Consider the following 288358-nt stretch of genomic DNA (forward strand, 5'->3'; position numbering starts at 1 on the left):
TCTCCCAACTCTATGGCAGCACTACTGCGTGGTGGCGGCAGCAGACACAGTGGAGCCAGGATGAGTGGGAGCAGCATGGCGCCCAGCCTGGGCTTGGGCTCCTCCCTGGTCACCTGCCACCTCGCACACTACTACATCCCTCGGGGGATGTCAGACTGCGGTTTTGGCCCAATCCCTGCAGTCCAACATCCCCCAAGAGGTCATGGATTGCGAGAGGATGCAGGCCAGGCTGAGGGACCCCACAGGTGCAAGAATCCGTGTACCAGGCCTCTAGTACAATAATAGCCATGGCCTAAGGCTAAGAGCTACCAAAATGTAAGGCTGAGAAACCACAACACGATCTTAACCTCAGAATCCTTGGAGAGTTTTTCTCCAAAAGGGCTTAGGCAGCAATTCTGATCTTATGCTACAATAATACAGGGAGCACGTAAACAGTATTTCCCCTCCCCCTAAAATCAATTTTCCCTCCTATGGTTAAAAAAATGCAATAAAGCTTATATTTTGTTTGGCCTCAAAAGCATTCCGATGCTTGGAGTATTCAGCAATTACCCACCATCCACTCTACCAATATGACAAGACTTACAAGTAGTTCTTCATCTCATTCTTTATTTACATGGTATGTGAATGCCTCTACTGTACATGAAGTTGAGTTTAAGAGGGATTTGGATTTCAACAGGGTTTAGAACATTCCTTTAAGCTGTACAGTCTATGGAGTTTTTGGTAATTAATGTAATAATAATTATTGTTTTAAAATACAATCACTAAAAGGTCTATGCCAGTTATGTTTTATACATAATATACTCTCTGGGTTTTTTTTTTATCATATAGAATTTGTATTTCCCGTGTCCATTATTTATTTTTTATACTCTCTGTTCTAATATAAGTGATTTTTTTCCTGTCTTGTGATGTTAAGTAAGAAAACAAGCAAATGCACAAGCCCTCCAATGGCCATTCATATGTAAAAGAAACTCTGAAAACCACAATTTCAATATAGATAGGTCAAAGAAGACAGCAGAATATTGGGAAAAAGCAAAAGAAAAACTCTCTGTAAATGGGTAACTAACAGCTACTAATAGTCACATGAAATGGTATCAATTCCAAATGATGTCGGCACAATACCTCTTTTAATTCAAGCCTATTCTACTCCATAAAAAACAGGAGAGATAAAAATAATGTGACTATAATACCCATTAAATGAGAAAATTATATAAGGGACTTTAAAAAATCCAACCATCATTTAACTTTTTTTTTTTTTAAGAATAGGTAAAATAGCCCTGGCTGGTGTGGCTCAGTTGGTGGGCGTTGTCCATGCACCAAAAATTGCCAGGTTGATTCCCAGTCAGGGTACATGCCCAGGTTGCAAGCTCAATCCCTGGTAGGGGATGTGCAAGAGGCAGCCGATCGATGTTTTGCTCTCACATCGATGTTTCTCTCTCTCTCCCTCTGCCTTCCTCTCTCTCTAAAAATCAATTTTAAAATCTTTTAAAAAGAAACAGGTAAAATACCATTATATTCATCTAAGATATGTAGTGCCACACAAAGGATGAAATGTAATTCCAAATATTCTAGGGCATATGGACTTGTGAAAAGTAAATTGATAATTAGATTCATGGTAGGTCTTTCCTTTCATTATTTTTCTCTTTTCATACTTTCAGTTTTTCAGTATTATTGTGTGTGGTGTTTTTTTCCACATCCTACTCTATTTTCCAATTCTGTTTCCATTGATCTTATTTCTCTCACCACTGAGCTCCTCCGTTGGATATTTTCATTCATATCTTCTTTTTTACTAAACATTTACCAATCCATGCTCCAAGTCTAAAGTTGAATTGGTTAAGTCAAAATTTGTAATGTACCAAAATGCTCAAATTCAACTTTAAAGGCATGTGTATTGTTATCAAGATTTGATACTTCTGCTAAATAACATAGGAATATATATGTCACAGTAAAGCCAATCTTCGACAAGCCTCTATATCATATACTTACTCTTAAACTGATAACAATTCTTACTTTTGGATTTAAAGGAAAAAATAATACACGCATACAAAATACAACCTAAGGGCTTTACTAAAATATGTGTTTAATGATCATATGTCAGTTTGGCTCTTATATGATTAAGAAACTATTCTCAGGCTTTTTTTTAAATATATTAAGAAAAGGGCTATTCAAAATCTTAATGCAAGGGGTCTTTAATCTATGGTTCATGCACAAAACTATATTTAAATGTAACTTCTTTTCTTTAATTCTTATTTGTATTATTTTATGCATTTAAAAACATTATCCTTAGAGGGGTTTGTAGGACAAGCCAGACTGCCAAAGGACCCCTTATCACAAAACAAGATTTAGAATTGCAAATTCTTACATATTTATACGAAAGTTTATGTCCCCAGTAGATCCTGGGAAAGAATCTGGGATGTTTATCTAAGGCGTCCCTTTTGATAAACTTGAACTGCGCAGGTGTTGGGACATTCAAGTAGTTGTTAGCGAAGAGGCTGCTCTACGCAAGCGGGACCAAGGGCAGGCCTAGGACGGAAAAGACCAGAAGCTTTAATTTCAATGTTAAGCATACGCAAAATAATTCAATTAACTGCCAGAGGAATTACACCACATGAAACACATGCAGATGCAAATCACACAGCACTTTATTATTCACAAAAGTCCCTGATGCTGCGGGTACAGGCTTGATGGGATCCGGTGGTGCTGTCCTCTGGGGTCCAGCAGCTGGGCTGGTCCAGATGTGCAGGGGGCCAGCGTTCCTCACCTGAGAGCTCGGTCGCGTCTCGATCGGAAGGTATTAGCCGTTCTTCTGTCGTCTGGCAGGGAGAGGAGCCTGGAGCGGTGTCGCTTGCTGGACTGACAAAAGGACGTGCCTTTGTGGCTGTCTCAACAGGCGAGCACTGTTGGCTGGTCAGGACCCATTTTTAAAGCCTGTTTCATACCCGCAGCAGTTCAGGTGGCTATCAATGAATTACATTGATGCACACATGTTCATCTCAAACAGGGCGACAGGCTACGTGTGGTTATCTAGGGAGAGTACATCACCCACACAAATGGTTATCTTAGCAAGTCACTCTGAGTCAGTAACTGAAGTTCAAATCCTTATCTATGGGGCACACACGCTTCAGGGCAGTGGGGAATGTGTCCTTAATATCACGCTTTAAGTTTCAAGGAAACATTTCAAAACCTTCCTAACCTTTCTAGACATTCTTTAAGCATTTTTAAACATTTCTATATTTTACTACAACAGTTTACTACAATAAAAAATGTATCAGAATATAGTTATTTGTTTATATACATGCATAATAATGTTAATATTGAAACTGTGTGTTTCAATTTAATTACTTGTCATTTTCAAACTTAGAAACCCACTAAAGGCTCAACATATAATTAAAAACTTAGCAGAAATAAGTACATTATATGAATACTATGCTTCATAAGTTATAATACGGATATGGATACAAACTAAAATTCATAGTCCAAAAGGTAAATGTAGCTTTTAAATTAAAGATACTACACTCAACAGAATATATTTAATATTTGATATTATAGTCACTTACTCTATTTCCAATCATAATAAAAGATGAGAATTCCCTGTTTAAAGGATATATTTTGCAGAGAGAATCCAAAGTATCAGATAATTAAGATTTTATCTTGTTTGTCTCCTCCTTTCGTTAGCATATAAAACTGGTTTAATAGATTTCCTCTTGTAACTCATTTTAGTAAATAAATTACATGGACTAATGACAATGAGTTGAACAATGACTGCACTAATTCAATTTTGGCCTAAAAAACAGAGATATAATAGGGGAAAATATGGGGGAGGGAGGAAAATTGATACCACAAATATTATCTTCCAGGGAGCATAAATCAGTGTAAGTTAGGAATTTCTTTAAAGTGACCTGGTCTCAGAATTTATTTGGTAGTCATAAAGAGTTATTTGTGGCATTTAAGATATATTTAGAATTTCATTTATTTTGCTTTAGCCTAGTTTCAAATGTTTAACCAATTTATTGAGCTTGTCTATTTACTATAAATTGCATCCAAAGGAAGCTAATCTTAATTAAGATTAATTAATTTAAATGTTCAATATAATTCTTATGGTTAAGTTTTTAAAAATCATATTTAAGAGAACTCATCTAATTTTAAAAGCTATATAATATGTAAAGTGCATGCATAGGAACAATAGAATATATGCAAAAAAAGTGTTGAAATAATTATCTCTGAGTAATAATTTTTAAAATTTTTCTTTCTTGTGAATTCCTATAATTTTAAATTTCCAAAATGAATATATATTGCTTTTATCACGAGGAAAAAAATACAATAAATATTATTTGTGTGTGTGCTTGTATGACTTTTATTTTATGTATCACTGAATGCTTTCTGCTATACGTAATAGAAATGTCAGACTAGAAGTGGCCTTTTTTTTTTTTTTCATTGATTTTACAGGAAATCCAGAAGCAAGCATGTAGAGTTAGTAATTCAGAGCTTCAAGTCACTTTTTTTCATTGCTTCTACTAGGCTTTACTTTAGTGATTAGAAGTTAGTTGTTGCCAACTGGAAGCCTCAAAGGCGGAAAGAAAGAGTGGCTTGTTCTTGTGCATCTCAGTTTCCCAGAACTTCAGCACTTCCTCCTAAATGGGCTATAATTTTAACACATGTTACAATAACTAATAATTAGCAAAGGAGAAGGGGATTGCCCTAGACAGCTTAAAAGTATGCTTTATCTTGTGGAGGTAGTGTTCAATTTCCCTAAACATTTCCAGGGGTCCTCAAACTACTGCCCATGGGCCACATGCGGCCCGCCGAGGACATTTATCCAGCCCGCCGGGTGTTTTTGCCGCCACTGCCTGTCCTGCTTAGCAGCTGACTTAGCAGTGTGCATAGGAATTTGTTCATAGTTTTTTTTTTGAAAACTATAGTCCGGCCCTCCAACGGTCTGAGAGACAGTGAACTGGCCTCCTATTTAAAAAGTTTGAGGACCCCTGAATTTAGCCATCTGATAATTGCAAATAATTGTAGTTCAGAAGCCAGCAGTAGCTGCCACAATCATCAATTAACTTCTCAAAATAAACTGATTCTATGTATACCACAAAGTTTAAATAGCACATTATTTAAATACAAGCATAAAGACAAAATACAGGGCTTGGAATATAGTCATTGTACAATCAATGTAGCTGTAAAGAAAAAGAACAGATTTGGTTTTGGGGTTTTTTTTACAATCTAAATCCAAACATTTTAAACTCTAGTAGTTGGAATCTTCACTCAATGAATAGAGGGTAACTTCTGCCCAATTATTGACTTTTTTGGAAACTCTTGGTCTCTGTCTTTTGTCTATTTTATAATTAGTTCATTGGGGAAGAAATTTACATAACTCTTTACAATTCTATCACTTCAAATTTAGAGAATAATTGTCCAATCTACATATATATAAACATAAGTGACCTTATGACCAGAACGACCGGAGGACCTGTCAACCAGTTGCTATGAAGTGCACTGACCACCAGGGGACAAACGCTCAACACAGGAGCTGCCCCCTCATGGTTAGTGTGCTCCCACAGCCAACCTCCCGTGGCTGTCCAACCTCCCATGGTCCCTCCCTCCCTCTCCCCCCGCCCGCACCCCCCAACCCCGCCAGCCGGATCATTGGCCAGGCCTAGGGACCCCACCTGTGCACAAATTAGTCCACCCGGACTCTAGTAAACTAATAATTAAGCCCTAACCAGTTTGGCTCAGTGGATGGAGCGTCGGCCTGCGGACTGAAGGGTCCCGGGTTGGATTCTGGTCAAGGGCATGTACCTGGGTTGCGGGCACATTCCCAGTAGGAGGTGTGCAGGAGGCAGCTGATGGATGTTTCTCTCTCATCGATGTTTCTAACTCACTATCCCTCTCCCTTCCTCTCTGTAAAAAATCAATAAAATATATTAAAAAAATAAAAATAAAAATAAATACTCGTGTTTGTGTGTGTGTGTGTGTGTGTGTGTGTGCATTGATAGCACATGGGCAACAGAAATGAAGGAAAGGAGACAGTGAATCTTTGAGAGATCTGACTGGAGAAGGGAAGTAAGCTGGGAAACCACAAAATTAAGCCAACATATTTTTAAACACTACACACACACACACACACACACGAAAAAAAGAAAACAAAAACAGAAAAGGGAGCTCTCTATTAAGTACTTAAATCAAACAATAAAATGTACTTAACTGTTCCTAATGAAGTTTGGAAAATTTTGCTGAAACACATGAGAAAGAAAAAATGAATTTGGACTAAAAGTTAAAATCTCCTTTGCCATTTATCAAATATAGACAACAGACAAAGAAGCCAGCTGTAAAGTTAACAGAAAATAATATTTCTCTCAAGAACATGCTATAGTGTAACAACCCACCCCCCAATTTGAAGTTACTGCTTTTTTACTTACAGATAACCCTTTCCTATATAATAATGGATTGTTAAAAACAAACAAACAAAAAACTTGCTCTTTGAAATCCTTTCATTAAGATTGAAATATCCCACTCTTGGCTAGAAAATCTAAGTCACTTGGACACAAAGAAACAGCCTCTACTTCCAACCCAGGGGCAGTCAGAAAAGGGGTTTGTAGAAACAATATGTTGTCAGACTCAAGGGGTCTGTTTGCCTGCATGTTTGTAGCAAAGAAAATAAGGGGTTATTTTTAAGTGGCCCATGTCCAGAGTCACAGGTGAGCTGATTCTCAAAGACCTGGCTCCCCGATGGCATCAGGGAATGGGTTACACAGATGACAAGTCATTAATTTTGGTGACTAAGAGAGTTAGGGTCATGTTTCCACTGATGGTCATTGGTATTTGATCAGTGCATCTAGTCCTAATGTCAGTCACAGCATTGCTTTATCTGTTTTTTTCTAGGATGTGGTCAGTGGGATTGTTCTGGGGCTGAAACACAACTGAGGCCTACATGTTATCTCTAGTTTGACCAAAACTCCATCTCTGGGTTCAACAGACCTGAGGCTTTGTTCCTAAGATTACTTGGTGTTGATCAGAACCTCATTGTCCTGAGGGCTTAATGATTTAGGGAGTGGTCCTGCAAGAAAGAAGGGGGCAGGTGCATCAGGGTGCTGGATTAAGCCAGTTCAAAAGAAAGGAGAAAGGTCATATTAAACAAATGAAGTTTCGACTGAATTGCAAATACACACCTATTTAAACTTTTTAGTTTCCAATAAAACAGCACCCTGGGTCCATGTTGCAGTCCAGACGTAATGTAGACCTCTTTACGTACAGCCTTGCTTTCTTTTGAGCTTATCAAAACATTTTCAAACTTCATTTCAATTTCTCCTAAACTCAACACTACCCGAAATTCCTATAATAAACCTAACTTTTCCTTTGTTTGGTAAGGCACTTCATGGTTCTTCTGGACTATGGGCTCCCTCCTTGCAATGGGCCAGAAACCTGACTTTCTTGAAATATAGTTTTATGGGCCTAGGCTTATTGGACTAGGAAGTCTGCTTCACACTAAAAGTTCAGAAAGTTCATTTTAATTTCACATAAAAATGAGCAACAAAAATAGTCCCATGCAAAGATAAACAATAAAAAGGAGCATAACATCATCATTACAGATAATGTAAGCATGCCTGAAAGATGTACCACCAAATATATCAAACCTTAAGTTACTGTTTTGAATCCACCAAAATGAGATTAAGAAAATCATACAAAATATAAAAAACAAGATAGATTTAGAATCTATCTAAATAGATTGTAGTTAATTTTTCCAATTAACTGAGAATTAGAAAAATCTCAGTTAATTAACTCAACGGGAAGATCCTTTTACAGTGTATACGTATATCAAATCATCACATTGTCCACTTTAAATATCTTAGTTTTATTTGTCAACTATACCTTAAGAAAACTGGGAGAGGGGTTAGAAAGATTCAAGAATGAGGTGACAGAAAATCAGGACAATTAGTTACAAAGAATAAACTAAAAGGAACTCAAAAGCTGATAAACACAAAAGATTGAATTTTTTTTCAGTAAGAATCTGCACCAAAACTTAGGTCAATGGATTTCAATTATAGGAAATATGCATCAAATACAGGTGAAAGGGTAAGAATCTGAAAGACAATACTAGTTGCACTAGGATGGTGATATATGCACATTTTATTTTCTGTCATTTCTTTTCTAAAGTATTCTGTATTATCCTATTTTTTTAAAATGTATATACAATAGAATAAGTGCTTTGTTAATTAGAAAAACCTGGGTATTAACGGTTGTATATGCAAACATGCACATCAGTAAATAAACTCATTTGGAGTTTATTGGAGTTTTTGTAAATGAAATAATTTGGAGAACTTTCCATCAAACTATGTTTAAAATATTTAAAGTACTCATGGCCTTAAATAAACACTTTCAGATAGTAGGATATACTATGTATAATCTCATAGAATGTTTTGTTTTGTTTTCTGTTACTCATTTTTTACTTTTAATTTGAGTGAGGAATATGTTGGTCATGATGTATGGAATATGTGTCCATTGTTTTGTTTATACTAATACATGTACATATATACTTCATGTTGCTAAAAAACTGAAATAATAGAATGAACAGCAAAAAAAACCAAAAACCTTAGGTCAATGTTTCTCTAGTCATTTTGGTTGTCTGATGCTTTCTCTACTAATTATTTAGGAAGGACTCAAAGGAACAATCGTCTCATTAAATGTTGATGTCATATCAAGTGTTGATAATAGTTTATACCCTTTGTACATGAGGGTTGGTTTTGCTGAATATTAAGTCCTTGACCACACTTTTTCCCTTGAATATCCTAAATGTCATTCTATTTTCTTCTGGCAAGAAAAGATTCATTGTCAAAAGTCTGATGATATTCCCATTTTCCATTTTGAAAATGTGACAAAACATTAAAATCTATTAAATCTGGGTATCTGTTATACTGTATGTTTGAAATATTTCACCAAATCAAAGATGACTTCAATTATAAGAGCACCATTATTTTCTGTATTTTTAAAAAAGGAAAAACACATTCTAATTTCAGGGATGTTAAAATGTCAAGATATGTAGGTTTTGGGTGAAATATGCTTTATGTTTCTAAATACAAAAACCACAAACCATAAATTTATTAGCTCACAGTTCTGCAGGTCAGAACTGGGGGCACAGCATAGCTGGGTTCTCTGCCCAAAGCCTTACAAGGTTGAAATCAAGGTATCAGCTGTGTTCTGATCTGAAGCTTAGGGGTTTTCTTCCAAGCTCCTATAGGTTGTTGACCAAATTTCGTTCCTTGCAGCTATCGGCCATTATCCCCATTTTCTTCTTGGCTGGCAGTTGGAAACCACTCTCGGGAATTAGAGGCCATCCCCATTTGTTTCTATGAGTCCCTTTCCTCTTCAAAGCCAGCGACGTAGAATCTCTCTCTCATCAAATTGCCCCTCACACTTTGAATCTCTTTCTTCAGGAAAAGCTCAGTCCCTTTTAAAGGTAGAAAGGCAATATATAAAGTGATAAATGCTAACAAAAAAATTTAAAAAATAAAATTAAAAGTTTACACTTGCATTTCCCTCTGTGTAGAATATTCTTCTGCTAGAATATCTGGCAGGGCTCACATACATTAGGTTTGGGTTCAAATTTCACTTTCTCAAATAGGCCCTCTGTGACTATCTAAAATTGTCTTCCTCCCACACACCCCCGCCACCCCCCAAGTCTCTTTCTAACTCCTTACATTTTTTTTTATTTTCTTCATTATGTTTACTTTTCTGAAATTATTTTTTCATTTATTTTCCATTTTTTGGCTTTTCACAATGAGACTGTTGAATTCAGGGATCACTGTTTCTCTATCACCTTATCATTGTCTAGTTATTAGGTCCCAAAGTGTAATGGGCATTCAATTTTCAGAAAGGAAAGAAAAAAGGGAAATTAGAAGGAAATACAGAAATTGGCATTATCTGTGGAGTGGGCCAAATATATTTATATTTATTTACTTTAGAATAAAAAGACAGAGGGATAAGCCTAGTGCGAGAGCAGAACCTTGAAAAAAATGGGACCTAAACAAATTTGATTTTAGTGGTTATGCTGAAAGATACATAACTGGATTGAGAAACCTGAATGACGTCATAGTTGAGCAGCTTGTTTTCAGGTAATTGAAGATGTACAATTTTGAAAAGAGAATGGAGAGGCATAAAGAGTAATGCAGTTTTGTCTGGACCCTCACTCCACACTAGAGGAACTAATTAAGTAAAAATACCACACATTGCAAAAGATGATGTAATATATATATATATATAAAGTATATGCCCATTTTAAAAATCCTACAGAAGTTTCTCAGAATGAAAGACAAACCCTAATGTTATTGTGTCCCACTCATTCTTGTTTTCCAAGAAAGGTGAAAGGGGAGTCAATGGCAAGAGAATATTTAATAGAAAGGTTCTTAGCCATGTGTGACCAGCTCTTTGACCTTGACCGAGTCACTTACACTGACTGTCACTTCACCCAGAAGGTGAAGGGGGCAAACTGGATGGCATAGTTATTTATAGATCCAAAAATCACACGATTCTATTAAACCTGTGGCAGTGCCTGACATGTACTATACAAAATTATCTGTCAAACGTATAACGTCTTAAAATTGAGTCCCAGGCTGGAAATCTGGAGCTACCTATTATTAATCTTTGGTTATTTATAAAATTTGGGGGGGAGGGTGTCCATTTCTCGCAACAAAACTCGAGAATCCTGATAGGCAGCCCCATCATTTCGCTGGCCACTGGAATCCCCAGTGCTTGGCAGGGGGCCCGGCGGTGAAGCGTAACTTGACTGTTTGGATGCCACTGCCGTCTGCGGCCTCCGTATCACAACACAGCCTCTCCCTGCAGCCACCTGCAGCCGCGGCGGCCACACCCAGACCGGAAGTTCAGGACGCCCCAGGGGTTGACGGGAAGGCGCGGCCAGCCGCAAGCTCCGCAGGCCCGCCCCCTCCGGTGACGTCATCGCCCGCCCCTTGACCCCCGCGGTGCCGCCCCCTTCTCTGCCTGCCCGTAGCCCGCGGCGCGGCGTTTCTCCGGAGGCGATGGAGGGATCCGAGCCTGTGGCCGCACCCCGTGGGGGAGAGGCGTCCGGCTCTTCCTGGGGGGCCGGCAGGTGAGAGGACGAGTGTGGGCGCCGGAAAGCGAGGGGTGGCGGGCAGGACCCAGGCGCCGGTTTTCTGCTTCTCCCCGTCAGGCAGGCAGGGAGCGCTCGAGAGGCCGCGGGGCCGGAGCCGGGGCCGCACCGGCCTGGGAGGCGCGGGGACCACCCGGGGTGGGTGTGGCGGCCCGGGCTCTGGCCTGCGGGGCTCCCGGCTTCGCTGAGGAGAAAATCCACTGTCGCCCCTTTCCACGTTTTCTCGGTTCCGGTCGGGGTCGTCCATCCTCCTTCCTCCCAGTCACCGGGCGGGAAGGTGGCGGAGGGAGGCTCCGGCCAGAGTTCTGGCCCGGTCCGCTTCCCAGACCTGTTGCCTAACGACACTTTCTGCCCTCCCGTCGCTAAAATGAAAACTAGGAGCTCCACTGTGCGTCACCCTCCGCGGGGATCCTCCTTTTTAAAACTATTACCTGAGGGAACTTGGTCATAATGAATCAGTGACTGGACACCCTGAGGACTTCTGTGGTCTACAGTTAAATAAAAAAAATTAAAATAAAAAAAATCAGGGGAAAAGCCTGCGTTACCCATTCTTATTTCCCAGTTGGTGTTGAGGTTCTTCACAATTGGCCCGCTCCTGGAAAATTGGGGGGGGGGGGGGTGTCCGTTTCAATGATCTCATCATTCATACAGCGGAGTGTTGTGGCCTGCCCACCATCAGAATACAATATGCCGAAGGTAGAAGTGGTGGATATACACCTGTAGCTTTTTCACGAGCGTCAGACTGAAGGGATGCTTTCGATACCAGGGTGTTGCCTGCCCTTGCCAACACGGCCGAATCCGCTTGGGGGACAGGGTGCAATACTAACAGAAACTCCCCCTGTTGAAAGCATTTTTGATGGCTGTATAGATTTTACTACAAAAATGACTTTTGAACCATTCCAGTAAGGCAGGACTTTCTGAAAAGTGCCAGTCACAGTAAGTGACATGGCTGATGAGACTGTAGCTCTTCTCCCTTTCAGTGTACCCACTGGATTTCTGCCCTCCATGCGAGGAAGACAGCTAGAGAAAGTGTACTAAGGAGGAGAAAACTGTAATACGAAATTTTTATTTTCATATTTTGTTACAATGCCAAGACAGATTATTACAGTGGTTGTGTACATTTTTATTAGTTGATCTCTTAAGCACAGCTATTTTCTGGCTTACTTTCATAATTGTAAGTAGTCAGGAATATTTCTAACAGTTATCCATTAATTAACTAGAAGCTAATATTTAATGGTACCAAGCAGTGTTTGGTAAGATCAATGATAACATTTGATTAACTATACTTACAAACTAGAGGCACTGGTGGGGTCCCTCTGCCTGGCCTGCGGCCTCTCGCAATCCGGGACCCCACCCGGCTGGGGAAGGACCGCAGGAGGGCTCCAGGGCCTGTCCTGTCTCTCCCAGTCCCCATCTTCTGGACCCCAGCAGCAAGCTAACCTACCGGTGGAGCGTCTGCCCCCTGGTGGCCAGTGTGCGTCATAGCAACTGGTCAAATGGCCGGACACTAGCATATTAGGCTTTTATATATATAGATCCTTTGACTTACATATCAACTAGTGGCCCGGTGCATTAAATTCATGCACGGGGGGGGGGGGGGGGTGTGTGGGGGGGTGTCCCTCAGGCCAGCCTGCACCCACAGGGATCGGGCCTAAACCGGCAGTCCGACATCCCTCTTGCAATCCGGGACTGCTGGCTCTTAACCACTCACCTGTCTACCTGCCTGATCGCCCCTAACCTCTCTGCCTGCTGGCCTGATCAACCACAACTGCCATCTCTTTCCCCTGACCACCCCCAACTTCCCTCCCCCCACTGGTCTGCTCACCCCTAACTTCCACTCCCGGCCAGCCAGCTCACCCCCAACTCCCCCCCCCTGCCGGCCTGCTAGCCCCCAACTGCCACCCCCCACCAGCCTGCTCACCCCCAACTGCTCCTCCACTGACCTGCTCGCCCCCAACTGCCATCCCCCACCGGCCAGCTTGCCCCCAACTGCCCCCACCCCCCGCCAGCCTGCTCGCCCCCAGCTGCCACCCCACCGCCAGCCACCTCATCCCCAATGGCCCCCCCACCTCTGGCCTGCTCGCCCCCAACTGCCATCCCCCGCTGGCCAGCTCATCCCCACCTGGCCCTCCCACCCCCCCGCTGGCCTGCTCGCCCTCAACTGCCCTTTCCACTGGCCTGATTGCCCCCAACTGGCCCCCCTGCCTGCTTGCACCCAACTGCCCCCTCTGCCAGCCTGCTCATTCCCACCTGCTCTTCCCTGCCGGTCTGATCGCCCCTAACCGTCTCTGCCTCGGCCCCACCACCATGGCTTTGTCCAGAAGGTCTCCCAGTCTAATTAGCTTGTTACCCTTTTATTAGTATAGATACCAGGTCTTAAAAAAAATGAGTTCTAAAACTGAACTTCCTTGCTACCACATTGTTTTTAGAATCCTGTAATTGATAATTAAAGCTTCCCAGAATTTGGAATGGATTATACTTTTATTAAGATGATAATGATCTTAGCTCTTAGCTGTCACTGTGGCTCAAGCCCAAATGCCTCAGGCTGGTTCCCTCTACCAGGGAACCATCTCTGTTCCCAGTGCTTATCCTATTATCATTTTCTGTGTATGCCATGCTTTAAAAAAATTGGGAGGAGCTGGGATAAATGATACATAAGTATGTCTTGTCACACTGGTATGTTTAACTTTTAAAATTTACTCAACAGGTATTTTTTGAGTGTTCTCTTTATTCCTACTACTAAGAGGTAATAGGCAGTATAGCCTGGTGCCCACGAGCTAGACTGCTTAGGGTCAGCTTCTGGTTCTGCCATTTACCTACTATGACTTTAGGAAGGTTATTTAAGTCATCCTTAGTTTTGTGGTGTTTTGTTTTATTCCCTCTGTTCAATGAAGATGATAATAGTGCCTATTTCATAAAGTTGTTGATAGGATTAACTGAGTTAGTACATCTAAAGCATTTAAAAGGATATGGGCATGGTGTTAATTCTTATTATTAAATGCCAGCTCTTTTAGGTATTTGGAGTACAGTAGTGACTTCTTAATGGATCATACATTCTGTAGAGGAAAGCAGACAATAAACAATTAATGATAATTGATTTGAAGAAAATATAGCAGGTTAGTGAATTAGGGAGTGACCTAAAAGAGAAGGGGCGCCATTTCGTTGATAGGGTGATCAGGAATGGTCTGCATAACATTTGTGGGGGAGAGAATATAGCCAGTGTAAAAAAAGCAGGCTTGGCTTTTTGAGGAAAAGTAAGTAGGCCAGCAAGGCTGAAGATAGTGAGCAAGAGGGAGAGTTGTGGGAGTTGAGATTGGAGAAGTAATTGGGAAACCTTCGAAGTAGTTCAGATAAAATATGATGGTGGTTTGGCCTGAGATTATACAGATTAAAATAGTGAGAAGTGATCAGATTTGAGATCTCCTTTGAAGGAAATGTTTAACAGATAAAGAAAATGAGAGACAAATGAAAAAGATCCCTAGATTTTTTTGGCCTGAGCAAGTAAATGGCAGGTAGTACCAGAAACTGAATTGGGAAGCACTGGGGAAGAATAGATGAAGCAGGGGGAATTGAATTCTGTTTTGGGCTTATTATATTTGTGATATTAATTGGACATCAGACTAGAGATATTGTTCTGGAAGATGTATAAAATCTAGAGGTCAGAAGAGAGATCAAACACAGAGAAATAAGTTTATATATCATCAGTATATAGTAAATGCCATGGGTTGAATGAGATTATCTAGGGAAACTATAGTAGAGAAGGTTTGTGGTACACTACAACAAAACTGTTAAAATATAGATCCAACAGAATCAATGATAAAACAGTACCTGAGACTAAAACAACCATGGGCTGTAATTTTGCAGTACACAGAAGGAGTATGCAATCAGTGAATTTAATTTTGACCTATTTTTTAAATCCAAGTAAAGTGTTAGATAATAAAATATATAGCTGATTTGTAAAAACTCCTTTAGTAACTGGTGAATCTGATACCATGTATAATTGAATGTTAATTACAGGATGTGAATATTGAATAATCGTGCTTGCCCTTATAGATTTTGTTTGTTTTTTCAGTACAAATACACATTTGCCCATGATGTCAACAGAATCTGTGGAGATTGATGATGCATTATATAGGTAAGAACCTTATGGAAACTGAAACTTATTTTCCCCATTGTTTGTTCTCAAATAATAAAGTAGTCTATTTGAGGTTATCATTAGGCCTATGCCGAAGTTTGTAAATATATCTTAAGAGTTGCTCTTGAGTTAAAATTATATTTTCTGCAACTTCTTTTTTAAATTATATGTAGTCTGAAATCTAGAATAATATTTAAATCTCAGTTGCTTTAGGCCAAGCATGTCAAACTTGCGGCCCACAACGAATATTTTTGCGGCCCAGCCAGTATAGCGGTATATAAGAAACGTTTTAATAAAATTTTCACAACTTAATTTTTACAATATCCTGTTATACATAATTACTAATAACAAACTATAATGCTCGCTAATGACTGATTACTATAATCGTGTTGCATTAATTTCCCTTATGTGCCTTTTATGCAGGCGCACCATTTCTCTCCACTAATATTAGCAGTGACTATTTTAGCAGCTGATTGCCACATCATTAGTCTTGGACTGACTTGTTTGGTGTGCTCAATAGGAAATTTTTCGCTTTCAGAAAACAAGAAAAATAGGTTTATTTACATTACACTTATTAATTTATGTGGTTATTCAGTGTCTGGTAAGTTAATGTTCAAGAAAAAATACTAATTTTTATTAAAATACTCTATTATTTTATATTAACGATTACTCATTTATTTCAGCCCTTTGTATTCAGCATGTCTCTATCAAAATAAACCTACGATTCTATGAAAATTGAAGCTTTTGTTTTTTTGCTGCCCACATAAACTTAAACCTTGTTTACGTGGCCCGTGTTAGCTATGAGTGTGACATGCTGGCTTTAGGAGATATGATTAAGAATGATCCTGCGATCTACCACAAAATATACCTCTTGTTTTTATACAGGAATATATATTTATGTTTTTGGTAGTACAGGAGTCTCATGAAAAACAATCCATTCCACTTTATTTACTTACATGGTAGCATCTAGAGAATGTTTATATCAGTATAATCTCATTAATAACTTTGCACTCCATAAATGATGGAGAAGTATTGTGTGATTGAAGAGCTGTGAATTTAATGGAATTTATTGAGACTTTTTTTTTTTTTTACCATACCTTTTCAGGAAATCAAAATAGTTTTTTCAAAATTAAAGTTAAATTGAAAACACATTTGTTACTATTATTCCTAAGAAATTTTTTAGTACTTCAAGTTGTTTGTATATAAGATAGTATCATATTTTTAAAGCTTTTAGGTTTTCTCTCATGTAATCACGAAAAATAGATTTTATGTAGATACAATTTGGAAAGATGAGCCCATTGTGTATTTTGAATTCCTCTATATTTTTAATGTGGGATACAGTGTCATTTTTGAGCACTTTAGAAGGAGCTGACTTCAAATCCACTTGGGAAAAGTGGATGAAAGACTAACCTGATTTTGCTTATGTGAGAATTATTTTACTATATGTTCCCCAGATTATCAATATACTTCAGAAGTCACTTTACATTTGGACTCTTAATCTATAATTATGTTGTTCTTAATGTCCTTTTGATCATATTCTTGGGATAACAAATGGCAGCTCTTTGAACTCTTTTGCTAATTTTATTCATTATTTTGTTAAAATCCCTGTGAAACTTTTATATTCTTCCAACCCAGTAATTACTGGCTAATGAACATAATTTTCAGTAAGCCAGAGATTAAATTTTTTGACTGCTATGCTATCTAAGTAGGCTGCAGTTTACTTGACTGAAAGTTTTAGAATATAGCTGTTTAGGTATGGTATATAGTAGTACCTACATAATCAGTATTGCTGGGTCATAAGGTAGTTTTATTATTAAATTTTTCAGGAACATCCATATTGTTTTCTATTACTTCTAGACTAAAACATTCCCACCACCTGTGTACAAAGATTCAGATTTCTCCACATCCTCACCAACACTTGTTATTTTCTGGGATTTTGTTTTTGTCTTTTTGTTTTGTTTTATAATGGCCATCCTAACAGATATAAGGTGATATTGAGGTTTTGCATGTCTCTGATCATTAGTGATGTTGAGCATCTTTTCATAACATTTGTGTTACCTTTGGAGAAATGTCTCTTTCAGTCCTTGCTCATTTTTAAATCAGATTATTTAGGGCGTGTGTTGTTTTTTTTTACTATAGAATTATAGTTCCTTATATATTTTAGGTATTAACCCCTTATCAGATATATGGCTTGCAAATATTTTCTCCTATTGTGTAGTTTGCCTTTCACTTAGTTGTTGTTTTTGTTACACAGAAACTTTTTAGTTTAAAGTAGTCCCACTTGTCTGTTTTTGCTTTTATGGCCTGTGCTTTTGGTGTGATATCCAGGAAATCTTTGTCAAACCAATGTTAAGAAGCACTTCCTCTGTTTTCTTCTAGGGGTTTTAGTTACATGTGTTATCCTTAAGTCCTTAACCCATTTTGAGTTCATTTTGTGCATGGTATAAGATAAGGTCCAATTTCATCTCTTATATGCAGATATCCAGTTTTCCCAACACCATTTGTTAGCCCCAACTTACCATTTCCTCTGAATACACTGGACATGTTAGACTACTTTCATACCAAACATCCAAATTGTCTATTTGTAGAACTCCATTTTGTGCCTCAAAATCACTTTCTACCTACCTTTTAAGACTCAAATGTCTACTCTGATATCTTACCTGAGTTACTTAAGTCCTTTTAGCTCAGTCTTAAAACATGTTATTCTTGTTGCTATTAAAGTACTCATCACATTGTCTGAGTATTTTTTTACATGTATGTCAGCTCTGTCAGACTATGAGTTTCTCAAAGTTCAGGACCGTGGCACATTGTCTAATGCTTAGAAAATTCTCATTAAATTATTATTAAATGACTAAAACAAGACAAGAGGGTTCAGATTGACTTGTGGTCTGGAATCCTAGATCAGGGGTCCTCAAACTACGGCCCGTGGGCCACATGTGGCCCGCCGAGGACATTTATCCGGCCCACCGGGTGTTTTTGCCACCGCTGCCTGTCCTGCTTAGCAGACGACTCGTCCCGGCCTGCAGTGCACATGTGTGGAATGTGCGCCGCACTCTCCGACTCCCCTCCTTCTCTCTGAGGGACAGTGGCCCCTTGTTTAAAAAGTTTGAGGACCCCTGCCCTAGATAGTTGGCAGTTAAGGAAGTGAGCAGGAACCAAAACTAGAAGAATCAAAGGATATGGCAGATAAGTCTGAAAAAGGTGCAAAAGGTACAAAAAGAGATAATGATATTGAGAAAGTACTCACACATTTCTTCCTGAAGCAAAACCAGAATCCAGCAAGGTATAATATTCCTCCTGCTGGAGTCTGATATGAGAAGACTAAAAACAATCTTACATCTGGAAAATTCTGACAACTGGAAGAGCAGAAAAGCAAAAAAGTTTCTATTTTCTCTGGAATTGGGGTATTTTGAACAAATGAGCATATTTTTAACAGACCATCTATATATATAAAAGCCTAAGCAGCCCTAACCGGTTTGGCTCAGTGGATAGCGCATCAGCCTGCTGACTTGAAGGGTCCCAGGTTTGATTCTGGTCAAGAGCATGTACCTTGGTTGCGGGCACATCCCCAGTAGCGGGTGTGCAGGAGGCAGCTGATCAATGTTTCTCTCACTGATGTTTCTAACTCTCTATCCCTCTTTCTTCCTCTCTGTAAAAAAAAAATCAATAAAATATATTTTAAAAAAAAGCTTAAGCGACCCACCAATGGCTGGTAGCTATGATGTGCAATGACCACCACGGGGAAGACGCTTAACGCGCAGGCAATGAACAGACTAATGAATCTCAGAGTGGGGAAGGGGGAGGGCGGGAAGAGATTAACCAAAGATCTTATATGCATACTAGAATTCGTGCACCTGAGGGGTCCTGGATTGTGAGAGGGCGCAAGCCAGGCTGAGGGACCCCACCATTGCACATGCACCAGGCCTCTAGTATATACGGTACATAAATTCATTTTTACCCTTAAAGTTAAAGCGTAACTTTTCGGCATTTTTTTAATGGTTAAACTATTAATATCTTTAAAATGTGTTTTTGCAGTTGATATCAAGTCCTAACTGGTTCATTTGTTTTAAAATCAAAACCATCACCTTAAATATTCTATAAAAAGTAGCAATCCAAAAATTTCTCTATTAGGGCACCACTTTAGTTTTCTTCTGAGCCCATGAACTTTTTGGCATTTTAGATATTGATATTTATAAGGTCAATATTTTAAATGTTGTTTATTTCCTCCTAGATACCATAATTGAAATCTGGTTAATATTTACTAGGTGTACAGTTTATTCCCAAATATAAGTAACTGAGCCTCAGGTTATTATTGCTTCTAAACAGTTAGGCTTTCCTACAAAACTAAAACTCTCTAAAATCTACAAATCTTGAATATTAACTAAGTTCCTAGTATTGGTATATGTATTTAAGTAGGAAATATTTTTAGAGCAATTTCTCTTTTTAAAGTATGTTTTTATTGATTTTTAGAGAGAGAGGAAAGAAGAGGAAAGATAGAAACATTGATGAGAGAGGAACATCATAAATTGGCTGCCTCATGCACAATCCCCACTGGGGATTGAACCCACAACTTGGGCACATGCCCTGATGGGGAATCCAACCGGCAACCTCTTGGTTTCTGGGCCGATGCTCACCGCTGAGCCACATCGGCCGGAGTAGAACAATTTCAATACCTAGTTGAACAGCATATCTTTCTGAATAAATGTTACTTTTCCCTTATTACTGCTTAATCTTAAGTCACCTCATAGTTACTGATCAACTAAATCTGATATTGTTCTCACAATCTAAAGATTCTTTTGTTTGGGGTCACTTCTAACAGCAATCAGAGTTATGTTATCTGTTTATTTTTACATCTTTATTACCTGCAAATTGTTGAGTGAGTTAGACTCGAGTCAGTTCTGTAGATCTGACCATTTCTCATTTTTTCTCTGATGAAGTGTCTGAGCATGCTGATAATAAGATTTATCTGAAGAAATGAATGTGTTCCAATTTAGGACTCCAGCCTTGGTTTTCTAATTCTACTTTTAACAAAGAACTTTCCATTGGAAGCAATTAGGGCTGATTCAGATAATAAAATGGTACTTTGATATCTCTTTTTCTGTATTCTTTGCGTATGGGTTTCTCTGTCAACATCACTGTATGAGGAAGGAGTGAATATCAAAGCAGAATCAGGGCTTTCTTAAGTCTCTGGGTATAATACAATCATAGTGTCAAAACCTGTGTTTATTCTGGTGGAATACTAGAGGAAACACCTGTGACTTTTGGGATAACGATCTTTTGGGATTTGCTTCTACTACTTTGACTCTTCCTTCTTGGACTTTTTCTTAGGTTGCTCTTCTTTTGCCTGCACCATAAATGCCAGGTTCCAAATTTAGGATTTTTCTCTTGGTTCATGCTCCGATCATCCATTTTCATGATTTTAACTATCTATATTCTAGTAATACTTGAGTCTCTTTTTCATCTTTCTCCTTCCACGCTCTAGCCTCATTTTTAAATGCTTACAAGCATGTAAATGTAAACCAGGTCAGATGTTCAGTGAATATCTACTTCTTAGAGAAATCTTGTATTATAGTGAAATGAACATGGTCTCTGCAGATACAGAAGATGTTCACATCCCAACCCTGACATTTATAAACTAAAACGAGTTATTAAAATGTTTGTTTCTCATATTTCTCATATGTAAACCAGAGTAATATTTGTTATATCTTAAGAATAACAAATCCAGTATTACATCAGAAAGATCATATACCATGACCAACTAGGATTTATCCCAGGGATGTAAGGACGGTACAATATCCGCAAATGAATAAACGTGACACATCACATAAACAAATTGAGAGATAAAAATCACAGTTATATCAATTGATGCAGAAAAAGTATTTGACAAAATCCAACACCCTTTCTTGATAAAAACTCTCAGCAAAGTGCGAATAGAGGGATCATAACTCAACATAATAAAAGCCTTATATGACAGGCCTACAGCCAACATCATACTCAATGGGCAAAAACTAAAACCATTTAACCTAAGAACAGGAACAAGACAGGGATACCCACTTTCACCACTCCTGTTCGACATAGTTCTGGAAGTGCTAGCCATAGCAATTAGACAAAAAGAAGAAATAAGAGGTATCCAAATTGGAAAACAAGATGTAAAACTCATTATTTGCAGATAATATGATACTGTACATAGAAAACCCTAAAGACTCCATCAAAAAATTATTAGACTTAATAAATGAATTTGGCAATGTAGCAGGATACAAAATTAATGCCAAGAAATCTATGGCATTTTTATACACCTATAGTGAACTTACAGAAAGAGAAATTAAAAAAACAAACCCATTTACCATCGCACCAAAAAAATTAAGATACCTAGGATTAAACTTAACTAAGGAGGTAAAAGACCTGTACTTAGTAAACTACAGGACACTGAAAAAAGAGATAGAGATGGAAAAACATACCGTGTTCATGGATTTGTAGTATCATCATTAAAATGTCCATACTACCCAAAGCAATCTATAGATTTAATGCACTCCCCATTAAAATACCAGCGGCATATTTCACAGACCTAGAACAAACTCTCCAAATATTCATCTGGAATTTAAAAAAAGACCCGAATAGCTACAGCAATCCTGAGAAAGAAGAATAATGTAGGAGGGATTTCAATACCAGATATCAAGCTGTATTACAAAGCCAGATATCAAGCTGTATTACAAATTCTTTTATGTGATCTCTTTTTTATTCTTTTATGTGATCTCTTTAGAGCTATTCTATTTTAGATTTTTTCCCTATTTGTTATCTTCCAAATTCAATTAATTTTTTAAATCCTTCCAGTTCTTTATCTGAACAAATCTTAATTCCATCTCTTTCATTCCCTCTCCCTACATTTGGCATCTCTCAATGAACTGTTATTCTTTTATGTGATCTCTTTAGAGCTATTCTTGTCTCTAATCCACCTTTCATATTTTATTTAGCAATTAATTCAGAAAATGTAAACACTGCAAATGATCCAAAAGGAGTCTCTGGGCAGGATCTAGTTGCCAGGTTGTTTGCAAACAAGTTTAAAAGAATATATAATTTTGATGACTTAATTTATTGTTTTTCATTGTGTTTTACCTATAGTCGACAGAGGTACGTTCTTGGAGACACAGCAATGCAGAAGATGGCCAAGTCCCATGTGTTCTTAAGTGGTATGGGTGGTCTTGGTTTGGAAATTGGTAAGCAGTAATTTTTATTTATAATTTTACATGACACTTTTGAGCATAATTTAAAGATTTAACACCTTCCCCATGTATTATTTTTGTGAGGAAAATTAAATTCAAAACCTTGATCAGGTTTAATTCTTTTGGCAAGACTACTTCACAGTACTGTTATAGTCTTCCAGAAAGAACCAGTAATGACTCTCTTGGTTCTCTTTGTGATGTTAACAGCCATTAGTGGTTATTCACTGTATTTGTTAATTCATTATGGTAGACCACATATACATATATTTATAATGATGTTTGGAAGAATACACTAAAATTTTAAGAGTAATTATCTCAGTGTGATATAATTATGGAAATTTTTTTTTATTTTTGTTAATCTGTATCTTCTTAAAGACATGTATTTCCTTAAGTAGTAAAAAAGTTAAAATTACTTATCAGAGATGTGATGAAGCTCCATGAAGACATATCTGTTATACATTCCTAATATTAAGCTATTCGTTTCCTTTTTCTTTATAGCAAAGAATCTTGTTCTTGCAGGAATTAAGGTGAGTAAATGTCCTTGGTAAAAAGAATTATTTGTTATGAACTCTTTTTTTAATTTCTTTTTTGCTTCTCAGTAGTGGTAATATTATTTACACTTTGAATTAATTATTGCTTTTTCATTTAGTAGCAGAATTGTTTTAATTCTCTACTTCAGTCTTTTTTAAAAAAACTTTTTATTATAGAAAATTTAAAAATTTAAAAAAAATAGTTTTGACAAAACCCCATGTACCCATCATGCAGATACAATTATCAGCTCATAGTCAAATTTTAATTTGTTTTCATGTATCTCCTCCCTACTCCCCACTGCCTTCCCCAACCACCAAATTATTTTTGCATAAGTCTCAGACATCCTATTATACATTCCTTAAATATTTTAGTATATAGTTCTAAAAAATAAGGGTCCTTTTTGAAAATATAACTACAATACCATTTTCACATCTAAAAAATGCTTCTGAATTTCACTGTATTAGTTATCTATTGCTGCAAAATAAATTACCCCAGAACTTAGCAACTTAAACAAGAGCACCTATCTCAGTTTCTGTGAGTCAGGAATCAGATACAACTTAGTTGGTTCCTCTGTTTGAGGGTCTCTAACAAGGCTCCAGTCAAGATATTGGCAGGGTCTGCAGTCATCTAGGGTAAGGATCTGCTCCCAGGGTGGCTCAGGGAGTTATTGAAAGGATTCAGTGGCAAAGTTGTGCCACTTCACATTCTCACCTCAGCTCCTTTCTGGCTATTAATCAATTCCTTGCCATGTGGCCCTCTCATTAGGGCAATTTGCTTCATCAGAGTAAGCTAGCAAGAAGAAAAGAAAGGGAATGTTCTAGCAGACCAGTCTTTTGTAATCTAATCTCAGAGGTGACATTCAATCCCCTCTGCTGTATTCCTCAAAAGCAAGTCACTAGGTCCAGCTTATACACTCAAGGGGAGGGAATTACATAAAGGCCTAAATACCAGGAAGTGAGAATTATTGAGGTTATCTTAAAAGCCTACCGCAATCATCAAATATCTAGTTAAAGTTCAAATTTTCCCAATTATCTTAGATATATTTTTTTTAATTTTTGTTCTAATCAAGATCCAAGTAAAGTCCACACACTAAACTTGGTTTCTTTTAATCTATAGATTTCCCTTCCCTGTTTTTTTTCCCCTTACAATTTATTAAAGAAACTAGATTATTCATCACATATACCTCTACTTCTGTATTTCCTGTAAACTGGTAGTTATATTCAGTCAGATTCATATTTGATTCTTGTGGCGCCACTACTTCACAGGTGATAATTTGTAATTCCCTGAGGAAGAAATAATATTTGGTTGTCTCTCTTTTTTGTGGTTATTTCTAGCTATTAGTGATTATTGCCTCGATTCATTATTTTATTAGTGGCAGTGATATTCTAATTCTGTCATTTTTTTCTTTATTTATTAGCTAGAATAATATTTAGAAAGAAAATTTTTCATTCATCACACATTAAAGTGTACATATATGAAGAGCAGAAGAAATATTTGATATTTTCCCACTTTATTTACCAGTTTTCAAATCAGTGGTTTTTCTATTATCCCCTAGCAATTCCAGCATTAATAACAGTATCAAAAACAGTTAAGTAATTTAAAAAAATAAGATTTTTTTAAGTCACTTTAAATCATTCCTTTGGGTAGTTATGCAACAAATTCAATAGTAATTTTGTCCCTTTATTTATTTTGCTTGGATTTTTAGGAATTGCTTTTTTATTTAACGTAGTATTAATACTATGTGAGACTTAAATAATTCAAAGTCAGTTTTATAAAACAAAGTATATTCAGGTAAGTCTAGCTTCTTTGTACCCTATACCCTCCTTTCCTTATTAGCTCACCCCCTTTTTTCATCTGTTTTTAAATATAAGCAAAACAGATAAATGTGAAAATTTTATGTGTTTGTACATATTTATTCCCACCTGCCTTTCTTAGATAAAGAGCCATACTTTCCACCATCTTGCTTTTTATCATTTAATAGCATGTTCTGAGTTTACCCCATAGTGATAATTATATATATTACTTTTTTTTTGGTAGCTGCATGGATATACATTTTGTCGATGTAGCATATATTATTATACCTACTTCTTCACTGATAGATGTTTTGATTCTTTCCAGTCTTTTGCTATTATAAATAGTGTTGCAATTAATACTTATCCATGTATTTTTGTATTTTTCCCAGTGTGTCTTTGGTATAGATTTTTAAAGGCGGGATTGCTATATCAAAGTATAATTGCACATGTCATTTTGCTAGAGATTGCAAAATTCTTTGCTATTGAGGTTGTGCAGCCTAACATTTCCACCACTGATGTATTGAGAATCCCTGATTCACCTCATTCTTATCTATAGAGTATATTGTCAAACTTTTGTACTTATGCCATTCTAAAGAATTAGAAAAGGTATTTCATTTTTGAGCAAGATTGAACACGCTTCAATATTTTACAGGGCCAAATGCATTTCTTTTTCAGTATAATTTGTTTTCATATACCATGCCCTTTTTTAAAAAAATCCTCACCTGAGGGAAGGCTCTGGCCGGTGTGGCTCACAGTTGGTTAGTACATCCTCCCATACACAGGAAGGTCGTGAGTTGATTTTTTGGTCAGGACACATGTCTGAGTTGAGGTTTCAATCTTCATCAGGGCACTTACAGGAGATAACCGATAAATGTATCTCTCACATCTCTCTCTCTTTCTCTCCCTCCCTAAAAAGTCAATAAAAAATAAAATAAAATAAATCCTCACCCGAGAATACGTTTTCATTGATTTTTAAAGAGAGGGAAACATCAATGTAACAGAGAAACATCCATCAGTTGCCTGCTGTTCACTCTCCGATCAGGGATCTAACCCACAACCTTTTTGGTATTCAGGACAATGCTCCTACAAACTGAGCTGTCACCTGGCCAGTACCCATGACTCCTTTTTTTAAATTAATATTTGTGGTCTGTAATTCAAGTCAAACATTTTTTATAGTCAGTCAATTATCTTACTTCTTTTGAACATGGAACATTTGGAAATGCTTATTTATGTGAATTATTAAATTTTTTATGTGATGATTTATCTAACTTGCTGCTTTCAAAAAATTTTAATTCTCTTGCTGTTGGAAATAGTTTTTTTCATTAGTTTTTCTGGGTTTTCTGATATGTATAGTCATTTCATCTGTGAATAGATCTAATTTACATCCTTTTTAATTCTTAAGCCTTACTTTCTGTTGTTTATGCAGGATAATATTTTTAATATAATGTAAATAATATTGTAGATGGTGAACATCCTTGTCCTTTTTTTGAATTTAACAGATATTTTTCTTTTTTTTGAAGGCACTTACAATTCATGATGTAGAAAAATGCCAAGCATGGGATCTAGGAACCAACTTCTTTCTCTGTGAAGATGATGTTGTTAATATGAGAAACAGGTGAAGATAAGATATTTTTATCTATTATCATAGGAAATATTTTTTAAAAATATATTTTTATTGATTTCAGAGAGGAAGAGAGAGAGAGAAATATCAATGATGAGAGAAAATCATTGATTGGCTGCCTCCTGCACACTCCCTACTGGGGATCGAGCCCACAGCCCAGGCACATGCCTTTGACCGGAATCAAACCTGGGACCCTTCAGTCCGCAGGCCAACACTATATGCACTGAGCCAAACCAGCTAGGCAGGGCATTTTTTTTATTCTTGCAATTACTTAGAATATTATCTGTATCCAGAACACTAGTTCAATCATAGTTGTTTAACTCATCACCATAAAGTCACACTACCATCGATAAATAAGTATTGACATATACTTACTTAATTACTTATATTTGTCAAAATTTTAATATAGTCACATTATTACCTAGGAATGTATTTCTTAAAGATTGTTAAAGGAAGTCTTTATTATTCCTGAATCATTAAAAGACGGAGTTTGGAGCTTGAAACTATAAGGGTACACTTTGAGATTATGTCTTACTATGAAATACAATAGTATGCTACATCTCAAGATTGTATAGTCATCTATAAATATAAATGTCTCAGCTTTTTTCTTCTATAGCTTATTAAATTTGTTGAAATTTTGTGACATTCAGATTCCTCTAATGTAAAAGTGTCCAAGTTTGAGAGATTGAGTATATTGAATGAAAGAATACTAAAGGTCATTTCTTTTTCTTTCTTTAAGGGCTGAAGCTGTTCTTCAACATATTGCAGAACTAAATCCATATGTTCATGTTACATCATCTTCTCTTCCTTTAAATGAAACCACAGATCTCTCCTTCTTAGATAAATACCAGGTTGGTGCACCATTTAATATTGGAGGTTATTGACAGATTTGAAGGCAAATCATTAAGTATTAATGTGATATAACTAATCTAACCTATTCTATTGGGCAGAACAAAAAAATTCAGGATAAAAGACTTCCTTTAGAATAATATATTTCTAATGCTTCATTTTAGGCAAAGGGCCTATGAACTTCTGACAAAGCAATTACATCAGTCAGCTATTTTCACAGTAATGTGCGTAAAAATCTACCCAAAACGCAGTGGTTTATAGCAACATGCACTTCTTTCTTTCTTATGTATTTGCATGTCAGTTGGAGTTCAGCTATTCTAGATTGAACTTGAACTCCAAAGTCTGGGTTCTGCTCCATGCGCCTCTCTTCTGGGACCAAGGGGCTACCTAGCACATGGTCTCATGGCAATAGCAGAAATGCAGAGGGGCAAGTCCAACCATCTAAGTATATGTCAAGCCTCTGTGTTACTTCCATTTAATAATACATTAGCCAAAGCAAGTCACACAGTCAAGGAGCAGGAAAGTACACTCTTCTCTTCCTAAGGTCATGGGTTAAAGGTGGTATCTAATCCAATTACAGAAAAGTAAAACATGGGGATCTACTTCAGATAACCTTAAATAATAAAAACACTAAACACTGTGGACGTTCTAAAAGTGATTAGATTTATCCTGGTTTTCCTTATGATTAGATTATGGTGTTACCCATTGTCTAGGAAAAAAAATACTCCTGTGTTTCTCCTCTACTCCTCTTCAGGCACTGTGTGACCATATATGTGTCAGTTTTTTCCCCACAAGAAGCAATTCTCCAACTCTGTCTGAGAACTTTGTAGCATTGATGAAACAAGTTAGATTAAATATATACTCAGTTAGAATATTTTAAAATATATTTTTATTGATTTGAGAGAGAGAGGAAAGGGGAGAGAGAGAAAATCGTCAATGATGAGAGGGAAATATCAGTCAGCTGCCTCCCACATGCACCCTACTGCGGGTTGAGTCTGCAACCTGGGCATGTGCCTTGACTGGAATCAAACTGGTATCCTCTTGGTACATGGGATGATGCTCAACCAATTAAGCCACACTAGACGGGCTATACTTAGAATTGATTTTATCCTATTTTCAAGCTAAGTTAATGTGTTACTATTTGATGAACACTGGCAAGAATACATGAGATTCCTTGTTTCCTTGCCTTGTTTCCTCTTGCCTTCCCCCAAATCCTAGTGAAGTGCAAGAGGGCACATGTAGTGGGTTCCTTTAGAAGAGAGGAACACTGGGCTTGGTTTTAATTTTTTACAGTGAGCAATAAACAAGTTTCCTTCTTTGTCCCAGAGGGAGACATTACCTCATTCCTCAGGTTGTATGAGACAAATACTATCCTGAGAAATGGCACAAGTAAATAATGGTCAGAACCTTGCATTCATGGTATACCTAGTGAAATGTATGAAAAGTGAGAGACCCATGGAGAAATAATCTGCTTGCAGAAAGTTTGCCACTAAATTAATACCTGGATATTTGTGGTAAAACTAAGTAAATAAGTCATGGAAACCAGCAACAAGGAAAGCTCTGGACTAAAAGTCTAGCTCTGCTAATGACTCTAAGAAAGTATTTGACCTTTACCAATTATGATAAAATCTGATTATAAAATCTCTACTTATCTCACAGGATAATGATAAAAAATAAAGCATTGAAAATTGTAATTTGATATTTATTACAGAACTTCATGGTTTCACTAATGAAACTGTAGTAAAGCAGAAGTAGTTGTATTGTGAACCTGTTGCATCTCTGAAGTAAGAGAAAGTTAGGCCAACTAATATATCTCTTTAAAATGTTATTCTTAACCCTTTAGGCTAACTAAATACTTTAAATTAGTATTCTGGTGACTAGGTTTGTATTTTCACATCAGTAACAGACAAAACAAAAACTCTAATCATTTGGAGTGCATAAATACCCCAGGAAATTACAGTTAGTTTCTAATTGTGAAGTCTATGATGGTATTTGAATTTAATGTGAGTAGGTTTTCCCTTGTCTATGTTGTTTTTGCTTTTATTATTCCATACCTCTGAAGATATTAACTTTAGGTTGGAATCCTATTGTATTTTCAGTATAAATTAAAATGCTTCTGATACACATTACCAAAATTGTGTATTCTTTATTCTTTAATATTTTTTTTCCTCAACAGTGTGTAGTATTGACTGAGATCAGACTTCCATTACAGAAGAAAATCAATGAGTTTTGCCGTTCTCAGTGCCCTCCAATTAAGGTAATAGCATCACTTAATAATGACATGTCATTAACCAAAGGAAGGACACTTGCACTATTAAAATATTTAGCTTTTCATTGGATTATATAAAAGCTCTTTTTATATGAGGATAACACAGTAACGTTTTTCTCTTTAAATTTGGTATCATATTTTTAAAACTAATATCTAAATTTGGTTTATATAAACAGATTACCAAAACTAAGGAAGAATAAAGACTAGAAATAGAAAATATGATAAGTATTGAAATCATCATCTAACTTTAGTATGGTATGGTGATGGTACATTGGTTCTTTTAACAAATTCATTAAACATATACAGTTCTAGACACTAGGAATACATTAGTGAATAGGATATATAGATTTTCCTACTTATGAAAATAAACAAATAAGTCTTTCAGGTCCTATGAAGAAAAGAACTAGGTAAAGAATAGAGTATAACATCCTCATGATGTTAGGATGGGGGCCAGTGCTGGTTCTCTTAGACTGAATGTAAGGGAACATCTTCTCTGAGATGATATTTGTATAGAGCCCTGAATAATGAGAAAGAGCCAGCAAAGTACACATCTGAGGAAAAGCATTCAAAGCAATGAGAAGTGCAAGTGTAAAGACTTGCGAGTATAAAACTTCACTTGGTGTGTTTGAAAAGCAGAAGGAAGCAAGCAGGGCCAGAATGGGAGTTTGGTTAAAGAGGAGAGAGTAGTAGGAGTAAAATATGCTGGAAGATTAGGTTGGAGAAGTAGTTAGAAGACCATTTTCTTATAGATCAGAGTTAAGAATGTCTGAGTTTTAAGACTGTGAGTTTTGATTTAATTTATATTTTTAAAAGATCATTCTGGTTGTGCTGAATGAAGAGAAGACTCTAGCAGTAGTTTTTAAAAAGTGTGGTCCAAGGACACAGACCCCTTCATAAAATTTCATATTACTAAAATGTTATTTGCATTTTTCACTCTGGTTCTCTTATGTGGCACAGTCTTTAATGGGTAGTGATACCATTGCTCTGACAGCTAATATAGAGTGTGTGTGTGTGTGTGTGTGTGTGTGTGTGTGTGTGTGTATTCTTGGGTTTTAAAAGTTTCTCAGTTTTAATATCTAACACAGTGGATATCAGTAGGTATAACTGGCATAAATAAAAGCTCTTTGGGCCCTCAATAATTTTAAGGAACATGAAGGGTCATGAAACCAAAAAGAACACTATTGAATAATGAATAGAATAGAGGCAGTAGGCCAGTGAGGGGCTTATGCAGTAATCCAGGTGAGAGATATTGGTGCCTTATTCAAGAGAAGAGCAAATAAGGATTGTGAGTTATTGAACTTGTTTTTTTTAAAAAAGAAAAGGCTAGCAGAACTTAAGAGTTGTGAGTTGTGAAGGAAAGAATGATCAAGAATAACTTCTAGCTTTTGGTCCACATTAATTAGGTACATAGTAGTGACACTGGGAATATTGGAAAGAGATTTAGATGAGAAAATACAAAATTCTTCTCTGCAATGAATACATATTGCTAATCCCCCCTCCTTAGTGAGACATTTGTTTCTTTGGAAAAGGCTATTTGTCCTGTTTAAAATGGCCACCAAGCCATAATTGTACTGTATAAAATGGGTGTACTTTCGGATTGTGGTATTACATAGCATTTTTACACTTTGCACAATGTTTGTGCTATGGTTCATAATTTAAATTAAACAGATGAGTAAGACATGGAATGGTCAGTAAACTTATAATAAGTCACATAAGTTTTATAAAATAATTACAGTAGTTTATAAACTAAAATCCTTGTTTATGTAGTTGATACATATATTCACATTTTAAAAGTTGTTTTGAAAAGGAAGAAATTGTCTTTAAGTCTGAGCTTTTAAACTTAAATATATAAAAGTTCTACTCAATGTTATATCTCATAAAAATTGGCTATATGAACTATTTTGACAGTAAAGGCAGTACATGATCAAGTAAGATAGTATCAATAACTCTAAAAATAACTGAACACGAAAACAGTTTCTGTACAGATTTAAAATAGAGAAGAGTGTAGTATAATAAAAATCACTTTAAATAGTTCATTTATGATTCTGTTGAAGAACCTCATTTTTACCTTTCATCAGTTGCTCAGCCCTTTTTCTGTTGACTCCACTCTCAGCTTTTAGGTATGTTCTGTTTTCCATTAACTACTGCTTTTGGTGAATGGACACACCATTCTTTTCTAAAATGAAAAGTAAGAATTCATGCTAGACCATGAAATCAAGATAATCTTCTTCTTACATACTATGCTTAACTGGTAGGGCAATATAGGAATTTTTGTTCTCTAAAAATCATAGAATGTATAATGATGATGTGCTGATGTTGCTTCTGATTTTGTAACATTAGATATCAAGTCCCAAATAGCAAAATCCTTGATTCCTGAACCAATTTGCAGGAAAATAATTTATTCATGTTTTACTTTATATCCCAAACAATATACTTAATTATAAGTAAAATTGTCATAAAAAAGCCTAAGATAGTAGAGCTGTTTTTTTTAATATAAATAGATAAGCTTGAACTTGTTTTTATCATTTTACAGTTCATTAGTGCAGATATACATGGAATTTGGTCACAGTTGTTTTGTGATTTTGGTGATGAATTTGAAGTTTTAGATACAACAGGAGAAGAACCAAAAGAAATCTTCATTTCAAATATAACGCAAGTATGATTGTATATATGTATTGTATACATACATATAGGATTAATTTTTTAAGTTGATGTGAATATTTTTAAAGGTGGTATTAGCAAAATATTGTAATATGCAATATTTTTTAGTTGTTTTACAAGATTTTAAGGTAATTCCTGAGAGATAATTTGTTAATTTCTTTATTGTATTATATTTAAAGCTAAATTTAAGTTAGATTATTAAAAGAGTACTCCTGCCTGGCCGATGTTTCTCAGTGGTTGAGTATGGACCTAAGAACCAGCAGGTCATGGTTCTATTCCCAGTCAGGCCATATGCCTGGGTTGCAGGTTCTGCTCAATCCCCAGTAGGGGGCATGCAGGAGTCAGCCGATCAATGATTCTCATCATTGATGTTTCTATCTCTCCCTCTCTGAAATCAATAAAAATACATCTTTTTTAAAAAGAGTATTCCCGATTCCTTCTAAAATTATTTAATAACTAGAGGCCCAATGCACGAAAATTCGTGCAAGAGTAGGCCTTCCTTCCCCCAGCACCGGCTTCTCTCCAGCACCCCAGACCCAGGCTGGCTTCCTTCCGGCCCTGTCTTTATCAGGAAGGACGTCCAGAAGACGTCCAGTCTAATTAGCATATAACTCTTTTATTATAGATTGGTAGACCAATATTAGCTTATGTCATAAATTTTCTTTTAATCTTCACTCGAGGATATGTTTTTATTGATTTTTAGAAAGAGAGGAAGGGAGAGAGAGAGAGAAAAACATCACTCAGTTGCCTCCCATATGCACCCAACCACGGATCAAACTCAAAACCTAGGTATGTGCCCTGACCCAGAATCGAACCTGCAACCTTTTGGTATTCAGGATGACATTCCAGCCAACTGAGTAACCTGGCCTGGGCACTAATGTCATAAATTATAATTTTAATTTTGTTCTATATCATGTTCCTATGGAGCATGAACTATGATTCAGTGTTTGCTGAATTGTTCATTGTGTCAGATCATAGATGTAACTTTGTCATAAGTCGCCTGACCCAACACAGTGACTCTAGAGAGAAGCACACTTAAGTTATCATAGACAAAAGCTGTTATATTTCTAAAACATTATTTGGAGGAAGAAAAAAGTTTTAAGAATTAACTGATCTTTAAATCAAAAGGTATTTGATCAGCTTAATTTTTTTATTCCCTATAAAGGAAAAATCATTATGATTCATTTTTTACTCTTTCTTTGTAGCCTAAATTATTAACTGCATTTGCATCTTTTATAATCAGTTTACATTAAAAGCTCCAAAGAAGTCAATATAAGTGAATGATAATGTACTTTTGATAGTACATTATCTTTATGCTTTATTTTTTAACCCAATGTAATGTTGCCTTTTTTTAAGAAAAATTTATTGAAAAATTCTGTGTATCTCTTTATTAACAGAATGGTTAATTATTTAGCCTTTTATCTTCTGTAGTTGTTTTTGGTTTGTCCCTGAGAATATCATATAGTTAGCATAAGCTCCAAGGAAGATTATGGATTCTTGTATTGCACTGGTCTTTTCTAGAATAAAGCAGGAAATATGAAGTTATCCATAAAGAATTAGAAAATATCATAAATGTGCCCATTTAAATTATCTGCAAGGAATTGTTTCTCCTTAATAAATTCCTTGTCAATTCTATTCTTCATGAGATATTAGCAAAGCCATATCACATTACTTTTATCTACATTTTTTTGATCATAATTTTTAGAATCTACACTATTATGAAGAGAGAGAAAATGATAATTTCATTAGATTTCACATAGATTATTATCACTTTAGTCAAGTAGTATACAGGATTATGTGCAATTAGAAACTGGGCCTTTCACCTGTCTCATCCATCCTCTTTGGTGAAATAAGCTAATTCATTTCTATTTTTATCCTGAGAAGCTGGCTGGGCTACACAGTATTTCTTTGCTTTAAATGTTGGAACTCTTACTGGAATCTCTATTTCCCCCAAGCATAAAAATTATATTTTAAACATTCATAATAAAATAAATTGATCATTATTTTGTTATGCTTATTTAAAGGCTTACTTTTACTAAGGAAAGAGAAGAATGGCTTGGAATTTTGGGTTTTTTTGAGAATTTCATAATTACATGGTATTTTTTTGTGTGAGATTGGGAATTTGTACACAAAAAAGTAATACGTGAACTTGTTTGTTAGTAGATTACTCTTATTTTTAGGCTAATCCTGGCATTGTCACCTGCCTTGAAAATCGTCCTCACAAACTTGAGACGGGACAATTTCTAACATTTCGAGAAATTAATGGAATGACAGGCTTAAATGGATCTACACAACAAATAACTGGTAAGTTATTTGTTTTATTAATTCATTTATACTTATTCATTATTCTGCACATTTGTAAGTCTTTATAAGCTTAGCAAGAAAACCTACCCAGTTTTGGTGCTGCAGTAGTAGACAAGGTTTCTTGATTCAAATTTGATGATTGGATTGACTTAGGAAGGTGGTAAAAAGATTATTACTGTATACAGAGACAGAGGGATTCGAGGAACTGAAAGATGTACTATGGCAGGGCTGACAGTGGGAGTTGAGATAGCAAGAGTCCTAAGACATTTTGGAGGAAACTTTATATATTATATATCTCATTAGGTGAACAAAAGTTCCAGCATTTGCAACATTTTTATTCACTTAGGGAATGCAAGAAAGAGAGCAAGATTTAGAAAAAAGATAATGAATACAGTTTAGGCTTCTGGAGTGAGGTGGCAATGAAATATTCAAGTGGAGATATGTGTTTTTGTTCAGTTGTTTGGAATAAAGAAATGAATGGATGTTGCTGCAGACAAGTTTCTGAGTTTGTTGGCAAGAAGTAGAAGAAATGTTTTTTCAGTGGGCGAAGATGAGGTCATTGTCCAATAGAGAGTGATTTTCCTGCAGCCATATTTAAGATGTAAATATAGCGCTAGATGTCTTGTAGAAAACAAGTTTCTACCTGTTCAGCTGAGAGTGATTCAGGTGTTTCTTTTTAATTATTATTTTAAATTTTATTGGGGTGACATTAGTCTACATGAACATATAGGTTACATGTGTGGATTACTAATTTACAAAATATGTATATAGGACCATGTGCCTACCACCCAAAGTCAAATCTTCTCCTGCCCCTAATATTAGGACCCCTTTCTTCTCCTACTCCCCTCCCTAATTCAGTTTTATCTTTAGGGCATTTGAAAGTATAATTATGTGATTAGTGTGTAGACTAGTAAATGAATTACTTTTTTTTTTTTTCTTTCAATGACTACAGAATGGATCCTTAGGAGAGGAAAATCAGTCCTTATCATGAACTCTTTATAGAAAAACAATTTTGGATGTATTTTTAAGCATCTTTAGTAACAAAACTATTGGATTTTGTTTCCCAGTCTCCATCTTAATATATAAATTACCAGTACAGGTTCACTACATTGGTATTAAAGAATTAGTCTGTTTTTGCAAATGACGAGTCAACTAATCATTTAGGATTATCTTTTGTTATTTTGGGGTCCAAGCCTTGGTAGATTTTGATGATGGATCAAGACTCATGAGGATACATATAAAAGGAGGAGCCACTGGATATCAAGGAATGAAAAGAAACCGAACCCACATTTTGTTCCAAAAATTCTTAGGGCAGAGATGAAATATTTAAATGAAGTGACTGTTTACAAAACTTTTTTTTTTAAGCATTTATTGATTGGTACTTAATCATCCAAGGTAATTTTCTGTTATTTGGAAAACATTTTTAAATAGCTAAAATAATACATGGTTATTCTAGATACACACACACACACACACACACACACACATATATATATATATATATATACTTAAATAGAATTTAAAATGAGTACTATTTCAAGCCTCCTCCTTGCTCTAGAGATAACAGTAGCTAAGTTTGATATTTATTCTGCTGATCTTTTCTCTCTACTTAATATATTTAAGACTTGTAGGGAGAAAGGACTTACTGTTTATTTCATTTAATTCTTTTAGTAAGTAAATTGTTCAAACACAATAAAGATGAGATGTTTACAGTGAAAACTTTCCTGCCTACCTGCGGTTCCCACTCAGTTCTCATCCATTCACTGGTTCTTAGTTTATCATGTGTCCTTCCTGGCTTTTCTTACATTTTTTTACATACAGTGTATCATATTATACATCTACCCTTTGCCTTTTCACTAAACAAAATAACTACATGATCTTTTCACATTAATAATTGCAGGACATTCTTTTTGTTTGTTTTTTAAGTTTTCTTAATGGCTGCATATTATTTCATATTACTTAATGAATTGTATCACAGTATAATTTAAATTTGCATTTTACATATTATGAATGAGATAAGTGTATTTTCTTAACTTTTAGGGCTATTAGTTCTTTAATGTGAATCATCTATCATTTGCCCTTTTTCCTATTGAGTTGTTGATTATTTAACCATTCCTTGGAATTCCTAAAATATAAGGCATATCTGTCAGTGTTTTTTATATAAATTTCAATATTTTTCCTAGTTTGGCATTTGACTTTGCTTATGATTGGTTTTTACTATGTGTATATATCAAATTAAATTTTTCTTTATGATTTTTATTTTATTAGAAAAGCCTTCCTCACTGCAAAGTTTTGAAGAAATTTTTCTCCCATTCTTCTGTCTTAATATATTTTTCTCATCATCTTAGACATTTAAAACATTTATCCTTTTAGAATAGATATTTTGCCAGATGGCATTTTTCCCAAAAGTTTTATTGAATAATCTTATCGTTTCCTCACTGGTTTGAGGTGCCATTTCCTTAATTGTATCCCTTGTGAGCCTATTTCTGAGTTCTCTAATATATTCTGTTTGTTTGCCTGTCTATTCATGAGCCAGTACCATGCTATATTGTTATTAATTATGTGTAATTAGTACCAACATTATTAATTATTGAGGCTTTATAAAATATTTAAATATCTAATAAGCACCTGTCATTAATTTTTTTTTCCCCTTTGAGCTTTCTTGGCTATTTTTAAGTACCATTTTTTCCGGCGTATAAGATGACTTTTTAACCCAGGAAAATCTCAAAAGTCAGGGGTCTTAATACGCCGGAAAATACGGTATTTGGTTTTTAAGCAATCTGATATACATTGTCAGATTTTTCTAACCTAGTACTTAAATTCACATTGGAAAAATAGTTTGTCTAGCTCTCCACACTTCTTCCTACCCCTATACCCCTTCTACCCCCCCCCCAAAAAAAAAAAGATTTATACTGGGATCTTAATTTTGTAAATTATAGGAAATTAACATCTTGATAAACCTCAAATTCAATACTTATATCATAAATAATGGTTTCCTTTTTTTTTTCTTTTAGTGGTATCACCATTTTCTTTTAGCATTGGTGATACTACAGGACTGGAACCTTATTTACATGGAGGCATAGCTGTCCAAGTTAAGACTCCTAAAACATTTTACTTTGTAAGTATTTCTTTTTCAGCTTAAAATATTTCTCTACAGAAGAAGAATGGCAGAAGAGAAAAAAAGTAATAAAATGAATAGTCAATTAACCAAACACTTAATTTAAAGCCTGAACAGATTTTATTCTTTTAATTTGCACCCAATTTGAGGAAAATGGTATCAATCTAAGGAAATTAGCTGGTATCAACCAAAAATTTACAGCTAGAATACCATATGCATATAATTGAGGTAAAAAAAAATTACATTAAAGGAACTATACCTTTGTGAATCATCAGAGTCAATCATATGTCTTAAAATTGCTTCCTAAAACAAAAGATGAAACAGTATAAATTTGAAAGATTTAATGAGCATTGAAACTGTGTATTTTATTATTCACTTACATTTTTAAGGTCAATGGAATATTTTTTTAAATTTCAAGAAACAGTGTATATGTTGGAAAAATAAAGTAATTCCTATCATCTGGCATTGAAAAGGAAAATCTAAGTATCTGAATAGAGAAAGGCTACTTGTATCAAGGAACTCAGGAGTCTCTTGCCGCTTAAATCTTTAGCCCACTTCTCAGTATAAGCTAATACATTTCTGTTTTTTTCTTACAAGTTCTCGTGATTTTAATGAGATTGCCTTTTCTTTTTCAGAATTATTATTAACTGTAGTCCTCTACAAGGCTTTGTTCAAGCCAAAGTTAGAACAACGAACAGATTAAAATAACTACTCCTAGTCAAATTTGTCCCTGCCTTACTTTCTCTTGCCCCTGTCCCCAATTTTTAAATTGATAATTTATGCTTCAAGTAAATTTCAGATTGTGTAGGTGGCTGGGGGTATTGTTTTTTTGTGTTTTTTTGTTTGTTTGGTTGGTTGGTTATTTGGTGTTTTGGTCTTTGTAATTTTGAGTTTTCTAGTCTTGTCAGTCATCACAAGCCTTGATAACTTGATACCAGAAAAATGTGGTAGCTTTTCAGTTAAAACAATAGATTTTTTTCCAATTACATACAGATGTTTTTACCATTTCTTCCCAAATTTATTATGTGGGTCAGGTTGCCTGATTGCATTTAACATTAAAAAAAAAAAAGTGTGGTAATAAGACGGAGGTAACAGGAAGATTAGGAGCTATGTTATGATTCAGCTAAAAACTTAGTAGCCCAGGCTTCTGGTCAAGATGGCATTGACAATATTCCAGTGGAAAGTAGACTTTAATATCGAATCATTCTGAGTCCTGTTTAATTTATTTGGACCTAGTAGCTCTATCAATGTTGGCTTAGTGGATTAGTGAATAAGTTATTCTTAATACTACTTAAAAAAAAAAAAAACTTTAGTAGCCCAATGTTATTTATTTCAGATTTTTTGGAAAGTTCCGTTACTTTTAGTACTCTGTATATTTTGCCAAGTAATCACTCACTTGCAAGGGAGTAATTGTTTTGTTTTGTTTCTATTAGGAGTCATTGGAGAAGCAGATAAAACACCCAAAGTGCCTTATTGCGGATTTTAGTAAACCTGAGGTAAATAAACACTTCGGAGGTTTTAAGAGAGGCAGCAAAGTGGGGGATTGGGATTGGTAAGAGGTTATAAAGTTAAAATGGAGTAACCATGTATATACCTTTCTGTAAGATTTTCTTGATAAAGGTTGTTTTACATATATAAAGTTGACTTACAATGATTAGAACAAAAATTTATATCATGAAAAAATGTTAAAATAATAGGAAAAATTTTATAATGATATGTTAGCTTTGATAGTTAAAAGACAGTTTTTAATAATTTATGCAAGGTACTCTTATTAAAAGATTTTCTGAACCATGTAGAGTTCATATAATAACTTTATTCAAAAAGCCTTGGAAGCATTATATTTTTTTAAAATCATTGGATATAATTTTGTAGCAGTGAACGTATTTGTGATAAGGAAAGAATAATATTGACAGATTCTAAATTAGTAAATTTTGATAAGGACAAAAGAAGAAAGTGATCTTATACAAATATTTTGATGCGTTTGTTTAGTTGTTATTACTCTAAGTTTCATATAGATAACTTAGTAAAAACTGGTCATACCACCTGGGATTGAGACTTAAATCTATTGTTTAATATTACTTTATTGCCGTGAAATCAATTCATTTAACTTCTGGAAGATTCAGCTCCCTCCTCTGTTAATAATAGTGTTAAGCTAATTAATTTATTGTAATGATTAAATTAAATAATGTTTTAAAAAGCATTAGCACAGTGCCTGGCACATATTATATTGACCTCTTTTTAATGTTCTAAATAGGCACCTTTAGAGATTCACACAGCTATACTTGCCTTGGGCCAGTTTCAGGAGAACTATGGTCGCAAGACAAATATTGGGTAACATTTTTTGTTTTATATAACTTTTTTCTTTGTTATAAAACAGTATTTCAGTTTATGAAAACGTATTTGATGTTATAATTATAGTTAAATTCAAGTGTACTATTTAAAATGGATGCATGTGCATGAATTTAGTACCCAAACCAAGAATGGTACAATGTGCAATTTGTATTTATTTACTTGTTGAAAAAAACACATTATTTTTATATAATTAGTAGTGGCCCAGTGCAGGAAATTCGTGCACGGAGGGGGGCGGTTCCCTCAGCCCAGCTTACACCCTCTCCAATCGGGGACCCCTTGGGGGATGTCCAACAGCCGGTTTAGGCCCGATCGGGATCTGGGACCGCTGGCCCCTAACAGCTCACCTGCCTGCCTGCTTGATTGCCCCTAACTGCCTCTGCCTGCCTGATCACCCCTAACTGCCCTCCCTTGCCGGCCTGATCTCGCCCCCAACAGCCCTCCCTGCCAGCCTGATCTCACCCCCAACTGCCCTCCCCTGCCAGGCTGGTTGCCCCCAACTGCCCTCCCCTGCTGGCCTGATCTCGCCCCCAAAGGCCCTCCCCTGCCGGCCTGATCTTGCCCCCAATGGCCCTCCCCTGCTGGTCTGATCTTGCCCCCAACTGCCCTCCCCTTGCTGGCCTGGTTGCCCCCAACTGCCCTCCTTTGCTGGCCAATTTGGTTCTAATTGGTCAGTTTCTATGCCAATCAGCGTCTCTGGGCCTATCAACAGGGCCTGATCAGAAAGGCAGAGCTGATCAGCAGCCCCGGTGGAGGCTCGAAGAGAAATGGAGGCAGCTGCTGGCCAGGCTTGGAGGGAAAGAGAGAGGCAAGTGCTGGTCAAAAGCTGCCACAGACGCTACAGATCAGCCCCTGCTTCTCTCTTCAGGTCACTTTCCGGGCCTGATTCACAGCCCCCTCAACAGTCACTGCTGGGTCACTGGGCCTGCAGCCACAGTAGTCAGCCTTTGGTCATGATCAGTCGTTACACCCTGGCTCTTTATTATAGAGATTTAAAAGTAAATGGAAGCATGTGTAACATTGTTAGTTGGAAAAAAATGAAATTTTTCCTTAAATGTTATGAACATTATTAGATGACACTTAAATAAATGTTCTAATATAATATTGGGGGGGAAAACAGTATTTCAGAGATTATAGTTTAAAATATTTAAAAACTAATTAAGCATCTTAAAATTGCAACAACGGTATGTACCCCAAACTATATAAATACTTTTATGACTTCCTGGTCTTCCTGGTGAGAATAGAGAGATTAATTTATAAAATTGGAATTACATTAAATAAGACTTTTCCCATTTTTAATTCTTCAAAAGCTACAACTTTTTAAATTGAAAAATCTGATATTAATTCAGTTATGAAATCCATTATGTAATATTTTTCTTTCTAGCCTATTAAGTCAGAAGTATTGTTCTTAGGTGAGCATGATTTTGAAGTAATGTATTTGTGAGCCAGTGTTCATGTCACTAAAGCAACTTGTGCTTCTACCTGTTAGTAAAATTCCACATTTTCTTACATATATCTTAGATTTGAATATGATCTATTGTTTATTGCATTTGAGAAAACTGAATTTGAATTTGAGGTGCTTTGTTTTGAATCCTAGATGCAAAAAAGATTCAGAAGAGCTCTTGAAACTAGCAACATCTATAAGGGAAACCTTGGAAGAGAAGGTGAGTATTGAAAGTTAACAGCTATCAAAGTGTAACATATAAATGTTCTGTATATTAATTTTCTCTTAACCTTCAAATCCAAGCTTTGCTACTTATTGATTCTGACAGGAGACAAGTTACTTGGCTGCATTCTGCTGTAATTTATAAATTTATAAAATTTTAACATGCCTCAGAGAGTTCTTATGTACAATAGATAATTTAATTTTTTAAGGTACCTTGAACAGTATGTGGCATATAGTAATTCAAATTTGCCACTGCTCTATTTTTAGTATTAGTATTTTCTCTTCTGATTTACTTGGTTTGTTAACTCACCAAATATATGTAACCTACTATATAAACTCATTAGCTTTCCTATATATAAATTGTCTCTTTTATAAGTTATATATTCATATCCCTTAATTGCATTTTGCATATCATGTGTGGACATATCACCTAGAAAATGGATTTTTTTCATGTTATGGTGCTAGTGCCTGCTGGCCAAATGTTTCATTGTAGCAGATATAAATGTAGCAATGTTTGTGCATTTATTTAAAAATTATGTTGTTTCTGTTGTTACTTTGTAAAAATGAAGGAGAAATGGAACTTACCATTAGTAAGAATAATACCTCATATTTTATGTAATTAAAAGAAAGAAGAAAAAAATAAGTGTACTGAAACAGTGAATCACTAGTCATAAATGAAAGCCCTTTTATTGCATGTAGAGTGGTTAGAAAAATGTCTAAGAGGTTAAGAACCTTATGATTTCACTCATGTAGAAATCAAACAAAAAAACAAATGAACAATCATAAACACAAAAATAGACTCTTAGATACACTTTTTATTTACCACTTAGAGCACAAACTGATAGCTAGCTCCTCATCATTTATATGGATCATTTTATTTTCATTTATCTTTGTTCAAGGTTTTTCCATAGTTTTCATTAAAACTTTTTTTTACAATTCTGGTTGTTTCTAAATATTGACAGACATCACAGAACTGTTATTTAACAAAACTTATAGATGTTAGATATTTCATTTAATTCTAAATCGTGTGTTTGTGTCACATAACAGGTAAAAAAGCAAAAATGGCAGGTACTGTAAAGAGAAATATGTACTGCTTGGGAAACTAACATGCAACTGGGTCTTTTATTGTAAGATTAGAACTTTTTTAGGACTTAAAAGCTGTTTTAATGTTTTCATTGATTTTTAGAGAGAGAGGAAAGGAGAGGGAGAGAGAGATGGAAACATCTTTGAAAAACAGCCATTTTGCTGCCTCCTGCACACCCCCTACTGGGGGTCAGGCCTGCAACCTGGTCATGTGACTGACTCAGAATCATATTAGTAACCTTTCGTTGCGTGGGTCGAAGCTTAATCCACTGAGCCACAGAGGCTGGGCAGGACTTTAAAACTATTTAGAGAAACTGAGTGGCTTTTTTTGAAGTTTAGCTATAAAAATTCTCACATTAAGTCATTGAAATTTTGCGTGTACGATGTGAATACTGTTAATACTGTTGTCTTTCCTGGCTTATGTTTCAGCCTGAAGTAAATGCTGACGTTGTGCGTTGGCTCTCGTGGACTGCTCGAGGCTTTTTACCCCCACTTGCTGCAGCAGTAGGAGGTGTTGCCAGCCAAGAAGTATTGAAAGCTGTGACAGGAAAGTTTTCTCCTTTGTGCCAGTGGGTTAGTTCTGTATTTTAGTATAGTTTTATATTTAAGGTTGAATTATCCATCTATACAATTAATGTCTGTTAGGAATTTTAGTATTCATATGTTAGAAAAGCATCCTTACAATATTTTCGATGCATGAGAGAGATCTAATATGCTACCAAAACTTAAATCTATGATTGAAACTCTTACGATCATATATTGAGGCTATTGGATTATAACCCAGAGTTGCGTTCTAGGATATGTTTCCCTCATTTGTGAGAGTTAGGGTGTGCTATCCTTAATATTTAGTCTCCTGTATTATTAGGTTAGCATTCATGGGCTCTCAGGATTCTTCAACTTGTTCTGAAATTATGACTTCCTAGCTCATTTCCTCTATAGTGTATGTAAGTATAAGTGACATATAATATCCCACAAGCTGGAAAATCAATGTAGAATAGGTACTTATCAAAGAGTAATCAAGGATGTACCTGAGGGGGTGCCATCCTATATAATAAAAGCCCAGTGACCGAAACAGTGGAACGACCCGAGACCAGAACCACCATGGCCCCTCTCCGGGGCTGGCCCCGACCCCCAGCAAGCAGTGAGGGATGATCATGCAGGCAGGTGAGCAGTTAGGGGTGATCAGGCAGGCAGACGAGTGGTTAGGGGTGATCAGGTAGGCAGGCCAGCGGTTAGGGGCAATCAGGTAGTCAGGCCAGCAGTTAGGGGCGATGAGGCCAGCAAGCAGAGCCCGCAAATCATCACCTCAAAGAAAGAGACTTAGGCCACCCGCCACAGCCTGCGGGAGGGATGCTGGGAGGCTGTGATGGGAGGCACTGGCGGCGGTGAACGAACGCTGCAGGGCAAGGCTGGTGCCACGGCGGCTCCTGAGCAGGCGTGGCACCTGCAGCCTGGCCCAGGCCCTGGGGTTGCAGCCTCTGCCCGCGGCTTCTGCAGGGCTAGACTGCCACTCCTCCTGCTATGATGCCTGGGCAGATCCCAGACCCTTCCATGACTGCGGACTCTCTGTCAGGGCTCAGCCCTGACTGCAGAGAAGCTGAAATATGCGGACATCCACAACATTGGGGCCATGATCACCCCTTTGCACTTCCTGGAGATGAAACTGGGCAAGAGGCCTCAACCTGTGAAAAGTGAGCTACACAAAGAAGAGGAGTGGAGGAAAAGGCGCAGGGAAAAGAAAGTTGTGGCAGCCTGATGCCGGAACAAGAAGGAGCGGATGGAGTTTCTGCAGCAGGAATCTGAGTGGCTGTAGCTCATGAATGCAGAGCTGAAAACCCAGATGGAGGAGCTGAAGCAGGAGCGGCAGCATCTCATCCTGATGCTCAACCAGCATCACCCCACCTGCATTGTCAGGACCGACAGCGTTAAGACCCCCAACTAAGAAAGCAACCCACTGCTGGAGCAGCTGGAGAAGTGACCATGGGCTGGGAGGAGGAGGAAGAGATGAGGAGGGTCCCAGAGGGCTCTTCCTTGCTGCATGAAAAACTCTTCAATGAGGTTCAGCACAGCCAGCATCAGGCTTTTTTGTGAAACTCAGATCAGCTACACCAGGGGAAGAAACCCAGGCGCTGATGAAACCCAGGACCAAGCACTGAGACCAAAGTAGTCCTGGAGGGGGAGGAGGGGGGTTTGTTCTGCCTGGGGCCAGGCTTGCAGGAGGCAGGATAGAGGCTCTGGGCTGGAGAGACGCCCAACTGTGGGTACTTCTCCAGCCTCTCCGCCAGATCACCCACCCAAAGGACCTCTGAGCAGCCAGGAAAAGCCATCAGTTGCAACCAAAATTAGACTGAGTATGGAACTCAATAGTGAAACTGCAATCTGCCTGCCCCCAGCCCCCCAGCCCTGGCCCTGACCCTGATCCTAATACAAGCCAGGCCCTGCTGTACCCACCCACCGTGGTCCAGCTCAGTCCTGCCCAGAGTGACAGCCAGGGCGCACCCTCGCCCGCCCTGCTGGAGTTGCTGTGGGCACGAGGCACAGGTGCCCTTGCAGAGCACATACTCTGAATGTTTACAGACTGGCTGTCCTGGCAGGGCTTTCAATTACACATGTTTTTTATACTTTCTTTTTTTTTAATATTTTTTTACAAAAAAAATTTTATACGAGCAGTATATAAATGGATTTCTATAATCATTTGATGTGATATAGTATAAATTGCTATGGTTTGTTAAGAACAGATATTCAGCAGTTATGGCTGGTGTGTTTAACTTTTAAGTACTGTAGTCTCTGGGTGTTGGGGGTGGCAGGGGCGGGGGTGTGGTGCATTTTCATCCTGGTAAACCCTTCATAGTACTCAGTTCTGTATAGCTCAGTAAACATTACTCTTACTTAAAAAAAAAAAAAAAGGAAGGCCCAGGCTACCCGGCCCGTGGTGCTACAGCAGGTGGGTGTGGCCTCCCTCTGCGAGGTGATCAATCTGGGGGCCCAGCCATCAGTTGCCCCACAGAGGGAGGCCCAGGCCACTGGCCAGCGGTACTGTGGCCAGTGTGCGGGGCCAGCCAGCAATCGCTTCGCAAAGGGAGGCCCAGGTCAGCAAGCGATTGCACCCCACCCCTGTCACCTGCAGAGGGAGGCGACTGGTGACAAGGGAGAGGGGAGCAGCACTCCACAGATGGCAAGCAGTGACAGCAGCAGGGGCGGGCCAGCTGCCAGCAGTCAGGGAAAGGAAAGCCCCATAGACCCTGATCTCAGGCCAGGCCTAGGGACCCTACCTGAGGCGTCCCAGATTGCGAGAGGGTGCAGGCTGGGCTGAGGAACCCCCCTGCCCCAAGTGTGCACTTGGCCTCTATTAAGAAATTAAGACCTCAAAGAGGCATTGGGCAGTTGAGGCTTATATGCCATCTGGACAAAGAGAGAGGCAAGGGCCTGGGATTTCAAAGGGAAAGGCAGTTTATAGATAGATGAAAAAGATCAAACGTGGTAAACAAATTCTTGCTGGGATACAGAGGGAAGTTCACCAAACAGGCTTTGCTAGATTCCTACCTTGTTGCCACATTTATGTAGCTAAGGTTATGCTCCCTTCCTTTCAGCATGTTTTTCTATTTGAATTCCTTTAGGCAGGTAAAGTGAGAAGGTTAGAGGATCTTTTTAAGTCTTTAATAACCAGCTTAAAATCAATTTCCCAAAAGGCATATTTTGGGGTGGCAACACTTTGGTCGTTTTCATTACTTATTCAGATGTAGCTAAAATTGAATGGGACTTCCAGAGTTTTTATGTAGTTATATAAAATAGATATGAAGGTGAAGTTTTCTTTTGTTTGTTAAACACCTTTAAGATGGCTAAATTATATGAATCAAATTATATATTTTAACAAATCCTTCAGGTTTAATCATTGCTTTAATGAAAGAATACAGGAGTGTATAATATATAAAAACAATTACATTTTGAATCTATTATTCTACATTGGTATTTTATTATTATTTTTCTTAATTATTAAATAACTACAGAAGAGAACTACTTTTTCTCTTAAATTCTGTACATAGTAAGTTATTTTTTTTATCTTCTACTTTAAGTTATACATTGAAGCAGCAGATATTGTCGAGTTCCTAAGCAAACCAGAACAGGAAGAATTTCTCCCACGGTAATACTAGGATTTCTGTTGTTTTTTTCTTATTTGTATATTTGTGATAGGCAACCAGATTAAAAGAGTTTTTGTTTAAACATGCAGTTGTTTTAAATTAAATGTCTTTTCTGAAACCTAGCTCATTTACTTCTGCAGTCATTTTCCTTTTTAGAGGTGACATGCCATAATAATGCCATATGTCTTTACCAATTTATAAACAATAAATATAAAGTTTTAAATTACATATTTTTATGTGAATGGTTAGCATTCAAAATACCACTCTGATGAACAGTTGCTAACTGCAACTTTTATTTGTATCGGTGATTCACCTTTTTGAGTCACAAATCTCTTGAGAATCTGATTAAAGCTTATGGATTCATTTGCTCCAAAATCACATACCCCAATAGTTCTGCCTTCATTTTAAAGTACTTTAAGTTTGTGTCAACAATGAAATTAATCTTAATGTTTTAAATGCCTTTCTGTTTTCTTTGTTATGTTCTTTTCTTCAGAGGAGATAGATATGATGCCTTACGAGCCTGCATTGGAGACACTTTGTGTCAGAAGCTACAAAATTTGAATATCTTCTTAGTAAGTATAATAATGACGAAAATAAATAGTACATTCAAACTGCTATTATATATCATCAATTTAATTTATTAAAGCAAATTTGACTATAAATGAGTAGTTTCTAACATAGTAGACATTTAGTAAATCTTTAGAACAGGAATTTGCAAACTATGGCTGGCAAACCAAATCCATCATCCTGCTTGTTAATAAAGTTTCATTGGATCACATTCATTCACTTATTATTGTCTGAAATTTCTTTTCTGCTACAATACTCGTTTGACAGAGACCATATGGAGTGCAAAGCTGAAAATATTTGCTGTTTGGCCCTTTACAGAAAATATTAGCCAACCCCTGATCTAACGAATTAATACATTTAAAATGAAAATATGTTTATTACAGTTTTGAACATTACATAATTTTCTAGAAATACATTAAAATTGGTCAGGTGTTTGTTTTTTGTGTTTTTGTTTTTTTTCCTTACCAAATGGAGGAATATGGAAGTGCCTTCTATCTTTCTTAAATTCCCAGAGAATCTTTTTTATTAAAATACTAGAGGCCCAGTGCACAGATTTGTGCACCCATGGGCTCCCTCAGCTGGCCTGCGCCCTCTCGCAATGCAAGACCCCTCGGGATGTAGTAGTGCGCGAAGCGGCAGGTGGCCGGGGATGAGCCTAAGCCCAGGCCGGGCACTGCGCCGCTCCCGCTCATCCTGGCCCTGCTGCACCTGCCACCGCAGCTACTTGGTGGTGCTGCTTCAGAGGCAGGAGAGGCTTATGCCACCGCAGCTGTGCTCGTCAGCCTTGAGCCTGGTGTCTGGCACCCGTCGGTCAGCTGAGCAGCGCGCCCACTGTGGGAGCGCACTGACCACCAGAGGGATGCTCCTGCATTGAGCGTCTGCCCCCTTGGTGGTCAGTGCGTGTCATAGCGACTGGTCGCTTACGATTTTATATATATAGATTGCACTGATGATTTTTTAAAAAATATATTTTATTGATTTTTTACAGAGAGGAAGGGAGAGAGATAGAGAGTTAGAAACATCGATCAGCTGCCTCTTGCACACCCCCTACTGGGGATGTGCCCACAACCAAGGTACATGCCCTTGACCGGAATCGAACCTGGGACCTTTCAGTCCGCAGGCTGACGCTCCATCCACTGAGCCAAACCGGTTTCGGCTGCACTGATGATTTTTGCTGTTTGTTTTTAGCTTATATTAAAAAAATGAGCTCACTATTTGACTTTCCTTTGGAATTTTAAAATGTTTTCTCATCAAAGGAAAGGCAAATATTGTGCTTTTTCTTACTTTGGTTTATACTTTTTTTTATTTTCTGTAACTGAGACACTTCATAATGGCATCATAAACCAGTTAAAACTTTAAACTAAAATGAATCAAACATGTTCAAATTATTTTTAAAGTGTTTATTGTGAGTTAGCATTTGATGAAAATTATTATGAAATTGCTCTTTAGTAAGTAGAAGCTCTGATTTTATTTACTTTGATATATTTTTCTTCTCCATAGGTAGGATGTGGAGCCATAGGCTGTGAAATGTTAAAAAATTTTGCTTTACTTGGTATTGGCACAAGCAAAGAGAAGGGAATGGTAAGACAAATATCCTTGAGAGTTAAAATGTATACATATTTCAAAAAAAAAAAATGTATACATATTTCTGTTGTAGTCCATTTTTGAACTCCATAGATCTTAAGTATTGAATTGTGAGGATAGGTTATTAAGCTAGAAATTGAAAGATTCTGATTTTACTCTGACCACTTGTCAAAAGTTATGTGGCCCCATGGCAAATTGCTTTAATTCTGTGCTCCTAATTTCATTCTCCAATACTGTGCAGCTGATATCTGTACAACCTACCTCATAATGTTATTATGAAGATCAAATGTGAAAGGGCTTTGCAAACTTTAAAGCATATATTGTTATTATTTTATTAGATACTAGTTAATTATTAAGTAAATCTTCAAAATGGGCAGAGCTAATATTAGAAAGTTGAAGACTAATCAGATATAATTTCGTTAGTGATTATCAAAAGAAGGGAATAAACTCGTGTATACAATTAAATTCTTAAGTCTATAAGTGTGAGTTAATTGGGAAGCCATGTCATATATTTTAATAAAAATATATTTCACATTAAGATGTAAACTAGCTTCCCAGCGTATTGACTTCATAGATTTCTCATGGTAATTAATAGTAATTATATAGTTAATTAAACTTGGCTTATTGTTTCACTCAAAGAGGTTATTTGTTATTATTCCTGCTCAGTATTTCTAAATGTTGTGTACTACAAACTGCAATTAGTTCTAGTGGTTTTAAAATATATTTCTTAAAAAAAAAATATCCTTGGTTGCATGCATTTGGCAATCACCTGAATACTTTAACTTCTTGTAAATTCACAGTGCATATCCTATATAATCCTGTATAATAAAAGCTAATATGCTAAATGTATGGTCAGCCGTTAACCAATCAAAGCATAATATGCTCAAGCGCTCGCAATGACATGCACTGACCACCAGGGGGCAGACGCTCTGACCGGTAGGTTAGCTTACTGCTGGGGTCTGGCTGATCAGGACTAAGCGAGACGGGCCAGACATGTCCTGGAGCCTTCCCACAGTCCCTCTCCGGCTGGCCAACCTCCCGTGTCCCTCTTTGGCCCCGATCGTGCACCGGTGGAGTCCATTGGCCTGGCCGGCGCCCTCGCACAATCCGGGATCCCTTGGGGGATGTCAAAGAGCCGGTTTCAGCCCGATCCCACAGGCCAGGTCAAGGGACCCCACTGGTGCACAAATTCATGCACCGGGCCTCTAGTCTATATATATATATATATATATATATATATATATATATATATATGCCTAAGCAACCATTATGACCGGTCGACCAAATGACTAGTCCACCGGTTGCTATGATGCGCACTGACCACCAGGGGGCAGATGCACGAGCTGCCCCCTGGTGGTCAGTGTGCTCCCACAGCCAACCTCCTGCAGCCAACCATCCTCCCGTGGTCCCTCCCCCCAGCTAGCCAGCCAACCTCCTGTGGTCCCTCCCCCTGGCCAGCCAACCTCCCAGCCCCAGTCGGCCCAATTGGGACTGGGCGAGACAGGCCCCGATTGGCCCTGATCACCGGGCAGGCCGAGGGACCCCACCCATGCATGAATTCATGCACCAGGCCTCTAGTTAGCATATAAAGTTTAGAAAAAGAATTTCAGTAAACAGACCTACTGACTTCAGGTAACAAAACAAAGTAAGTTAATTGGGAAGGATTTTTATCTTATTGCAAACACATAGACTTGTTGTGTAAATGGTTTTTTTTTAAGTTTTTCATATGTAGCAAAACTAACTGGAAAGAAGGAAAGAGAAGCCAGATTCCAGGAACCAAAAGAGAAATTAATTTCTAAACTAAAAGTTGTGGTGACTTCCAAGCATTTGTCTTTTTCTTTTCTTTCTTTTCCTTTTTTTTTTTAATTGATTTTTAGAGAGAGAGAGAAAGTGAGAGAGAGGTGGGGGACATCAATTGGTTGTTCCATCTGTTTATGTAATTATTGGTTGATTCTTTTTTTTTTTTTAATATATTTTATTGATTTTTTACAGAGAGGAAGAGAGAGGGATAGAGAGTTAGAAACATCGATGAGAGAGAAACATTGATCAGCTGCCTCTTGCACACCCCCTACTGGGGATGTGCCCGCAACCAAGGTACATGCCCTTGACCGGAATCGAACCTGGGACCCTTGAGTCCGCAGGCCGACGCTCTATCCACTGAGCCAAACCGGTTTCGGCTATTGGTTGATTCTTGCCAACCAGGGATTGAACCTGCGACCTTGATGCATCTGAGCAATACTCTAACCAACTGAATTATCTGGCCAGGGCCAAGCATTTCTGTCTCGAATATTTGTCCAAAACATTAAATAGAAAGAGAAGTCACTCATGACAAATTAAAACACAGAGCATGCACCACACTGGTAAATGGGGTCTGAAATTATACAAAAATTTTAAGCAGAGAATTAATATAGCAAATTTAGGACCATTGAAAGCTCTAGAGCTCTGACTAAAACAAATGCAAAACTGCATCATGGTGATACTTAAACACCCAGAGTACATAGGATTATGCAGAAAAATCATCATCCATTAAAGACGATTCACAATAAAAAGTGATAATCTGATAGGAAAAAAGTACCACCTAAAAAAATAATCAGCCAAGGAAAATGGAAGAATTAGCTTTCTAAGTACTATAGGTAATAAATAGGAGTGCTACATATAATAGAAAAATATAGAGATAATAGAACAAACTTTAAAATGAAGTTAGAAATGATCAGAGATTAAAGTAAATAAATAAAAAAAGAAATGATCAAATATAAAAAAGAGGAAAAGAAACAGGGAAAAGGCACTGAAATTTTTTATAAAAAGCCAAATAAGAACTTCTATATAGTAAGTGCGCTCAAAATTCATATATATTAGAAGTGAGAATTTATTGGAAATTGCATAGTCCTATGTAAGTGCAGAATTTCCATAGATAATGAAGAAGAGACAGTTTCAATGATAATGGCAAAAGTTTTAACTTTGGATGGTAAGTGCATGATGCATTATGCAGATGATATGTTATAGAGTTCTACATTTGAAATCTGTATGGTTTTATTAATTAACTAGAGGCCCATTGCATGAAGATTCGTACAATAGGCCTTCCTTCCTCTGGCTGACGGCACCGATTTTTCTCTGGTACACGGGACCCAGACCTTCTCCTGGCTCAGCAAAGAAGCCAAGCCTCAAGGCTAGGCTTCTCCGCTCCAGCCACAGTGAGGCTTGGCTTCTCCACTCCTGCCGCAGCGAGGCTTGGCTTCTCTGCTCAGGCTGCAGCAGAGAAGCCAAGCCTCTTCAGTCTTCAGTCTTCAGTCACCTTCAGTCTTCAGTCTTCGCTCTGCAACTGTGTATGCAAATTAATCTGCCATCTTTGTTGGGTTAATTTGCATATTCGCTCCTGATTGGCTGGTGGGCATTGTGGGGTTGTGGTCAATTTGCATATTTATCTTTTATTAGTGTAAATGTCACTCCAATAAATTCAATTTTAAAAAGTAAACATAGCCGAAACCGGTTTGGCTCATTGACTAGAGCGTCGGTCTGCAGACTGAAAGGTCCCGGGTTCGATTCCGGTCAAGGGCATGTACCTTGGTTGCGGGCACATCCCCAGTGGGGGGTGTGCAGGAGGCAGCTGATCGATGTTTCTCTCTCATCGATGTTTCTAGCTCTCTATCCCTCTCTCTTCCTTACTGTAAAAAAATCAATAAATATATTTTTTTAAAAAAAGTAAAGATAAAGTAATGAAAACAAATATGGGCAACAACCACCAAAATGAAAAGAGACAAGTGTGTTCAAACAAATCAAAGGCAAAGATAAAAAGAGAGATTACCTAATAAACTTCTCATCAACAATAAATGCATACCTATGCCCTGGCTGGTGTGCTCAGTTAGCTGAGTGTCAGTCACTGGTTCAATTACCAGTTAGGGCATATACCCGGGTTATAAGCTCAATCCTCAGTAGGGGGTCTGCAGGAGGCAGCCAGTGGATGTTTTTCGCATTGATGTTTCTCTCTTTAAAAATCAATAAAAACATTTTTTTTAAAAAAAGAAATGCACACCTAAAGATAGGGAATCGGATCTTCACAGTGCAAGGTCAAATTTGCTATCAACCCAGATTTATGTACCCAGCTAATTATCCTTCAAGACAAGTAAAGATATTTGACAAGTAAAATGATGAAAAACTATCACTTACTGGTTCTCACTGAAAGAATTATTAGATAACATGAGCAATGCATGAAGCAAGGGTAAGTAGAGGCATTTGTCAATATCTTAGATTGATTTTTAAAACCTTTAAAATATATGATTTGGAAGTGGATGGTTAAAAGTAAGTAAAATGTTTATTGATAACATGGAAAATAAAAGGGAGACTTTATATATTATCTAATTGTTCAGAAGCAAAATATTTTAATTAATTTTAGATAAGTCACATACGCATGTTTAAATTTTGAATACATAACATTAAAGTAAATGTTTAACTTGCTTGATCTGTTCCTTTGCTAAGCATTAATTATAATTAAGTGTAAGTATAAAAGAGTAGTAATGGTAATCATTTTGGAATATTTGTATTCACATAATTTTTACCAGTCAAAATAATTTACAATAATGGTGGGAGTAGTTTCAGTCATCCTGAGAAAAACAGAATAGATTTAAACATTTGTTACGTAATTTCAGCCATTTTCTTTTTTTGGTATTAGGTTACAATTACAGATCCTGACTTGATAGAAAAATCTAACTTGAACAGACAGTTCTTATTTCGTCCTCATCACATACAGGTATGTTGCTATGTTTCAAATTTAAATCATCTGTTGTATTATACAAAACAGAAGAGAATTTCCTTTTAATACATAGAAAATGGTGCTTGACAAGCATAATATACTCTTTTTTTATTAGAACCTCAAATTACCAAATAATGGGAATGATTATAGAGGAAAATATTTTTTAATGTAAAAATTGGTTTTGCAATGATTTTGGATATTAAAAACCGAGTTGTGAATTGTGGGTGGTATTTTTTTCATTTTGTAATCACCAAATTATGTCAACATACTTTATTTTAGAAACTACATACGTGTGTGTGTGTATATATATACATATATACACACACACACACACACACAGAAACATTCTAATTTGAAGTGTTCAAGTTTAGCATTTATAATTTTGTGCTTTATGGAATTTGTTTGATTAACATCCTTTTTTATTATAAAATAATGCTTTTCCATCTTTTTCATAGTGATCCAAAAATTTTAAGTCAGAAAAAGAAGCAGTTTAATCAGTCAAGCAAATTTGCTTTTACTTTTGAAATGTTTTTTCATTTTATTTTTTAATGACTTATAATCATAGCTTAAGAATGTCATAAACAGAAAAGTAACTAAAGCAGGTGGCATAGTTAACCTAATTGACTCACTTATCCAAATATAAAGAACTAAGTAACAGGGTCTTTCATGAACTATAAAATGTATGTCAGAAAATTAACTTATTTAACTTATAGAACTTGGCCTATTTATTATTTTACTGACTTCTAGCAAAGTTTCTGCTTTGTATGTATATTAACAGCACTGAGAAGTAAAAGCATGTCAACTAAACAGTTTAAGAAGAGACAGAAATACCATATTAAAGCTAGATGCATGTATTCAAACAGAATGGTCTATACACATTTAGTGTCAAAGCCAGTATTTTCAAGTGAACTTTGTTGACATTTGAAATGACACTAATAATCTTTAAGAAAATAATGAATTATGTTTAGGGTACTTTTTTTTTAATAAAACTTGAAACATACGTAATAATTTTTTTAAAGATTTGTATCCAGAAATAGTAATATTTTTTAAAGATTTTTTTTCTCAAAGTGTTAAATTACCATATGTTTGAGAGCTTATGTTATGCATTTTGGATTTCTAATATTTTACTGAATGTATTCTCATCTTTTTCTGGGCACTTAGCCAATTTATAACTAGGAAGAACAATGTGCTTTTAATTGGACTTTTAACTAGTTGTTGTTGTTGTTGTTGTTGTTTAATTGATATGAGAGAGAAAGAGAGAGAAACATCTATTTGTTGGTTCCTCTTATTTACGTATTCATTGGTTGACTCTTGTATGTATCCTGACCAGGGATCCAACCCGCAACTGTGACATATCAGGAAGATGCTCTTAGCAACTGAGCTACCCGGTCAGGGCCTAACTAATATTTCAAGAACTCTAAAGCATTTAGCTGTAAAAGAGAGGTTGTTTAAATTTCAATTAATAATGTGTAAATTATTTAGACTACTGGGCACTATTACATGTAGTCTGAATACAGTCTGAATGTAATTTCCACAAACTAAAACTTGGAAATTTATCTCATTCTCAACTCCGTACATATTTTCCAGAGTGACAAGAATGTGTAAGTTCAATCATAGGTTGTCTTTTTCTGTTTAACATTTATTTCTTCTGCTTGTTGTTATTTGTTTAGAAACCTAAAAGCTATACTGCTGCTGATGCAACCCTGAAAATAAATCCTCAAGTAAAAATAGATGCACACTTGAACAAAGTATGTCCAGCCACTGAGGCTATTTACAATGATGAGTTCTATAATAAACAAGATATAATTATTACAGCATTAGATAATGTTGAAGCCAGGAGATATGTAGACAGGTATGTAATTGAAATTTAGGTTCATTGTCTTTACCTATTTTTTTAATTTTTAAAATGTTTTTATTGATTTTAGAGAGAGGGAGAGGGAGATGTCAGTGTGAGAAACATCAATCAGCCGCCTCCTACATGCTCCCTCGTAGGGATGGAGCTGCAACCCAGGCATGTGTCCTGACTAGGAATTGGACCTGTAGTCATGCAACCTCACAGTGCATGGGATAGTGCTCAACCAACGGAACCACACCGGCCAGGGCATCATTGTCTTTTTGTTTGTTTTCACTTCTGTTTCCCATGCCTATTTGTTGAAAAGTTACTTAATTTTTAAATTTTTCTTTATGTTGCTATTATAATACTTTCTCAAACTCTGTGATGATTTCTCATTATACCTAGGATAAAATTTTAAATCTTTAATGTGGCCTCAATGTATTTTATAGTGTCTGTCACTTACTTCTCCACCTCTCCATCTTAACATTTACCTATTCCTTCCTGGCTCCCCTTATTCCAGCTACACATTTGTTTTTTTCAATTCTTACAGTGCATCCATCATTTTTTAAATTATTATTACTGAAGGCCCGATGCATGAAATTTGTGCAAGGGGTTTGGCCCTCACAGCTACAGCGGCTGTCCTCAGCCCTCGCAGCCCCGGCTTTATCGGAAGGTCGTCTGGGAGGACGTCCAGAAGGTCATTCGGCTGTCCAGTCTAATTAGCATATTACACTTTTATTATTATAGACTAGTGGCCTTGTGCATGAATCCGTGCGCAAGTAGCTTGCTGCCGCTTGCCTCAGCTGGCCACCCCGCCCACCGCCGCTCACAGCTCTCCGCCACACGTAACTAGCTGCCCTGCACTCCTGTAGCTCTCTGCCACAGGTAGCTCGCTGCCCTACCCTCCTATATCTCTCCACCACTTGTAGCTCACTGTCCCACACTCCTGTTGATCGGTCGTTATGTGACTGCGTCCAATTTGCATATTACCCTATTATAAGTATAGGTTTTTTTTACCTCAAACTTGCACATACTCTTCTTCAGCCTCAGGAAATTGTTTATCTCTTTCCAAAACTCCTGATCCCAAATTTACCTATTCCTCATTTACCTTAGTTTTTTTCTTCACCCTATAGTTGCAACCTAAATTTCTTTCTTTAACTGCCAAATTCTAAATTAAAATCTATGGTAATCTTTCATAGCACTAAGCATTTTCCTTCATAGCACTTAATTTTATTGATACACATATTTATTTAATGTTTTTTTCCTCATTAAATCATTTATTTAGGAACCGTTTATTTTTCCATCACTGTATCACTGGTGTTCAACACATGATGTCATTCAGTAAATATTAGTGAAATAACAAGAATGGATGACTATAATGTGTACATCTTACATAATTTTTCTTACATCTTTATATGTCTCTTGAATGTTAAGGTGTTAGAGCAAATATATTAACAGAAAAATTTATCAGTTGAGAGTATAGTGGAAAGTTTATTTTTTCCTTTCTTGGTCAGAAGAAGGAAAAAACTTTAATAAATTGTATAGAATACAGGTATTATAAATATTTAAGAAGGTATAGTATTGTTCGGAATTAAGAAAGTATTGGGAAGATACAGTGGGATAGAACCGATAGCCAGAAAGTAACCAAAGAAGAAATAGGAAGCAAAAGAAGAAAAGATAACATAGCTAAGAGTTAACCTAATGGAAAACAAGCCCAAAATGTGGTGGTGGTGGTGGTGGTGGTGGTAGAAGGTAGAGACAAAAATGACTAGATTGAACAACATAATTTGTTGGGGGAAGGGGACAGAAATGATTAATGGGTTGTTTGGTGGTAATGTATGTTTCCTAAAATATAGTCCAGTAGTGATCAGTGTGTGAAGTAGTCAGTAGACAGTAGTAGGATTTCCTCTGCCTGCATTGCTATTACTCACTTTTGTGCTTGTTTCCTATTGTCTTTTCAAATAGCCGTTCTGTAGCAAATCTACGGCCTCTCCTGGATTCTGGAACAATGGGCACTAAGGGACACACTGAAGTTATTGTACCTCATTTGACCGAGTCTTATATTAGTCATGTAAGTGAACCAATTTTTTAAAGTAAATGTCTCTTCTTTATGTCTCATCATTTTATTATCTTCATCAGTCCACAAATTTGATTTAGCTTCTCTAATCCTGTTTTGATCTGCCAGTGATATTCATACATATGTGTATGTACAATTCTAAAAACATAGATGAACTGATTTTTTTAAATCATCAAAATTTTGGTTTGGAGTCTATCTTTTACTGTTTATTTCTCAAAGCTGCTTGATTAGTTTTCTAACAACCATCCAACTGTAACTCATGAAATATTAGGGACCAAACTCTCTCTCTCTCTCTCTCTCTCTCTCTCTCTCTCTATATATATATATATATATATATATATATACACACATATATATATATATATATGTATATGTATATATATATGTGTGTGTGTGTGTGTGTGTATATATATATATATATATATATATATATATATATATATATATATACTAGAGGCCCAGTGCATGATTGAATCATGCACGTGTAGGGTCCCCTACACGCTTTCGCTTTTCGCGGTGGAGCTGGGTGCCTGTCCGCTGGTGCCGGAGCAGACAGGCACCCAGCTCCCCAACTTTTGATGGTCCGCGGCCACTGAGGGGGGCTACCCTGATGTTGAGAGGCACAGGGGGCGGAACTCCCGCCCCCTGCGCCTCTCAACGGCCACTGAGGGGGGCTGCCGCGGACACCTGGCTACCCTGCCGTTGAGAGGCACAGCTGGGTGTACGCGGCAGGCCCCCTCAGCGGCCGCGGATCTGGCTGTTGAGAGGCACAGGGGGCGGGAGTCCCGCCCCCTGCGCCTCTCAACAGCAGGGTAGCCCCCCTCAGTGGCAGCGGATCCGTGCCTCTCAATGGCCGGATAGGCCACCCTGAGTCCCGCCCCCCAGCCTCCCGCCGCCCAATCATGAGCGTAGCAGAGTGATGGTAATTTACATGTTACTCTATTATTAGATAGGATATATATATATATTTTTTTTAATATAAATGATATATAGATATAACCTTTTTAAACCCCCACAGTAATCTTGATATACTAATGAAGCTGAAAATCACTGGCCTAAGAAATAATTGCAGGCCTTGGGATTTAAAGAAAGATCAACCTCAGTTGTAAAATTGAAAGAAGTATATATATATTTTTTTCTTTTCTTTTACTTTTTTCTTTTTTTAAAGAAGTCTATTTTTACATGGGTAAATATCCCTTTATTTAATGAAAATGTTTAGTAATATTTCAAACATTTTATAATATTTTCCCATTTACTCTCATGAAATCAGAAGTTTTATAATAAAAACATAGTAAACAAGTTGATGAATTTAATTTGTAGGAAATTAGATGGAGGAAATCATGATATATTAGCTGTTATGTTGGAAATTTTTCAAAGTAGAGAATATTATAAAATTCCAAAAGTTCCGTTGATTCTCTTGTTCTATATCTTTCTCAAACCTTTTCCTGTCTTCTCTGATTTCATACTCAAAATTGAGAATTTAATACTCTTCTCACCTCTTTTATATTTTATGATATTTAAATAATCAACAAACTAAAATATAAATATCCAAGTAAAAAGAGACCAAGTGAGTCATTTTATATTAGGTATACAAATAAGCGTGGCCAAATGTACCCTATACAGGATATAGATTTTTTTCAGTGGTTCCTTTTTACCTGAGACAATATAGGCATTTGCCATTTACTTTATATACTTTCTACTCAAAGCTGTACCAAGCATCAAGGACTTTTTCATGTTCCCCAGTTTTTATCTCCATGGAGAAACTCATGGTATCCTGAGAACTGTATTGGGGATTCTTGTATTACTTTTCATAATAGGGAGTAGTATAAAGTTTTAAATGTAACCTCGATTCTGGGAGGGAAAAAAATAATTAAATATGGTGGTGTTGTCTTCCATGAGTGCCACATGGTGCCAAAAGTGATCATAGAATTCATGTTTGTTTTTACATTGCTATTAACAAGTAGATTAAGTGTCAGAAGAATCAATTTGTCTTCTTAGTGCCTAGAAGAGAGAAGATATAAAAAGATTGGATTTCTTTTATTTTTGAACTTCCATTTTTTTAATGGTCTTAAAGCATTCAGGTAAATTCAGCCAATAAAAAATTGCCATTGCTTCTCTTAACTGTCTGTTGTCACATTTTATAAATTAGCGGGATCCCCCAGAAGAGGAAATACCATTTTGTACTCTGAAATCCTTTCCAGCTGCTATTGAACATACTATACAATGGGCAAGAGATAAGGTAATAAAGATATTTGTTAAAGGAATTTTTTTTTGTAGTAGTAGAAAAGAAGATATCTCCACCTTCCAATTAGACTTCTGTTTGTAACTTTTTTCTCTCTTTTCCATAATAGTTTGAAAGTTCCTTTTCCCACAAGCCTTCATTATTTAACAAGTTTTGGCAAACCTATTCATCTGCAGAAGAAGTCTTACAGGTAAAAATCAATATTTTTTAATACAAACAACACTTTGTGTAATTTTATTTAAAAGTTCCCTGCAATTGGTTTATTATTGGTTTATTTTACCTCTTTAAAAAGAGTTTAATGGATTATTATTGTTTGTGGTAAGTATATGAAGAATCTTAAAATTAGCAGGTCACAAATGATCTTTATAAAAACGTTTTTAGTTTTTTGGGGTTTTTTTTTAGTTTGGTCGAACCATATGGAGTTGCCTCTATTTGACCATGTTTTACCCACATAACATCAATTCATATGGTTCAACCTAATAAGAGTGTATATAGTGCTAGGAGAGCTACAAATAATAAAGCAGCTCTTTCTGAGTTCTAGTGAAACTTTCACGATTAGATAGTAATATCTCAGACTTATACTCTCATATATTTTTAATCCTAAAAATGCTAGCTTTTTAGTATAAAACATTTTCTTAGTACTTCTTTTAGTCAGTACATATATACTACCAGTAGCTAGCAAGACATGAGAATAATTTGGGAGACAAGAAACTTTAGAGTTAAAATTTCATGTGCTATTTTTTTTGCTGTTTCCCCTCCAAAAGAGAAAGAAAAGAAAGGGAGAGAGGAGAAAAGCAAGGACAAGGAGCATGAGATGGCACTTCAAACTTTGACTAATACTCACCTGGGAGAGAGGGAGGAAGGCAGAGAGAGAACTGTTGTTTGTCCTTATCTTTTGTAGGTTTTTTTAAACTTTTTATAATGGAAATGCATTTGTTTTGTTTTCTCTCATTCTAGAAGCTACAAACTGGACACAGTTTAGAAGGCTCATTTCAAGTTATTAAATTACTTAGCAGAAGACCTAGAAATTGGTCCCATTGTGTAGAATTAGCAAGATTAAAGTTTGAAAAATATTTTAACCATAAGGTAAGTATGCATTATAAAACATTAAGAAAAGGTCTGACCTTGGCTTATTTAATTACTACCAAATTAATTTCATTGACCTGAAATGTCTACTCTTTCGGGAAGCTTTTCAGAAATAAGTAGTAAATTAAATGAGAACAAGTGCTGAGCACACAACTAATTTCTTTTTAAATGTCACTTATTAAAGAATGCATTTAAACTTCACTAATTAGCTTGTTAGATGTAAATTTAACTTATCCTTCTCTTTCTGTTTACAAAATTGGGTTTTATTAGATAGAGATTCCTTCTGGAGTATACGGAATATATTTCATCAGTAGTCTAAATGTAGTTTGTTTTTCAGAGTAAAGGAAAAGACTGTAAAAATAGAGAAATTCAGTCAGAAATTTTGTTGTAATTTTGCCTTCTCCATCCTGTCTGATAATGATATTTTGTGTTTGTTTCCCCATTTGTAAAAGGGGTGTAATAAGTTGGTACCTAATTGATAGGGCAGTGATGAGGCTCAAATGAGTTAATCCTATCTAATAAAGGACTAAAATGCAAATTGACCATCACTCCAACACACAAGATGGCTGCTCCCATGTGGACACAAGATGGCCAGCAGGGGAGGGCAGTTGGAAGGGACCAGATCTGCAAGGGAGGGCAGTTGGGGGCGATCAAGCCTGCAGGGGAGGGCAGTTGTCAGGGACCAGGCCTGCAAGGGAGGACAGTTGGGGGCGATCAAGCCTGCAGGGGAGGGCAGTTGGCAGTGCCCAGGCCAGCAGAGGAGGGAAGTTGGGGGCAACCGGGCCTGCAGGGAAGGGCAGTGGGGGGGACCCAGGCCTCCAGGGGAGAGCTGTTGGGGGTGACCAGGACTGCAGGGGAGGGCAGTTAGGGGCAAACAAGCTGGCAGGGGAGCAGTTAGGCATCTATCAGACTGGCAGGGGAGTGGTTAGGGGGTGATCAGGCTGGCAGGCAGAAGCAGTTAGGGGCAATCAGGAAGGCAGGCAGGTGAGCAGTTGGGAGCCAACAGTCCTGGATTGTGAGAGGGATGTGTGACTGCCCGTTTAAACAGGCAGTTGGACATCCCTCGAGGGGTCCCAGATTGGAGAGGGTGCAGGCTGGGCTGAGGGACACACACACACACACACACACACACACACACACCATGCACGAATTTCATGCACCGGGCCTCTAGTACATGTATAAAGCATTTAGAACAGAACCTGGCCCATAAATACTCAATAATATTGGCTGTTATTTTTACCTCCAATAACTTAACAATTGCTAGAATGTGTCCTGTACTCTCTCTTTAGTAGGTTTTCTTAAACTTTTTATAATGGAAAAATTTGAAAATAATAGAATGTAGAGAAAATAGTATTATGAATTCCCATGTAATCCTCATGTATCTATCACTAAGGTTGAATAAATATCAAGTCCTAGATAATCTTGTTTTAATCTCTAACTCCACCCTTCCCCAGATGGTTTTGAAGCAAATCCCAAACATACTACTTTAAAATACAAAATAATAAGTACTTTACTGTTTAATATTGTTTTAATTTGAAAGTTGCCGAGTAATATGTAAAATACACCACCATTTCTGTAAAAAGCGATGAAATAATCTAATTTGTGTTCACTGTAAATGTTGTTAACCTAAAAATAAAAGGCCAGATTGAGCGGCAATAAGCATTTAGATGAGATCCAAAAGAATAGCTATTTAGGAAGAACTGATTCAAGCAGAAACTAGAATAGTATTCTGATTAGGAGGTGAAGGCAAGGGATATCATGAGAAGGAGAAGGAGAAAAATTACAGGAATAGAAAGGAGGATTTTTTTTTTTTTTACGGTTCTTCATACTCCAAAGAAGGAATTTCTATAGATGCAGATACCAGCATAGTGTTGCTAATTCTAAAGAATATCTAATTATCAGTCTAATAGTCATAATGCTTTCCTGTTAGCTTTATAAACAGTTATTTGGAATATAGTAGTCCAGTGATTATTTCACCCAGTTTAATATTCCAAAGGTTTGAGGGTTAAGACCTGTAAGGCAGTTCTTCCAGGATGGCAGCTCAGACCCATTTTTAAGTGGCTTCATTTATATTATTTCTTATAATGACAAACTATTAGTGTTGATTTTAAAATAACAATAGAGCTTATTCCAGGTTCTTGAGGAGGGGGGCGGGAGGTGAGGGCAGTGACAGAATCCAGAATGTACAGATGTAGTACAAGAGTAGCTGGGAGACTTCACTGTACATCTATCTGTGTGTTTTCATTTTTCTTTTACTTCATTTTTTCTTTAGGCTCTTCAGCTTCTTCACTGTTTCCCCCTAGATACTCGATTAAAAGATGGCAGTAAGTATAGTTGAGTATTGAGAAGACAGTTTAATGTAATTTATTGCTGGCTATCTCAATTTAAAATATTCTATCTTTTATTAGGTTTGTTTTGGCAGTCACCAAAGAGACCTCCCTGTCCAATAAAATTTGATTTTAATGAACCATTGTAAGTATTTACATCCAGGTTTATATTTATTTGTAAATTTTTAACTTTGTATAGGCTTATTATCTTACTGGGTGACATTTTCAGACTCTTTAATGTTAAACATAGTCTGCCCAACCAAGCCAGTCACAACAACCCTTCTTTCCACACAACTTATTTATCCTCTATGGTAAATAACCTCATTATTTTTATCTTTTCTAAAATGAAACCAAAGCGTCACCTCTTTGACTTTATCCATAAAAAGTGAAGTGACAGCAGATGTTCTCTATTTAATGAAGCTAGTATATAGGAAATTTAAGTTATTTGGGGATAAGAATGATTACTACTAAATATCTCCCTAAATAGCCTCAAATTAATTTTCAAAGGAGTTGGTCTTTGAGTGAATACCTGTATACCTATCCAGATGAGATATACACTTTATTTACACACACACACACACACACACACACACACACACACTAAACACTTTGTGTGTAAGCCTTCCTTTATGCTTAGGTTTTCATCTGGTGCTTATTTTAGGCTTTCACTCACCTAATCCTGACTGCTTGTTCTAGCAAACTTACATTTCTTTGTTTTTGTACACTCTTTTGCTTAGTATGAACCTGACATAGACTTTTTAAAAACAAATAATGCTTTTTTATGAATTAAAATGAATTTTCTTTCACTAATCTAATTTTTGCTTCTCTGGCCACTCATATCCCCAAAGTAATCATGATAACTACTTCTAAGTATCAGTGCTTATGAGGATGAACATCTGATGTTTTCTGTCTGTAGCCTCTACAGTACTTAGGTCTAGACCAGAATTTCACAGACTGACTTTTAAAAAAATAATCCTGTAACAAAAATTCTATGGTTATTTTTCTTCAACATTTTAGAGACTAGTTTCTGGTGAATTAAACATCTTATTTGAAACTGTGCATTCACACTTTGTTTTATTTTTTTAATTTCAAAGGCACTTCAGTTTCCTTCTGAATGCTGCAAAATTATATGCTACAATCTATTGCATTCCATTTACAGAAGAGGTAAGATATCCTTCAAGCCTTAGCAAATGATACAAAGCCAGGGTAGTATTAGATGACTTACCAGCTAATTCCATCATCAAAATGTGTTTATATATTATGAGAATTTTTTTTTATTTTGTTGCATTGTTGTCCATAGCAAGAGCTAAAATCTCATTGCAGCATTACTAAGTAGAAGAAAGTTAATTTCCTTTCTTTCTAAATTTAAGTAGTGAAACATATTTATAAAAGCAGCCTTAGCTTTATTGTTAAAACATTTATAACATAATCGGAGCTCCAGTGGCGCAATAGGTTAGCGCGTGGTACTTAAAACATTTATAACATAATAACTTCAATTGTAATTACTCTGAATCCCAAAAGGAACTATTTTATAGCAAATTTAAAATATTCCTTAGAGATTCTCTTTGTTAACATTTGTTTGGCTTATTTTATGATGCTTTTTTATATTCTTTTCAGGAAATTTGAAAATGATGCTACCTCATATTGACATTTCTTAGCCCTTATCATTATATCCATTCTTTTAGGCATTATCTTTTTTGACTAACTATAAAGGATCTAATACAGTTTCATTTGAGAGGCAAATTTGCAGTAGTGAATTTTTCCCCACAAATGCATATTAGAGCTAAATAAATTGTAACACCTTTATATAGGCTAAATGGGGAAATATGAACCAGATTTCTAATTCTGACTATTTTAGATCTAGATCCAAATAAATCTAGTTTCCTAGGATCCAGATAAAAATGCCTGTTGTAGATTAATCCTTTTTAGAGTTAATGTAAAGAAAATATGCTGTGAATGTCCGGTAAAAATAGTGGCATACAGTCTAGTATTCTTTTTGTAAAAACAGTGGTAATTTTGTGATGTGTCATAGGTGACTTCAAAAGCAGTTTGTCTCAGTTTTTCCTAAGCAGCCATTTATCCAGGTTCATCTTGAACCATTTAAATAAATTCATGTTTTCAAAGGTATGAATTCCATTTACCTATTTATTTTATTTATTGAGTATAATTTTATGCCGAGAGCTTTGTAAAAAAATGAAGACATAGTCCCCAATCTTAAAGCACTTAGTCTGATACAACCAGTCATAAAACTACCTTTATAAAAATTTGTGGAAAGAACTAAAATTTTTAGGTTTCTTGACAAATAAGTAGTTTTTTGCACATACCACTGTTACCCCAGTCTTTATAGAGTTGATATTTCTATAGAAATAAAGATAACTGTCATATAAATGGGTGTGGTTTAAATAGTCAAATGATAAATTATTCAAATATTTTTGTATAAAGGACTTTTTATGGGATGATTTTAGCTTTAGAATTCAGAATTAAATGAATAAGTTTGTTGATAAATTACTTTTTTTAAAAACAGGACATATCAGCAGGTACCCTCTTGAATATTCTTTCACAAGTAAAGATTCAGGAATTCAAACCTTCCAGTAAGGTATGTTTAGAAATTCTTTTATTTGGCGAATAGTTATTGAACTTCTGTATATGTCAAATTCCATTCGAAACCTGGAGAATCCAGGTTAGGGTTATAAAAACATGAGTTAGATGTCTTTTTAAAATAAAAAATAGTGCTTTAATTAGTGATGATGTAGCTAGTTTCTTAGTTTGAGAATATTAACTTCACTACCATTATGGGATGTCCAGTAAGTAATTCCTTAAGGATAAAGTACTTGTATATATTGCCTTGCATCTATATGAAGGAAGACATATTCTTTGGAAAAGAATTGCTTGTCAGCAATCAAGAAATATTTAAAGGATGCGTATATATTTTATGGATCTTCTGTTTCTTCAAAGACAGAAAACAGCTCTGTACTAGTTAGAGCCATGAAGTTTGTTTTGAAACTGATTTGTGAGAATTACAAACTTTTGATTATTATCAACTTTATTTAGTGTGGAATTTTAAAAGAGAACCATATAAATTCAGAGCTCACAAGCTATTCAGTAAATATTTTTAACACTCACTATAAACAAGTTTGTTTTATATATATTTATTGTGGTTCTCTTAATGAACAAAGTAAGCATCCCCGAGAAAAAAGGTTCTCATAGAGTTTAGGTGTCAATGTTAGGAGACAGATAATAAAGAAAACATATAAATAACATAATATTACCTACTTCTGCAAGTGTGGGGAACCTTTTTTCTGCCAAGGGCCATTTGGATATTTATAACATCATTCGAGGGCCATACAAAATTATCAACTTAGCCCTGGCCAATGTACTAGTAGCTCTGGTGGTTGGGCGTCGACCCAGGAATTAAGAGTCGAAGGTTCAATTCCTGGTCCGGGCTTATGCCCAGGTTGCAGGCTTGGTCCTCAGTGGGGGGATGTGCAAGAGGCCACCAATTAGTGATTCTCTCTTATCATTGATGTTTCTAACTCTCCCTCTCTCTTCCTATCTCTCTCTATAAAACCAATATAAATATATATTTTTTTAAATTATCAACTTAAAAATTAGCCTACTATATGTGGTCTGTCATTTAATTAACTCATCCCTAATGCCTTGCAGGGCCAGACCAAATGATTTTGCAGGCCTTATACAGCCCACAGGCCTTTATGGTCCATGGGCCGGATGTTCCCCAACCCTGTGTAACTAGAGGAAGGTATAAAACACATTGCACCATAAAGAGTAATAATCTGATTAAACTGGATAGGGGGTATATTTTCTCTTGTGACTTATTTGATAAAACAGTATGTTAACCAAACTTAGATATTGGATGTGATACATTAATGAACATGTATACATGTATTTAAAGGTTGTTCAAACAGATGAAACAGCTCGGAAACCAGACCAGATTCCTATCAGCAGTGAAGATGAGAGGAATGCTATTTTCCAACTAGAAAAGATTATGTCATCTAATGAAGCTACCACAAGTAAGAACTAATCTTTATTAAAATGTTTTGAATTTGGAGGGATTTCTGTTTTTGCTAAGTTCTACACCCAAAAGCTTATGGGATTTAATAACAATAATATAGTAATGATATTAGTTGATTTCATGATCTAAAGAAAGATACTGTTCATCTTTAACTGTGACTAAATTCATAATTTTCTTCACCATTGCCCTACTCTCAAAAGCTCAAATGTAATCTGCTTTGTTATTGTTCTGATTGTTTTAGGTTCTGTTGTGACTCCTTTTTAACTTATGACTAGCATAATGAGCAAAAGTGGAGTCATTAACCTTAGACAAGTAAGTCACTTCAGGATAAAAATGCATAGACAGATTTTTTATTTTTCTTGGCTTCTTAGTCTCCATAATTACAGGGAATACAAACTGACCTACACACATACTTTGTCTTAAACTTAGGGAAACTGAACAGTTAATTCCTTAAAAACAGAGCTACTAGTTGATGTTTTTAGACTTGCTCACCATTTTTCTATTATATAAATCAACAGTTCCCAAACTTTTGGATTTTATGCACAGACCAGTAAAATTCAGGGAAAACAACCAGGATTAGCCTACTATTTATTTTACAAATAAAAGGTAACCATCTTAGTTTATTCATTATAGTTATAGAAAAAAACATACTATCATTTCTTGCTTTTTCTTTTCATCACAGATCAAATTATACCTATCTATAGAATGATTATGGGAACCACTGATCTAGAAATCTTTTAAAAAGATACATATTTTTATTTTACCAACTAACCCTATTCTTAGTTATCAGAGGTCAAATGTTTTAGAGTAGTATGTTTCAAATCAACTTTCATACAATACCCACTGTTGCCTTTTTATTGTAAACCACTTAACTAGCAGATGTGGTACATGACTTTCTTATTTTTCTGTTTTTTAGAAAGGTTTTTATAATCTAGAAACTTCTCTAATCTAGTGATATAAAAGCCATTATTTTCATTTCCTTCAATATCTGCAGTTCCTTGCATTTTTCTTATACATTTCAGTCATTCAAAAACATAAACAAAAAAGAACCTATCAGAGTAGTGACCCCACATTGCTTTTCACCTGATAAAATCTTTACCACTTACTAGGAAACTATTTTTCTGGTTATGATCAGGTGACCTTCAGATGGCAGTCCTTTCATTTGAAAAAGATGATGATCGTAATGGACACATAGATTTCATCACAGCTGCATCAAATCTTCGTGCTAAAATGTATAGCATTGAACCAGCTGACCGTTTCAAAACAAAGCGCATAGCTGGTAAAATTATACCTGCTATAGCAACAACCACAGCTGCAGTTTCTGGCTTGGTGAGTTTATTATTCTTTCAATGAAAATGCATCTTTTTCATCGCCTCTTTCCTTTTTTCCCATTATACTACCTCCAACCAGTTACTCAGAGATCTTAGCAAAGGAGAGGGATACATATTGATCTTATAATTTAAAATTACAAGACATTTGTTAAAATACAGTAATCTGCATTTTAAATATTTACAGGTATACAAACATTTTTTAAAATATATTTTTATTGATTTCAGAGAGGAAGGGAGAGGGAGAGAGATTGAAACATCAATGATGAGAGAGAATCATTGATCAGCTGCCTCCTGCATGCCCCACACTGGGGATTGAGTGCAACCCCAGGCATGTGCCCCATCTAGGAATCAAACTGTGACCTCCTGGTTCATAGGTTGACACTCAACCAGTCAGCCATGCCATTATAACATTAAAAAATAATAATCTCTGTCAAGATAGTCTAATTTTTCTTACAGTCACTAATCCTCTTAATCGTCTTTGTGTCCTCCATACCAAGCAGGTATTCTTTTTCTTGAATAAAATGAACTGCCCTGATCTTTGCTATTGGATTTTAGTGCTCTGCCTTAAAAAATATGTAATTCCCTGTTTGTGATTTGGTTTTCTTACAATTTAATCTTCCCTAATGATTCAGAATCTTTACAATGGCCCTAGTTACTACACTGTATACAGTGTTATTCTTAGAAGTCATGTAATTATCTGCCCCTGTATTGTGTTCTTAGACTATTATATTTTTGAGTTCTGCTATCTGCTTTCAAAGTAGGAAGATTACCGGGTTAAGTTAATATATTCTTTTAATAACTTTGTTCACCATGTAGAGAACAGGTAGGGAGTTTGAAAGTATATATGCTAAAACTGAAGAGACTTATAAGAAATTTATATTGCTCTAGTCCAATACTTGATTTTACTCTTTACAGAGAAATGCTTGAGAAGAATTTAGGGATATTAAGTAGAGATAATTAAATCATTAATCATTTTAGGCTTTTTATATAATCAATTTACTTTTTTTTAAAATCTAGGTTGCATTGGAGATGATCAAAGTAGCTGCTGGCTATCCCTTTGAAGCTTACAAAAATTGTTTCCTTAACTTAGCCATTCCAATTATAGTGTTTACAGAAACAACTGAAGTAAGAAAAACTGAAATCAGGTACGCATGAAGGTCTATTTCTCGTACATAATGAGAATAAAATAAAATTTTTACCTTTCAAAAGGGAAAAATACCAACTTCACATTTCCTTTTTTTCTAAATCTATAAATTCTTGCCAGTACTTCAAGAACAGGTGAAAACCCTATCTTCTTGACATATTTTTTACTAAACTAGCCATAGAACTGTCCCAATACTTAATCTGTCACACTGTTTAGCATTGTACTATTATATGGTTTCATATACCTAACTCAAATGAATTAGAAGACGCCTTGGTATCTGACTAATGATTCATCCGATTTAGAATCTAGTTCCAAAAGCTATGTGACAAGGCAAAGCATTTGTCCTGGATCTTCATTTTTGGCTTTCCAGACTGGCAACAACCAAAAATTTGAAAACATCTATTTTGGCAAGAGTGTGAAAAAGCACTTTCTTATATTACTGATGAGAGTATAAAGTAGTGTAACCCATAATATGGGGAATATAACACTGTATTTCAAATTTGCAGATACATTTACATTCATATCAAATGATAATATGTACAAGATAGTCATTCTGGCATCATTTGTCATAACCAAAGATTGGAGCAACCCAAGTGTTCAGTAGTAGGGCACTGTAACATCCACACAGTGAAACTCATGCAGGTGTTTAAAAAAAAAAAGAGGGGGAGGACTCTATCACTAAGTCATACTGATTTATAATGAGATGCTAGAAAAATCAATAAGGAACTGATAAAAGTGGTAACCTATGTGGCATGTTGGAGAAACAAGCTTATGGAATAATTAGGAGTTGTATTTTCCTTTTTCCCCCTATATTAATATCTAGCTAAATTACAAGTAATGGACTTCTGAGAGGTTTTTATTATTATTAAAGGAAAGAAAATTAAGATGTTTTTGTTCTGAATATCTTTCTACAACAGAAATGGAATATCATTTACAATTTGGGACCGATGGACTATACATGGAAAAGAAGATTTCACCCTCTTGGATTTTATAAATGCTGTCAAAGTGAGACACGTATTCACTTAGTTGCTTTGAGTTTGTTTTTTATACATTAGTTGCTTTGAGTCTTAGTTTTTATACATAATTTTATGGGATAATTTAATAAATATTATTTTTACTGGTTGTAAAACATTGTCACCCAAAACTTTATATTTAGATTGAGCTTTGATTATTGTTTCTCTTTTGGATATTCACTTTCAGGAAAAGTACGGAATTGAGCCAACAATGGTGGTACAAGGTGTCAAAATGCTTTATGTCCCTATAATGCCTGGTCATGCAAAAAGATTGAAGTTAACGTAAGTATCACACACTATGTGCAAAAGAGTCACAGAAATTGAAACATATAAGCTGGATGCACACTGGAAAATTAAATATAAAGGTTTATCGAAATTCAGATAGAAGTATGTGTTTTACTCCTTATGCCAGTCAAAAGACTATGAATCTATCAAGCTCAGTTGGCTACCTCTCAAGAGAGATTCATCTATACTAATAAAAGAGTAATATGCTAATTAGACCGGGAGACCTTCCGGACATCCTTCTGGACAAAGACATGGTGGTGGGGCCAAGGCAGAGGCGGTTAGGGGCAATCAGGCCGGCAGGGGAGAGTAGTTAGGGGGATCAGCCCGGCAGGGGAGGGCAGTTAGGAGGATCAGGCCAGAACTGGAGGGCAGTTGGGGGCAATCAGGCTGACAGCGGAGGGCAGTTGGGGGTCATCAGGCAGGCAGGCGGAGGCAGTTAGGGGTGATCAGGCAGGCAAGAAGAGAGGTTAGGGGCAATAAGGCAGGCAGAGGGGTTAGGGGCAATCAGGCAGGCAGGCAGGTGAGCAGTTAGGAGCCAGCAGTCCCAGATTGCGAGAGGGATGTTCGACTGCCGGTTTAGGCCCAATTGGGCCTAAACCGGCAGTCAGACATCCCCCAAGGGGTCCCGATTGGAGAGGGTGCATTCTGGGCTGAGGGAACCCCCCCTCCCCCGTGCACGAATTTTGTGCACCGGGCCACTAGTCCTACATAATAAAATGGTAATATGTAAATTACCATCACTCCGCTACGCCCACGATTGGGCCAGCAGGAGGCGCAGGGGGCGAGACTCAGGGTGGCTGGGGTAGCTGATTGGGCCAGCAGGACGCTGAGCTCAGCGTCTGTGCCATGGCTGCGCCGGAGGCTTTCGAAAGGCCTGGTGCACCAGCGGATAGACAGCCAGCTCCCCCGCGATCAAAAGCCAAAGCGGGGGAGCTGGCTGTCTGTCTGCTCCGGCACAAGGCCTTTCGAAAGCCTCCGCCGCGCCGGAGGCTTTCGGAAGGCCTGGTGCACCAGCAGACAGCCAGCCAGCTGGTGCACCAGGTGCATGATTAAATCATGCACTGGGCCTCTAGTAAGATTATAATACCCTTGTGAATTTATTGTAGTTCAATGTTAACTTTTCAGCCAATAGGCTTAGAAACCTGATTTGATCAACATACCAAGTGAAAATAGATCCACCTCTCCTGGAATATGAGACTGAAGTATAAAAACAAAAATGCCAAATTGTTATATTCATTCATTCACCATTTATTTTTAAGGAGTATCTACTATGTGCCAGATACTTTTGTAAGCATTAGAGGTATAGCAGTGTGCAAAGCCAAGTCCCTGTCCTACTTTGAGAGTTTGCATAACAACTAGACAAGTACATCAGATAGTGTTAAATGCTATGGAGAAAAGAAAGCAGAATAAGGGGGTAAATTGCTGTGTTATATTAAGTAGTCTTTACAGTGGTCTGCAAGGCCCTAAATGATCTGGTTCCCAGTTACTCCTCTAAATTCCTTTCATACTTCTCTCCCTTTACTCTCAAAATTCTATCTATACTGGTCATTCTTTTCTTTGAACACTCCAGGCATGCACTAGCATGAAACCTTTGCTCTAGTTGTTTCCTCTGCTTGTAACTTTTTCTGAGATAACAACCTGGCTAATTCTCACCTCTGGTCTTTGTACCTCCTGAAAAGGCCTCCATGAGCCCTGTTAAAATACTGCATCCTATCTGCTGTCCCCTCCTCACATGCCTGATCTCCGTTGCTCTACTTTTTCTCTTTTATATAGAATTCATCACTGACTTGTAGCTACTATATAATGTTTTTTATTAATTATCTGTTTCCCCCAGGACCTAGACCATTAGCTTCACAAGGGGTAGGAATCTTTATTTACACTGACATATTTCAAGAACCTAGAGCAAATGCCTGGCACAAAATAAACATTAATAAATATTTGTCATATGAATAAATGAATCTCCACATGATGGTGCTGTAACAGATATGTCAGCTTTAACTATGATGATCAGTTAGTGAGGTTATTCACTGTTTTTTATTATTATAATCCAGTCCTAATTATCTATACTTCACAAACAAAATTCCTATTATATTAGCTAAGGCATTAATTTGGCTCATATTGGTTGTGTGTTTTTTTTAATTCAGATCCTAAATGTCTTTTGGATAAAGAGTAGTATTTAGAATTATGTCATATAGTACCTAGATGAGATTGGAATGTGTGGTCCTGAAGTGTATTAACTAGTGAAATTGAAAATTTGCTGTGAATAATTCATAAAAATGCTTTATAGAATTGGCCAATATGTCTAAGCTCCAGCATGATGTTTTGTGAATGATATTTCTCATTTGATTACATTGTTTATTTAGCAGATAATTTACTGAGTACCTATGAAGTGGCTGGATAAGCTTGGCCTCAGAAATACCTGGGTTCACATCCTTCCTCAGCTATTTGTTTTGTCACATGGATTTGTAGTTTATTGAACTTTTTTGAAACTTAGTTTCCTATCCACAAACATGGATGTTTGTGCAATTGAATACTAAAATAATAGTAAGGGCTAGTGTTGTAATAGCAAGTAAAAAATATTCAATAAATATTACTCCTGTTAATGTTTTGTCATCATACATCTTTATCAAATAGACCTTGCTCTCAAGGAGTTCACAGTTTAAAGAAAAGTCACATGTTAATAATTAAAATGTAATTGAAGAGTTATTATAATAAAGGTTTTTACAGAATACTATGGGTACTACTAAATCAAACCTTGTGCTTAGGGTAGGTTTCATTTGCACTACTTTTGAAAATGGATTATATCAGGCAAAAGCAATAGTTTGTGCAAAGGCATGCAGCTGATAATAAAGAGCATACATGATGTATTTGGAAAATCAAGTATTTTTGAATGACTTAAGGATGAGGTGGAGAAGAGTAAGTGGTGGAAAGAATGAAAGTTATATATGGGACAAAATATCTTTGTAAAATGGAAGGAGCTGCTATTGAGGATTAAAGATTTTATAGTTTAGAGCCTGGCATGAGATGGGTATGACAGATAATATTATTAGACAAGAGAATAAATTAAGATTTACTTTTTAAGAGAATATTGGCAGCAGAGTAGATTGGAGGTAGAAGAGAAAATGGAGACATCTGTCTAGAAGCTAATGCAGTAATAGTGTATAAAACTAAGTGGGGGCGGGGGGTTAGAGTTTTTCTAATCAATTATTTTTTTCAATTACAGTTTACATTCAATGTTATTTATTCTTGTACTAGAGGCCCAGTGCACGAAATTCGTGCCCGGAGGGGTGTGTCCCTCAGCCCAGCCTGCACCCTCTCCAATCTGGGACATCCCTCTCACAATCCAGGACTTCTGGCTCCCAACTGCTCGCCTGCCTGCCTGCCATCCTGATTGCCACTAACCACTTCTGCCTGCCAGCCTGATCACCCCCTAACCATTCCCCTGACAGCCTGATTGATGCCTAACTGCTCCTCTGCCAGCCTGTTTGCGCCTAACTGCAGGCCCAGTCACCCCTAACTTCCCTCCCCTGCAGGCTTGATTGCCCCCAACTGCCCTCCCTTGCAGGCCTGGTGCCTCCCAACTGCCCTCCCCTGCTGGCCATCTTGTGGCAGCCATCTTGTGTCCACATGGGGTCAGTCATCTTTGACCACATGGGGGCAGCCATCTTGGGTGTTGGAGTGACGGTCAATTTGCATGTTATTATTTTATTAGATAGGATAGAGGCTTGGTGCACAGGTGGGGGCCGACTGGTTTTCCCTGAAAGGTGTCCTGGATCAGGGTGGGGGTTCCCTTGGGGTGTGGGGCAGCCTGGGTTAGGGGCCTGTGGTGGTTTGCAGGCCAGCCACGCCCCCTGGCGACCCAAGTGGAGGCCCTGGTATCTGGGATTTATTTATCTTCTATAATTGAAACTTTGTAGCCTTAAGCGGAGGCCAAGAAAGGTCAGGGCTGCAAAAACTTGGCTTCCTCCATTACCGGGGGCAACTCAAGCCTCCTGCTCTCTCCAGCTCCGTGGCTGCCGCCATATTTGTTGGGATTTATTTATCTTCTATAATTGAAACTTTGTAGCCTTAGTGGAGGCCAAGGCAGGCCAGGGCAGGTGGAAAGCTTGGCTTCCTCTGTTGCTGGGGAAACCCAAGCCTCCTGCTCTCTCCGTGGCCGCAGCCATCTTGGTTGGGTTAATTTGCATACTCTTGATTGGCTGGTGGGTGTGGCTGGTGGGTGTAGCAGAGGTATGGTCAATTTGCATATTGCTCTTTTATTAGATAGGATTAGTTTCAGGTGTATAGCACAGTGGTTAGACAATCATACATTTTACAACGTCCCCCTCCCCCATATTTTAAGTACCCCTCTGACCCCATTGGTAGTTACTATAATACTAGAGGCCCGGTGCATGAAATTCGTGCATGGGGGGGTGGGCGGGGTCCCTCAGCCTGGCCTGCACCCTCTCCAATCCGGGATCCTTCTCGCAATCTGGGACCACTGGATCCTAACCGCTCACCTGCCTACCTGCCTGATCCCCCCTAACCACTCTGCCTGCCTGCCTGATTTCATTCCCAATTGCTCCCCCACCAGCCTGATCACGCCCCTCAATGCTTGCTCCCCTGCCGGCCTGATTGCCCCTAACTGCTTCCTCCCCTGCCGGCTGATCACCCCTAACTGCTTTGCTCCCCTGCTGGCCTGATCGCCCCTAATTGCCTCTTTCTCAGTCTCTGCCACCGTGGCTTCGTCCAGAAGGAAGTTGGACGTCCAGTTGATCCGGTCTAATTAGCATATTACCCTTTTATTATTATAGGTTATTGACTATATTCTTTATGCTATAATTTACATTCCTGTGACTATTTTGTAACTGCCAATTTGTTTAAGTGTTTTTTTGGTATGTAGGATAAACATAGGATATAAGGGAAAGGTGAAACTTAAAAATGTGTTTTACTGTAATGTTTCTAGCTTGCATTCGAAGATTTAAATCTTGCTTGCTTTTTACTCTTTACAGAGACATGAATGAGAAGAATTTATGATTTCTCTAAACTTTATAGGAGGTTTAGGAGAATTTGTTTTCTTAAATCATTGCTTTCAAAAAGCATTTTGGGTTGTTTATGCTTTTTGTGTGTTGGAGAATTTGTTTCACTTTTTGTTTTTGTCTTTGAATAAGTGGTTTATATTCTTTATCACTACCAGCAGTGGTCCAAAGTGATTCACTGTTAGGTAAATGAGTATCTTGAGTTTAGAACTTTTAGTTAAAAAAAAAGAAAGAAAGAAAGAATAGATGAAAACAGATGTATTATTGGGGTTAAAAATGAAAATAAAGTCTAGATACAAGTCTGATTCTCTGGGCAATATTAGTCAGCAAATCATTCATTTTAGGAATTTACCAAATTATTTGTCTTTGGTTATTTTTTTCAGAATGCATAAACTTGTAAAACCTACTACTGAAAAGAAATATGTGGATCTTACTGTGTCATTTGCCCCAGACACTGATGGAGATGAAGATTTGCCTGGACCTCCAGTAAGATACTACTTTAGTCATGACACTGATTAACAGAAGTTGTCTTAAAGTTGCTGCAGCACTTCTTTGACTTTAGAAAGAGTGACTTAATTCAGAGCTGCAAAATGAGCTCATATTACCATGGCTTTCCCTTTGAGGAAAACTTAATTTAAGGGACATAACATTAAGAAACTACACTGAAGAACTGCAAAACCTTTTGGAGCATAGTATATACTTGTTATGTGGATATGATCACAAGCAACTTTGAATTGGAATGTCATTTTATAATGCTTACAACAAATTTGTGTATTAACCTCTCTGGATGAATAGAAGGAAAAAATATGTATCCATGACCAGAAAAGATTAAGGAAATTAAAGTAACAAATGCAACTATCCAAAAAGTTTAATCCTATTTTATGAATTTCTTATTTGTTTAGTTTTTGAGGCCTGTTTTTCTATACAAATAGTGTCAGGCACCCATACCTCTCATGATTAGACTTTGAATTTAACACCAGTGGGAAGTAGAGAGATGGTGGATAAAGAGTAGACATTTTAAGTTTCACAGTTGCAGTTTACTGTTCTATTACCTCTGCTAGTTTAACCAGAGTTTGTTATATCACCATCTCCCAAACGTCAGGATCTTTGTTGATAGCATCAGTGTTGTAAGCCATGAGCAGTAGGTCAGATGACTAAATGTTAACCGTATTACATGGACTCTGACAACCCTCTTAGAGAATCTGTGAATGTGAATAGATGTAGCTAATCATTTGATTCTTCAATATGCTTTCTCATGTAGCCATTTTATTTATTTGGAACTCTAGACCTGATTGTCATAGTATATAAGATTAAAAGGTCTTGTGAAGGGAGTGTTTTTTAGAAGTAGATGAAAACTAGAAATTAAAAAATTATCACTAGTTGAGTCTTGGATTTTTTTCCCCCAGCAACCTAATGGACAGAAAAGAATAATTTAATATTTTATGTTAAAAAGAAACGTATTATTTTATTCTGCATTCCCAGAAAGGGAGTTGATGAAAATAAAAATTTATTTTTTTAGGTTTTTGATGACAGAACTTTCTGTTTTCTGATATGAGCTGTTGCATATGTTCATATAAATAATATCATTAAAATGACATAAAGTATACTCAACACTGTAAACTCAATGAAAACAGCAAGTGTTTCTTTTTCTAAGACTACCATGTATTCTAAAGCAAGTTTAACCCACAAAAGTCATTTTCCTCTAGCTGCTTTTCTTCTGCTCCCCTGTTCAGACCATTAGTAGGTACTTGATAAATTAAAAACTAATTTCACATCAGTATTATTCTAGTTAGGTATATTTTTATATCTTCAACTTAACTTTTATTTTATTTAGAAATACTTTAAATGACTATCAACCAGCTTTATTATTTTATTCTTTTGTAAAAGTATTATCCAGTTGAGAAAATAAATTTATTTAGGAGTAGAGGGTGAAATTGTATGGTTAACAAATAGATAATCTGTACATTGGGAGGTGGAGAGAAGTGGACAGGATGAATTTAAAGGAAATGGCTACCTTTGAAATAAGCAATTAATTTTTAGTTCCTCATATCCTACTCTATCCAATTGTGCATATTAGAAATGTAATGCTTAAAATTAATGTTACTTAAAATTGAATCCAGAAACATCAGAGTTCTATGGCTTTATAGGGTAGGAATAATAAAAAGACTTTTCTCTAAGAAGCCTTTTCCCACTTTTATGTTGTTTTGTGCTCCATGATAGTAACTGATATTTTCCAGGTAGCCATTTAATAAGTCAACTGTGATCTAACAGCTTGCTTATCATTTGATGTAAATCTCCAAATCTCTTCCAAAGTAAATTTAGAACATGCTCTCAATTCTTATTTATAGAGACCAGTGCTTTAGCTGATACAAACAAAATCAACAGGATTAAACCTGAGACCCTTTTGTCGTTGCTTTTTTTTTTCTGTAGGTAATGGTTATTGCTATTAATTTCTTCTGTTTAGTTCTACTAAGCTGGAAAGCCAAGGTGAAGTTAATGACAATTTTTTTCGTTCTCTAGTTTATTTCTGTACTATGAGATTGTTATTGATGATTGCAATACCAGGTGCAAAAATTAATTATTTGATTTTGTATGGTACCACTGAGTAATTTTTTACTTATTAAAAATAAAGAAATTTGAAAAAAAAAAGAAATTTGACAATATCTTTGTAAATCCAGAGATTCCAGTTTGCTATTTATTTTGTGGGTAATGTTGCTTTGGTGTTTGCTAATTTTCAAGTTTTGCAGTCATGGAAATACAACAGTCACTGGATGTGGAGGGACATTACTTCAAAATTTTTTTGGCTCCTGGAAATTCTATTAAAACAATTGAGGGTAAATGATGGTAACCATATAAAACCCAGAAGATCTGCTAAATCCCAAACTGTTAGCTGCAAATTTCTAATGTCCATTTTAGAGTTCAAAGCAGTTATGTTAATTCATCTGTAAGTTCTTCTAAATTGTTCCAAAGGTAGAACTTGAAAATAGATGTGTATCATTAAGTCCACGATTTTATAATTAGTCAAATGAAGACAGCAAGAAAATTGTTCTCTTGAGATTTTGAGGAAAAAACCTCTTGACCTAATAATTCATAATGAATATTATCAAAAATTCATTGTAATCATCTATATAATAAAAGCCTAAGCAACCATTACAACAGAACAACCAGTCACTATGATGCACACTGACCACCAGGGGGCAAATGCTCAATGCAGGAGCTGCCCCCTGGTGGTCAGTGCGCTCCCACAATGGGGAGCACAGCTCAGCCAAAAGCTGGGCTCACAGCTGGCGAGGGAGCGCAGCAGCGGTGGTGGGAGCCTCTCCCACCTCCACAGCAGTGCTAAGGAGCAGCAAGCCAAGTGGTAAGGAGCTAGTGGTCCCAGACTGCAGGCTGTAAGAGGGCACAGGCCAGGCTGAGGGACACACACCCTCTCCCCTAGTGCATGAATTTTGTGCACCGGGCCTCTAGTAAGTGTATAATTACTCAGTATAGAATCACTAGGTATGAGTTTGGCTATTTTACTTTTAACAAATTCAACAGGACATTGAGATCTTGGAGATCATAGTAGGTAATGAGAAGGTAATTTGTGTTTATTTTTGTCTTGCTATGTCCTATCTTTGTTTTTTAATTGAGAAACAAATATTCAAAAAATATATTCAAAAGAGTACATAAAATATAAATACACAGTTTAAGGAATCATTTTAAGGTAGTAGCTATTTGTATAACCAGCTCGCAAATCAATAGAACATTGACAGCAGCCAGAAACTCCCCTTGTAGTCCCTTCCTAATCAGCCAGCTTCTCCCCACATAGCTTCTGGCAATAATACCACCCTACCTCCTGTGATAACTATGTCATTTTTATTTATTTTTAGTGTTACCATCTATGTCGTACTTAAACAATGCCATTTACTTTTTGATGGTTTTGAACTTTTATGTAAATGGAACCATACTGTATTCTTCTGTGGCTGCTTCTTTCATTGAACAAGGAATTCATTCATGTTGCCTGTACCTATACTTCATTCATCATAATAGTTGTATAATTTAACTTTGCAGTAACATACCACAATTTATTCATTCTATTGACTGCAGACAATTCTGATGTTTTTAGTTTGGGGCAATCACAGTTCCCAATGAACATTCTTATGTGTATCTCCTAGTGCAGGTATAACTTAGGAATGGGATTGCTTGGTCATAGGGTATTTATATCTTAAATCTTATTAGATAATAACAGTTTTTCCTAAGCAATAGAGAGATTCTATTTCTCAATTGTGCATACACAAAACACAGTTTATTTTTTTTATTATTTATTAATTATTGTATTATTTTTCATACAAACAACTGTAAACCTACTTTTACCCTGCCCTGATATTTACATATATATATATCTTTTCTGAATTTTTTTGTTCCTTTTCTATACTTGTGCTGTCTATTGTCTTCATCACTACAGCTAATATATTGTTTTTTATATTTGGCAGAACTAGTAAGACTGTCTTGGTTATTCTTAGTCCTTTGTATTTTCAGTTCTCAAATTTCTTTTTGCAAATATGGAAATCTGTCACTCTTGCAGTTTCCAATTGTCTTGCTGTAATTTTCAGTCTTTTATCTACCTGAATATGAAAACCATTATTTTATAGTCTGTGTTTAATAATTCCCAAATCTGAAATTCTCTTGGTCTTGTTTTTATTTTTATTTTGTTTCTGCTAATCCTCATTTCTTATATTTTTGTCAACACTATATTTGAAAAATGCCAACACTATATTTGAAAAGTTGTAGAAGCAATTTGATGCCCAGCATGATCATTTTCATCCTCCACAGAATTTTTTCGTATGCTCTATCAGATACTTGGGCACTAGTAGTTTGGGATCATTTTTACCCAGTTTTAGAAACTGAGATTTTCTAAGTCATCCTTGTCACTCAGAGCTGAACTCTAGACTGTAGTAGTGGTCTTTCTTCCTGTTAACCCTTACTCCTACAATCCGGGAGGGTTGCAAAGTGTGGGCTGGGGTTAATAGGGGCCCCACCTCTTGGCTGGCACTAGATTCAATCTTTGAATCCCTAGCCCCTTAGCTGTGCTCAGCTTCTCAGTGGACTCTTACTTAAAAATTTCCCAAAGCTCTCAGAGAACAAGTGATCCCAAACAAAGGGTTCACCTTAATGAAGTTCTATTTTTCCCAGATATTAGCCTGATAATTGTTCACTGACAACTTGATGCCTTCCCAACATAAGTATGTTAAACCAAATGACTTAGCTACTTCATTTCTTAACTGTTGGTTAGTGTAAAATATAATTGATGTCTTTGTATTGCTTCTGTATCTGGAAACTTACTAAACTCTAATGATTCTTATAATTATTTGTAAATTCTTTTGGGCCTCCTATATAATCTTGAAAGAGGGACAGTGTTTAGTCTTTTTTTAAGATTCAAATTTTGTTTTTGTTAATCTTCTCTTATATGTTACTTTTTGTTTCCATTAATTTATGTTTTTATCAATATTACTTAGTTTTTTCCTATTTTCTTTAGGGTTTTTTTTAACTGTTCTTTTTTCTAACTTCTTGAGATGAATGCTTACTTCATTCATTTTCAGCCTATCTTCAAACATATGAATTTAAAAGTTATAAATATCTCTATATCACTATAATATTTTATAGTTACATTATATCATACTCTAATCACTGTTGTATTCACATTCCACAGTTTTGATATATATGCAGGGTGTGACAAAAGTAGGTTTTCGGTTGTAAGTACACAAAACAGTTTATTCTTGTATTATTATTTATTAATTATTGTATTATTTTCTATACGAATAATTGTAAACCTACTTTTGCCCCACCCTTTGTGTGTATGTATATTTATTTATTTACTAGAGGCCCGCTGCACGAAATTCGTGTGCAGGCATGGTCCCTAGGCCTGGCCTGCGACCAGGGCCATCTTCCCCAGCTGTCCACAGCTGGCCCTGCCGCCCATCGCCACCCACCCCCAGTTCTCCGTTCGCCATTCTGCCCACTCACCGGCCCTGCCCTCTCTGTGTGTGGGGTGACCGGTGGGATGGGGGCCTTGGCCTGGGGCCACCCCTGTCCCCCGCCACTTACCCCCAGTTCCTCATTCGCCATTGGGCAATTGGAACCTGCGAGCTGAGGAAAGGGACCGAGAGATGGCCATTGCACCTCATAGTGACTGGAGCAGTCGTTCTGGTCGTTCCGCCTTAAGGTCAAATCACATATTACCCTTTTATAATTTATGATTATTTAAGATAGAGGCCTGGTGCACAGGTGGGGGCCAGCCAGCCTGCCCTGATGGGGGCCCCGGATCAGGGTGGGGGTCCCTGCTGGGGGGATGGGCTGGTCAGGGCGAGGGGCTTCTGGGTAGTTTGCAGGTTGGCCATGTCCCCGGTCAGGGTGGGGGTCCCCAATGGGGGGCAGGGCCAGCCAGGGTGAGGGGGAGCGGTCGTTCTAGTCTCTGGTCGTTCCACTGTTTTGGTCGCTGGGCTTTTATTGTATAGGATTGTTAATATTTAAAATATTTTCTGTTTTCATTAGGAGTTCCTCTTTGACTCTTGATTTTTTTAGGAGAGTGTTCCTTCATATCAGCCTAGAGTTTGAATTTGGGGGCTTTTTAAATTTAATTTGATAATTTGTATATTCTAACTGGAACATTTAGGCCATTTATACCCCATGTAATTACTGATAGATTTATTTCTGCCATTTTATTTTATGGGGATTTTCTGTTCTGTGGTTGTTTTTCTCTAATTTCTAACCTTTTCAAATTTGTATTTACTTAGTTTTTTTACTCCATTTATTGCTAATTCTCTCAACTCTAGACACCCTTTCGTATTCCAAAGTTTTGGAAACTACATTTCTCCTTTGCCATTAGGCTTCCTTTAGGTTCCATAAATAGCACTAGAAGGAAACTAGAATGCTGGACAAAGGGAGAAGAGACTTTTACCCTTGCCAATTGCTTCCTGATGTCAGCATGCTTTTCTTCCAGTGTTGTGGTTGGTTTCTAGGCACTAACTTTACTCAGGCACTGTGCAGGGTATCTCATCTAGGCTTCCAGTTCTAACAATCTCACCCTCTGCCCTTTAATAGTTGTGTGCCTTGCTGACATTTTCAGTTCTACCAAGACCTATTTAACCAATTCCTTAGGTTAAATTCTTTCTTAATATAAATTACATAGTTTCTCTTTTCCTAATTTGATAATTACACCTTTTTCTGTTTACTAGTTTAGTAGCTTTTGTCTTTTGATAATTACCTTATTTTACAATATGCATATACAGATTAAGACTAAAGTGAATCATTATCTTTACCTTTTTGCAGATTTATTATAGTTTCTGAAAATGGCCACAGCAATATTTTCAATCTCACATGCTCTTCTAGAAGCTTGTCACACACTCCCAACCCCCATCAAGAGATAGAGTCTATCTCCACTTCCTTTGAACCCAAACAAAATATTTTTACTGCCTCAACTAATATAACAGAATGCAGCATATGTAACTCTGTATGATTTCCAATGTTAGGTCATAAAGGCTCTTTCTCTTGGCTCTTCCTTTCTTGCTTGCTCTTTCCCTCTTGGAAAGTTCAATCTTGAAATCAGACATCATACTGTGAGGTAACCTAAATTAGCCCACATGGAGAGAATAGCCCCAACCTACTACCATCATCAGGTGTCAGACATGTGCGTAAGCAAAACTTCCAGATTTCAGGCCCCAGATTTGCTGTGCCCTTCCAAATACCTGACCCACAAAAATCCATAAACACAGATTGTTTATGCAACTAAGTTTTGGGATTATTTTTTATGCTGATATAATAACTAGAATAATTCTCTTAATTTCTACTTGCATACTATAGTCATATATTCTATTTCTCTTGTCTTTTAATTCTACAAGACTTTTATTATTTTGCTTATAGAAGCAATGTTTAGCCCTAACTAGTTTGGCTCAGTGGATAGAGCATCGGCCTGCAGACTGAAGGGTCCCAGGTTCGATTCCAGTCAAGGGCATGTACCTTGGTTGCGGGCACATCCCCAGTGGGGGGTATGCAGGAGGCAGCTGATCGATGTTTCTAACTCTCTATCCCTCTCCCTTCTTCTCTGTAAATAATCAATGAAATATATATTTTTTAAAAAAAAGAATCAATGTTTATATTTACGTACACAATATCACTTTCTTTGCTCTTTATTCTGTTTTGTAACTCATGCTTGCAATTTGGGATACATTTCTATTGGGAATATTTCCTTCAGAGTTTTAATTTGTGAAAGACTGCTCTGGCATACTTGCTCATGATTCTTTTGTATGAAGAATCTTTATTTTGCCATCATTCTGCAAATATATTTTTTCTGAATGTAAAATTCTAATTTGATGTTTATTATCTTTCAGCACGTTGGAGATATTTTTCTACTCTTCTTATGACTCCCCCTGTTGCTGTTTAGTCAGCTGTCAGGCTACATATTAGATCTTCAGAGAAATCTCTTTATCTGCATTCCTTTTATGCAGTTTAATTATTATGTGTCTGGATATAGATTTCTTTTATTAAGCCTATTCGGGAGGGTTTTTTTCCCAGCTCTTTGAATCTAGATTTGTGTCCTTGGTTAGTTCTGAGAAAGTCCCAGCTATTTGTCTTTCACATTTACCAAGATTCATAAAAATGGTTTCCCCGTTTTATTTCATGCAATACATTGAGTTTTCTTCAACTTCTCTCTTTGCCCTTCTATGATGGGTTCTTGGCCTAGAAATTGTGGGTGGAAAACCTTAAATAAATATCCAATGTCAAGGAAAAGGGCAGTTCTTGATTTGCAGCATGAATTGATTTTCCTGCTTATACTTGAAACATTGGTGGTTTGTTTAATAAATGTTAATTAAATACTGAATAGTCAGATGCTTTTCTAATTCTTATTTTATCTTTGACTTATACCTTAGTTCCTAACAAATTTTTCTCTAGGGAGCATTTTTCCTTGCTGGTTAGCTTAATATCAGTTATTTACCCTATCGTATTTTTAAGTGGCTTTTAATTTCTGAAGTTGGGAAAAATACATTGAAGTAATATCTTTATTCTGATTCCATCATTGCTCTTGCCTTTTATGTCAAGAGAACACTGAATGCTGATATGGGTTAACATGAAACAAAATCTATCTCATTTCTTTGGAAACACCTTAACTTTCTCCAAGCCGCCTGATTTTAACCCTTAGGGCTTTGCAACTTCCATTTCCCAGTTCAAGGCAACTTAAAGCTAAGGGCTGGAGCATTCCTACTGTGCCCCAATCAGCTATGAGCCCAAATTCCTGAAACAATTTAGGGCTCCCCAGTTTTCTTAAAACTTCACTATTTATGAAGATAGGTTTTAGCCTTTTATAATTTTTCTTAGTTCATTTCCACTTGCATTTACTGTTCCAGTTCACCCTTCTATTACCTTTCTGCTTTTGAAAGAAAAATATGTCATTCTACAGAAGATAGTCTGATTATTTGAGTCTCTCCATGTGTCCCTCTAATTCCATCTGTTCATGTCATTTCCTAATCTGAAATGCAGGGAAGTTGAATAATTTGGCCTGATCCCAAAGCAGACAGAACCAGTTCTATTTCTAAAAGTATTGGAATTTTACATCAACAGCCCATTTTGTCATCCCTTTCTATTTCCTATTTTTTCTACTCCTGCTCTGAAGATGGCCGCTAGTCCAGGCGCTGCACTGTAGCTCTGGCAGCATGAGCACCTGAAACCCAAAGAGAACTCATCCTTCTGTCAGGTCTCCTTGAACTGATCTTCAGATTTAGCAAAATCCAAATCCAAACCCAGGAGGACTTTTGTGTAGGTAACAAGTTCATTCTAAAACTTACTCTGAAAAGCAAAGAAACAAGACTAGGCCAAACAATGTTGAAAAGAACAAAGTTGGATTCGTACCTCCTGATATCAAGAATTGATGTAGTATAGTAATTAAGATAGCATGATATTGGCAAAATGGTAGGAACATAGATAAATGGGAAGTGATTCATAAAAATATGATCAGGCCCTAACCGGTTTGGCTCAGTGGATAGAGCGTCGGCCTGCGGACTGAAGGGTCCCAGGTTCGATTCCGGTCAAGAGCATGTACCTTGGTTGCGGGCACATCCCCAGTAGGGCGTGTGCAGGAGGCAGCTGATCAATGTTTCTCTCTCATCGATGTTTCTAACTCTATCACTCTACCTTCCTCTCTGTAAAATAATCAATAAAATATATTTTAAAAAAAAAAGAAAATATGATCAGTTGGTTTTTTACAAAGATGCAAAGGTGATTTAATAAAGGGTGATTTTTTAAAACAAATGTTGCTGAACAATTACATGCCTAAATACCAATAAAATTAAACTTGATGCATCCCTCACACCTAAACAAAAATTAATCGCAAGTGGATCTAGACCTAAATGTAACACATAAGACTAAAATACTTCTGGGGAGAGAAAAACAGCAAAAAAATCTTTGTGGTTTTGGTTAGTCAAAGAGTTCTCAGATACAACACTAAAAGTAAGCAAAAGTTGATAATTTATACTTCATCAAAACTGAAAACTTCTGCTCTTTTTTATTTATTAAAATACAAAAAAACACAATATTCACAAATGACATATTTGACAAAGGACCTGTTTTTAGAACATGCACAGAAGTGTCAAAACTCAGCCACAATAAAACAACCCAATAAAAATACGGACAAAAGACTTAAACATATTTTACCAAATTCACTATATGATTGACAAAACATGAAAAAAGGCTTAACGTAATCATTAGGGAAATACATACTAAAATCACTGTGAGACCACTATACACTTATAAGAATCTTTTTTTTTTTTTTTTTTAATGACAATAAGTGCTGGTGAGAATGCAACTAGAATGCTCAAGATGACACAGATGCAGAAAGGACCATTTGTGAAAGAGTTTGGCAGTTTTATATAAAGTTATTAGAAGCCCGGTGCACGAAATTCGTGCAAGGGGGGGGGGGCGTTCCTCAGCCCAGCCTGCACCCTCTCCAATCTGGGAATCCCTCTCACAATCCAGGACTGCTGGCTCCCAACAGCTCACCTGCCTGCCTTCCTGATTGCCCCTAACCGCTTCTGCCTGCCAGCCTGATCACCCCCTAACCACTCCCCTGCTAGACTGATTGATGCCTAACTGCTCCCCTGCCACCTTGTTTGCCCTTGACTGCCCTCCCCTACAGGCCTGGTCCCCCCAACTGCTCTCTCTGGCAGGTCTGGGTACCCCCAACTGCCCTTCCCTGCAGGCCCGGTCGCTCCCAACTTCCCTTATCTGCCAGCCTGGTCACCCCTAACTGCTCTCCCTGCAGGCTTGATCGCCCCCTACTGCCCTCCCTTGCAGGCCTGGTGCCTTCCAACTGCCCTCTCCTGCTGGCCATCTGTGGCAGCCATCTTGTGTCCACATGCAGGCAGTATCTTTGACCACATAGGGGCAGCCATCTTGTGTGTTGCAGTGATGGTCAATTTGCATATTACCATTTTATTAGATAGGATAGATGCCTGGTGCACAGGTGGGGGCTGGCTGGTTTGCCCTGAAGTGTGTCCCGGATCAGGGTGGGGGTTCCCTTGGGGTGTGGGGTGGCCTGGGCTAGGGGTCTGTTGTGGTTTGCAGGCTGGCCACACCCCCTGGCGACCCAAGTGGAGGCCCTGATATCTGGGATTTATTTATCTTCTATAATTGAAACTTTGTAGCCTTGAGTAGAGGCCTAGGCCGGCTAGGGTGTGTGAAAAGCTTGGCTTCCTCCATCGCCGGGGCAACTCAAGCCTCCTGCTCTCTCCAGCTCCATGGCTGCCGCCATTTTTGTTGGGATTCATTTATCTTCTATAATTGAAACTTTGTAGCCTTGAGTGAAGGCCTAGGCCGGCCAGGGTGTGTGGAAAGCTTGGCTTCCTCCATTACTGGGGAAACCCAAGCCTCCTGCTCGCTCCATGGCTTCAGTCATCTTGGTTGGGTTAATTTGAATACTCGCTCCTGATTGGCTGGTGGGCATGGCTTGTGGGTGTAGCGGAGTTACAGTCAATTTGCATATACTCTTATTAGATAGGATGAGCATCTAATGTATATTCATAAGGGTGACAACAGTTTAAGAAGAGAATAATAGGGTGTTGGTGAAGAGAAGTTCAAACTCTTTTGCATTGCTGGTAAAGATGTAAACTTCTGGAAAGCATTTTAGTGTGTTTGGCAGACTGTATATATACCTCTGGGTACAAATTTCAGAAATTCTTGAAGGTTTGTAGAGAGGCAAAAATGAAGATGTGTGTGTGTGTGTGTGTGTGTGTGTGTGAAGTTGGAGCAATCTACTTGAATAAAGGTATATGGTGGAGTCTATGGTGGACCAGATTAAAATTCCCAGGATTGAGCCCCAAAACTAAGGAATAATATGAGCACAATGCTACTTAAATAAATGAAGGGCACACACACACACACACACACACACACACACCCTATAAATTTTGTAGGTAATTGTATATTTGAAGACATATGTAAAATATTATTGTGAGGCCTATGGGGGCAGTGGAAGTAGGATCCACATATAGAAGGAGAAAAATAAAATGAGAGAAAGATCTTGTACAGACAAAAATAAAATGAAAGATCTTGTACAGACTGATGAAAATAAGGATCTGTGAATTGTAGGGTTAACTCAACATTCTCCTAAAGTTGAATAAAAACAAAATGTAGTCTGGCTGGAGTGGCTCAGTTGGCTGGGCACCATTCTGTGCAACGAAAGGTTGGCGGTTCTATTCCCAGCCAGAGCACATATCTGGGTTGCAGGTTTGGTCCCAGGTTGGGCACATATGGAAAACAATGGGTTGGAAGTCAACCAATCGATGTTTCTCTCTCACATTGGTGCTTCTCTCTCCCTCTCTCTCTAAAATAAATAAAAATATATTTTAAAAATGTAACCAAATAATAATTTAATAGTTTTGTGGAGTTTAGATATAGACAGTGGAATTGATATAGAAAATAAAAATTATATATCCAGGTAATGCTTTTATAAGTCACAGTAGCTTGTATAAAGTAAATACTAGTTAAAGATTCTAAAGAAAAAATATTTGACAACAAGCAAATATTTGACAACAAGCTTGTGGGTGTAGCAGAGTGATGGTTAATTTGCATATTACTCTTTTATTAGATAGGATACATACACTATTCTTAGAGATTTATCCAGGTGAAATGAAGACTTATGTTCACACAAAAATCTTTATAATAATATTTATATAGCTTAATTAATAATTGCCAAAAACTGGAAACCCTGATATATTTAAATTGGTAGGTAGATTAAAAAAAATGGTGTCACCATACAGTGAAATACTATTCAGCTTTAAAAAAAGGAACAAGCTAGTAATACATGCTATACTTGTGTGAATCTAGACATTATGATGAGTGAAAGAAATTGGTGTCAAAAGATTTCATACTGTGATTCCATTTATATGACATTCTGGAAAATGCAAAACTATAGGAATGGAAGACATCAGTGGTTGCCAGAGATTGGCAATAAAAAGGGCTGACTACAGCCCAACTGGTGTGGTGCAGTGGTTGAGCATTGACCTATGAACCAGGAGATTACAGTTCAATTCCTGCTCAGGGCACATGCCTGAGTTGCTGGATCCCTGATTGGGGGAGATCAGTGATTCTATTTCATCATTGATATTTCTCTCTCTATCCCTTCTCTGAAGTCAATAAAAATATATTTTTTTAAAGTTTAAAATTGGTAAATTTTAAAGAAAAAGGGCTAATTACAAAGGAACAACATGAAGGCATTTTTTGAGGTGATAGTACTTTATGGGTCTTGATTGTGGTGGTGGTGGTGATTGTCAAAACTGGTAGGACTATACACCAAAACTATTGTATGTAAATTAAATAATTTTTAAAAGAAAGAAATATAGTCCCTGTACATAAAACATATCACACTTGGAATTATTTATTCACTTCACAGCTTCTGTATTAAAAACTCCAACAAGGCAGGTCCTCGGTGTGGTTTAGTTCATTGTTGCTTTGTTACAACGTTGATGAGATGCTGTAGGAACTTAAGTCTTGTGTATGTCAATTAGCCGATGATAAAATTAGTTTTGTTAAACATTTTTTTTGCTTAAAAGTGCAGACCCTGTCAAAACTTCCATGAGGACTTTCTGAACTTTATTCTCAGCACTAAGAATTTCTAACCCAAGGACATATAGCTACCCTTCTCTCCTTAACTGCTCTGAGATCTCATGTGAGAGCCTGAGCTCAAGGCTTAGAGACCAGGTGAAGAGCCTGGTTCAGTCCAAATTGCTGATACACAGAATCCTGAGCAAATAAAAGGTTTGTTGATTTAACCACCATGTTCTAGGGGTGATTTGTTGCACAGCATGATTTGGGGGTGGTTTGTTACATAGCATTAGGTAACTGACACAATATCATTTATGAAGGAGGCCAGTTACATTGGATTTCCCTCCCCACCATCCTATTTTTTTCTACTTATTTTAAAGATGTTACAGGAAATCCTTTGGTCTCTGGAAAAGAAGGAGGGGAAAGCATTAATAGTATTAATAGCTCATTCCCAGAGGTTTCTGTTAGGTAGTATTTACCTGCATAAAGCCCAGGTAATGTATTATGCTGGCCATATCTATAGCAATGTGTTCATCCCTTGTGCTTAAGCTTTAAGAGAAATGCTCAGATATTAGTGTACAGAGAAGAGCAAGATGAGAGTGAGAGTGCCGAAGGAACCAATAATTTATAGATGACAGACTCGTGGGAGAGGGACAGGTGGCTAAACCCTGTGTTGTCTCAAAGCCAGAAATTGAATTAATATGTAGAAGTTAAAGGAAGGAATGTTTCATAGTCAATATTAAGGAAAAGTTCTCTGAGAACTGACCAAAAGTGAACTGTGCTGCCTCAAAAATCAGTGAGGTGATGATACTTAATAATTTTCAAACAAGCTCAATGGTCACATCTGAGAGTTGGTTTCTGTACTGAGTGCAGGTGATTCCTACAATGGTAAAACACTGTACTGGATAATTTTCTAAAGTTCCTTCAGACTGAGCTTTTTTTAAATTATTTGGCATCACAAGATATATAGCCATAATGTAAAACTTAAACTTTTTTACTTGCTGGCCCCCTTTTTTTATATATACAGTAGGTCCTCGGGTTACATCGGAGATCCATTCCTACAGTGTGACGTAGTGCAATTTTCGCCGTAGGTCAGAACCCACATACATAAGCACCTACGTCACTCACATGTAGCACATACTCAGCAGTAATGAAGTGAGACAGTAAAAGAAATTTAAAAGAAAGATAACAATTCCTGACCTTTACTTGTCGTAAATAAATAATAAAAAACCATAAAGCACGTATGTACATACGTCGAAATGACAGAACTTTTTTTAAATAAATAAATGGGAGATGGCGACATAACCACGAAATGATGTACGTCGAGTCCGACGTAACCCGAGGACTGCCTGGTACTAGTAAAGTCCTAACTCAAGGATATATTTTTATTGATTTGAGAGAGAGAGAAACATGGGTCAGTTGCCTCCCATATGCGCCCCAAGTGGGTATCAAACCCGCAACCTCTTGGTGTACGGGACGACCCTGCAACCAACTGAGCCACCCAGCCAGGGCAAATTTGCTACCCTTTTAATTAGGGAGATTTTCCAGATATGCCCGGATACAGGCAGCCAAAGTTGTTTTCCCTCATAATCTGTAGGAACAGGGACTTGTTTTGATAACTGAATCCGAACAAGCTAGAAATATTTTTATCTGTCCTGCTTACAGCTTCTCAAGTGACCATGTATCAGGGATTGTTTCAGAGGATGGAGAGAAACTCACAACCAGCCTGTCCTGCTCTGCCAAAAAACAAGTACAAACAGGGCCAGTTTCATGGTCATGTGAACTGTACAATTTTATAGGGCCCCATGCTTGGTTTAATGATCGCTATCACTGTTTTAAAATTCTTATTTATGAACAAGGGTCCCCACAAATTCTGTAGTTAGTTCTGTCTACTATCTATAATCTTTATCTGTAGTTTACCATTCACCCACTCCTTGTTATCTTGCACTCTGACTTCTCCCTTTATGGTTGAATAAGACCTCTCTCAGGTCATCTACTGTCTTATGGCCAATTCCCATGGTCTTGCCTTAATCCTCACCCATTTTAATGTGCCTAAAGCATTTGACAGTGTTAACAGACCCTATCGTTAAGTTTCCTCTTTGGTTTACATGACTATATATGGTTTTCTTCTTATCTCTGAATTTGATAAAGTCAAGTAGAATAATGCAATGAAGTTAATAGTCATAGCACATGCCTCAGGTTTTTTCTTTAGAGTGGGCCCATCCTCTATCCAGGATATAGTGGTATTCCCTTATTTTCACAGGGTCAGTGACAAAAACAATTTCTAAATGGGTAAATTTAAAAGCAGAACTACAGTCCTACCTAGTAGACATGACAAACCACATACAGGGTTTGGTTTTGTTTGGCTTTGCTTTCCTTAATATAGCAATTAAATGAAGAACATACCAAGGTTTTCATCAGTTGAATATATAAATGGTCGTAAATTTCCTCGAGTCTCCTTCATGAAATAATCAATGACGCTAAAAAGGTTTGGAAGTGTTACCTGTATAAAGAGAGAGTGAGAGAAGGCTCAGTGTCCCCTGTGTAAAGATAGAGGAAGACAAAGCTCAACTGAAATTTAATGGAGAAAATCGTATCCATACCTCACTTCGATGGCTTACTGAATGGTTTTGCCTACCCATGCATTTTATTTCTCCTTTATAATCATAGCTGATTTCCTGTTGAAGTATTACCCCTTTCCTATTGGATACATTTTGGTGGACAATAATTAGGTACTCTTTACTCTTCCCCAGTTTTTGCATGAGAATGTGGCTCAAGTTAGGTCAGAAATGCTCCCTTCCTGAAATCTGAACTAGAGTAGAGGAACAAGGAAGGAGAATAGGTCCTTAATCAGATGATGTTTATTATAGGTAACTGCTTGCTAGTCCCTGGTTTTCTAGTCTTCCAGTCATCCTATGTTTTTCCTATGTTCGTACATTTAATTTTACTTAATTTGACTGTAGTTGGTTTCTTTGCTGGAAACAAACAGAAATTAGCATCTTAATATCATAGTTACAGGATAATTTGCTTGGCTAGGAATAACTGAAATGCATTGCTATTACTTGTATCTTTGTACAAGTAAAATCAGATTAAAGCTGAATATCCCCAGTAACCTTGAAGAGGAAAAACATTTTTCAGAAAGTGACAATCTGCTTGAGGGGTAGGGTTTGGGAGTGTGGAAGGTGAAAGAATAATTCAGACTATTAGCTTTCCTTATACTGGGAACTGTTTGGGCTAATGACAGATAAATGTGCCCTGTTCGCCACTTGCAGATACATTCTTTTTCCCTGACCATTGCTTCCATTCACTTGGCTATTTGGGTTACCCTTCAGCAATATAGTTCTCTGCTTCCTTCATTAGCATTTTTGAAAACTCCCAATCAGGCATGGACATGAGAATGGAGAAGCTCTGGGAAGCATTTATAGCAAAAGTTTAAGTGGGGTATATGAATCAGCAGCTGCCTTACTTTTGGCAAAGGTCTGCACTATAAGGGTTATGGTCAAAACATAAATTCAACCATACTGATCCTTTCTCTGTTTGATTAACATAATGGGCGTGGAGGGGCAGGAGAGAGCTAGAAGCTCAGTTTTTGAAAATATATTGTCAATATCTTCAAGAACCATAGGTTCCATTTAAGTGACAGTACTTTCCTGGTCCAGTCTTTCCATCACTGCCGCTAAGATTACACGCCTATCTTCCCTTTTTTTTTCAGCATCCCAAACCATAGGTCATGTTACTACAGTCTCATTGGTTGAGACCAGTGTAAATACCAGTTTCCCACCTGTACAACAGGCATTACCTCAAGGTAGTGATGAAGAATAAATTAAATGGCATATGTAAAGTACTAGCTCTGCCTAACAGAATATGTAGTGGTTATGATATTACTAGAGGCCTGGTGCATGAATTCATGCACTGGTGGGGTCTGGCCAGGGCCAGCCGGGGGAAGGGGACATGGGAGGTTGGCCGGCCCTGCCCCTATCAGGCTGGTTGGCCAGCTGCAGTGAGCATCATAGCGACTAGTCATTCCAGTTGTTCCGGTCCAGTTGTTCTGGTCGCTTGGCTTTTATATATATAGATATCATTAGCCCCATGATAAGTTTATTGGGGTAGAAGAGGGGTTACAGACAAAGACAAATCCCTTTTTTAAAAAAAAAAAAAATTGTATTGGTTTTTTGAGAGAGAGGGAGGGAGACAGAGAGAGAGAAATTTTGATTTGAGAGGGAAACATCAATCAGCTGCCTCCTGCACTCACCCTACCAAGGATCAAGCCAGCAGCCTGGTGATATGCCCAGATCAGGAACCAAACCAGTAACCTTTTGGTGCATTGGATGATGTCCAACCAACTGAGCCATACCAGCCAGGGCAAAAGCCTTTCTTTACTCTTATGTTGCTATAAAAGAAAGATTTCTGAAATTCTGCATGGTGGGTATTAGAGGACTAGGCATTCACAGCTTTTTTTTCCCCATTAGAAATAAGCACATTGAAGAAAGCCCAGAAATACACCCATGCCTATATGGTGAATTAATCAAAGGAGGCAAGAATATCCAATGGGGTAAAGCTAGTCTATTCAATAAATGGAGTTGACAAAATGGACAGATACATGAATTAAAATGGAACTAGACCACCTTCTTATATCATATGCAAGAATAAACTCAAAATGGATTACAGAATTAAATGTAACACCTGAAACCATAAAACTCCTAGAAGACAACGTAGGCAGTAAACTATCTGACATTGCTCTTAGTAATATATTTTATTTTTATATATCTCCTTGGGCAAGGGAAACAAACTAACAAAAAAAAAAAAAAACACAAACAAATGGGGCTACATCAAACAAAAATGTTTTTGCAGAACAAAGGAAACCATCAACAAAACAAAAAGATGGCCCACTTATTGGGAGAAAACACTAGTATTTGCCAATAATACATTCAATGAGGAGTTAATTTGGATGATATAAAACAACAGCTAAACAAAATATATTTCTCTCCCTGAAACAACTATATTGATAAAAATTTACAGAAAAAGAAAAATGGAAAGAATTTTTAGCAGATTATCTTCTATTCTGCCTCATCCACCTACTCTTGCATCTCATATCTCACCCTGCCACCTCAAGGCTCCTTGACATGGCTGTTTGTTTTTTTTCAGAACTGTTCCTAGGCAAGGAGTCTACTTTTCCACCTTTCTTTGTGTTCTATAAGGTAAGTGTGGAAGGAAGCAGAAGAAAATTCATGAACAACAAGGAAATAGCTACTTACAGGTTTTTCTAGTTCAATAGTGTAGTTTTTTCCTACACTCATCACTTTGTAGTGCTTGATTCTTGGCATGCTAAAATGGAAAAAAAAAAAAAAAGGTTAATATCCATTTGAGTATACTGTTGGGTCAAATCAAATTAAAGTGAGTATAAAATATCACCTGTATAATAAAACCTATATTTCAATGACTAGGGGAGAAAATGGTGGGTTTTTTGTTTTTGTTTTTCTATTTACCTGGTTCTCTATATATATTCTTTTTGGGGAGTTATATACTAGGGATATAAGAAACCTGGGCCATCGATTGGTTCAATGAGAAAAAAATAACAGGGATAAATACAGGAATCAAGAACTGACAACCTTTCAGGCAGAATTATACTTTTAAATGCCAGAAACTTACAAAGTAGACGTTATAAAGTCCTAGGTGGGCATATACAAATAAAATACTTATTCTCTATATTAACAGAGAAATAGAAAGAACTACTGAAAGCAAATTACCTTTTACTCCAGTCAGAAAGCTCTCAATGACTATTCTTCCTGCTTGCTTATATACCATCTTGGACTTCGAGGTATGGAAAATGCTAGGTGTTAGGTACTATGTGAACACTTAGGTGTGAGAATGCAAGTACAACAGAGGAATGTTAATGTCTTCCTCTTCTATAGTCACATAGCACTCTAATACTAAATTTGTGCTATTTTATTGACTATGAATTGCTTAAGAACAAGAAGCACATTCTAGTTATTTTTGTATTCCAGCCTCAGGCACACTGTATTTGTGAAACTGAAATTTAAAACTGTAGGAGCCCACCTCATAGTGCTATTTGCTAGAACTAATTTATACTGAGAGCATAAGTCAATGTCTATGCCAGTTAGTTTTGAACAATAGTATGTTTGCCTTGAATTCCCTTGATTCATATGGAAACAGTGTCAGGACCAAGACTTTTGCTAATGTTGAAAAGTGAACAGCATTTATTACACTGCCATTTGCTTGAAAGACAAAGTAATTCCAACACCTGTCTGTTTTACTGAAGCTGCTAAAGCAAAAGTGTCTATCAGGTTAAGTTTTATCTGCAGAGCCTCCTACCTTTCTCATCCCATATCCTCCATTTCCAGGTCACATTTCTCTAGGTCTGTACTACACTTCTGCTCAAGGGACTCACCCTTTCTTCTTCTACTGTTACATTCAAATCTTCTCTCACTTGCATATCATGTTGGGAAACAGCTAATAACTTTATTCCAATGGTTTATTCTAGAGCTTTACTTTCAAAACATGGGATAAAACCTAACCAACCCTCTCCCCTCCTAAAAAGGGGAAAAAGCAAAAAAAAAAAAAAATATTTCTTAATGCTGAATCTTCAGGAATCAGTTACAGACTGAAGAAAACACTTAGACAGAGGAGGTCTTACAACTACCCTCTGTTGGGGTGGTTGGCTCTGGCTTTATCTCTACCATGAAAATCAACCTTATAATCATACAGTTATATAGGAAAACTCACACCAAATCCATTTAGAATTCCTGTATTCCTATGAAATAAGTGATTATCATAACTTGGAAGATTGATAGAAAGCTTGAAGGGCATGGCCTTTATAACTAGGTTTGTAAGCTCTCTGAGCCTTCATTTCTTCATCTATAAAATGGAGATGGTAATGCCTTCGCTCATAAGGCTGTGTTGTGAATTACGTTTGAAAAGTCCTTTAAGTTAGGAATTATTTTTAAGTCTCAGCCTCTTCATTCATTAAACATGGAAAATACTGTCTGTCTCTGTCTTTATTGTGCCTGAAGAAAATGTTTGTCAAGCACTCAACACAGCACCCATAAAGGGTACCCTATAAGAGGGGACAGTGATTGTTGTTAGTAATAACCATCATATCATCATTATCGTCATTCATGGCAAAGCTGTGAAAGGAAAAGTAGCAAAGGTTGACAGGGTCTCTTGGAACTTCTGACTAACAGGACTAAGTTCTGAAGAAGAATGGTAGGAAAAAATTCCATTGAAGTCACTTAGGCTTTGACTCTCATTTTAGGCCTTTGTTTTTCTTTCACATTTTGTTTTTCCAAAGGAATAAAGAGAGAGGGACAAAATGAGATTGATAAATTTGCTATATTGAAGTTTCATGTGTGTGACCACAAAAGGGAAGTAACCTGTCTTTAAAAAAGAATGTGTGGCCTTACATATGGTTATAAATACCTGTTCTCAGCTTTTGACCTCAATTTTTGCAAAGGAATGAATGTTGGGTAACTATTTTCTACTGCTTTCTTGATCAATGACTTTCCAAAGTGTTTATACTGCTAGCTTGCCACATAGTCATAATTATTTTTAGAAAACCAAACCAAACCATGAAGTTTGTTGTACGAATACCTTTATGTCTTATGAATTCACACACCACTGATCTGGGTAAAGGTGGATGATATTTTGCATCAAGAGAGAAGTCACCTGATAATTTGACATTGAATGACTTTTGCTTCTTCCTGAGAACTACAGTCTTCCCTCCCACAGCTGATATGTGAACAGACGGTGATAATTTTTACTTTCATGATATTTTGTAAACCAACTTGTCCTTTTTAGCTAGTGTTTAACCAGACACACTCATCTAAACTTCATAGCTGAACATTCCTCCTACAACCTGTAAGAGAATGAATTAGTTTTGCGGGTAACACAGGTGCTTCCTAATAGTCTAGATTTCTGCCAAGTCTTCACATGAAGCTCTGTAGTCAATTGGATGACTACTCTCCACAATAGCTATCCTTTAAAATTAAGTGCTCTGTTAAATAGAAGATATTAAATCTGGGCATTCTAAAATACCTGTTTTGAGGTTTTAGAGAACACATATAACAATATTTAACATACACACACACACACACACACACACACACACACACACACACACACACTAGAGGCCCAGTGCACGAAATTCGTGCATGGAGAGGGGGGAAGGTCCCGCAGCCCAGCCTGCACCCTCTCCAATCCAGGAACCCTCAGGGGATCAGGCCTAAACCCTAAACCAGAAGTCAGACATCCCTCTTGCAATCCGGGACCGCTGGCTCCTAACCGCTCGCCTGCCTGCCTGATCACCCCTGACTGCTCTCCTGCTGGCCTGATCATCCCCTAACTGCTCCCCTGCTGGCCTGATCACCCCCTAACTGCTCCCCTGCTGGCCTGATCACCCCTAACTGCTCCCCTGCCAGCCTGATTGCCCCTAACCACCACGGCCTCAGCCTCCGCCACCACGGCTTTGTCCAGAAGGACGTCCGGAATGACGTCCAGCAGGTCGTTTGGTCTAATTGGCATATTACACTTTTATTAGTATAGATATATTTGACTCATAAGGAAAATTTGTACAATAACAGCTTAAAAATGTTAACCTTTTCATGGTTTTCATGTTATATGTCTCAAAGTCTAAATAAGCTTATACTGACTATAGTGTTAGAATGCTCTAGTTTAACCATTCTATTTTACTCCTTGCTTTCTGAATATGAACTTTTTGGGTGAGGGGATGGTTATGAAATATTATATTCTTATGACCATCAGCTGTATGAAAGTATGAACTATATGAATTCAAACTAGAATTTAGTATAGTAAAATTAGAAATATCTAACTTTGAAATGAACTCTCTTGCTTGACTCTTATGAGTTTAAATACAATGCAAATATACATATAAGCTGTGACATTAAGTTCATATCCTAAGTATAGAAACTACTTTCATTTCATCCAAAACCACATTTATAGCAGAAATATCTTTATTTTTCATAGCTCACTTGTACAGAAAGTATAGTGCAAATGTTGGGCTAATGTAGACTACCTTACAAGAGATCTGGCTACTATACAGTCTTTAAAGAGCCGTTAGGTCTCAGGATTTTGTTTCATGCAGAATAGTAGCATAGGGTTCACATGCAAACCAATCAAACAGCCAATCCAACCAAGAAAATAATATGAAAGAAACAGTTCATCATTCTCTTGTGTGATCTAGTTTACTTTCCAAGCAGTTAGATGGCTTCTTTTTTAAAAATCTGCAAGATAAATTTTAATTTAGTATTGTATATTTCATGTTTTTAAAGTGGAAGTAAACAGTTTAAAACATTCTATATTTTATGTGATACTCAATTTCCTAAACCTTGGAAAAGGACAATCTTCTTAATCAGGATATACTAAACAGAAAAATCCAGGAGTTCTAAATTCACTGATATTTGATGGCCATTCATAATATTTATTTATGTTGGATTTGCTTCAAGATAGTCAATTAAATGATAAATAAATTATAACTGAACTATATTCTTGAAACTCATTCATTCCAAATGTTAGTCTATAACTTAAAAAATAATAAACCCAAAAGATTAAATTGACATAGATATTTATTGTGGAAAACACGTGTGCATGCGTGCGTGCACGTGCACACATGACACACATTTTCTCTTACTTCACACACAGAATCAGATTTACCATCTATCATTCTTGCCACTATTCAATGTACGTGGCTAGTGTATACAGAGTAATTGGCAAGTGAATAAAACTGATTAGACCATGGGTCATACTAGCCCATGCAGCCATAAAGTCATAAGTTTAATTTTTCCTGTGATTGTTTTCTTTTTACTGCCTTTCTTCATTGTCAATGTCTTCATACTTAATCTCTTTAGAATTATTGATATTTATGGTAGATAGATTCATTGATAGATATATTCTAGCTTTAAAAATGTAATAGAATAATACCCTCAGGAAAAAAATAACAAATTCAAAAAACAAAGTTCTGTTTATGCTTTTTTGTGACTAAGAATCACTTATTGAATATTTTCAGATGGGACAAAAACATTTATATGTAGATTAGTTGTGAAACTGTTAACTAAACTAGAGATCCTATTGCAATACAAATTTTCATAGACTGAGAGCTGAAGTGAACCTTAAAAGATCCAACCACCCTAATTACACAGAAAAATCAACTTGTGCATGTAAATGTTACTTACTTTATCAAGCATAAACCGTTTTACCAGAAAGAAATTATTAACCTTGACAAGAGGCTCTTATGGTCCTTTTCATAATCACTTCTTTACTCATCCCACTCCAGTGGCCTCTCATGTCATTCAGAGTAAAACCCTTGTCCCCACAATGACCTGTAGGGTTTAGCACATCAGTCCCTACCCCACCTCTGGAATATCATCTCCTACCACTTTCTCCTAGTGCACTCCACTGCCATCACCAAGGCCTTTTCTGTTTTTTGAACAAAATAAGCCTCTCTTGCCTCTGGACACATGCACCTGCTGCTTGGAATGCTCTTGTCCCAGACACTGAGGTTTGTTCCCTCACTTCCTTCAGGTCTCTGTTTAAATGTCAGTTAATGAAATAGTCCTTTCCTGAAATATTTGTTTTCCTATTAAAACAACAGCAACTAGAAAAAATTTCTCTTTTTTAAAAATATGAAACACTATGCAGGGGCCATGCTAATCTTTAATCTTCTCTGTATCAAGCCAATTTTAGTGTATGTGCTACCAAAGTGTGCACATAATTTTCTCTATTACCTCTGAGATTCCCATTTCCCTCATCCTGGTTCATTTTACTTTCATAGGCCTTATTACCATATGTATGACATTTTTGGTTGCGTATTTATTTATAGCCTGTGTCTCCTTGCAAGTGTGTAAACTTCTTTAAACTAGGGATGTTGTTTTGCTCACTGCTGCATCCTCAGTTCCTAGAATATTACTTGGTCCATAGTAATTGCTCAATAAATACTTGTTGGAATGAAAGAATGAATGAATGAATGAACTATATCCAGGACCAAAGTAATTTGCTCATTCTTCCCTTCTGCAAATATTAGCCTTGGCTCAGTCTTTAGTATTGCTTATACGTATATCATCCCCTCCCTATTTTTGTGGTTATATTCTTAGCCCCAACAAAACACATAGAGGATGCTGATCTGAACTTTATGACTCTGCTTTCTAAAGTGATATTATGCTTTTACTAGTTCCATATGTGTGTTTTTTTTTTTTTAATTAAACATACTCTATCTCCTGCCGGATAGTGATGGAGAAGTTTCTGCTGTCACTACCAGGCCTCAGGATCATATTTCCCAATGAAGGATTCTTCTCAAGCATCTCAGTTGCTTCTTTCCGAGACACTGCGTAAAAACATCTACAGAGATGAGATAAAAACAGACTTTTTAAAAATGGATAAAGATCATGACTTGAAAAAATGCTTCTGAAGTAACTCTAAGAACTGCATTTGTTAACTTTTCTTAAAATCCCCAGCTTTATTATTACAACTGCAATGATATGATTATAATTACTATTATTACAAGCCTGGGCCACTATAAATACGTGTATGCTTACGGCCCTCCTCCCCTCATCCCTCCAAAGCCTCTTTCTCTAACCAAAGGGGACCTGAAAAATTATCTACTGGTCAGTATATAATCACCATTACCATTTGAAAACCTAAGATAAAAATTAACAATGTATCTCCATTCTCAGTTTATAATAATAGGCTCTTGGATAAATAGTATTTGTTAGTGGTTTCTTTCCAGAGATACAAAACATCTCTAGACATGCTTCTGTAGTTCGTCTTTCTTTTTAAATAACTCATATTTAAGAGTATATCTTAACTCACTCCGTTCGGTAAAATTTGGATTTCTTATAACATCGGTGGTGTTTTTACATGTAAAATCTTTGAGAAAGCACTTCCCACTTTTATAGTATATATTGTAATCAATGAAATATATAGTCACAGAAAAATATCTGGCAGGATATGCAATATACCAAAATGTTAACAGCAAATATATTTTAATTGGGGAGCAATGATTTTAGTCTTCTTTTTATTTAGCTGTAAAAACATATATTGTTTTATTGAGCATAAAAGAAAAAGAAGCACTCTGTGACTTTTAACCTATCAGTCTATGAGTCATTGGTTTCAGCTAAATGTTACGGTGGGCAGGTTTCAGTGATTATAGTACAGAAAGAACACGAATCAGAACGTGATGTCAAAGGTGGTACCAGGGCAGATTTCACTGGTGAGAACTTGACCAAGATTCCAGAGGAAGGTGTTCACAATCTTAGTCACACTCTTTAACAATATAATGGTGAAAAATAGAGATAGGATGTTGCTGAATTCAGCGTGTTCTATGTCTCTTCATTTTTCCAACACCTTACCCACTTTACACAGGGCCTTCAAAGTACAATACAATGACTACCCACTGGTTGAACAGTTGCATAGAATATTCACTTATTTTTTAATTGATTTTATTAGAGTTACATTGGTTCACAAAACCATTTAGGTTTCAAGTGTACAACTCAATGAAACATCATCTGCATGTTGCATTGTGTGCCCATTGCTCAAAGCAAACTCTCTTTCCACCCCAATTTATCCCCCTTTGCCCACCTCCTTCCCCCTCTGTCTATCACCACACTGTTGTCTGTGTCTATATATATATATGGGTGTTTTTTTAAATTCATTGGTGTACTTTTCTGGTAGAAAATCAGTCAATCCGAGAGTTGCATAGTGAAAAAAATATTGCTTCCTTCCTTCCTCATAGCAGTTTTTATTTAGGTTTAAACTTTGGAAAGAATATCTGTTTGGTCTGAAAGTGTGGGTGGAAGGGGATTTCCTGTGTGGTAAGAGAGTTGGTTCAAATCTGCATTTTGCATTTTGTTGATCATGACACAGAAGAGGAAATGTGGCATGCACTCAGAAATATGCTGTATATCCACAAGACAGCTTATTGTCCCTGGCTTAATGAGGTCATTGACTAACTCTCCTTAACAAATAGAAATTAACGTTAACAATCTAATAAATAAACTGGAGTTAATGGTGCCCTTACGCTGGCATAGGGTTCAGTACATCCACATAATCCTCTATTGGTTCCCTCTCTTCTTCCAGAGGTGTACTTGGCAGCCGCTCTGTCTCAATCCTCCTTTTCTTTTCTCTCTCTAAGACTTCATGCAGTCTAATTACTTGTCCAGGAAGGAGTGACACATGTTGGGGAACTGACAGCTGAAACCAATTAAAACAGTAAGCAAACAAGAAAGAAAGCAAAACAACTAACTGATTTTTAGCCAAGGTGAGCCTGTTCTGGTCCTAAGGAGCTTCAGTTACCTGACAGAGATGGATAGGTAGAATCAAGAATAGACAATCTTGATGTAGGGCAGGTGTCCTAAAACAGCCTCTAAACCAGCTAGAACCTGCACAGGGTGTCCAGTGTTCTTCCAGGAAATGCCCCTTTTGGTCAGACCCCAAAGCAAAGTACTACAGGCTAATTCACATAACAGCAGATCTCATGTTTTCATTCTGAGTTTACTATTTCTTACGGCCGGGGAAGTCCCAGAGCACCTGCAAAGTGCATAGCTCTCCCACAGGTAACCTAGAATTATCGCCACCAACCATATGGTAACACGGGGTCGAGATGGCACTATTCATTAGATGACAGAATCAGCAAGCGGAGGTCTATATTTTGGTATGCTTGTGTGTATATTTCATAGTTTTATTCACATATTACAATTATGTTACTGCTCTACTTGCTACTGTTTTTTAACCTTTTCTGGAGATGTAGTTTGGGTTGAGTAACTTATATCCTCCTGATCTATATTTATACCCCTAATTTAGATCTCATTATGGCCAGCTATGTGCTCTTGGAAGGTGTAATCTGAATGGTAGAATTCTTTCTTTATGTGACACTACCTAGCCTACATTTTGAGGCAGCCATGTGTAATTAACATCTTTTTTAAAATTTAATTTTATCTTTCCATCACTATTTATTCCCTCTGTAAACATCTTGATCTCCAGAGTGAGGTACATTCTTTCCCGGGGGTGTATAAGAAAGTCCATTGGTAAGAAAACACTAGAACTTTATTTTCTATTTACTTATTATCTAATTAATTCATATTATTGTTTATATTTTAAAACACATGTATGTACATATATATATGAAATTCAAAATAAAAATTTACTATGAAGGGTACACCATCCAAAGTTTTCAAAAATATTCATCTGGATAACTAAGCTAACTAATAATCAATAGGGCTATTTTCTTATATACCAATCCAGAAAAAAAAATAGAATGAAAAATTAATAAAACAGCTACTCCTTATTATTACCTATTATGTCCCAAGCAATGTTTTATTGCAAATCCTCACAACAATGCTACAAGATAGGAATCTTACTTTACAAAAAGAAAAAGAAAAAAAACAGGCTCAGAGAGATTAAATAACTAGTCCTGGGTCACATAGCTAGTAAGTTGTAAAACCAAGACTCAAACTCCATTTTCTTTCATTCAAAAGCAACGTCTCAATTCTTTCAACTATAGCATATGTTTCTCAAACGTCTACAAAATTTCTCCTAATAATAGCACAGAGTGACCTGGGATCATTGTGCAAAAATGACATTTATCGAACATAAAATTTAAGGAACCTTGTCTTCTTTTGGAAATTCACTTAAATTTTATATTCTGTAATATACCTATATACATTTAAAAATAATGCAGCCTTTCCTCAAGGAAAAGAAAACAAAATTTGGGGGCCAAAACATGAAATATAATTAGTGTACCAGAAAGATGCACCCCGGAGTTTTTCCAGTGGTTTTAGTGTACTCCTTGACACCTACTCAGATACCATTGGGATACTTGTTCCCCAGTGTAGGAAATGCCACAGCCAAAATGCTGCCTTTGCACAACAGAGGAAAAGAATGCAGTTCCCCAAAGAGTTTCTCCCTCCCGCCAAGTCAACATGTCTTTCACATCTTTAATGGGACTACTTGTTAATCGCCTATGACTTACCCACATGGTAGTTGAGCCTCTAACTTTTACACGTTACTGGCTAAGATAAAGACCCAGCATCCCATCGCCTATCAGTAAAGTGCAGTGCTCATTTCATGTGACTGCAGATTCCTTACTGAGGAACTAGCTTTAACTAGTATTTAACTTCCCCTAATAAACAGAAAATTTTCTTATCCACTAAAAGTATTAGAGAATAAGGTCCTCTTTTGGGGGGCTGATTATCAAAGTACCTCGTGTTTCTAAGACAATTGCTGCAGTGGCTTTATTTAAAATAGTGGTAGTTATCTTGCTCCAACTGTACACCATAAGCAGTAGATCTTACTACTGATCTCAGATAAGATGCCACAGAGTCGAACAGATCAACATCCCTTTTTCTTAAGAGTTACTAAACAAACATTTCAAAGTGGGTTTTATTTTGATGGTCCCTCCCTATTATATTGTCTATGTTATTCACAAAATCCATCTCATTTAGCATTTTATAAATATGTGTTAAGTATGTAAGTATGGATTTGGAAAGTATTTTAGAGGATGCCAGGCAAGCTAAAATATCAGAATATACAAGGACCACTGTGTCAAAAGGATATTAGCAAAATGGTGATCTCCCTGACCACTTGTTATTTGCTAGTTAGCATACTGCCCTGTTTATTTTCTTCATAGCAATAATCACAATTTTAAATTATCTTGCTTGTTTACTTACTTATTTTATTTCTCCCTCTCCATCCACCCGATAAAAATAGAAACTTCACAAGTAAGTCTGAAAGATTATATCTATCTTTTTCAATTTCTATATCCTCAACCCCTTTTACTCTGCATGGTTCATAGTAAATATTCAGTAAATATTTGCTGAATGAATGAATCAATCAAAAGTGATGTCTTTCCTACCTCTGTTATTGTAAGAATGAAGCCTCTCCATTCTTCCCCACTCTCTGTGTTCTCTGTCTAAAGATAAAGTCAAAGAAGAGAACACAGACATGACTATCAGTGTTAATACTTCTATTAATTTCAAATAACTTCCCAATTTCATGATTGCTTGAAAAAAAATCAAGATATAGATGCCATAAAAAATCAGCAAGATCAACAAAAATGCATATTCTTCTATTGAAGCACATTGTTTTAAAAAGTCCATTGTAATTTTTAAACCACTTAGAATCAGTTGAATGGAATAAACTCATTTTTCTTTTTGTGTAGAACTACTAAAGTGTATTTGTTATGAAATATTTCAATATTATTTTACAGAAGACAGAGTACATATCTTTTGATTAGTAAACAAGTAAACAATTTACTTAACTCAAAAAAAAATTTAAACGTTAGCACACTTATTTCTGCAGTATGTCAATTTATGGTTAATCCCCCAATTGGTATTTAACAATGACTGGCTTTAAATTTGGGGCAACCAGGTAGAATCAATGTTGTTAGTCCTTAGAAATTTATAATTGTTAGCTTTGAAAACTACAAATATGACCAACATTTATTAAGTGCTTATAAGTAGCAGCTACTATTCTATTCACATGTATTATCTGATTTAATCTTCATGGCAACTGGACCAAAGGTACTATCATTGTTTTTATAGATTTAATTATTTAACAGGTATCTATTGAGTACCTTTTAGTGCTAGGCACTATTCTAGTACTGGTTTACATTGTAGCAGGGTACATTTAATAATAAACATAATAGTAAATTTTATGGTGTCAGAAAGGAAATAAATGGAAAGATAAAATCAAGTTAAAAGAGATTGAGAATGCCATAGAGGGGGGAAATGTTGCCATTGTAATAAAGTAGTCCAGGTAGATTTCAGTAAGAGGGTTACATCTGAGCAGACTTACTACCAGGTGTAGAAACCAAGGCACAAAGAACTTAAGTAACTTATCTACAATCACACAACCAATGAATAAAACAACTAGAATTCAACCTAGGTTCCATCCTGCCTGTACTCTTAACCACCACATCAGAATCAGCTGGGGAGGAAGCTTGCTTAAAACGTAGATTCTGAGACCCAGGTTTATTGGGTGGAGCTTGGATTTCCTAAGTACTAGTGATTTGTAGCACACACTAAAGCTTAATGACCAGTGCTTTTAAGGTCAGCTCCAATTGCATCTTATTCTATTGCAAGTTTTTCTCTGTTTTTACTGTGGTTGTTGGTTGACTTTAATTGGCTCACTTTGAGTGATGAGTGTACCGATTTCTGCTGGTGTGGAGTTCAGAGTCTTAATTAATAGATATTAATACCATATTTCACAAGTTGTGCATATGTAATATACAGTTCATTTTCAAATTCTTCTAATTGTCTCAATAATGCTCTTTATAGCTTTTAGTTTTTGTGTGCTTACTTGTTTTTTTCTTTTCTAATTCAGTATCCAATCCAGATCACACATTGCATTTAGTTGTCATGACGCTATGGTTTCTGTAATTGGAACAGGTGTCCAGTCTTTCTATGGCTTTTTCTCACACTGGTAATTTTTAAGAGTTTAGGCCAATTGTCTTGCAGAATGTCCCTCAATTTGTGAAATATGGGTTTGTCTAATTCAGTAGTTCTAAACATGTAATATGTTGGACATCTCTCAGGATCATCTGGGAACTTGGTAAATACCAAGTTCTTGAATGTCAATTCAAGGACAACTTTTATAAACACCAGGTGGGATCTCTGACTTTGTCACAGGACAGAGTATATGGTTTCAATGTGCTTGTATACTAAACAAGTGAACATGCCCTTTTAAGTTCTTATTTAGAAAACCGTAGTTCTTGGCAAAAGGCAAGAAATATTAACAAAGTATAGGACTTGGCACTCCCATAACACATCTTTACCTCAGCCACTAGGCTGTGAAGAGGTGAATGCTATTTATAACCCCATCTTGTTTCAGAATAATTACATCTCCTCCTCACTCACCTTCAGTTGCACTTCTTCTTTTGGCAAAACAAGGGTGAATTTTGCACAATTCTTATCAGTTGAATTCTGCTCATTAAGGCATGTGAGGTCTATTATGTCTAACTTGTCAACATACTGCAAAGATAAAGGGGAATCTCATTAAATTATTTCTTGGGTGACATACAGTAATTTTAGTAGGAAGGAAAGCAAATAATATCTTCCTTTCAACTGATTTATACTTCGCATGATATTCTGGTTTTCATTGTGTCACCCCTTCCCAACTCAGAGGGCATGTGGAAATAAATGTATTATGTGGTGGTATGCTGGTGCTGGCTTATACGGGTTTGCAAAAGCTGATTTGTTACATTTTCAGGAATTTTGCAAGCTGGTTGTTAAACCCAGTCATTATTAAAAGTTAAATTATATAAACATATAAGTAAATAAATTAACTTTAAAAGAGGGTAATTAAAATTCAAAATTAATCATTTTCTAATTACCACATAATATTCTCTATGCTCTTAAAGTTACTTACATCTTCATTTTTGTGTGTTAAACATACTATATAATGGTGTGCTACCTAGTCTTTCTTTCCACCTCCATTTTCAGTGAGGTTACATGATAGGTTGAAATCAGCCACGGTGGGAGTATTTACACCATGGAAATTGGCAAACCTTACAAATTAAGGCTTGATTTATTATTTTCTTTATTGACCCAGAAGCCAGCAATTTTTTTCTTCAAAGGCCAGATAGTAAATGTTTTGGGCCTTGTGGATCACATAAAGTCTCTGTTGCAAATGCTTTTTTTTTAATAACACCTTATAACTGTAAAAACATTCTTGGCTCACAGGATGTACAAAATTGGGCCACAGGCTAGATTTGGCTCAAAGGCCATAGTTTTCTGGTCTGGTCTAGACTTAAGAAAGTGAAGGAGAAAATGTTAATAATGCAGATGAAACTTTAAAGTTTGTTGTGTCTGAAACTTTTATTTTGAACAAAAAATTGACAAAATATTAGTCTATAATTCTAAAACTGTTATTCAACAAAGAGGTGGCTCATGTAATTGAAAATTAGGTGAAGTTCTGACATACATAATTGTTTTACTTCCTCTTATTTATTAATGTAAACAAAAATATTAGCCAACATTAATGTTAAATATCATATTTAATGACAATAAATTCATTAGGAACACAGCATATTAGAAAATAACTCCATTTATTATATCAGGATTGAATTGCAATTCTGATATGCATTCAGAAAAATCAACAAAAACATTTTATGAGAATAAATTGCTTTATTTGAAAATTAGAATAAAGAGTATTTTTAACTGTGTGCTATACATTCTTTATGTGAGTAATATTTATAATAAATTTATATACATATATTCATACATATATTTTTTTCCAGAAAGCCATTATTCAACATTTACCACATACTACTGGTTATGAGGAATCTATTAAGAAATTTCTATCTTACTGCAGAACAATAAAAATATTTCTTCTGAGTAATTAGTCTCCATGGCCCAGTTTGTATGTAACTAGCCAGACTTGCTCTCTAGTATTAGAAAGGTTAAGACCACCTCTAGAAAGGATAGTAGGGTTTTTGTGGTATAATTTTTTTGCTAAATTAACTTCATTCTTGACTTTATTTTTTCTCCTTTTATTTTTCTCCACTATGCCTAATATAACTTATTTTACTATATTCTTATAAGACTTATATTATTTTTCTGAATAAAGTAGGACATAAAAATAGTAAATAATTTCCAGAGTTATTTCTATGTTGGTAAAATTGAGGTTACATTTGGGTTGGCCTATTTATTTTCAATGAACAAAGATACAAACATAGAAGGAGAGGTATAAGGGAAGGAGGACAGAATTTAAAATTACACAAGAAACTTTTTCTGATGGACTGTCTAGATTAAGCTCAGTGAACTTTGCTGAGACAGAGGAAGCAACAAAGGAAGAAGTGGCCCAGTTAGATAGAGTGCCTGTACGCTGATCTATTGATTAGAAAAAAAGGAAGTCATATCTTTTTTTTTTAATTGTAACGTTGAAAAAGCCTTTAAGGACATATGTCTAATCTAGCTACTATCCAATGCTTGAATCGTCTCCAGGATATCCCTCTATGTAGTCATCTAGCCTATGTTGAACATCTCAAACTTGGAATTTATGCGTCTATGCAGCTTTGCCTGCCAGCAAGTTTTTTTTTCTTATATTAAGCCACAGTTTTCCTTCAGGCAATTTTCATCCATTAATCTTAGTCTCTTTTCTCTGCAATAACACTAAACAATTTCGGTGACTCTTTCACAAGATCTCCTGACAGCCTTTCAAATACTTAAATGCAGCTATAAATTCTTCCCTATCATAGGCTGAATATCTACAGTTCTCACCTGTTTCATTCCTGTGATTTCTCTTGTTCCCCAAATTATGCATCCTCTTTTAATGCAATTGGCAGATGGGCAATTCTGCATTATTTTATTAAACAGTCTCTTCATGGCATGATAGTTAAGAATGCTATCTCAGGTGCAAGACTTGGATTGTACTCCTTGCATTAGCTGTCTGATCTTGTACAATTTCTTAATCTTTACACTTGACTATTCAGTTCTATAAAGTGGGAGTTAAAATAGTACCTACTTTGCATTTTGTTGTGAGAATTAAATTAGATAGTACAAATAAAATGCATGAATGCTCACTATGTACCTTACATTTACTATCTCATTTAAACCTTTTTATAACCTTATGAGATAGGCTATTTTTTATCCTAAGTTTAGAGATTTGAACCTGTGAGTGTGTTGAAGATCTTTTATTTGTTCCTCTAGATGCACTTTTATCCCTTCATTACCCAACACTGTGCACCATAGTAGGGACCTATGTGGACAACATTATGGGCACCCTTACCCTTTGGTTTCCTGCTGGGTTGGACAGCTGGTGAACATTGGCACGAGATAGAAGAGTGAGGAGAGTGAAATCAGGTATTGATTACCTTATGCAATTGCTTCCTCAATCCAAGATCATACTCCTCTCAAGACAGTCATCTTCATATAACTCTCCCCACTATTCTCTCTTTCCTTTACACCCAGGCATGGTAATAGGGCACTGCTACTAGTCTCAGGGTTCTGTACTAACCTTTGTGGTTTTTCTACATCCTGTCCACTGCTTTGAGTATTGCATCTTTATTAAACTCTCTTCAAATTGCCCAATTTGAGATATCAACTGTTTCCTACCGGTTCCCTGTCTGATACACTGAGACACAGGGAGGTTAAGTAAGTAGCCCAAGAGACCAAGTTGGCAGAGTGAACAGGGCAGGAACAGGATAAAAACCCAGGTAGTTTACCTGAAGACCAGGCTCTTATCACTAAGTTGTACTGCCTCTTACAGTGAGGAATAACTATTAACTTTCTCACTCAAAATGTGTGTTATACAAGGGCTAGAACAGGGTCTTCATATTTTCACTGACATCAGTGAGAAGTTGGAAGGCAAAACAGAGAAATTAGTTTTGTTAAAACTAATTACAGTTTTTGAAAACACCTTTATATAAATCTTATCTGTCCAGAACTCTGGTGAAAGATAACTATTTTTTTTTAATGACTTCTGGTTAGTCTACCACTAATGGTGCTGAAATGCCTTCAGGTGGAATAGAGGCTTGTTTTCTGTTTCTTTCATAAGATCTGGATATGTAATAAATCTAAGGCGACCACATCCATGGTCCAAAATGTTTTTATTTAAACAAGTTACAGGGTCATAAAATCTATTATAAGCATAGCATTTCAAGGTAGGCAACTATTTGCTACTAAAATGCATTTTATTTGTGTGTGGGGGGAATGAAATACAGTCACCTTTCAATTTTTGTGTGTGGAAAAATTAAAATACAAATCAATTATTTGAAATTAATATGAATAAATAAATATCATAATCTTTGCATTGTTTTTCTCATGCTTGAGCTCTTAGAAGTCCTGTTTGGTGAGGTATGTTTTTGTCTTTCCAGAAAAAAATAGTGACATATTGTATGTTATTAAGCTTTAGGGATCATCTATTTCCTTTCAGATTATAACGGCATGTGACAACAAGGAGGGAAATTAAGGTTATCATTTGGTATTAAGCAATTGTGTCCAGATGAATAGCTAAAATTTCCACTTTTCAGTCAAATATTCTACTCAGGATCAGAAAGAAAAGAATGCAAAGTTTAAAATATGAGTAAATACCTTCTTCTGAGTTGCCCAGAAATTTTTATTACCATGGGTTTTATAATTTATAGCCCTCGCAGACAGAAATATTCTTATTTGAATTGATTTTACTATAACATTTTTACCCTTAAAAGACAGAAAATCCCAAATGAATAATAAAATACATGACAAGTGTATATTGGGAAAAAATTGAATTAGCTGAACATGTTTAACTACTTACTATTGTGCTTTTTTTGTCGTTATAAAAGAAAAGGGTAGTTCCTCTCAATTCTGTCCAATATAGTTTATATTCCTGTGGGAAAGAAATCATAAGCATCAGTGTACTATTCAGCTATTTTCCTATTGATATTTTACTTTGTAACTTGCTTAATTGCTGTGAGATATAAGAGTCTTCTTTATCCTGAGATAAATCATCTAATTATTATGGCTTAATTTTACATTTAATTCTTGATTAAATCTTTCACAAATTTATTTTGAAGTAAGGCCCTGGCCAGGTGGCTCAGTTGGTTGGAGTGTGGTCCCATACACTAACAAGGTTATAAGTTTGATCCCTGGTCAGGAAGCTGCTGGTAGGCAACCGATCAATGTTTCTCTAACATCAATGTTTCTCTCTCCCTCTCTCTCTAAAATCAATAAGCATATATTTGGGTCAGGATAAAAAAAAAAAGATGTGAGGTAAAGATGTAGTTTGATCTGTGTTTAAATACAATATTTACCAAAACTTTCCTCATTGATTTGAGACATTCAGAAGCTTGCACCTTTAAGAGGGGTCATTTAAGAGGCCAGGATAGGACATAGGACAAGCATAAGCATTTAATATCTCCCTTCTAAGACAGTGGAAAGTATTGTATAAATTAATATATGTACAGCACATAGCATAGCACATGATTCATAGTTTGAACTCAATAAGTAACACATAGATCAAGGAAATGTGAGCAATTGATAATGATTCAAATAACACCATCAAAGCTGAACTTTGAAGTCCAAATTTCATTCCTGTGGTGAACATTTTATTATTAATACATTCATGCCAGGACTGACCAGCAGATCCTGAGCGTCAGATGAATGGATTACTCTGTCACACATTTCTGTGAAAGAGAAGGCTAAGGGGCTGCTTGGCAGGAGGCATCAAAACAGCCCCGATTGCCTGCCTCCTTAGGCTTTTATTGTAACAACAGCTTGAACTAAAATTAACCTCAAGATACAATCAGCAGGATAAGCATCCTTGAGAAGGCACATGTTTCTACAGGTTGGGTCTAAAAGACTAAACATAGAGATTCCAGCAAAACACTCGGGGGCTCAGACTTGTTTGGAAAAGTCAAGGCAGCAGCTGCTGCCTTCAGCAAGGTCCCCCTAAGAATCCTCCTTACAGACTTTCCAACGAAGCTCCATGCTTCCCTACACATTCATACTTTATTATTAATACATTCACAACTTTTTAAGTTTAAAAAAAATGTAAATAACCCAGTCAGACTCTCATTTCACCCAAGGGAAAGTTTATTTAAGTAAGGGGAACTTATATTCTATGAAGATTGTCTGTATTACAAAAGAATGGCAAGGGGGTTTAAGAAATAAAATCCTTCCACATCTAAGGACTTATCCTCATACACAGCTGTTTCCAAAAGTATGTTTTAAAACATTACAGTCACATGGACATGTTAATCATTCCTTCCTTTAGGGTTTAGTAAGCTGAATTTCCATGACTTATTGGATTATCTGAACTTACAATGAGAATTAAGGTAAGAAAGTCACATGAAGAATTTTTTTCATCTATACTAATAAAAACCTAGGTGGCCCTCACGCCCTCGCGTGATGCCCTCACGTCATCACAAGATGGCCACCCCCATGTCATCACAAGATGGCCACCACAAGATGGCCATCACAAGATGGCTGCCACAAGATGGCCAGCAGGGGAGGGCAGTTTTGGGTGATCAGGCCAGCAGGGGAGGGCAGTTGGGGTGAACAGGCCTGCAGGAGGGGGAAGTTGGGTGGGACCAGGCCTACATGGGAGGGAAGTTAGGGGTGACCAGGCCAGCAGGGGAGGGCAGTTGGGGGCAATCGGGCCGGCAGGGGAGCAGTTAGGCATCAATCAGGCTGGCAGGGGAACAGTTAGGGGGTGATCAGGCTGGCAGGCAGAAGTGGTTAGGGACAATCAGGCAGGCAGACCGGCAAGTGGTTAGGAGCCAGCAGTCCCGGATTATGAGAGGGATGTCCGATTTCGTGTTTAGGCAGGGATCGGACCTAAACTGGCAGTCGGACATCCCCCAAGGGGTCCCAGATTGGAAAGGGTGCAGGCTGGGCTGAGAGACACCCCTCCAGTGCACGAATTTCATCCTCCAGGCCTCTAATTTGTTTATAAATGGAAAACACTTTTATATATATTATGGTGTTTTGTATCTCTTTAATTCTAAAGTATAATTTATTCCTTTTTTAACCATCAAAATGTCACCTCTTCAGAATTTATATACTTATTTTCTCAAATAATGGGAACTCTATAGCCCATTGTTTTTATTTGCCTTGGCTTTCAGGAAGCTCAAGGTTATATTCATTCTGAATTACAACAACCATCTTTCTCATATTCTTAGTAGAACTATTTTCTTCCTTTGTCTTCATAGCTGATAAGGTGCTATATTAGTCAGCTTTTGTTATGTAACAAGCTTGCCCTCAAACTTGGTGGACTAAAACAGCAAATGCTTTCCATTTTTTATCATTCTGTGGATGGCTGATGATTCTTTAAATGGCAATACTTCTCTATGACCAAATTGTCTAGGGTTGCCTCACTACTTGCCTGGGGTCTAAGCTGGGAATGCAGAAAGAATGACTGGAAGTGGTATGGTCAGAAATATATTTGGTCTTTGTGCCCTAGTTCCTGGCATAAAGATCCTAAAACTGGAGTGATAGGAGTGTTTTTGTTCCTCATAAAGAGCCCCTTAATATCATACCTGAGTCTATAATAATGAGATGATTTGAGAGAAGATCCATGGAGAGCTTCAGGTTGGGTCTGGTCCCCAAAAGAACAAATGATTAGAGGGTTGGAACTTTCAGCCCCACTCACTGACCTCCAAGAAGGAGTGGGAGTGGGGTGGTCCTAGAAATTAAGCTTTATAAAACTCTTGAACAATGACATTTGCTGAGCTTCCTAATTAGTGAACACATCCACATGCTGAGTGAGTGGTGCACCCCAACTTCACAGGGACGGAAGCACTTACTTGTGCTTAGGACCCTTCCAGACTTTGCCCTATCTACCGCTTCATCTAGCTGTTCATTTGTATTCTTTACCAGTAAATGTAAGGAAAGCATCTTCCTGAGTTTTGTGAGCCATCTAGTAAACTGTCAAGTCTTAGGAGGGGGTCATGGCAACCCCTGATTTATAGCCAGTCAGTCAGAAGTGTGGGAGGCCAGGAACTTGCAACTGGTGACTGAAGTTCGGGAGGGCAGTCTTATGGAACTGAGTCCTTAATTAAGCTGTGAATTCTGCACTAGATCGGGATAGGTAGCTAGTTTCACAATTGAACTGAATGGTTCAGCAACCAGTTGGTGTTCACAGAATCACAGAAATGGCTGTTGGTGTTGGGAAACACTCCACTGAGATGACTGGAGGCTCCCTCCACCTGGCTTCATTCTTTAGCTAGACTAGACTTGTTCACGTCCCGACCGAGGGATTCCCAGGAGCAAGAGAGAGCAAAACCCAACGTGCAAGGACTTTCTAATCCTCTGCCTTTGTCACGTTTACCAAAGCATGACCGAGGCTAGATTAAAGCCATAGGAAACTAGACTCAACTTCTTTATAGAAGGAGCAGAAAAGTCCCATTTCAAAAGGGAGTGCGTATAGTGAGGCTTGAACAAATTGGTAGTATTCCTGCAACAATCTACCTCAGGGGCAGAGGTGGAACTTGGAGCAAGGTTTCTTAGTCCAAGCCCTGTGGTTTTTCCACTCCATCCTACCTCCCCATTGAGAGCTGGCCAACATGTAATGTAATGAACCTGCTGATGCCTCCTGACCAAGAACAAGTTACCACAGGAAAGAACAGTTCCAAAGGGCATAGGATTGAAGGAGCAGCCAATAGATGGTCTCCAAATGAGCAGTTATAGCCGAAACCGGTTTGGCTCAATGGATAGAGCGTCGGCCTGCGGACTGAAGGGTCCTGGGTTCGATTCCGGTCAAGGGCATGTACATTGGCTGCGGGCACATCCCTGGTAGGGGGTGTGCAGAAGGCAGCTGGTCGGTGATTCTCTCTCATCGATGTTTCTAGCTCTCTATCCCTCTCTCTTCCTCTCTGTAAAAAATCAATAAAATATATATATTTTTAAAAATGAGCAGTTATAAAACTGGGCAAAGAGATTCTTCCTCTTGTCTGAAATCCAGGTGCCCAATATCTACTTGACACATCTCAGAGTCAAGCAGTTTAACAAGGCAAGAGAACACACCTCATTTCGGCCCCAACAGAAGTCTTTTCCTCTTTTCATATAGGATGCAGTGCTATTGGCATCACAATTGCCTTTCACCTTGTCTCTGTCGTCTTCTTATGGCCTCCCATCTAGCCTCCACAGAGCTGCCAGAGTAGGCCTGCGTAAATGGTGAGTTTGGCAGGCAGTATGCTCACCTTAGCCCCTTCCTGTCCTCTCTCAGCTCAGCCTACCAGGAGAGAGTGGATGGTCTGCTCTGTTCTCTGCCATGGGGCAAAGGGTCTCCAAGAGGAGCAGGCTTGTGCCTCTTAAACCTAGTCAGTGATTCAAGGTCACCCAAGGCTACCTAAATCTAGGGTAAGGTGTTAGCACAGTTTTGGCCTGAAATCTAAGTCACATATAGATAGGTCGATTTTATTAATAACAGCAGTAACTAGGGCCGCCGTTTCCTCGATGCCGCTGCTGATTGAGGGGCGGCGAGTGCGGCTGCCGAGGTCCCCACCCGCTTCTGGAGGTAATGGGGCTACCTGCTTGACACATTGTGATGGAACTGACGCCAAAAGCTGAGGTCCCCTTGATTATGAACTCCATAAAATCCTTTTCCGACCACGCTCAATGTGCAAGGTTGGAAGTACACCGCGTAGACGGCTTCAGTGACACAAAGACTTACCATCAACTTCTTAGTGAATTTGACAGACTAGAAGATGACATTCACTCAGTGACGTTATGTGTGACAGAATTAAATGACCGGGAAAAACACGAAAACCACCTTCCAATCACTTGTGGCATTGCTGTCAACGTTAGAACTGCCGAGATCTACAGAGCCTCCTTCCAAGATCGCGGCCCGGAGGAGGAGCTGGGTGCCTGCTGCCCGAGCTTTAACAGGAGCACCGATGGTTAGGATTTATGATGCAAAGCAGAACAACTTCGTATAGGACCGTGTTCCTGGGTGCCATTCCCACGTGTGGATTTCTGGTTGCAGCAAGATGATAAGCAAATACTAGAGAACCTTTCCATTCCACCTCTGGCTGAGCCCTCTCACTTTGTTGGACATATTAGAACAACCTTGATGTGTGTGTGTGTGTGTGTGTGTGTGTGTGTGTGTGTGTGTGTGTGTTTAAAATACCCATCTCCAACAAATACACTATTTCCTGAAAATAAAGCTCTACTCTACCAAAAAAATAAATAAATAAATAAGATGGCTTATGGGAAAAGATCCCTTCTCCAAGAAGCTAAAAATCGGAATTACCAAAGAAAGCAACTTTTTGGCATGACAGAGACCATTGGTGGGGGTTGAATAGAATATGAATGTGGAATCTATATCCATTGAGTCTTAGTGTCTTTCAAATAAAATCTTATTTGGCAAAGGGAAAAAAAGTAACTGGTTGATATTCATTTGTATGACCCCTGTGTCTTAATATTTTAATGGTTTCAAGCTGGGAAAGGGAAAGTCCAACAAACAGGTATAAAAATGTACAGGGCAGGGGAAGTGGGGGTAATTGCTAGTAGGGTTTCTTTTTAGAATGATGAAAATGTTGAGAATTAAGTAGTGGTGATAGTTGCACAACTTTGTGAATACATTAAAAAGACTGAAATGTAATAATAATGTTGATGGTAATAGTAATAACTACTGTGTTTTTTTGTGTAAGGGTTCACTGTTAAGGGGCCAAGAATAGAGGTAGGGAAACCAGCCTCCGCCTACCGTCTCAAGGACTTGTTGAGGATTGAATGAAATAATGTATGTAAAGCACATAGGACCTGGGATCCATAAATGTTGGCCGCTAAAAAGACAAAAAACAAACAAACAAACAAGCAAAAAAACATTGCTAGATTGGTGTAGCCACTGTAGAAAACAGTATGGCATTTCCTCAAAAAATTAAAAATGGATCTGCCTTATGACCCAGCGATTCTACTTCTGGTGGCTTATCTAAAGAAACTTAAAACACAAGTTTGAAAGAATATATATGCACCCTATATTCATTTCAGTGTTATTTACAATAGCCAAGATATGGAAGTAAGCCACGTGTCCATCAATAGACGAGTGGTTAAAAAAGCTGTGGTACATATGTGCAATGGAATATTACTTGGCCATAAAAAAGAATGAAATCTTACCATTTGCAACAGAATGGAAGGACCTAGAAAGTATTATGCTCAGTGAAATAAGTCAGACAGAGAAAGACAAATATCATATGATTTCACTTATATGTGGGTTCTAAAGAACAAAATAAATTAACAAACACAGGATTGAAACAGACTCAGACATGGAGAACAATCTGGTGGTTGGTGAATGGATTAAGCAGTACAACTTTGTAGTTACAAAATAGTCACGGAGACGTAAATAAATAATAGGAAATATAGTCAATAATCAATAATATTGTTATAATTATGTATGATGCCAGGTGAAACACTATATAAATTATATAATTGTCTAACCACTAAGCTCTATACCTGAAACCAATACAAATTACTTTTTAAATTAAAAAAAAAACATTTCCTCTTCACTCACATTATTAACAGATACTTTACACCCTTTCATATTGCCTTAAGTTAAGAGATAGAAAACTGAATTGAGAAATATGGCTTGAGAAATTTACTACTATATACTGTGTCTAAGATCAAAGCAGATGTTCTGCAAGAACCATGAGAGTATCTAGTCACTTTATTGAAAAATTCTCTTGAACTTTCTCAGATCTGACTTGAGATTAAAAAATAAAAAAATTCAAATTTATCTTAGGAGCTTTAAAAAAAAATCATATCTCTCTTTTTAAGGCTTTCACATCCTGCTTTAGTTGTAAGCCTCTCAATGCAGGCAGCAGGTCAAAGTTACACTGTAGTATTTTGTAACAAGGATAGGGGTGAAGGGGAGTGGAGAGATCAGAATGTAGGTATATTGGTTAGAGAAATTAATGATGGGCTGTGTAGCTTTACTGACGTATAGCATCTAAGATCAAGTCCAAATTTGAGAGACTAATTGTTGGAGGGAAAGAAAACAAGAGAAACCCTGAAGTCAAAGTCTGCCAGTATGTTCATAGTTTTAATTCGCTTCATTCGTATTAACCCACCACCAGACAGAAAAACTACAGAGACTAATAGCCAGTCAAGGTTTATTGATTTCCTTCTGTATGTACATACAGACATCCATTTGTGCTCCTGAGAAAAATTACAGAGTTGTTTAGTCATGACAGAATGATATGAATTGGTAGTATTAGCCAGGGAAAAATGGGAGTCTTACTGGTGAATGAACATATAGATTTATGGAAAGAATTAAGGAAAATTTATTAAATGAGAGAAGAAGCAAAAACAAAGGCACTGAGTTGAGAGTTAAGGCAGCCTGGAGGAAACATAAGGTTACAAATAACAATAGGTCCTGTGAACTCCAACCACAGCCACAAACCTAAGAGATCAGATCAAACTTATATTCAATATGCAGAGACCTATGGGCCATGTCTTGATTTAGTTTCTGATAAGTTCTCATGAATACCAGCACTATAATCTGAGTCTTATATAAATATCACTCTCTTGCCCTGGTCCGTTGCTCAGTGGTTAGAGCATCAGCCCATGGACTGAAGGGTCACGGGTTTGATTCTGATCAAGGGCACATACCTGGACTGCAGGCTCAATCCCTGGCCCCGGGTTGTGGCATGTGTGGGAGGCAACCAATTGATGTGTCTCTCTCGCATTTATGTCTCTCTCTCTCTCTCTCCCCCCTTCTTTCCATTCTCTCTAAAACTCAATGGGAAAAGTATCCTTGAAGAGGATTAACAAAAATAATAATAATGATATCACTCTCAATAATCAACATCTAGGTATATATTTATATCTATGTAAATATTTTACAAATTAAGTTTGAAGAACTCATTTTTGAATGAAATACAATTAGCACAAAGTTTCTTACTTTTTAGCAATCACTTATGTTGAGTCACTGAAGTAAGAAAAGGGACTGAAATGGGACTACCGAATATATTGCTTGCTTCAAAATCATTATATAGTCTTATATTTAGAGTTTAAAGTCCCTATCTCATTTTCATGCAATTAAACAAATGTTTGAAATTACTGAGCTTCCCGTTGAACTCAGTGTGATAAAGAATCTAGTGATTAGACATACCCAACCTTTGGAAGCCCACAATCAAATGGAATTAGAACTTTAGTTTGAGAGGCAGCATGATGATGTCAAGTGCTTGGCAATAAATTCCAAACGAGGCTCCTTATTAAATGAGGAACCTTGACCATAGCATCTGTGAGCCACAACTCATTCATCTGTGAAGGGGATAAAATAATTTCTATCCAGAAGAGTTACTATAAGGATCAGAGTGACAGGACATTAAGAGCCCAGCATGAGCCCAGCTGGCATGGTTCTGTGGTTAAGCGTCGACCTATGAATCAGGAGGTCATGGTTTGATTCCTGGTCAGGGCACATGCCCAGGTTGTGGACTCAGTTCCCAGTGGGGCAGTGCAGGAGGCAGCCTATCAATGATTCTCTCTCATCATTGATGTTTCTATCTCTCTCTCCCCCTCCCTTCCCCTCTGAAATCAATATATACTGAGTGGCCAGATTATTATGATCTCTGAATCCCGGTGCATGAATTCGTACATGGGTGGGGTTCAGCCAGCCTGGCCAGGGGGAGGGGACATGGGCAGTTGGCCGGCCTGCCTGCTGGTCAAACTCCTGGTCGAGGGGACAATTTGCATATTAGCCTTTTATTATATAGGATATACACTGAGTGGCCAGATTATTATGCATTCAGAGATCATAATAATCTGGCCACTCAGTGTGTGTGTGTGTGTGTGTGTGTGTGTGTGTGTATTTAAAAAGAGCCCAGCATGATGTCTGCCATCTGTCAACCTTAAGAAAATATACCCATTATTATATAGCCCATTTGATCATCACAGCAACCCATTCAGTTTTACAAAAGAGAAACAGATTAAAAGATTTAAGAGACTTGCCCAAGTTCCATAGTTGGGCTGATATTTATATCTTCTGGCTTCTGCCAGAAACCGAACATTGTCACTTGGTAGTTAAAGGGAATCCGGGAAGGCTGGTCAACCTTTAAGCTAAAGGTCAGAGCCAACCACTCCCTATCTAATTCAGAACAATGGTAACTGAGGCAACTTCCCCACCAAATAATCATGTAAATCCTTATTGATAAGATAATCTGCCTGTTACTGGAATCACCTGCCTAAAGGATATGGGTGTATCTCAGAACCCCTTTAAAAGGGATGGCACAGGCCAGAGCAGGAGTAGTCTTCCCACTAGAGGTGGGCTCCCGCCTGGCCCCCCATTTACCCAAATTAACTCTCTTCCAGTCTCTTTTCATTTTGATTTCGGCCTTCTCCAGAAACTGGACCTGAACCGGAACCCTGAAACACGCGGGACGTGACAAGGGATCCCACAGGCTTCCCAGTGCTCTTTCTCATTAATATAACTAGTAAAAATGGGCTACAATGCAAAAATCCAGTTAAGTTTCTCTCTATCCCATGTCCCCAATAAAAAACTCTCCTTTTTTTTCTTATGAGCAAGCAAAGTGCCTTTGCTTAAGGAAGGATGTGTATAGTGGTCTCCAAAATGAGACACATAAGCCCCAGAGGTGTGCAAGGAGGAAGAAACTTTTATTTTTATTTTTTTTTAATATATTTTATTGATTTTTTGCAGAGAGGAAGGGAGAGGGATAGAAAGCTAGAAACATCGATGAGAGAGAAACATCGACCAGCTGCCTCCTGCACACCCCCCACTGGGGATGTGCCTGCAACCAAGGTACATGCCCTTGACCGGAATCGAACCTGGGACCCCTCAGTCCGCAGGCCGACGCTCTACCCACCGAGCCAAACCGGTTTTGGCGAGGAAGAAACTTTTAGAATATCTAATTGTATTTCATCTTTCTTAATTCCTTTTTTGTATATCTCTAGTAATTTGCTTGCAGTATTAGTACACAAGTACAAGTATGTAATTTTGTGCTTAAAAATCTTGAAAACAGTGTGTTATTTTTAAAAATTGGCCTGGCCAGTGTGGCTCAGTGGTTGAGTGTTGATCTATGTACTAGAAGGTCACGGTTCAATTCAAGTTGCAGGCTCAATCCCCAGTATGGGGCATGCAGGAGGTAGCCAATGCATGATTCTCTCTCATCACTGATGTTTATCCCCCTCTCTCTCCCTCTCCCTTCCTCTCTGAAATCAATAAAAATATGCATTTTTAAAAATATATGTTTTATTGATTTCAGAGAGGAAGGAAGTGGGAGAGAGAGATAGAAACATCCATGATAAGAGAGAATCATGGATCGGCTGCCTCCTGCAAGTCCCCTACTGGGGATCGAGCCCACAATCCAGGCATGTGCCCTTGACCAGAATCGAACCTGGGACCTTTCAGTTCACAGGCCGACGCTCTATCCACTGAGTCAAACCGGCTAGGGCAAAAATATGCATTTTTAAAAAATTAAAAAAGAAAAAAAAACACACCTGAGATAGCCCTGAAATCTTTCTAAAGAAATTACTGGCAACTAGAGGACTAGTCAGATAAATGTTATTTTGATATTATCATGATGACCACATTCTTATGTTCAGGCTAATAAGAAGACATACTACATATAGTGTTTTTAATGTTAGCATATCACAGATTGAAGAAACTGAGATGCTCTCCAAATGCTCTCTTATTTTCAAACAGTTCCAGAAAAATGACATTTTCCCCATTTATAAGAACTGTGTTGCAGTTAATGTCCCACTGTGTCATTTAATAGCTCTTATTATCAAATAAATCTTCCTGATTAATCCAAAATTCTAGTGCTGTGGTTAAAGTAAATTTTTCCACATTATTTTTTCTATGAAGATTCTGTACTTTTAATGGAGCTAAGACACACCTCTTAACATGTAATAAACCTTATAAACCAGGTTACTTCTCAGTTATACATTCTCTAGCTCAAATGTTCTGATTTTCTTCAACAGAGATTTCACTTAACATTCTGCAGAGTCTCCCAACTCTTCAGCACATTAGCTCCAAAGATGACCTTCTATATAGCATTGGCTCACCTTCCTTTCAAAGGTTCCCTGGCATTTTATGGCCATATGCTTAGAAATCCTGCTATTTTCCTTAGCTTTTCCTCACAGCTTCCATTTTCAGACATTCTATCAATACAGCTCTCCTTTGAGCCATATTACTTGTAGACTCAAAACTGATTTTATTATGTTAATAAGAATGGTAAATAGTGAATGGGAAGAGAATGAATCTAGCCTTTGGTGTGAGCCAGATGTTTCACATGTTATCCCTTTAATCCTTGAAACCACCCTGTTAGTAATAATTTTTGCTCTCTCTTGCTCTGGTCTCCCTGAAGTACAAGTAAAAGATACTTAGCTATGTAATTGGGTACGTCATCGCTCCTTACTAAACTTATCTTTTTTGTTGTTGTTGTTGTTAATCCTCACACGAGGATATTTTTTCCATTGATTTTTTTTTTTAGACAGAGTGGGAAGGAGGGGGAGACACAGAGAGAAATATTGATTAGTTGCCTCCGTGTGTGTGTGTGGGGGGGGGGGGGGGCTCAGGGATCAAGCCGCTCTATGTGCCCTTGACCAGAATTGAACCCGAGGGCCGGCACTCTAACAGCTGACCCCAAACCAGCTTGGACTAAACTTAGCCTTGTAAAAGTAGGGTCTTTGTGTTTTATTCATATTCTCCAGAACCATAAGTGTGATGCTTATTGCATAAGAGGTACTCGATAGGTGTTGCTTGAACTAATAAATAGACTGAGCATCTACTGTATCCCCGGCATTGTACCTTGGGAGGCAAGTCATATTCTCTCCATTTTATAGGTGAGGAAATCGAGTCCCAAGGAGATTGAGTAACCTGTATAAGATCATAAGCTATGAGTAGCAAAACAGGTAAAGTCATGTTTTACTGACATTTTAAAATCCTTGTTCTTCCTCTTAACCATACCAATGGAATGCCTTCTTTAAACATGAAAAGGAATCTGATATCAGAAACAGTTATTATAAATACTTGGAAAACAACCAATGAATGACAAAATTTAAATTAGAAATTCCTTTTTCTCAACTTCTCTTTCCTGGCAAAGTGTAACAATGTGGCTAACCAATGGTGACAAGACTGAATTCACTTTTAAAGCATGTAAGATCAAGTAAAAAAATATTCCAATGTAACTGACAAATATTAAAAATGCATATTTAGCACCCATAACAGAATACAAATTACCATGTCTTTACTCTCAAATAATAATTGGTCTTATATGTATGAAAAAATATGTGCCATTATATTTTCATATGCACAATTTCCCCCAAGTAATAATAAATTCACAGGAAAAAAATATTAATATTATTAGTAGTAAATATTTCTTATGACATTTTTCAAAACACTTAAAATTTTCTAGTTTCAATTAATATTAAAATTTCATAAAATTTGAGTTGTTAGTGTTTTTTTTTTTAGTAACAGGCACTTGGTGTTTATTTCTCTCATTAATTTCAAATTATTTACAATTACCATTCTAAAAGCACTGATTTTAACTATAAGTTTAATTTTTACATTTTAAAAATATGGCTCAGTGGTTGAGCATCGACCCATGAACCAGGAGGTCACGGTTTGATCCCCGGTCAGGGCACTTGCCCAGGTTGTGGGCTCGATCCCCAGACAAGGATGTACAGGAGGCCGCTGATTAATGATTCTCTTTCATCATTGATGTTTCTATCTCTCTCTCCTCCCTTCCTCTCTGAAATCAATACAAATATATTAAAAGAAATGGGATGCTTTGTGAATTTTCTTACAGAGTGTATTTATATCATGTGGAGTATGTACCACCCACAAAGCACCCTATGTATTATCCTTTATTAAATTTTTTATCTTTTAAACTCACAATCTTGAACAGTATTTTTAAAGCACATTTTATACATAATGTTAAACAGTATTACTTTTACCATTTTCACATTTTTTACAAAAGTTTACCACTTTAAAAAATAATTTGATCCTTATTTATAAGCTTCAAACAACTGAGAATAGGAGCAGAAGGTTTAATTTCAATCATAATATTTTATCTTAATGATACAAATCATCATGGAAGCATAGTAGTAAGTTGCAATGAAAATACAGGAAACATTTCATCTATTAAGCCAAAATCTTCGGTCATGTGTAAATTAATTCTTTGAAAGTTTAGCTTATTGAACTTTTTTATCTTAGTAACTTAATATTAGAACTTTATATTATCATATGCAGAGGTTGGCAAAAGCAGGTTTACAGTTGTGAGTACGTAAAACTCAGAGTTTATTCTTGTATTATGTATTTTTCCATAGGAACAACTGTAAACCTTTTGCCTACCCCTGTATAATACATACATATATACACATATGTTTAAGCCATACATTGTATTTAAATTATGCAAAAATAGAATAATATTTCTGAGCTCCAGAAAGAGGGTTTAATCACAACAGAAACAAGGAGAACTTAGTCACATCACAACACCATGAAATACACGTTCTATTAAGACAGAAGCTGCTAGTTTACCATTATCATCTGTGGACTTACCTGGTATTCTGAGCGCTTGACTAATAAAAAACCTTCAAAGTATAAAGGTAGAGCAGTAATCTTTAACCTTTCTTGGAAGATCCTTCGAGGGGCTGGTTTCGGGGGCTTCTTGGCCATCATACTCTCTTGTGGGTGTGCGGTTTGGTTACAACTGTATCCAGTCTCAAACAAAATGAGATCTACCTTGTGTGAGAGGAAAAGGCAACTGTTCAAAGAGGAAGTCCCAACTCGATTTTAAACCACCAACAGGACACACACACACACACACACACACACACACACACACACACACACACATTCTTTCCTTTACTTTTTATGAGGTAAGATAAAACAGGCATAGACCAGCTTTGAGAAAGCAACATTGAATAAACTCCATGTACTTAGAATTACAATAACAAAATAAACAGAAGATTAACATCACCAGAAGATGAAAGGAACCCATTTGGAGATTCTGGGCTTTAGAGGAGACATCAAGGTCACATTTGTTTACTTTTTGTTTTAATTGTTGTCCATTTTTATCCCCAGAAGGCATGACTTGAATTAACTCCACTACACTAAAAATTAATTCATAGGATAACTTTATTTGGACTATTTCTGTTGTATTTCAGGATCAGGCTTTGTTTAAATTTTAAGAAAAATGGAGCTCTTTATCCCATGCCCATTTTGATGGTCCACTAAGCGTAAAACACAGTTATGGGAACATGGAATTTTCCACTTCTTTTTGGTCAGTATTTTAAATTCTTGGGTAACCAGTGGATATTTGGCAAAATGTTTGGCAGAGAAAGCTTTAAATTTTCAAACTTTTATTTTGTTATTTTATGCTTTCTGAGCTGTGTATCACTGATGCTGCAATGCATAGATGAGGTCCTTCCTGTTATCTAGTGAGATTTATAGAGCTTCGCTGGGACCAAAATGCAACTAATAGTTCCATGTGGGGAATGGTCATTGAGAGACTGGATTTAGCTCAATCCTGGAAAAGGAATAATGGAGGAAAGGAACATTGGGAGGAATTCTGGTTTGTTTCGCAGGGTCCTGAGAAGTTACACCATTTGGTATTTCACCCTCAATATTTCAGAAAAACTCTTGATTTAGTAGCCTGCGCCTGAGCATTCTCTACATCTGAACCAGCCTATTCTCAGAAACCAAAGCAAGCCAGGCACCTACCAACTGACGCCTCTTTTGTTGTTGTTGTTGTTAATCCTCACTCCAGGATATTTTTCCATTGATTTTTAGAGAGAGTGGAAGGGAGAGGGAGAGAGAGAAATATTGATGTGCAAGAGTGCACGCATCCTGACCAGGGCCAGGGAACCTGCAACCAAGTACATGCCCTTGACCGGAAATGAACCCAGGACCCTCAGTCCCCGGGCTGACGCTCTATCCATTGAACCAAACCGGCTTAGGGCTGATCCTTCTTTTCTAATGGGGAGAACACACGGTTTCCTCCACCAGGTGGGGTTTCCATTAGATCTGCTGCAGTAGATGTGGGGCACCGAATTGTCTACAAAGTGAGGCACAACAATACAGACAGATTATTAGTAAATTAGAGAAGAGTGTTCAAGTGTGTTATCAAAATGAAAATAATTTGAAACAGAAATAGAAAGTCAACACTTCAGAATTATCACCTTGCCTTTAAATTTGAGACCTGCTCCCTATGACCCAAGCCTTCAAATGATAAAATCTAAGCCCAACTTAATTTTTTGAGAGAAATTCACACTATTTTTTTAGTTTCAATGTAATTTAAAAAATGAGTCAAATAACAAAAAAACCCTCCCAAGTTAATAATACCAGGCCGTGGTATTTTGTGGAAGAGCCACACTCAAGGGGCCAAAGAGCCGCATGTGGCTTGCGAGCCGCAGTTTGCCGACCACGGTACTAAGTGAAATACCAGTAAACCAGTCAGAGAAAGACAAGTATCACATGCATGATCTCACTCATATGTGGAATCTAAAGGACAAAATAAACTGATGAACAAAATAGATCCAGAGACATAGAAGCATGGAACAGACTGTCAAATCTCAGAGGGAAGGTGGGGATGGGTGGGAGGGAATAGATTAACCAAAGAATTTGTATGCATATATGCATAACCAATGGGCACAGACAATAGTGTGGTAAAGGCCTGGGGTCAGGGTGGGTGCAGGCTAGAAGGGGTCAATGGAGGGAAAAGAGGACATCAGTAATACTTGCAACAATAAAGATTTTTTAAATGTAAAAGTAGGAATATTTTGAGAAATAATGATCTAATTATATTTTTCTTATCTTTCTTATTTTTTATATTTTTTCTTAGCTTTAAAAACAGACGCAAATTTTTTTTAAAAAGCCAGTTCATGAACCTCTGTAAGTTGCTTTGGTTTGCTGATTTGCAAGTCAAATTAATTCATAATATACCAAAGTTCAAATACTGTCTCCAAAAAAAAAAAAACCACACACAACCAAAACAAAAAATAGAAAACAACAACAAAAACAGCACCCAAATCTACACAATGCAGAAGTCCTCCTGAAACATTATTAACCAGTTACACCTGTCCACAATTTTCAGTATCATTGTACCACTGCGCCATTACAATGGAAATCCTCTTACGGATTTCTCAAGTTTTAGGTGTTGAATAATGAATTGTAGGTTAGGTAATGTCATAGGAAAAGTGTTTGGGAGTAGGGAGAAAAGCCTATTTTGCCACTAACCAGCTCTGAGACCTTGAACAAACCACTTAACTGCTCTGGAATCACAGCTTCTCAACCTATGATATGAAGGGGTGGGCTAAATGACTTCTTGTCTAGAGTTATAGTAGGCTTCTAAGCAGTCTACTTATTACTCTTTTTCTCCTCTGATTCATTTAAAATCAGTCTCTTTAAGTCATTCCCCTGCTTAACACACCTTAAAGGATTCTCATTGCTTTTGAGGTTCATTTTTTTCATTCAACACTATTTATTGAGCACCAGCAATGTGTTCAAGCAGGTCACACAGGCCTTTTATAATAGGGCCCTTTTAAATGAAAAGAATAATAAAACACTCTCTTCTCTAATAGCTTTGGTTACTCCCACTATGTATGTCTTTTGGGACAGAAAACTAAAGGTGACAAATCACTGCTATGAAAGTGATATCACTGCTCTGTTAGAATGATTTAATTTGCTAATCTTGTAATTTTCATTTTAGTACAAACAGTTTCTTCTAGGATGATAAAGAGTTTTTATAGTTATATTTTCACACTATTTTTATAGTGTGGGGAAACATTTATATTATTGAGAAATATTTCTTAGATGCCACATAGATATAGGAATCACCGATTTCTAAATGAGATAAATAACAGAACAATGGCAGTTTTAATAGAAGCTGGTAATTCCAGATAAGGAGATAGTTTGGGGGAAGGTGAATAGAGCAATAATGAATTCTGTTTTAACCACTTCAAACTCAATATATATGAGGATAGGTCTACATTTTCCTTCCCCTTCACTTCATTTAAGATCCATTAGTGATTGTTTAGGGGATAAAATAGATTGATGTTTAATATCCATGCCAACCTATTCTAGTGTGACATTCTTTTTTTTTTTTTAATATATATTTTTTATTGATTTTTTACAGAGAGGAAAGGAGAAGGATAGAGAGTTAGAAACTTCAATGAGAGAGAAACATCGACTCAGCTGCCTCTTGCACATTCCCTACTGGGGATGTGCCCACAACCAAGGTACATGCCCTTGATCGAACCTGGAACCCTTCAGTCCGTAGGCCGATGCTCTATCCACTGAGCCAAACCGGTTAGGGCTAGTGTGCCATTCTTTATTGCAGAGGCTGAAAAGCTAAAAACTAAAATTCCCAGACTTCTTTGCAGCTGATGTTGGGATGCATTCAACTTTAGCAAGGCAGAACTGAGACAGACTTCATTCTCAGGCTGCCTTTGGTTTTTCTAGATGCAAGCATAGTCTGTAGGCATCTGCTTTTTTTCTGTGGCAATGTTATCAGAAGTCCCAGTGTATGTCCACTGGTTTCATGGATGTTGATAGCCAAGGCCTGGAACTCAACTTTCTAAAGCCTATCTTGGCAGGTAGGGTGTGCTTCTGGAGCCAGAAGCAGTAAGGAGGCTTCCTGGTCCGGTCATACAGGGGGTTGTACAGTGTCAGTATGGTTTTGGAAATTCCAGCATTAGCATCAGCCTCCCAATTTTTCAATTTGCTTCCTAGCCATACATGTAGCAGCTGACTCTTGGTGATTCAGTTTTGCAGTGTGTCTTTGGGAATCATTCTTGAATGTCCAAAATACATTATTTCAACAATTCTGTAAGCTGAATTAGTAGATCCTATTAGTAGATTCCCCCCCACACTTTTTTTTTTTTTACCAAAATTAGCTATCATGAATTATTTTCTATGTAACTGACCCCTCATCAATACAGTTCCCTAGTGTCTATAGGAATAAGTGAAAAGTCATCCTTACATTGAAGGTACTCCATAATCTAGCTCCATTGTACTACTACATATATTCTTCTAAATCAACTAACTGTACATCATATCTGCCTCATGTCTTGCCTTGCAGTTTATCTACCTATTTTCTTTACCTCATAAATCTCTTACTGTTAGGGATTGCCTGCAAGCTACAATTTTGGCACTTCATTGTTTATAAATTTTTACAGGTATTTGAATTTATAAACACCTTGTATTTCATCCATACTTAAATTAAAATAATTTTTTATTACAAATGGAAAACTTACTTAGACAAATTTTAGACACAACAGAAGGACATAAGGAAGAAAATGAAAATCACATACTACTCTACTATCTGCAATTAGCACTCTTTGGATGGGTACCATCCCTTCTTTGGGCACTTTTTCTCTGTTTCTAGATATATTTATGTAATCAGGTTAATCAAATTCACACTGTCTCATAAACTACATTTTTTAAAAAAATACATTTTTATTGATTCCAGAAAGAGAGGATGGGGAAGAGAGAGAGAGAAAGAGAGAGAGAGAGAGAGAGAGAGAGAGAGAGAGAGAGAGAGAAACATCAATCGGTTGCCTTCCACAGGTGCCCAATCCCCAGGATTCGATCTGCATTCTATTACTCTGACCGGGACTTGAACCAGTGACTTTTCAATGCATTGGGTGACACTCAACCAACCAAGCTATACCAGCCAGGGCCATTAACTACATTTTTTATATAATGTGTCTAAAACACATTCCTATGTCAATAAATATAAATGTGAGTTATTTATATTTTTGCTTAGTACTATCAGAGTAATGTAAATATTTGCAAGGGTAACATTACAGTGCAGAACTGTATTTTTAAGCTTTTTAAAATCTAAATTTGTTTTGTTTATTTTTAGATATGTAGGCTTTTTATTTTTAATTTAATTTATTTAGATTAAATTTATTGTGATGACATTGGTTAATAAGATTATATAGGTTTCGAGTGTAGATTTCTATGACACATGATCTGTATATTGCATTGTTTAAATGGCAAGACCTCCTTTTCTTGAGGTAAGGATTACGTTGACTAGAAGTAAACTGAGATGCAGAATGGAGACCCAAATAATAGTGTATTTGTTATGTCCTTGTTAAAAGGAAAAAAAAAAAAAAATATATATATATATATATATATATATATATATATATATATAATAGAATATAATTGCAACCAACAATCAAATGATAAGCATAGAGGTAACTTAGAAAAGATTAAGGGGGGTCAATTTATATAGTACTTTAACATTCAGGATTTGATGCACTTTCAGGACCCATTGCACAGCAAAATTGTTTTTTGTGAGCGCTGCTGCCACCTATCTACCTATTGCAAGTGCACTTTCTAATCTGGTAGAGCCTTCATCCTGGGATAAATTTGTAAGGAAAGGCTGCTTCAAGTGAATGTACATAACAAATGAACCAATATTTGGCAGTAAAAAAAGTAGAAAAATATATAATGAGCCCTAGCCGGTTTGTCTCAATGGATAGAGCATTGGCCTGCGGACTGAAGGGTCCCAGTTTTGATTCCCTCAAGGGCACATGCTAGGGTTGCAGGCTTGGTCGGTAGGGGGCATGCAGGAGGCAGCTGATCAAAGATTCTCTCTCATCATTGATGTTTCTATCCCTCTTTCCCTCTCCCTTCCTTTCTGAAATCAATCAATATATATATATATATATATATATATAAAATGAAATTTTATATGAAAAGATAAAACTCAAAATTATACAAATAAGTTTATTTCACGTTAGCAAATTTTAGGTTATAATTGCTCTGTTATAATTTCTAGAGTAAATTGATTTCTGGAGTGTAATTTTTATGACACAACTCTGATAGTAATTTGCTAAAACTTTCACTTTTTACTTTTGAATAATAACAAATTTATTTTGCAAAATATTTGAGCAATTTTATTCATGTCACTTTGTGAAACTGAGGGGCCTGATTTAAGGTATGATTTTAATTTAACATGTAGCCCCAGAACTCAATTCAGCTTCTTCACAGCAACCCAGTAAGCCTCATCCCTTTCCCTTACATCTATTTTATTTATGTTCATTTATTAATTTTAGAGGGGGGGGGGGGGGAAGAGAGAGAGAGAGAAGAAAAAGAGAGAAATAACGATTTACTGCCCCTGACCAACCCCTTACCCATGATGACTATTTCTGCTCTATGACACCCCTTGTCTGAAACCCTTATTGGAGAGTCCCGGTTTTTCCAGCACAAGCTGCCCGCTCTTGGTTGTGTAGCGCTATACAATAAACACCAATTTCTTTCACTGCACCCCTGTGCCAGCCTGATTGGCTATCTGCAGTGCTGGTTGAACAAACTCTTTGGTCAGTTACATTTGCCCCATCATTTTACTAGGAAGCAATTGAAACCTACAGAGAAGCTGAGGGAGTAGTATTCACAGATATCTACACATCTACCATCTAGGTTCAAGAATTGTTAACATTTTGTCATATTTGCTTTAATTGTATCTCTAACTTGTTACAGGAACCTCTCACAGAAATCATAGAGTTATCGGACAGCCCCCTGAGTCGCCCCTAACCTCTATTCTCGTTTTCTCGTGTAAATGAATTTGAATGAGAAAACCCCAGATGATTGTGTTGTGATGAAGACAATTTTATTTAAGCAATTAAAGCATGCACCTTTATTAAATAAGCAAGCAAATCTATACATCTGGCTTATGAAGCACAGATGGGCTCTCAGCTAATCTGAAGAGCGAGTTGGGTTGGGGTTTGAGGTGTTATATACCCTCCTGCCTACAACTTTCAGAATTCCTCTGAGGAATATTTTGGTACAGATTAATTCTCAAGGTCCCTTTTTACTTGGTTGTGGCCTTCCCAGAATTCATGAGAAGCACCTGGAGATTTTATCTTGCCAAGCCTTGAGACTGCTGGCTTTTCTGCTTAGAGAGTAAAACTGCCTGGCTTTTCTTTCCCCTTCCGCCTTCCTTTCGTGCTTTCTCTCCTTAGGGAGGTTTTTAACCTTTTGCTGTCAAGTGTCCTTGGCTGGGGAGGGTATAAGGCCAGCTGCAAATTGCCTACACTGGCCTCCTTTGAACTTTACTATTCCAGTTTCCCTTGTTCTCTTGCTCTGAAGTTTTCCTACCTTTTCACTCCTCTGTAACATATCTTTCACTGAATCATTTCAAAGTATTTAACAAACATCACACTTTGTCCCTCCATACTTTAATATGTGTATGCTAAGAAGGAAGACATATAAGAGTAAGGACATTCTATTATATAAACACAAAAACATTATAATGGCTACAGAAATTTCACAATTTCTTAATGTCATTGAATAATCAATTAATATTTTAGTTTTCCCCTGTTGCTTAATGTTCCTTATACCTTCTTTCTTTCTTTTTTTTTTTTTTACAAGACTGATCAAAATTCACATTGCATGTGGTTATGTTTCTCTCTCCTCTATTTCTATTACTGGAGAGATGATGAGATCTCAGTTCTTGTCTTCTTTTTTAAATATATATATTTTTATTGATTTCAGAGAAGAAGGGAGAGGGAGAGGGAGACAGAGATAGAAACATCAATGATGAGAAAGAATCATTGATCAGCTGCCTCCTACACACCCTACACTGGGGATCCAGCTCCCAACCCAAGTATATGCCCTGACCTCAAATCAAACTGTGACCTCCTGATTCATACATAGGTCGACACTCAACTACTGAGCCACACAAGGTGGGCAGTTCCTATCTACAATATCAAGAGGTAAGTGTAGCAAAGTAAGAATTTATTGGCCACAGGAAAAATATACTTAGGACAGTGAAACAAGAAAGGGCATAGAAGAAGTAACAGGAATGTCTACGCTGGGCTGCTTTGGCTCACTGAGAAGTTAAAGAAAAGGGGGCCTTAGAGATAGGTTTAGGGGGTTAGCCCAGGAAGAGCTGCCACTGCCTGCTGCGACCCCCCCCCCCCCCCCCCGCCCCTTGCAAATCTCCTGGAGTCCCTTAGAGGGAAGTAGGGGGAAGGGAATGGCATGGATGCTCTGCTGGGGGAGAGCATGCCCTGTGTTCTTCATCTTGAGCATGTTTATCTGTCTTACGGGTGGAAATATTTTGGGAGGGCTCAGGGGAGGGTCTTAATAGAGTATCCATCAGCTTTTCAGGTGTGCTCTTTCAGGGTCCTAATCTCCGACTGATTGGCTGGTGCCAAGGCAAGGGGACAGCAGTCAATGTGACTGGTCCTGGGGCAGTTACAGCATCACTGGTCTAGTTTTGCGGCTTTTCTGGGCCTGGAGTTGAAATACAACTGAGGCCTAGATGTTATTTTTAAGAGGAAAAGGTTGGGGGGTCTAAACTGCATGACTAGTGATATGAAAAGTCAGGGGGTCCAAGCTGCATGGTCTGAAATATGCTAGGGGAGGATAGGTTACCCTGGGGGTGAGGTTCTTGTTTTCTCAGTTTTGCCCCTTGCTAGGCATCTGGGGCTGTCTGCCCTGGTGAGTTTCTGTACCTGGCCTATTGTTCTTGCTCTGCTCATGTCTATCTAGCTGCCTATGACATCTCTAACATTCCTAATTTTTCAAATCAGGTGTATTGAGGTATAATTTACCCAAAAAGTCACTCCTTTTTAAAAAATAATTTTTATTTGTTACTTTGTGAGAGTAAACTTCTTTTTTTAAAAATATATATTTTATTGATTTTTTTACAGAGAAGGGAGAGGGATAGAGAATTAGAAACATCGATCAGCTGCCTCCTGCACACTCCCTACTGGATATGTGCCCGCAACCAAGGTACATGCCCTTGACCGGAATCGAACCTGGGACCCTTGAGTCCGCAGGCTGTTGCTCTATCCACTTAGCCAAATCAGTTAGGGCAAGTCACTCCTTTTTTAGGAGCATAGTTCTAATAATTTTGACAAGTAGATAGAGTTGTGTAACCACCACCAAAATCAAGACCTAGACTATTTCCACCACTGCAAAAAGTGCCCTCATAAGTGAAATAAGCCTGTCAGAGAAGACAAGTACCATATGATTTCACTTACATGTGGAATCTAATGAACAAACTGAACTATCAAGCAAAATAGAGACAGACTGATAGATAGAGAGCAGGCAGACACCTCTGGTTGTGGAGGGGAGGGGATTGTTTGGGGGAGGGTTGAGCAAAAAATAAAAAAAAAGAATGAGAACTCATGGACCTGGAACAACAGTGTGGTGATTGTTGTGGGGAGGCGATGGGGAGGTGAAAGAGGGTATAGAGAGGATAAATGGTGATGGGGGGGGGAGTTCCCTCATGGCCTTTTGTAGTCAGTATCTTCTCCTCTGCCCATCCCACCTTATCCCCCGAAACCACAGATCTCACTTCTGTTCATATAGTTTTATGCAGTCATGATGCTCTTGTAATAACCTGGTTATTATTTAACAGGAAAGGAGGAAAGGGAAGACCAGATAGACACTATACCCTGTAAGGTCTGACTGACGTGGGAAAGTGCTTGGCAGTCACTCAGACCTTACTGGGTATAGTGGTAAATGGGACATTGGAAACTGAGAAATGTAACCTCATGCAAATAATGCCTTTTTCCATATCCCATCCTTCCGTGGGGGCTTCTGAAAATTCTTATTTCAGTGGTACCCCAAGAACCTCATTCCTACTCCTGTCTGGGAAATCTGGCCTATTCCTCCTGCAACAGTCACCTACTTGGAATCACACAGTAGATAGCCTTTAATGTCTTAGTACAATGCTTTAAAATATATTTTTATTGATTTAAGAAAGGGACGGAAAGGGAGAGAGAAATAGAAACATCAATGATGGGAGAGAATCATTGATCAGCTGCTACCTCCCCCCCACCTCACCACCAACCTGGGCATGTGCCCTAACCGGGAATCAAACCGTGACCTCCTGGTTCACAGGTCAACCACTGAGCCACCCCAGCTGGGCTATTTTATTATTATTATTATTACTGAGGAGTACTCCACTGTATGAATATACTAGAACTTATGTATACACTCAGCAGTTAATGAGCATATTGCCAGTTTGGGTCCATTATTAATAAAGCTGCTATAAACATTTGTATGCAATTCTTTGTGTAGATATATATTTTGATTTCTTTTGAGTAAATACCCAAGTGTGGAATTGCTGGGTCATATGTTAAGTGTGTGTTAAAATTTATAAGAAAGAGCCAATCTGTTTTTCAGAGTGTCTGTACCGTGTTGCATTCCTACTAGTAATGTATGAGATTTCCAGTTGCTACTCCTTACTGTCACTTTGTATAGCCAGCTTAAATTTTTTTTTTTTGCATGTGACTGAATTTCAAGTTTCTTAAAATACCTCTGAGAGTTACTGTTGCGGGTGGAAGCAGAGGGATATAATTTTACATGTGGAACTTTACATATATGATTGAGCTTGTTAAAATTTTTCCTTGAGAGGTAAAAAGTGTGGTGATTAGTGCTCAGTTCTGGAGTTCGAAGACCAGGTTTCATCCTCATCTCTGTCCTGTAATGGTAGTGCAATCTTGAGCAAGTTAATTAAACCCTGTCCCAGTTTTGTTGTATATAAAATGGGAATATTAGTCCTTTTCTCTCATGGAAATGTTCTAAGAATTAAATAAGTTGCTCCCTGCATGGAGAACATTTAGAATAGAACTTGGCATGTAGTACATACTCTTCAATAAGTGATAGTTTTATCTATACCAAATATGACAGTACCAAATTATATAATATAGCCTGATTGGCAAAACTTCTGCTAGTCTAAGTTTAAAAATTACCATGACAACCATTTACATTATTTATTCTTACTATGTTCCAGGCATTTCACCTAGATCTTAAAAGGAATTAATCCAATATCTCAAAACTTTAATATTATCCCCACTAACAGACAAGGGACTTGAGAAATATTTTAATTAAGTTGCCCATTATGGCAGAATTAGTGGCGGTATAGTGGAACTCAGGTTTGTCAGATTTCAGAGTTAATTTGTAACCCCTGTTCCCTACACACATACACACACACACACACATGCAAAAAAATAATAATAAAAAGAAGAAAAAAAATGGCCTTAACTCTTGATTAATGAATTTATTCAATAAGTAATGTATTTGCTGATTAAAATTCCCTTTCAAATTTTTATTTAGAGGACTAGGAGCCGATTTGGCTAAAAAGCAGAAATCACAAGAATCATAAAATGATAGGTACGGCCCTGGTTGGGTAGCTCAGTTGGTTAGAGTGTCATACTGATAAACCAAGCTTGCAGGTTCTGATTCCTGGTCAAGGGCAAGTATCTAGGTTGCAGGTTCCATGGGGGGAGGAGGGTACAGGTGCGTGGGAGAGGCAACCAATCCCTGCGATTCTCTTACATTTCTCTCTCTCTTCCCCCCCTCCCTCCCTTCCAGTCTCTCTAAAAATCCATCAAAAAACTATCCTCTGGTGAGGATTAACAAAATTAAAAAAAAAATAGTGTAAAAAAAAGGAGGGGGGGCGGTCAGGTAGGAAGAAGTCTAATTTAGCTTTCCCATTATCTAATTAAGAAAACACCCAGAACGCTGCTACAATTTGTGTTGGATGACATAGCTGACCAGGCGGAGCAGGTTTCAAGACTTCGGATCTACTATTTACATGACATTTTGCTGGCAATGCATCATGAAAATGTCACCCTCATTTAATAAAAAATAAAAGTATTACTTTTTACTCTATAACAGAATCGTTGAAAAGTTTTACACGGCGCTCTAGGAGCTAAGGCGGTTCCCAGCGCCACGCCAGCCAAGTAAACGCCCAGCTTTAAGCTCAGCCTCCGCGTGAGGGGAGGGAGGACGAGCCTACGGGAGGAAGGGGCGGGGCTACGGGAAAAGAGAGGGCGGGGCTACGGGGAAGGTTAGGGCGGGGCTGCGAGGGCGGAACTGTGGGAGGGTCCAATGAGGGGGCAGGCCTATAACGGCTTTCCTCCTATGGGTTGTGCGGCCCGTTTTGCGCATGTGCAGCTCATTTCAAACTGCGGAGACTTGCGAAGCTCTGGTGTTTGGGAGCGTCAGGGCCAATGGGTGCGGAGCGTCCCGGCTCCGGCCTCCCCTAACCCTGGCGCCTCAGGTTCGCCGCTAGCTGCTTCTCTCCGGCCTCTCTCCGTGCTGGGCTTCCTCGAGTCGGGCCCGGGTGGGCTCCCGCCCTCGACTCCCTGCGCGAGCAGAGCCGGGCCTGAACATGGCTGCATCGGGGCTGGTAAGTGCGGGTCCCGGCCGCCTCCGGTTCTCGCGCCTTCGGCGGCGGCGGCGGCGAAGTCTGGGACTTCTTGGGGATTTCAGTGGGAGGCCGCGCGGAATGTTTGAGATCCGGAGTGATTGCTCATAGCCGTAGTTAGTGTATTGATTTGTCAAGGTTTCTTGTAATTGCGGCTCCAATGGCATCTTTCTCTGCGGGGAATCTTGTCCTGTCTGCTTTCTTGCCTAACTCCGGCTCCTCGTCCTCTAAGTAATTTCCTGCCCGTGGAACTGTTGCCCGGCCTTAAAAGGGTGCCTTAGCTTCAGACAGGCTCATCTGAAGAAGCGGGTTGTTTGTGGCGAGTCTGGTATGGATGACGCTTTCTGAGGGGCAGCTGTGAATGGCCCGAGGGAACCACACTTTTTGTTGACATGTTTCTGAACTACCTTGGTGTTCACTATTCTGTGTTTCAGACTTCGCTTATGGTGACCGTATATACACAACCCATGTCACCCCCTATCCGAAATTTGTATTTCTCCTCTATTTCCCTTTTTAAGAAAATCTTCAGCATCCATTGACTCCCATTTGTATAACGTTCTTGTGTGCACAAAGAGCTGTATGACAGTGTGGTGCAATGTGTGCTTTTTACTGTGAACACATACGTTATACAATTAAAAAAAGGTTATTGGGGGAAGAGAAGGGAAATAAAATTTGCCATTTAAAAACAACTATATATATATATATTTTAGGTTTACAGCAAACTTGAGGGGAAGGTACAGAGAGATTCCCCGTATACCCCTTGCCCCCACGCATGCATAGCCACCTCCGTTATCAACACCCCCCACCAGAGTGATACTTTTTTTTTTTACAATTGATGAAACTACATTGACACATTATCCCTCAGTGCCCATAGTTTTCATTAGGGTTCACTCTTGGTATTGTACATTCTATGGGTTTGAACAAATGTCTAATGAATGACAAGTATCCATTATTATGGTATCATTCAGAGTATTTTCATTGCCATATAAGTTCTCTATGCTTGCTGTTCATCCTCCACCCCCACTACCCAGGTGACCACTGATCTGTTTATTGTCTCCATGTTCTGCTTTTTCCAGAAAGGCACATACTTGGAATCATACAGTATGTAGCCTTTTCAGACTGGCGTCTTTCACTTTAGGCATATGCATTTAAGGTTCCTTTATGACTTTTCATGGCTTGATAGCTCATTTTATTTTATTTTTTTCCTGTTTATTTTTTTAATTTAATAAATCTTTATTGTTCAGATTATTACAATTGTTCCTCCTTTTTCCCCCATAGCTCCCCTCCACCTGGTTCCCACCCCACCCTCTGCCCTTATTCCCCCCCCCCCCACTGTCCTCATCCATAGGTGTACGATTTTTATCCAGTCTCTTCCCACACCCCCCAATAGCTCATTTATTTTTAGTGCTGAATAATCCATAGTTTATTTATCCATTCACTTACTGAAGGACATATCAGCTTCATTCCTTATCAAAAACAGTATTCTCTGAGCTTGCTTTAGGCTAATACTATTTTCATTTTGTTTCTTCAGTTATCATGCTTCATTTATTTTCCATAAGTTGTTAAATGTGTGTGTCCACAGATGATCTTCTCTTCCATTCTGTTTTTCATTGTTGTTTTAAGACATTTTAGTTCTTTATTATTATTTTAGAGGGCTCTACCTGCAGGGAAAGGAGATAAGTGGATATTGTTAGTCAACCAACTTTAATTATTGGATGCCCACATACTTAGGGTTTTGATGATGGAAAAGTTATGGGAAGATTTGAAGGAAGAGGAGGAAGAGGATGGAGTAAATCAGAGGGTGAAGAAATAGTACAAGCAAAGGTTTGGAAACAAATAGAGAAGAATTCCTCTTTATTCCTCTAATAGGCAATTAACAAGTACTTGCTCGACGAATAAAAGAACATTTTCTGGCATGCTCAGATTGGGGGTGAAATTACTTTGAAGATAAGTTATATTTGAATATATTTAAACAAAGAAACCAAATTGATAATATACTTTATTTTTTAGGATCATCTCAAAAATGGCTACAGAAGAAGATTTTGCCAATCTTCCAGGTGATTATAAATCAACTTACATAAAATTTAAGATGACTTTTCTTCCCATAACGTAGAATTTTTAAATGAAGGAAAAATATTATCTCCAGCTAAAATAATGATTTCTATGTCCATAAAGTACAGTCATTTTAGTTATTTCATATTAACAGACACATAGTAATGGAAGCAATGCAATGACTTATTGGCTTTGAAAAATGAAATTCACCTGATGAATGATGGACCAGAAAGAAGCAGTCTCAATTATGACTGATAGCCATGGGAAAAGAAAGCACTCAGTAGAATGGATGAAATGGTAATAGAAAGATGTAGCTTGTTCAGTGGGACTAAAAGAAAGGTGGGTATTGTTGTAAAAGGGCAGCAGAAGGATATTTGTGGTGATGGAACTGTCCAGTACCTTGACTCTGGTGGTGATGTCTGAACCTACAGATATGATAAATTGAATAGAACTAATTATATACACATAAATGAGTACATGTAGAACTTGAGAAATCTGATTAAGATTGGTGCATTGTGTCAATATCAGTAACCTGGTTGTGATAGTAAATTAAAGTTTTACAGGATGTTTTTGAAATTTGGGGGAAACAAAGTGAACAAGGGATCTCTTCTGCATTATTTCTTACAACTGTTATGTGAATTTACAATGACCTCAATATAATTTTTAATTAAAAAATTTATACTGATTCATAAACTACCATTAAGACTAATATTGAATCGAAAGTGCATTTGAGAACTTGTAGAAAAGACAGTGTTACTTGGAGCTATTAGTACTTGTGATCGTAGAGTCCTTATTAAAAAAGCATTTCAGGACTGAACGTATTTGTTCAAAAAAGTTTATGTTCTTGTTTTGATACAGCAGTAACCTAAAATAGCTTTAAACATGGCTCTCTGATCAAGGAGTATAATTATTAATGTAGATAATGACATACTACTTCACATGTTTTTCTAGGAACTTTTGGATTGTCAAATATTTGCTTTGTCCTCAGATAATAAAGGTGATATTTTGTCCATGAAGTAAATTAAAAACTTATAATAAGGAGATAGAGACTTTTCAAAGTAGATAGCAACTTAAATAACAAATATCTTTTGGAAATTATATGTTAACATTTTTCCTTCTTTCCTTCATATTAGGGAACCTGGCATTAATATGAGGCAAGGCCAGAACATACTGGTACTCTTACAAGACTGTTTTGAAGAACAAAGTAAGGCTTCATTTCCAAATGGACTTTGAGGGTCTGGATGGATGAAGATAAAAATTTGTCATATTAATGTCAGATGCAACAAATATGTTTCAGCATTTAAATATTGCAAAATATTTTCCCAGGAAGTTTTAGTACATGTGCAATTCTTCATGTATCTTCCGGTATCCTGAGGATAATACTGGCAAAAATGAAAACAATTGTCATTATCTTTAATTTAGAGTTGATTCCTGTAGTCTGGAAATACATAAATAATTATTATACCCAAAAGAAAGTATTTCATGTAATAGAAATAAATGTGCAGAATTCTTATGGTCACTGGAGAGCTTGAAGTAATGTTTGGTTATTTGTACCAGTTTCTAAAGAAATGGTGAATTATGGCAAAAACTTTTCTAAATACTTGTCAACATCAGAAGGTATTGGAATAGGAAAATAGGCCAATTAAAGAAATAAACACAGATTATGGAAAAGTATCTTCTGTTATAAGCCCTGAAAAATCTGGCACATATTTTAACATCTTGTTTGTCTTTTGTAGCTCTTGATTCCTTCTAGGAACTTTTGAATATTGAAATTAATGTCTGTACTTCATTTAAGCTAATTGTGTTTAAAGAATCAGAAGACTTCTTTATGTCATATAAGGCTTTTAATTGTAACCAAAAGATTTTATATTGTATTTCATTCTTAAAAATTTCTTACTATTTTTTAGGTCTTGCCAATGACTTTAGCACTAATTCTGCAAACTCAATGGTTTGTTCAACACCTAAAATAAAAGATACTTGTCTTCAGTCACCAAGCAGAGAGGTAAGTCAAAAAGAAAAGCTGGTACAGGTTTAATATATTTAAAAATATATATTTTTTAATTGCCTGGCCGTGTTGGCTTAGTGGTTGAGCATCGACCTATGAACCAGGCGGTCACGGTTCAATTCCTGATCAGGGCATATGCCCGGGTTGCGGGCTTGATCCCCATTTGTGCAGGAGGAAGCCAGTCAATGATTCTCATCATTAATGTGTCTATCTCTCTCTCCCTGTCCCTCCCTCTCTGAAATCAATAAAAATATTGATGATAGAGAATCATTGATTAGCTGCCTCCTGCATGGCCCCCTGGGGATTGAGCCACAACCTGGGCATGTGTCCTGGCTGGGAATTGAACCGTGACCTCCTGGTTGATAGGTCGACGCTCAACCACTGAGCCATGCCAGCCAGGCCAGCTTTCTTATTTTAATGAGTGAAGCAATACACAATGTAGTTAGGTACATTTTAGTTCTTATTTTTAAAAGGGAATCTTACATTCCCATTGATTTTCTGTAACATTTGGAAGTATTTGTGAACACTTTGATTTGACATTTCCTGTGTTTGAAATTAGAGGCATGAGAATTTGAATGATCAAATTATAACACAATCATTTTTCACTTCTAAAATAATACTTAAATTGGGTTTTCAGGAAAGTGGGCAACTTTTGAAGTTTCTAATCTAGGTTGGCAAATTTGGTTGTTTTCTGAAAACCGAAGCCATCTAATTGCTATCTGGGGAAACTAATATTTTATTGATTATCTATCTTAAGAGGACAGGTTGATTTAAAGCTACAAAATGGAAGACTTTAAATAGAGTTTTTGAAACTAATGATTAAAGAGAAAATATTTAAAAGTACAATACTAATTAGAGATAAAAAATCATGTAATGCTAGAAATAATATTTACTACAAACAAATAAGCATATATAACCTTTTGGTTGCAAGGAATGAACACAGATCCATTTCTTTAAGAATTGAGAGAACTTTCCGATGTGATATATTAATTTTTGAAAGTTGAATCAATTATAAGTATACAGCTCTGCCAGCTGGTTTATTATTTTTAAATACTTGTTTTCTTTCCAATTTAAAAACAAATGGGTTTAATCAGAATTGGTAATTTAATAGTGTAGATCTAATGTTGTATTCCTCTTAGGCTCACTGCCAGATATCACATTCACAGTCAGTTCCAGTTTCTTCAAGAAAGAAAGGAGCCTCTCTGCAGTTCAATCCAGAACCAAGCGAAGCTGTCAGCATCTCAGGTTGGTGGCATGCCCATGGGTATTATTTGCCAAGATTTGTTTGTTTATTTTTATCTTTTATTGAATTTACTGAGGTGACATTTGTTAATAAAATTACATAGGTTTCAGGTGTCTGATTCTGTAATACATTAGATAGATTTAAAAAGTTAGAAACGTTGCAGGTGATGCATGTGTTGGCTTGAGTGACAAGGTCATGGCCAGTTTAGGGAGAATTGTGAAATGAAATTGTTTTTGATTCCCTCTCAAGTTTATTTTATTGTTTGTTTTTTTAAAAAATATGAACAATAATAAGTTTTATATGATTATTTATTTCTTTGTTTTAGTGGTAGGAACATTGCTTACTAGGATGTGATAAGAGACATTAACTAAAGAATTATTATAGGGACTATACAGTATAGCTTTAGTAATTTTCAAATAGATTTTTCTTTTAAAGCAACAATAAATATATATTTTTTATCTCAAAAAATTACATCTATAATTGTTAAGTGACCCAGCAATCCTACTCTTAGGTTTATACTCAAAATAATTGAAAATAAGGATCCAAAACAGATACTTGTACCCGCCCCAGTGTTCATAGTATCATTATTCATAATACCAAATTGAAACAAGTGTCCATCAACAGATGAATGGATAAATAATGTGGCATATATGCTCAGTGGAATATTATTCAGCCATAAAAAGGAATGAAGTGCTGCTGACACATGCTATAATGTGGAAGAACCTTGGAAACATTGGGCTTAGGGAATACAAGTATATTCATTTAGTGTTATAAATTTCCCTCTCAGCACTGCTGTAGCTGCATTGCACAGATTTTGATGTGTTGTGTTTTCTGTTCACTATTATTTATTTCTGTGTATTTTTACATATACTTTGAATCTTTCTCTTTAAACCACTGATTATTTAGGAGTGTGTTAATCCAAGTGTTTAGGGATTGATGGTCTTATTTTCTTCTTACTAATTTCTAATTTTGATTTCTTTATAGAATAGGATACACTATGTGATTTCAATAATTTTAAATTTGTTTTTTGATCTAGGATGTCTATGGATGTTTCATTTATACTTGAAAAAAATATATTCTTTTGTTGAGTGTGCTTTCCTATAAATGTAAATTATGACATATTACTAATTTTTATACATTGTTGGATGTGATTTGCTAAAATTTTATTGAGAAGTTTTTGCACATAAGTTAATGAGAGATACTCATATTTAGTGTTTTTTTTTTTATGCTATATTTGTATAGTTTTGGTGTGATGGTAATGTTCACATTATTTAAAAAGTTGGAAATTATTCCCTCTTCTAATTTCTGGAAGGGACTGAATAAACTTGGTTTTAATTCTTTGAATGTTTCGTATAACATTTTCTATGATATCATCTGACCTATGAGATTTTCAAGACCTTTTAAATTAGAAATTCAATTCTTTAATAGTTATATGACTATTTAGGTTATTTAGTCTTGACAGAATTTTGATAATTGTGGGTTTTGAGGAATTACTTCATTTCTTCTAAGTTCAATTTATGAGCCTAGTATTTCCTTATAGTCCTTTTAATGGCTGTAGGATCTATTGTGATAAACACTATTTTATCCTGGATATTGGTAATTTGTGTCTTGTCTTTTTATCTTTGTCAATTTTGCTAGAGGTCTATCATCTTTAGTCACTTTTTAAAGAATTAGCTTTTTTCGGTAATTTTTTATATTCTTCTCATGTTTTCAGTTTCATTGATTTCTGCTCGCTCTTTTTTCCTTCTCTTTTTATTTTGCTCTTTTTCTAGTTTTTGAGGTAGGACCTTATTTTATACTTTGGCTTATAATCTAATGCTATTTTATTGATTTTATGACTCAAATTGTTCCAGCATTTGCTATTAGAAGTTATTTCCTTGGCTTCTATGCCTCTTTGATATACCTCATTTTTGTTTTTGTTGTTTTTGTGCACTTTCTTACCTTATAGAACTACGAGATTCTCCAAGCTCATCCTATATAATAAAGAGCTAATATGTTAATTAGACCGAACAGCAGAATGACCGTCCAGACGACCTTCTGGGTGAAGCTGGGGTGGCTGCGAGGGCCTACCCTTGCACGAATTTTGTGCATCGGGCTTTTAGTCTTATATATTTTTTGCCCCTATGTTAGAATCAGTAATTTCTCAGTCTCATATAATCAGTAATTTCTCAAAGGAGCCAAAGGTTCCTTTTATTGGAGAATTGTACTAGGAACCAAGATCTGAATGCTAGGTGTACTGTCACTCCTGGGATGTTGCTTCAAGACCATCTCAACCGACAGAGCAAAGTAATATATGTGATCTTAGGTCAGCATCTTTTTTTCCGACCACTTCAGGGAGGTTGTTTTTACATATTATATCATACTAGAAGCCCGGTGCACGAAATTCGTGCATGGCAGGGGGTTGTCCCTCAGCCCAGCCTGTACCCTCTCCAATCTGGGACATCCCTCTCACAATCCAGGACTGCTGGCTCCCAACTGCTTGCCTGCCTGCCTGCCTTCCTGATTGCCCCTAACCGCTTCTGCCTGCCAGCCTGATCACCCCCTAACCACTCTGCTGCCAGCCTGGTTGATGCTTAACTGCTCCCCTGCCAGCCTGTTTGCCCCCAACTTCCCTCCTCTGCCAGCCTGGTCACCCCTAACTGCCCTCTCCTGCAGGGTTGATCACCTCCAACTGCCCTCCCTTGCAAGCCTGGTCCCTCTCAACTGCCCTCCCTTGCAGGCCGGGTGCCTCCCAACTGCCCTCTCCTGCTGGCCATCTTGTAGTGGCCATCTTTTGTCCACATGGGGGCAGGATCTTTGACCACATGGGGGCAGCTATATTGTGTGTTGCAGTGATGATCAATCTGTATATTACTCTTTTATTAGATAGGATGGAGGCCTGGTACAGAGGTGGGGGCCAGCTGGTTTGCCCTGAAGGGTGTCCCTGATCAGGGTGGGGTTCCCTTGGGGCATGGGGCGGCCTGAGCGAGGGGCCTGTGGTGGTTTGCAGGCCGGCCACGCCCCCTGGCAACCCAAGCGGAGGCCCTGGTATCTGGAATTTATTTTCCTTCTACAATTGAAACTTTGTAGCCTGGGGCGGAGCCAAGCCTGCTGTTCCCTCCGGGGTGGCAGCCATTTCTGTGGCAGTTAATTCACCTTCTACAATTGAAACTTTGTAGCCTTAAGCGGGTGAGCCCGGCCAGGGTGTGCGGAAAGGTTTGCTTCCCCTGTTGCTGCCGGCAACCCTGGCCTGCTCTCTCAATCTCCATTCTGCCGCCATTTGTTTGAATTTGTTTACCTTCTATAATTGAAACTTTGTAGCATGAGTGGAGGCTTAGGTCTGCAACGGCTATGGAAAGCTTGGCTTCCTCTGTTACCTGGGAAACCTTGCTCTCTGTGGGTGTAGCCATCTTGGATTGGGGTTAATTTGCATACTCGCCCTGATTGGCTGGTGGGCGTGGCTTGGCTGGTGGGCGTGGCTTATGTAGCGGAGTGATGGTTAATTTGCATATTACCATTTTATTAGAGAGGATCATTTATTATAGAATGTGGCATGTGTAATACTGTGTGACTTCCCAAACTTAGGTCATAAAAGGCTATTATGGCTTCTTTTTGGTTCTCTCAATTTTCTCTTAGGATATGACCATCCCCTCCCCCTCTACCCCTTTGGATCCCACACACCATGCCATGAGGAAGGCCAAACTAGCCCACTTACAGAGAGAAATACATAGACAGAAATAGTCCTTCAGCCTACAGCCAGTCTCAAATGTCGGTCATGTGAGTAAGCAAGCTTTCAGATGATTCCAGGCCCGACTTTATGGGACAGAGATAAGCCATCACTACTGTGTCCTGCCAAATTCCTGTTCCATAGTATCTATGAACATAATAATGGTTGTTCTCCACAACCAAGTTATGGAGTTACTAGAGGCCCGGTGCACAAAATTTGTGCACTGGCGGGGGGATGGTTCCTCAGCCCAGCCTGTTTCCTCTCACAGTCTGGGAGCCCTCAGGGAATGTCCTACTGACAGCTTAGGCTAGCTCCACGTAGGGAGCTGGCCTAAGCCACAGTCTGGCCTCTCTCTGTGGGAGGTGACTGGGCTAATCAGGGGAAGGCTCCACCCCCATCACCCCACTGCTGCTGCCACTGCTGGCCGCTGCAGCTGCCAAGGTGTTTTCATCAACATAGACTTCAGTCCCTTCACCATGAAAAAATGACAACTTTCTTTAGGCATTTTCAAGATGTCTCTTTCATAGGATATGACATTTCTTTCTTTCTTTCTTTTTTTATCCTCACCTGAGGATATTTACCATTGATTTTTAGAGAGTGTGGAAGAGAGAGAGGGAAAGACAGAGAGAAACATCAATGTGAGAGGGACACTTCGATTGGTTGCCTCCTGCATGAACCCTGACCTGGGCCCCGGCCAGGGAGGAGCCTGCAATCTAGGTACATGCCTTTGATCAGAATCGAACCCAGACCCTACAGTCCTCAGGCTGAGGCTCTATCCATTGAGCCAAACTGGCTAGGGCAGGATGTGACATATCTTAGCCCCTCCAGCAGCGGACCTTCGTTTTTTCCTCCAGGAGTGAGGTGGAAAAATCCTAGATCACCTTCTTGGATTCTTATTACCCAAGTTACCAAGAACACTGCCAGTGGTGTACAGGGAGCTTAGCCAATGAGCGGTCAAAAAAGGTGTTTCCTCTGCAGCTCACGCACAGAGGCCGGACTGCTGGTGTTCCACGGTGTGTCTGCTCCGGCCCTGCTCCAGCCGCACCGTGGCAGCTTGGTCAGGCCCCCCTGTCTCTGGGCCTGTGCCATCTGTGGCTTGCCTCACCGCGCACACAGTCCCCTCCCGCCCATCTGTGCGTGCAGCCTCCTCCTGAGCCTGTTGTGACTGTTACAGTGTCCCGGCTAATTTGCACATTACCTCTTTATTAATATATATATAGATTTATTATGCAGACATAGTAACTAGAACAACTCTAATTTCCAACTGACATGCTATTATATATTTTATTCCTTTTAGTTGATATTTTAAAAACCTTTTATGTATTTTGACATCTTTCAACACAATAAAACTTTATTTTTGTTTTAAACAATGTTTATTTATATTTAAACACAGATCATGTTCTTTGTTCTTCATTCCTTTTTAAAAATTGTAAGATATAAAATTTACCATTTTAACCAATTTTAAGGGTACAGTATATTTGCATTATATATGTTCACATTGTTTACCACTATCTATCCACAGAGCTTCTTCATCTTGTAAAAACAAACCTCTGTACCTCCCCCAGTCTCTGGTATCTACCATTCTACTTTCTATCTCTGAATCTGACTACCGTATTTTTCCATGTAGAAGACACGTTTTTTTTCTAAAATCGTTAGACTGAAAATCGAGGGGCATCTTATACACGGAAGTCAGCCGAGGAGGGAGTCGGGCGGGTGCAGGCAGGTGCGTAGCTGCCCATACTTTCTCAAACAGTCTTCCTCCAATCATGAGCCTTATTGTTATTGACGTCAGCTGATGCTGTAATGGTGAAGGTGGAGAGTGCACAGATGCAACAGGGACTGGAGCATTCTGAGCCCATAAAGATGTCAAAAAATAAAAAGATAAATATCAGTAAAAAAAAAAAAAAAAGCATGAAATAGAGCTGCAGAGTGATAATTTGGACTTTCTCCCACTGAGTGTATGATCAGACAGTGGAGAAAACAGAAAGAACAACTCCTTAAGATGCCAAAAAAGAAGGTCTTAAGAGGAAAATCAGCAAAATGTTTAAAATATTGATTTCTTAATTTTGGGTTGGAGAACGGGGGGGGGGGGGGGCATATTATACACGGAAAAATATGGTACCTTAAATACTTCATATGAGTGGAATCAGTATTTGTACTTTTGCAGCTGACTTATCCCACTTAACTAATGTCTTCAAGGTTCATTCATTTCGGTGATTTCTATCTTTTGTCTATTGTGAATAATGCTGCTATGAACAGGGGTCTATAGATACCGTATTTTCCAGCATATAAGACGACTTTTTAACCCAGGAAAATCTTATACGCCCAGTCGTCTTATACGCCGGAAAATACGGTAATAGCTTTGTTTGTTCTACAATATCATATAAACTGAATAATATACTATGTACCATATTTTCCAGCGTATAAGACGACTGGGCATATAAGATTTTCCTGGGTTAAAAAGTCGTCTTATACGCCGGAAAATACGGTATGTCTTTCAGTTCTTTAGGATATATATCCAAAAAAAGAAGTTACTGGATCAGTTGTATTTTTCATTTTTTGAGGAACCACCAAACTGTGTTGTTGTTTTATTAAGTTTATCTCTATTGTTGAAAGTATTACAGATATCCCCCTTTTTCTACCTACTCCATGCACCTCTCCCCACCCGCCATACCTTTACCTCATATTGTCTATGTCCATGGATTATGCATGTAAGTTCTTTGGTTAAACTCTTCCCGCTCCCTCTCCCCTCTTCTGAGATTTGTCAATCTGTGCCATGCTTCTGTGTCTCTGGATCTATTTGGTTCATCAGTTTATTTTGTTCATTAGATTCCACATATGAGTGAGATTATATGATATTTGTCTTTCTTTGACTTGCTCATTTTACTTAGCATATGAGTGAGATTATATGATACTTGTCTTTCTTTGACTTGCTCATTTCACTTAGCATAATATTCTCCAGTACCCTTCATGCTATCTCAAAGAGGTCCTTCTTTTTTATTGCTGCACTGGAGGCCTGGTGCACAAAATTCATGTACTCGGGGGGAGGGTCCCTCAGTCTGGATTGCGAGAGGGCGCAGGCTAGGCCGAGGGACCCCACCGGTGCACGATTGGGGCCGGGGAGGGATGTGAAAGGTTGGCCAGCTGGTGAGGGACTGTGGGAGGGCTCCAGGGTGTGTCTGGCCCATCTCACTCAGTCCTGATCGGCCGAACCCCAGCAGCAAGCTAATCTACCAGGTGGAGCGTCTGCCCCCTGGTGGTCAATGCACATCATAGTGAGTGTTTGAGCAGCCTTAGCATATCATTAGCATATTACGCTTTGATTGGTTGAATGGCCGACTGGACACTTAGCATATTAGGCTTTTATTATATAGGATAGTATTCCATGGTGTAAATGTACCACAGCTTTTTTATCCACTCATATACCGATGGGCACTTGGGCTGTTTCCAGATCTTAGCTATCCTATATAATAAAAGCCTAATATGCTAAGTGTGCAGTTGTCCAGTCATCCGTTCAGCCAATCAAAGTGTAATATGCTAATGATATGCTAAGGCCACTCAACTGCTCGCTATGACGTGCACTGACCACCAGGGGGCAGACTCTCTGACTGGTAGGTTAGCTTGCTGCTGGGGTCTGGCCAATCAGGACTGAGTGAGACGGGCCAGACATTCCCTGGAGCCCTCCCGCAGTCCCTCCCTGGCTGGCCAACCTCCCGCGTTCCTCCCTGGCCCTGATAATGCACCGGTGGGGTCACCCGGCCTGGCCTGCACCCTCTCGCAATCTGAGACCCCTTGGGGGATGTCAGAGAGCCAGATTCAGCCCGATCCTGCAGGCCAGACCGAGGGACCCCACTGGTGCATGAATTCGTATACCGGGCCTCTAGTTGTAAATAACACTAGTGTGAACATAGGGATGCATACATTCTTTCTGATTGGTGTTTCGGGTTTCTTAGGATATACCTAGAAGTGGGATCACTGGGTCAAATGGCAGTTCCATATATAATTTTTTTGAGGAAACTCCATACTGTTTTGCATAATGTCTGCACTAGTCTGCATTCCCACCAGCAGTATTACAATTTAAATTTTTTATATTTCATACCAACTAGTCACCCACATTTAGCAAATGTCTATTTACATTAAAAAAATACAAAGCCTCTTTAAGCAGCCCGTATAAAAATTATAATACTTTTTTTGAAATATGACAAGTGGTTTGAATTAATAAAAGTAATTCATTTAATAAAATTAATATGTTTACTTAAAAATTGTTAGTTATTTTTTTGTATTTTTTTAATCATAGAGTGGTGGGATATCATGATATGTAATATTAATAAAGTCTTGCTTCATGCACAAAATGAGAAGTGTACTAAGGTTCCCTTTTCTCCACATCCTTGCCAGCACTTGTCATTTGTTGATTTGTTGATGGTAGCCATTCTGGCAGGTGTGAGATAATACCTCATGGCTTTTTATAATTTGCATCTCTCTGATGATTAGTGACTTTGAGCATTTTTTCATGTGTCTCTTGGCCATCTGTATGTTCTCTTTGGAGAACTGTCTATTACTTTGTTCATTTTTTAATTGGATTGCTTGTCTTCCTTTTGTTAAGTTGTATGAGTTCTTTATATATTTTGAAAATTAATCAGATGTAACATTGGCAAGTAATGTTCTCCCATATAGTGGTATCCCTTTTCATTTTGTTGATGAATAAAATTCTGTGCAGATGCTTTTTATTTTTTATTATTTTGTTTTTTAAAATATATTTTTATTGATTTCAGAGAGGAAGAAGGGAGAGGGAGAGAATGATAAAAACATCCATGATGAGAGAATCATTGATTGGCTGCTTCCTGTATGCCCCCCACTGGGAACTGAAACCGCAACCTGGGCATATGCCCTGACCAGAGATAGAACCGTGACCTCCTGGTTCTTAGATTGATGTTCAACCAGTGAGCCAGCCACATGGGCCAGACCAGAAACTTATTTTTGATGTAGTCCTGTTTGTTTATTTTTTTCCTTTGTTTCCCTTGCCCTAGAAGATTTACTGGCAAACATAATTGGTGTGAGCGATGTCTGAGATTTTGCTGCCTATGGTTTCTTCTAGGATTTTTAAGGTTTCACTACTTACATTTAAGTCTTTTATCCATTTTGAGTTTATTTTTGTATATGGTGTAAATTGGTGGTCTAGTTTCATTTTTTTCGTATATCTGTCCAATTTTTCCAACACCTTTTATTGAAGAGATTGTCTTTACTCTATTGTCTGCTGTTGCCTCCATTCCCACCAGCAGTGCACAAGGATTCCACTTTCTCTACATCCTTACTGACACTTGTTATTTTCTGTTTGTTTTTTCATTGTTTTGCTTTTGATAACCATTTTAATGGGTGTGAAGTAGTGCCTCATTGTGATTTTGATTTGTTCATCATTCTTGTTATTAGGGACTTTTAAATTAAAACAACAGATACCACTGCACACCTATAAGAAAGGTGAAAATCCAAAAAACTATCTCTCTTTTGTAACTTCTATATCTATAGGGGTTTCTGTGTTTTCATTTGTTTCAAGAAAATTGATTGTTAAAACATTTTTTTATGATGGCTATTTTAAAATTCTTGTTAAATAATTACAACATCTGATTCCTTTTGATCCATTTGTGTCCACTGATTCTGTTTTCTTGTTCAGGTTGTGTTTCTTCTGGGTTTTGGTATGATGAATAATTTTGAATGTATCCTTGATATTTTGGTTATTATATTAAGGAGACACTTGATTGTATTTAAATCTTTTGTTGTAGCATATAGTTGCCCTATTTTGCTTTAATGTGTAGGCTCTTGCCTACTTTTGTGGATTTTATTTCCTATGACAGTTAAGTGTTTAGAGTCCTAGCAATGGTCTGTTTAATTTTCTGATAATGCTGGGATTCCAGATTAGTTCTTGCTGGTGCTGTGTGGGTGGATGAAAGGTGCTTTCTTAAGCATCCTGATGTCCTTACCCAAGGAAGTTGGGGTCAGAAACTGCAGGGAATGGATCTTTATTGGTGCCCTCATTGGGAGTAGGGTCTGGGATGACCTGGGGTGTCAATACTACCAGTGGATCAATTCTACCAGTGGTCTGTGTAGCAGTGGCTGATTGTTAAAGGGGGGGGGGGGGGGGGAGACTGGATTGGTCCAGAGAGAGGTTTGGCCCAGGGCTTTGCTCCTCTGCTGCCCCTGCCCCATAGCACTTACGGAGTAGGGCCGGACACTGCCTAAGGCTTTGCTGCTCTGCCACTGCAAGGCCTGCTTTGTGGAGTGGGCATTTGAGTTTCCCAGTCTGTCTCTGAGTGTTTTCCTTCTCTAAGGCTTTTGGTCAGAGAATGCAGGTTCTCTACTCCATCTTCTCTTACCTGTGGGCCGTTCTGGATTGTAGGCTTTTCTAGAGCCCAATTTGGGAATGAAATATAAACAAAACTCTGGGGATTAACCACATTGTCTGTTGTTCCTTAAAGCTTGAGGAACAGCAAATTGCATTCTTCCTTCTAGCTTTCAGAGTTCTGTTATTGTTGTTTGATGAATAATTACCAGGGAATTTAGTTGTATTTAGTGTGAAAAGCAGGAAAAAATGACTTTATGCCATCTTGTTCCAAAATCAAAAGTCATTTTTGCCTGTATTTTTAATTTTTAATCTTTGCTTCTTAAAAGTATGAATTAGTATGAATACTGCCTCGCCATTCTACTTTGTCATTGATATTTGAAGGTTAAGGTATATAAAGATAGAGACATGTATATATAAAGATATATGTAAATATTCTCTCTATATACACATACCTGTTATATCTGTATATTGTGTATATATCTGTAAATGTTATTCTATATATGTGTATTACATGTACAAAGATGTGCTCATCTAACTGCCCTAATTTACTGACTCTTAACCCACCAGTGATGGCGAACCTATGACACGTGTGTCAGCACTGACACTCGTAGCCATTTCTGATGACACGCGGCCGCTGAGGCGGCCGCATGCCGAGGCTGAAATATTTGCTGTTCCTGAGGATGAAACATTTGCGAAATAATGTTTTTTCCTCAAAGTGACACACTACCCAAGTTATGCTCAGTTTTTTGGCGAAGTTTGACACACCAAGCTCAAAAGGTTGCCCATCACTGAGTCCTAGAGATTGAATTTCTTAATTTCTCTAAGATTACTTTATTGTTTCAGCCATGTATAGATTTATTCAGATCTTGAATAAATTGACTATAAATAAAATTATGAATTTTCTGTTTTAGGATTTCCATCATTTCAAACTTCAGAATGTGAACCAAATACATATTTTAGTTAATTAATTTCATAAATTAATACTTTTAAAGTATGTACTTATATATTTTACTTGTAGGCCTTTGATTATAAACTTAATTATCAGTGAGTCTTCTGAAAATTATTTTTAATGAATTTGTTGATGAATTTTAAAAAGGTTCTAATATTACTTAAAGTTTTTAAATATCTTCATGTAATTTTTTTCTAGTTCAAGGCCATGAGGCTCCTCAGAAAATTTTGGCAGCTGATGTTGGTTCTAAAACACCTGACTCAAGAAAAATGTCAAGTAAAAAACTCGAAGATCATCACAATGATGCCAATGAGGAATTTTACTTATCTGTTGGTTCACCTTTTGTTCTTTTGAATGCAAAAACATCTGTACCACAAAATGATGTTTCGTCTATTGGCCAAAAGAGAGAGACCTACACTTTTGAAGATTCAGTAAATGTGTTATCTTCAAGTACAGAGATTTCTCTTAAAACCAAAAAAAGGTAAACTTTTAAAATTTAAATATTAATCCTACTAAAAGAGTTTTACATTTTATATCCAAAAGTATGTAATTTAATCTTTTATATATTTCACAGTTTTGAGGATTATTAACATGTTAGAAAAAGAATATAACATATATTTAGTATATATCACATTTATATTTAATAAGGAAGGCCTTAAAGTGTACTTCAGAGAAGCAGAGAAGCTGGGGATAACTTTTCTATTGTCTGTGGGAAAATGCTTTTTTTCCCCTGATAATAAGTTCTTTCTAACTTTCTAAGAGAAGCAGTTTGTATTTCTCTATATTATTTGTAATTACAAGGTTAGGTATATATCAGATCATTTCTAGCATAGCAAAGGATAAGGATTATTAAGGATGAGTTATGGTAAACTCGTGTCCATTTTGGGGGACTTTCCCTCTGGCCTTTAAGAAGCAAAGTAGATCATTCAAGGTCTTTTGCTCCTATCTGTGCAATAAGTGTAATTTCTGTCTAGGGTCTTATGTACATTCTAAGATTTTGCTATTTAAAGTGTGGTCTGTGGCTAAGGATCAGAGCAATGGCATTATCTGGAAGCTTGTTAGTAATACAGTAAGTCATCACTAAATGTCATTGATAAGTTCTGTGACTTTAAGTGAAATGAAGTATAACAAAACCAGTTTTACCATAGGCTAATGGATATAAACAGAAGTTAAGTTCCTATGGCATCTCTTCAATGTTATAGTGAAATGATGCTGAATAAAACGACGTTATTTGAGAATCTACTACACAGAATCTCAAACTCTGTCCTGGACCTACTGAATGAGAATCTGCATTTGAATAAGATTCTCCAAATGACTCAAATTCATATTAAATATTTGAGAACTAGTGCTATAAGCTATATATTTTATTGCTGTATGATTTACCTTTTTAATTTTTTTCTATTGACAAATACATAAAACTTAATTTTTCTGAGTGTTTTGCCTTGCATTTTTAGTGTAAGGGGTTGCAAATTATCATTTATAAATTTTAAATAAAGGCTCAATGGAAATTTTTCTAAGTGGTCTGTGTTGTCACTGGGCAGGAGTTCAGGAAAACTCATAACTCAACAAACTGGGAGCATTCAGCTTGCCATCTTTTTAACCTTTTAGGTTAGACTTTGAAGATAAGGATATTTTGAAGAAAGTAGAAACAGAGACTAAAGTATCAGATGTAGAGGATGAAGTATCAGAAAGACCACAAGAGAGAAAACCGCCAGAAACTCCTCAGAAAATAATGCAAGGTTCAGAATATGAAATTCAATCACAAGCTAAAAAGAGTTTTTCAGCCTTGTTTTTAGAAACTTTAAAAAGAAAAAGTGAATCCAGGTGAGTTATTGAGAAACTGTCCTTTCAGACATTTTTTCTTTCACATTCTATAAACAACAATATCTAAGGATTCTGAATGTTATTTTTAACTAGAAGTGAATTTTAATTGACACTGATGTTAATTGAAGTGATGCCTAATCTGTAAGGAGAGTGTAATTTCTTACCAGTAAATCACCCTAAAACCACTATTTAGTAGACACTAAATTCGATGTAATGGAAAATAAATTTATTCAGCTTTCATTGCTTCTGTTCATCAATACTTTTTAGTTTGTATGCTATCAAAGAATGAAGGCAATATTTAGAAATATAATTATGTCAGGATGCCTGTGTATTTCATTTTTAAGGGTTTTAAATCTTTTTTCTGTTCTATATGTGTTAATAAAAGGATAGTTGTAAAATAAATTTTAACCTGTTCTGACTACTGAAAAACCTTCAGTGGTTCTACAGTTTCAAAACAGTAATTCTTACCTGTGGCTACACATTAGAGTTAACTAGATATAATGGCTGTGAGGGTGAGAACCACTGGTCTATAGAATAAACTTCAGATTTGTCAGCTGAAGGTCAGCAGGTATATAAGGCCTTCACTCTCCCTAGTTTGTCCTTCTGCCAACTTGGTCATACATATTTGTAGTTGTCCTTGCTTTGGCACACTTATTTTTCCTTATCATATGCCTATCTTTATTTAATACTTTTTTTAAAATTAAAGTTCATGCTAGATTTCTAGTTTTTCTCCAAGTCCCAACTCCAGTATTTTTTAAAAAATAGTTTCATGCCTTGCATTATAGTTTAACTATTTTATGTGTTTTTTTGTTTGTTTGTTTTTGTGATAGATTAAGACATAAGTCCTTCTTTCTAGGAGTCTAGAGTTTCTTTTGCATTTTCTGTGACATATATCAGAATGCTAGTGAATATGTTAGGAAGGTTTTATAAAAACATACTGGATGAATGAATCAAATTCATTCTTCAGTCTCTGTTTTTTAGTAGAGATCTCTCTCTCTGGAATCTTTTACCTTATTTATGGATGTTAACCCCACCATCTAATACAAATATGTTACACTTGTGGGCTAATTGTATCTATGTCCAAAAAATAATTAAGTATTTTTTTAATGTTCTTTTAAATGAACTAATGAGTAAACTTAATTTTATGTTTAATTGCTGTAGTCAGATGTAACTATTCACTATGCCTAGTGCTTTCTTTTTTCTTTTTTAAAATATATTTTTATTTCAGAGAGGAAGGGAGAGGGAGAGAGAGATAGAAACAGCAATGATGAGAGAGAATCATTGATCGGCTGCTCCTGCATGCCCCACACTGGGGCTCAAGCCTGAAACCAGGGCATGTGGCTGGGAATCCAACCATGACCTCCTGGTTCATAGGTCGATGCTCAACCACTGACAGGGCTATTCCTGGTGCTTTCTTGCTTCATTGCTTTTGCTTTTGCTCTTCCTTCTGATTGTCTTCCTTGCATTTTCTCATGACCGTGTCTTATCCATCCTTCAAGATTCAGCTCAAATGCCACAAAGACTTCCTTGATTTTCCATCTAGCCAGAAGACGTCTTTCTCTATTCTGCACTTTAAAGTGTTGTTTGATTCCATTTGGGCTGCTATAATGTACTACCATAGACTATGGCTTACAAACAACAGAAATTTATTTCTCACAGTTCTGGAGGCTGAGAAGTCCAAAATCAGGGCTCGAGTAGATTCAGTGTCTGTGAAGTTTGCTTCCCAATTTGAATATGACTGTCTTCTTACTATAACCTCACATGGTAGCAGGTGGCAAGAGGGCTTTCTGGGGCCTCTTTTATAAAGGTACTAATTCCATTCATGACCACTTACCTTGATGGCCTAAATCAACTGCTAAGTGCTCCACTCTCAAATACCATGACATTGGGGATTAGGTTTTTGTTTTAACATATTTTTATTGATTTCAGAGAGGAAGGGAGAGGGAAAGAGAAATAGAAACATCAGTGATGAGAGAGAATCATTGATCTGTTGCCTCCTGCATGGCCCCTACTGGAGATCAAGCTTGCAACCCAGGCATGTGCCCTTGACCGGAATCAAACCCGGGGCCCTTCAGTCCCCAGGCCAATGCTCTATCCACTGAGCAAAACTGGCTAGAGCAGGGATTAGGTTTTAATTTATGAATTTTGGAGGGATACCATCCTTTGAATAATTTCTTCCTTCTCTGGAAAGCTTTTCCAACTAACTGGAAGAGGTAATGCTTAATCCCAATGCACTTACTATATTTTTCTAGATATACACCATTTATTTATTTACTATGATTACAATATTGAAACATGCATGAAAATGTGGGTGAATTATTCATACTTGGAATGAATTTTTGTGTAATATAATTTAGAAGTATTTTCTTAGATATGAGATTTTAAGGTGTCTCATAATAACCTTGTTTTGGATATTGCAATATTGTGATTTATAAGAAATGAATATTTGGTCATCAGATGACTAAAATATATTTCTCATTTATATTTGGTCCTTGGTCACAGTTCCTGGTTTACAACTCCCAGAACTCTTGGAATTTCCTGTTTTGAAAGGGGGTTGGGGCGAGAGAGTGTCTTTTGTTATGTTAATGAGATGAATTTTGGAAAGCATTGTTGAGAATGGGAGCTAGTTGCTAGTGTAAATTACCCTGTGATTAATGTTGAAAGTTTCAGCCCTACCGCAGACCTCCAGGGAGGGGAGAGAAGCTGGAGGTTGAGCCAATCACCCGTGACCAGTGATTTACTTAATTATAAGTATGTAAGGAAACCTCCATTAAAAGCCAAGAGGATGGGGTGCAAGAGCATCCTGGTTCATAAACACTTAGAGATGGAACAAGCCTGGAGTGCCTTCCCACATACCTTGCCCCTCCTCCGTCTTGCTCTGCCTCAGTTATATCCTTTTACAATAAACCATTGATTTAATAACATGTTTTTCTGAGTTCTGTGAGCTGTTCTATCAAATTAATCAAATCCAAAGGGGGTTGTAGGAACCTCTCATTTATAGCCAGTTGGTCAGCAATGCAGGTAACAATCTGGACTTCCAATTGGCATTCTGACTTGGAGGGGGTTGTTGAGAACCTCCAGTCTGTACCTCATTGATCAGAAACACAGGTAATATGGGATGTGGCAGCATCTGAAGTGTTTGTGTATCGGGGCAGGGCACTCTTGTACGATTGAACCCATAATGTTGGCATCTGACACTTTCTCTGGGTAGATAGTGTCATAATTGAGTTGAATTCTCAGATATGCTACTGGTGTCTGGGAATTATTTGTTTGTGTGGGCCGAACCCCGACACCGTATTGGAATTGGTTCTGGAAACCTAATTTATATGAGAAGAAATCTAAAGAGATCTATACAAATATATAATTTAATATAACATTATATGTAATAATGGGATGCATTTTTGAGCTGTCAGTCAATGTTTCTGGACTATATTTACACATCCCTGGATTTCAACTTTTAAATAAATATAAAATGGGTAGGAGGGGCATCAAATTACTTGATGTATAGGCTCTCTTCCAGCTCTAAATTTCTGTGATCCCATTAATGTTATAAATGATTGTGATCGTATTATAGAAATATAAAAGGAAAGGTCCTTTTATATTTCTATAATCCTATATAATAAAAACCTAATATTCAACCGAACAGCGGAATGATCAGTGGAACAACTGGTCGCTATGATGCACACCGACCACCAGGGGGCAGATGCTCAATGCAGGAGCTGCCCCCAGCCAATGTGGGTACCAGCGCCTTCTCCCTTCCCCTGATTGCCCTGTCAGTTGCCCCGCAGAGGGATGTGACCAGTGGCGGCAGCAGGGTGCGGGGTGAGCAAGCAGGCGGCGCCAGGCTGGTCAAGGTGGGTGCCAGTGGGGGCTCCCAGATCACCCCACAGATCAGCCCTGATTGCCAGCCAGGCCTAGGGACCTTACCCGTGCACAAATTTTGTGCACCAGGCCTCTAGTATAAAATATAAAGGGTAAAGGAAAATTGAAACATGTGAACTGCTGTTTAAAAGATACATATATTTTATAGGTTATTTTATTTTCTTCACTGAGCTAAGGTAAAGCTTTATTTTTTTGAGCTATTATTTATTGTAACATCTTTTTTTAGTCCTGTTTTTAGGCATATAGCAACTGCTCCACCTCAGTCATCTCCTGCAACTGATATGAATTTAGAGGATGAATTTATAATTGATGAATCAGATAGTTTTGCCAGTCAGTCTTGGATTACTATACCAAGAAAGACTGTGCCTGCGAAACAACGCACAGTATCCCCTACTGAGAGCACTGCACTCCTTCAAAGTAAGATGTCAAGAGAAAAACATCACAGTGTAACACCTACAACTTTGACAAATGTCAAACATTCTGGAAAAGCTCACCCACTAGAGAAATCTCAGCCCTCTGATCAGAGAAAACTGGGTAGGAATTGTGCTTTGACAGATGAAATGGAAAGTAGATCTACAAAAACTGAAATGTATTCCAAAAATGCAGAAAAAACATCTGGAAACAAAAGGACTACAACACAAAAACAGAAAAGAAAACTTCAAGTCAATAAAGTTGAAGAACAGGTTGATAAGGAACAAGGTAAAGATAAAAATATAAATATGTCACCTATTGCCCAAGACAAGGCACAAAGAAATTCAGACAGAAGTATGAAAGCGTGTAAAGAGAAGATAAATGTTCATATTTCCAAAAAACGGGTGCCACCTGTGGGTAAGTGTTTATATTAAATATACCTACAAACATTATTCTACTATGTGTTTTTGTAATATTCCAGTTTAACTTTGGAAAATAGGCAAAGTAAACCTAAATCTACAAAGAGCCTCAAAAGCCTATTGTCTGTTTTATAGAATCTGTTTATTTTACATGTAATTTAATTCCAACTGGCTTGAGTATTGTGTAACTTCTAACATGGTGAGCGCAGATAAAGGGAGAGTGAGAGGGAAAGACTTGTATACCAGGTAGTTAGAAGAACTCAAATAAAACAGCATCATATATTCTTGAGGTTTATTTAAATACTAGTGACCTGGTGCACAAAATTCGTGCACATTTAAAGGGAATTAATTAGAGGAAATATTTTAAAATTGCTATTTGTCCTTTCTCTATAATACAAGTGTCAGAGATGAAAGAAAATTAGTAAAATGTATATGAAAATCTTTCTCCTGTCAGAGTCTGGGGCACATCACGGGAACCAGAGTCAAGTCCCTGCCTACCCATGTGTGCCTTGAAATCGTGTGAGACGCAGACCTGGCCGGCACCACCCCTATTGGTCTAGATCCAGACCCGGCCAGCCCCACCCCCGTCAATCCCCGCCGGGTGGGGGGCATGGCCTCAGGTTGCCTGGCCTGGCGCCGGGGCAGGGTGCGTGGCCTGAGGTCACCAGGCGCAGGCGTGGGCAGGGGGCATGCCTTGAGGTCCCTGTCAAGCCCCGCCAGGTAGGGGGTGCGGCCTCAGGTCCCCTCGCCTAGTGCCGGGGCGGGGGGTGCATGCAGCCTGAGGTACCCCGTCAAGCCCTGCGAGCGGGGGGAGCGGCCTTAGGTTCCCCGTCAAGCCCTGCCAGGTGGGTGGTGCAGCCTGAGGTCCTCCAGCCTGGCTACGGGGCGGGTGTGTGGCTTGAGGTCCCCTGTCAAGGCACACCAGGCGGGGGGGGCGAAGCCTCAGGTCCCTGTTGATTGCTCGTTAAGGCTCGTTACGGGAACTCGGCCTCCGCTGTGGGTGCAGCCATCTTGTGTTATGGAATCCCTGCCTCCGCTGTGGGTGCAGCCATTTTGTTATGGTGTGATGGTCAATTTGCATATCCCCTCTTTATTAGATAGGACTAGAGACCCAGTGCATGAAATTCGTGCAAGAGTAGGTCTTCTTTCCCCCAGCTGCTGGCACCAGTTTCCCTCTGGCACCTGGGACCCGGGCTTTCCTCTGACTGACAGCAGGCACCCGGGACCCGGGCTTCCCTCGCAGCCCCGGCTTCATCTAGTAGGTCGTCCGGAAGGACATCCAGTCTAATTAGCATATTACACTTTTATTATTACAGATAAACTAGTGGCCCAGTGCACGAAATTCATGCACGGGGGTGTGTCCCTCAGCCCGGCCTGCACCCTCTCCAATCTGGGACCCCTCAAAGGATGTCCTACTGCCGGTTTACAGGGATCGGGGCTAAACCGGCAGTCGGACATTCCTCTTGCAGTCTGGGAATACTGGCTCCTAACCGCTCACCTGCCTGCCTGCCTGCCTGATTGCCCCTAATCACTCTGCCTGCCAGCCTGCTCATCCCTAACTGCCCCCTGCTGGCAGCCTGCTCACCCCTAAATGCCCCCCGCCAGCCTGATCACCCCCAATTGCCCCTCGTGCCAGTGTGCTCGCCCCCACCTGCCGCCCCCTGCCAACCTGCTCACCCCCAACTGCCCCCTGCTGGCCTGCTCACTCCAAACTGCTCCCCCGCCCGCTGTCCTGATCACCTCCAACTGACCCCCACTGACGTCCTGCTTACCCCCAACTGGCCTCCCTGCTGGTCTGCTTACCCCCAACATCCCCGCCCACACCAGCCTGATCACCCACAACTACCTTCCCATCCTGGCCTGATCACCCACAACTGCCCTTCCCTTTGGCCTCTAGCCGCCTCTACCTCGGCCCCGCCACCATGGCTTTGTCCAGAAGAACGTCTGGAAGGTCTCCTGGAAGGTCTCCCAGTCTAATTAGCATATTACCCTTTTATTAGTATAGACTAGAGACCCGGTGCACAAAATTCATGCACGGGGGGGTGTACCTCAGCACAGCCTGCACCCTCTCCAATCTGGGACCCCTTGAGGAATGTCCGAATGCCTGTTTAGGCCCGATCCTACCGGGATCAAAATCCAGGACTGCTGGCTCCCATCTGCTCGCCTGCCTGCCTTCCTGATTGTCCCGAACCACTCCTCTGCCAGCCTGATTGATGCCTAACTGCTCCCCTGCTAGCCTGATTGCCCCTAACTGCCCTCCCCTGCAGGCCTGGTCCCCCCAACTCCTCTTCCCTGCAGGCCTGCGTCCCCCGCAACTTCCCTCCTCTGCCGGCTTGGTCACCCCTAACTGCCCTCCCCTGTAGGCTTGATCACCCCAAACTGCCCTCCCTTGCAGGCCTGGTCCCTCCCAACTTCCCTCCCCTGCTGGCCATCTTGTGTCCACATGGGGGCAGGATCTTTGACCACATAGAGGCAGCCATCTTGTATGTTGGAGTGATGGTCAATTTGTATATTACTCTTTTATTAGATAGGATAGAGGCCTGGTGCATGGGTGGGGGCCGGCTGGTTTGCCCTGAAGGGTGTCCTGGATTAGGGTGGGGGTTACCTTGGGGTGTGGGGCGGCCTGGGCGAGGGGCCTGTGGTGGTTTTCAGGCTGGCCACGCCCCCCGGCGACCCAAGTGGAGGCCCTGGTATCTGGGATTTATCTCCTATAATTGAAACTTTGTAGCCTTGAGCGGAGGCCACGGCAGGCCAGGAAGTTTGGTTTCCTCTATTGCCGGGGAATACAAGCCTACTGCTCGCTCCGTGGCCACAGCCATTTTTGTTGGGATTTATTTATATTCTGTAATTGAAACTTTGTAGCCTTGAGCAGAGGCCAGGGCAGGCCAGGAAGTTTGGCTTCCTCCATTGCCGGGAAACCCAGCCTTCTGCTCACTCCGTGGCCAGCCGCCATCTTGTTTGGTTTAATTTGCATACTCGCTCCTGATTGGCTGGTGGGCGTAGCTTGTGGGTGTAGCGGAGTGATGGTTAATTTGCATGTTTCTCTTTTATTAGTATAGATTAGGGAAAAATAGGATGTTGTGGGGCCATTTCTTATAGGATAAAAAGCCATACTACTCTAGTCCATCATTATTTATTTAATAGTCATTCAATGCCAAGCAAGGTATTATACACTGAAATAACAAAGATTACTAAGACACAATTTTCACCATTAAAAAAGATCAATCAGGTGGGGTTTCTATACCAGCACAAGTTCACAGGATGATAATGGAAGCATAAGAGAACAATTATCTAACTAGTATCTCAATAGATCTTTTTATCTTTGGTCACTATGTCATTTATCATCCAAATTGGGACACTTGAGCGTGAGTGAGGATGTAAATGACAGTAAGCATAAATATGATTGTCCCAAACAAACCTGGAGTATGGCCACCCTCCTTATGTCATTGTATAGTGATTGAGGTTTTTAACCCTCTGCACTCGCTTGCTTTTTTCTCGATTCCTTTATTCTAATGCTAACAGTGTCGAGTCACACTCGACATCCGAGTGCAGAAGGTTAATGATGACACTGTCATGAAGAATAAATCTATTTATGTTCTTTTTACCACTTTTTAAGTAATAGAGAGAAAAAGTACTTATTCTTATAGAAAGAATTTGCTCCAGAATAATTAGTGGAATAGAAAACACTTATCAAATGTATTATCTTACTGATTTAGAGGGGAGGAAGATCAAATTAAAGCACAATATTTAAGCTAGTTTTTGTAAAATCAAATTATACTTTTAATATAGTTATTACTTAATTACACATTATTTTAGCTTATTTTATCTTCTATATCTACACTAATAAAAGAGAAACATGCAAATTGACTGTACCTCTGCTACGCCCACAAGCCATGCCCACCAGCCAATCAGGAGTGAGTATGCAAATTAACCCAACCAAGATGGCGGCGGCCACGGAACTGGAGTGAGCAGGAGGCTTGGGTTGCCCTGGAGATGGAGGAAGCCAAGCTTCCTGCCCGCCCTGGCCGGCCCTGGCCTCCGCTCAAGGCTACAAAGTTTCAGTTATAGAAGATACCGTATTTTCTGGCGTATAAGATGACTGGGCGTATAAGATTTTCCTGGGTTAAAAAGTCGTCTTATACGCCGGAAAATATGGTACATAGATATTTTGTATAACACCGGATAACATAGAATGGGTTAAGCCAATTACCATATTTTCTGGCGTATAAGATGACTTTTTAACCCAGGAAAATCTTATACGCCGGAAAATACGGTAAATAAATCCCAGATACTTGCTTCCAGCCAGCCCTGGCCTCCGCTCAAGGAGGTGCTGAAAAAAAGGAGGGGCTGGGAGCTTGGGTCGCCAGGCGGTGATCAGGCCAGGATGGGAAGCAGTTGTGGTGATCAGGCTGGTGGGGGCTGGGGCCGTTGGGGGTAAGCAGACCAGGGGGGCCAGTTGGGGGTAAGCAGGCTGTCAGTGGGGGTCAGTTGGAGGTGATCAGGACAGCGGGGGGCAGTTTGGAGTGAGCAGGCTGGCAGGCAGAGTGATTAGGGGCAATCAGGCAGGCAGGCAAGCAGGTGAATGGCTGGAGCCAGCAGTTCCAGATTGTGAGAGGGATGTCTGACTGCCGGTTTAGGCCCGATCCCTGTAAACCGGCAGTAGGACATCCTTTGAGGGGTCCCAGATTGGAGAGGGTGCAGGCCGGGCTGAGGAACACCCTCCCCCTCCGTGCACGAATTTCGTGCACCGTGCCACTAGTATATATATTAAAAGCCTAATATGCAAAGTGTCCCCTCGGGAGTTCAACCGACCAGGAGTTGGACTGCTCACTATGAAATGCTCTGACCACTAGGGGGCGGCGTGGTATGAAGGAAGGCTCCAGCTGGCAGCTGCTAGGGACCCTACCCATGCACGAATTTTGTGTACTGGGCCTCTAGTATATATTTATATATATTTGATAACAGACTTTATATCACTGGAAATAATAGTTGTCAGATTTCAATTTTGTCTGTATGTACCTTCATGTGTTTGAAAAATTCTGCTTAAAATAGAGAGGGACAAAAGCAATCTTTTTTTTTTTTACCTTTTGTAAATGTTAGACATGCCATACTTTTATTGAATTGTTCTTAATTTTTTTGCTTCCTTCAGTTTCTAATTAGCAGCCGACCATTTTAAGAAAATACAACATAAAGAATCTGACTAAAGAGGGGGTGATAGTTGCAAGAAAGTTTTTTGTTTTTTTTTACTAGTCCCTTAAATAGAATATAAATTAAAAAAATTTGAAGCCACAGAATTTTCATTTATCCAGAATTTCTTAGGAAGAAACATATCAAGAAAATATACTGAAAGGATACTTACTCTCTTTAATTATAATGTTTAACATCTATTGGGTCCCTACTATATTTTGCACACTAATTTTCTTATATAAAATTCCATTTTATCTAGTTTGGTTAGGGAATACAACATGATTAATTATCATACCAATTGTATTTTCTATTGCGGTTATAACAAATTACTACAAACAATAGTTTAAAACAACACACATTTATTATCTTGCAGTTCTGTGGGTCAGAGGTCTGAAATGGATCTCATTGGGCTAAAATCAAGGTGTTGACCTGGTTGCATTCCTGCAGGTGGTTCCTGGAGAGACTGCCTTTTCCAGCCTCTCAAAGCCACCTATATTCTTTGAGTCATTCCTCCCCTCTTGCATCTTCAAAGCCACACTTGGAATTTCTATTGCTTCTTCCATCAGCCTCTCTCTCTCAGTGACCACTACTTCTAAGGACACAAGTAATGAAATTGGATCAATATAATTGGATAATTCAATATAATCTCTTTATCTGAATATTTATAACCTTAATCACATTTGCAAAGTCTCTTGCTATGTAAGGTAGCATTTTCACAGATATTGTAGATTAGGGTGAGTACAACTTTGGGAGACCATTATTCTGCTAACCATGTCAATTTTCACAGATGAATAATATGAAGCTATTGTAATTCCAAAGATATTTTTACTCTAAAGATAATTTGTAATTCCAAAGGCACTTGACAAATTTGTAATATATAAATTAATGACTTGGGTTGAATCAATTGACTTTTCCACTTTTGAGGTCTCATGGGCTTCTCAAATATTGGAAACTAAATTCCTTCAGACTTATTTCTCCTCTGGTATTCCTATCTTCATAAATGGAGCCATAATAAATTTAATAGTTCAAGAAAGAAACCAAATCATCTTTACCAAGCAATCCATATGAAGTTAGCAAATCTTGGACTTCCTCCTAAGTAGTTTTCAGATCTGTTACTTCTCTCCATGTCCTCTTGCTACTCAGCCAAGCTAGAGTCATTTATTTTAGATTGTTGTAGTAGTTTATGTATATACCCTCTGGCTTCTCTCTGCCTCTTCAGATTCATCTCCTGGGCTGCTTTATAATGACTTTCTTCCAGTCCCATAAACAGACCACTTTCTCAACTGTGGGTCTTTTAATATGCTGTTTCTTTTGCTTAGAAAAATTTTCCTAATGTACCCAGTTTTCCTACTAAGCTTTGTACTCAGTTTAAATACCACTTCTCTTGATTATTACCCCACCCTGACATATTCCTACTAGAGGCCCAATGCACGAAATTTGTGCAAGGGACTTGGCCCTCGCAGCCCCGGCCGGCTCTCACAGCCCCTTGCAGCCCCTCGCAGCCCCGGCCGGCCCTTGCAGCTCCAGCTGGCCCTCGCAGTCCCGGCTTCGTCCAGAAGGGGCAGGGTTGGTAGAGGCGGAGGCTGCGCAGTGGGACCCGGGAACCGTGCACAGGGTTAGCGGCTGGTGCAGGGATGGGGCCGTGGGTTCACTGAGACTGGAGAGTCCCACTCGTAGCTCTGGCTTCCTCGGCCCCCACCGCCCCGGCTTTGTCCGGAAGGACATCCAGACGTCCAGAAGGTCGTTCGACTGCCCGGTTTAATTACCATATTACCCTTTTATTATTATAGATATGTGCTCTCAGAGCATTCTTTTTATTGTAGCAAACATAATTATTTGCTGAATTTCTGTATTTTCTTTTTTTCCCTCATTTTTATTGCTTTCTTTTATTTACTTTTTACCTTAATTTAGCACATAATATGAATAAGCTTTATAGCTCTTCTTTTAAATTTTTATTTATTTATATAAAATAAACTTATGTTTATTGTTGGAAGTATTACAGATGTCCCCCTTTTCTTCATTGACCCCACTCTACCCTGTCCCTGGTGCCCCCTCCTCCTTCGCTGCACTATTTTTTTCTGTCCCCATAGGTTATGTATATATGCATATAAATTATTTGGTTAATCTCTTCCTGTATGGCCCCCCTCCCCCGCTTTCCCTCTAAGAGTTGTTAGTCTGTTCCATGCATCTTTTTCTGTTTCTGTATTTGCCTTTAGAGTCCAGACGGAAAGTTCCATGAGAACAGGGATTATAAATTTCCTATTCCTAAAATATCCCTCAGATCTTATAGTTTTAGCAGTTATCATATCTGTGGGTCATGTAATATGTTGTCATCAGTGACAAGAGTATGGCTCTATTTTGGATGAATAATTTTGCTGTGTTTATTAAAATATTATCCACCTTCAGAATTCCATTTCTTTACATGTAAATATGTAAAATTTTCTGTGGTAGTAAAAAATTATCACTTTTACAAGTCACCTCTTTTTCTAGCTATTGCCCTATTTATGACATGTCACCTTAGTTCTAAATTAACTCTTTTATATTACCAACTGTTCATATACCAGTTGTATCTTCTGCATGTGTTCTTATTTATTAGTTTTAAAAGATTCTTTGTCATTTATTTTCTAACTAGAGGCCTGGTGCACGAAATTCATACACAGGGGAGGGGGTGTCCCTCAGGCCAGCCTGCACCCTCTCCAATCTGGGAACCCTCAGGGGATGTCTGACTGCCGGTTTAGGCCCAATCCCAAGGGGATCCCTCTCACAATCCGGGACTGCTGGCTCCCAACTGCTCACCTGCCTGCCTGCCTGATTGCCCCTGACTGCTTCTGCCTGCCAGCCTGATCACTACCTAACCACTCCCCTGCCAGCCTGATCGATGCCTAACTGCTCCCCTGCTGGTCTGAGTGCCCCCAACTACCTCCCCTGCCGGCCTGGTCGCCCCCAACTGCCCTCCCCTGCCAGCCATCTTGTGACCATATGGGGGTGGCCATCTTGTGTGATGGTGTGATGGTCAATTTGCATATTACCTTTTCTGATCTTGAACTGGTTTCTGAAATGATGTTCTTAATTGGTTTGTTTTTTACTTACTATGATACTCTTTTTCTGTATTGTTGTTCAAATAATTCTTTGCTGATAGTATTTTCCCCCCTCAGATTCATTTCCCTTCAATCATTGTTCACATTGATTAATGAACATGGGCAATGATTTCTGTTATCATGAGCACCTTTTGTTTGTTAGAGTAGTTCTTGAGGATACTTTGTCAAGCATAAGGGAAAAGAAAAAAGGGGTGAAAGAGAATAAAAGGAGTTACATGAGGTTGGAGAAGTAGGGTATAGGAAAATGATGTTCATTGTTGAGGATTCTTGCAGTTGTACAGCTAATTTTTTCCCCACTTTTTTATTTTATTTTTTTAAATTTTATTTATTTATTTTTTTCTTTATTGATTAAGGTATTACATATATATCCTTACCCCCTCCCATTACTCCTCTCCCCCACCTCCCCACTCATGCCCTCACTCCCCTGGTGTCCATGTCCATTGGTTAGGCTTATATGCATGCATACAAGTCCTTTGATTGATCTCTCCCCCTTGCTCCCACCCACCCCTACCTTCCCTCTGAAGTTTGACAGTCTGATCAATGCTTCTCTGTCTCTGGATCTGTTTTTGTTGATCAGTTTATGTTGTTCATTATATTCCACAAATGAGTGAGATCATGTGATATTTATCTTTCTCTGACTGGTTTATTTCACTTAGCATAATGCTCTCCAGTTCCATCCATGCTGTTGCAAATGGTAAGAATTCCTTCTTACTACAGCATAGTATTCCATTGTGTAGATGTACCACAGTTTTTTAATCCACTGATCTGCTGATGGGCACTTAGGCTGTTTCCAAATCTTAGCTATGGTAAATTGTGCTGCTATGAACATAGGGATGCATATATCCTTTCTGATTGTGTTTCTAGTTTGTTGGGATATATTCCTAGAAGTAGGATCACTGGGTCAAATGGGATTTCTATTTTTAGTTTTCTGAGGAAACTCCATACTGTTCTCCACAGTGGCTGCACCAGTCTGCATTACCATCAACAGTGCATGAGGGTTCCTTTTTCTATGCATCCTCGCCAGCACTCGTCATTTGTTGATTTGTTGATATCCATTTTGACAGGTGTGAGATGGTACCGCATTGTCGTTTTGATTTTCGTCTCTCAGATGATTAGTGACTTTGAGCATGTACAGATAATTTCTTAAACTACAAATCAGTGGCAACCATGTTGACAGTTCTATATCTTTGCTTTAGTGTTTTGTAAATTGACCCTTTATTATTTTCTACTTCCCCTCCCTAAAAGATCTTTACTACTGAATTTTTACATTGTATGTGGTGGCTTTTCCATTGTCATAATTTTCAAAGTATTGGTTGATAGTCTCATTATGCACAATATTGGTAAATAGATTCTTTACTTTCTCATCAATTTATTTGTGCCTTATTCAGTATTTTTCCTTTACTCCTTTTATAAGCATGAATCATTCTCTTTATCCCAAATTTAAAGAACTGCCAAATTCTATAACTTACTATCAAAATAGAATCAGTGATACTAGTGAAAAGGGATCTTGACATAATTTGGCTCATTTTCTCTTTCTCTGTGCCTCAATCAAGTTTAATTGGGAAAATGACTGAATTCCTTGGAACAGTGCTTTCAAACTTGGATGTGCATTTTAATTCCCTGTGGATCTTGTTAAAATACTAATACTCTGATTTAGTAGGTCAGGGGTGGATCCTAAATTCTGTATTTCTAAGCAGTCTCTCCCAGGTGATTCTGGTATAGCTGGTTTGTGAAAACAAAACAAAACAAAAAAACACAAAAAACCCACAAAATAAAAAAACCTAAATATTCCAAAATAACTCATGCTGGATAGCACTTTTGCCTATTCCATTGCCTAGTGAAACACTAACTTCAATCTGAATTTATTATTTCACAGACTATTTATTGAGAGACTACGCTAAACACAGTGTTGTAGGCTGTAGGTACTAAGGATAACAAAGATGCAGTTTCATTCTAGCCTAATTAAATACTAGCTAACTTCTAATTATGCCATATTTTGGTTCTCCTCCCTATATTTTTAGTTTGATTTCCTTCTCTGTCTTTATTGATTACTTTTCCTCATTTCATCTGTAAATTTTTGTGACTCACTACATATTCCCCAAGTTTGTTTGTTCTTTGTACTTCCTTTACATTCAGACCTTGAGAAAATTATCTCTTTGCATTAGATATCATCTCTCTTTGAGTTATTTCCCCAAATTTACCTTTTTAATGAAAGCTCTGGTCTTCACTTTTCAGATTTTAAATCCTATTATGTTTTCTTTTTATTCTATATAGTTTGATAACTTTGTGTTTCTATGTAATGCCTGTTCTATTTATTTTACATACCTTCATGCAGTTTACTTTATGTTGTTTTTTTATTTGATAGGATTTTAATTTTTCCTTTGGGCTTCGTAGTAATCTTTGTCTCAGATGCTTAATATGCTGTTTTCTTCATTTATGCAAGAAAAATGTTCATTTTGTTTATTAATATCTAATATTTTAAACATATTTCCAAAAAAATGAAATTCTCCATTTCTAAACCCCTTTTGGTGGTTTTTCCATCTCAGCTGCAATATTTATATTAAATTAGCCCATATTTCTCTGATTTCCCTTTCTTCCTGTTTGTCAGTCACAAAAATAAAACTAGAATTTATCTATCCCTTCTGTTAGATTATTTTTTTACTTATTTGCCTTAGTAGTAAAATGAAATTACTATTGATGCCAAATCTTGTCAATTATCTAGTTAGCCTGCCATATTCATTGTTTCTTTTCATCCTGTTTTCTCTTTTTAAATTCTGTTCACAATCATTCTTTTGTATATGAAAGATCTCTTTATTGAAAATTCACTTTAAACCTCTTCTTCCAAAAAATTAGATTGACAGAAATCATGAATTATTTCAAAACAGAAAGCAGTAGTTACCTTTTTTTACTTGGGACATTGGTAAGTAGTTGGAAGGAACCATATCTTTTATTTTTCCTTTTCAGAATATACTTATTCTTTTTGGTTCAGGAGTATATGTTATCAAGCAATGCAAAAAGTTTGCATTTAACTGACAGAAAGTTAGAGATCTTACTGAGAACATGTAACTTTAAAAATATAGAAATGAAGAAAAGCCCACAGGGTAAAAGAAGTGTGTATAATTGAGAGGTTTTTTTTTTTTAAAAAAAAAAATCTGTTGTGGTTTTCTGAAAACACCAGTGTAAATTATGAATTGTTTATATGGTTTTCTTTAATTTAGGAAGTAAGAAAAGTAGCACCAATGTTCCTCATACAGCAAATCGGGGGGAAAATAGGGAATGTGAAAAGGAAAATTTTTCAAATGGACCCAGGAAGAACAATCTTATACTTGAAGAAGTGACTTTGACTGTCAAGAAAAGTCAAAGAATTTCCAAGCGTCCATCTAATTGGTGGATGGTAAAATCAGACCAAAGTAAGTATTTTTATTTAAATTGTTTATTAGGAGCACCCCAAAAATAATTCTGTAAGAGGCTTTATGTTGATTTATATATACACTCATTCTCCAGAGAAAATCTATTGACAAAGAAATTGGGTCATCAATAGAAATATTAAATCAGTTAATTATAAAAATATTCACTGAGGCTCTATCATGTACAGTATTCCAGATGTAGGATATGTCTGTGGAAAAACAAAACAAAAAACAAAATATCCCAGCTTTCTGTGGACTTACATTCTCGTGGGAGAAGACCAACAATATAGATATTTAATTCATGAAGTGATGGTGTAATAAAGAAAAATAAAGAAGATAAAGGGTAGAGATGGGAAATAGATGGCAGGGTGGGGATGGATAAGAGAATAGAGCATAATACTGTTTTATGAAAGGTCATGATGAGAATCCATTATGATCTTTCAGAGCACATATGTGAAAAAAGTGAAGGAGGGAGCCATATAATTAACTTAATGAAGCATTCCACACCAAGGGAATAGTATCTGTATCTGCTAATGGTGCATAATTGGCATGTTTGAGGAAGGTCAAGAAGGCCAGTATGGCTATAGAAGAGTAAGCCAGAGGAGATGAAGTCAGAGAGGCAGGCAATGATAACATTTAGATGAAGTGTATTAGGATGCTACTAGAGGATTTTAAATGGTAAAGTGACTTGATTGACTCATCTTTTAACATGATTATTCTTATTGCTATGTACAGAGGAAACTAGGGCTGGGTAAAAATGGAAGCATGGACCCTAGTTAAATTGTTGGAGGGAAGAAATGAAAGGTTGAATTCATATTTTTATTTTTTTAATATATTTTTATTGATTTTAGAGAGAAAAGGAGAGGGAGTGAGAGAGAGAGAGAGTTAGAAACATCAACGATGAGAGAGCATAATTGATCGCCTGCCTCCTGCATGCCCCACACTGGGGATCAAGCCCACAACCTGGGCATGTGCCCTGACCAGGAATGGAACAGTGACCTCCTGGTTCATAAATCTACGCTCAGCTGCTGAACCATGCCGGCTGGCCTGGATTCATATTTTTAGAAGGTAACTCACAGGAACTACTGAAGGATTAGAGTTAGAAAGAGTCTAGGGTGACTTAGGTTTTTTTTTTTTTTTCCTGAACAAGTAGAAGAATAGGGCTCTTTTATTAACTGAGATGAGGAAAGGTGTGAGAGAAGCAGATTTGGGAAGAATATCAGGATTTCAGGTTGTAATATATTAATTAGACATCAAAGCAGATATATTGAGGAGATAGCCTAATAAATGAGTCTAAAGTTAGGTGGAAAGATCTGGGAAAACATATAATTAGGAAGTTATCAATATATAGATGATATTTCAAACTTTGAAACTGCTTGAAATCACTTAGTAATGTTTTGTACCTAGTGAAGAAAGAAAGGCAAGGATTGAGTCCTGGGAGACTCCAGTATTAGGAGTCAGGAAGGGATAGGAAAACCTATCAAATGAGACTGAAAAGGAACAATTAGTGAGATTAAAGGAAAATGAGAATTTAGGGTAACAGAAGACATTTTAAGGAATGAATGATGAGCTGTTTTAAATACTGCTGATAGTTTGCATTAGAGGGGAGCTAAGAATCAACAGTATGTTTTTGGCAATATGGACTTTGTTAGTCACCTATATAAAAATGTTTTTTTGTGGAATGATGAGATCAAAAGCCTGGTTGGAGTGGAGTCCAAGAGAAAGTAGGTGAGGAAGGAGAGATAAGGGGTCAGAACAGATGTGGGGTTAAGGAAAGATTCTTCTTCTTTTTTTTTTTTAACATTTAAGATATTACATCAGCTTATCTGTTTATTTAAGATGACCTTGTAGGGCCTGCCCAGTGTGGGTCAGTGGTTGAGCATCGCCCTATGAATCAGAAGGTCATGATTTGATTCCCTGTCAGGGCACATGTGCGGGTTGCGGGCTCGATCTCCAGTAGGGGGCATTCAGGAGGCAGCTGATCAACGACTCTCCCGCATAATTGATGTTTCTGTCTCTCTCTCCCTTAACCTCTCTAAAATCAATAAAAGTATACTTTAAAAGATAAAATGACCTTGTAGGAAGGTAGAGGATAAATATAGGATCACAGTCCTTGAGTAAGCAAGGTGCAGATGTTATCTAGTGCACAGTACAAGGATTATTCCTAGACAGGAGCCAGGACGGTGTGTCATGTAAAAGAGGAAAAGCAGAGTATATGGGGAGAGATGGAAGTAGGTTGGTAGAGTTGAGGTGGGAAGATGTATGCTTCTGATCATATTTGTTTTCTCAGTGAAATGATAAGCAAGGTTATTAGGTAGAAGTGAAGTGAGAGAGGCAATAATGGAATTTTGATGTTTCCTTATAGGGAAAGGATACAAAGCAAAATCAGCAGAAAAAAAAGTGCATGGGCAAAGTCCGAAGGAAATCCCGTTAGACTTTCCAAGAGTCTTCTTCCAGTCAGGAGGCACTTAATTCCTCCAGCAATGAGTTATGATAGATATGTGAAATGTTGTTCACTAGGGATTGGGAAGGGAATTAGAGTTGAGTGTGCAAGGTTTTCTGGGGGGTGGTTGCCTAGGTACCCTCTGCTAGCAACTATTAAAATTCCAGGCTCCGTGAAGGAAAACAAGTGTTTCCCATAAATCATATGTTTTACACAAGCATTTTAGGCATACTAAACCATACTTATCAATTAGGAAATGATGGGAACCCTTCTGAAATTCAAGTTCTGACATGGTAGCCAAGGGCTTACTTTGCAAGCAGGCCTTTCTATAAAGATTCTTGTGCCTCCTATGCCGAATCTTTTCTGTACAGCATGAAACATTTTTTGTTTTGTAAAAAACTTTTATTTTAAAGGAGGTGGTCATGTAAAGATTGGTAAATGACAAGGTAACATTTACATATATAGGTACTATCAATGGTGGCACAAATGAGAGACTAGTATAAATATGGCCCTACATCTATGAGGTCTTATTGCTATGAATTTTTGAATTGTTGGGATCTTTGATTAATAGCAATAAGTATTTATTCTGTTGCAGCCTTCCTTGGATTTTGGAGTTATCTTGAGTTCAAATTATGATTCCTCTACTTTGGATAGATTACTTTGTTCAGTTTCTCCATAACCTACGATTGACAGTATTTCTATCTCCTTTAGTTGTTATAAGGATTAAATAGCATATAGTTAGTATTAAAATGTTAAATACTACTGTTACTCCTTTGGAGAACTCATTGATGTTTCTCTCTCCCTCTCAGAAATCAATAAATGTATATTAAAAAATAAAAAAGAAATGATGAGGGTCCCTGTTATTTGACAGGCAGGAGAGCTTAAAAGAAGATTTGAGAGGCATTAAAAAAGGAGAATGGAGAGGGTTTAGGGATTGATTGTGGATAGGGGCAGGAGTTTTGGATGACTTGAATTTCTGCTTCAGATAGCTGGGTAGATAGTTTTACTTTTCATTAAGATAGGAACCAAAACCAGAGGGGCAGATTTAGGGCAGGTGATGATAATACCATGTAGATAGTAATTAAAATTATCGATACATAGGCACCTCAAAGAAAGTACGTCGAGTGAGAAGATGAAGCTGGAACCTTGGGGAATACCAGAAACGTAAGGATAGCTAGAAGAGTATTAGGCAGACCAGAGAGGGTGGTTTTGGAAGCTTGTGATAAATTTAGAGTTTCATGCATGTATCAAGAAATGGAAGAGAAGCATAGTTTATTAATTTTATTTGGAAACAAATGTAGGCAGTGGGATTGGTGTTTGTGAGTTTATATGTAAATATAATGTTAGTATTTCAGTGAGCCATATCATCAGATAAATATGTTAACTTTAAGTTATCATTGATTCTTTCAGGTCTTTTTTATAGCAGTACTTCAGTAAGAAATGAATTATCAGTACATGACAACAGTGGGCGAAAATCTGCTAAAAAAACAAATCAGTCATCTAAGAATATTGGGGGAAAAACTGTTCCATTCAAAGGGCAGAAGAAAGCTAATCCAGGCCGCTCAAGAACACGGAAGATTTTAAATGCAAAAGATTCGAGAAGAATTATTGACCATGATGAAATTTCTGGTTCTTCCCCAAATGAGTATTTGGAATGTGATGAGGCAGACATGGCTAAAAAGAAAGATGTTGATCATTCTGGGTAATGTCTGTTATTATTAAATATAGTTATTTTTGTTGTTCAGCATTGACTAGTTTGTCTGTGTTGTTTGATCATTTATAGAAAGGCAGTTTAGCATAAAGGGCTCTGCAGCCTGACAGAAATGGTAGCCAGTCTCTGCCATTAGCTGGGTGACATCCCAGGCAAAGTAGTGCTCTGAATTTATTTGCTCATATTTAAATGGCAATTAATATTTGGCACATGGGAGATGAGTGATAAATAAGGTAAGTATTATTGTTGCCTGAGAGTTGCTTTTTTTATTGTGGTAAAAAAACATAACAGAACATTTATCATCTTAATAATTTTTAAGTATACAGTTTAATTTGCTTCTTTTTGAATTACGTTAATGTGATTTTTCATAATTAGGAATACATCATAATACTCCTTCTCGTAAGATGGTAATAATTAACATATTATTGAGTGCTTATCATGTACCAAGTACTTGCTAGGTGCTTTCAGTGATTTCTCATCAGTCCTAACAACCTAGATAATTAAGTATTATTGGGGGTTTTTATAGTTTTAATTTTCAAGGCATTTTATTTTTAAAACAGGCTTCTGGCCTATAAGTATTGTTCTTATGCATTTTTGCTTATGATATAGCATTCTTTCATTCATTCAACAAATAATACATATTATGTGTAAGAAACTGCAAGATGATGTGGATATACCAAATAAATAATAGAGTGCCCTAAAATATATTAGTGTATGTTGTTATGGTACCAAAAGAAATCCCATACACATTCTATTTAACTTGTTCACACTATTATCATATCTTCTTTCTCATTCCGTTTCTTTTAACTAGAATATTTCAGATATACAAAACAAAGTAACACCTGATTCTCCATGATCTCACTTAAGAAATAAAACATTATAGTGACCATTGAAATCTCATATGTGACTTTGTTGAGCCCATTCCTCTTTCCCTTGTTAGAGGTAGCCACTACTCTGAATTTGGTAGGTATCACTATCATGAATGTTTTTATATTTTTCCTACATATGCATGTATATATAAATAGCATGCTGTATTGGTTTAAAACTATGTAAAAATGGTTTCAGATTGTATATATCCTACTCTATCTTCTTTTTTCCACTGTTCACTATATACATTTGAGATTATTCATGTTGATAAATGATTTATTTTCACTCCTTTATAGTGGAGCTTTGCAAACTTTCCTTTAAGGGCCAGATAGTAAATATTTTAGGCTTTGTGGGCTAAGAGGCAAAATCAAAGCTATTATGTAAATACTTAAATAACCATTTAAAATGTAACCTTTACAAAATGTAAAAATTATTCTTAGCTCTTGGGACTTAAAAAAACAAGTGGCTGGTTGAATTTTTAGTATCATTTTATATGGGCATATGAAAATGTATTCATCTAGCCTCTTGATAAAGTTTTCTAATTTTTCACTATTAGAAAAAATTTTTCCATGGACATTTTATATATGCTTTCTTGTGTATATGTGTAAAAGGTTTCCTGTAGCATTATATATACCAAGAAATAGGCTGACTAGGGGTATCAAAGAAAACAATTTCAGTTGTTGGCAAATTTTCTAAAATACTGTGATAGATTAACTGTGTTGTATACATCATAAAATGCCTGTAGGTAATGTCTTCTGTATCCTCATTTCCATCTTAGGCCAGTTGTGTGCCATTTTTCTTTTCAGAATTTTTCAAATTAGTACTTTCTTGGTAGGTCCTGAATCAAATTTCCTTCCTGGGCTAATTGTAAGTCCTAGGACCTTTATGAAGAAAAGTAAATAATTACAAACTTTTCATTTTTATAGAGTTGCAGGAAGCTCAAAAGATGAAGATAGTGTTATGACTGCAAAAAATGTTCATCTAAAACCTCAGAGCAATGAACATCCATGCAAGACACCAGCAGAGTCTGACTCTGATTCGGAAGAACCTAAAACTTTAGTTCTGGAAGGAAGGTATGTATGCATGTGTTCTAAGGATCATAGGATTTACTCATTATGTTAGTTATTCATTGCTGTGTAACAAATTGCCTCAAAGTTTAATAGTGGCTTGCAAACATTTATTGTTTCATAGTTTCTGTGGGTCAGAAATCTGGAATTGGCTTAGTTGGCTAGTTCTGGCTCAAGGATTCTCCTGAGGTATTGTATTCAAGATATCTGTCTGGTATGTAGTCCTTTGAAGGCTTGACTGGAACCTGAGGATTTACTTACAAGGTGGCTTCTCCGGATGGCTGTTAGCTGGAGGCCCCAGTTTCTTGCAGTTTCGTCCTCTCCATGGGGCTGTTCAATATGGCAGCTAGCCCCTCACAAAGCAAGTGATCTAAGAGAAAATATAACTTCAGTGGAGGTCAGAGTGTCTTTTAATGTGTTTGAAGTGCATACTGTCATTTCCACTTTATTCTATTCATTAGAAACAAGGCACTAAGTCTAGACCACATTCAAGGAGAGGAGAATTAGGCCCTGCCTCTTGAAAGGAATTCCATAAATTCTTCGATATGGTATACTCAGTGAGCAAACCAGTTAACCTACTCTTATAATACCTGAAGTCATATGCCCTTTTTAAAAATGAAGGAATGATAAATTATAGCATATTCTCAGACTTAAAGGATAACTAACTTTTCTTTACTATTTGGTGGGTTATGACTACAAGGCCTATAATAGGTTCATAATAGGAGGAAAGGGATCTAGGACTGAGATAAGCTAACTCATCTCTTACATAATTTCTGGACTATATTTTAAATTCTTTTTTTTTTGGTAGTAGTTTGTAAAAAAATTAAGCTGATTTATATCTATTTTTATTTCTTATAATTATTTTTATCGAAATGTTATTTGATATGAGTTAAATTCATAACTCTGGTCCATGAGTTACTTTAAAAGGCTATAAAATTCAGAATTTATCATGTTTGACAGTCAGTTATAGAATTAAATTATAGATTCTTTGTTTTATTCAGCAAGTATATTCTTGATAACCTATAACATTGCTACTGGTTTTATAAGAAAGAAAACTTTTGTCAGTTTTAGGAGAAAAATTACCTTTAAGATAGATTATTAGATATATGTATTATGAAAGCACAGATTTTATAGTTTGTGTTTTTTTTCTTAAGTGGACCTTCCAGGCTCAAGAATTATTTAATGTCTGGAAAGAATAATTCAGATGTAGATGATGAGGAAGTTCAGGAAAATTCAGGTAAGTTATCATTTATTTTCTACTGTTTTGATTTTTTATGGCATCATACATATGGAAATAGGTGTGCTGTGTTTTTATTTAACACCAATGGCAAATGTGTATAGAATACTTACTTTTATGAGCCTTACTATATGTTGTAAGATCTTATACTTAGGGAGAGGGAGGAAGATAATAGAGAGAGAAGAGTGACAGTCCTTTCTTTGAAATAGGACATAATGAAGTCATTGACACTTAAGATATCTACTTCAATATTTAAAAATTTTAAGTTGATAAGGGTGCATAAGTGAAACAAGATTAGTAATGTACTGATGATTCCTAGAGCTGAGTGATGGGTATATCAGGTTCATTATACTATTTTCTCTATTTTGAATATGTTTGAAATGTTCCATAATAAAGATTTTAAAAATGCATGTTAATGGAAAGTTTTATCGTTTTTATGCCTCTAAAGAATGTGTGCTTAGAATATAATGTTATACTATTTTTTTCTTAATTCACTAAATCCTTTTTCCTTTAAATTTCTTTTTTCTCCTGGGTTTAGATTTATTTTGTTATTTTTCTCCTCTAAGTAGAATGCTTTCTATATTTATTTTTCTACTTTTTATTTGGTAAATAAAAAGCAGTGAATTTTTCTGAGTAAAAGTTTTAGTTTAATTTTATAGTTTTTTTTTAGTAGTTTCTTATTGTAGTGTGGTATCAATTATAGTGATTTTTCTTTGATTTAAGAGTTACTTAGGAATGCATTAGTCAAGAACCTGGTCTCCAGAGTTAGGAATCTGGGAATGAGTCCAGCTCTACCACTTATTAGCTATGTTTTCTTGAGTAAGAAATTCCAGTGTTCTTAACTTCAGCTTCTTTATCTGTAAAATGGTGATATCAATTCTAATCCCATAGATTGATATAAGGATTAATACGCATTCCTTGCTGTAATAGTTAGTATATATTAAATATGTAATGTTGGCTGTTATTTTACGAAGTTGTGTTTTGTTTTGCTCTAGGTTAATAATTTTAGTTTCATTTCTTATACTGAGAACTTTGGCCTATATTATTTATTTCTTGAATTTATTAAGGTTTTCTTTGTGTTCCAGAGTATGCTTAGAACACATAAAATTCATGGAAGAATTTTTTATAGTTCTTCCATGGGTGGTTGAATAATGTAATATAATTTTTGTGTGTGTACAGATATGGATTTAAAAAATATATCCAGCCCAGCCAGTGTGGCTCAGTGATTGAGCCTTAACCTATGAACCAGGAGGCCATGGTTTGATTTTCTTGGTCAAGGCACATGCCCAGGTTGTGGGCTTGATCCCCAGTGGGGGTCATGCAGGAGGCAATCAATCGATGAGTCTCATCATTGATGTTTCTTTCTCTCTCTTCCTCACCCTTCTTCTCTGAAATTAATAAAAATATATTAAAAAACATATATATCCACTCATTATTTTATTTTTTTAAATATATTTTATTGATTTTTTACAGAGAGGAAGGGAGAGGGATAGAGAGTTAGAAACATCCATCAGCCGCCTCCTGCACACCCCCTGTTGGGGATGTGCCTGCAACCAAGGTACTTGCCCTTGACCGGAATCGAACCTGGGACCCTTCAGTCCGCAGGCAGACGCTCTATTCCTGAGCCAAACCGGTTAGGGCTCATTATTTTGTTGATACTAAAAGTGGCTATATATTTTGAAATATACTCTGAATATTTATGGAGTTTATAAGTATTTACTAAATGTTATGGAATAGTTGCTATGTATTCATAGAGGCTGGGGATATGGTTGTGAACAAAACTGACAAAAATTTCTGCCTTCATGGAGCTTACTTTATGGAGGCCAGGATGTAAGACAGTAAGAAAAGATAGCAGAATTTAAGATTTGTTGGATGTTGAGAGTAGAAAAATAAAGCAGGGATTTTAGGGTGGGAACTGAGGGCTGTGTTTTTAAGTAGATGGCCTTAGTGAGGAAGTAATCATTTGAGCAAAGATATGAAAGAGAAGAGACCACAAATCATGCAGCTTTATGGGAAAATAGTGCCCCAGACAGAGGGAAGATATAGAGCAAATGTCCTAATGTGTAGAGTCTGTTCTGATGGAGAAAAACACCAAGGAAACCAGGAGGGCTAGAGCAGAGTAAGAGGGATAGAGTAGTAGGAGATGATGTCACAAAGTGACAAGAATGAAAGATCCATCACAGAATGTTAAAGGCCATAGCAAGGATTTTTTGGCCTTTTTTAAGAGAGATGGGAAGCCATTGGAGGGTTTTGAGCAGAGGAGAGGCATGATGAACCTGTAAACAGAGTCACTGTGGCTGTTGAGTTAGGGATAAACTGATGAGTTTGAGGGGATTGATGTAAGGTTGGAAGCAGGGAGACCAGTTGGTGAGACATTAATAATCCCAGTGAAAGGTGTTGGCTTGAACTAGATAGAGATTAGCAGTGGAAAGGTAGAGAGCAATAGAAGGATTTTAGGTATTTTTGAAGGTGGAGTCAATAGGGTTTCCAGATGAGTGGGATTTAGAGTATAAGAGAAAGAGAGGTATCAGGGATTATGTTAAGGTTTTTGGCCTGAGCACCTGAAAGAATTATGTCATGCTTGATTTAGAGACTACTAGGGAAGGAGCAGATTTTGGGAACAAGAATAGGATCTTAAATTTGGACATGTTACATTTTATATTATTCTGATCCTTTGTGTCCTAACATTCAGTTTGTAAAGTCTGTTAAGATCTGCCATAGTTGAAGTGCTTTTCACTGCAGTGGTCTGTCTGTTTCTCCATCTGTTTACTGCAGTGTTTGCTATACACATTTCATTGCTGTTATTGAGCATGTACACCTTCATATGGAATGTACATACTTTGGTCAAATTTATCTTCATCCTTTTAACAGTGTTTGTACCTCATAGTTTGTTTTGTCTAATATTAATTATGTGATTCTTTCTTTTGGTTTGTTGTTGTTTCTTATATTTTTGTTCATCCCTTTTCCCCCCCATTACCCCTCACCCGAGGATATTTTTTCCATTGATTTTTCGAGAGAGTAGAAGGGAGGGGGAGAGATAGAGAGAAATACGATTGGTTGCTTTCTGCACATACCCCGACTGGAGCCAGTATTTTTTCTTTAAAGTTTACATATTTATACTTATTTTCAAAACAGATATGCTGTTTACTTCTTGGTGAAGTTGGTAGCTATTCTTACATATGCTAATTTTTTAAAACACAATGAACAACTAGTCGAGTAGTAACAATATTCTTTTTTTAAAAAAAATACATTTTATGATTTTTTTACAGAGAGGAAGGGAGAGGGAGTTAGAAACATCGATAAGAGAGAAACATCAATCAGCTGCCTCCTGTACACCCCCTACTGGAGATGTGCCTGCAACCAAGGTACATGCCCTTGACTAGAATCGAACCTGGGACCCTTGAGTCTGCAGGCCGATGCTCTATCAAGGATACTTTACATATCATACAGTTAACCCATTTATAGTATACTAAAGGCCCAGTGCACTTTGGAGGGGTCCCTCAGTCTGTGGAGTGACCGGCGGGGCAATTGGGGGGCCCCTGCCTTGGCTGGCCTGGGGTCTGCATGCTGGGGGCAGCTCCTGCGTTGAGCTTCTGCCCCCTGGTGGTCAGTGTGTGTCATAGCAACCAGTCATTCCGCTGTTCCGTCCGCCGTTCAGTCGATTTGCATATTAGGCTTTTGTTATATAGGAATTAATGGACTACTACTAGGTTCCTGTTTTATTTAATGAGTTGTAACATTTATTGTTTATTTTAGTACGCAAATTATGCCATAATTTGGCTAGTAGGTATCCTTTCAACTGGTCCCTGTGTCCTTTTGTCATATTTCTATCACGTTTTGAATACTGTCTTATTTTTTTGGCATAGGATGTTCTAGGTCCCATGCCTCAACTCTGGAATCAGTTATTTCTCCTAAAAGACTAGTTTCTTTTTAATGGAGGATGGCATATAGAACCTCAGATCTGGGTGTTTGGTGTGCTCATTTAACTGGAATATCATTGCTTCTAGGTTCTTTTAGTGGACTGAGATACAAAATAGATACACACATACCTATATATCTACACTGTATATATACACAAGCATCTACATCTATTTCTGTATTTACATTTAGAAATTACGAGTTCATATCAGTACATCTGACCAGAGTCCATTTTTATAAACTCTTTCTCAGGTAATGAGAAACCTGCTTCCTATTATTTGCTTTGTTCCTTCTCTGACCCCACCAGCTGCCTCCAAGACCCACTGCTCTGGGAAACTTTCAAGCAATGACTAGTTTTCTACTTGTTCCAGAGGGGATTTCATGGGTAATTGGATATTTTTCTTTTTGGTAATAGCTTTATTGAGATATTAGAGGCCCAGTGCACGACATTCATGCACTTGGGGGGAGAGTCCCTCAGTCTGGCCTGCACCCTTTCGCAGTCTGGGACCCCTGAGGGTCCTTAGTGCTGCCGCAGAGGCAGGAGAGGCTCACGCCACTGTTGCTGCGCTCGCCAGCTATGAACCCGGCTTCTGGCTGAGCAGTGCTCCCCTGTGGGAGCGCACTGACCACCGGGGGCAGCTCCTGCATTGAGCGTCTGCCCCCTGGTAGTCAGTGCATGTCATAGTGACCGATCCTTCCGCCATTCGGTCTATTTGCATATTAACCTTTTATTATATAGGATACTTTACATATCATACAGTTAACCCATTTATAGTATACTAAAGGCCCAGTGCACTTTGGAGGGGTCCCTCAGCCTGGCCTGCACTGTCTGGAGCCCTCGGGGGATGTCAGACTGACGGCTTAGGCCTGCTTAGATCTAACTTTCAGGAAATGCACATTACATACAAAATTGCATCAGAAATTTTAGCTGGTTCATGGACATTAAGTGTTCTATATACATAGTGCGGTAAAACCCTCCAAAACTTGGTGGCTTCAGATAAAAAAATTTTTTTATCTCTCATGGTTCTGTGGATTGCCTTGGGTTAGCTGGGCAATTATCACTTGGCATCTACATACATTTGTAGTTAGATGCAAGCTTCTGGACTAGAATAATGTGAAAGCTCAACTGGGCAGGAAGTCCAAGGTGCTTCTTCAATTACATATTTGGCACCCAACCAGGGTAGTTGGAAGAGTTGGGAGCTGGCCAAACATCTCTTCTCCACATGACCTTTCCATGAGGTTAGCATGGATTTTCCCATATTGTGGCAATCTTGGAATAGTGAGTCTTCATATATGGTGGTCGTCCTTCCCCAGAGTGAAGATCAAGATGCTCAGTTGGAACTTGCATATCTTTTTAGGACTTAGCCTTTGAAGTTCCAGAATAATATTTCTGCTGCATTGTTAGTCAAGCAAGTCACTATGGCCAGTAGAGATTTAAGGAGAAGGGAATTAAGTAGTCTCCATTTCTCCATAAATAACATTAGTGCAAAGGAAGAGAAAGAATTGATGGCAGCTATGTTTAGATGCTATTTACCACACCATAGTTGAGAGCCTTTGACACACTGCTAAATTCAGTACAGTTGTACTATTTTAGAGCTTTAAAGATGATAGATTACATTATTAATATATTAATTATTACACTCTGCATTTTTATCCACCAATGGCTTATTTCACCTGAAGTCCATGAGCAACAGAAAACCTATTTTTTATATTTAACTTCTATGCTCTTTAGATATATTCATTGTACCAAAACCTAGAGAAATGTTATACTGTCATTTCATTAGTCTTTATTAACAGTGAAAAGCAGAAGTAGTAATAAAATACATTTTCAGATTAAAATTTTTTTCTTAATTTAATAAATTTTTATTGTTCAGATTATTACAATTGTTTCTCCTCTCCCCCCCCCCCCCCCATAGCTCACCTGGTTCCCACCCCATTCTCTGTCCTTACCTCCCCCCCACTGTCCTCATCCATAGGTGTACGATTTTTGTCCAGTCTCTTCCTGCACCCCCCACACCCCTTTCCCCCTGAGAATTATCAGTCCACTCCCTTTCTATGCCCCTGATTCTATTATATTCACCAGTTTATTCTGTTCTTCAGATTTTTAATTCACTTGATTTTTAGATTCACTTGTTGATAGATATGTATTTGTTGTTCATAATTTTTATCTTTGCTTTTTTCTTCTTCTTCCTCTTCTTAAAGAATACCTTTCAGCATTTCATATAATACTGGTTTGGTGGTGATGAACTTCTTTAGCTTTTTCTTATGTGTGAAGCTCTTTATCTGACCTTCAATTCTGAATGATAACTTTGCTGGGTAAAGTAATCTTGGTTGTAGGTTCTTGCTATTCATCACTTTGAATATTTCTTGCCACTCCCATCTGGCCTGCATAGTTTCTGTTGAGAAATCAGCTGACAATCGTATGGGTGCTCCCTTGTAGGTAATTAACTGTTTTTCTCTTGCTGCTTTTAATATTCTCTCTTTGTCTTTTGCCCTTGGCATTTTAATTATGATGTGTCTTGGTGTGGTCCTCTTTGGATTCCTTTTGTTTGGTGTTCTGTGCACTTCCTGGTCTTGTAAGTCTATTTCTTTCACCAGGTGGGGGAAGTTTTCTGTCATTATTTCTTCAAATAGGTTTTCAGTATCTTGCTCTCTCTCTTTTTCTGGCACCCCCATAATTCTGATGTTGGTACGCTTGAAGTTGTCCCAGAGGCTTCTTACAGTATCTTCAACTTTTTGGATTCTTTCTTCTTTTTGCTTTTCCAGTTGAGTGTTTTTTGCTTCTTTGTATTTCAAATCTTTGACTTGATTCTTGCGATCCTCTAGTCTGCTGTTGGATCTCTATAATATTTTTTATTTCAGTCAACGTATGTTTAATTTCTAGTTGGTCCTTTTTCATGTTCTCGAGGGTCTCGCTAAACTTATTGGCCCTTTCTAGGAAATTCTTGAAAAACCTTATCACCGTGGTTTTGAACTCTATATACAGTCGTTTGTTTTCCTCCATTTCTTTCGTTTTTGATCTGTTTCTTTGTCTCCTCTCCGCATTTTCGATGCTTCCCTGAGTTGGTAGGGTAGCTTTGTGTGCTATGTGTCCTATATGGCCCAGTGGGTCGGCCTCCCCAGTTACCTGAGGTGGGCACTCTTGGTGCACTCCTTTGTGGACTGTGTGTACAGCCTTGTTGTAGTTAAGTCTTGATTGTTGTTGGTATCACTGGGAGGAATTGACCTCCAGGCCAATTGGCTATGAGGATCAGCTGTGTCTACTCCGGGAGACCTTCTGTGCTGGAGACAGCCTTATGAGACAAGACTTGCAAAATTGCAAAAGCCTCTGTGCTCAGCTTGGATGGGGCGGAGTCTCGGGGCTGAGCAGACAGTGTTGGCTTCCTGTCAGCCCTGCCCTATTAGGCCCCTGGGTCTTAGTGTCCCTCGGTAATTGCTGCAAGCACCTCTGAGAGAAAGCTGCCCTCGAGTTTCACCCGCTGCCAGAAAGTCCAGTTTCTCCCCCAGTGAATCTGGATTCCCAGATTCTCGCCCGGAACTGGAGTTCAGTGCAGTTGGGACCTTCCGGTTCCCTCCAGCTAGAGAAAGCCAGTGGCACATTCAGCAGTCAGTCCTCTCTGCGCGCACTTGCGCGTGCGCCTCTAGACCTTTGCCTTTCGCGGCTCCCCTGAGTTTCCCCTGACAGTCCAGATTCCCCCCATAAGAGCCTGGGTCCCCAGGGGCTCACCCGGAACTGGGGTTCAGTGCAGTCGGAACTGGGGTTCAATGCAGTCGGGAGATTCCGACTCCCTCCCGCTAGGGAAAGCCAGCGGTAACCTCAGCAGTCAGTCCTCTCTGCGTGCACTCACACGCGTGCCTCCATACCCCTGCCCTCCACGGCTCCCCCGAGTCTTCGTGTGCCTTTCTCTCTACCTGACAGTCCAGACTCCTCCCGTAGGAGCCTGGGTCCACAGGGTCTCGCCCGGAACTGGGGTTCAGTGCAGTCAGGGGCTTCCTTCTCCCTCCTGCCAGAGAAAGCCAGCCAGGCACTCAGCTGCCCTACCTCTCTGCGCGCTTGTCTCCGTACCTCAGCCCTTTGCAGCTCCTCTGATTCTCCGTGAGCTTTTCTCTTTCCTTCTAGTTGTAGAATTTCCACTCAGCCAGCTTTCCTGTGGTTCTGGATGATGTCCGTTCTGTCTTTTAGTTGTAGTTTTGAAATTGTTGTGCGAGACAGCAGTTTAGGTGCTTACCTATGCCACCATCTTGGTTTTCTGTTTCAGATCTAATTGTATTTATACTGAAGTTAACCAAATGATACACTTTAGCTCAACATGAAATTAGTGCCCTTGTTTATGAAATTATCTTTTGCATTTTGTAGATAACTCAAGAGTAAAAAGATCTGAAGTAACACAAGAGAACAAAAGACATCACAAATTAGGTAAGATTATATCTGTCTTTTAATGCATTTATATTATAAAACCTGTTTCTAAATATAACTTAATTTTTCTCAAGTAGGGGAAATATTATTTGGATTAATTGGCAGGTGAATTAAAACTACATATTTAATTTTTATGAATTTCATAAGTAAATCATCACAAACCACCTGAGTTTCTTTATTGTCAATATGTAAATTCTATAGTTCTCATTCTTTGTTTCAGAGTAAGGAACATAATCCTATCTAGGCTCAGAATCTAGGATTGAAAATTCTATAAAATATAACTGCTAAGTAAATGGTATCCCTGACAACTTCCCCACCCATTTTTACCCAGTTCACTCCTAAATAAAGAGATAGTTTAGATAGCTAAATAGTAGGCTGGGAGCTGGGTCATCCATGTAAAAGCCCATGTGAGGATTAAAACTCCATGGTTCTTCCCCAAAGAGATATTTGCCAGTCAAGATTCTTTGGACCTCTCATCTTTGTGGAATTAGAGTGGCTTTTATGTTTCTTCCTATACTTGAGGCTGTGAATGCTCCTGTGCTATATCTGAAGAGATCCAGTATGAGTGGAGCTTTCTCTAGTTGCTTCAACCATAAACTCACATCTCAGTTAGTATTTTGGAAGTCCATCTGCTATTCCTTGTAGTACTTAATGCTTTTCTTGGAGTGGAATGATGACTAGAGTCCGGAATAGGTAAACAGAAGAAAAAAATGTCCCTGGGCAAGGGCTCCAGTAACCAAAGAGGAAAACAAGCATTATTCCTAAGAACAGCAGGCAACTTCGGTGAGCTAGGACTTTTATAGTTCATGGACAACAGTTGACAAAACAAATATGAGCACTTTCAGAGGTTCAGTTCTAGCATAGAAGACTTTCTGCTACTAAATTATTATTTTTCAGTTTAAAAAGTCAGCAAATGAACTGAATATAAAGATAGTCACTGTTGAGGACTCGGTTAGTAGCTAGTATTGACACGGAAGAAATTCCTCAAAGCAGAAATATAAAAGATGGAAACTATGAGGAAAAAAAGAAAGCCAATGGAAATAACATTGGAGACAACAGACAAAATAATGCAGATAATAGTTTTAATCTGTAGTTTGAATGAGTTTATCAACTGGCAGACAGAATTATTGAAAAAGATATATTTCTATACATAAGTGAATAAAATTCCTAAATTTTTTAAGGATAGAGAGAGGTTTCCATTCAGAAAGAAAAAGTTAAATGACTAGTACTGCCTATCTGTATAACAATCCTTCCATATAATAAAAGGTAATATGCAAATAGACCAAACGGTGGAACAACCGAACAACTGGTTGCTATGACGTGCACTGACCACTAGGGGACGTGCGCAAAACATGGCAGGCAACGGCCGTGGCAGGATGGTGGAGCAGGTGAGCAGGGACGCCAGACCAAAGCGGGGTGCCAGTTGCTATCATAGGGGCGAGCCTCTGGTGGTTACTGAAAATTCTTTGCTCCCGCACGCCGCGGTCCTGCCTGGTGCTCGCACCTGTTGCTGGTGCCTGGTGCTAGCCCCGATCACACAGTGCCATCAGCGGGTGTGAGCAGTGGCTGCTGGCCGTAATCGTCCCTGAAGGCCTTTCCACCTCCTCCTGCTCCTGAGGGGTGATTGGGGCGTGATTGGGGCAGCAGCCGCCACTTGCACCCGCTGACGGCACCACCCCACTCGCACCCGCTGCTGGCTCCAGCCCCAGTTGCTCTGCGTGGTCAGCGGGTGCAAGTGGGGCCAGTGCCGTCAGCGTGTGGGAGTGGTGGAGGTGGGAACAGGGCTGAAGGCAGACAGGGGACCTAGGTGGCTGTGGCGCGAGGGGCCGGGCAGGGGTGCAGAGGATGGGCCAAGACCCGCCCCTATGTCCACCATAGCCTAGTGGCCCACAGTTCCTTTTAAGGTGCGCGAATTTGTGCACTGGGCCCCTAGTGGAAAAATAAAGTAACATCTATAGTCTACTTTCAGAAATATATTACAATCCATTTAATCTTATAACTACCCAAGATATCTTTCTTTCTGATAGTTGAATTTATTTTCGAGATAATACATTTAGTTTAGTATCCTCCATGTAAAATACCTATGTCAGATATTCTAACCAATTATCATCTAAATCAGAGTTGAGTCTAAAGAGAGGAAATAGTAGTGAGGAATAATTCTTGAAATATATGTGGTCAAATTTAAATAACGTGTGTGTGTTTTTTATTGCTTTGTACTAAATTAACACAAATTTAGTGGCTAAGACAATACATTTTTATTATTCCACTAGAGGCCTGGTGCATGAAATTTGTGCACAGGGGGGTGGGGAAGTGGGGGGTCCCTCAGCCCAGCCTGCACCCTCTCCAATCCAGGACATCCCTCTTGCAATCTGGGACCGCTGGCTCCTAACCACTTGTCTACCTGCCTTCCTGATCACCCCTAACCACCTCTGCCTGCTGGCCTGATGCCCCTAACTGCTCACCTGCCAGCCTGATCGCCCCTAACTGCCCTCCCCTGCCGGACTGATTGCCCCCTAACTTTTTCCCCCTGCCAGCCTGATCACTCCTAACTGCCTCTGCCTTGGCCCCTGCCACTGTGGCTTTGTCTGGAAGGATGTCTGGTCTAATTAGCATATTACCCTTTTATTAGTATAGATGATTCCTGTGGACTAGGCGCCCAGGCACAGATTAGCTGGGTCCTCTGTTCAAAGGTTTTATAGGCTGCAGTCAAAAGTGTTAGCCTGGGCTGTAGTCTCATCTGAGGCTTGGAGTCCTTTTCCAAGGTAATGTGCTTGTTAGCACAATTTAGTTCCTTGAAATGGTAGGACTGAGGTACCTGATTTTTTTGTTTTCAGCTTCTAGAGGCCACCTGCCAGTATGGCAGCTTGTTTCTTTTCTGAGGCCACTCACAGTATGGCAGCTTGCTTCTTCAAAGTCACCAAGGAAGACTTTCTCCCTGCTTCTGCTAGATAGTGTCTTACATGTATAATATCTGTACATTGTCATATATATAATCCTAATGGAATCACAGGAGTGACTTCCCATCACCTTTGTCATATGCTATTGATGAGAAGAAAGTCACAGGTCCCACATGCATCCTGAGGGAGGGGATTATCCAGGGCCTAACCTCAGTGCTACTGAGGGTGTATCTACTACTTAATGCTAATGTGATTTGGGATTTACTGTAAGTGCTAAGTAAGGATTTTTGTGATAATACTTTAAAATCCAGATTATCTTGAAAGTTGATATGGTGGGGAGGAAAATAGGGGCAGAAAAGGGATAAAACAAGTACAGTAGTCCATTCTTATCCATAGTTTCAGTTATCCGTGGTCAACTATGGTCTGAAAATATTACATGGAAAAGTTTCAGAAATAAACAACTCTAGCTTTAAATTGCCTGCCACTCTGAGTAGTGTGATGAAATCTTGCACCGTTCTGCTTCATCCCAATCCGGGATGTGAATCATCCCTTTGTTCATGGATGATTCAGTATATCCATGCTTTAGTCACTTAGTAGCTGTCTGGGTTATCAGATCTATTGTTGCGGCTTTGCAGTGCTTGTGTTCAGGTAACCGTATTTTACTTAATAATGGCCCCATTGTGCAAGAATAGTGATGCTGGCAATTCAGATATGCCAAAGAGGAGCCATAATTGGCTTCCTTTAAGTGAAAAGGTATGTATGTATAGGAGAAACATAGTATATATAATGTTTGGTACTATTTGTGGTTTTGGGCATCCATTGGGGGTCTTGGAACATATCCCCAGTTGAAAAGGGAGGACTACTGTAGTCTAAAAGTGTTTCATTTTACCAGATGACAAAAAAGAGAATAGCATATCTTTGTAAGGAATATAGTTTTTTATATAATCATGAAAAAAATAAGAGTTTGTTTTTGAGTGTCAGGAATGGGAAGTTAAGCAATAGTAGAGTGAAAAAGCACAGTACAACTTTAAAGTCACCAAGAAGAGGGGAGAAAAGAAATGGTCATTTTATCAAACCAATAAAAATTAGAAGTATCACTAATATAACTTGTAAATATAAAATAAGATGGAACACTAAATAAGTATGAATGAATTGAATTCCTCTACTAAGATAGAGACTATCAGATGTGGTTCAATAATACAAATTCACCTATATGCTTTAAGGAACACTTAAAAACAAGTTTTAAAATAAAAGTTTGTTAAAGAATTAGATAGGCTAATGTAAACAAAAATAAAATAGTACAATTTTAATATTAGGCAAAGTGGAATATAAGGTTAAAATAAAAGTGTTGAACGAAGGGTATAGAACAGTGGTCGGCAAACCGCGGCTTGCGAGCCACATGCGGCTCTTTGGCCCCTTGAGTGTGGCTCTTCCACAAAATACCACGTGCGGGCGCTCACGTACAGTGCGATTGAAACTTCGTGGCCCTTGCGCAGAAGTCGGTTTTCGGCCTGGGCGAGTCTATTTTGAAGAAGTGGCGTTAGAACACTCAAGGGGCCAAAGAGCCGCATGTGGCTCGCGCGCCGTGGTTTGCCAACCACTGGTATAGAACATACAATGACATGAACAATTTATGACGAAGATAGAAAAATTAAACAACTAGTAACTAAAATATGTAAGAAAAAAAATAAGAAAAATCAAGGAGATTTTCATTTAAACAATACAGTTAGACTGGGAGATTTAGACAGCTATAGCAAACAAAAAATAAATAAGAACATAGGAATTTGATTATATAGCCAGCTTAGTATATAAAACTTTGCATTGTTCAAATAAAGCGAGTGCATATGTGTATTATACACACAAACATATGCACATATGACTACCCCAATTTACACATTTCCTATTATGGAGCATTTAGATGGCTTTCAATTTAAATTTTTGTTTTCTGTTTCTATTATAAACAGTACTACAATAACTGTTCTTTTACCTATAGCTTTGTCCATTTTTGTGAGAATTTTTGTGAACAAACTCATTTATTCGGAATGAAATTTGAGTCGAAGAGTATTATAATTGTAGGTATTGTCAAATTGTCTTCAATCATTTTACATTTCTACCTAAAATATGAAAATTCCTATGTACCGTTAACCTTTTGCACTCGGATGTCGAGATTAAAATTACTCTTTGAATGTGTCAATAATTTGAAATATAAAAAAATCCAAATAAATAAGTTTGTATGAAAAGAAACTCCAGTTTTTTATTCTACTGCCGCGCTTTGTAAAATCTGGGGTATTTAAAAAATTAAATCCCGAGTAGAATAAAGGAATCGAGAAAAAAGCAAGCAAGTGCAAAGGGTTAAACATCATTAACCCTGGGTATTATCAATTTTTTAAATCTTTGCCAATCTAGTAGCCTAGTTCTTCATTGGCATTTCTTTAATTATTTGCACAACTTAATTATGTTTTAACCTTTTTTTTAATGTTTTGTCTGGAAGCATTGTTAGTGTTCTAGAAGGTTCTTTCTACTGCCAACTATCATTCAACTAAACATTTATATGTCTTCATTTTTGTCTAATATCTTTATACAGTATTGCCCTCCAACACACCAAACCTGCGCAGGACCAAGAGAATACGATTGAAACCTTTGGAATATTGGCGGGGGGAGCGAGTAGATTATCAAGAAAGTGAATCAGGTAAAATTTACACTTTAATGTCTGAGAATAAAAAAAATAATCATGAAGATTGCTACAGTTTACTTGTATACATTATCTGCTAAGCATTGTTCTACATATTTATTCATCATATCCCCAAAATGTAACAAGAATAGATTGAGATCCAGATTTCTCTAATTACTATAGAGATGCTGATTTCTTTTTCTTTTTGGTAGTACTTTGAGTGTGCGGCTTTATAGAGTGTTATTATTTCAGTGCCATGTAACAAGGTTTCTAATTACATAAAATTAAGCATAACTCAGAACATGAGAAAATTATAACTGGCACAGATTAAGTATTCCTTAAATATTAATCTCATTCCATTTCGTCATCCTATATTTCTACAGCAATGGTAGAGGGTGGGCAAGAAAGTATAGTCAGTGTTATCCTGAAGTTATTTCTTCTCTTTGATGGATAAATCTAAAGTCAAAGGACTAAACTCAGATGTGGATTGCTATAATTATTTCATTGCTGCCTTTTGTTTGTTTGTTATAAACCTTTATTGATGACTGTTGTTTTTAAGCAACAGAGGTCATTTAATCATTTTTTTCCATGTAATCATTTAATCAGTGCTTCTAGATTTAGGATAGTAGAGTCATTAGTGAAATGGGTTGGTATTTATGTTATTTGAAGTACTAGTTATAGAATATAGTAATAATAATGTATTCTTTTGTATTTTGTAAAGAAATTGCTGTAATAATTTAGAGTTCTGCTTCAAATTTTTCACTTTCCCAGGTATAATACTTTTATCCTTTTTTGTTATTAAATTTCAGGAGGATTTGTAATTGGTGGAATATTGTCTCCAGAAACAGTATCGTCTAAAAGAAAGGCAAAAGGAGAAACGAAAAAAGCCAAGCAGAGAGTTAATAGGAAAAGGATCTGTCTTGATAACGATGAAAGAAGTATGAACTTAGTTCTGAAAATAACATTTAGATTATTTTATAAATAACAGTGCTTTGAAAAGTAGCTTTTTTCTAATTTTGAAATTACCTATGAAAATTTCAGGTGTTAGGGTAAATCACTTTTTATTGATTTTTATAGAAGAAGGAAGGGAGAGAGAGAGAAACATCAATGTGAGAGTGAAACATCAACCGGCTGCCTCCTACATGCCCCCTACTGGTGATTGAGCCTGCAAGTCGGGCAATGTGCTGTGATTGGGAATTAGCTTGCAACCTTTCTATGCACAGGAAGACACCCAAACAACTGAACCACACTGGCCGGGGCGGGTAATTCACTTTTTAATGTCCTCTATTCCCCCACCCCCAAATTTTGAAAGTAAACTGATTTAATTTTTTTAATTTTTAGATTCTTTAATGTATTTTTCAATTACAGTTGACATTCAATATTATATTGATTTCAGGTCAACAGCATACAGTAGTTAGATATTTTTATAACTTAAGAAGTGATCCCCTGATAAGCCTAGTACTCTCCTGGGACCATATATAATTATTACAATCTTATTGACTATATTCCCTATGTTGTACTTTACATCCTATGACTCTTTTATAACTATCAATTTGTACTTCTTAATTCATTCATCTTTTTTACCCAGCCCTCCACTGACACCACCCCCACCCCTCAAAAATCTGGCAACAATCAGTTGTGCTCTGTATCTCTGTCTATTTCTGTTGTTCATTTGTTTTTGTTTTTAATTTTTTTCTTTATTGATTAATGTATTACATATGTCTCCTTATCCTCCCTCCCTATTGCCCCTTCCCCCACTCATGCCCTCACTCCCTTGATGTCTGTGTCCATTGGTTAGGCTTATATGCATGCATACAAGTCCTTTGGTTGATCTCTCCCTCTTACCCCCAACCTCCCCTAGAGATCAGTGTGATTTTCGCCATAAGTCGGAACCCACCTACATAAACACCTACGTCACTTACATGGAGCACATACACAGCAGTAATGAAGTGAAACAGTAAAATAAAATTAAAAGAAAGATAACAATTCCTGACCTTTACTTGTGGTAAATAAATAATAAAAAACATAAAGCACATATGTACATACGTCGAAATGACGGAACTTTTTTTTTATAAATAAATGGGAGATGGCGACATAACCACGAAATGACGTACGTCGAGTCGGACGTAACCCGAGGACTACCTGTATATGTATCACAATTTATCCATTGGTCTATCTATGGACACAGGTTACTTCCATATCTTGGCTAGTATAAATAATACTGCAATACCATAGAGGTACATACAGCTTTTCGAATTAGTGTTTTAGATTTCTTTGAGTAAATAGAAGTGAAATTTCTGGGTCAAAAGGTAGTTTTTGTGTGTTTTTTTGAGGAACTTTCATACTGTGTATCATAGTGACTGCACCAATTTACATTTCAACAATGCACTAAAGTTCTCTTTTCTCCACATTCTTGCCAGTACTTCCTGTTTATTGTTATTGATGATAGCCATTCTGACAGGAGTGAGGTGGTATCTCATTGTGGTTTAATATAATTAATTAATTAATCAATTAGTTTGATTTTTAGAGTACATTTATTAAAGGTGGGGACAGTGAAACAAGGAAAAATCTAGAATAAAAGGAGCAACAGGCGATTAGGCAAGGCTGCTTTGGCTCTCTAGAAACATTATGGGGGAAAAGTTAGCCAAGATGGGGCTGCTGTAAGCTCACTGAAAAGTCAGAAAAAGGGGGCCCATTGTTCCCATGGTTGTAAGTCTTTAAGAGAAAGAAAATTTACTTGGAAAGGATATGCTTCATTGTGATTTTAATTTGCATTTCTTTGATGATTAGTGATATTGAGCATTTTTCATGTCTGTTGGTCATCTGTGTTTTCTTTGGAGAAATGTCTATTCAGATTCTCTGGCCATTTTCAAATTGGATTTCTTGGTTTTTGCTAAGTTGTATGAGTTCTTTATAAATTTTGGGTGTTAAGCCATTATTGGAAGTATCATGGGCTGATTTCTTCTTCTATTCAGTAAGTTGTCTTTTTGTTTGGTTAAATGGTTTCCTTGGTTGTGCAAAAACTAGTTTGATGTAATCCCATTGGATTATTTTTTGTTTGGTTTTGCCTATTGAGGAGACGTATCCAAAAAGTTGTTACTTAGGGTGAAGTATAAGATTTTACTGCCTATGTTTTCTTCTAGGAGTTTTATTTTATTTTTAAAATTTTTATTGTTGAAAGTATTACATATGTCCCCCTTTTCTAGTTTTATTATTTTGTGTCTTGCATTTTAATCTCTTATAGGCAGCATATATATGGGTCTTATTTTCTTATCCATTTAACCACCCTATGTCTTTTGATTAGATCATCTAATTCATTTTCATTTAATTATTGATAGGTATGTAGTTTTGCCATTTTATTAATTGTTTTCTGATTATTTTTGTAGTTTCTGTTCCTTTCTTATTCTCTTCCTCTCATCTCTTGTATGTTGATGACTTTCTAGAGTTTTGTTTGTTTGGATTCTTTTTTTTAAATTTCTTATGTCTCTTGTGAATATTTGGATTGTGGTTACCATGTACTTCATGTATATACTAAGCTATGTTTATAGCAGTCTTTAAATTGATGGTTGCTTAAATTTGAACATATTCTAAAATCACCATTATTTTTAATTGCCCCTTCTATGTTTATGTTTTTGTCATTATTTTTACTTCTTTTTTTGTGTGTTTGTGTGTATTCCTCAATTTACTATTGTAACTATACATGATCTTCCAACTTTTGCGTTTTAACCTTTGCACTAGCTTTATAGTTGGTTGATTCATTGCTTTTGTTATATGTTTCTGTTAAGTGAGAATTTTTCTTTTTTATATTTTTATTTATTACTATAGAGGCCTGGTGCACGAAATTTGTGTACTGCGAGGGGGGGGGCGTGTCCCTTAGTCCAGCCTGCACCCTCTCCAATCTGGGACCCCTCGGGGGATGTCCGACTGCCGGTTCAGGACTGCTGGCTCCCAACTGCTCACCTGCCTGCCAGCCTGATCATCCCCTAACCACTCCCCTGCTAGCCTGATTGATGCCTAACTGCTCCCCTGCCGGCCTAGTCGCCCCTTAGCTGCCCTCCCATGCTGGCCTGGTCGCCCCCAACTGCCCTCTCTTGTAGGCCTCATCACCCCCAACTGCCCTCCCCTGCAGGCCTGGTTACCCCCAACTACCTCCCATGCCGGCCCGGTCACCCCTAATGCCCTCCCCTGCCGGCCCGGTTGCCCCTAACTGCCCTCCCCTGCCAGCCCGGTCACCCCTAACTGCCCTCCCCTGCCAGCCCGGTCACCCCTAACTGCCCTCCCCTGCCATCCTAGTTGCCCCTAACTGCCCTCCCCTCTAGGCCTGGTCCCTCCCACCTGCCCACCCCTGCTGGCCTGGTCACCCACAACTACCCTCCCCTGCAGGCCTGGTTCCCCCCAACTGCCCTCCCTTTCAGGCCTGGTCCCCCCCAACTGCCCTCCCCTGCTGGCCTGGTCACCCATAACTACCCTCCCCTGCAGGCCTGGTCCCCCCGAACTGCCCTCCCCTGCAGGCCATCTTGTGGTGGCCATATTTGACCACATGGGGGCGGCCATCTTGTCTGAGGGTGTGAGGGTCAATTTGCATATTACCTCTTTATTATATAGGATTTTTCAAAATACTTTTTGATTAGAAGTCCCTTTAATATTTCTTGTAATACTGGATTGATGGTGGTGAGAATTCCTTTATCTTTTTCTTGCTTCAGAAGCTCTTTATCTCTCCTTAAGTTCTAAATTATAGACTTGCTGGGTAGAGTAGTCTTGGTTGTGGGTTCTTGCTTTTCATCACTTTGAATATTTCATGCCAATCACTTCTATTCTACAATGTTTCTGCTGAGAAATCAGTTGACAGTCATATGGGAGCTACATTGTATAAAACTGTTTGCTTTCTTCTTGCTGCTTTTAAGATTCTATTTTTGTCTTTAACTTTTGGCATTTTAATTATGATGTGTCTTGGTGTGGGCCTCTTTGGGTTTATCTTGTTTGGGACTCTGCTTCCTAGATTTATATGTCTATTTTCTTTGCCATGTTAGGGAAGTTTAAGTCATTATTTCTGATACAGGTTTTCAATCTTATGCTTTCTGTCTTCTCCTTCTGGACCCCTGTCATGGATGATGTTGTCCCAAAGGTTTCTTAAACTATCCCCGTTTTTATTTATTCTGTTTGCTGTTCTGGTTGGGTATTTTCTACTATCTTATATTCCAAATCACTGATTTAATCCTCTGATTCATCTAATCTGTTGTTGATTCCATCTAACTAAAATGTATTCTTCATTTCAGTTAGTGTATTCTTCATTTCTGACTGATTCTTTTTTATGTTTTTTATCTCTGTGTAAATTCTCACTAATTACATCTATTTTCCCCCCTAAGTTTATTGAGTATCCTTATAATCAGTATATTGAACTCTAACTGCTAAATTGCTTGCCTCCATTTCATTTAGTTTTTTTCCTGAGTTTTGTCCTGTTGTTTCATTTAGGGCATGTTTCTTTGTCTCTTCATTCTGGCTGGCTCCCGTTGTTTTTCTCTCTACATATTAGGTAAATCCTTTAAGTCTCCTAGTCTTGGCTGGGTGGCATGTAGTAGGAATTCTGTGGGGCCTAGTGGCACAATCTCTCTGGTCACCTTAGCTGGTTGCTCCAGGTGCGTCCCTTGTGTGTGTTGTATGTGCCTTTATGTTGTAGTTGAGCCTACATTGCTCTTGGCTCATCAGTTGGTGGGATTGACTCTGGCTGACTAGCTGTGTGGAATGGCCTTAACTATACCTGACAAAGTGTTATGTGAGGTCTTGCCCCACAAAGTGGGATTCACTATAGCAGGACTGTGGTGCCTCCTGAATTCATCCTTTGGGTATGTTGTTTATAGAACTAATTGTGTGGTGCTCTGGTACTGTCTGAAGCCAGACACTGTGTGTGTGAGTTCTGGAGCCTCTTGGGAGGTACTCGGGTGCAGGCCCAGGTCAGCCGTTACCTGTGTCCTGCCTGGGCCATCTGGTAAGAGCTACAGTGTGATCTGTGATTGGTAGTTGCTTGTGCTGAGCTTGGAGGCACCAGGGAGAGGCTGTGCTGCAAACTGAGGCCAGCTGTCACTCGTGCTGGGCTTTGGACCAGCTGACACTGTTGCAGGGCATGCCAAGGCCAGCCACTACTTACCTGTGGTTGTGGATCTTTGAAAGATTTAAGGGAAGTCCCCAGCACTGACTGAGGCAAGTTACTTGCGTGGAACAACCCCTGAAAGAGGTTTAGGCCTGGTACAGGAGTTAGGTGGGGTAGGTTCTCAGGGAATCAACGGGGGGTGGGGGAGGTGGCGAGTGTTGTTAGCCAGGAGACTCAGACTTGGCATCCACCTGCTCCTGTAGGCTTTGCGTGGGGAGGGCTCAACAAAGGAACAATGGCACTTTTGTCCAGAGAGAGTTGCCCCTCCAACCTTTGCCCTGAAGCCAGACAATTCATTTTCTCCTCTAATGTCCCAAGTACTTTTTGAGTTGCTGTCCTGACTCAACCTTAGGGTAAATGCTTGTGAATGAGTGAGTCTATGCTTGGGTTTGTATGGGTCTCCAGTAGCTCTCTGTCTCATCCAGACAGAATCCCCACTGACGTTCACAGATATTCTGGGGACTCATTTTTCCCAGCACTGGTGCTCTAGAGCAGCGGTCGCCAGCCTTTCGGACCTCACGGAGTTGGCGACCGCTGCTCCAGAGTGGCAGGCCTAGTGTGGGTCTGGGCCACTCTCACTCTCCACAGCTAAGATAAACCTCCTCATTCTTAACACCACATGTAGATACAGGAACACCCCGTTGCATGTCTTCACTCCTCCTACCAGTCTCCATGTGGCTTCTTTTTATATCCTTAGTTATAGGAATTTCTGTTCAGCTTGTCTTCAGGTGGTCCTCTTGGGTGGTGGTTCCATAATTTAGTTGTAATTTTGCTGTGGGTATGAGAGGTGGAGAGCACAGCACTTATCTACTCTGCCATCTTGGTGGGTAGTCCAAACTAATTTTATTCTTAAAAATAAAAATCATTAATAGCATAGTATAAAACATTTCCACATTAGTAAATAGCCCTGTCAAATGAAGCTTACCTTTTTCATATGGTTAAAATAGACTTTTTGATGAATTCTTTCTAAAGTGTATTGCATACTTCCGGCTCTCTTAGAGAATATGCAAAACCATTTAACTTCTTGATGCAAAAGTTCAAGAGTTGTCACATTTCAACAGGCCTACAGAAAATAAGAAATTTAGGATGTTTGCTTCTATATTAAATCATTATTGTTTTGGAGTTATTGTGAATCAGAATGTTCATTTATAAGTAGGAAGAGATTGTTATGCCTCTGGCAATTCTTCTTTACAACTTGTCCAAAGCTGTATTTCATACTAGATTGTTTTTTTTTAATTGAAAAGAATTTTAACTAAGTAGCTTATATTTCAATTGTATTTCTTTTGCAGAGAAAGAATTAGTCATAGATCTGAATATACCTCTGGGAGATCCTTTGCAGCCAACGAGTGTAAGGGACCCGGAAACAAGAAAGATTATTTTCATGGGTAAGATCAGGAATGATATTGAACATGCTTAATTTAATTACTAAGAAGTGCAAACTGCTGGCTTGATGACCTGCCCACTTTCTCTTTCTCTTCCTAGCTCTTTCTGAGCCAAAGTCTAGTAAAGGGTCTAATTCCAATAAGCAGCCCATATGAGGAATATTCTGGAGAGCATTGACAGCAAACAACTTTCAGGGGGCATATAGCACCATGCATTTATCCTCTGGGATTCAAGTGCTACCATCAGGACTGTTGCCTTCCCCAGTAGGAAAACCAGGCATTCTTTGATGTAGGGACAAGGACTGTTTTGGGGGAACTGTAGCAAGTTAGCAGGCAGACACTAGGATACACTCTTACTGTGAGACCAGAAAGGAATTGTGGGCAGGATTTAGTCTTCTTGGCAGTGAGATTCCAGTAGTGATACCTGGGACATGAAACCTTTGAGAGGATGACTAGCAAGTGAATCAATCAGCCAAACAGATGCCACTTAACCTTAGGGTTGACACAAGGTCGTAGAAACCTGCTGCTATATTGAAGAGGCGTTAAACAGTGTCTTGGATGACCATGGGAGGTCCCAAGGAATGCGTGTAGTGTGGTGGGAGTAAGTAGGAGACACTAAGGTATTTACCAACCAGGCAGTGTTTATATATATAGGAAATATTTAAATATTTAAACAACTGTTATGACTGTTTCAGTGAGTACCAAGGACAATTTATCCTAAGTCATAGAACAAATAGGTCCAACTAGAGAAGCTATAAGATGTTCACACTTAAAAACATTGCTGTACTGCACCAGGTTAGAAAAGTTGTGAGTATTGTTAGGAGTTCATCACTTTTTGTATGTTTCTTGAGTCTGTGTATTTTCTATATCCTGTGTATTTTCTATTTCTAATATGAGATATAGAAAACATTCCCAAATATCCAAGGAAACAGTCAGAACTGATGATAGAAGAATGTATTTATTATAGAACTGCAAAATTTTATGAGTAAAAAGAAATTCAAAAGGGAGATAGTAATTTGTGAGCAACAGTTAGAACTCCAGTTACTTAGAGCCTTTACCTGATAAATAAAAATCTTATTTAATAATCAGTTAAGCAATTGCAAAGGACTCTATTGGCATGGTAATGGTACATTTGTATTGTGGGCTATGTTAAACTTTTAAAATGTATGGAAGTTTTTCTTTGTCTTGTCTCTTAGCTACTTTTGTTTTTCATTTGAGCTATAATGGAAAACAATAACACTGCCATTATTATTATTATTATTATTATTAAAAGCTAAGACTTAAATGTTTACTTTGTGCCAGTGTTTTAAATACTTTACACAAATTAACTCATTTGATATTTAACATAGATGAGCTATTATTATTTTATAGAAAAGGCAGTGTAAGCACAGAGAAAGGATAAGTAACTTGGCTAAGGTTATACAGCTTGTAAGACAGAATTTGACATCTGGCATTCTAGCACCCGAGTTAATGATCTTGATTTCATTTCTTTTGTCTTTCTAAGGCAGGTTTATTTTATTTTATTTTTTATATACTTTTTTATTGGTTTCAGAGAGGGAGGGAGAGAGATAGAAACATCAATGATGAGAGAGAATCATTGATTGGCTGCCTCATGCACAACCCCAACTGGGGCCGGGGGGGGGGAATCCAGCCTCCAACCCGGGTATGTGCCCTTGGCTGGAATCAAATCTGGTACCCTTTAGTCCGCAGGTTGATGCTCTATCCACTGAGCCAAACCTGCGAGGGCCCTAAGGCAGGTTTATTTCTAGAAATGAATATTGTAATTATGTGTATACATGTTATATTGTTGAGCAGTATCATTGCTGTTGCTTTATACTTATATTACCATTTTTCCCTTAGAGCTTTTAAGGCCACGAGATACATACACATTTTCAGTTGAGCAGGATGAGTTGAGAGTGTATAAAACATTGGATACACCCCTTTTTTCTACTGGAAAATTGATATTAGGGCCACATCAAGAAAAGGGAAAGCAGCATGTTGGCCTGGATACATTGGTGAGTATATTTCTCCATATATTTTTGCTTTTGGTACATTTCTATTTTATTGGACATGATGAGGCATTAAAAATGCTATTTCCTTATAGTGCTCAGATAATTTTTTTTGTTTTGTTATATCTGTTTAGAGTTAATCAACCAATGGTTATTTAAAAGTTCTTTTTAAGTGTATAGCAGTGTACCCTTGAAATTCAGAAGTTTAAGGAATGGTCTTTACTTGAGTGAATCTTAGAATATTGGTTTGCACAGAAATCATTAGAATTTTAGTCTTGGAGGTGGTTATTAAGATTTAGTCTAAATTTCACTTCTTCAATCATGCAGTTTAGCAATAGAGGTTAAAAAACTTCTTCCAAATCATGTAAGTAGTTAGTAGCAGACTGAAAATTGGGAGCTAGTATATATGATATTTCTGCATTTTGAGTTTGAAAATTATAGAATTTTAAAATCCCTTTAAGTTTTAAGAATGTTTAATATTATACCAGCATTTAAAAAATGTTACATCTAAGGCACAATTTTCAGAAGTAACATTTCAGGAATCTATGAAATCATGAGTTACTGGGGGTAGTGCATTCAAGACAGTTCTTTTTGCTGAAAAAAAAGTAAAGCAAACTGAAAAAGGAAAAAAGAGCATCTGGACCCTTGAGTTTATATTAACAATGAAAGGCAAATTGAGAGGCAAGGAAAGGAAAAGGTTCACATGAGAGTCAGAGTAATTTATTACTATATCAGTGTAACTAGAATCCAGATGTAACATATTTAAAAAAAATTTTAAGCCAATCTTAAAATGTGATAGATCTCCCAAGTGTTTTAACTAAAGCAGTAAAAAGAACACATTTAACTAACTGAAGTAATAGATGATCCCTGTATAATCATTAAGGAACAATTAATGAGGATGAAGCTTCATCATTGAACTAATAGCAGTTACCTATTAAACTGTAATGCCTTTATTATACAAAAGGAAATTTGAATAGTAAGTACTTGAAAGTGTCTAACATGGCCAATATTCATGGGCAATAGAGGTTAAAAAACTTCTTCCAAATCATGTATGTAGTTAGCAGCAAACTGAAAATTGGGAGCTAGTATATATGATATTTTTGCATTTTGAATTTGAAAAATTATAGAATTTTAAAAACACAGGATACTTTATAATTACTGAATTAGTAGAAATTATTGGAAAAACATTTGTACCCATTGACCTGTGACTCACAGGACAGAAATTTTTCCTAGGAAAATAAATGAAAGTTAGGGAAGCTGGGCATATGTAATTATTCACTGTAACATTGACAGCAGTTGCAGTAATTAGAAACCATTGAATTGTTCTGCAGGAAGAAAATTATTATATTTACACTAGAGGCCTGGTGCATGAAAATTCATGCACTCGAGGGGTAGAGGGGAGGGTTCCTTAACCTAGCCTGTACTCTCTCACAATCCAGGATCCCTCGGGTAGGGTTCCTGGGCCTGGCCTGAGATCAGGGCCTATTGGGGCTTTCCTTCCCCCGGCTGCAGGCAGCTGGCCCCACCCCCACCGCTGCCACTGCTTGCCATCTGTGCAGCACTGCACCCCCCTTCCCTCCCCGCCACCAGTGGCCTCCCTCTGCAGGTGACAGACGGGAGTGCGATGGTTTGGCTGGCCTGGGCCACCCTCTTTCTTTGCTGGGGGGCGGGGCCAGCCCTGTGAAGGGCCGGCTGCATACCTGATGGCCCCTAACCACTGGCCTGCCTGCCTGATGGCCCCTAACCACTCTGCCTGCCTACCTGATCACCCCTAACCACTGGTCTGCCTGCCTGATTGCCCCTAAACACCTGCTTGGGGCCAGGGCCAGCCCAGTGAGGGACCATCTGCCTACCTGATCTCCCCTAACTGCTGGCCTGCCTACCTGATCACCCCTAACAACTGGTCTGCCTACCTGATCACCCCTAACCACTCTGCATGCCTGCCTGATTGCCCCTAACTGCTTGCTTGGGGATGGGGCCAGCCCTGCAAGGGGCTATGGTAGTCTAGTCTCTGGTCATTCCGGCTATGATGCCTCTGGCCTTTTATTATATAGGATTTTGACTTAGTAATGAGATAAACCATTATCCTATATAATAAAAGCCTAATATGCTAAGTGTCCGACCATTTGTTCAACCATTCGACCAGTTGCTATGATGTGCAGTGATCACCATGGGGCAGACGCTCCGACTGGTAGGTTAGCTTGTTGCTGGATCGGGACTTGGGCGAGATGGGCTGGACATGCCCTAGAGCCCTCCCGTGTCCCCTCCCTGGCCCCGATCGTGCACCAGAGGGATCCCTCGGCCTGGCTTGTGCCCTCTCGCAACCCGGAACCCCTCGGGGGATGTCAGCCGGTTTCAGCCTGATCCCCACAGGGTAGGCCGAGGGACCCCACTGGTGCACAGTATGATAATAAGTAGTTATTTGGCACTTACATGTTCCAGGTACTGTACATAGCATTTTTATATGAGTTTAAATATATATATTTTTGAAGAATAGTCATACAAGCAGACCTTGGAGATAAACATTTAAGTAAACTGTGCAAGGTAAAATATTCTCTTTATTTTATTTCTGGTAAAATATTCTCTTTATTTTATTTAGAAATGGAATGACAGAAACTAGAAGAAACTGTAGAAAGATAATATGTTTATTAGTTGATTATAGTTGATTTTTCTTCTAAATATTGCCTTTAACTTTTTATAATGAAAATTAGATCTTTTTAATAAAAAGGGGAATAATTTTACATTTTTAAAACATGAAGCATACTTTTAAATATAGGGTTTTTTTTTGTTTTTTATCTTCACCCCAGGACATGTGTATTAATTTTTGGAGAGAGAGAGAGAGTCATCGATCAGTTGTCTTCTGCATATGCCCCAACCAGGGATTGAACCCGCAACCAAAATATGTGTCCTGACTGGGAATCGAACACATAACCTTTTGGTGTACAGGACAATGCTCCAATCACCTGAGCTAGCCATCCAAGGTCTAAATATAGGTTTTTGATGAACAAAAGAAGGATAAGATGGAGAAATAGCAAAGGTCATTAACTCTTCCTTCAAACTTAGTGCTAGAGAATCTGTTTGATAGAGAGGGAAGCAGTCATATATTTCTTAAAATTAATTCATACAAGAACTAACAAATTATGGTAGCTTTTCCAGAAGACAAAAAGAGATTAAGAAGTAGAAAAATATAGAAGTTAAGTGATGTGTGAAGAATGGAAATAAAGCAGGAGAAGAGAGAAAATAACCAAATGAACAAAGTGTAGAAATATATGAAAGCTAGGCAATAAATGTTCCCAAATATAAAAACAAAAACAAAAAAGCAACAGCAACTCACTTAGAGGAGCCAGTTTCTTAGAGAAATGTCTGGAATATTTTTATCAGACCTGGTAGCAAACTTTCAAAGACTTTGATGATTGAATTATAAGGTTTCAGGATCTAACTTGAAGATATTCTCATTGGAGAAAGATATGAAACCTTGAATATTGACCACATCAAAATTACAACTAAGCTACAGAATAGCCACAATTCAAAACCAGAGAATTAAAGAAGCCACACTGAGACTGGTAGGAGGGGTGGAGACAACAAACTGCTGGTCCCACACCCACATGTGGCAGATAAAAATTGGGTGGTAAGGGCTTATGCTATTAGATAGGGCCCATCTAGATAATCCAGGATAATCCTCCCATCTTGAGGTCCCTTTTGCTATATACCATGACAAATTATGGAGATTATAGCACATGGACATCTTTCAATGGCAGTTATTCTACCTACCACATTTCTGTTTCTTTGGAGTATAGTTGTTGTGATGGTTCAATTTGAAATGAGATTTTAATTTTGAATTTTGCAGGTTTTTTATGTTAACTTTGGTGGCCTTTTATGTACCTTACATGAAACATCTTATATAATAAGAACTGGGGATTCATTCTATGTTCCTTCAGGTAAGAGTAATTAAAGACATTTTCTTTCACATGGTTAAATATTTATGAAGTTGCTCATGAGCACATAAAAATGAAGTATGGTCAAAATGAAGTGTGATGTGACTGATGCCAAAGAAGTTGGATAAATATTTTCTTTGAATTTTGTACATTACTGTTTCGATACATGAAAATTGAATGAGTTAGTTTCTTTATTGCTGAATATGAAAAACTGTTGTTGTATCCAGGTTGGAGGGAAAATTATTTCCCTTGTGTTATCTCTAAGACATTATGTAGTCAAACAACTTTTAGCAGTTTATTTTAAACATATAGAATAGTATGGTTCATCAGTTATTGAAGAACACAAGTCTTTGGAAATAGGAATTTTAATTTGTTCATTCATTCATTTGACAAATGTTATTGAAAGTCTGTCAAGCTTTGCTCTAAGAATGTGGGATATATAACAAAACGCAAAAATTCCTGCCCTCATCAAGCTTACATTCTAATGAAAGAAGACAGTAATAGTAGTTATGTTTGTATAGTCTTTTATGTGTGTCAGCACTGTTATGAACACTTTACATTTATTAACTTAGTTCATCTTAGTATGTATCAATTTCTAATATATAGAAAGTCACAGTGTGGTACTCAGTGCTATGAATCTGCCTTTGTTTGCTGTTAATCTGTATCTTACTTTAGCTATTATTTATTACCTAATTTATTTAAGAGTAGCATTTGCCCATTTTTTTAACTTTGAGATTTTATTTTACTAAACATTTTACTTTTTATATTTACCTATTTATACATATGTCTAGTTTAAGGGAATCCATAGCAGTTCCCAAACCCTAATAACCATTGAGCTCAGAGAGATTTTATTTTCTTGCATCCTTGTCTAATTTATTTTTATGTTTACTATCAAAATGACGTGAAATTTACATCCTTTTAAGCCTTATGTGGATCACAGGGGGTGGTTAACTCTTGGATTTTTCAATTAGTGGAGTTAAGTAAGAGGTACTTTGGGTTAGATGAATTGATTTTAGGTACCATATATTTTAACTGTCTTAGTCATGGCCAAACATTTAATCAAAAGAAATGATCTTATGGGAGTAAGTTTTAATTTTATTTTCTTATCACTTCTAGGTAATTATTACAACATCAAAAATCTTCTGAATGAGGAAAGTGTTCTTCTTTTTACTCAGATAAAAAGATGAAAGATGAAGCAAAATTTAAATACATGTATATATATTATATGCATACATGCATACATATATATAATAGTTTATGTAGTTGGGACATTTGACTTGTAATTATTTGTGATGTTTTAAAATAAAAATTTTATTAGTTTTGTGTGTACTTGTATCTGGTAAATATTTCAAACTCCTATATGTATCTTCTAATTTCTCCTCGAATATACACAAAGCCTGTAATGATGCCCATATTCTTAGTATTTTAATACCATAAGAAGAATGCCAAAATCACTGTTCCCACAGTGCAATATAGGGCATTCTTCTTTGTCAGAAGAGATCTGATTAATGTGTCCATTCAATTAAAAATATTTTCCAAATATGAATTTTAAGTCACTAATCAAAATAATCCAATAATAGAGAACTATGGTAAGTGGTACATCTGTATTACTTTCCTAGGGCTGTCGTAACAAAATAGTACAAACCTAGTGGCTTAAAACAGAATATTATTGTCTCACAGTTTAGGAGGCTAGAAGTCTGAAATCGATATGTTGGCAGGGCCATGCTCTCTCAAACTTGTAGGTTTCACAATAATGCTTCTGCTTAGAACCTATCTTCCTATTAATAGAATCAGTGTGATGGTCATTGCAGAATGACTCAGGCTTTTTTCTTACTATGCATTAAAGATGATGTAGAAAACTGAAGAGATTTAGGGGGGAAATGGTTAAATGTCAGAAACAAGTTGCTAGCAACTATTTCTGAATTTATTTTAAGAAACTCATACTTATCCCAAAATCTTAGTTTCATTTGTCAGAATTATAATTCAACAGTATGTTTTAACTTTTGCTTTTATTTTTAAAAATCAGTGTAAATGTGTCACTTTTCATATGAAGCTTGCTCTGGGATATTTTTACTATTATATTTCCTAGTGTCCCCATAAGAAGTTTAAGAGTTTGATATGTGAATAAACTTTTTATTACTAGAGAAACTGGTATACTTGCTTTCCAAGTCAAGAGTGACTAGATGTGTTTGCATGTTTACCTAGACTGGTGAAAATTTGGTCCATCACCTGTAATGGCTCAATTTTTTTTTGAAGGGGAACATTTATTTTATTGATATAATTTACATATAGTAAAATACATAGATCTTAATTACAGTTTAATGCGTTTTTGATGAGGACATCTCACACCTAAGTAACCCACAAATTTCTGAAATTCCAGGTAGTTCCTCTTTTAAGTCAGTTCCTACCTACCCCACTTTCACTTGTTGTGGCACTATTCTATTTATCTCTGTAGGTAGGTTTCACTTGTTATAGAACTTTATATAAATGAACTCATAAAATACTCTTTCATTCAGCAAATAGATCTAAGTTTCATTCACTGTGGTGTCTATATCAATCATTTATGTTTTATTGCTGAATGGAATTCCATATGAATATACCACTTTTTCCCTTCTTGGTGGACATTTGGGTTGTTTCCTGTTTCGAACTATTAATGAATAAAGCTGCTGTGGATATTCTTGTCAAGTTATTTAATAGACATATTTTTGTTTCTCTTGGATTTATATCTACAATGGAATTGCTAGGTTAAAGTATATGTGTATAGTTAATGTTATGAGAAACTGCCAAACACCTTTCCAAAGTGACTGTATCATTTTTACACTCCTACTAACAAATTATGCTAACTGCAGTTGCTTCATATCTTTGCCAATATTTGGTGTTATCAGTCTTTAATTTTAACCATTCCAGTGGGTTTTAAATGATATTTCTTTAGGAAGATACAAGTTCTTGTTTTTAAATCCTCACCCGACGATACATTTTTATTGATTTTAAAGAGAGAGGAACATCAATGTGAGAGAAAAACATGGATCGGTTGTCTCCCGTATATGCCCTGACCGGGGATTGAACCTGCAACCTAGGTATGTTCCATTACCAGAATAGAACCCACAACCCTTCAGTGCACGGGAGGATGCACCAACCGAGTGACACCATCCAGGGCAGGAAGCTACAAGTTTTATGTTATGTTTGTTTTATGTTTTATGATCCATCTCAGTATCTTTTGTATCATGTCAGCTAGCGGTCCAAATTTTTTTCCTGTATGGATACCCAGTTATCATTGTTGAAAAGTTACCCAAGTGTTGTAAGTCTTCTAATTTTGCTTCATAGTTTCTAGATCATTTTGGCTATTATATACTCTTCAACAAATGCAATATATTTCCATTTATTTAGATCTTAATTTCTCTTGATGTTATTTTATAGTTTCAAAGTAGAGATGTTGCTAATTAAAAAAAATTACTGCTAGGCATTGCAATGTTTGGTGCTATTCTAATTTTCTTTTTCAAGTTTTTGTTGCTAACATACAGAGTACAATTGATTTTTACAAACAGTCATGTGCCACATAATGATGTTTTGGTCAATAATGAACTGCATATATGATGGTGATCCCATCTATATATATAAAAGCCTAAGCAGCTGAACAACTGAATGACTGAATGCTTAGTCAACCGGTTGCTATGACGCACACTGACCACCAGGGGTAGACGCTCAATGCAGGAGCTGCCCCCTGGTGGTCAGTGTTCTCCCACAGCCAACCTCCCTCGGCCCCTCCCCCCGGCCAGCTGCCCCCCTCAATTGGCCCCAATCACTGGCCAGGCCGAGGGACCCCACCCATGCACGAATTTGTGCACCGGGCCTCTAGTAAGATTATAATGGAACTGAAATTTCCCATCAACTAGTGATTATGTAGCATTCTTAGCGAAATACAACACAATATTCATGTGTTTGTGATGACAGTGTTAACCTACTGTATTGCCAGTCATATAAAAGTATAGCAATTATTTACAGTACATAATACGTTATAATAAATGACCATGTTACTGGTTTATGTGTTTACTTTTTATCATTTTAGATTTTACTTACAAAAAAGTTTGCTGTAAAACTGCTATGGTGTATTACATGGGTAGAGGCTTCATCTCCTTTCCCCTGTCTCTTGAGTGCATCCTTTTCTCTTGTGCTTGATCTAATTTCATGCTGTTTTGTACAGTAACATGCTGTACAGGCTTGTAGCCTTGGAGCAATATAGCCCAGGAGTGTGGTTAGCTATTACATCTAGGTTTGTGTAAGTGCACTCTATGATGTTCATACAATGATGAAATCACCTAGTGACGCCTCTCTCCATCAAGTGGTGAATGACTGTATTCAGTTTATATTCTGTGACTAGGCTAAATTCAGTCACTAGTTTTGTTTTTCAAAGATTGCTTAGGATTTTCTATGAATGTATTCTATATATACCATCACATCTATAGGTAAAGAGTTTTTGACTTCTTTTCAATCTTTGTACTTTATATTTCTTTTTCTTAACTTACTGTACTGGACCTCCAGCAAAGTATTGGCTAGAAAGAACAGCCATCCTGTCTTGTGCCCAATCTTAATGGCATTCCACCCTAAAGTATAATATTGGCTATAAACTTTTAATAGATTTCTTTAAATTAGATTGAGAAAGTTCTTTGCATTTCTAGTTTGCTGAGATTTTTTAAATCCAGGATCTATCTATGTCTATTGAAATGATTATATGATTTTCTCATTTGTAATATACCACTTGGTGAATTACATTTTTAAATTTTGATCTCCTCTTGCATTTTTGGGGTATAGCCCACTTGGATATGATGTACTATTTTGTTTAAATATTGTTTTATTCAGTTTCTTCCTATTTTGTTAGGTGTTTTTTTTTTGTTTGTTTGTTTTTGTATATGTGTAGGTCCTTGAGGGAATAGCAATCTGGTTTTTCTTTTTGTTATAACATTGTCAAGTGTTGGTATCAAGGGCTACAAACATTATAAAATGAATTAGAAATGTTTTTTTTTTGTAATCTCTGGTGGAGTTTATATAAGATCAGTAATATTTCCTTCTCAATTGTTAGAATTATCAGTAAAACTATCCAGGTCTTGATAGTTTTATAGGAATATTTTAAATTATGACTTTCCTTCTTTAATAAGTATCAGAATATTCAGATTTCTGTCTCTAGTTCTGGTAAATTGTTTTTGAAGAATTTGCCTATATCTACATTTTCTACTTGATTTGCATATATTTTATAACATTTTCTCTTTCAATAGTTTGCTCTATATTTGACTTAAATTATCTTATACTCAAATTGATATAACTAGAGCACAAATTATGCTATATACCGTATTTTCCGGCATATAAGATGACTTTTTAACCCAGGAAAATCTTCTCAAAAGTCGGGGGTCTTATACGCCGGAAAATACGGTAGTTTTTTAATGTTTTTATTAAATCTATTGGGGTGACATTGGTTAATAGGATCATATAAGTTTCAGTTCTGGATTTCTGTGCTACAAGATCTGTATATTACACTGTGTGCCCACCACCCAAAATCAAATCATCTTCCATCACCATATATTAGGCTTCCTTCCTTTCCCCACCCCCTTTTCTCTGGAAACCACCACACTGCTATCTGTGTCCATGAGCTTCAGTTTTATATCCCACATATGAGTGAAACATATGGTTCTTAGCTTTTCCTGCCTGACTTATTTCACTTAGCATAATATTCTCAAGGTCCATCCATGTTATCAAAAATGTCAGTATTTTGTCTCTTCTTATGGCTGAGTAGTATTCCATTGTGTATATGTACCACATCTTTATCCAATCCTCTATCGCAGAACACTCGGTTTTTTCCATGTTTTGGCCACCATGAATAATACTGTAATGAACATAGGGGAGCATGTACCTTTGCAAATACATGTTTTCGAATTTTTCAGGTATACACCCAGAAGAGGGATTTCTGGGTCATATGGTAACTCTATTCTTAATTTGTTGAGGAATCGCCAGACTGTTTTCCATAGTGGCTGTACCAGTCTACATTCCCACCAGCAGTGAATAAGGGTTCCTTTTCTCCAACCTCTCAACAACACATTACTTGTCTTGATATTAACTACTCTTAACAGTTGTGAGGTGGTATCTCATTGTAGTTTTGATTGCATTTCCCTAATTGCTAGTGAAGTTGAACATGTTTTCATATATCTGTTGGCTGATTTGTATGTCTTCTTGGGAGACGAGAAGACATACAAATTCTATTTTGCCTATTTTAAGTCTCCTTTCACCTATGGGTTTTAAAAAAATTTATCATCTTGTCTAGATTAAAACTGTGGAACCTGTGGCCCTTATAGTATTGTGCTATTGCTGTCCTGCTCAGTTTTTTAAATTCTTTATTTCAATTTTTATCCTGGCTCTCTAGGGGTAGCCTCTGTCTCTACATAGCTTAGTAGTCGATCATTTATTTGGACCGAACGTTAAAATCAAACACTAGGAGCCTGGAAGCCTTCTATGCTCTGCTAATTGTTCCCTACTTGGGATGGGGCATGCATTCAGTGTTAGAGCCTGTTCTTAACTCTTCCTTTGCTTTTACTTTTGCCATGCCTTCTTGGGTCCCCTCTCTGCATGCATCACATCTAAGTTAGACACATTTGGAAAGTTCATCTTGGGCTCTTGTATGGCTGTCCTGTTTTCATTATCTTATTAAAATTTATGGCTGCTCTGCTGCTCTCCAAGAACTTTCATTGATTATCTTTTGTTTCCAACTATAGTTCACTGCCTATTAACTGCTGCTTGTCCCTCTTATCTAGGGGTCTGGTTTGAATGCCATCCCATTAGTGGAACATTCCCTATCCCTTGACCAGATGTGAGTTCTCCCTTCTCCGAACCCCCATGACCCTGTATAAGATTAGACCTAGGGAATTTTTAGAATCTTAGTAAGAAAAAAAAAAAAAAGGTAAAGTCAAGGCTAGTGTTCTATCTATATACTGAAAAGTAAAGGCTTAGATTTATGTTTATGGCAAAATTCCCTTTGTTCTGGGAAGCAAGTTGGGCTCGAAGCACCAGCTGTGTATGCAGATTGTGCTCATATTACAATCCACACAGTGTTGATTCACAGAGAGGAGTTGGTGGACAATGATCTTGATCTTAAAGAAAATAAAAAAATCTGAATGTGATCAGATTTTGGTGTGATGTACAAAAAAAAAAAAAAAAGTTTTAGTTTCCTAGGTCTGCCATAATAAAGTACCACAGACTGGGTGGCTTAAACAAGAGAAATTTTCTCACAGTTCTAGAGACTAAAAGTCCAAAATCAAGATGTCGGCAGAGTTGATTTCTTCTGGCGTCTCTTTTGGCTTGATGGTCAGCTTCTTCCTGTTTCTTCACATGGTCTTTCCTCTGTGGGTGTTTGTGTCCAAATGTCCTGTTCTTATAAGGGTAGTTATATTGGATTAGGGCTCTCCCTAATGACCTCAGTTTAACTTAATTACTTCTTTTAAAGGCCTTATCTCCAAATACAGTCACATTCTAACTGTGGGTTAGAGTTCTAACATAGGAATTTTGCGAGTACACAGTTCAGCTCACAAAAGTAATTATAAGACACTACCATTCTGCATTGGTTATTATTTAAAGGAAATATATTCTCAGCAGGATTGGAAATGAGAGATTAGCTGAACACAGTTTTGATGGCCCTGATAATGCCATTAATTATTTTTATTCAATGTTATTATCTCAGTCGACTCCAAGTGAAGTATTTCAGCAATACATTCACTGTCTTTCTTAGCCTATCTGTATTATTACCTCAGGACCAAAATGTCACACTTTTTAATATTAAACTGTTCAGAATATCTAAAAAAAGAATCAACCATGAAGAGTTATCCCTTCCCTACTACTTGATATTTCTCACTTTTAGGTATGTTAATAGATATTTAAAAGCATATCCAAATACTTCAATATAATACAATTAAATATTTCCAGCATTCAATGCAACTTAATTGTACTTTATCTGTGAGGATGCACATTGAAACCCAGAGATGCATGGCTTGCTAAAGTCACAGAGTTAGAAAGGGGCAGATTTGGGACTTTGAATCCAAATCTGATGGTAAGGCCCATCTATTCCCTTTTCAATACTTTGGAGCAAGTAGAAAGTGAATTGAATCATAATGATAATGATAGCTGATACTTAATAGCCACCTGCCATGTTTACCATGCTAAATTAGTACTTTATAGGAATTATATCTTTCCTCCAACCCATGAATTAGATGCTTTCTAATTCTACTTTTAGTTCTTTATTCTGCTGATGAAGAAACTGAGATATAAACAAGATTCCCAACTTGAACCTTAGGTTGATCCATAGCTTTTATCATTCTCTTAAAAACGATTGAAAAAGACAATTTAGTTGATACAATCTTTAACCTTTCATGAAGCAGCAGTCTCATTCCCAAATGGGGTAGAAGGCAGGAAGCTTTGGTAGGATAAAGAATAAGGAACAAGGAAGAGAAAAATAGAAAATGAATAAGGAACAAAGAAATAAGTATAGAGCGAAGAGTTTGTTTGGCATTTGGGAATTGGCTTACTGGATGGATATACTGAGTTTCTGGCCAAGCAGAGCATTTACAAGAACATGAAAGTTGCTAAGTTTCCACTTTGGGCCTAGAAATTTACTTAAACTGTTCTTAATCACCACACACACAATACTGTCTCCTTAGTTGTGTGTATTTTATCATGGTTTTTACAATTTATATTTATTGGTCAAAAATATACATGGTATAAAATTTGCCATTTTAACCATTTTTAAGTGTACAATTCAGTGACATTAATTACACTCACAGTTTTGTGCAACCATCACCACTATCTATTTCCAAAACGTTTTCATCATCCCTAACAAGAACTTTGCATCTATTAAGCAATAACTCTCCACACTCACTTCCTCCAGCCCTTGGTAGCCTCTAATCTACTTTATGTATCTATGAGTTTGCCTATTCTAGATGTTTCAGAAAACTAGAATCATACAGTATTTGTCCTTCTGTGTTTATCTTATTTCACTTAGCGTAATATTTTAGGGTTCATTCATGTGGCATGTCTCAGAATTTCCTTCCTTTTTATTGTGATTTATATACCACATTGTGTTTATCACTTCATCTGTTGATGGATGCTTAGGTTATTTCCATTGTTTTGTTATTGTGAATAATGTTGCTATGAACATTGTTGTACAGTATTTATTTGAATTCTTGCTTCCAGTTCTTTGGGGTATATTCATAAGAGTGGGATTGCTGGGTTATTTGGTAATTTTACGTTTAACCCTTTGAAGAACCACTAAACTGTTTTCCACAATAGATACACCATTTTACATTCCCACCAGCTATGTACTGTGGTTCCAATTTGTCTATATCCTTGCCAACATTTGTTCTTTTTTTGTATTTTATTGGTATTACAGCTGTCCAAGTAGGTGCAAATTACTATCTTGTTTTTCTAGTTGTGTTATTGTATCAGAACAAAAAATTGCAATTGGACAAGAAAGTTAAAGTAACTTTTTGGTAACCAGTGGAAGATTTGCATGTCTTGGTGAATCAATATTTTCAAATGAGCCATGTATGATACAAAATCGTATGAGTAAAAGGTCCATTCAAAGCATAAGAGAAAAATGGATTTTAACATTGGAGTTAAAAAAAATTCACTAATATGTTTTTTCAGATGTAACATTGCAACTAACCTTTAAGACAGTAGCACTTACCAAGTTCTGTCATAGTATCAAAGAATATACACTACAATCTAAAAAGGCTATTAAAATACTCCTCCCCTTTTTATATAGAAACAAGAGGCCCAGTGCATGAAATTTGTGCACGGGGGTGTGTGTCCCTCAGCCCAGCCTGCACCCTCTCCAATTGGACATCCCTCTCACAATCCAGGACTGCTGATTCCCAACTGCTCGCCTGCCTGCCTTCCTGATTGCCCCTAAACGCTTCTGCCTGCCAGCCAGATCACCCCCTAACCACTCCCCTGCCAGCCTGATTGATGCTTAACTGCTCCCCTGCCAGCCTGTTTGTCCCTAACTACTCTTCCCTGCAGGCCTGGTCACCCCTAACTGCCCTCCCCTGCAGGCCTGGTCACCCCTAACTGCCCTTCCCTGCAGGCCTGGTCCCCCCAACTGCTCTCCCCTGTAGGCCTGGGTCCCCCCCAACTGCCCTTCCCTGCAGGCCTGGTCGCCCCCAACTTCCCTCCTATGCTGGCCTGGTCATCCCTAACTGCACTCCCCTGCAGGCTTGATCACCCCCAACTACCCTCCCTTGCAGGCCTGGTCCCTCCCAATTGCCCTCCCCTGCTGGCCTGATCGCCCACAACTGCCCTCCCTTGCAGACCTGGTCCCTCCCAACTGTCCTCCCCTGCTGGCCATCTTGTGGTGGCCATCTTGTGTCCACATGGGGGCAGTCATCTTTGACCACATGGGGGCAGCCATTTTGTGTGTTGGATTGACGGTCAATTTGCATATTATTCTTTTATTAGATAGGATTAGATAGGATAGAGGCCTGGTACATGGGTGGGTTCTAGCTAGTTTGCCCTGAAGGGTGTCTCAGATCAGGGTGGGGTTCCCTTGGGGCATGGGGCAGTCTGGGCGAGGGGCCTGTGGTGGTTTGCAGGCTGGCCACACCCCCTGGCAACCCAAGGGGAGGCCCTGGTATCTGGGATTTATTTATCTACTATAATTGAAACTTTGTAGCCTTGAGCGGAGCCAAGCCTCCTACTTGCTCCATGGCTGCAGCCATTTTTGTTGGGATTTATTTATCTTCTATAATTGAAACTTTGTAGCCTTAGGCGGAGGCTAAGGCAGGCCAGGGCAGGCGGAAAGCTTGGCTTCCTCCATTGCCAGGGAAACCCAAGCCTCCTGCTCTCTCCGTGGCTGCAGCCATCTTGATTGGGTTAGTTTGCATACTCATTCCTGAGTGGCTGGTGGGCGTGGCTTGTGGTTGTAGCGGAGGTATGGTCAATTTGCATATTACTCTTTTATTAGATAGGATTTGCAGTACTTTATTTTTAAATTTAATTTGTTTCCATCACTTTTTATCCTCTCTATGCCCTCTACCACTCCTCCCTTTTCCAACTGCATATCTATGTGATCAGATTTTTTCAGATATTTCAACCAAAACACATGTTGCAATACACTGAATACAGAAGCAGTGATAAGACTTCAGCTAAGTGATACATATTACTCAGCTAACCATCACTATACTAGCTAACTGATCCAGGTTAGGAATCCTTTCTAGTGTATTCTTATAACACTCTCAGGGCATTATTTAAGGATGGATGTACCTGCAACCCAATGTTCAGTTAGAATTTTAGTTGGAACATTATGGACTTGCTAGTTTTAGTTTGGGGCTGTATTTTAGCTTCAAAGGTAGTGATTTTTTTGGAATAATGGAAACAGGAGAATTTTTGTTTTATATGTGCTATGTAAATAACATTATGTTTTCAGTCTGTGAGGGAAATAAAAGTAAACCAGGGATTAGAGAACTTAAAGTGTCCTGAACCGTGCAGTGATACTCTGATGTGTCTTCCTCACCATTGCAGAGGGCTCTGCAGATGAGGGTAACTTTCAGGCTCTCTCTTTGTCAGCAGTTTGAATGAAGTGAGGGAGGTGAAGGAAATGTTTATCTGCATATGAGAATGGAGAGTTAACACCAACAACACTTTATCTCCAACTTAAGTAGTCTGAATTGTATTGATGGCATCTTCAGGAACATCAGTTGTCCTGATAGAAACTAGGAATGATACACATGTAGAGAATGTACCTTCTACGGAAGAATCCCAGAGAACAGTGCAAGTTTCAGCCTTCCTTTGGGAAGTCAGCTGTTCCTCCGATCATCGTGTCTCATTCATTGACAGCTGTATGTGAAAACATTCTCCCTTTTAATCAATACTGAATATTTGAGTAAATGGCATTTTTTTTTTAAAAAAAAGGACCAAATGCAGCCATCTGGTAGTTTTAAATGGAAGCTTTAAATACTATCCTGAGATATACTAGAATTACACTTGTGAACAATGAGTGCATCTATACAGCTTTTATAGACATCTAACACACTGCAGTGTGGGAGTGAAACCACAAGATGGCAGGAGAAGGACTCTAATCTCCAAGGCTTTTCCTCCAAAGTAATGTATCCTGCTTGCGCTAATTAACACCATCATTAATTCAATGGAAGGATTGATAAATTAGCTAAAGCTAGGCATAATAGTATATTTTTCAAAAATATTTTAAACTTTTAATAATCTTCATTTCATTTGTGTTCAGGGAACACCAAAGAATAGAATTTGTCTCGCCAAGAATAAATCCACATTTCTCTTTGATTTAAGAATTAGAATTTAACATTTAAAGTCAATTATCATGAGTAGACACAGAGATGAAATATGCTAAGATTTCACTGAAAGTCAGATGAAGTTCATTGTTTTACAGTTTGGTCCTAAATTCTTGTTTAGGGAGCGGAAAACAGAAAGGGGAGAACACTTTTCCACAGTGAATTTGGAAAAAGAAAATTCAGGGTATCTAGTTAGGTAACTTCCCACTTCATAGTATTTTGGAGGTAGTCCATTCTAATATGTGGAGGAGGAAAGGAGGAGAGGTTTGATGGAAAGAAGTTTGAATTTGTACAATAAAAGACAACCTCTCTGGTGTATTTCTATGGCTCTCTATATGTTATTTCTTTAAATCCTCCCCATGATCCTTTGAGATGAGTAGTCATGTTACCATCCTCATTTTATGGTGGAAGAAAGTGGTTAATTCACCAAAGTGCTAGAGTAGTAGAACCACATTTTCAACCTAGGTAATCTGAGTTCTTGCTTTAACAATTCTACTCTATCACCCCTGAACCCAGTTTCAGTTTTTTTTTTTTTTACTTGCATATGAAAATATGTTTCATGCATAGTATAAAATATACTAAATTATATTTGAACACAACCTAGTATATAACATATACCATATTGGTCATAAAATTGACTGTAGCTTTATTAAAACTTTTTTTATGTAGTTTATTCTTTTTACAAGAGAGAACAAGTTAAAAGCCAGGGAATCTAAGCTATTCCTTGGGCCATTTAATAACATTTTCCCAGGGGTAGGACCTTATTTTTTGAAACGGAAATGATGCTACATCTTAATAGTTGACCAGCTGCTTTGTGTACCTCCAGCAACAAACTTGGAAGCTTTCTCAAGTTCAAGGCTTTTGAATTGGTCTATGTGCATATGTGTGTAAATGTGAATATGTAAATTCGTGTTTCTTTATGAACTTGGTCATACTGAGAAGGAAAGGAGACTCAACCTCCTTATATCAAGTAATTATTTATATAAAATAGGAATCGAAGCTGCCTCCACTGTTGCTGGGGGCAGAGGAGGGTGCTTGTGAATCTTAGTAGTTTGGTTGGTCTTAACCAATATTAACTGAATAAATACATTATGTTGCTCTGATTGAAAATGGCAAATGTTGACTGAAACTACAAATTAAAACTAGAAAGTTATATTTAAGAAGCCACAAAAGTAAATAAGAGTGAATAGTATTTAAATTAGTTAAACCTCAAATGATACATTTTGCAAGTTGGTGGTATTTATAATTTTGGAGTTATTAGAGCTTAAAATTACACTAAGACTTTTGGGATATCTATCTATCATCTATCTATCTGTCTATCTATCTATATATCTAGAGACATTGAGGAAACCACAGTCTTGAAGCAAAAATTCCACTGGTGCCACCTGCCTACACCACCCTCTATGCCTCCTTATTGTATCGGCCTTTCCCTCATATTTTGTAAAGACTTTGACTCCTGCTGATGGTGTTTTCTCTCTGATGCCTTTGACCATTCAGTGCTCATTGGATGGCTTAGCCAACACCCAGCCTTGTGGTACTGCTACCCCTGTGTGATTTACTTTTATCCGCTCTGTGTCATTGTCATCATCTGGATTCTGATATCTATTATTCTTCTGGGCCTCTCACTTCCTTATTTACAGTTAACTTTTTCTCTCACTTCATAATCTCTTGCCTTTTGTTTTTTACAAGTCTAGGTTTTACTTTTTTCTTACCAGGCTACATCCTTATACAATGTCTATTCTCTTACCAGGACCTTCTCATTTTTTCAACCAAACTGCAAATCTCCTAGGACTTGGGATCAATGTTTAAGTAAATTCCTTATTCTGCATTGACTCCCCAGCCCTCAGCACTTTTGTCATCCTTCCTCAGCTTCCTACAATACCTTATTTCATCCAGGACAATGTTTTCAACCCATATTGTACAGATTCGGAACCTGGGGCTCAGTGATGTTAAAATCTTGCTCATTGTGCCCTGGCTAGAAATTGGTAGGGCCAAGTCAGGTTTTCTAACTCTGAGTTCAGTGATTTTCCTCCTTAGAAGGTTTCAAATAATTTCAGGAAAATAATATGCATGTTCTTACATATATTAATTCCTTTTGTTCTGAAATTAAATTGTATTGTTTTGCTTTTTGGTAATAGAAGATTGCATGACCTTACATTTTATACCAGCAGGTGGTGCTCTGAACCTATCTAAATAGCTCAAAATCAATTTCCGACTAATGGTGAAAATTCAACTTTATCAAAGAGAAAGACTTGACCACCATCTAATTTATAGTACCTCTGAGCTGTCACATGTAGCTTCTGTGAAAGTGAATCAGAATAAGGATTAGAATCAAGGTTCTGGAGGGAGAATTTGGATATTTGGTCTCATTTGGGAAGTACATGTATAAGCTTTTCACAAACTACCATATCATTTAGTGCAGGGAACTTTAGTCCCAGGTTTATATGACATCCGGAGGTCTTTAATGATCTCAAAATGTGTCATAAAAATCTTATAAAATTATGATAATTCTCTTTAAGTACAAATATAGATTTTAATGTTCTTAGGAAGGAGAGGAAGCAGCAACTTAGACACATGATAGATTTAAGGAAACTGAAAGAATCACTCCTTTTCCTATCTAAAATATCCCCATCATTGGTTTTTGAAAGTGCTCAAAAAATATATTTCCTTTTTCTTATAGGTAAGACTTTGAAGGACCCAGTGAACTGCAAATGTGTTATCTAGAGAGTCTAATCCATTATGTCATTCATACTTAGCAATACCACCACAGCAGCAATTAGATTAGCTTCGTTGTCACCTGGTAGTGATTTGAATGCAAAGGACAAAGGCCAGAAAATCAGATGGAGGGGAGGATTAGCAAAGATCGATAGCTTGGAGTGAGGATGTCTAGTGCCCTGGAAAGGTTGCTTGTGATAATTTTGTCCTTTTATATGTTTTCTTTTTTTCTCTTTTTCCCCCTCCTTCCCATCCCCTTCCCTTTCTTTTTGTGGAGAGGAATCACTGACCCCTTCACACGGCCATAACTGTGTGAAGGAAGCCTCCTCGACAACAGGATACTTCGGAGGAAGCTTGGCTTGAGCCAAGTTGACAATGTCTTCCTCTCATCTGCCTAAGAGGGCTGGTTGGCAGGTGAGGAACCCCTGGAGAAGGAGCCTGAGGGTTGGGCCACCAGAAGTGGGAACTTAGAGGGTATTAGGAGAAGTTGAGCTGGAGCAGATCTCCTACATCAAGGAACTCTGCAGAGTAGAGGCCTTGGGAGAACTCCCCCCAGAAGAAAGCACACATGTGCTCCACAAGGGAGCCAGCTTTGGGACACCTGTCTTTGAGTGACCCCGGCAGCATCCATTCCTTTCCCTTGTTCAAAAAACTCAAAAGATAGAAACAGAAGAGGAGAGGAAGACTTCTAAAAACACACAAAGAGCCCTCTCCATTTTGGCTCAGTGAATAGAGGGTTGGCCTGTGGACAGCAGGGTCCTGGGTTCAATTCCAGTCAAGAACACATGCCCAGGTTGCAGGCTTAATCCCCAGTAGGGGGGCATGCAGGAGGCAGCCGATCAATGATTCTCTCTCATCATTGATGTTTCTATCTCTCTCTCCCTCTCCTTTCCTCTCTGAAATAAATAAAAAATAAAAACAAAACACACACACAAAGAGAAAAAAGTAAGTTGATTTAATATTTATACACATTGAGAAAAGACTATTAAAAAATATGACAAGAATAAGAATATATAAATCTACACCACCAAAGAGCTAGCCGAGGTGTTGCTGAATGCTAACAACTCAGTGATGAAGTTTTGAGCACTCTCATTTCATCCATTTATTTATTCAATTCATCCAGTATTTGCTGAGCAACTAAGTGCCAGCTACTGGAGACATCTATACATATAAAGAGGTAATATGCTAATTGTCCATTGCAGTGTCCCAGTAATGACCAATTTGCATATTGACAGACCAGCAGGAAGCTGCACCCACAGCAGAGGGCGGGCAGCTGGAGCCAAGTTCCCCAGGGTCTGAGGAGAGTGCCTGACAGGAGCCCGGACTGCAAAGAAGGAAGAGGAAGCAGCCATGGGGAGATCTTCCAATCCCCCTGCATGGACACCCTACCCCAGTAATGCCAGACGTTGGGGCATCATTTAACTCCGGTGGGTCTTGATCCAGCATCTAGAAGGGTTCTGGAATCTGGAGACGGGGCCGTGCGTAGATTAAGTAAGAGTCCAAAGATGAAAGATAATTTAGGCATTGGGGGTCAGAGGAGCTTTAGCTAAAGGAGCTAAGTTCTTGTCTCAGGACCCCTTGCTTTTTATTAACACAAATTGTCCTAAGGCAAGGTGGAGATATAAACTTCAAAGGGTAGGGTTTTGTACAGAAGCTTTGTCAGATTGGGGAATAGCCTACGGCTGTTCAGGTGTTTGGCCAACAGGAGGCAATAACATGTAGATTAAGATGCCCTGAGCTGTCTGGCAGCAAATAATCATCCTATTCAGGTTTTGGGGAAATGCCTTTAGCCATTCCCAACAGGTAACAACATATGTGACTCAGCCCTTGTTGAGTCCCCAAGTTCCATTAACCTTTTGATGAAATTCTTGCAATTATGACATGCTGGAATTGGCTTCCGGCACCCCAGCCCCTGCACCACCTGGGGGATGGACGGACACCCTACCCCAGCCCCTGCACTCCCAGGGGCACGGGGTGGCTGTCCAGATGGGGAGAAAACCCAGCCTCAGGGGTAGCTGCAGCCCACACCTCCGACTCTCAATCTTTTCCTGCCGCCCCTGCCAGGGGCACCCACAACAATAGCACGCCGGCGACCACCTGTCAGCGCTCCCGAGGCACCCGGGGCCCATGGCCCGCTGTTGCCAGGCCCCCTCCGCTGGGGCTGGGCATGCCTCTCCTCCCTACAACTCCAGACCCAGGTGGAGGCAGGCCTGAGCAGCCCCCCAGGGTCAGACCCTCCCCCCCACACACACCAGCAGTACTGTCTCCACAGCGGAAGTGCTCTGAAGCTCGCTGGGGGTGTGGCTAAACCCGCCCTCCTAGCCTGCCTGGCTTTGTCCTGGCCCGGATCCTCCCCGCCCCCCCCCCACCCCACCCCCGCTCTAGGAGTTTGGAGCCCCGCCTGAGCAGGTACAGCTGTGAAACAGCCACGTACAATTTAAAGAATGGTGCCAAGCAGGAAGATTTGACAGTTACTCCCCCTTTGGCCTCGCTGCCCGCCTAGCACCCCTCTACCGCCCCTCCCCACCAGTGCCTCCAGGGACGACCACTGCTACAGAGCTGCTGGCCAGAGCCCAACCCTCTAAGGCCTGTGGAACCCTCTGCTAAGCTTCCATTGCTACAGTCCTAGGAAACAATCATGCCCTCCTCCCCTAATCAGTACCTGCTACCTGCGAGGGTACCCATGGGCTTAAAAATAAAAATTCCTTCCCATTTAGACATCACTTACTTGGTGAAACATTTCTAGGTTTTTTAGCTCAGAACCTCCTCAAGACAACCCAGTGAGGTAGGCGGAGAAGAGATTACAATTCCCATGGTATATGCATATGTATTCAGAAATGAAGCTCAGAGAGGAAAAGTGTCAAGCCCAGTGGTTCCCAAGGTGCAGCATATGCCCCACAGGGGAAGTAATTTGATTTTAAGTGGGGGCAATTCAAGAATGAGTTAACAGTGAATTTTTTGCATTTCTTATGTTTCTAGGGGGCCTCATCTACAATGTGTCCTACATAATAAAAGGCTAACATGCAAATGACCGAATGGTGGAATGACCGGTCACTATGATGCGTGCTGACCACCAGGGGGCAGACACTCAATGCAGGAGCTGCCCCCTGGTGGTCAGTGTGCTCCCACAGGGGGAGCACCGCTCAGCCAGAAGCCAGGCTCATGGCTGGCGAGTGCAGTGGCAATGGTGGGAGCCTCTTCCGCCTCCGTGGCAATGCTAAGGATGTCCGACTGATAGCTTAGGCCCACTAAGCCGTCAGTTGGACATCCCCCAGGGCTCCTAGACTGCGAGAGGGCACAGGCCAGGCTGAGGGACCTCCCCCCCCCACCAAGTGCACGAATTTTGTGCACTGGGCCTCTAGTAATGGAAGTAAAAACCAGATGTGTAATTGTTTTATGTATTGAGTGTGTAACATAGAAATGAGAAGGAATACTGTCTCAAAGTTCTTTCCTTTCCTTCCTTCCTTCCTTCCTTCCTTCCTTCCTTCCTTCCTTCCTTCCTTCCTTCCTTCCTTTTTTCCTTCCTTCCTTTCTTCCCCTCCATCCCTCTCTTCTCTCTCTCTCTCTCTCTGCCTTACTCTCACCAAGTTTTCCATCCCTGCTTGGACTTGAGTAAAACACCATCCCCTGGGAGTGGTAACTGACTTCCTGAGTGAACAGAAGGGCCTGATTTGCACAATATAGCTGTCCCAGGAGGTGAACCTTGACCATTATTATTATTGTTTTTAAAGAAGACTGAAACATAAGCTCCCCCTCCTCTCCCTCTTCCAGGGACTATTCTGAGGAGTAGCTCCTAATAGCCTTTCCAAAGGAGTCCCTATACTAGTAAACAGGCCTGTGTTAAATTAATTGAACAAGGGGGCCATTAGACTGAGCTGGCTGTAATACCTCAGTAGCCTATATAGGCAAACATAAGCAAATGCCTCAAGGTTAAGAAATCAAAACCCAAGGACTACCTTTTACAAACAGCCAACGTGGCTTTCCCAATAAGGCAGCAGCTAAAGCAACAGCCAATCAAATTATTTCCTTGCTTTGCTTCCACTTCTCCAGAAAAGTCTTTCCCCTAGCTCTTGCCAGTGGAGTGTTCCTAACAACTTCCAGTTTGGTTCTGCCCGATTCGAATCAATTTTCGCTCAGACTCTTAAATTTTTAAATATGCTCTGCTTATCTCTTAGCACCTGCTCAACAACTTGCTGGCTCACTCTGAAGTGAGAGCCCACACAGTGGTGCACTACTGTATCACCTCACAACCTCCTTTGCCTCCCTTCCCTTCCCGTTTACCATCTGCTATGGCCTTTCAACCTTGCCAAAGCTCCACATTTTAGAGTTTCCAGTCTAAGTAAGATGCTATTTTTGTTAATGACTCAAATATTTTTAGAAATCTCTGGGGACTTGCAAACCATCCAATGTGGAAGTAGATAATTTTCCTTATTAGTTTTTCCCCACTTAGGGTTGTTAGTAACCTGAGCACAGGGTTTGTATTTTTATCTTTGAACTAGAGGCCCGGTGCATGGACTTGTGCACTGGTGAGGTCCCTCAGCCTGGCCTGTGCCCTCTCGCAATCCGGGACCCCTTGGGGGATGTCGGACTGCTGGTTTCGGCCAGATTTCCGCAGGCCACCTGCAGGGATCAGGTGGAAACCGGCAGTGTGACATCCCCCTAGGGGTGTAGTAATGTGCCAAGTGGCAGGCGGCCAAGGAGGAGTCCAGGAGCCCGAGCCCTGGCTGGGCGCTGCGCCGTTCCCACTCATCCCAGCCTCACTGCACCTGCCACCACCGCCGCTTGGTAGGCTCACTGCCGCTCCACTCCAGTCTCTGGGCTGCAGCTGCATTTAGCATCTGCCCCCTGGTGGTTAGTGTGCATCATAGTGACCAGTCAACCAGTTGTTCGGTCACTTAGGCTTTTATATATAGAGATTCCCAGTCTCTAGCAGAGTCCTGGCATATAGTAGCGGTTCAACAAATGCAATAGCAGATTTTAAACTAAATAATGGAAATATCTAAAAGTCATATACATGCATTCTTCTTGAAGAAAACCTTATACTTATTCAAAATACAAATTGATCAGTTAGTCAAGTGGAGATTATTTGCATTATTTAAATAGGAATTATATTGTGGATGAAAAAAGGGCTACATGTTAATCTGACTAATTTAGGGAAGGCCTGCATGGCGACCTTGCACATTCAAGAGACTTAAAGTAACCACAAAGGATGGTCTGAAATTAAAAACATTTCATTAAAAAGTGGTTTATAGTTGATAGTCATGTCCTAGGCCAGTATCTTCCCTGACAAAGATCAACTTTGATCTTTACTGAGCCTATTGTCTTTTTGCATTTAACATAACATACCTGTGGAATGTCAGGGTAACTTGTAACTTCCCTTTTTCTGGACCCCCCCAGGGCACAACCAAATGCACCTGGGAGCCAGGATGGAGACCAAAATTCCTTCATTGTTATTGTTATCATGTTAATTATTGACTGTTAACTATCCTGCATCCACCTAAGTAAAAGAAATATGTGTCGCCCTAGCTGGTTTGGCTCAGTGGATAGAGCATTGGCCTGCGGACTGAAGGGTCCAGGTTTGATTCCAGCCAAGGGCACATGCCTGGGTTTCGGGCTTGATCCCCAGTAGGGAGTGTGCAGGAGGCAGCCAATCAGTGATTCTCTCTCATCATTGATGTTTCTATCCTTCTTTCCCTCTCCCTTCCTCTCTGAAATAAACATATATATATATTAAAAGAAGTATGTGTCTACCATTTTACTTTTTATACAATCCCAGAGGTTCACCCCCACTCTCTCTTTGCTTTTTCCCGCCTCCCTAATCTATCACCAATGGATTTCATGTAACCCACTTATACCTTCTCCTTTGATTGTCATGTATAAAACAGTGATGGCGAACCTATGACACGCGTGTCAGCACTGACATGCATAGCCTTTTCTGATGACACGCGGCTGCTGAGGCGGCATGCCGAGGATGAAACATTTGCTGCTCCTGAGGATGAAACATTTGCGAAATAATGTTTTTTCCTCAAAGTGACACACTACCCGAGTTATGCTCAGTTTTTGGCGAAGTTTGACACACCAAGCTCAAAAGGTTGCCCATTACTGGTATAAAACAAGGTGAAAAACTGCCATTCTCCGAAACATTATCCCAATACATTGATATTCTGCTTCCTAGCAACTGTTGACAGTTTGACTCAAATAAACTCACAAAAATTCTTTACAGGTTTGAATGTTTGTTTTTTTTGTTGTTGTTGTTAACAATATAAACTAAGAAAAACTTATAAAATTTAGTTTGTCATGAAATTGGTTTATACAAATATTTCCAGGATTATGTTTATTTCTAAAAGAGCATAAATACTTGCTGGAGTCATTCACAATCAAAGATCATTTGTGACAACATCTTATAAAATGTTATAAAATGTGGACTTTTCCTGACATATGACAATATCCAAATGATATTGTCTAACTATCAATATGATAATATTTTATGATAATATTTACATAAAGACACATTAAAACAGCTGTTCAAAAACTCAAACACTTTAAAAATGATGTTTTCCATAATGTATGGGCTAAAAGCAAATATTCAGGTTTATGCCTGCTAACATGAAGCACTTGTGATTTGCCTCATTTCTGTCCTCTGTCCCTTTAAAGACTAATCATTGAAGTTAGGGTCCAGAGGCCTCTCCCTAGAGGTTGCAGGGAGTCTCAGCGTTGAGTTCCTAACAGCCTTCTGTGTCTCCCACGAAGGCAGGGCAGCTCTGCTCCAATACCAGGCTCATCGTCTTTCAAACCCTGGCTTTGAAGTTTTAACTTAATCTTGAGTCAGACCCCCTCCTTTGTAAGTTGATGATCAGCACAGGCCCCCTGATCTGCTCCACATTGTTGCAGGAATCAAAAAGGATGATGTATGTGAAGTGTAAAGTGCTAGTTAAATGTGGGTATTATTATTATTACTCAGGAAGAACACTTAGGTCATTGCTTAGTAATGGTGAAGCAAACAGTGTCACTAAATAAGACAGTATAATGGTCTTAAGAGGCTCTAATTCAGTTTCTCCTTTTTATTCAAGCACACAATTGCATTCTAACACTTCACAGACAGCCTGAAATGGGCCCTGTGGAGGCTGATAAGGAAAATTAGAACAAGGAGCTATTTGCTCCCTCATTTAAATAACTGAGTCAAGGAGCAGGCACTTTAATACAGACAGGAAAGAAGGAACACTTTCTCTTACTCAGTCCTCAGCAAGATAATGACTCCATTACAAAGCAGGCCTTCCATACTAAAAGGTGCCGGAGTGCTCATGGAGAGTTCCCCCTGCATTTTGAAGAAGGAGAACGACACCATCACCATAAAAACCAAGTGCTCTGTATGTGTAAAATCAGACTGACATTTAGGCCCTGTTCACAGAGAATGGTCATTTCCACAACCTTCTTCTTTTTTAAGTCCTTGGGGAAGAATGGGCCCTCAGTTACAGACACCTGCCGGGTATCAATGTCTTTCAATTGCATTCACCTTTATTTGTATTTTGTCGGGTAGGGAAGTTTTACTTGACCCTTTTAAGGTCTCTGGCTGGGTGTGAAAATTAAACTGACAAAGATTAACAGGAGGGAAGGATACCGTTGATATAAGTTTTATGTGACATGAAGCCTTCATTAAGGACACAGAGATTCAAAGAAACATTCCTGAGTCTTTTCTACCAGGTTTTGTGACTAGAACAGGACTGGGACTGAGGCATGGTCTGTGATGTGTGGGTTCTTGGCTTCTTGCAGGAAAGAGTCATGACATAGTCCCTGTGACTTTGAGAGTGCGTTCATGAAAGCTGGGACAGTGAAACAAAGGAAGGGCTCAGACCATAGCAACAGGAGTGAGCCTAGGCAAGGCAGCTTGGGCTCTTTAGAAAGAAAGTCACAGAGGCAGAAGAAGTGAGCCATCTGGGCTGTGTGGACTCAGGAAACAGAGGCAAAATTGGAGACAGCATCAGGGGGTTAGCCCAGGATGAGCTGCTGCTGCCTGCCGCTCCCCTGGTTTCAGGTCTCCTGGGAACCTTTAGAGCTTAGGAGAAAGAAAGCAAAGATACATGCCTGAGAAAAGAAGGCGGGGGTGGGGGTGGGATCTGGGGGTGGTGCATGGGAGAGTTCAAGGGAGAGATCACACTGTGTCCTTTGCCTTAAAGATTTTCATCTGTTTTCTAAAGGTGTGAACTTTTAGGGGAGGTCTCAATCAGAATATTCATCAGCTTTCCAGGTTTGTCCTTTGATATGCTGATGAATCAAAATGAGCATACAGAGGGTTTAAGGTTACTCTCTGATCAATTTCACCTTCATAGAATATCACCAAAAAGGAACTGGACCACGGTGAGCCTGCCCCTGCACTGTCTGGAATGTGTAAACCATTTGCTTCTAAGTGTCCCTGGTTAGGGAAGATAAGACCTTGCGACTTATTATCTGGCAGTAAATTGCTCAGCCATGTAACTGTCTCAGTTTCCCCATTCCACTTGCCAAGGAATTTTCCTACCTTCTTCCCAACCAGCCTCAGTTTGATGAAGAGTGGGCAGGGTGTAGAGATATGATAGGCCAGAGAGCATGAAGTAAGGCTAGGAAACTCGGTGAAACTGAGCAAAGCATGTTGGTTTGAATTCTTTCTGATCTTTAGAGTTGAGGATGCTCCTTTCTTCCAGGTACATGGAGGGCACCTATCACATGAGACTTTTCTGACCTGTTTCAGAGAAGAAAGTTAAAATATTAAATTATGCCAAGGTACCGTATTTTGGGGTAGCTTGTCCTGAACCCCATCTGCATACTGTATGTATTTGTCTTCATTTTAATTCCTAGAGAAATGTAAATTTTACATTGAATGTCAGTTAATGAGGGAGACGACACAATCTGTGCCTATTTTAGGGAACCTGAGAGAAGCCGGTGGTGTAGGAACATGTACATGTAGGTGCCTATCTCTTCCTGTTAATGTGAGATCTCAGTGAGTGATAATCTGAGAAGTTTGAAATAGGCAACAATTGTTTAGATATGACACCAAAAGCATGATCCATAAAAGAAAAATTGATAAATTGAATATTATCAAGGTTAAATACTTCTCTTTGAAAGACACTCTTTTAAGTGTATGAAAAGATAAGCCATAAATTGGAAGAAATTATTTGCAAACCATATATCTGATAAAAGACTTTCATCAAGAATATATAAAAAATCCTCTAAACTCAATTAGGAAACAGAAATCTCAACTGAAAAATAGGCAGAGTACTTGAGGAAATAAATACATCCACAAAGAAAATGTGTGGTGGTAAATAAGAATATAAAAAGATGCTTAATATCCCTTTAGAGTCATCAGGGAAATGCAAATTAAAAGCAGGAAATATTGCTGCACACCTATTAAAATGGCTAAAATTAAAAAACACTGCCCTAACCGGTTTGGCTCAGTGGATAGAGCATCGGCCTGCGGACTGAAAGGTCCCAGGTTCGATTCCAGTCAAGGGCATGTACCTTGGTTGCAGGCACATCCTCAGTAGGGGGTGTGCAGGAGGCAGCTGATCAATGTTTCTCTCTCATTGATGTTTCTAATTCTCTATCCCTCTCCCTTCCTCTCTGTAAAAACTCAATAAAATATATTAAAAAAACACACAAAAAACACTGACCATACCAAATGTTGGTGAGCATGTCGAAAAATATAACTTGTATACATTGCATGTGAAAATAAAAAATGGTATCAACAATTTGACAGTTTCTTAAATAGTTAAACATACACATACTGTATAATCCATCTATTTCACTATTAGGTATTTCCAAAAGAGAAATGAAAATATATTATGTACAAAAAGACTTTTACATGAATGTTCACAGCTGCTTTATTCACAATAGCCCCAAACTGTAAACAAATTACGGAATATCCACAAGTGGAATTCACGCTCAGCAATAATGAGGAATGAACTGTTGATAAACATACTACAATGTGGATAAGTCTCAAAATAATTATGCTGAGTGAAAGAAACCAGACATTAAAGAATATACTGTTATGATTCCACTTATATGAAATTACAGAAAATACAAACTAATCTACAGTGACAGAAAGCAGATCACAGATTGCCTGGGGAGGAGGGGCAAGGTGGCCAAGGAGGAAGGAATTGGGAGGGTGAGGGGAACATTCATTATTTTGGTTGTGGTAATGGTTTCATGAGCATATACATATGTCAAAACTTATTTATTAAATTATACAATTTAGACACGTACAGTTTATTATATATCAACTAGGGGCCCAGTGCACAAATTCGTGCACCTTGAAAGGAACTGTGGGCTGCAAGGCTGTGGTAGGCACAAGGGCGGGTCTGAGTTCATCCTCCACGCCCCTGCCTGGCCCTTCCTGCCACGGCCCCCAGTCCCCTGTCTGCCAGCAGCCCCACTCCCGCTGCTGCCAATCCCACTCTCATCTGCTGATGGCGTGGAGTGTTTGGGGCCAGTGCCATCAGCAAGTGCAAGCAGCGGCTGCTGCCCTAATCACCCCTCAGGAGCAGGGGGAGGTGGAGAAGTCCTCAGGGACGATCAGGACTGGCAGCCGCCACTCGCACCCGCTGATGGCACCAGGCACTGGCAGCAGGTGCGAGCAGCAGCTCCAGTGCCAGCTGCAGGTGTGAGTGGGGCTGGCGCTGGCAGTGGGTGTGAGCAGTGGCTCTGGTGCTGGCAGTGGTGTGAGCGCTGGGTGGGAATTCGGCGCGTGGGAGCAAAGAATTTTCAGTAACCACCAGAGGCTCATCTCAATGACAGTGACCGGCACCCCACCTTGGTCTGGCGCCCCTGCTCACCTGCTCCACCATCCTGTCGTAGCCAACGCCTGCCATATTCTGCACACGTCCCCTGGTGGTCAACGCATGTCATAGGGACTGGTTGTTCAGTTGATTTGGTTGTTCCGCCGTTCAGTCTATTTGCATATTAGCCTTTTATTATATAGGATTATATATAAAGTTGTTAAAATGAACACCCCCTCTCCCTATAAAATTGATAAATCCTTTTACAATCTTATTTTCAACTTTGATTTTCTTTTTTCAACAGTAAATATTTCACTTTACTCTCTTCTTCTTGCTTGCATGATTTCTAATGGAAAGTCTGTTATAATTGTTATCCTTGATCCTCTAGGTAAGATCCCCTCCACCCACCCCTTGACTTCTTTCAACACTTTGTCATTTGTTTTCTGTAGTTTGAATATGATATGTCTCGAGGTAAATATCGTGGGTATATATACCACTTGGTGTTCTCTGAGCTTCTTGGATATGTGGTTGAGTGTCTGTCATTAATTTTGGAAAATTCTTAGCCATTATTACTTCAAAAATTCCTTTCATGCTGTTCTCTTTCTTATTTTTCTGGTATTCCAATTACACATATGCTATACCTTTTAAAAATATGTTTTTATTAATTTTAGAGAGAGGAAAAGAGAGGGGGAGAGACAAACATCAATGATGAGAGAAAATCATTGATTGGCTGCCTCCTGCACGCCTCCAACTGGGGATCAAGCCCAAAACCCAGGCATGTGCCCTGACAGGAAATCAAACCGTGATCTCCTGGTTCATGGGACAATGCTCAACCATTGAGCCACACTGGCCAGGCTATGCTATACCTTTTGAAATTATCCCACAGTTCTTGGGTGTTCTTTCTTTTTAAAAAAATTCTTTTTTTTCTCTTTGCATTTCAGTTTTGGGAGTTTTTATTTACCTACCATTAACATCACCAATTCTTTCTTGTCTGTGATCAGTATATTGATGAGCCATCAAAGACATTCTTCATTTTTGAAGTGTTTTTGCTTTTTAGCATTTTCTTTTGATACTTTCCTAGAGTTTATATCTCTCTGCTTAAATTACCCATTTAATTAAATTTTTCCATTAGAGGCCTTATTATATTAGTCACAGTTACTTTAAATATTCTATATGATAATTCCAAAATATATCATATCTGACTCTGGTTTTAGTGTTTGCTTTGCCTCTTCAGACTGTGTCTTCTTTCTGTCTTTTGGCACGCTGTGTAATTTTTGTTGAAATTTGTATATATTGCATTGAGTTACAGGACCTGAGGTAAATAGAATGTTAGTGTGAAGATTTCTGTTGGCTATTTTTTGTGTGTTTTTTTTTTTTTTACTAGGAGTTAGGCTGTGTTTAATGTTTGCTGTAGCTTCGGTGTCAGAGGCTTCAAATTCCTTGAGTGTCCTTATCTTACATTTCCCTGTTGTCTTTGTTGTTCCCTAAGAACTTCTCCTTGGATAGAGTCCTCATCTCATAGCCCTTTCAGCTGTAGTCTATACCTATTACATTTCATCCCTGTTGGTATGGTGGTAAGGTGTGGGCAAGGGAAGGGTTCCGCCATCTATGATTACATTTCAGTTTGTTAGTGGACCTGGGCTTCCGTCTTCACAAGTGTGTCTTAGTTTCACTTTGCCCCTTTTGTGATATTGGAAGGCTGGAGAGGGTTGGAGTCAGAAAAAAGTCCTCCCCAGATGGGATAAAGCTGTGGTAAAGCTTGTTTTCCTTGGAAATTAGGCCTTTGTTGTGGAGAATGCTCCAGGCATTTCACAGTGGTGGTTTCCCCCTCTCCCCTGCCAGAGCCACAAGGGGATTTCTTGGCTTTTCACCATGAATACCTGGTGAGGTTCTGGAGGCAAAACCCACAAAAGTGTGGGGGCTCCTTAAGAGTTTATCACTCTCACACTAGTCCACACTCAGCTTTCAGCAATTCCTCAAAATTGCTTTTTAAGTGTTTTTATTAGCTCCTGGCTCCAGAGGCATTGCTCCTGGTAAGCAGATCTCCTCTCCACCCCTGGACCCACCTGCCTGTGCAGGTGAGCAGATCTCCTCTCTGCCCCTGGACCCACCTGCCTGTGCAGGTGAACAGATCTCCTCTCTGTCCCTGGACCCACCTGCCTGTGCAGGTGAGCAGATCTCCTCTCCGCCCCTGGACCCACCTGCCTGTCCAGGTTGGCATATGTTGGCTCTAACTCTGGATCCACCTGCCTCTCCAGACTCTGGAATGACTCTTTCCCTAGCAACTTCAGGTACCTATTGGGTGCAAGAAGTCATTGATTTCAGTGTGTTTAGCTTTCTTCTCGGGAGGATAATAAGGGCAACAATATCTAAGCTCTTTACTTGTTGGGGCTGAAGTAGGAAAGTCCTCATTTCCAGTTTGGACCATTTTCCTAAACTTTTCTATGTATCAAGCTGGATCACAGGAAATGAGCAATAATCACTGGCTGCTCTCCCTCTTTTACACAATGGAAGACTTTCCCTGCTTTCTTGGAGGTCAGTCTAATGCCGGGAGAGACCATTCAGACACTGGAAATTAGGTGGTTGATAGAGAGAAGCCCAGAAGGTCATGGGAGCACAGAGGAGGACTATATTCTGGTCTGGAGGGATGAGAGAGAAAAAAAAAGAGGGTAGGCAAGGACTCAGGAAAGAGGTGATACCCAAGTGGGGCCTCGTAGGAATTAACACTTTGAAGAAGGAGAGATGAGAGAGGAAAGGTGGTCAGGTTTTAGGGATTAGCAAATGCAGCAGCCCAAACATGAGAGGGAAATGTCTTAGACATTATCACTTAGTTTTGAGAGCTTTGCCTGTTAGGCAAGTTATTTTTTGTGCTACTTAATTCAGAACGCCCTCTGCACCAAGAAGAGGTTATTTGTGGGTGGCCTTTGCACTTCCAGCCTCTTTGCAGTTACCTTAACTGAGTACAGTTGGTAGCTTTATTTTTCCATGGAGTTGTGAGTGAAAATGGGATACGTTCATTTCAATAATAATTTGTTTTTAACGTCTTAATTTGTGAAATTACAAAACAAGGGAGAAATCCTTAATTTTTGTGTGTTTTGAGAATTTGTTTTGTGAGAAATGCTTTAAACTAATTAATGAGACTAATAACAGAATCTTGCAAGTTGCAGGATGTTCAATTAACCACCGCCACCCTTTGGGAACATTCCCTGGACTTCAGTGATCCGTTGGAGGTTTTTGAGAAGCTAAGGCAGAGTTTCAAATCCAACACAGGAGAGGGTTGTCTAATTAGAACAACAGACAGACAGGGAGTTGGTTACCTTGAGCTATATTTTTGCTTTAGTAAGTTTTCCTGTTTGTCCTTGGGCAAATTGCATAATCTTTTGGGGTTTTCTTATCTTTCAAATGCGGATAATACTGGCTTGATTTTAGGCATTTTTAAGGTCTTGGATGAAAGCTGTTGTATAAGCTTGTTGCATTATCAGGAAATGCCAGATTTAGAAATTATTATTAACTATGGGTGGGCATGTGAATGCACATCCACTCCCCCACCGCCCCCAAGGTTAAATAAAAACCCACCATTGAAGTGAAACTGCTGGGTTGCCATGGGCACAGTGTTCTTTTGATGGCATTTGTAGAGCAGTTAATAGTCAGTAGTGACTGGTAGGGAGAAGTTGTGCTTTTACTATTCTTTTCAGGTCAACATTATTAAATTATTGACTGCAGGCCTCATTATATTCCACTGGGTGGCTTTACAAGTGTCACCACAATGAACATCTGACATCGGTTCTTATATCATAAAGGAAATGACCTGACAAAACTGTGGAATCCCACCAGGTAAATAAATGAACGTGCTTAAAAAGACATTAAAATTATAGAAGAGAGAAAACAATCAGTTTCCAGTGGATAAGCTTACAACAAATGTACAGCACTCCCCTGACCAGGGGCAGGCACCCATTCATCATGATTTCTATAAAGTTTAACCAGACCGGTAAATATTTATGCTACTAGGAATAACATCCTCTTTATTTCATCTCATTTACATTCTGTGAAAGTATTGTGCTTCTCTTTATGATATTATTTGTTGATGCTTCAGAAAAAAACAAAGACAAAATGATTATGAATCATGCTGCCAAATCCTTCGAGGCAAATATTTCCAAAACATTGCAAGCTATTTGTTCCTGAACTCTTGCCTTCCCCCTTCTTTCTTATACTGTTTGCTTATTTATGTGGAGCTAGGAAATATGTTAAGTGCAAGATAACTTGCTGACAAGCAACCAGGAAACCCTGCTCTGAAATGCTTCTCTCAGTGGCAATAGCCTGATATATGGGCTCACTGAGGTGTGGCTCCTTCCGTGACCAGGGGCTCAGGGGTGGCTCACTCTGCCACCAGATTTCCTCAATCAGACACATGTAAATAGCTCTGTCAGAGTTATAGTTCATACTGATTTTTTTCATTTTAACAATAAATAGTATTGCTATCTACTATATATTGAAAAACATGTATACCATGGTAGGCATTGAGAAATCAAAGATTAGTAAAACATAGCCCATCATTTCTAGAAAGTTATAATATAGTGGAAGAAACAGGCATCCAAACTATGTAATTTGACTATTTCTATGTAGTAGTCTAGCAGTAAAACTGAGTAACTTCAATTCCTCTGGCTTATAGTTCTACCTGATAACATAGAACCTGGTCTTTTTAAAATCCATGTCCCACCCCTCCACAGTTCCATAAGGGGAATCATGGGTGTGGTTCATGTCTTTAGGAATGGTCTTCACATCTTCCCTAACCATTCGTTTTTGCCCAGGTGTCCCATGCGAAAGCTAGCAACATCGTCCCAGGTATTGAAAGGTAGGAAATTTTCTAGGATTAACTCCAGAACCATGGTTCTAGAAGCAGGGTAACTGGTAGTGATGCTGGTTATTATTGAACAGAAAAGGGAAGGCTAGAAGATATAGGCATGCCGTTTATACAGCTTTGCTAATTTAACACTCTCAGAGTCTGCTCCCCACTGATTGCTGGGAAAAGGGACTGGACAAAGGCCATTTAGAGGCATACCCAGTAAGGTCTGAATGACATTGGAAGGTGTCCACCTGTCTGTCAATCACGCCTGGGAACAAATTAGTGGCCAGGAGGGGTATGGCCACTGCAGGCTGTCTCTCTCTCTCTCTCTCTCTCTCTCTCTCTCTCTCTCTCTCTCCCCCTCTTGTGTGCACTGGGTTCCTGGGACGCCTGTTGCAGGGGCGCACTCCCCCTGTGCCCACGTGTCTCACAGCCACGTGGGACGCCACAATGGACTAATGCACTTTAATTGGCTTGAATGCTGAACTACACTCAGATGCAACATGGATTGGAAGCTCTGGACACTGGCCTTGCTTTTGGCTCTGCTGGACCCACAGCTGCCTCTTTCAGGACTAGGTTAAGGGGCAGGAGACTTTGAACCTGAGAAATGTAATCCTCACAAATAAAGCCTTTTACCACATTCCATTCTTCTGGGGGGGCTTTTGAAAGTGCACATTTCAGTGGTGCCACAAGAACATCATGCCCAATCATGTTGGGGAGACCTGGGCCTTTAATTCCTTTGGCAACAGTGGTAGCGTTCATTAATCTAAAGGAGGGAAGGAAGGAGAACAGATTTTTTTTTTGGGGGGGGAGGTTAAAAAGAGTGATTGTTGTATGTTTTAAATTAAAGGTGTCAGTCAGACACCAAATGGAGATGACAAATGAGCAGAGTTATTATTCTGTTGCTCAGGAGAGAACTGTGTAAATTTGGGATTTATCAGCATTTAGGGACTGTTGAAGCCATCATAAGACTGCCCAACTGCTTGCTATGACTTGCACTGACCATCAGGGGGCAGACACTCCCACCAGTAGGTTAGCTTGCTGCTGGTGTCCAGCCAATCAGGACTGAGTGAGATGGGCCAGACATGCCCTGGAGCCCTCCTGCGGTCCTTCCCTGGCTGGCCAACCTCCTTCGTCCCTCTCTGGCCCCGATTGTGCACTAGTGGGGTCCCTTGGCCTGGCCTGTGCCTTCTCGCAATCTTGGGGGATGTTGCAGAGCTGGTTTCGGCCGATTCTGCAGGCCAGGTTGAGGGACCCCACTGGTACACAATTCTGTGCACTGGGCCTTTAGTATGATGATTGAGGGGACCAATATAAGGGGAAAAAGGACATGAGTATAGAGATTGGTTAGCCACACTCCAACAGCTTCCCATTTTTGCCAATGACTGCCCCTTCTATATAGAGGAGAAAAGTTTGAAAACTGAAAGTTGGAGGAAATAGTTCCTTTGATAAGATTCTGTGGCTTCCAGACTCATGTTTCAGATATTATCTTCCTCCTTCTAAAACCGAACCAAACCAATATGACTTTTGGGGGGACACAGACGTTCAGTCCTCTGTATTTACCAGTAAGTGTATTTCCTTATGTGTCTGTCCCTCTCCCATTGCCTATGTCATCTCCCAAAGTAAACACTATTCTAATTTTTATGATGGTCATTTTCTTCCTTTAAAAAAAATCACATATATCCTCTTCTATCTCCTGCCACCCACCTTTCCCTCTGGTAATCACCATAATGTGGTCTTTACCTATGAGTTTTTTTCTTTTTAGTGGGGGATGGATGGTGATGGAAGGAGACTTGACTTGGGGTGAACACACAGTATACAAATGTATTATAGAACTGTATACCTGAAACCCATATAATTTTATTAACCAGTGTCACCCCAATAAATTAAATAAAAAGCCACATATAGCTATATGCCTAAATAATATATTTTCCTTTGCTTATTCTTAAACTTTGGAAAAGGGCATCCCACTATACGCTGTCTTTTGGGGCTTGCTTTTTTCACTTGTCATGGGATGTTGTTAAAATTTATACATAATGATGATTGTAGTGATATATTTTATGGCTGTGTAATATTTTACTACGTAAATAAACTGCAAATTTTTAAATCCATCATATGAGTCAATGAGCATTGGGGTTGCATAAACATTTTTAGTGTTATGAACAGCGCTGCTATGCTCATCGTGTACATTGCAAAAGTTCCTCTTGGGGATTGTATCAGGCAGGATCAGCAGATTTCTCTGTTGAAAATTAACCTCTAGATATAGATGGCTTAACATAACAAAGGTTGGTTTCTTGGGGGAGTCTCAGGGACCCAGGCTGACAGAGGCTACACCATCATTAGCTGTGTCTTTAAGAATGTAAGGCTTTCGCCTCCTTGGAGGGGAAGAGGGACAGTGTAGAACTGCTTGGGGCTTTGGTCGTATCCCAGAAGTGACAGATGATGCTATCGCTACCCACATTTCCTTTATCTGAAGTGGCCATATGGTCAAACCTAATGCAAGAGAGGGAGGGGGAGAACTGTAGGGGAGCAGATGAAAGTTTGTGATCACCTTTTCTCTGCCATTTAGGAGCGAGATTCCTGGGTTGTGTAGGGCTTATGAATATTCAGTTTTACAGAGCCAAATTGTTTTCCAAAGTGCCAATGCAAATTTATACTTTCAATACCAGTGTACAAGAGATGTTATTTATTTTTCAGAGCATCTAACCCTATTTTCTTTCAAAAGTCCTTTTCTTTGTGGCATTTTTTGGTGTGCTTTTACTTTCATGTAAAGTGAATAAAGACATTCTGAGGCTTGTTTTCCAGATAAAATAAGTGGTTGGTTTAAACAAGTGATGTGGCAAATTTCTGGCATTTTTGTGCCTATCCTTCCTTTGTGTGTGGTAATAATCCTCTTTCATTTCTTTGACCATGTTTCCCCACTGCATGGGGTTATGATGATCCTATTACTGTTTTTGATTCCCTCCCTTCCCCCAATACACACACTATCCTACCATAACACAGCCTGCATGATTCCGATTGTTTTATCCCTTTGCTATAGTGATTCTTCAGGGGTGGGCCAGTGAGCCAGATGAGATAATCGGAGACTAATGTAAAATTTTGCTTATGAAAGTTCAGAGAAAGAGGCACTCCTTATAAAAAAAATGTTTTTATTTATTCCAGAGAGACGAAGGGAGAGGGAGAGAGAGAGAAACATCAATGATATAAGAGAATCATTGATCAGCTGCCTCCTGCATGGCCCCTACTGGGGATTGAGCACGAAATGAAACCTGGGCATGTGCCCTGATCTCCTGGTTCATAGATCGACACTCAACTACTGAGCAACACCAGCCAGGCCTCCTTTTGAATTGGACTGAAAGTTGTAAGGCCCATGTATACCTATAGTTGCCATTGGCTGTCTGCCCTAGCCACCTCGAACATACTGTGTACAGAAGAGAGCCAATATAAAAAGTAAAGAGAGGCCAAGTGCAGGCGAGAGAGACACAGAGCCTTGGCCACATGGTTCGATCTCCTTGACTTAGCTGTGTCTGAAGACTAGTTCTTAGACTTTCCAGTTATAGGATCTAAAACATTCCCTATTTTGCCTACACTCATTTCAGTCCTAATCAGAGTGAGTGGCAGGGATACGATTTGATTCTGGTCGTCAGTCTCTTGGTTGGACTCTTCCGACGAATTTCACTGGCATTCTTGGTTCTGTTCTGCTGGGCTAAATATTACCAGCTTTGGTTTTCACGTTGGTTTTTGCAGGTAGAGACCTAAGACAACCTCAGTGGCAGGAGAAGGCTTTAAGATTTTGAGATAACATTTGGAAGGTTACATCATAAGTAATGTATCACAGCACAAATTGCTATATTAGACAATTTTTGTCATTGTTCCCAAGACTAGAAATTGATTCTTAAGCTGGTCCATGGCAGCATAAAGAGATACACATTCATCACCTCACACAGGAAGGTGAGATTTTATCTCTGTGCTTACCGCAGAGTGACAAACAGTTAATTAGACACATAAAGCATTTTCTAACATAGTCGGTTTGGAACTTGAAGTTTTGCTGCTGACAGAGAAAGGAATCCCAGAGAGTGCAGGGGTCTGAACACTAAATAAATCCAGAACCTTCTCCGATGTCTCAATAACTGCCAAGGCAGCTCTGAGGCTAATTAATCAAAACAAATTTACAATTAAACCCACAAAGAAGCGCTAATTACTGTGCTTGGTAGGGGGAATGTGCTGAAAAGGGAAACCTGAAGGTGGGAAGGGAGAACGGCTTGCCAGTGTCCTGTTAAAGGCGGCACTGCAGGCCTTTGCATAGGGGGCCCGGGACCCTGTTCCTGTTCAGGCAAGGATGCCTCATCCCAGTGCGCCTGGCGATGCAGGCCCCTGCCTTCTAGGAAAATGCAGGGAATCTTGTACCTGTCCGCCAGGATAAGGCCTGCTGTGAACCGAACATTTGTGTCCCCACAAAAAGCATCTATTGACGCCTACCCTACATTGTGATGGTATTTAGATCTGGGGCCTTTGGTAGATGATCAGGCCATGTGGGTGGGGCCATCATAATGGGATTAGTGCCCTTAGTGCTTGCTTTTCTCCTTGCTCTTCCTGTGTAAGCAGGAAGAGGGTTCTCACCAGAACCCAACTGTGCTGGCAGACTTCCATCTCAGACTCCCAGCCTTCAGATCTATGAAAAAGAAATGTTTGTTAGGTTAGACCATCTATGGTATATTGTTGTAGTAGCCCTACCTAAGATAAGGCCTATTTTTCCAGGAAAACATGACTTTTCTAGAATCTGCCCTTGGGTCTGCACGTGTGTAACAGGGATAAGGAATGCAGAGGCTTAAGGTTCTGGAGGAGCCATATCTTTCCCAATCACATCTAGTGAGTAGGACCTGGGGCTTGTAGACAGCCAATAGCAGCTTTCATGTGAGCTACTTTATGGCTTTGGTCGTTTGCATTACGGACACTCTCCTGCCTCTGAATTCCTCATTCTGCATACTGTGGCACATGGATCTCACGTGAAATCCAACCTGCTTCAGTTTTCAGAATATGATGGACTTAAAGCAGATATAACTTAGTTGCCTGGGCTGCCATCGGTTTGGTGTTGATATTTGATGACACTGAGCTACAATATTGGCCACTGTCTTTAGAGTTGTGAACTTTTGATTTTTAGTTCTGGTTTCTTATTTTGAATTTTGGTTCTTCTGCCCTCTTTGTTTTATTTCTTCCCAAGCCTTCCTGGCTCCTAGAATCTTGTTTACAAACCTTGGCTGTTATTGCTGGGTGGCAACTCTGAACAGTTTCTAATGCTGGTCACTTGGTCACTCAACACATATGCACTGACCTATTGAGTGAGAGAGTCTGGCTTGCATCTACATCTCCATTCCGAGGACACAGTTGTATTACATTTTATGGCTTCCTTTCTAGGTAGATGGGACCATGTGCCTGAGTTCTGGTTAGTGGAATGTAAGGGTAAGTAATGGATGTTACTTCTGGCCTGGCCACTAAACTCTCCCTAGAAATTCATCTTTAATTACTGGTTGGATATAGAAGATTCAGGGAAGGATTGGAGGCCCTGGATGAAAGGAAAGACTGGATGAAAAGATCCCATGGTCTGAATGATTGTGCAAAGCACAGCCCCAGTCTGACCTGAATTCATTTGTAGTTTATATAAAAAATACACATTTAATGGCCTAAGACACTGGGATATTGAGGTTGTTTGATACAGTAGTTAGCTTGTCTTGATAAACATATCTTCTGTGCATCTATTCAGGTAACAGATATCTACTGAGAACCTACAAAGTGCTAGATTCTGTGTTAATTCTGGGTGCAGTAGTGAGAACAATTTGGACCTTGGCTTCTCAGCTCTTATAATCCACTACTGGTGACTGGTGACAGTGAGATGGAGGGCTGGTGGAAGAAGATGAAATTCAAAAAAGTATGATCAACACTGTCAAGGAACTGATGTCCATAAAATCTGATATAATACAGTTGGATAAGGAAGATTTCCTGAAGTTGAAGACCTTGAATTGTTATGACAATAGAGCAGTGCTCTGTGTGAGTTGGTAGGTAGTTTATGTGGAGTAAAGAGGTTCTTTTGGATAAAGATAAGCTTAACTAGAAGAATGTTCTAGCTCATGGGAAAGGAATTAGAAGCTTACTGAGTCCTACTGGATCCTAGCCAATGTGCACGTGCTCCGGTAGAATCCTCCTTACCCTGTGAAGTAGGTATCATCCCCATTCTCTGTTGCAAAGACTGAGGCTCAAGGGCATTAAGTTACTTGTCTGAGGTCACACAGCTAACAGGTGGTAGGACTGGCATTCTGACCTAAGCCTCCTGGGCCCTTTCCTTGGACCGTGCATGTGGCTGGGTCAGTGTTCCTGCTCTCAACGGCTTCACGGGATGAGCGACCACACGCTGCTCACGAGCTCGCTTCAGTCTTGGGAATGAAAGCAAGCGCTGCGGCCCTCCCTCCCTGGAGAGATACACACTCCATTAGTTTTTCATTTGCTGGAAGCATCAGGTTTTTAATATTTTCTCTTTCCTTTTATCTCAGGGGAATATCATTCGGTACAGATTTATTATTAATTCCCTAGTAACATGCTTAGCTGCTCAATTTTTTTTTTTACTGTTGCTTGTAAAAGAAGGCCTGCCTGTTCCTGAGGTTTCAGGGACTTCGATCACTCTGGGATGAAATATCACCTTGCGAGACATTATAAGGAGAGTACAGGAAAAAGTTACTCTCTCCACCTCCCACCCCGTCTGCCTTTTCTCTGGCTAAGCAGCAGCTACTTATTAGAGGCTTTTCCCCCCACCAGGCTAATCCTGTGCTGTTTCTCCACAGTCCTCTCCTTGTAAGGAATATCAAACTTATACTTAAAAATGGCATTTTCAGAGGAAAAGAATCCTTAGGAAGAAGGGTCTGTGGCCTTTTTTCCCTCCAAGTTTCTTTTCATGCTTCAAAGTCCAATCTAAAAATTGATAAATCTGATTATTAAGGTATATCTATATTAATAAAAGGGTAATATGCTAATTAGGGTGGATGTCTTCTAGACGTCCATCCAGACAAAGCCACAGCGGCTGCGAGGCCTGGGACTCAGGCAGCCATGGGCTCAGGCAGCCATGGGCTCAGGCAGCCATGGGCTCAGGCAGCTGCAAGGCCTGGTACTCAGGCCTCGCAGCCACTGTGGCTGGCAGTGGCAGCAGCAGCGGGATGATCAGTTCAGTCGCCTCCCGCAGAGGGAGGCAAGACTGTGGCTTAGGCCCCGGAGGGCTCCCAGACTGTGAAAGGGGGCAGGCCAGGCTGAGGGACCCCCCCCTCCCACTCTAGTGCACAGATTTTCATGTACTGGGACTCTAGTATCATATATAGATGCAACAAAGCACACTTTTGATGTGTTTTTTTTTTATGAACTATTGAGAATTTTAAAATGAGAATTCAAGAGAGTTAACTTCATAAAAATAAAAATTATTTATTTAACAAATATTGATTGTTCATTTATTTGACAAATACTGATGAGACATGCTATGTGTCGGGCACGCTTAGCTCATCACTGCAGTGAAATATAGAGCTACACTTAGCCCTTCACTGAGCTGATACTGGGGAAGCGACCTCTGCCCCCACAGAGCTTATAGTCTAGTGGGAGACATGAGCATTAAGCAGGTAAGCACAGTGGTAGATTTGGAGAACACTATAATTACCTCACCTGTGAATTAACCTGCCAGGATTTGGTGGGATGCAGGCAGGAACAGCTTCGTGCCTTTCTCTGTACTTGTTGATGCTCCCATTCCTTAATGACTAAATTTTAGTGGGGATTCTATAACTTTCCAGACACAAAAAAATTCCAGTCCAGACTAATTGGAAAGTCCACTCCCTTGTGTCCAGCCCTGGCCTGACAGATGGGACAGGCACTGGGAAGGGGGGCATGGTCTGCTTTTCTGTTCCCTTTCTCTGTTTCAGTCTGTCAACTTTGCAGTCCATATGTGGTGTGTGGAGCTGGGAATGTTCTAGGGTTTGGGGGAGGATTTACATAAAAGAGGCAAAGCTTTTTTAATCAACTAGAGCCACGTGTGGTCCTCCCTTGACTCCTGATTGTCAGGGTGGCAGCTCTCTCCCGGCTCCTGCCCTGGCCTCCACGGTGCACCTGACAATCTTGGGCAGGATACGGCCAGGCTACCTTTTGTAGTGCTTACTCTACCTGTGGAAAACACGTATGTTGTATCAGAGGGCTGTTGGGAGGGCCAAGTAAGTTGCTGCTTTTTCCCATTCTCTTTCCAGTTCTCCGTGTCTCTGCTTGGATAACCAAGGGAAGATCAAGAGCTCTGCTGACTGAAGATGTCAATATCCCCTTTTTGCATAGCTCTCTCCCAACTTCTATGAATGATTCTCTTAATCTGTCACTTGGCTTTGGCAAGATGTATGCTTTTCCCCAAACTCTCTATGAGTTCTAATAACTCCTCTTCCAAATTACTAAAAATCTATTGTGTGGCTTTGAGACTGGGTGACCACCGCAGGGCTGGTTCTGCTACCAGTAAGTCCCTGGGCTGTGTTTGGTGGTCTCATGAAGAATGTAAGGGTATTTTGCACCTATTGTTCTCAGCACTGGAGCTTTAGTTAATGAGAGACAGAACAAGTCCCCTTTAATATCCTGCTACAACTAACTGCACTATGTACTATGAAAGGAAATGTAGGGTGCTCTGAGTGTTTACAAAATGACTTCATCCAGATGGAGGTGGATTGGAAAGGTGCATTAGGAAGGGTGACCCGAAGGAATTAGCTTTTAAGCAGAGACCCGGAAGGTCTCCAGGAGTTTAGGGCAGGACTGGTCAGTGGCGTTGGTTTCAGGCAGAAGAAACAGCACAGGAAAGGCATCAAGGCAAGGAGGAGGTTGGTTCTCTGAAAGAGCAGAGGCACTTCTATGAGAGAGGAAGGAGCTGGCTGGGGAAAAATTTGCCTAAAGTTTTAAAAAATTATTTTACATGTTGGATGTTTTTAAATATAGAGCTATACTTAGCTCCTCACTGCAGTTAAATAATTGCTTAAATGCCATGGCTTCCCCTACATTGATTTCATCATTATTTATAGTGTTCTAATTGCAATTTGCTACTTATAAAAACATTTATGTCATTTTATAATTATTAACACATCATTTAGGGGATCTATAATGTCTTTTACTTTTGAAAGTTAGTTGTAACATTACATACATCCAATATTAATTATGAGAGCCTCGATGCCAAATGCAACAAAATATTCTTCTAGATGTATATCCAGAGCAATTAAAATTTAGTAAAGGTTTGTTTTATGGGTATACGTGTTGTGGATGTGTCATATGTAGGTATACACATATATGCTGTGTGTGTGTGTGTTAACATACATATTTTACAGTATAGTGGGAAGTTTAGAGTGTTATCACTCTCATTCCTGTGCCAAAACCTAGAAAATAATATTTCCTATCACATGTTAAACTATAAAATCAACACATGTATAAAAGTCATAGCAGAAATAGGCAGATTCAAAATGAATCCCAGGCAACCTAAAATTGACTGTAGCCTGATGGAATGAACACATGCAATTAATATGGGATTATCACTCATAAGCAGAGGAAGGTCAGCCTTGGAGACATCCATCAGCAAGAGCGATATCCATCAGCAAGGGCTGGTAATTCTTATCTAGGCATTGGCAAGGCTTGGGTCACACATACCTTTAAGCCTTGTGGAAACAAATATAATAGGCAATTCTGTTTGATGCCACTAATCCACTGAACCAGCTAATACCTTGTTTATAATTTGTTCTTCAAGGCAGGAAGGTCTTCCAATAGAAGGAGAATATAACAGTATTCTGGTGGGAATAACAGTTTTATTATATAATATCTATACTAATAAAAGAGAAAGATGCAAATTGACCATACCTTCGTGACCCCCACCAGCCAATCAGGAGTGAGTATGCAAATCAACCCAACAAAGATGGTGGGTTAATTTGCATACGCAGGCGCTGAGCGGCCGGGGCGGGGTGTGACGCTTGCGTCGTCACCTTGGCAATGATGCAGGCCTTCCGCACTGCCCCAGCAGCTCCGGGCCTCTGGGCAGTGTGGGAAGGCAGAAAGGCCGCTCTGGGCCAAAGGGAAGGCAGAAAGGTGGCTCCAGGCTGGAGTTAAGGCAGAAAGGCAGCTCTGGCTGGAGCGAAGGTGGCGCTGGCACCCAGGGGAAGGAAAGCCCATTCTTGCACAAATCTTCATGCATCGGGCCTCTAGTAAAGTAATAAATGAGCATTCTGACTTCCTGAATCCCATTGCCAGGAGATGCTCTCTTCGTTTCCCTTTGGAACCACCCTCTAGCATTTCCTGGCTGAGAATGCTCTGGTGGCCAGAGAAAGCCTCAGATAGACACACAGGAGCTTGAAGTAGGAGCGAAAGTAGACGGTGTGTGGAAATAGCCACCAAAGTTGCAGGTGATAACAGGGAAGGGATGAGGGGATATGGATAAGACACCAGGAATGTCTGCCACAATTTCCTTGAAATTGGAACCTAGAGTTCAGTGAACAGGGTGGTGCTTGTTATCAAAGAGGCTATGCAGATGCTCAAGATAATATGACGCCCCTCCGCCCCCATTATAAAAGGGATGGAGCTGGGAGCAAGTCCAGTGATCTAGCTCAAGAGGCTGTGTGTAGAACCCTCCTCTGTACTCTCTAACTTGGATAAATCACCTTTGTTCTGGCTCATGCTGTCATTCAACTAGTTTCAGCTTCATCCGTTTGGATGTTAAATAAAGGCTAGGGTGCATTCATATCATAACCTTCATCCAAATTTCAGACATGACTAGATTAGACATAATCCATTATAATTCCAATTTGCTGGCAAACATTATATTTTTCTCAACACTCCAGTATTATCTTTATTATTTGGTTTTCTCCTCAATGTCAGATTTTATATAAGCCAGACCCCCTTTTCTACCTCCCAACAACTCTTATTCTTTTTAATAAAATCATTTCATGAGAATTATTACAAATGGAGAAGAGAAGGACATCAGAGTTGGACAAATGAACAGATACTGAGTATCCAGGTAAATTCACTAGTTCTTTGATTTACTTCATCTTATCAAACTCATGGATGGGCGTGGGGTATGATTCAAATTTAACCTCAGCAAAATTCAAAATTTTGGGTCCGCTGAAAAGTACATTGTAAATGTTGGGTCCACTGAAAAGTACAAGGAATCACAAACATTGAATGTTCAATTGCCAAAGGTTGTTTTTTTGTTTTGTTTTGTTTTGTTTTGTTTTTTTTAAATCTGTGTTGCTTCAAAGTGGGTCATCACTGTAGGCATAAGATAGAATTTGCTGATTTTTAACATTAGGTATTTTAGGCATTTTATTTTATGATGTGTAGTCTATGACACTATCTGTGAGGTAGAAATAAAATGTAATTTTGACTTGTCTTATAGGATATGAATTATTTCTTTGATTTTAGTTTTAAAGAACAAACTTGTTAGGCTGTTTTATCTTTATTGGCTTGTTGAGTTATTTCTGGAATTAGAATATGACTTTGCTTGATATCTTACCAACATAGGGCAACATCCTTTATTTATATCATAAAAGGTGACAGACAGAAATGCTTTTGATTAGCACCTGCCCTCCAAGTCACCCCCATTCAAACACTTTTTGGAGAGCACACTGCTTCTCCTTGTTTAATCAAAGTGGACATCATGTCCCTACTTCAAGTTGAAAACATTTAATGCTGAAGTCTCAGTCTGAGTTTTATTTATAAACCAGTTGCCTGTGAAATACGCAGAGGCACTTGAAATTAGTAATAATGAGTAGAATATATACATATTTAAAAAATACATGGATCATTTCCTGTCTTTTCTTGTGGCTAAGGCAGACTAGGAGAGCAGCAGCCTCCTACAGCTGCCATTATCATTCCACATTTCTCTTTTATTGCCCATCAAACATGTATAGATTTAATGACCTGGAGAGGGATCAGTGAAATTCTTCACAGCACTGCATGTTTATTAATGAGCCTCCTGTTCATTGTGATGTGTTAGTGTCAGGATTATGCCAGTGGTTTTGCAGGAGGCAATTAAGGGTTTCTCTATTCCTGATAAAAAGGAAATTAGCCACTGATCAGCAACACAGAGCAACTCAATATCTTGGCAAGTGCATGGGGAAGGGGAAAGGCGAGGCCTACAAAGAGGTTAGAAGATGGGAAGAAGTTTGATGAGTTTGCTCTGTTGTAGAACATGACAAAAAGGAACAGCAGCCAGGGCTGTGAAAGAGGAAATAATGAAAAAGAACAGGAGCAAAAAATAATTTAAAAATAGATGGGGAGTGTAGGTCTTTGCAATGGCTCTTAGTTTCCTTTGGCAATTAAATTAACATTTAATTAATTCAATTAAATTTATTTCAATTCCATTTAAGAGGAGTTTCTTGATCAACTATGTATTTGAGTCTATGGAGGTTCCTTGGAGGGATGTAAAAATAATTAGGATTTAATCCATGCCTTCAAATAGCAAACACAACAAAACAAACATTAAAAACACTAAAACCCCCATAAAACCTAAAAAACAAAAATTTAGGAAGAATTTATCAAGGGTTGGGGAAGGAGGTCCATCGTCAGGTTTAGGCATTGGACAAGCATTTACTGCAGGGTCATTCCATGTGACTCTAGCACTGTTTCATTTCATTACATAATCACCCTTGTTATGGGATGAATTGTGTCTCCAAATTCTTATGTTAATGTTCTAACCCCTAGTGTGATTGTATTTGGAGATAAGGTCTTTAAAGGAGTAACTAACATTAAATAAGGTCATTAGGGTAGACCCTAATTCAATATGAGAGAAGACTGTGTCCTTATGAGAAAAGACTAGGACACAGACACACAAAGAATGAAGACCATGTGAAGGCACAGGGAGAAGGTGGCCATCTACAAGCTGAGGACAGATGCTTAAGAAGAAACCAACACTGTTGAAACCTTGATCTTGAACTTTGAGCCTCCAGCACTGTGAGAAAATAAGTTTTTGTTGCTTAAGCACCTAGTCTATGGCACTTTGTCTGTGGCAGCCCTGGCAAACTAAGGCAATCTTGAAAGAGAGGAACTATAATCCCACTTTCAAATGAAACTAAGGTTTAGAAAGTTATGCTAGTAATCTGGGTTTACAAAACTAATAACTGGTTGGGCTTTCAGAACTGGGATCAAAAAAACCTCCAAATATAGTCACTGCTAACACCAGCATTAAGGATATGAGCATCAGAATTTCTAAAAGAATCTTGAAATTTTAGTCAACAGTAAGCTTTATATGTATGGTTAAGACATGTCAATTCAAGCAAAGTCAGGATTTCTAGAAATCTGTGATATACAACGGGAGTAGAGTCTTCTACTTACTGCTCATCTAGAGTACCACATTCCGATTTCAAGATCATTCCTTTGGGAAAACATAAACACATTAGGATTTGTTCCAAAGACTCTGGGGGAGATGATGTAGTCAGAGATGCTAAACAAGAAAAAATACCTCAATCCAGGTAACATCTGAGTAATAAGTCAGAGGAGATGGTTTTTAGACTTTTATTTAAAAACTAGAGGCCCAGTGCACGAATTCGTGCATGGGTGGGGTCTGGCTGGGCCAGCTGGGGGGAGGGGCTGTGGGCAGTTGGCCAGCTGGCCCCACACCCGATCAGGATGTAGGGGGCCAATTGGGGCCCAGATCAGGCTGCTTGGCTGCCACAGTGCACGTCATAGCCACCGGTCGTTCCGTCATTCCGGTCATTGGGCTTTTATATATATATAGATTCCAAACTTTGAACTACAATTCACAAAGTAAAAAAAGAAAAATGATTTTGTACTTAATTTCTTTGGCTTTAAATTCTCATTGGGATGTTGACAGTAGGCAGGGCTTTATATTAAAACTAGAGGCCCGGTGCACGAAATTCGTGCACGGAGGGGGGTTGTCTCTCAGCCCAGCCTGTACCCTCTCCAATCTGGGACCCCTCGAGGGATGTCCGACTGCCCGTTTAGGCCCGATCCCGGTGGGTGGGATCGGGCCTAAACGGGCAGTCGGACATCCCTCTCACAATCAAGGATTGCTGGTTCCCAACTGCTTGCCTGCCTGCCTTCCTGATTGACCCTAACCGCTTCTGCCTGACAGCCTGATCACCCCCTAACCACTCCCCTGCCAGCCTGTTTGCCCCCAACTTCCCTCCTCTGCTGGCCTGGTCACCCCTAACTGCCCTCTTCTGCAAGGTTGATCACCTCCAACTGCCCTCCCTTGCAAACCTGGTCCCTCTCAACTGCCCTCCCTTGAAGACCTGGTCCTTCTCAACTGCCCTCCCTTGTAGGCTGGGTGCCTCCCAACTGCCCTCTCCTGCTGGCCATCTTGTGGTGGCCATCTTGTGTCCACATGGGGGCAGGATCTTTGACCACATGGGGGCAGCTATATTGTGTGTTGCAGTGATGATCAATCTGCATATTACTCTTTTATTAGATAGGATAGAGGCCTGGTACAGGGGTGGGGGCCAGCTGGTTTGCATTGAAGGGTGTCCCTGATCACGGTGGGGTTCCCTTGGGGCGTGGGGTGGCCTGAGCGAGGGGCCTGTGGTGGTTTACAGGCCGGCCACGTCCCCTGGCAACCCAAGCAGAGGCCCTGGTATCTGGAATTTATTTCCCTTCTACAATTGAAACTTTGTAGCCTGGAGCGGAGCCAAGCCTGGGGCTCCCTCCGCAGCTGGTAGCCATTTCTGTTGGGGTTATAATTGAAACTTTGTAGCCTTAAGCGGGTGGGCCCGGCCAGGGTGTGTGGAAAGCTTTGCTTCCCCTGTTGCCAGGGACAACCCTGGCCTGCTCTCTCAAGCTTCATTCTGCCACCATTTCTGTTTGAATTTGTTTACCTTCTATAATTGAAACTTTGTAGCTTGAGTGGAGGCTTAGCCCTGGCAAGGGCAGGCAGAAAGCTTGGCTTCCTCTGTTACCTAGGAAACCTTGCTCTCTGTGGCTGTAGCCATCTTGGTTGGGTTAATTTGCATACTTGCTCTGATTGGATGGTGGGCATGGCTTGTGGGCATGTCGGAGGTATGGTCAATTTGCATATTTGTCTATTATTAGGTAGGATGTTGGAAATTTCTATGTTTTTGGCATTTTATTATTGGAGTGCATATTATTCTAATATTATTTAGTCTTTCAGCAGAACACATGAAATGTTATGCTAGACAGTGTTTCTGAAACAGTATGGATTGAGAAATGGAAAAAGAGTTGACTTTCAGCTGTGCCTTCAGAATAGCCTTGGGATTGGTTTGACTAATGCATGGCTTTGATCTAGATCAGAACCTTCTGGCGGGAAATCTAATTACTTAGCAGGTCTCCCCAGGATCAGCAGTCGTTGATATCCGGGGAATGTCCTTGGGCTGATGGGGACAGAGCTGCCCTGATAGAAAACTGCTTCCCTTCCCTCAGGAAGGTGGCTACACTCCTGTCAACTATGGGATTAATAGTCAAGTGCAGAGGATAAGTGGAAACTGGGAAATGCCTTTCCATAACGATTAGATTCTACGATGATAGCTTTTTCTCTAAACATAATCTTAGGCCATTAACTCTGCCCCTGGGAAGGTGGTACATTTGGAAAGAATAATTGAACATGCATAGCTTAGTCTCTATCCTTCTTTTTCTTGGGAGAACTCAGGAGAGAAGGGGACCTTCTCTACTCTATGGACAAGGAACCCCTGCTCCCCAACAGCTCCCCACCAGCTCCCCACTCCTGGGGAGGCGTGCCAGGCTCAACACTGGCAGTTACTGGGTTGGTGAGTATTTTTGGTATAAGCCACATCTTCCAAGTTACCTCAGGGTGATATTGTAATCTTCCTCTGCCATCTCTTTGTTTTATGAAATTATTCAATTTGAGAAACCTGAGCAGGGAAGAGGCATTCTAATTTTTGGAATCGGAGATTTCAGCAGGTATGCAGAAATAAAATTTAATATGAAGCGATTCTATTTTTGGACTATAAATATTAATTATTGTCCTATTAAAGTGCAAGACTTTTTCTTTGGGTCAAGATAGGCACAAATTTTCTGCGATTTTAATAATTTCTCCTTTAATCGATGACTTTCAAGAAGAAACTGATTATGAGTAGTCAGCAATCTGTAAACTTGCACAGCATTTATTATATGTCAACCATTCTAAGTGCTCTTCATACATTAATTAATTCATTTCTCTGAAGTAGCAAACCTACGATGTATTACTATTTTAATCCTTATCTGGGTATACGTTTTTATTGATTTGAGAGAGAGAGGAGAGTGGGGGCAGAGACAGACAGACAGACAGAAACATCAATATGAGAAACATTGATTGGTTGCCTCCTGTAGGAAGCACAAGCAGGGATGGAACCCACAACCTAGCTATGTGCCCTGACCAGGAATTGAACCCACAACCTTTTGGTGTATGGGATGACACTTAATTTACTAAGCCACCCGGCCAAGGCTAGTAGTATTTTTATGCCCATTTTATAGTTCACACTAGAGCTGGGATGTAATCCTAGGTAGGTTGACTCCAGAATCCATCCTCTTAATTATTATGCTATACTGCTGCTGATAATAATAATAATAATAATAATAATAATAATAATAATAATAATAATTTAAAAACTACCATGAGAATGTCAACAAAGTTCTGTGTTTTTTTAAATGACAACTTTATCAGTTCTGATTTTGAAACATCTCATATTGAATTCTATGAAAATTTCTCTCCCTTTGGCTCTCTTATTTTGCTTAGACTTGAAGCATGTTTTTTATTTAGTATTGGGTCATCCAACAGTGGCCCTGAGTGGGAAGTTGCCCTATCAGCATTAAGCATTAATCTATTAAAAATGTAATAGGTGGGACTATTGGGGTGGGAAAGAATACACTACATTCTTTGCCACCAAAACCATAAGAGAAGCAAGTGGCTTATGAATCTCTTGAGTTCTTCTGCAGCACTTTGAATTTACATATATATATATATATATATATTTAAATCAGCTGGAGAGGTCTCTTACCTTCTAAGCCATGCGCCAAACTGCCTTTTCTCAGTATAATGAGCCATAATTACTTGATAATCTTTCAAAGGGCATTATCTCTGGGACCTAAGATCTCCTTTATAAAGGCTTTCTCAGGTTTGATTTGTTAATACCATTTGTTAAAATGCAGTTATACCTTTTGGAGATCAAATTGCTACAACTATAGTGAATTTTTTAATACTGGGCTAAAAATGTGAGACTTATGTACTTATAAAGGTTATCTGATGTCTGTTTGGAAATATCACACTGTCTATCTGCACGATCTATGGTTATATCTAAGAGGGTGGGAGCAGAACTATGCCTGACCTTGCTGTCAGCTTTCTTGTTGAAATTATTTTAGTTTTTATTTAATTCCTGTTGTACCCTAACCCCCCCCCTTTTTTTTATACAAGCATTTATGAAGTTGTAATGAGACTGTCTGAGGGAAAACCACATTCTCTGCTGAGACCACTTCTGGATTAGCCCATAGCTAGTTTAAATTATGCCTCGAGTACCAGCCTAATTCGGTATGAAGGGAGATAGAAATAGAGATAGAGGGCGATTTATAGAATTTGATACATGCTTTTTCAAAATAAGAGCTCTCTTCCACATGGCAGGCATGGACTAGTTAGGGGCTTTGATGTTACCTGGAACCCATTGGTCCTACAGTCTTAATCACTGTAGGTTTGTTTTTCTACCATTTGGTCAACCTGAGCCCCATGATTCCTACATATGTTCCTTTTTCCTTTCCTTCAGTTTATTTAATTTATCCTATTTTAAGGGTCCTATCTACTTTTAGGTCCCAAGTATTACTGTACACATTTTTGACACCGAGGTCTTTATCATAGTCTTGTCTCAACTTCCAATCAGTTGAGTAGCGAGCAGTCTGTGCATTAACATTTAGAATACCCTCACTGACACAATGACCCAGCCATTTGCTATACAAATATAATCAAATCTATTAATGCCTTTATAGATCAAGTTTATTTCTTCTTTATGGAAAGCAGTTCAGGAGAAATGGCACCGAGGAACAATGGGGTTGGTGTCTAGTGGGTATAGATGAGGGAATTTTCCCCTTTCAATTGCCTCACAAATCACGGAGAGCATTTTTTTTTGTTTAGCAATAACTCTTGAGCTGAAACTTGGGCTGAATGTAATTTTCTTTCAGGCAAGATAACGATGGGTAGGGAAATTAGTTGTTTGCTAAGGAAGATGCATAAAAGAAAAAAAAATCTTTCAGTGTAATTTCTGGCTGGAATCTCATGGGACTCCCTCCCAATAATTGCCATTAAAGTCCACTGTCTTGTCGAAGAGAATTCTGAAATCAGCACTAGGGGGGAAGGTTTCTTATTTACACTTTTGTGTGAGGAGGGATATTCTGTACATTATGAGCTTGCGCTGAATTCAAGTTTGTGATGATATTTACAGAAAAATAGAGCGGAAAAACTAAGTTTCCAGGTAGAAAAGGAAGATGGGTGATGGAGTTCATTGAACACAGTTCAGAGGATTACGATTTTTTTGTACGCATACATTTATTGATTTTTTTCCATGCCGTAGCAAGATAAGCCCACTAGAGGTCAGTAAAAGGCAAGCAGATATCTGCACACCCTGGTGGATTTCTTCTTCGCTTTAACACTGGGGTTTTTGAAAGCTTTCTTTTAAAGATGACTAAAAAGTGGTATTTAAGATTTCCTCGGAGAGGGGAGCAAAATAAAGAACTTCACCTCTAAAAACATGAAACTGGGAAAAAAATGTTTGAAGAGATTTCACAGCAGAAAATTTGCTTTTGCTATTGTTATCTAAGAATGAACAGGGATATTTACCTTCAGATCTTTTGGGTATGGGCTTTAACGGGTGTAAGAAAGCCTATTGCACACAACCGTGCTGGAAGGCAACTCTTTCCTCTGGCCTCCACAGCACATTTTAGTTACCTCGATGGCACTTACTGCATTGTTTACTAATTTTTCGTGTACATGCCTTTGTTTCCTGATGACAGGAATCTGATCTCAGGCACTTAAAAATCCTCAGTACTTGGACATTGCTTGACTAGAGCATTGCAGGTAGTCAAAAGAGTTTATGGGACATCTATGAATAAATGCATAATGTGTTCATTATTATTAATATAATTTACAAAGTACAATAGTATTAGTGTATGTTTGTTTCTTTTTCATTCTTTAGAGAATTGAAAGTGGGTAAACACCTATATGCTCGCTTTTCTCTTTTAAAATTAGTCAAAGTGAGTACGTCTTAAGTTTATCAGTTTGCTTTTTAATTTCTGGTCAAATTCAGACTTGAAAACTAATGTCTTCGGATGTAAAATGCAGGAGAAAAAAAGATCACTGTCCCTTTAACCATAACTAGTTTTCTTGCATAGAGTTAAGGATGTCAGAGCTTTTCCAACTGATGGGTGTTAGCCTGGCAAGCAGGGAATTCTGGCCTTCAATTCTCAAGTTGTCAGACTATCTCACAGACCTGCTGCATGATGGAAGGCTATCGAATATCAATCAGACATTGGCCATTATGTTATTTTCTTCTGACAAGCATTAAGCGCTTTCCCTTTAAGATGGGCTTCTGCCGTTTTCCTTGGTTTTGTGTGTTTAGAAGTCCTGGAGAGGAAGCAGGTATCCAAACTGAAATCCAGAGTTTTCTCAGCCTTGGCATCCACATCTTTCAAGGTAGGTGGGGCTCACCGTGGTCCCTTTGAACACACAGCCCCAGTGGGAGCCCTCTTACCTGCTAAATATTTCTGGAGGTGTTTATGCAGAACACGGAGCACAGCAGGCTGCGCCCCACCCCCACTTCTGCACCGACAGCTAAGCCTTTGAAATGGCAAATGCGGAGGCCTCCTGAGCGCCTCCATTCGGCCCCTGCTGCTGACATTTTCAAAGTTAACGTATGAAACGGTTCCGTGGAAATAATATTGTTGAAGAGCTCACTGCCCAAACTTTATCAAGGTTCACAAATTAACTCTAGGATGACCTCTGACTTAGGTAGACTGTGAGTTTTAAAATGAAAATCACAGATTACATTAAAAAGGAACCCATTATGACCTCCAGAACATATTGCTAAGCCTCCCATCACTCAGTTGAGGCTGGGTTTTGGCTCTCTGGTGTCATTTCCAGGCAGGTAGTCCTAATGCCTTAGAGCCAGATGGGCCCTCACACCTAGTAGAAGAGCACCTTCATTTTATTTATTTTATTTTTTAAAAAATTTCTTTATTGATTAAGGTATTGCATATTTGTCCTCATCCCCCCATTCCCATCCCACACCCCTCCCCACACATGCCCCCACCCCCCTGTTGTCCTTAACCGCTGGTTAGGCTCATATGCTTGCACACAAGTCCTTTGGTTGATCTCTCCCCCCTATCCCCACCCTCCCCTACTTTCCCTCTGAGGCCCAACAGTCCGATCGATGCCTCCTTGTTTCTGGGTCTGCTCTTGTTCATCAGTCTATGTTGTTCATCATTTCCCCTAGATGAGTTAGAAATACACTTATAAGAACCGAAAATGAGACAAGCAAAAATGGTTATGGTGACAGGCAAATGAATCAGTCTGTAGTGAGTTTCTTTCTGGGCCAACAGTTCTTTTGAGACCCAATTTCAATGTCAAACAGTTCCTTATGTGTACATGTCAGCCATGACATTTCAGTTCTGGATGGTGGACAAATGGTGGTGATGCAGGTCCAAGCCTCTCTGGTTTGGTCCTGGGCAACCTGCAGTGATGCACAGGTGCTGACTGCTAGTATGGCAAGGCGACGTCAGTGTCTTCCATCTCTGGACTGCTTCTCTTCTGTCTTCATGGCTGGAGTAGTCCTGTCGATTCCTCTCTGTTGCTAGAATCCACATGGTCTCAGAGTTGTTTTTTCCTCTCTCTCTACTCCGTCCTGCCAGCTGCCATCTTCCCCACTCCTCAGTGCCTCCGAAGTTACTTTATTTTTGATGGAAAGAGAGGTCTTACCCAAGAATCAAGGCACTGTCTCTGTGCCATATGTTGTTACAGAAGACCAAAGAAAGCCAAGGATGCTTCAAAGAAATGGAGGGACACTGTTTAATACGCCGGCGGACTCAGGGAACAGCCTTCCAAATCTGAGTGAAGGAACATGCATGGGCCATGCGCCCCGGGGTCCGGGTGAGGCCACGTGCCCCTGGGTCCGGGTGAGGCCACGTGCCCCTGGGTCCGGGTGAGGCTGGATCCCGGGACCGGGTGAGGCCGCGCACACCTGGGTCCGGGTGAGGCCACGTGCCCTGGGGCCTGGGTGATGCTGGGTCCCAGGTCCGGGTGAGGCCGCGCGCCCCTGAGTCCGGGTGAAGCCGCGCCCCTGCGTCCGGGCGAGACCAAACCACTGGGCGTCGGACCTGCATTACCACCATTTGTCCACCATCCAGAGCTGAAAAGTCAATGTCGACATGTACACATAAGGAACTGGTGGACATAGAAATCGGGTCTCAAAAGAACTGTTGGTCCAGAAAGAAACTTACTACAGACTGATTCATTTGCCTGTCAGCATAACTATTATTGCTCGTCTCACATTCGGTTCTTATAAGTATATCTCTAGTGACACATGATCTTGCTCATCTAGGGGAAATGATGAACAACATAGGCTGATGAACAAGAACAGACCCAGAAACAAGGAGGCATCGATCGGACTGTCGGGCCTCAGAGGGAGGGTAGGGGAGGGTGGGGGTAGGGGGGAGAGATCAACCAAAGGACTTGTGTGCACGCATACGAGCCTAACCAATGGTTGACAACAGGGGGGTGGGGGTATCCATGGGGAGGGGTGGAGGATGGGAATGGGGGGATGAGGACAAATATGTGACACCTTAATCAATAAAGAAATTAAAAAAAAAAAAAAGGAACATGCATGGGGCCCTCCCTGCTGCTCAGTTGTTTGGTTGCCCCTCACTAAACCCCCTGCTGGCCTGGTCACCCCACACAGCCTGTTCAGTCGTCTGTTCGGTTGTTTCGGATGTGATGGTTGCTTAGCCTTTTATATATAGAGATAGGGTGGAGCAAAAGTAATTCATATAGAAAATAATACAATAATTAATAATATAAGAATAAGCTCTGGCCCTAACCGGTTTGGCTCAGTGGATAGAGCGTTGGCCTGCAGACTGAAAGGTCCCAGGTTCGATTCCAGTCAAGGGCATGTACCTTGGTTGTGGGCACATCCCCAGTAGGAGGTGTGCAGGAGGCAGCTGATTGATGTTTCTATCCCTATCCCTTCCTGTCTGTAAAAAATCAGTAAAATATATTTAAAAAAAAAGAATAAACTCTGTGTTTCGAGTACTTACAACTATAAACCTACTTTTGTCTCAGCCTGTAAATTGAGGGGTAGAAACAAGGAGTGACACATTCATAAACAAGCAAGACTGAAGCCAATGTAATGACCTAAATAATGAGGTATATCCTCCTTGGCTTAATCCCCAGATAAACTGTGCTGACTACTTTTGAGTTTCTGTGACAGTTTTCTTTTTCTTACATCATGCTTACTATATTTAGATCTGTGATTGTCTTGTAAGTGATATAGTGGTTGTTTGACAGTAAGTTTTCTGGTGTTCTTAGGGTAGACTAGCGATTCTAACTTGTAATAGAATTTCCAGTCTCAATGATCTTAAAAACAACTTTCTGCATACATGTAGTGTTTGTATTTGACTTTTTAAAAAAATGCATGTTTTTTTATTGATTTCAGAGAGGAAGGGAGAGGGAGAGACAGAAACATCAATGATGAGAGAGAATCACTGATCGGCTGCCTCCTGCACACCCCCCACTGGGGATCGAGCCCGCAACCTGGGCATGTGCCCTTGGCCAGAACTGAACCTGGGACCCCTCAGTCCGCAGGCCAACACTCCATCCACTGAGCCACACCAGCTAGGGCTGTATTTGATTTTGCATTGAAAGTTAAGACAGAGTCCTAGTACACAAGTGGGTGCTGGATAAATATTTGTTGGATGAACATTTATGAATGAATGTGTGAGTGAATGAGAAATGAAAGCAGGGTTCAGATCCATCATGCTTCCCATAAAGTATTCCCTGACTACCTGAGCTGGGTGTGATTCCTCTCTCCTCTGATTTTCCACTGCCCCTCTTGTTTTTATTCACAGTCTCATACAATTAGTTTTCTCATGGATGTACAATGCCATCTTCTTGAAGGAATTACAAGATTGCAGGGTATCTTATATTTTTCCACACCAACCACTCTCTTAGGAATGAGAAGTTAAACTAGGAAGAGGGAATGGAAGAGACCGGGAAACCTGTTGGTGGTGTGAATTGATAATGGCATCAGGTTGTGTGGAGACAGCGGAGGGAGATAAGCGAAGCATGGCTATAGAAGAGTCACTCAGACTTAGTATTTGAGTATGGGAAGGTGGGGGAAGGAAGAATCATAGCTAACTTCTGATTCTGAGCCTTTAAAGTGTTAGCATTCTCGGACCTAATCTCTTCCACAATCTATGATATGTCTTACTTATGGGGTATGAGCTGACATAGAGGATTTAGCTATTGCTTTCAACCTGCAATGAGTTTACAGTTCAGCCAAGGTCACACAACTGGTAATGGCTGAGCAAGGATTATGAACTCGGGCGGTCTGGCTCCAGAGCATGCTCCCTGACCACTGTGCTGCACGGCCTCCAATAGTAAATGAGATGAGGCATATGAAGTGCTTTGCAAACCTTACAGCTGCATACAAATATTACTACAAATGAGCAGTATGGGAAGTTTGTATTATTGGAATGGAAACTCAAAGCATTAGGAGCAGTCAATGGCAGAAGAGGATTACAAAGGAAAATAGGTACCCACGGCCAGGTGAATCCACAAAAGCAAAATGAGTGGCCTAAAGTGTAGAAGAGGGAAAGTGTGGCTGTTCAACCTCCTGATCAAACCCTTTCCCAGTCATCTCAGTGATGATGGAAGGTTGGGGAGGGCATTTACTCATAGAACATTGATCCCAGTGTTTCTCTACACTTTGGAGCTGAGAGAAGGGGATAATGATGTGGGGGTTGTAGCTCACATCTCTCTTCCACCTGCCACATATACACACAGTATCCTCAGACCAGTCAGGTTAGGATAATGGTTATCTTAGAGACTATTAGGATAATGGTTATCCAAGGGCACTCTGTCCTTGGAAGTGTTTCTAAATGTAAGATAGGAAGGAATTGCTTGTTTGAACTACACAGTATAAGAGCCAAGAGTCCAAGATCCAGCACTCAAAAGTGCAAGTGATATCCTCAGACAATATCACAGCATCAGTAGAATTTTGGAATACAGAGGGCAAGGTTTCTGTTACACACACACAATACAAGTATCAGATAGGAATTCATGATCATAATTGTTCTGGAGTAGTGTGGCTGTAGGGTTGTCTTAAATGGGAGTAAGTAAAGTTTGAAAACACCTTTAAGAGCTATAAAATCAATAGCAAGTCTCTCTCCCACTCACAATGAAATTTTATAGGCTACAGAAGATGGGTAAATTACATTACTTCTGTTATGTTTTGTGTCCTGGAAACAGTGGATTATTCAGGAGAGGAAGCAAAAATGTTTTCCTTTTTCCCTTGATGAGACAAATTTTTCAAGTGGGTAATACTTATCACCCTTTCATTTTCTTCCCTTGCCTCAATTTAATATTTTTGACCTCCTAGGAATTCACATTACAGACTCTGTTGCCCTCATTTTTCCCTAAGCCTTCCGTTGTGGCACATCTTCCCCCCATCCATTCCCTAATGGCCACTCTTAGCCACTGAGGACTAGAGTGCCTGGCACCTAGAAGCATTTAATATCTGAATAAATGAATAAATAAATTAATGAAAAAGAGTTCTCAGTGCCCCTAAATTACCTTCATATTTTCTCCAGAATCAAAACTATTTTTTAATTCAAATGCGTTTCAGGAATTAGGAGGAAAGCAATCTGGTGGAATTAATTCAAAATGAATATGTTCATGATTGAAAGCCCATTAACTTTTGGGGAAGCATTTACATTGCTAAGGAGAATGCTTAATAACCCAAATTCATATCTAGATTCATAGAATTTTAGGCTGAGGAACAAAGTGAGGTTACAAACAAACAGGCAGGCTTTGCAGTGATATTGGGCAGAATTAACTTTAAATCTGCCAGGGCAGATTAACTTTACCCGGGAATCTGTTAATTCCCAGGATGAGAGTCACTAAAACTACCTATACCTTTTTATAACTTCATTCTACCCGCTCTTCCAAACAATATGTTCTCTACAATCACATAAGTGTTCTCTGGACTGCTTTTATGCTCCGGTAAAATAGAGCATAGGCTGAGAGTGATGACAGCCATTTGTATGAATGGGCTGTTGTGAAGTCAAGGACTGCTTGCTGGAAGATAGATTTGGATCTTTGTTACAGAGGAAGTCAGTTTTGGCAGAGCATTTCAAGTTCAAATGTAGAAACTTGAATGGCTTGTGGAAGGATGGGTCACACATCCAAGATCAATTTCTGGATGAAACGCATAAATTTACAACTAGACTCTGTCTAGGTTGGGGATGGCGAGGGAGGGAGAGAGAAGGGGAGAGAGAGAGAGAGAGAGAGAGAGAGAGAGAGAGAGAGAGAGAGAGAACGAACACACTGGATAAATTGAAGTTTGAAGTGAGCAAGAAGGGGTGAGATTGGCGAAGGGTCATCCTCTGTCCCTGGAGAATAAGAATCAGCCCTCCTGTCCTCCCTTCCTCCTTTTCCTACCTTCCTAGCTCATGCCTCCATCTTTCCTGCCCTTCATGTAATGATATTTACTGATCACTTTCCATATGCCTGGCCTCTTTCCTACAGTTTTGTTGCATTTGAATACTGATTTTGTCCTGGGACCATACCAGATTAAGTCAATAAGACCTCAGTTTTGCTTGATTTTCTGTAATTAACCAATCCTCAGTCATTGGTGGTTATTTTTATGATCTTAGGATGTTTAAGAGTTAATTCCTCAATATAATGAAGCAGGCAGCTCTCAGTTCTTTTTTTAAATATATCTTTATTGATTTCAGCAAGGAAGGGAGAGAGAGATAGAGATAGAAATATCAATGAGAGGGAATCATTGGTCGGCTGGACCCTTCAGTCCACAGGCCAATGCTTTGTCCACTGAGCCAAACCAGCTAGGACACAGCTCTCAGTTCTTTTATGTCTTATCAATTCCTTCTACTCAGGGCATCAAAGCAATAACATTTTTTGCTGAAAGTTCTTCTCAGTAGATTTCTCAATAAGAAGAATAAATTGAGAAGAGGTAGCTCTACAGTGCCAAAATAGACTAATTACCCACTGAACAAAATTTGACTAATTACCCACTGATTTATATGTATTTCTTTAATTTTCTTTCATATCCTAGGATTAAGTTTGGGGCTCAGATGGATGTCTATTTTTGATATGTCTCTTTCCAATTCTGGAGTAACGTATAGATTACAGTAATGACTAACATTGATTGAGCTCTTACTAGGTACCAGGCATTGCACTAATGTGAGACAGGTACTGTTGTTATCCACACATTATGCATAGAGAAACGAAAATGAGAAAGGTCGAGGCATTTTTGTGAAACTTTGGCCAAACTTTGTGAAATATTTTTGGACATTAGTAAAATTGATAAAAGGGCTTAAAACTATTCTGCCTTAAACTGAGGTTTTCTCTTGTATCAGGAAGAACAGACTGGTAAGAAATGTCCTGGTATTTTCTTCACTTTTTCTATTGCTATTCTGAGCAAGAGCAAGATGGGTTTCTGACCTCTTTCTTGCCTTATACTTAAATAGTACTCTCTGACAGCCACAGAGAGATTAGTCAGTGTAAGGAAAATCAAAGCTATTTTGTACTTGAGAAGGTTACTGAGGTAAATTATATTTTCTCTTCTGGGAATCTTTTAAACAAACTAAACACACCACACACACACACACACACACACACACACACACACACACCCCAGATGTTAATTTCAGAAAAATTAGAAACCTCTGCAGAACTTTAAGGCCAGAATAAATTCTCTTACCTGTCTGAATGTGAAAAGTAAAACAGATAATCTTTGTTCTTTTATAACTCTGATATTTTTCTCCTGTGGAGGTTACTGACCAGTTCTGTGGACAATGCATAAAATCACAATAAAAGACTGGAGTTTCTGTCCCAAGACCTTTGATAATAAGGTAGAGCAATGATCTTAGTCATGCCTTTGACTTTTGAAAAACAGAAGTTAAGGTCAGCTGGATTAAGGCTGTACATTTTAAGAACCATACAAAGCCATGTTCTCTTTATGGCTTATGTTATTTTTTGGGAATAAGTTAAGACTTTGTAGAAGATGGTTAACTATTTAAAGCCAATAGAAAAATAGAAAGCAGTGCCCTTGCTAAAGAACATTATGATATAATTTGTCCCAAATAGTCTGATTTAAAAAAAAATAGTGTAGATGATCCAGTAAGATTCTCTCACCAATTTTTCTTTATTATTGTAACAGGTAGAATAATGGTCCCACCCAAAAGTTCATGTCTCAGTCCCCAGAATTGAGAATATGTTAGTTTATATGGCAAAAGGAGTTTTACTAATGTGATTCAATTAAAGGTCTTGAGATGTGGAGATTATCCTGCACTTTCTAGGTGGTTATAAGCATCCTTATAAATTAAAAAGAGTGAGGGCTAGAGTTAGAGAGAGATTTGGAGGTGCCACACCACTGGATTTCAAAGAAAGGGGCCATCCATGGATTAAGGAATGAAGGCAGCCACTATAAGCTAAAAAAAGCAAGGAAATGGATTTCCCCCCTAGAGCCTTCAAAAACAATGCAGTCCTGCCAGCATATTAATTTTAGCCTATTGCTATGGTCTGGATGTTTGTGTCCTCCCTAATTTATATTGTGGAATGCCTAATGGGATGGCATTAGGAAACAGGCCCTTTGGGAGGTGATTAGGTCCTGAGGATGAAGCCCTCATGAATGGGATTAGTGACCCTACAGAGTTCCCTAGCTCCTTTGCCATGTGAGGATACAATGAGAAATATGTAACCCAAAAGAGGGCCCTCTCCCCACTATGCTTGCAACCTGATCTTTGACTTCCAGCCTCCAGAACCATCAGAAAGAAGAAGCCATGTTGTAAATTTTTATTTAGGAGGATTAAAGTTTAAATCAGTCATGTATGGAATTAAAGAAAAACTTTGGATAGATATAAGTTTTCTGAGATAATAGAAAAAAATATGTATATTAATGTCTTTGCCCTGGTTCCTGACATAGACCTTCTAAAAACACATGTAATTTCCTAAGGAATAAGAGCACTAAGAGATTCTTATGATCTACTATTTGGTCTTTGACCTTGGTTCATGACACAGTGTTCCTAAATCCCTTGGAATTTCCTGGGTGATAGGAGTGTCTTTTGTTCTAATGAAGTGACTCTTTGTGGGCTCCTGGGTGGGAGCTGATCACCAGAAAGACCAAGCCATGGTTCTGTTAACAGCTGGGCCCTCAGTTCTTCTTGTTGGCCCAGAAAAGAATTACAGGCCAATGAAATGAAAGTAAAGCAAAGCGGGATTTATTGAAAATACACCCCACCTGAGGAGCCGTCCAGTCAAGAGAAACAATGGCCTTGGGTTTCCTGGGCTATTTGGCTTAAATGAGGGAGTTTCTGGGTGGAGACTCATTTGCATCCAGGGATGATTGACAGAAAAGGGTTATACAACTATTCCTTCTGTGCATGCCCTTGCCCATAATGCATGCAGAAAAGCCCATGGGCTAATTTTGTTACAATTAGTCCGGGGACCTAGGAAGGTGACACGACCTCAGTGTGACCTTTCTATGTAACCTGCTGGCTGGCGGTCTGCTTCAGGAACTACTGACTGCAGTGCTGCTCATAGAGAGGCAGTCCAAAAGCAAGGCTGGTCTACCAGGTCAGGCCCCACCCCGGCTGCTCCGGTCTAGTTTCCTACCTAACAGAAGCTTGGAATTTTCCGCCCCAGCCTCCATTCTCCAGAGAGGGGAGAGGGGCTGGAATTAATAATGGAATCAAGGCTACATGATGAAGCCTCCATGAAAATCTCAAAAGCACGGGATTTAGAGGGAAGTGGTGCACCTGCAGCGGACGCTCTGTGCACTTTCCCACAGACCTTGATGGTTAACAGTAAGTAAGCTCTTTTCCTGAGTTCTGGAAACCACTCGAGGAGGAGGTCATGGGAACCTCCAGGGTGTAGCCCATTGGTCAGAAGCACAGGTGATAACCTGGGCTTGCCATTGTCCTCTGAAGGTGGGGAAACAACCTTGTGGGACTAAGCCCTTACCCTGTGGGATCTGATGCTATCTCCAGGCAGTGTGAGAATTGAGTTCAATTACAGGACACACAGCTGGTGTCAAAGAGAATTGCTTGTTGTGTGGAAAACCCCACACACATCAGAAGTGGGAGTGTGGTAGTGGGGTGAGAGTAAAGGAGAAACAGGAGGAAAGGTGAGGTTTTCTCTACACACCTGGAACGTAACTGATTGTGCTGCTGCTGAGGAACTGTAATACATTAGCATGCTCTCTTTTCATCAGGTGAGGTAAAATGACTGCTTAGTGCATTTTACTGATGGTTTCAATATTGGGGATCCATGAAAGCCATGTATCTTAGGTGCTATTGTGATTTTCTGAGGGAATTGAGATCTCAGAATCACAAGCCCTGAGTTCTAATGTTATTTCTCAATATCTGTGTAGTTCTCACAGGCTTATAAGATGTTTGGCCTAATAAATTCAGTTACTCCCCTTTCATCTCACAGATGAGGGGTAGCCTCTTTGCATCTGCTTTTCTATCTGTAAAATGGGATTATGTAAAATCATCTCTCTAATAACTTCAAGAGGTTTATGAACCTTCAGGGGCTTAAAATGCCATATTGCACTTAAAATACTTTGCCAGCTTAGTATACTACAGTTGGGTCAGGTTTTGTTAACACCTAGCATACGTAAGTAGCTGGCAGGCGCTATTCTTGCTGGATACAGAAATGGCCATGTAAGTAATGTTGCCATACTTTGAACATTCACTCATGCTGGCTTTGGTAGGTGGCAATGATAGGGAGTCTCTTTTCTCCTTTCTGGCCTACAGTTGGCCTCAATTTGATTTTTATTGATAGGCTTGCTAATTTTTTTTTTTAATCTAGAGATTATATAGTATGTCTAACAATATCTTTTCCTCGTTCCTATTTCATCTCCTCATTCCCATCAGTGGAGGGGATACTTGGCTCCAGAGTACAGTTCTGTTTCTATGTCTTGAGGCTGATTTTTTTCCATAGGAAGCACAAATGAATGAGAAAAATATAGTTTCAATATCAGAATTTTGCTTTAAAGACAACTTTCAATGATGAACTCTGTTTATTTTATTGAGGGATTTCAGTATAACTTTGCTCCTGCCCTATGCTACTTTCTGTCCTGTATGTTATACTTCAGTAATAATGCAATTTGTAGTTTCTAATTTGACCTCTATTGTTCGTTACTTTTAATGTTCTCATTAACCCAACACTTTTGAATGAGCCATGTGCTTAAATTATTCCAGTATCTGAAAGTGAAAATATTGCTTAATTAAGTTGCTGCTCCAGCATATCCTGATGGCTTGAGGAGCTGACGTGCTTTCCAAAGGTGCCTATTTAGAAGACGCTAAATGACCACAGACATCAGGTATAAGCAAATGTGTAAACAAAACAGTAGCTGGAAATGTGAATAACCAATTAAAAAACCTAGGAAGCAATATCCTTAGTTTAAATCTTGAGGATATTGTATGTCAATTATAAGTCAATTAAAAAAAAGAAAAGAAAAAACAAAAAGCAAAGAGGAAGTCTTGAGGATGTAATATGACTCTAATATAGAAGCTTAGTGAGTCACTATTGGGAAAACTATGAAAAAGGTACTTCCTTTCCTGGGCTCTCCTTCCTTTTACTATTTTCTTTTTAAAAAATTATTATTTTTAATCCTCACCCGAGGATATTTTTCCATTGACTTTAGAGAGAGGGAAAGACAGAGAGAAACATCTATGTGAGAGAAACACATTGATTGGTTGCCTCCTGCACATGCCCTGATCAGGGCCCGGGCCAGGAAGGAGCCTGGAACTGAAGGATTGGTCCGCAGACCGAAGCTCTATCCATTGAGCCAAACCGGCTAGGGCTCCCTTTACTATTTTATCTTCCTTGTTCCTTTCCTTTGTCTGCCCCTTAAATCATTATCCTTGGGTCTGTCTTGACCCACTATATTTTTACACTTGGTCTTATCCATTCTCATGATTGACAGAGATTACTCTTTGTTGAATCAGTATCCACTCATCCCTTTTCCTTAGTAGTAGAACCCTGATTTTATACAGGGAGTTAGTGGGCTCAGCTAAAAGGTTACTTTTCCTAACTTCTATCATACCTAGGCAGGGCCACGTGTCTAAAGTTAGGCTAAGGGATTGCAAACTGAAGTCTCGTGTGAGATTTCAGGGGAGGATCCTGAAAGGTGCTGGAAAATGACTTCCCCTATCTTCCTCACCTCCTTTCAGCTGCCTGGAAAGCAAATATGATGGGCAGAGCTTGAGGAGCCACACTAGATGAGGAGGTGACCTTGATCATGGAAGGCATAAACTGGGGATGTGATGCACACAGCTGGGAGCCTGCTTCACTGCTGACAAGCTATAGCCATCATTTCAGCCCTGGACTCCCCACCTCTGGATCTAGGGACATTGATTTTTATCCTGTTAAAACCACATTGCATCCAGGCAAACATAGCTTTAATTGTGATACCAATCACATCTTTATTTCTAACCTTGTCCTCCTGAGTCTCAGATTCATATGTGGAAATAATTACTGCACATTTCCTTGTTAGAATCCTGAAAGTAACTCAAAATTTTCTTCCTCTGGCTGGACTCATCACATCCTTCTACTTCCTTCCCTGATTGCCTGCAGTGTGTTTGGAATTTAAACACCAGTCTGGTTATCCAATGAGAGTCCACGTGGTAATACTAGATCTCTCCTCTTCCTGTCTCATATCCAATCAGTCATCAGATTCTTTTATTTTTTCCACTCATAAATATTTATCAAGTTTGTCTCCCAACTCTTCACCCTTCTCACATAACCCCAATTCAAGTCCAGCCTTTCCTTGCTATTTGAGAAGGAATTCTGCCTTCAATTCCATCTTTCTAGGAACTAGTTTTTACATGATGTCAAAGGGATTTATTTAAAAAGCAAATTGAATCATGTCAATTTCCTGCTTACTAGTAAAACATTTCAAGGGCTCTGCTGCAACAGGCCCTTGATGTTGGCACTAAGGGCCAAGATCTGCTCCTACTTATCTCAAAATTTTCATCATTGCTACTTTCTGTCCTATATGTTATACTTTAGTAATAATGCAATTTGTAGTTTCTATAACATGTATGAATTTTCATGTTTCTGCATCTTTGCTCATACTCTTCCCTTTGCTTAGAACTCTCCTCTCTTCCCCTTTTCCTTAACATATAATCTTTCTTTTGTATAATGCTAATTCTTCCTGACTTAGTTTGGTCGCCTCTCCTCTGTGAAGTCTTCCTGGATTGCTTTCCCCACCTGGCTGGATTGAATGGCTCTCCACGCCAGTCTAGTTTTCAGTGTGAAGGAATTGGGGAGATGAGGGAAGAAGAGGACTGAATTAGGATGGCCAGATTTAGCATATAAAAGTACAGAATGCCCAATTAATTTTGAATTTCAGATAAAAATATTTTTTAAAGTATCAATATGATGTGTTATTTATTTGAATAAATAGCACATCATATTGAATTCCATGTTTTTTTTTCTGGCAACCTTATACTGAAGACATATTAGCGTACATCTAATTTTTTCCTGAATCTCCTTCTGGCCTCACTTATGAAAATATTCATGGTAAAGAACTGATCATTTTTAGCCCTGGCCAGTGGGGCTCAGTCTGTTGAAGCATGGTACCACACACCAAGATGTGGCAGGTTCAATTCCCAGTCAGGGCACATACTCAGGTTGTGGTTCGATCCCTGGTCCTTGATGTCTATCTATGGGAGCCAACCGATTGATCTTTCTTTCTTCCTTCCTTTCTTCCTTCCTTCCTTCCTTCCTTCCTTCCTTCCTTCCTTCCTTCCTTCCTTCCTTCCTTCCTTCCTTCCTTTCTCTCTCTCTCTCTCTCTCTCTCTCTCTCTCTCTCTCTCTCTCTTCCCCTCTCCCTTATGCTCTCTCTCAAATCAATAAAACAAACAAATAAAAAACAGCAACAACAAAAAAACAACAACATGTCCTTGGGTGAGGATAAAAAAATTGTTCAGTTTTAAACATCACTAGGGTTTGCCTTGACTTTAGCCTGCAGAGCCACTTCTTGAAAAAGGGAGAGAGGAAGGGAGGGTGGCAGGGAGAGATAGAAACAGAGATAAGGATAGAGAGAGAAATTGAGGTTCTTTTTAAAGAAAGAGAGCAAAGCTTGCAAGAACATTCACTTTCTTTACGTGCACAGCCCTCTCTTTTAGAGTTTGAAACAAACCATACCCTTGCCTACTAGATATTAATTTAGCTTTTTGAAGTGTCATCCTGAATCACAACAACCTGGTTTATCATTCTATATTAAAGAGGAAGAAGATGCTTTAGCAGCTCCCTGAGTCTCAGGAAGGCCCTCAACAGGCAGCTGAGGGCAAGAATATATATTGCTCCAGTTGTGGCTTCCCTGAACAAAAAAATGCTGAGAAACAGTCCAGGGACAGAAAGGGAACTAACATTTCTTGAGCATCTACCACATGACATATTATGTCTTCTACTAGAGGCCTGGTGCACAAAATTCATGCATGGGGGGAGCGGGGTTCAGCCCAGCCTGCACCCTCTCCAATCTGGGACATCCCTCTCACAATCCAGGGCTGCTGGCTCCCAACCGCTCACCTGCCTGCCTACCTGATTGTCCCTAACTGCTTCTGCCTGCCAGCCTGATCATCCCCTAACCACTCCCCTGCCAGCCTGATCGATGCCTAACTGCTCCCCTGCAGGCCCGATTGCCCCTAACTGCCCTCCCCTGCCAGCCTGGTCACCCCTAACTGCCCTCCCCTGCCGGCCTGGTTGCCCCTAACTGTCCTCCCCTGCAGGCCTGGTCCTCCCCAACTGCCCTCCCCTGCCGGCCATCTTGTGTGTTGGAGTGATGGTCAATTTGCATATTGCCTCTTTATTATATAGGATTTCTTTAAAATTCTGCAAACCCATATTCAGAAATTTGGTGTGTGGGTCTGGCAGCTTTATCTTGAAAATTAGTTCATAGCATTTTGATGTAGAATCTGCTTTTATAATACAGGGTATTATATAATGAATATGTTTATGAAAATGAATTTATCAGTAAATTATACTGGACATTTTGATGTTGTATAAATATGAATTTTAATGTAACGAACTATGAACTTTTAAAATCTGAGTAATTCAGTCCACGTCTGCCTGGTTATTTTAAGGTTGGTCCCACTGTGTTCAGAGTGAGCTACAAACGTCCCTTTTCTCTGTGAAAGAGTGATTGCTAACCCACAGTGTCTCTGCATTAGGTCTGCTTAGTGTCTTGCTCTTCTCCCTTCTCACAGCTGGAATTGCAACAGATGGGGTGACTGAATGCAGTGAAAGAGATGAAATTAACACAGGTAATGAGCAGTAGTTTTACTGATGGAGGAATTTTAGTTTATTTGGGAAAATTCCAGATGCTCAAGGCCTGAAGTAAGATAAATCAAAACCTAGTTTTGGGAAATAAAAGGGATATAGCTGCAACTTAGCATTTACCTACAGCCAGCATTATGCTTAACATGGTGTGAGGTAGAGGGGCAGCTTGGGTATTGGCCTCTGTTCCTAGTTTGTTGTTTAAGAAAAAAGCCCTTGGAAGTTGGAACCACTTCATATTTTAATTGGTTCATATGGGCATTTAGAAAGTGCATTTAGTTAAGAGGATGCCACTTGTTCTTTAGAGACTAATTGGTTTCTATTTATCTAGATCTACTCAGGAAGCAATGGGGTAGGCTATGCCACCCATGACTTGAATGTCATAAATGAGCTAGTTGCTGTTTTCACACTGAGAGGGGAACTAGTACTTTAATGATCCTTGCAATGCTTCCTTCCTTCCCTTATTCCTTTCCTCCTTCCTCCCTGTCTGCCTCCTTCTGCAGTAATTACTGAGTGTCTACTATTATTCTTGGTGATAGAGATAGAACAGTAAACACAACAGAAAAAAATCCCTGCACTCGGTTCTTCCTAAATGGGAGTCTTATCTTAAATAAAATAAATGTGAAAATATACAGTATGTTAGATAGTGACAAGCACTAAGGAGAAAGCTACACTAGAGGAGGAGATGGTGTACCTGGTTGTAAATTTCAGACACAGTGGTCAGGAAGCCCTCATTCAAAAGATGGCATTTGAGGAAAGATCTGAAGAGGTAAGGAAGCGAGTCATGCCCATTTCTGTGGGAAGAGTGACCAGCAAGGGCAGAGGTGTCCTGAGGAATAGGAACAAGTAGGCCACTGTTAGAAAGATAGAGTGTAGTGAGATGAGATCAGATAAGAGTTGGGGGGTTGTATTAAAGCAGGCACTTGGGGTCTCTGTAAAGACTTTGGCTTTTATTCTCAGTGAGATAGTTATTTGTTGTTGTTTTTTTCTTTTGAGCAGAGGATTGACGTAATTTTACATATTTAAAAGATGTTATTTGGACAATAGACTGAATATAGGCAAGGGTAAAAACAGAAATTCTAGTTAGGAGGCTATGACAACAATATAAGCAAGATGTGATGGTGGCATGGACCAGGGTGGCAGTGGAGGAGGTTGTAAGAATTGGTTAGATTCCACATATATTTTGAAAGTAGAGATAACAAGATTTGTTGGTGGATTTAGTGTATGGTATGAGAGAAAGAGAGAAGTCAAGGATGACTCCCAAGTTTTTTGGCCTGATTCTGAGATGGAGAAGATTGTGAATAGATTTTGCTTAGAAATGGCAAAAGTTCAGTTTGGGGCTTGTTAGCTTTGAGATGCCCACTAGATGTCCAGGTGGATATACCAGACTGGTGTTTAAAAGAACAGTTCTGGATAGAGACAGAAACTTGGTAGTTATCAGCACATAGATGGCATTTATAGCCATGAGACCAGATGAAGTCATAGGACACAAAACAAAATAGTCCCAGAACTAAGCTGTTGGATATTCCAAATGTGAGAGTTGGGGAAATGATGAGAGATTAGCAAAGGGAAACATCCTGAGAGGAAAGAGGAAAACCCCAGATGTTTGATGGCTCATAGTGCGAGTAAAGTAAGTGATTTAAAGCAGAGAGCGTGACCAATAGTATCAAATGCTGCTGATAGGTCAGCCAAACACTACCAATGAGTCTGAGAATTGCTCACATGGAGGGCCTTGGTAGCCTTAACAAGAGCAGTAGCAGTAGTGTGATGGAGGAGATACTTGGTTATTTTAAACTTCTTGGTTAGAGAAGTGGAGAGAAAGGAAGGAAATGATTGAAAATAATAAGTACAAAGAAATCTTTCAAATAATTTTAAAATAAAGGCAAAGACAGTAGTCAGAGGGAACACCTGGTCAGGAGAGTTTCCTATCCTCTACTCCTATCTCCTCCCTCTTTTCCTTTCTTTTTCCTTCTAATTTTCTAATAAGATATTAAAGGAAAAAATAATTTTAATTGAATCCTTACAGCTTTTAATGTTAAATGAAAGAAGGCATTAAAACAATAGGAAAAAATAAAGAAAGAGGAAAAGAAAAAAGGCAAGAATGAAAGAAGGAAGAAAGAAAGACCAGAAGGAGAGAAGGAAGAAAAGAGTTTAGGACAAACAAAAATTTTAGTCACGCTGGGTTCAGTTCCAGCTGTACCACGTCATTGCTTTGTTACCTTGGGCATGCTATTTAATATCTCTAAGTCCTGGGAATCTCATCTATAAAATGGGAATAATTTCTCTCCCCAGGATTCCTGTGGAACAGCTCTACTTAGTGCATAAAATATCATGAAACATGGTAAAATAGCCTTGGAGAGAACGGAAAAAGTATTTCGAAAATGAAGAGTAAATTGCAACAGATAATGACCTACTTTTTAAAACTGTGAAAATATTACCATGTTCTATGTTAGGTTTAACCAATATAGGTTAGGTTTGCTTTGATTATACAGGAATAAATCATATTTTTATGCAGTTAGTGTATGCATTGTTATATATTCTTTATTCCTAGCTCTAGGACCTTAATATTGGGAAAACAGAGCATAAATAAACAAAGATTTAAAATGAAAAGGAAATATAAAAATTTGTTATGTGGAATATGGTAAGATAAATTTTTTCTATTACTAGTTTGCAAAATGCAGTACAGGCAAAAACTATACCAATTTCTTCCAGAGTTAATACATTGCCAGTATAATATATTTTAAAAAATCATTAAATAGTCATTAGCATTGTCTCATTTACCATGCACTTAGGTGCAGAAAGTGAATTATTTTCCTAATTCTGGAATACAGGCCCGAGATACACAAACCCACACCTCCTGGAAGACTTGGAATGAATTGCAACCACATAGGGGATACAATTTGTGTTTGGAAATAGAAAGATGATCAAGTGACAATAGAATCATAATTCTTATATTAATTTCTGCTTCTGACAACAAAGTCACACAGTTAACTAAATCTCATTCAGAAAATATCCATAATAAGAAGGTGAAAGACCGACTGTAGCAGCCACACCTTGAAAGTCACCTGGAGCTTTAGGAAGCGCGTGGCCCTGTGAATCAAGGCATGGATACCCACTTAACAACTGAGAATGCTAAATCCTACTTTAACTTCGCTCGATAGCTCTAGGATTTTTAAGAAAGCAAGGTCCTCTTTTATGTGATTTTCATAACTGTTTAAAGCAGGGATAGATACCAAAATTTAAGATAAATTGTTAATATTGGGATCACCAATCAGAAAACTCTGAAAATGATCTTTTTTGTACTCAAGTACCTCTCTGTTACCTTCTCCTTTTTCATCCCTCCCAGCATGGCTCATGCACTTCTTTTGTCCATCTCTTCCCTTCACTCTTTTTCATTCTTTCAGACAGAGTTTATTGTTTTTTGTTTTTTTTTTAAGCTTTAGTGATGCAGAGTGGCTTCCGGGTTTGAAGTGTTGCTTTGTAGCTCATTTCGAGCTGTTTTCTTAGTGCCTGAACTTAAACACTGATGGCGGTCAGTAAGTACTTACTAAGTCGCACAAAGGACAACTAAATTGTTCCAGAATCAGTGAACCTGGGAAGATTTTGCCAGCTCTTACACATAGGTCAGAGAGTACATGACAAACTGATGCTGTATTATTGAGGGCCTAGATATCCGGCCATTGTTTAGGCCCTGACTCAGGAGAATGACCACATAGCTCATTGAAATCCAACGAGTGCAAATCTTAGCTTGTGAATTTGTAATTTTCAACTGGAAGGAGAAACAGTATCAGCCTCGGTGGCTGTTAAGAGTGCCAGGCTCTCCTGAGGATCTCGTGGTTTGATGCCATTTTATCTTTCAAAACTTTTCCTTTACATTAATTGTCATTTCAATAGCTTCATGAGAAATGATGGCACCTTTAATAACATGAACATTAAAAAAATTCCCATAACATCAAGATTGCATATTTCCTACTGATTAGTGGGTTCCTCTTGATTAAATTATGCATTTTTTAATACAAGTCCTTCATTTATCAACAGTAACACATGGCAGAGTCATCCCTTGGTGTAGACTGAATACATTTATGGGTCCCTATCTGGGCATATATGGAACTGCTTTGAATTTCAGGATCCGTGTATAAAAGAGATCTAAAGTGCTTAACAAATGCTTCTGTTATAACCTCTCACATGATTTTTCTGAGGGGAACAGTAATCTTCTCATTAGGCTAGTGAAGGGAAATGGTGACATTGAAGGTAGGTCGCTTGCCCAGGGTCACTAAGGGAATCACCTCGTAGCCAAGTAGCCAGAGATCTAAATCCCAGACTAGGGTTATCTCCAAGTATGTTCTACTTCCAAATGGTTCAGTAACTATGTGGGGTTGCACTATGGTGCACTTTTATTATTTGTTAGCACCAAACATCCAAACATATTGATCATTTTATATTGGTTTCGGTAGTGTCTTCATCTCAGTAACTTCTTTATGTTTCATGTGATGCTCAGGGAAATCTCAGTCAGATTGTTGAGCAATTTGTGGATAGCAGACAGTGAATGGTACCTGAGGGCTTTCTTCCCTCTGATTTTTCTGTTCTGAATTTCAGAATGCTACATGTCCAGAGTAAGTACTGCACAAAAGAAGGGATTTTCAGAGTAATTTAGGGAAAGTTGTTATATGCCCTTTTCCTACTAGCACAGATATTCTTATCCTAACTGGAGATCCAGACTCTTTCACTGGTCTTAGGCTCTTTGCATGAGTGTAAGAGTGTGGCAGGGAGTCTCTATGTGCATTGATTCTGGAAGAGGGCTGAGCCCAAGGAAGCCTCATTTGTCATGTTATGGCCTAGTACTTTGCATTGGAGGTTTAGTTGGAAGGAGGTAAGTTTGGCTGGTGTGGGAGAAAGCACCTGTTGATTCTGAATTTGTCTCCCTGTGTTCGTCCTTGGCCCTGCTAGTCCACATTTTATCTCACAGTCAATGTGATCTTTCTAAAACAGAAGTCTTTTTAACTGATTCTCCTGATTAATTTTTCTTGTACCCTGTGTTAGTCAGGTTAAAGCTGGGTTATGCTGTAGTAGCAAATTAACTGACAATCTCAGAGGCAATACAAAGCAAAGGTTTAAGTCTTATTCATTTCACATGTTTCCTGAGTTCAGGCGCACAGGGTGGATGCTCTGCCTCAAATAGTTACCCGAGGATTCAGACAGATGGGGGCTCTATCAGCTAGAAATTGCTACAGCAAAGGTATGGGGCATAGTGTTTTTCTGTGCTTTGGACCAGAGGTGACATAGAGCACTTGTACCACAGCCCGATGGCCAGAACTAGTTATATAGACACACTCTCCATCCCTTTTAACTTCAGGTATGGGGAGTATAATCTTCCTGTGCCCAGAAGGAGACAAGAACACTGGTGAGCACTGGTTAAGTTTACCACCTTCTCCATTGCCCTTGTTATAGAAGTTTTTCATAATTGGGTTCTTACTCTCTGCCTTTCCCACTGCTCCTGCCCCCAACCCCAGCCATCCCCACTTTTTTCTTTTTTTATTTATTTTTTATTTATTTATTTATTTTTTGTTTTTTTTTTTTCCAATTTTTTTATTAAGGTATTATATGTGTACATATCTTACCATTGCCCTCCCCACACCCCACTCCCATATATGCCCCCACCCCCCAGGGTTTTGCATCCATTGGTTATGCTTATATGCATGCATACATGTCCTTTGATTGATCTCTTATCTCCCCCACCTCTCCCTAACCTTCCCCTTGTAATTTGACAGTCTGTTTGATGCTTTACTGTCTCTGTATCTATCTTTTTTGTTCAAGTTTATAATGTTCTTTATTATCCATAAATGAGTGAGATCATGTGGTATTTTTACCCTCATGCACTGCTGGTGGGAATGCAGACTGGTGCAGCCACTGTGGAGAACAGTATGGAGTTTCCTCAGAAAACTAAAAATGGAACTCCCATTTGACCCAGTGATCCCACTTCTAGGACTATATCCCAAGAAACGAGAAACACCAATTAGAAAGGATATATGCACCCCTATGTTCATAGCAGCACAATTTACAATAGCTAAGATTTGGAAACAGCCTAAGTGCCCATCAGCAGATGAATGGATTATAAAACTAAGGTACATCTATACAATGGAATACTACACTGCTGTAAAAAGGAAGGAACTCCTACCATTTGCAACAGCATGGATGGAACTGGAGAGCATTATGCTAAGCGAAATAAGTCAGTTGGAGAAACATAAATATCACATGATCTCACTCATTTGTGGAATATAATGAACAACATAAACTGATGAACAAAAACAGATCCAGAGACAGAGAAGCATTGATCAGACCATCAAACCTCAGAGGGAAGGCAGGGGAGGGTGGGAGTTAGGGGGAGAGATCAACCAAAGGACTTGTAGGCATGCATATAAGCATGACCAGTGGACACAGACACCAGGGGGGTGAGTGCATGAGCGGAAGGGTGGGGAGAGACAATGGGGGGGGGGGATAAGGACATATATGTAATACATTAATCAATAAAAGAAAATTTTTTTATTGATTTCAGAGAGAAAGAGAGAGGGAGAGAGAGATAGAAATATCAATGATGAGAGAGAATTATTGATTGGTTATCTCCTGTATGCCCCATACTGGGGATTGAGCCTGCAACCCGGCATGTGCCCTGCCCCAGAATTGTGAACCGTGACCTCCTGGTTCATAGGTTGGCACTCAACCACTAAGCCATGCAGGCCGGACCCCAGTTCTCATTTAAATCCAGTCATACTAAACTTCTTGCAGTTTCTAGAGTGCACTGTGCTGTCTCTCACACCTTTGAAACTACATATATGATTTCCTTTGCATGAACTCTTGCATTCTATATTCAGCTCTAGAATTGCTTTCTCTGGGTGTAAAGATTTTGCTGACGACTTCACCCCCAGTTTTGGTTATTTAACTATTCTCTTGGTTCTCTAACCCTCTGTACTTAACATCTGTGTAGCATTTTAAATATGACACTCTAATTGTGTATTGACTCACTATTCTTCCTATTGAACTGTCCAGAGGTGTCTTGGGAGCCAAGACCATGCTTTACTTAATCTTGAATCCCCAGCATCCAAGTGGTTCAATACACAAAGGTGTTCAATAAATATTTGCTTAGTGAATCACAGACTTTGTACCTTTGTTAGTAGCTTAAAGTTGAGGCTAGATTTGGAAGCTGGGAAAGTAAAAAAAAAAAGATTTGCACAAAAATATAATAATATATTAGCATTTTGGAAGTCCATGTCCAAATAATTAATCAGCCTCTTTCTAGAGGGAATTTTTATATTTATCTAGGATAAAATTAGTGCTATGAAAAGGATTATATGATCTAGATGAGGATGTCCTTTTCCTTTAGGAATAATCTCTCTTTAAATCAGTTTACAATTTTGACATCTTTTACATCTGTGCTTTCTATGTGTACAATTGCATATATAGATGTAAATTACTCAAGCCCATGAGCACACTGGAAGCCCTGACATACCATCACCTGCTATTTTCCTTGAAATTCTAGGGCAAAATTTATGCTACCAATTATTCTGACCCTTTCTGTGAGAATTATGTTTTTCCTCTGTAATGGGTTGAATTGTTTCTGTCTAACAGAGATGTCCAAGTTCTAACCCTGGCACCTGTGAATGTGACCTTATTTGAAAATAAGGTATTTGCAGATGTGATGAATCTAATGAGGTCATATTCAATTAGGGTGAACCCTTATAAAAGAGAAGGACAGGCTCCCAGGTAGAATGTCATGTGGTGACAGAAGCAGAGATTGAAGTGATGAAGCTGTGAGCCCATCAGTATTGCTAAAGACTGATGGCCATCACCAGAAGTCAGCAAAAGGCAAAGAATAATTCTACCCAGTATCTCAGAGGTTAGCATGGCACCTACATCTCAGACCCCAGAACTGTGAGAGAATACATTTCTGTTGTTTTAAGGCATTCCTTTTATGGTGCTTTGCTGTGGCAGCCCTAGGAAACTAATACAGCCTCTTGCTATTTTTTCTACAATACACAGAGCATGTACGAATATTCAAGTCCAGGCTTGAAAGCTAGCATGCAAAAACAAAACTGTTTTGTGAGCCAGTGAAGGGTTGACTATAATGACTGTAATTTTTTTTCAAAGGAGGCTATTGTAAATAAGCTGGGAAAGAAATGTTTGAAAATAGGAGAAACATTAAAAAGCCAGTGACTCCTTAACTTACAAAACTCCCCATATTTGTACTTGTCAGCATAGCTCTGTGTGAGCTAAAGCTGAGGAGAAGTCAGGAATCCTGCTGAATTGAAGAAAACTTCTGGATGACCAGGTGACTAAGTGGCTGAACTTTGGCTAGATTTAGTCAATGGACACCCAAGTCTGTGTTCACTCTTTGTTTTGTTTGTTTGTTAATTTTTGATAAAGAATATTTTTTCAATTGATTTTTAGGAGAGAGAGAGAGAGAGACAGAGAGAGAGAGAGACAGAGAGACAGAGACAGAGAGGTGAGAGAGATACATGGATTGGTTGTCTCCCCCAATTGCCTGGACGGGGGCTGGGGATGAAACCTGAAACAGACGTATAAGTCCTTGCAGTGCGAGGGCAAACACTCTATCCACTGAGCCATACCAGCCAGGGTTGTGTTCACTTTTTGATGTGCCTTTCTGTATTACACAGGTTGGAAAGTTAAGCCACAAAGACTGTAGGGTGATATGGCTTGTGATCAGGAACCATCTGTGGCTTCTGTAAAAAAATAATAATAAAATTATTTCTTAAAGTTTCAGTGTTGCTATAACTAAAATCTGATCATATGGGTTGTTAAAGTACAACAAAATCAATTCACAGCCTTACTAGATCTGTTTGTTTGTTAATGTTTGGATAGTGATTGGTTAGGAAAGACTGGGACACTAAGAATTGGCATGAGGACATTTGAGTGGACTACTAGTAAAAGGAATCTGAGTAGGTCAAGCAACCAAACTCTGAGCCTCCCTTACCTTCAGATGCAGCCCCTCCCTGCTACCTATGCTGCTGGTCCTGTATATATTGAACAATGTGTAATGAACTCTCCTGAGGCAATTACCTTGAAGGACATGTCAGCTCTCCTCATACAGTATTCCTGCCATTACTCACTACCTTGACAGAAGTCAATTTCAGCATTTCCAGGAGCATGTTCAAAGTCTGATCCAGAGGAAAAGGCTTACACATGAAAAGAATTGCTATCAGCAGAATCCGGGAAAACAGGTGGAAGATTGGGTTCTAATTGTGCTAGACCAGAGAGGAGGGAATATATCTTTATGTTGGGCTAATGTTAAGAATATGGGTAGACTTAGGGGAGATTCTGAATTCAGTGTGTCAGCTCAAGAAGATTGGAATTGTTCTAACCATTGAAAATGGCCATCATGTGCTACTTCAGCATTCAGTTGTGATCAAGGGGTTCAAACCTCACAATTACAGCTGTATGATGAGGTGGGCCATGGTCTTAAGAACCAACATAGTATTTTGCCTGAATTGAGAGCCTTCAGTGCTCAGCCATAGACATTTTCAGTGGAACATTAAAGGAGATTATCCTGGTGCAGGAAATTAGCTTTATACAGGTTAAAACTTTATCTTCACTAGTTAATTCACTAAAACCTGACCTCAGTGCTGGTCAAGACTAAATAAAGTTAACTTGACAGATACCCTGTGAAAACAGAAAAGCAAAACTTGGGATAATGATCATATTAAAGTATATTTGTCATATTTCACTCATCTCTTCTTCCCATATCTTCTGAATGGGCTCAGAGGGGTCCCCTCCCAGAGACACTGAGAAATACATTGATTAAAGAGAGCAGCAACATTCTTTAAGTGTGTTAGTTTGATATATTATTTTACTAGAGTTGAGTTGCCATAACCAAGTACTTCAAACTGGGTGTCTACACAACAGAAACTGTTTTCCTCACAGTTCTGGAGCTGGATCTAAGATCAAGGAGTTAGCCAGTTGGTTTCTCATGAGGTCTCTCCTTTTGGCTTGCAGATGGCTACCTTCTCCCTGTGTGCTCACATGGTCTTTCCTCTGGGCATTGTATGATTATTGTGATGTATAATAAGAAGTATATATTTGGTCTTAATACCTGTTCCTGGTACAGAGTTTCTAAAACTCTTGAAATTTCCTAAGTGATAAGAGCAATAAAGGTGTTTTGATGTTCATAACAATCCTCTTTCAACCACACCTGAATTTGTTAATGAGAGGACTTTTGAAAATCACCTAAAGATGGGGGCTGGTTGCCAGTGGAGCCAACCACGTGATGGAGAGACAGTCCCATCCCCTTGAACTCTGAGGAGGGGGAGGGGCCGGAGGTTGAATCTATCTCTATTGGCTAATGATTTAATCAACTCTGTCTATGTAATGAAGCTTCAATAAAACCCCAAAAGTATAGGGTTCAGAGAGCTTCCAGATTGATGAATGTATGGAGATTTGGGAGAGTTGTGTGCTCAGAGAGAATGGAAGCTCTGTCCCCTTCCCTATACCTTGCCCTATGCATCTCTTCCATCCACAAATGAAATATATCCACTTATAACCTGGTAATCTAATACATAAAATATTTATCTGAGTTCTGTAAATTGATCTCACAAATTAATTGAACCCAAGGAGGGAATCTTCAGAACTTCCCATCTATAGCTAGTCAGTCAGAAGCACAGGTGACAACCTGGACTTGTGATTGGCATCTGAAATATATGGTAGTTTGTGGGACTGAGCCCTTAACCTGTGGAATCTGATGCTATTTCCCAGTAGGCAGTGTCAGAACTGAGTTGAATTATAAAATACCCAGCTAGTGTTGGAGAATTGCTTGGTGGTGTGAGGAAAAAACGCACACAGTGGAATTGGGTGCAGAATCATTAATGTGCATCCCTGGTGTCTCTTTGTGTGTCCAAATTTCCTCTTCTCATAAGGACACTAGTTAGATTGGATTAGGGCCCACTCTGATGGCCTCATTTTAACGTAATCACCTCTTATGACCCTCTCTCCAAGTAGAGTCACTTTCTGAAGTACTGGGGGTTAGGGTGTCAAGATAGGCATTTTGGGGTCAACACAGGAATTTTAGGGAGAGGGACAGAATTTAGCCAATTTAATAGGGAAAAGAATGAGGATAATTATCATATTGTTTTGACTACTGGGATCTTTATAAGGACTAACCAATCATGGTTTCCTTGTTGAATCAAATAGGCTATTAAGATCTTATTTGATCTTTATAAGTAAAACAAAGAAAATAAAATATTTAGATAGGTTTAATGGAAACTGACTTGAATTGATATAATGTAGAATCAAGGACATTATTGAAACCCCAGATTTGAGAGGTCTCTCACACCAACAGCTGCTTGAATCATGGTTCCTTCTGAAAAAGTACCTGCAATACATTTTATAAATAAATATTTTTACTAGCCTTCCCCAAGTGATTTGCCATTTTCAGTGACACTTGAACACTGAAAAGAAGAAAAGACCAGTTTGTTTAAGGATTATTGATCAGTAACCATAAAATAATTTCCTAGAGATCTAGAAAACACTGTAGTCCTCAGGTCAAAGGATCAGGTGATGAACAGATTAAGGACTATTTTTGTATTAGAAGCCAAACAAACACTACTGGAACTGTTTCTCCTTTTCAAAGTAGTAAATCAAAAGCAGTACTATAACTCTGGGGAAGAGAATCACAGAGATGTATGCTACCACCACAGACGGGCTGGATATGGGTTGGTTTTAGGGAGTAAAAGCAGATAATTTTAATCAAGTGGTAATTATAATTAGTCTCTTTGCTAGAGCATTAGGGTTACTTTGTTAGTTCTTTGCATCCAGTTGTAATTCTGGTAAGTACTTTTCCTCTCTTTCTCCTAATCAGGGAGCACCAGAAGCAGTTTGCTCTTGACCTGACACGAACAGGAGTACACATCTTACTTCAGGGCCAGGGCATCTTAATGACTCCCTGTCATAGTCTACTCCATAGGGCACTCTATTGCAGTCCTCTAGGATTTTGAAGAAAGCCCGGCCTCTGTGTCAGTCAGGATTCTCCAGAGAATCAGAACCAGTAGATTGGATAGATACCGGCGATGCATGGGTAGATACATAGGTAGATAGGTAGAATCAATGCAAGAAATTGTCGAAAGTGATTGTTGGGAGCTGGCAGTTATGAAGTTTGTAGGGTAATCCAGCAGGCTGCAAACTCTCAAACAGGAGCTAATACTGCCGCCCCCTACCCCCCCTCTGAATCAGACTTTTTGTTACCCCTCATAGAAACCTGTTTTGCTCTAAAGGGTTTTCAACTGATTGGAGGAGGCCTACCCACATATCCTAGATAATAAAAGGGTAATATGCAAATCAACCAAACAGCAGAATGACTGGTCGCTATGATGTGCACTGACCACCAGGGGGCAGACGCTCAATGCAGGAGCTGCCCCCTGGTGGTCAGTGTGCTCCCACAGGGCTCACAGCTGGTGAGCACGGTGGTGGTGGTGGGAGCCTCTCCAGCCTCTGCGGCAGCACTAAGGATGTCCAACTGCTGGCTTATGCCCGCTCCCCATCGGGAGCAGTCCTAAGCCGTCAGTCAGACATGCCTGAGGGCTCCTGGACTGCAAGAGGGCGCAGGCCGGGCTGAGGGATCCCCTGAGTGCACAAATCTCGGGCACCGGGCCTTTAGTCAAGGATAATCTCCTTTGCTTAAAGTCAACTGATTGTAGATGTCAACCACATGTACAAAATATCTCCAAAGCAAAGCCTAGATTAGTGTTTGCTTGAATAACTGGGTACTCTAGCTAGCCAAGTTAGTCAAACTGATGATCACATCCTGTTTTGCAAATAACTATTTTCCTGCAAAAACAGTTTCTGGTTTACTACTGGGCCTTGATGGAGAATGAATGCCAGATTATGGGAGGCAAGTCGCCTTGTGACCAGAGATTCCCACTTTGAAATTTATTTTATCTGATCAATTCCAAAATGCCTGGGCATTTTACACTCAGTAAATATCCTGGAAACCTTGAACTCTGATAGTTTAGAGATCTTAGTATGGATGCATGCTTCCACCAGGGAACACAAGAAGTGGTTGAAGGTTGGGATGGTTACCTGGCCATTTTGGATTCTGATGACACTGAACCAAAGGACAAATAAAAAGGTTACTCTGTTAGTTAGGTGATCCTGACTATAGTGGGTTTATTGGGTGGTTGATACACTGTGAGGGTGGGGAGAAATTGTGTGGAATCCAGGGCATCATCTGCGGTGTCTGGAATGCTCCCCTCCAAGTAGAAAAGTTCAACATTGTTGCCACTCATCACTAGCAGTGCCATTAATGGCTGAGCCACCTCAAGATTGAAGATTTGCATGTCCCGTCCAGGTGTAAAATATACTAAGTAAAATCTGGTTGAGGACAAAGTGTTGCATGGAATGTGTAGTTGAGGAGGGAAGTTATAGATCCCAGGCATGCCAGTTTCACAAAACACGACTCAAATCATGTATATATTTATTAATAAGCATCCTTCCCCATCCCTTTTCTTTACTACTTTACATAAAGTGATAGTTAAATTTATACTATGGTCCTTAAATGACAGAATATCAGAGTGGAAATGTAATCAAACTATATTAGGGGGAAATGTCACCCAAGATGAAGATAGATCAATGGCTGAAAGTCTTTGGATTCTTTTGAGGAAAGGTTGACCATTTTTACGTTTCTGTGAGCAATGTTTGCATTATACTAGATGGAAATATGCAGTTTTTACTATTGTTATTTACAATTTGATTTCATATGAAATGATACATATGGATGTGGAGAAGTCAAAGAGAGGGACTGTGCTGGGTATCATTTCCAACCCCTTTTAACTAACTACCTGCAGGGCGATGGAAAGCCGGACACCACAACTCCCAGCCCCGTTTGCTTCTAGGATTCTAGATGCAAGTAAGGTTCCACTGATTTGGACTATAGACATGAGACAGATGCTTCTTCCCAGTGCTATTTGTGTAGGCAGGAAAGACTGTGGAGACCTGAGGCAGTAGTAGTAGCCAGATTCGGAGACCGAATTGTCATTCGTGGTCTCGGGGTCTAGAGGCAGTGGTAGAGGCAGGATGGCTGGATTTAATTTGCAGGCCCAGTCAACAGCATCCGGGGTGTCACCAGCAGTTGTAGAGAAGCAATAGCTTCCTGACTCTCGATTGCAGAAAAACATCATTGAGAGTGAAACATTGATGGATTGCCTCCTGCACACAAGCCCAAAACCCAGGCATGTGCCCTGACTGGAACTGAACCAGCAGTCTTTCGGTGCATGGGACGATGCCCAACCAACTGAGCCACACCGGCTAGGTCTTCATGTATTTTCTTCCAGTCATTTTTATGTGCATGTCTAACAAGAGTATTCATAGTGTGTGACCTGACTCATTTCTGTTTTATTTCATTTAGTGGGCCACAGATCTAGAATACTGTTAAATCTGATGATTACAAGCATCCCTGTTGGCTTCCTAGATTAATAGGAATGCCTTTCTCAAAGTAGAGTATTAATAGGTGATATAGTATGTGATAGTTAGAGAAACATAAGATTAAACAAAGCTTATTTTTTTTTAATTGCAGGAATTCCCAGGGCCTTAAAATATGCCCATGCATTGTGACATGCACAAGGAGAGTTTATAGCAGTCAAGTTTTCCAAACTTACTTGAGTGCAGAATCCTATTTAAAAAACAACAACTCTTTTATGAAATTCACTTTGGGAAATACTTCTCTTGGGTTTCACTTTTAACTCTGTTGTTGCTCCTGGCTTAGATAAATAAGACATTCTAATAATGCTAGTAAACAATACTATTTCTAGTTCATGAAGTTGTTTTAAATTTTTAAAATCTGGAATAAATGTGAATTTTATTAAGTGCATTTTATGAGAATCTATTGCAATGATTATATACTGTAAAAACCTCAATATAACAGCCTAATTTGAGTGAGGGGTGTCTGTTAAAGCTGCAAGTCTGTTATATAATAAAGTAGGTGTATGTAAAAAATTGACAAATTAGTTTACCTGTTTTTACTTATGTAGACATGTTTGTGTAATTAAAATTAAGTATGTATAAAAAAGTTTAATTTCACAGAAAAGTTTTCTATGTGTATTCCAGTAATATTAAATTTATACCGAATAGGTCTAGTAAATGCGTGCAT

The 288358-nt window shown here is 38.6% G+C and overlaps 3 protein-coding genes and 2 pseudogenes across 5 annotated transcripts; 4 read left to right on the forward strand and 1 right to left on the reverse strand.

The window, feature by feature from the left end:
* Nucleotides 1-10972: 10972 nt before the first annotated feature.
* Nucleotides 10973-78791, forward strand: UBA6 (ubiquitin like modifier activating enzyme 6). Its single transcript, XM_079771376.1, has 33 exons — nt 10973-11098; nt 15192-15254; nt 22374-22468; nt 22973-23001; nt 26319-26413; nt 27159-27270; nt 29445-29525; nt 32071-32193; nt 34379-34502; nt 37517-37620; nt 39054-39116; nt 39875-39951; nt 41567-41633; nt 43148-43291; nt 46792-46859; nt 47351-47429; nt 48925-49005; nt 53675-53752; nt 55426-55607; nt 57555-57660; nt 59816-59905; nt 60018-60098; nt 60866-60994; nt 63267-63318; nt 63403-63466; nt 64416-64485; nt 65846-65917; nt 67232-67349; nt 68487-68680; nt 69700-69827; nt 70744-70831; nt 71027-71121; nt 76526-78791. The coding sequence occupies exons 1-33, from the start codon at nt 11028-11030 to the stop codon at nt 76659-76661; spliced, it is 3159 nt and encodes a 1052-aa protein (XP_079627502.1). The 5' UTR covers nt 10973-11027; the 3' UTR covers nt 76662-78791.
* LOC307099643 (jun dimerization protein 2-like) lies at nt 43302-46783 on the forward strand (annotated as a pseudogene). Its single transcript has one exon. The product of its transcript is annotated as a jun dimerization protein 2-like (transcript).
* An 11793-nt stretch (nt 78792-90584) lies between the features above and the next one.
* STAP1 (signal transducing adaptor family member 1) lies at nt 90585-126293 on the reverse strand (the record flags this gene model as incomplete). The annotated part of the gene is made up of 9 exons (XM_079771426.1): nt 90585-90619; nt 92622-92718; nt 95471-95540; nt 101454-101582; nt 103261-103433; nt 106093-106149; nt 108095-108208; nt 112473-112544; nt 126174-126293. The coding sequence occupies 9 exons, from the start codon at nt 126291-126293 to the stop codon at nt 90585-90587; spliced, it is 867 nt and encodes a 288-aa protein (XP_079627552.1).
* On the forward strand, nt 117167-117848 carry LOC307099649 (protein N-terminal asparagine amidohydrolase-like; annotated as a pseudogene). Its single transcript has one exon. The product of its transcript is annotated as a protein N-terminal asparagine amidohydrolase-like (transcript).
* Nucleotides 126294-138547: 12254 nt separating the features above from the next.
* On the forward strand, nt 138548-210706 carry CENPC (centromere protein C). The gene is made up of 19 exons (XM_079771391.1): nt 138548-138777; nt 140806-140852; nt 141981-142051; nt 142755-142849; nt 143992-144097; nt 155286-155568; nt 156696-156911; nt 161020-161621; nt 173127-173318; nt 177169-177460; nt 179263-179409; nt 180558-180640; nt 188916-188975; nt 194457-194561; nt 195353-195481; nt 201981-202076; nt 203934-204088; nt 207930-208020; nt 209134-210706. Exons 1-19 carry the CDS (start codon nt 138760-138762, stop codon nt 209202-209204), a joined length of 2859 nt encoding a protein of 952 aa, XP_079627517.1. The 5' UTR covers nt 138548-138759; the 3' UTR covers nt 209205-210706.
* Nucleotides 210707-288358: the final 77652 nt, after the last annotated feature.

This window comes from Cnephaeus nilssonii (genome assembly GCF_951640355.1).
Source record: "Cnephaeus nilssonii genome assembly, chromosome: 1".
Lineage (NCBI taxonomy): Eukaryota > Metazoa > Chordata > Mammalia > Chiroptera > Vespertilionidae > Cnephaeus > Cnephaeus nilssonii.

Coding starts and splice junctions, on each gene's coding strand:
- UBA6 (XM_079771376.1), top strand. CDS start 11,028: ATGGAGGGATCCGAGCCTGTGGCCGCACCCCGTGGGGGAGAGGCGTCC. Junction 32,194..34,378: donor TCATTTCAAATATAACGCAA/GTATGATTGTAT, acceptor TCTTATTTTTAG/GCTAATCCTGGCATTGTCAC. Junction 64,486..65,845: donor GCATTCCATTTACAGAAGAG/GTAAGATATCCT, acceptor TTTTAAAAACAG/GACATATCAGCAGGTACCCT.
- CENPC (XM_079771391.1), top strand. Junction 177,461..179,262: donor AAAGATGTTGATCATTCTGG/GTAATGTCTGTT, acceptor TCATTTTTATAG/AGTTGCAGGAAGCTCAAAAG. Junction 194,562..195,352: donor TTATCAAGAAAGTGAATCAG/GTAAAATTTACA, acceptor ATTAAATTTCAG/GAGGATTTGTAATTGGTGGA.